Source organism: Peromyscus maniculatus, chromosome 1 (assembly GCF_049852395.1).
Source record: "Peromyscus maniculatus bairdii isolate BWxNUB_F1_BW_parent chromosome 1, HU_Pman_BW_mat_3.1, whole genome shotgun sequence".
Classification (NCBI taxonomy): Eukaryota; Metazoa; Chordata; class Mammalia; order Rodentia; family Cricetidae; genus Peromyscus; species Peromyscus maniculatus.
In genome coordinates, this window is record NC_134852.1 from 161,230,445 (window position 1) to 161,454,952 (window position 224,508).

At 46.0% G+C, this 224,508-nt stretch overlaps 18 protein-coding genes, 2 long non-coding RNA genes and 7 other non-coding genes across 46 annotated transcripts in view; 19 read left to right on the forward strand and 8 right to left on the reverse strand.

The window, feature by feature from the left end:
* The window catches only part of Chrm1 (cholinergic receptor muscarinic 1), a 17,387-nt gene extending 7,670 nt beyond the window's left edge, over window positions 1–9,717 (forward strand). For 2 of the 3 annotated variants that reach the window (XM_076558939.1, XM_015988711.3), the window contains one exon: window positions 7,026–9,717. In XM_076558939.1, the coding sequence (XP_076415054.1) occupies window positions 7,096–8,478 (1,383 nt within the window). In that variant the 5' untranslated portion in view covers window positions 7,026–7,095 and the 3' untranslated portion in view covers window positions 8,479–9,717. The remainder of the gene's footprint in view (window positions 1–7,025) is intronic. The other variant, XM_006995167.4, reaches the window with a different exon arrangement.
* A 15,426-nt stretch (window positions 9,718–25,143) lies between these two features.
* Window positions 25,144–43,346, reverse strand: Slc3a2 (solute carrier family 3 member 2). 4 transcript variants are annotated; one of them, XM_076558946.1, is made up of 10 exons: window positions 42,946–43,346; window positions 31,087–31,497; window positions 30,522–30,695; window positions 29,615–29,709; window positions 27,439–27,507; window positions 27,260–27,318; window positions 26,921–27,101; window positions 26,696–26,839; window positions 25,877–25,960; window positions 25,144–25,660 (listed from the first exon to the last, which is right to left on the reverse strand). In XM_076558946.1, exons 2-10 carry the CDS (start codon window positions 31,490–31,492, stop codon window positions 25,289–25,291), a joined length of 1,584 nt encoding a protein of 527 aa, XP_076415061.1. In that variant the 5' UTR covers window positions 31,493–31,497; window positions 42,946–43,346; the 3' UTR covers window positions 25,144–25,288. The 4 variants fall into 4 exon arrangements, with proteins under 4 accessions (XP_076415061.1, XP_006995231.1, XP_076415066.1 ...); XM_006995169.4 differs by lacking the exon at window positions 42,946–43,346 and adding an exon at window positions 42,392–42,783; XM_076558951.1 differs by lacking the exon at window positions 42,946–43,346 and adding an exon at window positions 42,037–42,155.
* Window positions 42,815–46,206, forward strand: LOC107399753 (uncharacterized). Its single transcript, XR_001576482.3, has 11 exons — window positions 42,815–42,900; window positions 43,379–43,431; window positions 43,646–43,727; window positions 43,924–43,976; window positions 44,266–44,289; window positions 44,846–44,888; window positions 45,074–45,108; window positions 45,310–45,346; window positions 45,618–45,659; window positions 45,901–45,932; window positions 46,102–46,206. It is a non-coding gene; the product is annotated as an uncharacterized LOC107399753 (long non-coding RNA).
* LOC121826982 (small nucleolar RNA SNORD26) lies at window positions 43,489–43,566 on the forward strand. Its single transcript, XR_006069133.1, has one exon. It is a non-coding gene; the product is annotated as a small nucleolar RNA SNORD26 (small nucleolar RNA).
* Window positions 43,779–43,847, forward strand: LOC121826981 (small nucleolar RNA SNORD27). Its single transcript, XR_006069132.1, has one exon. It is a non-coding gene; the product is annotated as a small nucleolar RNA SNORD27 (small nucleolar RNA).
* On the forward strand, window positions 44,119–44,195 carry LOC121826980 (small nucleolar RNA SNORD28). Its single transcript, XR_006069131.1, has one exon. It is a non-coding gene; the product is annotated as a small nucleolar RNA SNORD28 (small nucleolar RNA).
* Window positions 44,940–45,004, forward strand: LOC121826979 (small nucleolar RNA SNORD29). Its single transcript, XR_006069130.1, has one exon. It is a non-coding gene; the product is annotated as a small nucleolar RNA SNORD29 (small nucleolar RNA).
* Window positions 45,175–45,243, forward strand: LOC121826983 (small nucleolar RNA SNORD30). The gene has a single exon (XR_006069134.1). It is a non-coding gene; the product is annotated as a small nucleolar RNA SNORD30 (small nucleolar RNA).
* On the forward strand, window positions 45,422–45,489 carry LOC121826984 (small nucleolar RNA SNORD31). Its single transcript, XR_006069135.1, has one exon. It is a non-coding gene; the product is annotated as a small nucleolar RNA SNORD31 (small nucleolar RNA).
* Window positions 45,699–45,824, forward strand: LOC121826985 (small nucleolar RNA SNORD22). The gene has a single exon (XR_006069136.1). It is a non-coding gene; the product is annotated as a small nucleolar RNA SNORD22 (small nucleolar RNA).
* Window positions 46,207–55,003: 8,797 nt separating the features above from the next.
* On the forward strand, window positions 55,004–59,982 carry Wdr74 (WD repeat domain 74). Its single transcript, XM_006995171.4, has 11 exons — window positions 55,004–55,131; window positions 55,209–55,315; window positions 55,399–55,520; window positions 56,851–56,926; window positions 57,053–57,199; window positions 57,356–57,457; window positions 58,606–58,706; window positions 58,784–58,839; window positions 59,148–59,293; window positions 59,416–59,472; window positions 59,759–59,982. The coding sequence occupies exons 1-11, from the start codon at window positions 55,068–55,070 to the stop codon at window positions 59,936–59,938; spliced, it is 1,158 nt and encodes a 385-aa protein (XP_006995233.1). The 5' UTR covers window positions 55,004–55,067; the 3' UTR covers window positions 59,939–59,982.
* Window positions 59,983–60,018: 36 nt separating this feature from the next.
* Tex54 (testis expressed 54) lies at window positions 60,019–60,622 on the forward strand. Its single transcript, XM_015988694.2, has 2 exons — window positions 60,019–60,196; window positions 60,342–60,622. Exons 1-2 carry the CDS (start codon window positions 60,127–60,129, stop codon window positions 60,551–60,553), a joined length of 282 nt encoding a protein of 93 aa, XP_015844180.1. The 5' UTR covers window positions 60,019–60,126; the 3' UTR covers window positions 60,554–60,622.
* Window positions 60,623–60,724: 102 nt separating this feature from the next.
* Window positions 60,725–74,976, forward strand: Stx5 (syntaxin 5). 3 transcript variants are annotated; one of them, XM_006995174.4, is made up of 11 exons: window positions 60,725–60,998; window positions 61,672–61,921; window positions 62,276–62,346; window positions 62,504–62,559; window positions 62,769–62,839; window positions 66,920–67,036; window positions 67,121–67,177; window positions 67,319–67,400; window positions 68,125–68,231; window positions 68,361–68,482; window positions 74,256–74,976. In XM_006995174.4, exons 2-11 carry the CDS (start codon window positions 61,694–61,696, stop codon window positions 74,413–74,415), a joined length of 1,071 nt encoding a protein of 356 aa, XP_006995236.1. In that variant the 5' UTR covers window positions 60,725–60,998; window positions 61,672–61,693; the 3' UTR covers window positions 74,416–74,976. The 3 variants fall into 3 exon arrangements, with proteins under 3 accessions (XP_006995236.1, XP_076415133.1, XP_042116373.1); XM_076559018.1 differs by having other exon boundaries at window positions 60,753–60,998; window positions 61,675–61,921; XM_042260439.2 differs by lacking the exon at window positions 60,725–60,998 and having other exon boundaries at window positions 61,546–61,921.
* Window positions 74,132–76,739, reverse strand: LOC121822135 (uncharacterized). The gene is made up of 2 exons (XR_006063168.2): window positions 76,600–76,739; window positions 74,132–74,494 (listed from the first exon to the last, which is right to left on the reverse strand). It is a non-coding gene; the product is annotated as an uncharacterized LOC121822135 (long non-coding RNA).
* Window positions 76,740–76,810: 71 nt separating this feature from the next.
* On the forward strand, window positions 76,811–91,750 carry Nxf1 (nuclear RNA export factor 1). 4 transcript variants are annotated; one of them, XM_076558995.1, is made up of 22 exons: window positions 77,892–78,074; window positions 78,739–78,839; window positions 82,780–82,960; window positions 83,151–83,304; window positions 84,163–84,246; window positions 84,326–84,430; window positions 84,558–84,638; window positions 84,718–84,787; window positions 84,898–84,986; window positions 85,094–85,201; window positions 85,554–85,663; window positions 87,454–87,490; window positions 87,751–87,819; window positions 87,897–87,952; window positions 88,074–88,181; window positions 88,286–88,341; window positions 88,436–88,551; window positions 88,674–88,716; window positions 89,269–89,341; window positions 89,667–89,849; window positions 91,128–91,188; window positions 91,427–91,750. In XM_076558995.1, exons 3-22 carry the CDS (start codon window positions 82,926–82,928, stop codon window positions 91,463–91,465), a joined length of 1,677 nt encoding a protein of 558 aa, XP_076415110.1. In that variant the 5' UTR covers window positions 77,892–78,074; window positions 78,739–78,839; window positions 82,780–82,925; the 3' UTR covers window positions 91,466–91,750. The 4 variants fall into 4 exon arrangements, with proteins under 4 accessions (XP_006995237.1, XP_042116355.1, XP_076415110.1 ...); XM_006995175.4 differs by lacking the exons at window positions 77,892–78,074; window positions 78,739–78,839 and adding an exon at window positions 76,811–77,089; XM_042260421.2 differs by lacking the exons at window positions 77,892–78,074; window positions 78,739–78,839 and adding an exon at window positions 77,208–77,378.
* A 14-nt stretch (window positions 91,751–91,764) lies between these two features.
* Tmem223 (transmembrane protein 223) lies at window positions 91,765–93,316 on the forward strand. Its single transcript, XM_006995176.4, has 2 exons — window positions 91,765–92,151; window positions 92,909–93,316. The coding sequence occupies exons 1-2, from the start codon at window positions 91,848–91,850 to the stop codon at window positions 93,199–93,201; spliced, it is 597 nt and encodes a 198-aa protein (XP_006995238.1). The 5' UTR covers window positions 91,765–91,847; the 3' UTR covers window positions 93,202–93,316.
* Window positions 93,317–93,386: 70 nt separating this feature from the next.
* Tmem179b (transmembrane protein 179B) lies at window positions 93,387–95,531 on the reverse strand. Its single transcript, XM_006995179.4, has 5 exons — window positions 95,376–95,531; window positions 94,366–94,553; window positions 94,148–94,282; window positions 93,935–94,013; window positions 93,387–93,737 (listed from the first exon to the last, which is right to left on the reverse strand). Exons 1-5 carry the CDS (start codon window positions 95,469–95,471, stop codon window positions 93,576–93,578), a joined length of 660 nt encoding a protein of 219 aa, XP_006995241.1. The 5' UTR covers window positions 95,472–95,531; the 3' UTR covers window positions 93,387–93,575.
* Window position 95,532: 1 nt separating this feature from the next.
* On the reverse strand, window positions 95,533–109,248 carry Taf6l (TATA-box binding protein associated factor 6 like). Of its 3 annotated transcripts, none has more exons than XM_076558968.1 (12): window positions 109,194–109,248; window positions 107,042–107,098; window positions 105,586–105,745; window positions 104,889–104,975; window positions 103,942–104,092; window positions 103,764–103,814; window positions 103,202–103,296; window positions 99,804–99,878; window positions 99,465–99,685; window positions 99,044–99,176; window positions 96,430–96,558; window positions 95,533–96,331 (listed from the first exon to the last, which is right to left on the reverse strand). In XM_076558968.1, exons 2-12 carry the CDS (start codon window positions 107,056–107,058, stop codon window positions 95,570–95,572), a joined length of 1,881 nt encoding a protein of 626 aa, XP_076415083.1. In that variant the 5' UTR covers window positions 107,059–107,098; window positions 109,194–109,248; the 3' UTR covers window positions 95,533–95,569. The 3 variants fall into 3 exon arrangements, with proteins under 3 accessions (XP_076415083.1, XP_006995239.1, XP_006995240.1); XM_006995177.4 differs by lacking the exon at window positions 109,194–109,248 and adding an exon at window positions 108,159–108,298; XM_006995178.4 differs by lacking the exon at window positions 109,194–109,248 and adding an exon at window positions 107,956–108,043.
* A 6,911-nt stretch (window positions 109,249–116,159) lies between these two features.
* On the reverse strand, window positions 116,160–121,061 carry Polr2g (RNA polymerase II subunit G). Its single transcript, XM_006995180.4, has 8 exons — window positions 120,905–121,061; window positions 120,672–120,781; window positions 119,683–119,842; window positions 117,740–117,790; window positions 117,565–117,630; window positions 117,403–117,474; window positions 116,589–116,622; window positions 116,160–116,378 (listed from the first exon to the last, which is right to left on the reverse strand). The coding sequence occupies exons 1-8, from the start codon at window positions 121,040–121,042 to the stop codon at window positions 116,365–116,367; spliced, it is 645 nt and encodes a 214-aa protein (XP_006995242.2). The 5' UTR covers window positions 121,043–121,061; the 3' UTR covers window positions 116,160–116,364.
* Window positions 121,062–128,489: 7,428 nt separating this feature from the next.
* Window positions 128,490–131,033, forward strand: Zbtb3 (zinc finger and BTB domain containing 3). Of its 2 annotated transcripts, none has more exons than XM_006995182.4 (2): window positions 128,490–128,894; window positions 129,143–131,033. In XM_006995182.4, exon 2 carries the CDS (start codon window positions 129,195–129,197, stop codon window positions 130,749–130,751), a length of 1,557 nt encoding a protein of 518 aa, XP_006995244.1. In that variant the 5' UTR covers window positions 128,490–128,894; window positions 129,143–129,194; the 3' UTR covers window positions 130,752–131,033. The 2 variants fall into 2 exon arrangements, with proteins under 2 accessions (XP_006995244.1, XP_076415163.1); XM_076559048.1 differs by having other exon boundaries at window positions 128,670–128,704.
* A 4,584-nt stretch (window positions 131,034–135,617) lies between these two features.
* Window positions 135,618–150,174, reverse strand: Ttc9c (tetratricopeptide repeat domain 9C). Its single transcript, XM_006995183.4, has 3 exons — window positions 148,528–150,174; window positions 142,353–142,535; window positions 135,618–137,078 (listed from the first exon to the last, which is right to left on the reverse strand). The coding sequence occupies exons 1-3, from the start codon at window positions 148,763–148,765 to the stop codon at window positions 136,984–136,986; spliced, it is 516 nt and encodes a 171-aa protein (XP_006995245.1). The 5' UTR covers window positions 148,766–150,174; the 3' UTR covers window positions 135,618–136,983.
* Window positions 150,175–150,374: 200 nt separating this feature from the next.
* On the forward strand, window positions 150,375–164,525 carry Hnrnpul2 (heterogeneous nuclear ribonucleoprotein U like 2). Of its 2 annotated transcripts, XM_006995184.4 has the most exons (14): window positions 150,375–150,912; window positions 152,958–153,093; window positions 153,389–153,465; window positions 153,718–153,857; window positions 154,245–154,335; window positions 154,432–154,544; window positions 155,085–155,348; window positions 155,536–155,658; window positions 156,033–156,161; window positions 156,913–157,081; window positions 162,212–162,412; window positions 163,330–163,403; window positions 163,672–163,779; window positions 163,899–164,525. In XM_006995184.4, exons 1-14 carry the CDS (start codon window positions 150,375–150,377, stop codon window positions 163,977–163,979), a joined length of 2,244 nt encoding a protein of 747 aa, XP_006995246.1. In that variant the 3' UTR covers window positions 163,980–164,525. The 2 variants fall into 2 exon arrangements, 1 of the variants encoding a protein (XP_006995246.1); XR_006063169.2 differs by lacking the exon at window positions 163,330–163,403.
* Window positions 164,526–170,289: 5,764 nt separating this feature from the next.
* Window positions 170,290–189,531, forward strand: Bscl2 (BSCL2 lipid droplet biogenesis associated, seipin). 6 transcript variants are annotated; one of them, XM_006995186.4, is made up of 12 exons: window positions 170,290–170,845; window positions 172,547–172,764; window positions 174,131–174,447; window positions 175,877–175,958; window positions 179,259–179,402; window positions 180,116–180,250; window positions 180,427–180,524; window positions 188,438–188,579; window positions 188,703–188,769; window positions 188,954–189,025; window positions 189,124–189,204; window positions 189,305–189,531. In XM_006995186.4, exons 2-12 carry the CDS (start codon window positions 172,687–172,689, stop codon window positions 189,445–189,447), a joined length of 1,359 nt encoding a protein of 452 aa, XP_006995248.1. In that variant the 5' UTR covers window positions 170,290–170,845; window positions 172,547–172,686; the 3' UTR covers window positions 189,448–189,531. The 6 variants fall into 6 exon arrangements, with proteins under 6 accessions (XP_006995248.1, XP_076415166.1, XP_042116403.1 ...); XM_076559051.1 differs by having other exon boundaries at window positions 170,364–170,845; window positions 189,124–189,206; window positions 189,301–189,531; XM_042260469.2 differs by lacking the exon at window positions 170,290–170,845 and adding an exon at window positions 172,324–172,364.
* On the reverse strand, window positions 170,788–172,085 carry Gng3 (G protein subunit gamma 3). Its single transcript, XM_042260477.2, has 3 exons — window positions 171,950–172,085; window positions 171,503–171,602; window positions 170,788–171,236 (listed from the first exon to the last, which is right to left on the reverse strand). Exons 2-3 carry the CDS (start codon window positions 171,599–171,601, stop codon window positions 171,108–171,110), a joined length of 228 nt encoding a protein of 75 aa, XP_042116411.1. The 5' UTR covers window position 171,602; window positions 171,950–172,085; the 3' UTR covers window positions 170,788–171,107.
* Window positions 189,532–191,916: 2,385 nt separating the features above from the next.
* Window positions 191,917–194,642, forward strand: Lrrn4cl (LRRN4 C-terminal like). Its single transcript, XM_006995189.4, has 2 exons — window positions 191,917–192,128; window positions 192,753–194,642. The coding sequence occupies exons 1-2, from the start codon at window positions 192,086–192,088 to the stop codon at window positions 193,469–193,471; spliced, it is 762 nt and encodes a 253-aa protein (XP_006995251.2). The 5' UTR covers window positions 191,917–192,085; the 3' UTR covers window positions 193,472–194,642.
* Window positions 194,643–214,805: 20,163 nt separating this feature from the next.
* Ubxn1 (UBX domain protein 1) lies at window positions 214,806–218,676 on the forward strand. Its single transcript, XM_006995190.4, has 10 exons — window positions 214,806–214,875; window positions 214,961–215,046; window positions 215,143–215,196; window positions 215,284–215,390; window positions 215,493–215,565; window positions 216,471–216,662; window positions 216,761–216,812; window positions 217,135–217,251; window positions 218,201–218,393; window positions 218,534–218,676. The coding sequence occupies exons 2-10, from the start codon at window positions 214,988–214,990 to the stop codon at window positions 218,581–218,583; spliced, it is 897 nt and encodes a 298-aa protein (XP_006995252.1). The 5' UTR covers window positions 214,806–214,875; window positions 214,961–214,987; the 3' UTR covers window positions 218,584–218,676.
* A 3,653-nt stretch (window positions 218,677–222,329) lies between these two features.
* Uqcc3 (ubiquinol-cytochrome c reductase complex assembly factor 3) lies at window positions 222,330–222,952 on the reverse strand. Its single transcript, XM_006995191.4, has 2 exons — window positions 222,769–222,952; window positions 222,330–222,678 (listed from the first exon to the last, which is right to left on the reverse strand). The coding sequence occupies exons 1-2, from the start codon at window positions 222,886–222,888 to the stop codon at window positions 222,523–222,525; spliced, it is 276 nt and encodes a 91-aa protein (XP_006995253.1). The 5' UTR covers window positions 222,889–222,952; the 3' UTR covers window positions 222,330–222,522.
* Window positions 222,953–224,508: the final 1,556 nt, after the last annotated feature.

Here is a 224,508-nt window from a genome sequence, read left to right on the forward strand (position 1 = left end):
TAGTTTACAAAGTAAGTTCCAGGCTAGTCAGGGCTGTAGAGTGAGACCCTGTCTCAAAAGAAAAATTAAGTTAAATTAAAACACTTGCATTATTCATAGCCTACACTACTAGCCTCTAAGAGAAACTTGTGATGGGCAGCAGGTCACCATGTTCCCACCCAGAGTTGATGTCCCTGCAGCTCCCAAGAAATGGACCTGAGTGAGCCTTCAGCTTCACCTCGGGGTTTTCTCTATGCAGCATCTGGAGATGGACCCTGAACATCTCACAAAGATGGTAGAATGGTCCAAATCCTCCTTTGTACAAAAGAGCAGATTAAAAACCAGGGAAGAGCTGGGGATGGGTGCTGGAGAGACAGGACACTGTGACAAGTGGATCAGGACAGGGAGTCTGGAAGGAGAGGTCCTTCACTGTGTGTCTGCTTGGTTCCCCCACACATCAGCTGTGGAGTGAAGGGCAAGAAGAGAATGAAAGGCCAGTAACACATGGAGGAAGGGATGGCACTGAGCTTCATTCCAGAGCCAAGGGTCCCAAGACCAACCTTGGAGCAAAAGTTGAGGGGCCAGTGGGGTACAGGATGTGACTCAATAGTGAAACACATGCTTAGTATGCACAAGGTCCTGGGTGGTGCTCCAGTACTATTTGGGGAATGGGGGGGGAGGACTTCATAACACAGAAAGATAAAATTGCAACTTTGTTGTTGATTTGTTTGTTTGTTTGTTTGTTTGTTTTGTCTGTTCCCTACATCCAACCCCAGACAGGGTTTCTCTCTGTAGCCCTGGCTGTCCTGGAACTCTGTAGACCAGGCTGGCTTTGAACTCAGAGATCCATCTGTCTCTGCCTCCCAAGTGATGGGATTAAAGGGGTGTGCCACCACCATCCAGCTTTGTTTTTGGTTCTTAAGAGTCTCAAGTAGCTCAGGCTAGCATCAAATTTGCTGTGTAAACAAGGTTGTCCTTGAACTCCACATCCTCCTGCCTCTACCTCTAGAGTGCCAGGATTACAGGAGTGCGCCACCACACCCAGTCTGGAACTTTTGAAAAAGCCAAATAACAAACCAGACTTGCATGTAATCCCGGCATTTGGACAGCTAAGGTAAAATAATTCTGAGTTTGAGGCCAGTCTGAGCTGCATTGGGCTGCATACTGAGACTTTGTATTAATCAATTAGTCAATCAATCAATGCTACAACAGGCTAGCTCTTTTTGTAAATAAAGTTCCATGGGAACTAGGGTCAGGTTTGGAGTAAAGCTAATGAGACAGGATTGCACAAGTGTAGGGCTGGATCCTGCCTTTAACATTTTAATCATCCTAGATTGTATTTGCATTGATTTTTTTCATATTACATAAAAGATTAGTTTATTTACTACCAGGTTTGTGGGCTCCTTTAAATTTTGTGGCCAAGATACACATCACCCTCCCTCTAAGCCTGAGGAGGCCTCTGCAGCTGGGAGGGTGCAGCCTCTCGGCCAGCCAGGAATTCTAGTCTAGTTCCTTTACAGGTCTCTGCTGCTCCAAAGCACGTGGAAGTGGCACATAGGAGAACTATACTCAGTCTAAGAGCAAGGAGACCTTGGTAATGCCTTCTATCGCCTGTTGCCAGGCCTCAGTTATTCCCTTTGTGAAATGGGTGTTAAACGGCCCTGAGTTCAGAAAATCAAGGACAGTTGCTGTGCAGGGCAAATTCATAAGATAGTGGCCACCAGCAACCTCACCAGAGAAGGCCCCAGCCTGATTCCAGCCTCTAGCTCACTACCTGACTTTAGTACAGAAAGGGTATGACAAAACTCAGCAAAAAAGATAAACCATGTTTTGCAAGAAGTGGTGGTTCATGCTTCTAATCCCAGCATTCAGGAAGCTAACTAAGGAAAGAGGCTCAATCATGAGTTCAAGGCCAACCTGAATACACATAGCAAGACTCTGTCTCAGGGTCTGGGGCGGTAGCTCAGTGGCAGAGTGCTTGCCTAGCTGCACAAGGTCCTGTGTTCGAATCATGATGCTGGTGGGGGCGAAGGTGGGATGCAAATTGTGTTTTAGTGCAATGCTTTTAAAATTAAAATTGGTGAGTTATTCTTCAATGATGTTCAGTTCTTTTGTTGTTTTGTACATTTTTTGTTTGTTTGGTTTTTTTCTGTTTAGTCATAGGTTCTTGTAAATGAAGTTTCACTGGAAAAAAATGACCAGAGTCCAGTCTTGATGGTATATTTCCTGTGTGGTCTTCTACAGGTTCTCTTGCTGTTTCATTTGAGTCTCACATCTGTACAGGTGTGCCTAGGTTGCAGGTTCCTGCTGAGATTCAGTGTAGGGGTTGGAGACACAGCTCAATTTGTAGAGTGCTTACCCACACGGGGTTCCATCCTCCACACCATGTAAAACTGGTATGGCACCCTGTGCCTCTCATCCCAACATTCTGGAGGTGGAGGATCAAGAGTTTAAGCTCTTTGGCTACACAGTGAGCTCCAGCCTAGCCCAGACTACATGAGATGAGCCTCTGTCTTAAAGGGGAAAAAAAAAGGAGGTGTGGCAGAGAGATTAAATGTGGCTGCAGATCATTAGTAGAGCACTTGCTGAGCATGTATAAGGCCCCATGTTTGAGTCCTTACAACACACACACACACTCACACACACACTCACACACACTCACTCACACACTCACGCACATTCACACTCACACACACACTCACACACACTCACTCACACACACTCACTCACACATACACTCACACACACACAGATTAAATAAGATAATGCATGAATGTATAGAAATACACCACACACCCACACACACAAAGAGAAAGATTAAGTAAGATAATGCATGAATGTATAGAAATACACCACGCACACACACACAAAGAGATTAAATAAGATAATGCATGAATGTATAGAAATACTTGAGCAGTGACTCAGGGTGAGCTGTCCAATAGACACCATTAGTATCAATCACCACTGCTGCACTATCAGATTTTAGGGCCCTGTGCTAGGAATGAATGCCAGACAAGCTAGACAAGTGATTTACTGAAACCTGTATCAGAATCCTCTAGACTGTTTGTTTGTTTGTTTGTTTGTTTGTTTGTTTGTTTGTTTTGAGATAGGGTTTCTCACTGTAGCTCTGGCTACCCTGGAACTCACTCTGCAGACAAGGCCAATCTCAAATTCACAGAGATCTGCCTGCCTCTGCCTCCTGAGTGCCAGGATTAAAAGTGTGTGCCACCACATCCAACCTTCAGAGAAACTTTTTTTTTAATTAAAATACAATTACATCATTTTCCCCCTTCCCTCTCTTCCCTCCAATCCTTTCTGTATACCCCCAGAATATTCTCCCTCTCGAACTCATGGCCTCTTTTTCTTTCATTGTTATTGATATACATATACATATACATATACATATACATATACATATACATATACATATATATACCTAAATATATAAATACAACCTGTTCAGTCCAGTTAGTGTTACTCGTGTGTATATGACGCCAGGGCTGACCCCTTAATATTGATAACCAGTTAGGGACTCATCGCTGGGACAGACTATTACTCCGACTCCACGCCTAAGCAGAAGGGAGCCCTCATTCCTACATTGACTAAATTAAGGGGACCCAGTGCTCACTGTACATCAAGAGCCATTCTAAGCACTCAATGTTCAAAAACTCACTTAATCCTCTTAATTTCTTGAGGTATTAGCGTAAAGGTCTTAGCTAATCCCTACATCTCAGTTGAGAATTTATGGTTCTGGACATTACATCATTTAATAAATAATAACAAATTGATTAATAAACAATAAAATAAGATATAATGGTGCAAGGCTTTAATCCCATCACCTGGGAGGTAGAAGTAGGATCAAAGGTTCAAAGTCATCTCCCCCTCTGCCATACAGAGCACACCTCTGCTACATGAGACCCTGCCACAAATGAATGAATGATTTATTTTTAAATATTTCTTTCATTTTTGAGATCATAATATATCATTTCTCCTCCCTTCCCTTTCCTCTCTCCAAAACCTCCCATATACTCCTCCTTACTCCTTTGCAAATTCATGGCCTCTTTTTCTCTAATTGTCATTTTGTGTGTGTGTGTGTGTGTGTGTGTGTGTGTGTGTGTGTGTGTGTGTGTGTACACATCTAAATACGTAAATGCCACTTGCTCGGTCTGTATAATGTTACCTGTATGAATGTTTGCAGGGCTGACCATTTGGTGCTGGACAGCCCATTGGTGGGCTCTTCCCGGGGAAGACTGAGTCTCCTGCTCTCAGCGTTCCTTGGTTGCCTGTAGGTCTCTGTGTAGGGTTGAAGCCTCGTGGGCCTTCCACACTCACTTCAGCATGTCTGTTGCTATTATCCTTGTCCAGCTCAGGTCTAGACAGTCGTGCTGGTGAAACTTTATGTGTGTAGCTTCTGACATTCCAGAAGACACCATCTCACAGCAAACTCCCAGGTTCTCTAGCTTATACAATCTTTCTGTTCCTCCCCTGAGCCTTAGGTGTGGAGTTGTACTGTACTGATTTTTTTTAAGATTTACTTGTTTTTATTTTATGAATATGAGTGTTTTCCTGCATGTATGTCCATGCACCACTTGTGTGCAATGCCCACAGAAGCCAGAAGAGGGTGTAGGATCCTCAGGAATTGGAGTTATAGACATTTGCAAGCTGCCATGTGGGTCCTGGGACCTGAACCCAGGTCCTCTGGAAAAGCAGTAAGCATTCTTAACTCCAGCTCCTATGGGTGATTTTTTTTGGTAAGTTTCATCACTGGTACTATCACATACTCGGTAAATGGTGAAGCATGGATTCAAATCCAGACAGGCCTCACCCGCCATCCTGGCACTTGGAATGAGAAGGCAAGGAGGAACTGGAGTTCAAAGTCATCCTTGATTACATAGAAATTTTGAGACCCTGTCTCAAAAACAAAAAAAAAAAAAAAAGCAAAACAGCAATACCAACGGCCTCTTGTTTGTTATGACTTCTAATGTCAAGTGTGGTATTAAATGCAGGTGGCCTAGCTCTGGAGTCTGGGTTCTTTAACTGAGGTGTCACACATACTCCCTCAAGTGTAAAGTGTCTCCCACACGTGTGCACACACTGGCAGCCACAGGCCTTCTTGCTCACGTTGTCACACACTGACCTCGTTCCCTATGCCGGGAGCTCTGTCGCAATGGCAGTTCACCAAGAGCCACAGAGATGGCTTCAGCCACACACACTCCAGGTCACAGGTCACAGACACAACACAACAGTCTCTCTGTCACAGACCAAGTCCTCAAGCGACACCAGGGCTTAGGCTTTTGCTCAACATTTCTCTCTTAGGACCCCAACAGTATGATCCTAAGAGCCACAGCTTTGCTCTAGGAAGACCCTAAATTTCTTCAGTGGACACATGGGGGGAATAAAGAAGGACCCACCAAGTCACACAGCAGCTAGGCTGAAGCTGAGTGGGACCTTCAGTCTTCCATCTGCCTTTGCTTTGGCTGTGGGTCCCCTGCCTCCTGGCCGTCCATTTTGCGCAACCTTAGTGCCTGGCCAGACTCCAGATCCCAGAAAAGTCTGAGGGATCTTCCCGTTCCCCATGCTGCCCTCTTCTAGCCGGGGGCCAGGAACAGAGCAGAGAGGGAGGCGAGCCTCCCACATCCCATCTGGGACCAGACCCTCACCTAACTGGGAACTGAGGCCTGCTTCACATACAATCCATGGAAGAGTGTGCAGGCATAAACACACATACGTGCATTCCCATGTATCCTACTCCTGTTCTCCTGCCCCCTCTCCAGCCTCCCGTAGCTCAGGCTGTCCTCAAACTCACTGTGTAGCAGGGGATCACTTTAAGCCTCTGACATTCTGCCTCCACCTCCCAAGTGCAGGGATCACAGGTATGCACCACCACTCCCAACCCTCCTCTTTCCTCCGGAGTCTTCTCCGTCTTTCCATCACTCTTTTTTTCCTTTTTTTTTTTTTTTTTTTTTTTTTTGGTTTTTCAAGACAGGGTTTCTCTGTGGAGCTTTGTGCTTTTCCTGGATCTCTCTCTGTAGACCAGGCTGGCCTCGAATTCACAGAGATCAGCCTGCCTCTGCCTCCCGAGTGCTGGGATTAAAGGCGTGCGCCACCACCGCCCGGCCCATCACTCTTCATTTAATGAAAGGATCACAGTGGAGCAGCCCGTGCACGGCAAATGGAGGAACTGGGCTCTAACCCCACTCAGCATCTTGTCATTGCAGCCAAGGCTGAAGCCGTTCAGTCACCATGGCCCCCTGCAAGAAAGGCATGACAAGGGCCTTCCTGCTAAGGATGAGCAGGACAGTTAAATTAGATAACTTGATTAGGTGCTTAGCACTGTGTCTGGCATGTAGCAAGCCCTTCTTAAATGAAAGCTTTAATAAGGTGGAGTGAAATACTTGGAAAATTTCGCAGGACTGTATACAAAGTAACTCTCCCAATTCATTCCTGCTGCATGAAATTTAAAGAAAACAGGATTTAGGGGCTGAAGAGATGGCTTGGCAGTTAAGAGCACTGGCTGCTCTTCCAGAGGACTCAGGTTTAATTCCCAGCACCCACAAGGCAGTTCACAATGTCTATAATTCCAGTTCCAAGGGATCTGATGCCCCTCTTTCGGGCTCCTCGGGCACTGCTTACACATGGTGCACAGATATCCATGCAGACAAAATACTCATACACATAAAATAAAAATAAATGTATGTTTTGTTTTGTTATCTTGAAGACAGGAATTAGTAGCAATTTCCCAAGGAGAAAATTGAGGTTCAAAGTCTGAATGTGAAGCTGAAATGAGGACTCAGATCCCTAGCTTTCAAGGCCACCCCATGCTGCTGGCAAATCTCCTTGTGGCTGGAAAGCACATTGTTAGCCACTGTGTGTGTGTGTGTGTGTGTGTGTGTGTGTGTGTGTGTGTGTGTAGGTGCTGGTACCTGTAGGCGATGTTGTCCGGCCTGGAGCTCTGAGAGGCCAGGGGCTGTATCCTGTTACTCTTCCACTCAGAATTGCCAGAGATGCCCAGCCGCCCAGCCAAAGCTCATGTCCTCTCTTTTCAGGTGATGTCCTTTCTCTGAGGAAAAGCTGTGACTGGAGGAAGGGGCTGCCCCTTCATCCCACCTGGCTGAAATGAACACCTCAGCGCCCCCTGCTGTCAGCCCCAACATCACTGTCCTCGCACCAGGAAAGGGTCCCTGGCAAGTGGCCTTCATCGGCATCACCACAGGCCTCCTGTCTCTGGCTACAGTGACGGGTAACCTGCTGGTACTCATCTCCTTCAAGGTCAACACAGAGCTCAAGACAGTCAACAACTACTTCCTGCTGAGCTTGGCCTGTGCTGACCTCATCATCGGCACCTTCTCCATGAACCTCTATACCACATACCTGCTCATGGGCCACTGGGCTCTGGGCACACTGGCCTGCGACCTCTGGCTGGCCCTGGACTATGTGGCCAGCAATGCCTCCGTCATGAATCTTCTGCTCATCAGCTTTGACCGTTACTTCTCAGTGACCCGACCCCTGAGCTACCGAGCCAAGCGCACCCCCCGAAGGGCAGCTCTGATGATCGGCCTGGCGTGGCTGGTTTCCTTCGTCCTCTGGGCCCCAGCCATCCTCTTCTGGCAATACCTAGTTGGGGAGCGGACAGTGCAGGCCGGGCAGTGCTACATCCAGTTCCTCTCCCAACCCATCATCACTTTCGGCACCGCCATGGCCGCCTTCTACCTCCCTGTCACCGTCATGTGCACGCTGTACTGGCGCATCTACCGGGAGACCGAAAACCGAGCCCGGGAGCTGGCAGCCCTCCAGGGCTCTGAGACACCAGGCAAAGGTGGCGGCAGCAGCAGCAGCTCGGAGAGGTCACAGCCAGGGGCCGAGGGCTCACCCGAGTCACCTCCGGGCCGCTGCTGTCGCTGCTGCCGGACACCCAGGCTTCTGCAGGCCTACAGCTGGAAAGAGGAAGAGGAAGAGGACGAAGGCTCCATGGAGTCCCTCACGTCCTCCGAGGGCGAGGAGCCAGGCTCAGAAGTGGTGATCAAGATGCCCATGGTAGACCCTGAGGCGCAGGCACCAGCCAAGCAGCCCCCCAAAAGCTCCCCAAATACCGTCAAGAGGCCCACCAAGAAAGGCCGAGACCGAGGTGGCAAGGGCCAAAAACCCCGAGGGAAGGAACAACTGGCCAAGCGAAAGACCTTCTCACTGGTCAAGGAGAAGAAGGCGGCTCGGACCCTGAGTGCCATCCTGCTGGCCTTCATCCTCACCTGGACGCCATATAACATTATGGTGCTGGTGTCTACCTTCTGCAAGAACTGTGTTCCCGAGACCCTGTGGGAGCTGGGCTACTGGCTATGCTACGTCAACAGCACCATCAACCCCATGTGCTACGCACTCTGCAACAAAGCCTTCCGGGACACTTTCCGCCTGCTCTTGCTCTGCCGCTGGGACAAGAGGCGCTGGCGCAAGATCCCCAAGCGCCCTGGCTCTGTGCACCGCACCCCCTCCCGCCAGTGCTAATGGCTCCCCCTCTCCTGCATCCTTCCACCCCAGCTCCAGGGAGAGGCCAGTGGAAAGTGTCCCGGGGCTGTATCTTCAGCCCCAGGGCCTGCTCAGGCCTCCCCTGGCTTCCCAGGGCCCTGGGTCACCTTCCTGGTCAGCCCAGAGAGACTGTTAGCTTTCCAAACTTTGCTATTCCCAGACAGGGAGCGAAACCCGGGGAACTGGTTTTTCTGTTCCCTGCTGTGTGGGAATAGACTATTCACCAGGAAGAAGGCCCAGGAGGAGGATCCGGGCTTTGGACTCTGTTTGCGTTTAAGCAGGAAGTCAGGAGCCAGCAGGGCGGGCCAGTAGTTTAACGGTGCAGTCTTCCTTGGCCCGGCAGGGGGCCCAGATTGCCATGAGAAATAGCGCCCCCTGGACCTACAGGTGGGAACTGACACCAAGTTTGGGGCAGAGGGAGCTGGTGACCTCTGGCTGGAGATCCCCTCCATGCACAGGCATAGCCCGTCCAGGTAGACCCTAGGCACACTCTCCAGGATCGTCCAGTCTCCCTACAAATGTCCCCAGGTCATCCCGATGTGAGTAACCTCCAAGGCAAACGTCCAAGCGTGAGCAGGACAATGATACCAGAGGAGACCAGCTTGGCTAGACACACCAAGTCCCGAAGCTGCAGCAGGACCAGATGTCAGGTGTCCTAACTGGCCCACTATGCCTCTTTCGGGGGGTGGGGCGGGGAGGGGGGGAGATAAGGTGCCTGCTATCCAGTCCTACACCCATCCTCCTCTTTCCCTGCCCCAAAGTAACCTCGGTCCATCCCTCTTGGCTCACAGCCATCACCTGGGTGGATCTGCTCTGGGTGGATCTAACCAGGCCTCCCGCATGCTGCCTGCCTCCAGCCTTGCCCCACACAGGCCTAGCCCAGCCAGCAGGTTCTCTTCTGTAAACTCCCAGTCCAACCCATGCATGGCCTCCCTGCCACCCTAATCTCCAGGCCCTGCCTGGCTCCAGATGTTCTCCCCTTCCATCCTCAGCATATGCTGAGTCTGTGAATAAAAGCCACGTAACCAGCGGGCACTACGAAGAGTTCCTCCCTGTTTGGGCTCGAGGCCCTGGCCCCAAGGCCAGGACTGGATGGGGCAGGGAAGGCGCAAGTATCACATGCAGAATGTGGGCTACAGCATTTAAGGTGGATCCAGGAAGGATAGCATTGAATGGCTAGATCAACTAAAGCCTGTGGGCCCCAGCACCCTGGGGCCCATAGCTCAGGTGAGTGGTGGTGAAGTAGTCAGGCCTGGCCTCTGGAAGTGAGGTGGACAGATGAATCACCCCTGTGTATTCCGTGCATGGCTGCTTTAGGACCTCATCATATCAGAGAGAACAGAACTCTTTCAAACTCCCATTTGTAGATGGGGAAACTAAGGCCCAGAGACCCAGGAGGATTACTTAGGATTATCTCACAAAGCAACACCCAGGCTTCCAGGTAGTCTGCAACCTCCTGACCCCTAGACTGTGGGGATGACAGACCTAGGGCACTCTAGACCAAAGAGGTCCATCAGGATAACCCTCAGGCCACAGTGTAAAACATTGTATTGGTAATGGTGGTTCCCAAAGTCTAATGAAAATGAACCTAAAGAGATTAACCTCACAGCCCTGACCAGTGATATCAAAATGTAGTCATGGCTAGGCGTCCCAGGACCAACCTGAGTGTCAGTGATTTGCTGGGAAAACATATAGAACTCTACAAAGCCTCTGGAGCCTCTGTCGTAATGAAAGAACTCGGAGGAAAATGGCAACAGAAGAAAGAAACCAGAGCACAGCCCCAGAGTAACCAGGCATAAGATGCCAATTCCCTTTCCAGGGAGTCACAGAATACTTAATTCTCCAGCAGTGATGTAGGACAGCCTACAGAGCATACTGCCAACCAGAACCTTGGTGTCTGGTGTTTTCACTAGAGGCTAAGCATAGGGACGTGGCTGACTGTCCACAGGGCTGACGGGGTCAGTGAGAGCCCAGCCCCCCTCTAGATGTTTAACTGACAGAATGTGATCGTATTTGTGGTGGAGGTCTTGGATCACAGATGAGCAAAGATTTTCTTCTAGGTTGGATAGTCCAGAGGTTTGCCATGATTCCCAGGAGCCAGACAAGGCCTGCTGAGCTAACAGTGACCCAGACCTGGAGCACCGCTATCACTTGGGAACTTATATAGGTAAATTCCTGGGGTCACCACGGATTTACTAAAATGGGAATTCTGAGGATGGAAACCAGCTCTTCGTAACCAGCAGCCTCAAGATGATTCTGGTACAGGCTAAAGTTTGAGAGAGAGAGAGAGAGAGAGAGAGAGAGAGAGAGAGAGAGAGAGAGAGAGAGAGAGAGAGAGAGAACTATCCTAGAGGGCTAAGGTCCTAGGTGGGATTTAAAAAAAAAAAAAAAGAAAAAGAAAAGGCTAGTTTGGAGGGTCTAGCTGGGGAGTACATCTCCTGGCATACCCTGAACCCAAAAAGGGTCCTCCTCTATCTGGGAAGGTCATCCTCTTCAACTGAGCCTACAACTTTGGACAGGGTTAACATGGAGAGGTAAAAGAGGAAGAAGACATCTGGCATGGTTGGTTTCCTTCATCCCCTGGGACCCAGATATCCTTTTCTGGCAATACCTAGTTGGGGAGCAGACAGAGCAGAAACATGGAATCTTCCAACACCATGGGCAAGGATAGCCCACTAAAGAGGTAGACAAGGAGAAGCTGGCCAGAAGCCACGGGAGATACAGCAGTGTGGGAATGACCCTCAGATATAAGTCCTATACCCCTGTACCACCAGCACAGCAGCCTCAGCCGAGACCCTCTGAAGGCTGCTGACTTGCCAATGCTCCCTCGTAGCCCTAAGTCCCCTTTAGGGATGAATGTCCTGCCTGTGTCAAAGGCATGGAGATGGAGGGACCGAGGAAGCCGAACAGCATTGGAAGCTTTGGGGTCAGTGGAACTTGCCTCTACTGAAGACAAGGAAGGAGGGAGTGAGACCAGCATCAGGATCAGAAATAGGAGTAACATCTCACACTTGACACTTGTTCCCTGTCCTGGGGACCTCACCGTGGTCCTTCCATGCCCCCACCAAATAACCTTAGGCACGCCCTCCTGTCTCCAGTGTCTCCATCTCTAAAAGGGGAACGAGCCTCCTTGCAGTGTCCGAGGGATGAGGCAAACTGGTAAAAAGCACTTAGTGTCTGCACCATCAGTGACACCACAGAAGAGGCTGACACAGTTAAAGTGATACCACAGAAGAGGCTGACACAGTTAAGGGCCAGACTGGGTCCAGTGTCTGAGCCAGGGCTTAGCCGGTCCTCTCCTGGCTTTGCAGAGTCTAGAGTCCTATCCCACAGGCCAGGAAGAAGAAGTCTCACATCCTAACACGACTGGGTGTGAAGAGTGTCCAGGAGCAGCTGGGCAGGAAGGAGTGTAAACTCCAGGTGGAATCTGGGTCCTGCAAGCCTCTGAAAAAAGAGCTCTGCAAACCAAGGAACATATGAGCCAGAATGGAGAGAGCGATTGCATGGGCATCCATCCATCCCAAACACTGCACCCACTCCTGCCCTGAGGGAGTCTCTTCACCCCAGGAACAAAGACCTTTTCGTAAGGAGAGAATAAGGTCGCTTTGTAAATACCACCTCTTCCACCAGTACCACTAGACTGGAGCCTGCCTAAAGAGGAACAAGTTAGAATCCCTCCTACACTCAAAGCCCCACCCCATCTCCATTTCCACCATGTCACCTTAGCGCCACCTGCTGGTAACGCAGGAAATAGACTTCCCAAGAAAGCTGATACTTGCCTTGCACCAGGTTCCCCAGACAACATACCACAACATAAAATGATACAGTACGTGATCTTGGTCACCCCAGCAACTACCCCCAAACTTCAGAAGAATCCAAAGCCACGGAAGGCTCACAAGGCCCTATAAACATTCAGAACCAGGCCCTTCCCTTTCTATTATACCATCAGTGAGGCCACGGATGCGAGGTGTCTTGACATTTGGGAATAGCTCCATCCAAGTCTCAAAAACAAACAAATGAAAGCAAGCCCCTTAGCCTGAAGCCCTCATATTCTTCCTTTAGAGTGACCTATCCTTGCAGAGTCTCCCAAGGCCTGTAGAGTGCTTGGTTTCATTCTCAGCCTAGCTCAGGATTCACAGGGCTCAGAACTGACTCCCAACTGAAATTGCATTTGGAACCTGCTCACCTTCAGTGCAAGAGTGCTCTTTCCACACGGGCGCCCTTGCCAGCCTCGGGCTTTAAAGAACTAGATGGTATTGCTTCTGAGGCCTTTGCTTTCGTGACAAACCAGGGAAGCCCAACAGTCTGATTATTCCATTAAAAAGGTCCAGCTCTCTGTTTCCCCTCCCAGCCCTTGTCCTCCTGGCCCTGGTGTTTGGTATTTCTGCCTTCCTGGAACCACCATTCACACGGTTGCTCAAGCCAGAGAATTGGAAGTCAGCCTAGACTCCTTTGTACTCCCTGTGCCCAGTCTACCTCTAAACAGCTCTCAAATGAATCCTGTTTTCTCCAACACACTGCAGGACTCTTGCATAAAGTGTAAAACAATCCCTCAATTCAGAAGTATCAAACTCATTCTGTAAAAGGCCGAGAGCAGACATTTTTTGACTCTACAAGCCAAGAGACAAAATGAAGGATACACATCAGCACTAGTGTATTACATGGTCTCTCTCACTGCAGTTGAAGGTAGCCATAAATAATATGCTAGAGCAAATAAGAATGGCTGTGTAGTAATAAAACTTTATTTGAATATAACATAATTTTCATGTGTCACAAAATGCTATTGCTTTTATAGTTCTCAGCCTTTATTTTTTAAGATTTATTTATTTATTTTATGTGTATGAATATTTGCCTGCATGTATACATACGTATGTGTATACCATCTTTGTGCCTGGTGTCCATGGAAGTCAGAAGAGAGCTATGGGATTCCCCTGGAACTTGAGTTATGAGTGGTTACTAGCCACTACGTGGGTGCTGGGAACTGAACCTGGGTCCTCTGCAAGAGCAGCCAGTGCTATAAGCCTCTGAGTTGTCTCTATAGCCTCAGCCCTCAGTTCTAGGCCTTTTAAAAACCAGGGGCTGAAGGGATGGTTCGGTGGTTAAAAGCATTTCTTGCTCTTGCAGGGGACCCAGGTTCAATTTCAAGCACATGCATGGTGGCTCACAACCATCCATAACAGCAGCTCCAGGGGGTCTGATTCCTTCTTCTGACCTCCATGGGCACCAGGCACAAAGAGGGCACACACATACATATGCATACATGCTGACAAAACTCATCCAAATCAAATAAAAAGTAAATGCACCTTTTTAAAACACACACACACATACACACACACACACACACACACACACACACACACACACACACACACACACACATGCTTTCCTAGGATAATCCCAGCATTCAATATGTAGAAGTAGGAGGACCATCAGTTTATAGGCCAACTTGAGCCATATATAAGACTCTGTATAAAAAAAAAAAAAAAAAAAAAAAAAAAAGCAAACCCAAAGCTAGGTACATGTAATCTCAAGCTGGGAAGCTGAGGCAGGAGGATCTCAAGTTTGAGGCCAACTTGGGCTAGGAGTTCCAGACTAACCCGGGATGCAAAATGAGACCTTATCTCCAAAAACCAAAGCAAGCCCCTCAGCCAAAGGCCTTCACATTCAGCTCCTTGGGTGAATGAGCCCTCCTACAGCTTCTGGAATTCTCCTGGTCTTTGAACAGGCTCTAGACTCACTCCATCATGTCTTTCCTCTTTCCAGTTCCTCTGCTTGGACTCTTACCCTGCTTTGCTTCAAGTTCGCCTATGCTTCCTTCAGAATCCAGAAAGAAAAAGCCTCACTTTCTCACACATTGGGCCTCAGGGACTCAGGAGACAACAGGTTTCAGCCAGCCTGGAGGAGGGAGAGGAAGTGGAATGCAGGATCCCCGGGAGACACTCAGGGGATGGCTGGGAGAAAGGGCCTGGCAGGGAAGGAAGGTGATGTTCGGGATAAACAGGAAAATGGCAATTAAGGGAAAACGAGAGGGTTGGGGAGATGGTTCAGTGGGCAAAGTGCTTACTATACAACTGTAAGGTTCACAGTTTGGATTCCTAGCACCTGCAAAAAAGCCTGGCACACCTGTAACCTCAGTGCTGGAGGGCAGAGGTCCTGGGGGATGGGAGAACTCTCTAATCAGCCAGTCTGACTGGCTTCAGTGAGAGACACTGTCACAATAAATAAGACAGAAGCCCAGCATGGTGATGGCTGCCTTTAACCCCAGCACTTGGGCAGATGCAGGCTGATCTCTGTGAGTTTGAGGCCACCCTGATCTACAGAGTGAGATCCAGGATAGCCAGGGCTACGTAGTAAGACCCTGTCTTCAAAAAAATTAAATTAAAATAAGGTGGAGAGTGATTAAGGGAGATGATATTCCATGTCAGCCTTCGCCCTCCATGTACATGTGCACACATGAATGCATACATGGTGATGGTTTAAATGAGAATGCCCCCCACCCCACCCCACAGGCTCATATATTTGAATGCTTGGTCCATATTTGGTGGAACTGTTTCAGAAGGATTAGGAGGTGTGGCCTTGTTGGAGGAGGTGTGTCACTGGGGGTGGGCTTTGAGGTTTCAAAAGCCCATGCCATTCCCAGTTATCTCTCTCTACCTAGTGCCTGTAGATTAGGATGTAAGCTCTCAGGTCTGCTCCAGAGCCATGCCTGCCTGCCTGCTGCCATGCTCCCCGCCATGATAGTCATGGACTCCAATCCCCTGAAACCGTGATCCACAATAAACATGTCCTCTTATAAGTACCTTTGGTCATGGTGTTTCTTCACAGGAATAGGGAAAGTAACTAAGACACACACATGCACACACACACACACACACACACACACATACATGCATCCCTCCTCCTCCTCTCTGATCCTCCCTGAAAATCTGTTCCCAAGTAGGTTTGTGTGTGGGGGGGGGTGTCCTAGAGAGCATGGCTCTTGTCTTTCTGTAGCTCTCTACACTGACCTCACCCCTAGTACCATTCCACCGCACCCACGGCAGACAACCTCAGCCTTGAAGGAGCCTGGTGACCTGATACCTTGGTTGTCACTGCAAGAAACAATTTACAAGATGGAGGACAGTGCCGGTGGCTCCAGTCCACGTCACTTGGCTGCACACTGCTGTGCCTCTAGTGAGGCAGACTGTTTGGCAGAGAGGGCATGATAGGCAAAGATGCTCACTAAGAAAGGACCACACAAGGCACATCCTTCAAAGACACCCAATGAATACTTGCTCCAACCAGGCCCCACTTTCTGGTGCATAGGCGTCACCCTTGGATAAGATGATGCTTTCTTTGTTTAAGATTTATTTAATTTGTGTGTGTGTGTGTGTGTGTGTGTGTGTGTGTGTGTGTGTGTGTCTTTGTCTGTGCCTGTAAACATGTATGTCCCAGTGTGTGTGTGTGTGTGTGTGTGTGTTCACAGGGGCCAGAAGAGGATGTCAGATCCCTCCGGGCTGGAATTACAGGCATTTGTGGAACACCTGGTTTATTACCTGAGTGCTGGGGTCTGAAATCTGGTCTTCATAATTGCATAGCAAGTACTCTTAACTACTGAGCCATCTCTCCAGCCCACAGAGTGGTGCTTTCTTGGAACCAGATTTGTCATGGCAGAATCATGCCAGGAATGTAGAAGCCAACCAAGGTTTTGTCTCAACACTGACTCTTCTTCTGAGTTGGATGACCTTCTGCATGTCTCTGAGCTTTCACTTCCTTCCCGGGAAAGAGCTGTTACAGCCGAAGAAGTAATGACAGGCCTCCACCCTTGAGAGGTTCAGTCTTAAGACAAACTTCAAAAGGTGGATTGTAGCCCATTTGTAAGCCACGACCAGCAATGTTTTTAAATTATTTTATTTGAATGGGTGTTTTGTCTGCATGTATGTGCATGTGCCTGGTGTCCACAGAGGCCGGAATAGGGCATTAAATCCCCTGGAACTGGAGTTACAGACAGTTGTGAGCCACCGTGTGGATGCTGCGAATCAAACCCAGGTCCTCTGGAAGAGCAGCCAGTGCTTTGCACCACTGAGCCATCTCTCTAGTCCATGATCTTGTGCATGCTAGGCAAGCACTTTGCCACTGATCTGCCCTTGAGACTCCAGAATTTTCTAAATGCAGTAGTTTAAGATGTATTTGGACAGTGTCACATATGGGAGTAAAGAGTACTCTTTGAAGCTTTTGTTTGAGGGTTTTTTGTTATATTTATTTAGTATGTATGTGTCCATGCCGCCTGTACATGGGTGCCACTGAGCATGTGCAGACATCAGAAGACAATCTTGGGGAATCAGTTCTCTCCTCCTGGGGATCAAATTCGTGTTACTGAGCTGAGTGGCAAGCACTTTCACCTTTACCTGCCGCACCTCCTTTTGAACTTACAAAGAGAAAACACACACCTATGCACATCTGCCAGGTCATAATGTACACTTTTTAATGGTGAATATGGTACCAGAAGTCTGAAAAGCCCTTTGATAAGGAATTGCTGAGAGGGTGACATGAGATGGGGTTCATAGGTGACTTCTTTAAATGCCACATACTGGGTGACTCAGAATAATGGGCTGATTGTCCACGGTTCTGGAGGTCAGAAGTCTAAAGTCAAGGTGTTGGCACATTTGGCACAGTCCTTTAGGATGGTCCCCCAGAGAGCTAGCTGGGAATACTGAGACACTCCCTGCAGTCCACGGCTTTTAGTCAGGGTGGTCCACTGGCAGAGTACCTAACCACCAGGACCTCCAGTTTCCTCCTCTTGCTACCCAGTGCAGAATAGTCACCTGGCAAAATGCCGCACCACCAGGGCTTTAGAGACAGTTGGTGACTAAGAGCACTGGGTGGTCCTTTCAGAGGACCTGGGTTCCAGAGGACCAGTGGGCTCCCTGCTCACTAAGCAAGCTAACCCTGGGTAGAGACCATTTCTTTAGTCTGTTGTTGCTGCTCAAGCTAAGGGGAATAGAAATTGCCTCCCCGGAAAAGTTACGTAACACTGGATAACACACTGAACAGTCTAGGACAATCCCATGTCCAAACAAATGAACAGCAAGAAGAAAAACATCAGATTTTCAAATCCAGAAGCCAGGCATGGTAGCACACGCCTTTAATCCCAGAACTTGGGAGGCAGAGGCAGATGGATCTCTGTGAGTTTGAGGGCAGCTACGGATACTTCGTAAGGCTCTGACTCAAAACACCAAAAAAGAAAAAGAGAGGGAGGAAGGGAAGGAAGGAGGGAAAGAGGGAGGGAGGGAAGATCTTTCAGACCTTGAGCTTATCTTACTTCATGCACTTGGGAAAGGAGGGATGTACCAATGTTCCTCCTCCGGCTTAACAAAGAAAATTCACAGGTATTTATACCTTCTAGAAAACAGAGATGAGAATTTAAATAGTATTGCCAAGGCAACGCATTATTAAATAAGACAGGCATTCAGCATCACAAGCTTTTTAAGTTAAAGGTTACTTTCCCGGGATAAGGCACAGCTCTTAATCTGGCTGCCTGACAAGACTCCTGTTAGAAACAGCGTCCACAGAGGATGCTATGTGCTGCAGAAAAGAACCGGCTTTTATTTCTGCTACAGAACAAGGGAGCATGCCTTCCTACTTAGGCTAAGGTGTTTTCTTTGGTTCCATTTCAGTTTGGGGTTTTGGTTTTCTAAGACAGCGTCTCACTGTGTAACCCAGACTGGACTGGAACTTGTGGCCATCCTCTGTCTCAGTCTCCCAAGTCCAAAGGTTATACATTGACAGGTTTAGTTATTTGGGGAGTTTTCTTGGGGGGGGGAGGGGGCCATGAGATTTTTGTTGGGGTTTGTTGTTTTGTTTTGTTATCGACAGTTAAAGGGACCTGAAGTCTTCAAGGCAGAGCCAGATAAACAAAGGCAGGTCAGAGCTGTGGGCACAGTTTAGAGGCAGAGCACTTGTCCAGCACCAACTGGCCCTAGTTTTGATCCTCAGAGCTAGAAAGGAGAGGAGGACGAGAAGGAGGGAGGAAGAGGGAGAGGAAGAATCAAGGTCTGAAAGACTGACCTCAGAGGGGAAGGAGGGAGGGAGGAGAGGGAAGGGGGAAGGGGAGCTAAGCAAGCCCAGCACATCTGATGCCAACAGAGGCAACAAGGTGTTGGATCCTGTAGAACTGGAGTCACAGATGGTTGTGAGCCACCATTTAGGTGCTGAGAACCGAACCCAGGTACCCTGCAAAAGCAACAAGTGCTCTTAACTGCTGAGCCATGTCTCCAGTCCCTACATAAATGTTTTTGTTTTGTTTCCTTTTGTTTTTGGTCGGGGGGGGGGGGGGGGGGGGGGGAGGGATCAAGATGGCTTGTCAGGTCAAGTGCTTGCTGCCAAATCTGATGACCTGAGTTGAGTTCAATGCCCAGGACTCGCTGGTGGAAGGACAGAACCAACATCTGCCCTATACCAACACACATACCGAAAGAAAAAGAAAAAAATTCAAATCCAGCCTGGACTATACAGCAAATCTGAAGTCAGCCATCCTGAGCCACATGAGATTTGTCTGGGAAAAACAAGGGCATAGAAAAATGTAAGAGTATTTGTTGCACAGCTGGGTTGGATTGGCAATGGTGGTGCATACCTTTAATCCCAGCACTTAGGAGGCAAAAGCAAGTGGATCTCTGTGAGTTCAAGGCCAGCCTGGTCTACAAAACAAGTTCCAGGACATCCAGAGCAGTTACACAGAGAAACCCTGTCAGGAAAAAAAACCAAAAAAGTTGTTTTTGTTTTGGGTTTTTTTTTTTTTTTCTTCTTTTGGTTTGTTATTGACAGTTAAAGGGACCTGAAGTTTTCAAGGTGTATGCATGGAGGCCAAAGGACAACTTGCAGGAGGCCATTCTTTCCTTCCATTCTGAGGGTCCTACGGATCAAATTCAGGTCACCAGGCCCAGCAGCAGGCACCTTTACCTACTGAGCCAGCTCACTAGCCCTGATTTAATTTTTAAAAATATTTACAGCTAGGCTGGGGGGGCGCATGCCTAATCCCAGCACTTGGGAGGCAGAGGCAAGCAGATCTCAGTAAGTTCGAGGCCAGCCAGGAATGTTACACAGAGAAACCCTGTCACAAAAAAGAAAGAGAGAGAGAGAGAGAGAGAGAGAGAGAGAGAGAGAGAGAAGAAAGAAAGAAGGAAAGAAAGAAAGAAACAAAGAAAGAAAGAAAGAAACAAAGAAAGAAACAAAGAAACAAAGGAAGAAACAAAGGAAGAAACAAAGGAAGAAACAAAGAAAGAAAGAAAATCACGTATCTGTGAATCTGTGGGGGTGGGGCTGTGCTTGTGTATGCAGGCTGAAAGAGGGCTTTGGGTACCCTCCTCTATCACTCTCCAACTATTCCTTTGAAGCAGTGTCTCTCCCGAACCTGAGGGTCATGCTTTCTTGCCAGCAAGCCCCAGTAATCGCTGCCCTCTCCTTGAAGCTGGAGTTACAGGCATGTGCAAGATGCCTGGCTTGTTTCATGGCTGAGTCATCTCTCCAGCCCCTATTTTAAAAAGGAACACTTAAAACATAATAACCCTCTTAGTCCTGAGAATCAGGACATACCAGGGCCATTCAAGCAGAACACATTGTGAATTCCAGCACCACCCACACCCCACCCAGGGGGCCTATGCCTTTGTGCCTTGTGCTTTTGTGCCCAGCTGCGTGCATCTTGGCAGTGTGTCCCCTGTGGCAGCATCCCAGGCAGTTCCAGTTAAAAGACAATCAAACTTCCTGCTTCTTGGTGCTTGCTTCCTGCCCATTTCCTGACTCTGATCCTGCTTTCCTCTGGCATTTCCTGATAGCCTTCCAATAAGTTCTTTTGGTCCTTAGGACAACCAGGTACTCCAACTGATACTGTCTAGAAACATGTACAATGAGAAAACTCCACTTGTCTACTCTCCCCTGGATGCTCCAGAGAAGATGCCCTAGGGCCCACCAGTGATACCCTCACGCCCACCTGAAGTCCACCTGCTGACACTGACCTGGTGCCTCCTTGCCTCCTTATCTCCACATCTGGGGCTCAGTTTGCTTCTGTGCTTCCTCCCTCAAGGCCCCTTCCACTGTCCATCCTATAAGTATGGTCAGCCCTTGGCTCCAACCTCCCCCTCTTCCTTTCTCGTCACTCAGCAATACTTCCCTCATGTTAGTGCCGTGTCCCCACTTCCACCCCAGGTGTTCCTAGATCTTGCCCTATACTGAGCTGTAGACTCTCCCCTGATGGAAATCTCCACCTGCAGGTCCTAGAGAACCTAATACACAAAGGCACTAATAACCTTCCTTCCTCTCATTCTCTTGCCTCCCCTCATCAACTTGATGGTCCAGCCTGCCCAGCTCCCCTTACGCCTGATCAACCCCACTTGGGCAGTCATAAAAGTCTTAAGATTTTCTATCCAAAGACTGAGGATGTAGCCCAGTGGTAGAGCATTTGTCTGATACATAAGGCCCTACAAGGTAATTTATTCTTAATCTTAGGCAAAGGTGCTTGCTACCCATCCTGATGACCTGAGTTTAATCCCTGAAGCCCACATGGTGGAAAGAATTGACTCTTGAAAGTTGTCCTCTGACCTACGTAGATCCACCTGCCCCTGCCTCTGGAATGCTGGCATTAAAAGCATGAGCCATCACACACAGGTCTTTTTTCATTTTCGACACTTAATAGTATTTACAGTACTTGGTATTCCCAAGTGGTCTCTCAGGCAACAGTAACCAAGCCAGACCCTGCTTAGCTTTCAAGATGATCGCCTATGTCAGGGTCCAGAACCTGCAGATTTCAAGGGATCGCGTTTCCACTTGTTTTCCCACAACACAGAGGTCTGGAGGCAGAATGTTACCGGACCCTGCCAGACAAACTCAGTTTTGAGGCTTCCCTGCATGGTAGCTGTAAGGAGCAAAACTAGGTCTCATTTTGTTTTGTTTAGTGTCTGTTATTAAGCTTTTATTATTTTTTTTATGTGTATGTTGTTTTTGGTTGTATGTGTATCTATGCACCACATGTGTGCTGGTACACATGAAAGCCAGAAGAGGCCTTGGATCTCCTGGAACTAGAGTTACAGATGATTGTGAGCTGCCATGTGGGTGCTGGAATCCAACCTGGATCCTCTAGAATAGTAGCTAGCCCTTAACTGATGAATGGATCTCAGCAATCCCAAAGAACATAAACTTTTAAAATTTATTTTTGTTATGTGTATGAGTTTTACCTACATGTATGTATTATGCACTGCATGTGTGCAGAGGTCAGAAGAGAGCACTGGATCGCCTGGATCTGGAACTATGGGTAAGCCACCATTTGGATGCTAAAACCCAATCCTCTTCAAGAACAGAGAGTGCTCTTACTTGCTGAGCCATCTCTCCAGCCCATAAAGGACACATATTTAGAAAAATTTAAAATAAGCAGAAAATTCACAGTAAACTCTCTTAGTTTGTGGTTTCTATTGCTGCAACCAAACACCATGACCAAAAAGCAAATTGGGAAGGAAAGGGCTTATTTGGCTTACACTTCCATATTGTTGTTCATATTAAAGGAGTCAGAACAGGAACTCAAACAGGGTAGGATCCCAGAGGCAGGAGCTGATGCAGAGGCCATGGAGGGGTGCTGCTTACTGGCTTGTTTCCCATGGCTTGCTCATAGAACTCAGGACCACCAGCCCAGGGATGGCACCACCCACCATGGGCTGGGTCCTCCCCAATTGATCACTAATTGAGAAAATGTCTTACAGCTGGATCTCATGGAGGCCTTTCTCCAGCTGAGGCTCCTTCCTCTCTGATGACTCCAGCTTGTGTGAAGTCGACACACAAAACCAGCCAGTACACTGTCGTAGCACATACCATAATACTTCACAGTAAAAATTGAGTCAAAAGAGAGCCCATGAGGGCTGGGCTTGGTGGTTCCACTTGGGAGATAGAGGCAGGAGGATCTCTGTGAGTTCCAGGCCAGCCAGCCAGAGCTACAGAGTGAGACCTTATCTCAGAATAAAACAGCTAGTCAACAAAGAGGGGAAAGGGGAATGGAAGGCCTGGAGGACCCTGGGAAAGAGGGCAGAGGGAAGGGGTGGGGAGCTCAGAAGAGTCCAGAATAGACAAGAGCCAGCGGGGAATGGGGGCTGGGAGGAAGGTTGGTATGTCTTAAGAGCAGGAGTCAGCGTGGATTCCTTCTCTCAAAGGCCTCAGGCTGCCACTGAGCAAGATGAAGAGACAAGGGCTGGGTCTTAATTAGTTCTTTTAATCTCTTGGATCTGTCCTCTACACCAGGGCACCCCAAGTTCCAGGCTGCTGTAAAGGATGCCTGCAGTGTCCAGCATGTTCTTTTCCCCAAGGCTAGGAGAGTCAAGTATGTACTGTGTTCTTGTTCCTAAGGTTTTGAAGGCCAAAGTTAACACCAAGGCCTATGGGGCCACCTAAAAATCACTGGTTGACAAAAAGAGACTGAGACTAAATCTGTGGACTGACCTGTAAAATCAATACAAGATGCAACCACTTTTGACTACCCCCTCCATCATATATCCTTGGTTACAGTCCCAAACCAGCTCCCCAACCTCCCTGCTCCCCAACTAACCATACAACATCAAGCCTGTTAAAACCAGTCAGAAGTCACTCTGCTCCAGGCTCTCCAACTCCTATTCCACTCCCTCTGACCCTACGTACAGTTCCAAATGACTCTTGTTCTCAAGCCTGGCCTTTGTCCTCAGCTTCAAGGTAAGTAATGTCTAGGCCTCTGGAATGTCCTGTCTTGGGAGTTGTCTTTGGGGATATCAGCCAGGCTGCCAAAGTTTAACATATGGGAAAAAGTACTTGTCCAGAGCCTTGGGAGGGGCTGGGAGACTGAAGTCAATCTGTGATTCTGCTCCAGGGAAACAGGAAACCCGGCATGGGATACATGTTGTAATACCAGCACTCAGAAGACCAAGGCAGGACTACTACAGTTTGAAGACAGTCTGGACTACATTGCTAGATACTGCCTCAAAAGAGCAGAAACAAGTCCAGGTGGAGCCTGCCGGCAATTTTACCAGGTAGAGGTGGGAGGACCAGGAGTTCAAGGTCATTCTTGGCTCCACTGAAACTCTGAGACAATCCAAAACTCTGGTCACCAAAGGCTCAAGTGAGTTTCCTGCTTCCTTGTTACCATTTGTGGCTAGGAGGTAATCCTCAGAGAAAATACAGAAAACCTTCCCACCCTCTCAGGCTCTGCCCATGCACCTCTTCTTTTCCCTGGTTGTCTACCCTTTTGTTAATAAAAACAATGCTGTGACTCATCCTAGCATTCAGCCCACCTGAGGGATCTCGTGGAACCACTGGCTTACAGCTGCTGCTGAAGAGCAGTCCCGAGGGCTGAGGAGCATGGCCCCTGCCGTCTATCAAGCTTTGTATCCTCTGTGACTACCTTACGAAGCCCTCTGTGGTCTGCCCACCCCCTGCCGAATAACCTCATTTCTTACTCCTTTACTCCTGCCACACAAGGACCAGTCATGTTCCCATTCAGATACCCGAAAGCTTCCCCAGATCTGCCAGGTATGGCTAACCTTTGACACTAACGTAACAAGTGTAATCAACGTTTATGACTCTGTATTGGGCCACACTCATACCTTGGTAGGCCATGGGTTAGAAGTTCGCCTGCTTGGTGGGATGGACTTCCTCCAAACCCAAGCCCCCAACCTCTTGCTCTTGACAGTTTCACTTTTCCTTCTTATTTGTGTGCTTTGCCTGCATATATGTATGTAAATCACAGGCAAGTCTGGTGCCTGCAAAACCAGAAATGGGTGTTGATCCCCTGGAACTGCAGTAAATGATGGTTATGAGCTGCCGTGTGGGTGCTGGGAACTGAACCTGGGTCCTCTGCAAGAGCAGCCAGTGTTCTTAACCTCTGAGTCGTCTCCCCAGCCCCACACTTTCCTTTTTGATCACTCACAGTCTCTATCATACAAAAATGTTCACTCCTTATTTCTTCTCCATCTCCACACAAGAGACTACATACCCTAAGGAAGCAAAGGTTTTGTCTTGTTGGCTTTTCTCTGTAGTGGGGAATGGTGTGAGGGATCAAAGAGTGCAGTGCACACTGGGTAAATGCCTCCCCACTGAATAAAGAGGCTTTTTTTTGGGTTTTGTCTTTTGTTCTCTGCTAGAAGCCCCAGGCCCTAGCAGTGGCAGACTTCAGGTCATCCCACCCCGACTCTTCTTCCTTGAAGAGACAAATGGGCAAAAATGAGAACTGACACCAGGGCTGGAGACCTGAGCTAAGGAAGATAAGGCAAAGCGGGTGATACCTAAGACCTCAGGACACCCAGGCCAGTGGGAGGAGATGTGGCTGCTGCTCCAGCCCAGATACCTTGCTGCTAACTTTGGAAGGGCCCCTCTCTGCCTTGGTCCCTGAATGATTGAATAATTTAGAAGCTACACACTAGGAAGTCAGAGGCAGGCAGATCTCTGAGTTTGAGACCAGCCTGGTCTATAGAGCTAGTTCCAGGACCACTAGGGATACACAGAGAAACCTTGTCTCAAAACCACACCCCTCCAAACAAAAAATAAAAAATTAGGAGCTGGAGCAGCTGTATAGAACTGGCTGAGACTACTGGGGGTAGGCCAAGAGAGAATAGGGAGAGAAAGTGCTGCTTTGATGAGCGATGAAGGGAAGACACAACCTCATCAGGCAGGGGTTATTTTTATTTGAAGACAAAAACACCCAGTGTGAGAACTCACATGTAATTTGCAAAAGTTTTTAAAAAAAAGGAGAGAAAACCCAGAATTCAAAAGAGAAGAGAGGAGGGTGGTAGGTCCTAGACAGGTAGGGTCAAGCCACATAGGGGAAATGTAACAGCAAGCCCTCATGAGGATTCAGGCTCAGGTTTTCCAGATTCAGAGAGGTGCCCTCCTCTTGGCCTAGCCGGGTACTGTTGGTACTAAGTAATAGGTTAGCGCTGGCTGGCAGACTTATGCCAGCAGGGAGGTTGGAGGCCCCTAGCCTGGCTGACAGGCCCACATCCTTAAAGTTGAGCACCACCAAGTAACGCTCATTCTGGTCCCAGTGGCGGATGTAGGAGAAGAGGCCAGATGAGGAGGCCAGTGCATGGAAGTCACCATGCAACAGAGAGCGTTCTTTACCCCGACGGTCACTCAGCCACCGGAACTGGGTAAGGAGGGAGCCAGGGTCTTCACTCTGGCCCTGAAAATAAAGGACACATGGAAGGATGGAGTGAGGGGTCTACTGGACATCCATAAGCCACCTGCCCACCATGAGGGTCAGAAGGATGGAGTGAGGGGTCTACTGGACATCCATAAGCCACCTGCCCACCATGAGGGTCAGAAGGATGGAGTGAGGGGTCTACTGGACATCCATAAGCCACCTGCCCACCATGAGGGTCAGGCCCAAACTGCGTACCTTCACTGTCATGTTGGCGCTTACGAGTCCTGGGGTTAGGGAAAGGCTGGATTCATCCCACGGCATGAATGGGGCCTTCACGGGCTAACAAACAGAAAGTGTGGGACTTTAAAAAGGGGTGGGTCCACTCCCCTTCCTCCCATTCCTTATTTTCATTTCATCATTTTGTAAATTTTTTCCTGCTGCTAGAGGTCTTTGTGGCAGCACCTCATCATGGCACCCACACCTTGTACCTCTCTGCTTGTGTGGACTTTCACTAAACTGTGGGTTTCCAGAGGGCTAAGAGCCTATCAAATGGGTACAGAATACCACTGTACAACAAAACATTGGCTACTGTTCTGAACATATTACAAAACACCAGGTATTACCTTTAAAAATAAGTCCTTTGGTCTGGCAAGATGGCTCGAGAGAAAAGCACCTGCCATGCAAGCCTGACAACCTGAGTTTGACCCCCAGAACCCACATAAAGGCTGAAGGCAAGAACTTAACTCCACCAAGCTGTACGTTGATCTCTGTGCATGTACCTACACCATACACACACACATGCATGCACAGATGGATCTCCAGCTGAGTTCCACTCCAGGAGAATACGCTACGTGACGTCTGAGGCCAGCCCAGGATATACAGTGAATATGACAACAGGAAAACCCTGTTTAAAACATATACACTTGCCACACAGCCCACAGGATGACTGACAAGGCTTTTAACAAAGTTCCTCCTTGGGGCTGTTGTCTGTCTGCTGCTATCCACAAGATACCAAGATGTGATACATAAACAAACACTCTTTCCACACTGTGCTGGGCAGAAAACAAGTGGTACCTGTCCGGGAAGGACAGCTGCCTGCAGGCCAATCTCATCCCCATAGCTGAAAACAGGGGTCCCTGGCAGAGTGAAGAGCAGCAGCTGGTAGAGTCGGAGGAGCTGAGCTGGTACAGAGGCTGTCAGGAGTCCTGCCTGAGACACCTGGAAGACATGCCTGTGAGCACCTCCACCCCACACCACCACCTTCCATCTTCCCCTACACCCAACCAGCATGGTACTTACACTCCAGCTGCACCAGTGACTGCCAGTTGCATTCAAATACCGAGTGACTAGCAACTCTGTGTGCTCCCCAGTAAAACTGGAATTCGACAGATAGGAGCTAGTCAACAGCAGGTCGCTGGTGGAGTCAAGTATGCTCACGATTTGCTTCAGGTCAGAGGAGTCAGTCCCTGCAATCAAGAGCCTGCACAGAGCAAGGGCAGGAGTATCATTAGCACCAAAGCAGAGAGAAGAATAAAAGTGAACCGTTTTCAAGACCAGGAAACTCCCATTTAAGGGCTTAGCACTCCAAGGGGCTCTCACAATGGGCTCAGCCAGGCAGGCAGGGGTGTCAGTACCTACCTATCCTCACTGAAGTTCTTGGTGATATTCTGCCACTCAGCCAAGTATAAGGATGCATCCTACACCAAAAAAAAAAAAAAAAAAAAAAAGCAGAATCAGAACAGAGAACATCACCTAGCCCTGGCTGAGACCCACCCACTCTTCTTATCAAAGCTTTGCCTCACCAAAAGGGCACTCACCATCAGTTTTCCCACATCCCGAACTTGGAACCCATCCACACCATCCTGCAACCAAGAAGTCAGAGCTTCCTGCAGGGGACAAAAGAATGGAGGAAAAGATCAACACACAAGTAAGCCCTCCCTACCCCAAATTCCCTGAGACCTCCACAAAACAGGGTCTCACTCTCTCTCTCCAAAGGCCGGACCCTGATGTGCTCTCAGTGGACAAGAGCATTTCTCTATTCTCTGTGTTTGCCTTGGCAAATCACACAGCTCCGCTTCTAACAGCTACAGAAAAGGCCCAAGAGAAAGTATGTTTGCAGAGCTCTAGCACCTAACACTTGGTATGTAGAATGAAAATTCCCTCAAATTGGAGATGAAGAAACAAGCTCAGAGAAGCAAGATGTCATGGCCAAGATCATAATCAGGGAACAGCAGAGACAGGCCCTAAAATGCCCATCAAGACCCTGAGGCAAATGTACTTACTCCTCTCCCAGTTTCCTGAGGCCTGGAGAGTGTGTGCTCTCCCAAGAGCTGGTGGGAGCATGGCCAAGAATGAAAAGTTTGAAATTCAAAACACAGCCTGGGGGCAGTTGAGACATCCGAAGAAAAGAGGCCAACTCTGCAGAGCAAGCCCAGGCCTGAAGGCTTAAGCCCTGGTTTCAACTGGCACTAAGCAGAGAACCACGCCCCCACACCTCCTTTCTTCCCTTCTCATCTGCTCTCCATCTTCAGCTGGGGCGACCACCTGAAAACATTACCAGTAGCTTTTCTTTTTGGCCTAAGACCCGTCTCCAACTCACTACATAACTGAGGCTGTCTTTTAACTTCTGATGCTCCAGCCTCCAACTCTCAGGCTTTCTCCAGTACTTTGAACTTCCTATGATCATAAGATCCCAGCGCTTGGAAGGCAAGAGGATCAGAAGTTCAAGGTCATCCTCAGCAACAGAGGTCTAAAACACAAATCTCCAAGCAGCTGGCAAGAGCCAAACTAGATGATTACAGGAGTCTGACCCATGTGCTGAGACTCCAAAATCCCCCCTCAGAATCACAGCTAACAGCAAAGTGTCAGCATCTGCCTCTAGTTTGTTATGTCCATCCTGGCAGTGCCAGTGTCCGGAAACCTAGGCATCAGAAGATAGGGGGACCCTGGAAGCTTTACCCCCGCCTGGTGGCTATACAGTTTAAACCACTACCACAAGGAAAGGCAGATTAGAAAGGATCATTGAAACTTCAAATTTGGAGCACATGAAGTCTCATTCCTCATTCACAGATTAGCAGTAACAGGTATTTTGTGGCATTACAAAACAAATTTTTTTAAAGCTATAAAATACTTGGGATGGGGTCTAGAGAGATGGCTCAGTGGTTACAAGGACCCAGGTTCAGTTCTTAGCACTCACAGGCCAGCTCACAACTGCTTCTAACTTCAGCTCCAGGGGATCTATCACCCTCTTCTGGCTTCCTGGGCTACCAGACATGCACATGGTGCACATACATACATGCAGGCAAAACACTCATACACATGAAAAACAAATCTTATTAAAAAAAAATTCATAGCGGGGCTGGAGATGGCTCATCAATTAAGAGCACTGACTGCTCTTCCAGAGGACCTGGGTTCAATTCCCAGGACCCACATGGCAGATCACAGCTGTCTGTAACTTCTGATCCAAGGGATCTGATGCCCTTACACAGACATATATGCAAGCAAAACACCAATGTGCGTAAAATAAAAATAAATAATTAAAAAAACAAACATGTCTGTTTAAAAAAAATCCATAGTGCAGTTAAAAAAATTTTAAATAATAAAATATTTGGCATAATCCCAGATACATAGTAAGGCCCCAGTACTTATAATTTCAGACTGGGCTCCATTCCAAACATAACAAACAAAAACTGGGAAACCAGTCAGATCAGGATTCCCACAGAGAAAGAAAAGACTTCCTATCACAAAAAGAAAAATCAAACTTCCAGACTAACATCTGAGAAATCCCCTTCCTGGCATCGCTTGGCTTCTAGAGTAAAGGAAACACACACACACACACAAAGAGCATTCAGAAAAGAAACAAGAAAAACACTGTGCCCCGTGGGCCTGTCCTTCAGGCTATGGGAGGAGGTATTCCTGATTATGAGACCCTTGCTAAGTACACACAGGGCTTGCTGTGAATTAATCCAGTCTGCCACCAACCATGAAACTCACCTTCACTCTGGCGGCTACAATGTCAGCCTGAGCAGGGAGGAACCATGCATTCTGGCCTCGGTAGTTGGGAGTGAGGTCCAAAATAATGTGAATGCCTAGAACAACAACCAGTTGAGAGGAATCCTTTGGGGTGAGAAGGAGAAGCAAGGAACCTCAACAGAAGGCTACCAAGTGCACCTATGTATGGTTTGTATCCTGGACCTGAATGAACCCCATCAAATCCCTCAGTCAATTTTACAATGGAGCAATTAAGTTTGAGCTACGGGACCTGGGTCCCTCCTCAAGAAGTCTTTCAACCTGTTTCCATATTGAGGTTTTGGTTTTTCTTTTTTTTCTCTTGAGACAGAGTTTTATGTGTATGGGCTGACTGGCTGAGGTAGACTCCTGCATCTACCTCCCAAGTGTTAAGATTATAGGTATACGCTTCTATATGTTTTACATTGTGCTGGGGAATCAAACTCAGGGCTTCATGGATACTAGGCAAGCACTTTTACCAACATTCTCAGCCCTCCTTATTGAGTTATTAAACAATAGTTGACTCTCTTACACACGAAGGATCCACTTTATAAACTTAAAAGCCAATTATTTCGGCCGGCCTAGCACTGGAGACCAGTAGAGCTCTGTAACTTGCATCTAGCCTGGTCTACACAGTAAGGGATGGGCCAACCAACCAGAGTTACATGATGAAATCCTACCTCAAAACCAAAACAAAAATAGATAAACAAAAATCACCCAAGAAGAGAACACAGGAAGCAGACTGTTTGGTGTGAATCGTAACAAATCTCCCCTGTGCCTGCCCTAGAAACACTCTGAACCAGTCAGGAGTAAACAAGATTAAAAAAAAAAAACTCCTGTCCTGCTTCTCGGCCAGAATGCCAAACCCTTCTGCTTCCTTGGGAAAACCCACTCTTTTTCTTGGCAGATTGCAGAAGGTCTTTAAAATCTTCCTGGGAGCCTAAAGTGGAGTCGATCTGTCTCAGGTCGGTTCCATTGATTTCATCCTTCTCGTTCTTGTGAATCGGGCCCAACACGAGGCCCTTCACCTTCAGGGTGCTCAAGTAGTCCAGATGCTTCTTCAGACCTACAACGAGGGAAGGACGAGTTAACCGGTGAGGCATGAGAAGCCTCAGGCCTCCACATTCTCTCCACCACTTTCCCCACTCCCTAAGGGGGCTGGATCACGAGACAAAGTGGCTGACGCAAGGAGCCTCGCACTTACTTCAGAAACTGGTTTGAACTAGCTCAGGCACCTGCCTCGTGGTTCGGGGAGGAGAAAGTGCTGAGTCAGCCGCCCTCAGGGAGAAGTAGGGGCAGGGTTCGAGCTTGTTTTTTAAAGAAAGGAAGGGGTGACTGTTTGCCAGGGAGTGGTCTCGGAAGTCAGGGCGCAGTGGAGAGCCACCTGGGTTCGTCTGGAGAGGGCCCGGCTAAATGAGGGGCACACGGAGAAAGGGATGGGTGTGCACCCCACTCACCAGCTAGGCCGCCCTCGTTCGGGCCCACGAAGGCCTGAAGGTCGCCGACGCGATAGAGGGCGCCCTTGTGCCACCACCTCTGAACCGGCAGCTCGCGGCAGCGCGGCGCCCTGACGATGATGACCACGGCGCCCGCCAGCATGCCAAGCCAGCCGAGCCAGAAGAGCAGCAGCAGCGCCCAGCGGGTGCGCACCCAGCCCGGGCTGCCGGCTACCTTCAACAGCTCCTCCTTGGACAAGCCTGTGAACTTGGCCCCGGCCTCCGCCTCGTCCTCGGCCACCTTGATCTTCACCAGGCCGTTCTTCTCCCCGGCCGCCGCCCCGGCCGCTGCATTCATAGGCTGTTTCTCGGGTTCTATCTCGTTCAGCTCCACCTCCTTCATGTCCACTTCGGTGTCCTGGCTCATGGTGCCTGCAGAACCAGTGACACGACACGGCTTGTGGTCAGCGGGGCGGCTCGAATCCTGCCTGGACCTCCGAGTACAGAGAGCTAGCTGTCCCACGACCGTGAGGCGGGCTCAGCTTCCCTAACTGCTTCTGCCGCCCGGCGGGCGTCGCGGCGGGGAAGTGCCCCGGGAGCTCCGCCCCAGTCCGCCCCTTAAAGGGGTGCGGTGAAATAGTTCCTCGACTCCAGCTTCTACACATTGTGCAGCCTCGCGGCTTGAACCTCGATCCCTAACGCTTCTTCCAGTCAGTCTGGGAAACAGAACACGTAGTCGGTCACTTATAGGATAACAAACAATTTGTCCTGACCAAGTTCCAAAGCCCCTCCTCCGAACGCCAGGCACCACTCCCCGCAAGGCCTCCATCCTCTCAGCAGGATGGCACCAATCTCCATCCACACCTATCATGCCTTCGCCCCAGGCAGGGCTCTGGCTAACACCCGGTCTCTCCAACTTCACACAGACCCTTGCTCACTGAGGCAACTACATCCCACTTCTGCTTTCCCCACACCAGGTCTTGTCTTCTGAGAGTCCGGACAGACTCTTAGCTCAGGTCCTGGATTCCCCCTTGGGCTTACTCCCACGCACCTTTCAAGACTCTGAATTTAATTCCTCAGGCAGCTACTATTTACTGAGCACCCACTCCAATCTTTTGTTCATTAATTGCTTAGAATTAACTCTAATCCGTTCTTCTCCCTGATTTAAGATTAATCTGCAGGCGAGAACTGCAGTTGAAGTGGACTCTACCCTTCTTATCAACCTTAGCTACTAGTGAAGGAATGTTGGGCAACTGGGAATCCGACATCCCGAAGAGATGAAGGGGGCTGTGATAGACATTCCAAAGGCATTCAGGCATTCTGAATATACATGATGTTCTGACTCTTACCCATCTTCCATACTTCTCACCCTCCAGTATGCCAGGCTGTCTACATCTCGTGACTATGCTAGGCCCCGGAGGCAGCTTAGTTCCCCCACACTTTGGAAGCTTCACAAATTTCCTCCAAGAGGTCCCTTCTATGAAGGGTAAATGGGGCAGACTGGGTTCACAGCAGGGACCACTGGACATCAACACTAGGAGGTGCCAACACTCGCAGGAACGTCTTGTTCTTTACAGCCAGTTGAGTTATTTTCAGAGAGGAGCTTAAGGAAACAGGTCCTTTCTCCCCCTCCCACCTAGGCTGGCAGCAAGATTGCTATATATTTGGAAGAAAGCAGAAGCCACGATCTGAACAGTAGAAAGGGGTGTGAAACGTCTCATTACCTGCCTTTCAAATTCCCCAAAGTCCTCCCCAGCCTCTCTAGAGAAAAGCCTACATACCAGGAAGAGGCAAAGTGAGTCCAGGTTAAGTTTCATGCCAGTGTTCACAGATGATAAGAGGTCTACCTTGCCCTGGGCATGCCAGATAAGAAAGGTTCAGGACAGACTTATACCCAGCATGAAAGCTCCAGGTCTGAGGACTGTGCAAGCAGAAGCACTCCTTGAGATGGGTGAATGTAACGCTCCTAGAAACACAGCATGTTCATCTGGGAAATGTGCTTGCCCACCAAGCCTAACAATCTAATCAATCCACATGGTGGAAAGAGGACTGACTCCCAAAAGTTGTCCTCTGGCCTCCACATGATCACTTCCCCCACAAAATAAATAAAATTTTAAGGTAGCATAGCATCTCCCTGCCCCCACAGCTCAGGTGGCAAAAATCAATTCCTAACTGTCTTAGAGACGTGAACTCACCTCCTCAGTCTTTTCACTCAGCACAGCTTCCCAATCACTACTGTCCAGCCACATCAACTTCCCAGCACCTGCCAATCTCCTAAGACACAGGGTATTTCCAGTCTTATGCCTCTTGTATATGCTGTTGCCTGCTGTGAGAGAGAGCGCTCACCTGGAATTATTTTCCCTCCACCTGTCGTTTGTCACTGCTACAATCCAGGGCCCACCATTTGTTGTCTCTGCTTCCTTGTCTAAGTGTCTGCCTTGAAGAGAAGTGGTGAGAGCCTTGTGCTATCTGTCAATCAGCTTGTTTTCTCAGATACCACACTCTAAGCCCTTCATACGTGTTTGGTAAATGAGTGGATGAACTGTAGGACTCAAACCCACTCTGCCCTTCTTAGAAGCAACTAAACAAAGTTAAGCACTACTATATCAAGACGAAGTGGTTTGTGTAGAAGCAAACCAAGTCTCGTTACTGTTCAAACAAAAACAAAATGGTAGCAATGGAGGACAGGAAAAAAGACTATAGAGAAAGAGGCCAGAGGTACCAGGCATGGTGGCATAAGCATACAATCCAAGCATTTGGGAATTGGAGATAGGAGGATTAGGAGTTCAAGGCCAGCCTCAGAAGCACAGTGAGGCAAGTCTGGGCTACAGGAGACTCTGACATGACAGAGAGGAGAGAAAGAGGAAAGGGAAGAAGGAGTTCAAGACTCCAGAGGTAAACAGAGAGCTTCATATCCTGCTAGTGTGTGTTGACTAAAATAAACTTAGAGCTAGGAATGCAGTTCAAAGGAGGGGAATTACCTACCATGTGCAAGATCCAGGGTTCAATCTGCAGCACCACAGGCATTGAAGAATGAAGGGCTACAGATGTAGCTCAGTTGGTAAAGTGCTTGCTTAACACTTGAAAAGTGGGTTCTGGGTTCTATCCCTACCACCACATAAACCCGGCGCAGAGGAGGCACAGGCCTATAACCTTAGCACTCAAAGGGGAGGCAGGAAAAGTTCAAAGTACCATCAACTACACAGCAACTTTGAGGCCAGCCTGGGCTACATGAAACCCTGACTCAGAAACAAGCAACAGCAAAGACAAAAACAAAGTAAATACAATAGATAATGCTGGGAGAAGTAGATTATGTGAGGCCACAGTGAGAATTAAGTCCAAGAAAAGGCCCGGAGGAGGCACATCCCGAAGTCAGCAGGAAAGCACGCGTGAGAGGGGCGTTCTCATCATTTAGAAGCTAAGCGGTAGCTCCACTACGGTCTAGAGCTGAGAAAGAAGAGGCATAGCTGAGCCACTGAAGATGCAGAGATGAGTGGGAATGAACCACCACATCCATCACATGTACCCAAAGCACATACAGAACAGCCTATCAGGAGCTCAATACTATCTGAGCCTACCAAGTCCTATCAACATCACACAGACCCCGCAGCTCTTTGATAACATGAAACGGTTCTTCCAGCCTGAAGCAAATCAAAAACTGGAAGTAATAAAAGCTGGTCCTGACTGGAACCACCATTGTTTATGCATCATGCAAAAAAGCACCTATAGAGGGTGTCTTGAATAGACTACACAAAAGAAGAAATAAAAGGACTTGTGGGTGCCAGTCATATTCTGAAACAGCCTTGAAAAACTAAGTAGGAGGAAGCTTGGTGTGAGAAACACCTGGAATCCTAGCATTTTGGAAGCCTGAAGCAGGAAGATCACAAGTTCCAAACCAGCCTGGGCTACAGAGGAAAACATGATCTCAAAAATAAAATAACAGTGCGGGCTGGAGAGATGGCTCAGTGGTTAAGAGCAATAACTACTCTTCCATAGAACCAGAGTTCAATTCCCAGTACCCACATGGCAGCTAAAAACAGTCTGTAGTTCCAGTTCCAGGGGCTCCTATGCCCTCTCCTGGCCTCCAAGGGCACTGCACACACATGGTGTACAGAAACATACATGCAGGCAAAAAACACCCATACACAGAAATAAATATTTTTGTTTAATTTTTCTGTCTATTAATTAGACCGGGGGTGTACTCAACAATAGGAGCACTTGCCAAGCACACACAAGGCCTGTGCCCAATCCTCAGAACCATAAAAACACAGATAAAATTAACTTCGGGGCTGGGAAGATGGCTAAGCCTCCACTGTCAAGGATGACCTGAGTTTGATTCCTGGAACTCACATGGTGGGAGGAGAAAAATGCCTCTCGAGAATGGTCTTCTGAACTCCACACTTGCTACATGGCACCTGCTCACACGAATAAGTAAATAAACAAAATATATTGTTAAATAAATAAATGCAGCTAGCACATGCCTTTAATCCCAGCACTAGGGAGGCAGAGGGAGGCAGATCTTTGTGAGTTCAAGGCCAGCCTGGTCTACAAAGCAAGTTCCAGGAAAGCCAGGGTTACACAGAGAAACCCTGCTGTGGGATGTCCTATATGTTGTGAATAAATAAAACGCTGATTGGCCAGTAGCCAGGCAGGAAGTATAGGATAGGCTGGACAAACAGAGAGAGGCTGGGAAGTGGAAGTCTGGAGACACCAGCCTGCCGTCCAGGGAGCAGCAGGTAAAGCCACGGAACACATGGCGACACATAGATTAACAGAAATGGGCTGAGTTTAAGCGTAAGAGCTAGACAATGGTAGGCCTGAGCTAATGGCCAGGTAGTTTAAATAATATAAGCGTCTGTGTGTTTATTTTATAAGTGGGCTACGGGACGAAACTCTTTAGCTACAAAACCCTGTTTCAAAAAATCAAAAATATAAAATAAATAAATGCATAGTGTTAGGAGCATAGCTTAGTGGTACAGTGTGTGTTTAGCATGTTCAAGTTCCTGTGTTGGATCCCTAAAACAAACTAAGACTGACAGACAGAACTTGCCCCCTGGGTCTCCCAGTTCCTCGTGAAGCTCTCGACATTTGCACATTTCCTTTTTCCATTACAAGGAGGCAGTGCCTCTTGCTACCAGGTGGGGGCGGGGTTGTTCTTCGGCCAAACATTTATTCGGTAGCACTCTTTTTCTTTTCTTTTCTTTTTTTTTTTTTTTTTTTTTGGTTTTTCAAGACAGGGTTTCTCTGTGTAGCTTTGTGCCTTTCTTGGAACTCACTTGGTAGCCCAGGCTGGCCTCAAACTCACAGAGATCTGCCTGGCTCTGCCTCCCGAGTGCTGGGATTAAAGGCATGTGCCACCACCACCCGGCTCATTCGATAGCACTCTAACAGGAAGCTCATCCTCAGTGATGAAGGACCAATTGAGACTGGGAAAAGATCAGTAAAAAATATAGAGGGAGATTGAGGCAGGAGGAGTAAGAGTTCAAAAGCAGCCCAAGCTCTCAAAAACAAAATATGTGTACATACCTGTATAACTTAGTGGTTAGAGCGCCACCTAGCGCATACAAACCTATCCATCATCTGTCTATCTCTACCTATCTACCATCTATGCATCTGAAACAATAAACTAGTAATTACATATTGAATTCTATTTGTGTCTTATACCCTGCTAGGTAATAGTGAGATGATTCACCTGCATAAGATCAAATCAGGAATGTTGTGACTGGTAGGAGTGGTGGGTCCGGCTCAGGGGAGGGAACTGGTGAGATAGCTTAGCAAGTAAAGGCACTTGCTTTGAAGCCTGGTGGTTAGTCCCTGGGACTCACATAATAGAGATGACCTGTGTTGTATCTCTGGGACCCATATAGTAAGAGAGAAACAACTCCTGAAAGTTGCCCTCTGACCTCTACATGTGTACTGTGGCATACCTGCACATGTGGGCACACACACACAAATACTTGCAATAAAGATTTCTTTTAAAAAGAAATGGGGGCTGGAGAGATAGCTCAGAGGTTAAGAACACTGACTATTCTTCCAGAGATCCTGAGTCCAGTTCCCAACAACCATATGGTGGCTCACAACCATCTGTAATGAGATCTGGCGCCCTCTTCTGGCCTGCAGGCATACATGCAGACAGAACACTGTATACAACATAATAAAAAATCTTTAAAAAAAAATAGTAAAATAGGGGGAGGGGCAGAAAAAATAAATAAATAAAATAGCCAGGCCGTGGTGGCGCACGCCTTTAATCCCAGCACTCGGGAGGCAGAGGCAAGTGGATCTCTGTGAGTTCGAGGCCAGCCTAGTCTACAAAGTGAGTTCTAGGAAAGGCGCAAAACTACAGAGAAACCCTGTCTCGAAAAAACAAAATAAATAAATAAATAAGTAAGTAAATAAATAAATAAAATAAACGGTCAACTTTAATTAACAACTTGACATAACCCAGAATCACCTGGGAAGAGAGTCCCAATGAGGTATTACCCACATTGGTTTGACCTGTAGCCAGGTCTGTGGGGGACTGTCTTACTTAAATTAACTGATGTAGGAAGACAAAACCCATGTATATGGCATCCTTCGTTCCTCATTCCATACGGGTCCCCAGTTGTCTCAGAGTAGAGAAGCTGAGCTGAGCACAAGCAAGCCAACAGGTGACCGTGAATGCATTCGTTCATCTTTGTCCTTGGCCTTTTGAGGTTTGTCTTGACTTCCTGACCATAATGGACTGTAACCTGAAACTGTAAGCTATAGTAAACTACTCTCTCTCCTAAGTCGCCTTTTGTCAGGGTCCTTTATCACAGCCACAGACAGGAAACTAGGGCAGAAACACACTGGTAAGGAGCAGGGTTTCTTTCCAGCAGTATTAGTCAAACTGGACTGTAGCCTAAGGGCAGTGGAGAAGCACTAAGGACTGGGAGTTGAGAAGGGAACTTAAACAACTTTTTAAAAAGGTTTCATTTTATGTGTAAGGGTATTTTGTTTGCATGTATGTTTGTGCACCGTGTACATGTCTGGTGTCCTTGGAGACCAGAAGTGTGTCAGATCCCCAGGAAGTGGCATTACAGATGGTTGTTAGCTGCCATATGGGTGCTGGAAATTGAACACCCTAGCTACACAGTAAAAAAATGAACTAGAAGGGAAGAAACTGCAGTGTGACCGTGTATGGTTAAAACAAGCAGACAATTGGGGTAAGGCTAGGGATGTAGCTCAGTTAGTAGAAGGCTTGTTTTGGACAGGTGGTGGTGGTATATGCCTATATTCCCAGCATTCAGGAGGCAGAGGCAGGTGGATGCCTGTGAGTTTGAGGCCAGGCTGCTCTACAAAGCATGTTCCAGGACAGCCAGAGCTGTTACAGAGAGAAATCCTGTCTCAAAAAAAAAAAAAAAAAAAAAAAAAAAAAAAAAAAAAGTCATGGGTTTGAACCTCACCACCTCATAAAACTGGTGTCCTGGCACACACCTGTAATCCCAGTACTTAAGAGGGTAGAGGCTAAGAATTGACAAGGTAATATTGAAGAGACACCAGCCCACTCAAGCATGTAGCTCTGGCAGGCCCTGCCCTTCTCCCCCATTCCCTCTGCCTTGCTAAAAACCATCAGATTACACTCCTAAAGCCAGCCACCAAGGTCGAGTCCCTTATTTACCCACTTCCTCCTCCTGAGGCTGACTACCAAAATCCAGCAATCAAAAGCCCCCTTTGATTCACCTAATTAACATGCCCAATTAAAATAAAACACCTCATCCTAACATGGGGTTTCCCCCTTTCCCTTTATAAACCAACATAAGCTTATGTGCCATGTCTGTCTCCCCTCCACCCAGAGGCAGTCCTTTGTCCTCTGGGACAAACACCCCCCCCCCCCCCCCCCCCCCCCGCCACTTTCCCTGGTCCCCTTCCCCTATCTGCATCCTAACCCATTCTAACACAGACCTCTCCTTTTTCTCTTCTGAAGAATGACACCTGCAAGGTCATTTGCTGCTGTTTTTCTGCTTGAGTCAGAAAGCAGCCACTTTAACTTTTCTTCCCTGCTTAATAAAGGATCTCTGTGAATACAGATGTTTGGGTGGGTCTCTGCCTAATCTGGGGTCTGAAGAGAGCCCCCACTGTGTGGGAGTCCCTTTCAAATATAGCAATCATAAAATGCCCAAATCAGCAGACAATAAAAAGATTACAAAATATTTACTACTAGAATAGTTAATCTCCAATGAAAGTGGGCCTGCTTTTCATCAATGCACTCAAGTTTGCATATTCCCAAGATCTGGATAATTTTCCTTAATGGGTCAAAAGTAGAGATTAGAGTACCTAAGTGACAGCTCTGTCCCAGTAGCCAGGTAGTGATTTGGGGTAATTTAATATCATATTCACTTTTCTCATATGGAAAATGGGATTATTTTGTTTCGGTTTGCTTTTGTTTTCTTTTAACTTTAATTTATGTAAGTCTGTGTAAATATATACCACATATGTGCAAGTACCCAAGGAGGCCAGAAGAGGGGGGCTATATTCCCTGGAGCTGGAGTTACAGGTGGCTGAAGTGACACAACATGGGTGTTAGGAACTGAACTTGGGTCCTCTACAAGAACAGCATTTGATCTTAACTCCTGAGCCATCACTTTAGCCCCTGTTATAAACACTCCAGAACCCACATTTAAAAAAAAAAAAAAAAAAAAAAAAAAAAAGTAGCCGGGAGGTGGTGGCACATCCCAGCACTTGGGAGGCAGGGGAAGGTGGATCTCTGTGAGTTCGAGGCCAGCCTGCTCTACAGAGGGAGATCCAGGACAGCCAGGGCTGTTACACAGAGAAACTCTGTCTTGAAAAATTCAAAAGAAAAAAAAAGAAAAGAAGAGAGGAGGGAGGGAGCAAGAGAGGAAGGGAGGGAGAGAGTGAGGGAAAGAGAAAAGGAAGGAAGGGGGAGAGAAAGAGAGGAAGGGAGGGAGGGAGGAAGGAAGGAAAGGAGGAAAGGTGGGAAGGAGACTGGAGAAATTGCTCAGTGGTGAAGAGCACCAACTGCTTGTCTCAAGGACCCTGGTTCAATTCACAGCACCTAGACAGCAGCTCACAACCATCGGTTAACTGCAGCCTCATAGGATCCAAGTACCTCATCTGGTCTCTATGGGCACTGCATGCACACGGTGCAGACATACATGCAGGCAAAACCCACATATAAAATTGTTTGTGGTGGTGGTGGCTTGCAGTCTTTCAGCCAGGGAAACAAAGACTAGCCTAGCCAGGTCAAAAGAAAGGAAAAAAGGGGGTGGGCTCTAGCCATATGTCATGGTACCACCCTCTCCTAGCCTCCTTGGGCACTAGGCACACATATGGTACACTTGTATAGATAGAGGCAAAACACAGACATAAAATAAATAAATCCAAAACAAAACAAAAAAAATTTTACTGGGGATTGGAGAGATGGCTCAGAGGTCACGAGTTTTTGTTGCTCTGGGTTCAGCTGCCAGCACCCACACGGTAGTTCACAAACATTCTAACTCCAGTTTCAGGGGATCCAGTGCCCTCTTCTAGCCTCTGTGAGTACCAGGCACACATATAATACACATACATGCATGCAGGCAAAACACTCATACTCATAAACATACTCATAAAACAAAAATAATAAATTTAAATAAATGGCTTCTGGCCCGCTAGTAGACATATAGTTTACTTGTGGTATTAAGTTTTCATGTGACAACTAGGGAAAAGACTATCCTTTTTTCAGTGGACAGGGTCACAAGGAAAGATAAGCAGGCCCAAAGATTATTTATTTATTATTGTGTATTTGCTTGCTCCCCAAATTACGGTACAAACAGAACTACATGCAAAAGCATCAAGATGAAATGCACACAAGTATGGTAGTTTCTGTCCAGCCCATTGCCACTTGAAGTGTACTCTCAAACTGTTCTTTAAAAACAAATTATGAGCCTGGCATGGCAGTACACACCTTTAATTTCAGTGCTTGGGAAGGAGAAGCAGAAGAATCTCTTTAAGTTCAAGACTGGTTCTGCATAATGAGTTCCAGGACAACCAGGGCTATGTAGAGACCCTGTCTCAAAAAAATTTATTTCTTTCAATTGTGTGTACACACGAGTCTCTGCACATGAAAACAGGTGCCCCAGAGGCCAGCTGGATCCCCTGGAACTGGAATCACAGGCAGTTGTGAGTCACTCGACATGGTGCTGGGGTGAAACTCAGATACTCTAGAAGAGTACAGGCTCTTAACCACTGCGCCATTTCTGCCCTCTCACTGAACTATTTTTTATTGATTGATTGTTTGATTGATTGTTTTTTCAAGACAAAAGGTTTCAACTATGTAGCCCTGGCTGGCCTGGAACTCATTATGTAGAACATGCTGGCCTCAAACCTTGCCTGTCTCTGCCTCCCTAGTGCTGGGATTAAAAGCATATATCAAAATGCCCAGCATCTTTTTTTTAAATTAAATTTTAAATTTATTTACTTTAGGTATTTGAGTGTTTTGCCTACATGCATGTATGAGTACTGCATGTATGCCAGGTGCCCTTAGAGGCTAGAGGTGGATATTAGATCTCTTGAAACTGGAATTGCAGATAGCTGTGAAATGAACCAGGGTCTGCTTCAAGAGCAACCAGTGATGATTTCAGAATCAGGCTGTCTGGATTTATACCTTGGATCTGATATTCCTTATTTGGGTAACATTCAGCTTAATCTCTTTAGGCCTCAGGTTCCTCATCTATGACTTTACCTTAACATCTTCCATCTCGAATAGTAGGATTATTAAATGAGGTCATGCATTAGAACCACTAGTAAGAGACTAATAAATGTTACAACGAAAGTTTATGCACATAGATGTTTGCTATAAATAACTAATGATGTGATGTTGCTGCATAGTCTCAATAACCAATCTATAGCTAACTGTGACCTAGACAATTTGTTAAATTTTAAGAACCTCCCCCCAGAGCTCTTAGATATAAGACCACCTATGTATAAAATGAGGGTTGTCGATGTCCCTACCTCTTGTAATTGTGGACAATATAGGGTGCTTGAAACGGTAAGCCCATTTGTGTGGAGAGGTATCAGACTCAGTAGTAGAGCGCTTGTCTACACATGCACATAGTCTCAGGTTTAATCTATAGCACTGTTAGGAACAAAAAACATGCAACATGCTCCATAAATGACACCTAATGTTGGTCCTACTTCATTCGGGCCAAGATCATGGAGAAAACAAACTAGACAGCAAAACACGAAGGGTCCAAAAAAAAAAAAAAAATCTGTCTCCAGAATGACGTGGGGCATCGAGGCCTGATTTTGTTTCCTAACCGGCTCCATGCAAGGGATCTCCAACCGAGCTCAGCCAGGGGCCCAGTACCTGAGTCGCCCCCTGCGCTGACCACCTGGACATCAGGCCCCATCTGCTTGCTGGGCGGCTGGCGGGGGGGAACCGAGACGCCGCCGGTGGAGTGTTCATTAGGTTCGGGATCCATAGCGATGTATCTTTAGGTTGAGGGCAAGGAATCACGTAAAAGTAAGGGGACCGGTGGCCGTAACCCGACAGTCAAGCCGCAGGGGTTACGAAGCCAAACCTCAAGCGGTGACGTCTCATCTGCAGTGGGTTGGAACCGCCTAGCCGCAGCGCCGAGGGCGTGACGCCGCACTCCCCGACAGCGCCTGCGCCTCTTTTCGCGCCACGGGTTCAAGGCGGAGCGCTCTTAACGCGCTTGGGCGGAATCCTGTACCCACAATCCCCCCCGGCCCGCGCGCCGTTTGCGTAGGCGCGTGCGTCCCTCCTAGCCCCGCCTCCAAATCCCGTGGGCCTCTGCGAAATGGTATTTAAGGGACGTCCGTTGTTCTCCTCGTCCTCATTTTTCCGTGGTCTTGGTAAGTGGGCTTCTGCACGTTTGTTTAATTTTGTCCTTTACCCACCTGTCTCACTCGGTGTCCGCGGCGGGCTTCGGTCTCACAGGCATCTGCCTGCCACTTTTGCGATTAAAGGCGTGAACTACCACGTCTGGCTTTTCCTCGTGAAAGGATTATTTCTGGTGGTTCTTTAAGAGCCCGCGTGAGCATAGCGTTAACCAGACGCGATCCTGTTTAACTTACGTAACGGTGGCAGGGAGATTGGTTACATTTGGGGCTCTTCAAGACCTTGGCACAGCGGGGCTTTGTGAAGGACAAAATGGTGGCGGCGGTGCAGGGCCATCCCCTATGATGAGTACCTTTTCACAGACCTGTACTGATTTCCATGAGGATAAGTAACTCTGAGGAGCCTGGCCCTGGACCTAATGCCTTGTGCCCCCGCCCAGCTATGTCTTAAAAAGTGGCATAGAAGTAACCGAATGCTAACATTCCTTTATAGATTTGGGAACGTGATTGCATTCGGAGGAATGGAAGTGTGCTCTCGTTTTAAGAGTAAGTGCTTATATCTTTAATTTTGTTGGTCTCGGTTTTGCTGACTGTGTAACTGTGCTGCAGGGATGATTTTAAAACCTGAACTCTCTCTTTCTGATGGTGTAGTGGAGAAAAGAAAAAAGTTCTCTGAGTAGCACAGTCTGCAGCAGATGTTTGGATTTGGTTTGGAGTAAGGTCTGTTTCTGAGGGGTTTTCTTTCTTTTTTCTTACTCAGATATGGTTAATCTCAACGGATTTTACACTTTGGAACCAGGCTAGGCTACTCTTGCAAATAGGACATTTTGCTGGTAATCAAGGTGAGTAAACATGGTTTATGCACACTTAAGAGGGAGCGCATTTAAATGACCACTTAATGATGAGTGTAAATGACAAGCATATGGCTGAATTGCAGTGATGTCATCTTTCTACTGAAAAGTGGGCTGAAAATGGATGGAGAGGGTCCCGGGGCGGCTATGATTAAATTAAGTAATGATTTGGTTTTTCTGTGTCCAGCATCCTGTAACTCAATTCTGAGGAACTCAAACTACATCCCAGGATGAATACAGGTAATTGTCCTAATGAGGCTAGGGCATTCTCATCTCTGGAAAAAAATATTAAAGCAGCACACTGCCCTCTTAGAGCTCGTGTGCTCTACTTATTTCTAGAGACCACCATTTTACTACTAAGTTCTTTAAAAACCAAGTCACTGTCAGATGATTTGAATCAATGCACTGATGATGCTCTGTGAAGGTGTGAATTAATAGCATGTTAGAGTTCTGATGGCAGTTAGTGGTAATGAAGGAATGTTGGTCCATCTTGATGGTTGAAAAATAACTGCTTGTTACTCATTCCCAGGTTGTCCAGATGATTTGTCTAAAGGTGAGGTCATTTTCCTTATTAATGAAATTGAGCTTTTAAACAATATTCTGTTTTTTGGGTTTTTTTTTTTAAGATTTATTATGTATAGTGTTATTTTGGCCAGAAGAAGGAACCAGCTCTCATTACAAATGGTTGACAGCCACTATGTGGTTGCTGGGAATTGAAATCAAGACCTCTCTTAACCTCTGAGCCATCTCTCAAGCACCCTGTTTCTTTGATATTTCATTTGCCTCCCTATTTCTCCTAGGTACTTAAGTACACACAATCCAAATCAGAGTGCTCAATATTTTGCCAGTTAGGTAACAGCCTGGAAAAGAATTGGAACCATAGGAAGCAAAGAACACCATATATTTAGAGTTCCTGGCTGTCTGTTAAGAAGAGTAAGATAGCCAGGCATGGTGGTGCTTCACACCTTTTAATCCCAGCACTCAGTAGGCAGAGGCAGGTTGATCTTTCTTGTTCCAGGGCAGCACAGGGAAATGCTGCCTCAAGTAAAAAGACTAAGATGGGTAGTATCTATTTCTGGGTTTTTATCTAATTAACTTTCTTGATTCAGGAGGTGTGTGTTCCTGTATACCACGAATCTCCAGCATTCAGAGGTTAGTTGATTTTTTTCCCCCCTTTTGGATGGGGTTTGTTCAAGTAGGCAGTTTCTATGATGAATTAAACTAGCTCACTATGACTGTCTGTGAAAACATATGAACACCTGAGAAACTGAATAGCAGAGTGTCTCTGGGTACCTGTATCCAGCCTTTTGTTAAACAGATTGTTTTTCCTCCTAAAGGTTCTGTGAGCAGTAGCATACCTGTTGGTCCAGAGGTAAGTAAAACTAGTGTGTGACCATGCATGGAACATTGGGTTTCAAAGTTCCTAAAGGCACTTAACGAATATGATGACTTTCATAGAATCTCGTTCGGCTGATGATTGCTGTTGAGACTTGGAAATCTGAATTATCTCAGAAAAATGGGTTAGATGGGAACATATTGTTGCATGATTTAAACATTGACCATCTTGTTTCAGATTTGGTGTCTTGCCTAAAGACAAGGAACCATGCCAGGTAAATATGCTTTTCTAATACTATTTGCTACATAAATGGTACCATTGTGCAGTGCTTTGATCTAGTGAATTCTTGCTCACCAATGATGAGTTGAATACCGCCCCAGTCTGATAGCTGTGAAGAAAGGTATTTACTGAGTTGTGAGCTCACCCTAGATCAATTATGAAAATTGTTAACTTAGCACATGATCTCTATACAATGAGTTCCCTTTACAAATCGTTTTCTTCTAAGCAATAGGGATAACAGCCCCACTTTCTGGTCTATCTTGCAGGGAAATAAAACCTGTCTTCACTCAAGGCCAGGTTGGAATGAGGTAAGAAAACTTAGATGTAAGGTGTCCTTAACTATAATTTCCCCATGAAGAAACATTCACACGTCTTACTTCCTGTCCTAGCGCCAGAGCCTGAAAAGGTGAACCCACTGGGGCTGGCTGGGGGAGAAGAGGAAAATTTGTTCCAGAAGGAACTGTCTGAGGGATTGAGTTTCTGTATACAAACAGGGAAGAATTATTGGTTGATAAAAAGCATAAGGTGGCTTGTCTCTTTAATTTCTAGGTCTGAGGAAAAGAAGGAGGAGCATGTGAATGGTAGGTAGCCCCTTCAGATCATTGGCACTGAGTATGGGGGCAGGCTGGAGGAACCCAACAGTGATTAGACAAAGCTATATTGTCATGTGTGCCTTAACACTGAAGACAGGAGGGGGTGGGTACATTGGGCATGCTACAAACATTTGCCTAATTGTAACTTATTTTACAGGAATCCAAATCTTCAAGAATGTAAAGACATCTCTGCTTCCTCTACGTACAATTTTGACAATTTGAAGTTGTGTGTCTTCATTTTAATTAAATTCTTTAGAATTTGTGGTGTGGTTCATCTGTTTAGTACTGAAAGTGAATGCTGTTGGGTGGTCCTTAAAGTTTGTTACTTGGATTTGTTCAGCTGTGTCCTAGGAATTAGGGGCTAAAGGCTTGGCAGTGCTGCGCCACAGCACAAGACCACAGGTTTATCCATAACAAGCAAGCTGCTGTCCTGAAACAGCAGGTGGATGACAGCCTTGCCCTCTGAGTGAGTAGTTTCTAAAGGGAAAAGCAGCAAGCAGGGTACCACAAGTCTGTCCTATGACTGGGTGAGGGGACGTAACCTTTGAATTTTCTGATTGGGGTTTATAGTCATATTTAAGCAAGCCTGGACAAGTACTAGGCTGCCATGGAGGCTAGCATCACACTTAGCTGGCTGAGGGGGCTGACTTGGGGGCCCAGGCTCTGTCCTTGACTAATTCACATAGCTCTAAGTGGGTGACAGGGTCCCAGACAATAAACAAACTTAAGCAGTCAGTATGTGTAGAAAGAGCTACTGCAAGGATAGTCTTGTTCATGGCCCTCCCAGACATTGCTCAAGTCTCAGGAAACTTCAGGTGCTCTGTGTATAGTCCCCTAGACTACTCTGGCCTCACTGTAGCCTATAAAAGGCTTGTCTTCTAACACCATTTGCCTAAAAGGGGGTATTAATCCCTGGGTTTTATGATGTCCTCACATGGAATAAACCAAAATATTGGCTGCCAAACGAAAGAAAGGCCATGGTCTATTCATGTGTGTAGAGAGCCTGCAGAACAAAAACGAGAGACACTACCACAGTTTGAAAAGCCGACTTTGAAGCAACCTTGAAATTCTGGCCACATCCCATGCCCAGGTTCCTAGGAAAACACCCAGGATCAGTTTGTAGCACCTTAAGGAAAACTAATTCATTACATTTCCCGTTTGGTACAATTGGGCAAGCAAACAATCCTGCTGACTACCTCCAGCCTGTGGAATTCCGACCCACGTGGGGTAGAGCACCGAAGTGGAGATGGATCAAATATGATTAGGGTAATGAAAACATGGTTGGTTTGCCATAAGCAATAGCTTCCAGCAGGAACTCTGTTGGGTGAGGGGCTTGTAGATCAGAGGTATTTTGGTTACATGGGTCTGTTAGGCATGGTTCAAAATTAAAATATGTTAACTTTGAATCTCACAAGTCCTGTGCTAAGAGGCCAAAAAGAGAATGAAGAAACAGAAGAGAAGTAATTTGCCATTCCACCAGGAAAGGGAAACAGCTGTTAGGCAAAGCCATAGACTGGGAAGCCATTGGTTACTTGAACAAGAAAGAGTTGAGAGAAGAGAGCAGAGGGATGGCTGAGCATTTAAGAGCACTAACTGCTCTTCCAGAGAATCTGGGTTCAAATCCCAGCACCCGAATGGCAGCTGACAACTGTAATTCCAAGATCTCACCCTCACACATGCAGGCAAGACACCAATGTGCATAAAATATTTTTTTTCTATCTTGATTATTTTTTTTTAATTTATTTTATTTTACAATACCATTCAGTTCTACATATCAGCCCTATTCTCCCCCCTTCCCTTTACCCCCAGCCCACCCCATTTCCACCTCCTCCAGGGCAAATCCTCCCCCGAGGACTGCGATCAACCTGGTAGACTCAGTCCAGGCAGGTCCAGTCCTTTCCTCCCAGCCTGAGCCAAGTGTCCCTGCATAAGCTCCAGGTTTCAAACAGCCAACTCATGCAATGAGCACAGGACTTGGTCCCACTGCCTAGTTGCCTCCCAAACTGATCAAGTCAATCAACTGTCTCACCTATTCAGAGGGCCTGATCCAGCTGGGGGTCCCTCAGCCTTTGGTTCATAGTTATTGTGTTTCCATTCATTTGGCTAAAAAATATTTTTTAAAAAAATTGTTGGGAACAGGGCTAGAATGGTTGATTTCTAGTAGCAAGGAGTTGGATATGAAGTTAGTGGTGGGATCTGGTGTCACACCTGTAATCCCAGTTTGTATCATCTTTGGCTACATAGCAAATCCAAAACCACGGGAGACTGATGCACACGCAAAAGTAACTGGTTTTATCTTAGCTGTGTCATCTGGCTGACAATTCATACATAGGTTGTTCCCACTCGAAGCACCAGGGCATTTTGCTACATGTGCACTAATGAAGTCCTGTTTTTAAAAGCACTCTGGCTTCATTAGAATTCACTTTGTGCTCTTGACACACCCATTTTGTGTGCTTTTCTAGAGCATCATGGGAAGAAATAAGGAAGATCCTGTCTCCCATGGCAGGCAGGCAAAAGATGTCACTTTATCCTTACTACATGTATATGCCAGCCATTTCATTCTTTTTTCTCTATACAGGGTTTCCTCTGTGTATCCCTAGCTGTCCTGGAACTCACTATGTGGACCCGATTAAAGCCTTTGCCTCCACACGGGAGCAGAATTGACTAAAAGATAAGGTTACCAAAAGCCCACACCACCCCAGTTGATCCCTTACAAAAGCTGGGAGCCTGGAAGTCACTGCGCAACTGGCAGCCATTCAACAAACGGAAGAGTTTCTCTTCCGGCCAGTTCCGCTTGCCCAAGTGTCTCTCGGGAGTCTTCACTACTTATGTAAGCTTGGCGGGGAAGAGGACTGGGACATCTGGTCAGTTTGGGGGACTTCTGAAGCTTCTGAGTCTTAAAGAGCTTCCCTTCCACCCCAGGTGGTGGCACATGCCTTTAATCCCAGCACTTGCAGGTGGATCTGGGCAGGTGGCAGCCCTGCAGGAAGCAGAGGCAAGTGGACCTCTGAGTTCAAGGCCAGCCTGCTCAACAGAGCTAGTTCCAGGACAGCCAGGACTACACAAAGAAACCCTATTAAAACAAAACAAACTTTTTTTGTTTTGTTTTTTTGTTTCTAGTCAGAAAATTGGCTTTGACACAAAGACAAGCCTTTATGTCTAATCCAGGCTAAGAGTTAGAACTAGGTTCCCAACAGTTATATTAATATAGTTTCCGTGGAAATGGGGACTGAAGACCTTTCTTAGCCCGATTTGATAGCTTTTGCATACAGGCAGGTTTTGACTTGGGAAAAAATCGCTTCAATTTACCTCCTGGGATTGAGAGTGTAGCTCTGTGGCAGGGACTTGCCTACCTTGAGAGTACTTGTACCTGCAAAGAATGATGAACCTTAACAACACCAGAGGGAGAGGCAGTAGGGAGTAGGACCTCAAGACCCAGCACGGTCTACATAATGAGCCCTTTCTTATATCAAACCAATAACAACAAAGTTGGGGGGAGGCAGGGGCAGAAGGAAGCTGAGGGAATGAAAGACAAGGGCAACTTCCCAGGAGGTTCTGACTGGACATAAATGCCACACTTCAATGTTCTCAATGCTCACATCTTCTGTACTGTTTATCCACTTTTTCGCCCAGACATTGTTTCTCCGTGTAGCCCTACCTGTCCTGGATCTCACTCTGTAGACCAGGCTGGCCTTGAACTCAGAGAAACACCTGCCACTGCCTCCCGAATGCTGGGATTAAAGGCGTGCACCATCACCTCCAGCCTATTTATCCATTTTTAACAATAGGGGCGACAGGAGCCCAAGAACCAAGCTTCAGTCCATCATGTCGGGAGCTGGCAAGCAGGGATCACCACACAGTTCTTTGAACTCCTAAACCTGAGCTCTGAAACTGTGCCATGTCCTCTAGCTATACGGAAGAAGTCATTCAGTATTTAGGTGCCCACTGGGGACCCCCCCCCCCAAACTTCATAAAAGAGACTAACGGAACAAGCTGGAAAGAAAAGAAATCATGAGGGCATTGCGATTACAAAGTATGTGGACCAATTTCCAGAATGTTAAGGAGGGCTAGGTGGGATTATGCAAACACACTGAGCGTGCAAAAGACGAAGACAGTAAGGACATTATTTATTTATTTATTTATTTATTTATTTATTTATTTATTTATTTGGTGTTTCGAGACAGGGTTTCTCTGTGTAGCTTTGGTGCCTGTCCTGGATCTCACTCTGTAGCCCAGGCTGGCCTTGAACTCACAGAGATCCGCCTGGCTCTCCCTCCTGAGTGCTGGGATTAAAGGTGTGCACCACCACCGCCCAGCATGTAAGGACACTTTTAAAGCATTATTTCCCAAAAATATACACTCCTGTTGTGTAGTACCAATTTTGAAACATTGACTTAAAAAATAACTATATATCTGAGAATAAGTAAAGCATCAGGCCTTATGAAACACCACAGCTACAAAAGAAAAAGCAAAAGAAAAGCTAAGGTTATGGTGCAACCTCCCCCAGGAAGAATATATGGGGTTTAAAACGAAAGCACTAAATATAAGAGTTTTTGAAAAACTGGAAACTTGTTATTTTACTATAGCTCTCTTCCCAGTCTAGTAAGATGCTGGTTAGAATGTAGTTTTACTTCAGGCCGTTTGATGAGAAGCCTGTCATTATCTCTCAGACTTAGGTTTTCCAGAGTTTTATTGTTAGTTATCTATGATTCCCAGTTTCTTGTTTAGAAGGCTGTTAGGGTTTCTTTCTTTCTTTAAAGCTTTGCACCATATATTTGGGAGAACCTCTAACACACATATTTTAAAAAAAAGATTTATTATGTATATAGATGTGTTCTGCATGCCAGAAGAGGGCACTAGACCTCATTATAGAAGGTTGTGAGCCACCATGTGGTTGCTGGGAATTGAACTCAGGACCTCTGGAAGAGCAGTCACAGTGCTCTTAACCCCCGAGCCATCTCTCCAGCCCAACACATACACTTTTGAGACAGGGTCTCAGTTTCAGTCCTCACTATGTAGCCCAGACTGGCTCAGTCTTGAGAGTTGGAATTACAGGTGTGTGCCACCACACTTGACTTAGAGAAATGTTTTCTATTAACCTTGCAGATTTGTATTTTCCAATGTAGAGCCCTTTTTTTTTTCTATTATGAAGTCTCTATCTGAGCAAATAAAAATGACAACCTGGACTCTACTTTTCAAAACACACCTAAATAGATTGACAATTTCACTTTCCATCCTTAGCTTTCGTTTATAGTCAAGAATGAAGTCACGCACCTCACTAATAATGAGTCATGCCAGGCAGTGGGGCAGTGGTGGCGCACATCTTTAATTCCAGTACTCTGGGAGCAGAGACAGGTAGATCTCTGTGAGTTCAAGGGGCCAGCTTGGTCTATAAAGCAAATCCACTACAGCCTGGACTGCTACACAGAGAAACCCTGTCTCAGGAAAAAAAAAAAAAGAAAGAAAAAAGAAAATAATAAAATAATAGTAGTAGTAATAATAATAATAATGAGTCATGGGGCTGGAGAGATGTTTCAGTGGTTAAGAACATTTGTTGCGGACCCATCCTTCTGCTGCATAAAGGAAGCACACCTCAACTTCAAAGACGGACACTACCTCAGAGTAAAGGGCTGGGAAAAGTCTTTCCAAACAAATGGACTTAAGAAGCAAGCTGGTGTAGCTATCCTAAAATCTAATAAAATAGACTTTAAACTGAAATCAATTAGAGATCGGGATGGACATTACATATTTATCACAGGAAAAAAAATCCACCAAGATGAAGTCTTAGATTCTGAACATTTATGCTCTAAATACAAACGCACCTACATTTATAAAAGAAACATCACTAAAGCTTAAATTGGACATCAAAACCCACACACTAGTAGTGGCAGATTTCAACACACCACTCTCATCAAAAGACAGATCTACCAGACTGAAACTTAACAAAGCAATAAAGGACCTATCAGATGTTATGACTCAAATGGACTTAATAGATATCTACAGAAAATTCCACCCTAACACAAAAGAATATACCTTCCTCTCAGCACCCCATGGAACCTTCTCAAAAGTTGACCACATGCTTGGTCACAAAGCAAATCTCAACAGATACAAAAACATTGAAATAACCTCCTGTATCTTATCGGACCACCATGGTTTAAAGTTAGATTTCAACAACAACAAAAACTACAGAAAGCCTACAATCTCATGGAAACTGAAGTACCAACGAGTCAAGGAAGAAATAAAGAAAGAAACAGACTTACAAACAGCAACTCAGCTCTTACAATAAATGGAAACTTATTTTTAACAACAACAACAACAAAAAAAAATTTGTTGCTCTTCCAGAATACCTGGGTTCCATTCTCAGCACCCACATGGTGGATCATAACCTCTGACCTCCTGGAACATCTGCACTCATGTGCACAAACCCGTGTGCAGAGACTATACATACTTAGAAAATATTAATAGCCGTACAGTGGTGGTACACGTCTTTAATCAGCACTCCAGAGGCAGAGGCAGGCATATATCTCTGTGAGTTCAAGGCCATCCTATTCTACAAAGTGAGTTCCAGGACAGCCAGGGCTATACAGAGAAACCCTGTCTCCAAAAACAAAAACAAATAATGAATCATTTCTGAAATTCCTTTAATAGTACGGGATACAGCCAACACAGGATGGTCAGGAAGACTGATGAGATCAGGTTGCACCTAGCATTGCCGTTCAGAAAGGATGCTTTTAACTGACAGCACAAAACGATCCTTACTTTTCAGTTCTCCATAAACAAGTCTGTGTGGTGATATAACTGTGTACTCTAATAAAATTTGCCTGAAGATCAGAAAACAGAACAAGCCACTAGTGACTTTATTTTATTTTATTTTAACATAGTTCTTTACTGATCCTTTGGAAATTTCACATCATGAACCCCAATCTCACTCACCTCCAAGTCCCTCTATATCTGCCCCTCAACCCTGCAGTATGCCCCAAAATTAATTAAAAACAAAAGAAAACCAAACAACAAATAAAAAACCCACCTTGTTCCTATATCTTTCTAACAACTCTTCATTTATCCTAGTGGCATTGGGAGTTGTGGTGTGTCACACAGTATACCCTTTTCCCAATCAGCCCCACCTGAAAAATGTTCATTGCAGTGCATTGGTCTAACTCAAGGCTTCTAGTTTCTAGCACACCATCATCACTGTGCCCTCATCATAACTCCTCTCAGATATCCTGTTGTTGCCCAGAGTCGTGGAGAACCTGTTGTTACTGTTCTGCAGGACCAGACCCTTTGAGTACTCCAGCAGGTCACAGATGGGGCAGCTGTTAGGGTGCACGAACCCAAGACCCAGGATATGGGTCTGGGTGGTAGCTAAGCAGGTAGGTCTGGGTCATTTCAAACAATGCCCTCAGTAGAGGGGCAGAGTCAGTTCTCCTAGGCCCATGCCATCTGGGGGAGCACTCCCATGGGGGTTGTGGGGGGGAAACTCTCTTGCTGCAATGTCCAGGGAAGATATCTGATACTGTTAAGTGTCCAAGAACCTGAGACTAGAGAAATCATGAAGCTAGTAGATTAAACATAGATGCCAGGCAGCAGTGGCACACACGTTTAATCCTAGCACTCAGGAGGCAGAGATCTGTCTGGATCTCTGTGAGTTCAAAGCCACCCTGGACTACATAAGATTGAGTCAGTCTAAAAGAGAAACAGAGCCAGGCAGTAGTGGCACACACCTTTAATCCCAGTACTTGGGAATCACATGCCTTTAATCCCAGTACTTGAGATCTTAAATCTTGAATCCCAATATTTGGGAAACACACACACCATTAATCCCAGCACTAGGAAGGAAATGATGGCTGGGCTGAGACAGATACATAAGGCATCAGGAACTGAAGCCTTTTCAGGCTGAGTCTTAGAGCTAAGACGTGACAGTGGCTTGTCCCTTTGCCTTTCTCTCTCTCTCTCTCTCTCTCTCTCTCTCCAGGCTGAGTCTTAGAGCTAAGACGTGACAGTGGCTTGTCCCTTTGCCTTTCTCTCTCTCTCTCTCTCTCTCTCTCTCTCTCTCTCTCTCTCTCTCTCTCTCTCTCTCTCTCTCTCTCTTCCCGAGACAGGGTTTCTCTGTAGCTTTGTGCCTTTCCTGGATCTTGCTCTCTAGACCAGGCTGGCCTTGAACTCACAAAGATCCACCTGGCTCTGCCTCCCCAGTGCTGGGATTAAAGGTGTGCGCCACCACCACCCGGCCCTTTGTCTTTGTGATTTTATAGCATTTATCCCAATATCTGACTCCGGGTTTTTTATTAAAAGACCTTTTAAAGATCGTGTTACAAGCCTGTCCTGTTTGTGGTTTGTTGTTGTTTTGTTTTTGCATAAAGCTAAAACAAGGTGGGACTGGTAGAGTTTCTGTGATTACTACATTTTTCACACTTCCAGGAATGGCGCTGTCAAAGCTGAGCTTGTTTGAAACTAGCCTGTAATTCCCAGGTACTGTGAGGCTGAGTCAGGACTATAAAGTCAAAGCCTGCCTAGATTACAAAGTGGCTTCATGGCTAACCTGGGTTAAAAAAAAAAAAAAAAAAAAAAAGCAGGCCTCAGTTATATCTGCAGGGCTTGCGAAATCCTAGGGTTAATAACACCAGTGCTCCTCCGTACTTTGTTTTTTTGCGGGTTTTTATTTGTTTTGTTTTTTTGTTTTTTTTTTTAAGATTTTATTATTTATTTATGTATATGAGTGCTTTATCTGCATGTATAACTTTATGCCAGAAGAGGGCATCAGATCCCACTAGAGATGGTTGTGGTTGCTGGGAATTGAACTCAGGACCTCTGTAAGAGCAGGCAGTGCTTTTAACCACTGAGCCATCTCTCCAGCCCCGTTTTTTGTTTTTGAGACAGGGTCTCACTGTGTAGCCCTAGCTGGCATGGAACTCACAGAGACGCATCTGCCTCTGCCTCCGGAGTGCTGAGATGAAAGACCTTTTTGAAGGCGGGGGAGGAGGAGGGAGAAAAGGAGGGAAACGAGAGAGACAGAGCTCGACCGACCCACTGGTTCCGTGTTGTCAAGTTTGAATCCGGCGTCCGGCGTCCCCTGATGATGCCGGTGGTGGCGCGCCGGAAGTGCGAGCCATAGGCGGGTCTGCGATGGCGGCCACCTCTGCGCGATGGAACCATGTGTGGGTCGGCACCGAGACGGGGATTCTGAAAGGTGAGTGTCTGAGTTGTTCGTCCGGAGGTGTAGGAGTCGCTTGTAACCCCAGCGTGACTGACGTCCTTGTCCCTCAGGGGTGAACCTTCAGCGGAAACATGCGACGAACTTCACGCCGTCTGGACAGCCGCGGCGTGAGGAGGCGGTGAATGCTCTGTGCTGGGGTGGAGGTGACGAGACCCAGGTGAGTGGCCACTGGCCCGGCCGGAGATAGGAGACGGGCCGGCAGCCTTGCTTTTCTCCCATCCTCCCCTTCTCTGCTGGCAGATCTTGGTGGGCTGCGCGGACAGGACCGTGAGACACTTTAACACCGAGGAGGGTACATTCCAGAGCCAGAGATACTGCCCAGGCGGGGAGGGCACGTTCCGAGGTCTCGCCCAGGCCGATGGGTAAGGACCATTCCTTAGCTCACGTCACAGGAAGAGTGTTGAGGCTCCCTTGGGTGAACTGAATACTGAAGTTAAACCCTTAGCTGATACAGCCTCTGGGATGAGAGATTGCAAATGGTGTTCTTGCCTTCATTCATTCCTCTAACATGCATTTATCGGAAAGTTGCTGAATGCCGGTTATCAGGGGGAAAGTACAAGGGCTTAACTTGTGCCTTCATAAAGTTTGCATCCAAGAGTTTTTGTCCTGGTGCCTTTATAAAGTTCTGTGCAAGTAATTTCATGCTTTTGAGCATGCTTTTAAGTAGTGATTGACAAAAACCAATAAGATAATGAAGCTTCCAAAGTGATAGCTAGGAAGAAGATTCACCTAGGTTAATAGCCTAGCGCGGCTTCTCTAGATCAAAGAAGAGAGAAGGCTGCTTTGGTAATTCAACAGATGAGCTCCAGAAAGGACATGCAGAAGATGGAATTTTGAACTGAATCTTGAAGTACAAGAATAATCTTGACAGAGAAAAGATAAGGACACTCTAAAAAGAAGACACTAGCTGAGCAGAGACTGAGGGTTAAGGGACTGAAAAGCTTTATGCACAGGACAGATAGCATTTGGAGGTTGAAGTCGGGGAAGCAGCATTATACATGTAAGTTTGGCTTTGCATTTGATTGAGGTTAAATGGAAAAGCCTTTTTTTTTTTTTGGTTGTTTTTTTGTTTGTGTGTGTGTGTGTGTGTGTGTGTGTGTGTGTGTGTGTGTGTGTTTCCAAGACAAGATTTTTCTATGTAATAGTCCTGGCTGTCCTGGAACTTACTCTGTAGCACAGGCTGGCCTTGAACTCACAGAGATCTGCCTGCTTCTGCTTCCTGAGTGCTGGGATTAAAGGTGTGCGTCACCGCTGCCCAGCTGGAAAGGGCTTTTGTACTAAGTTGAGATTTTTATTTCATAGGTAATTGAGAATTGGGTTTTCAATGGGAAGTGTCATGGACCGAGCTCTGAGCCTGTAAGAGTGAGGAGTATTAGAGATGCTGTTTGCCACCACCCAGGCAAGCAATATAGAGCTCAAATCTAGGTAGGCAGATGTGAGGAAGAGCATAGGTTCAGGCTATCCAGAGCCTGGGAAAAGGTGTGGGCTTCTTGGGAAGAGGATTATGTTATTTCTGTTTGGTTGGGTTTGGTTTGCTTGTTTGTTTGTTTTTGAGAAAGGGTCTCATATAGCCAGGCTGACTTTGAATTCCTGGTCCCCCCTTTACTTCCCATGCCCTTTACAGGTAGGTATGAACCACTAAACCTGGTTTACACTCTTTAAAAATCCCAGTGTTTCTTCCTCTGATTGCAGCACCCTTATCACATGTGTGGATTCTGGAATCCTTCGAGTCTGGTGTGATAATGACAAGGAAGCATCATCTGACCCAGTAAGGTTCACCTGCCCTACTGCTTGGAGAGGGTGGGAGCCAGGGTAGGGATCCAATGGGGAATTTGGTAGATGAGAGATTAAGGACTAAGCACTCTTGAACTGACTCCTCTCTGGTTCTATTCAGCTCTTGGAACTGAAGGTGGGTCCTGGAGTGTGTAGGATGCGCCAAGACCCAGCACATACCCATGTGGTTGCCACGTGTGGGAAAGAGAATGCTTTGAAAGTATGGGACCTACAGAGGTCTGAGCAGCCTGTGTTCAGGGCCAAGAATGTAAGTGATGAGGGGTAGGGGATGCTTTGTCTGAGATTGGGAGAAATGGAGGCCACTGACTGTGGTTGGGGCCTAGATGGGCTTTGGGGGATGGAGGACTGAAGGAGCAGGTCAAGCTTACCGACACCTTGTGTCCCATATGTACCTCCACACCAGGTGCGGAATGATTGGCTGGATCTACGGGTTCCTATTTGGGACCAGGATATACAGTTCCTCCCTGGGTCACAGAAGCTTGTTACATGCACAGGGTACCACCAGGTGAGGCTATTTTGCTTACTCCTGGATTGAAATAGCTTCCTAGAAAAAAAACCTGTGTTTCCTGGCAAACTAGGTTCCCATGATGTCTTACCATCTTCCTCTCTCCTGGACTCTCGAAGGAGCTCATACTTCCTTCCACAGCTGGTCAAGCCCCTCAGCTGGTCAAGCCCATGGCTGAGCCAATGACTTTCCCTTTACTGCATTCTAGGATGAAATTTCTTGAACTCTAACTTTTTCTTTCTCCTACCGAGAAGGGGAAGCAGAGGGAGTACTCCTTTCACACTGGGTTCCACAGGGAACAGATGTGGGTGGAAATCAGGTTCGGCTGTCAAAACAGTTATATAGTCTTCCCATCTAGTACCAACCAGGCTCATGAGATTTGACAAGATTGGGCATATTCGGGATGGCATGGTCAGAGAAAGAACTTTGTAGTCCTCAAATTTGTCTAATTTACTTTGAGGACCCCTTTCTGGTTTCAGCTCTTCCAGTTTTGGGTGAGGGCTTGGCTAGGGATCTTTGTGGCTTATTTCATTTGAAGTTCTGAGACTCAGGCGGGGTTGGGTCACTATTTGCCATTTGTAAAGTCCTTCACAATAAAGTCTGATTTAGGTACTAGGCTTTTGCTCACAACATATGAAGAGCTACCCCCTCCTTCCCTGGTAAGGCTAAGCTTTCCTGCTTGAAATCTACCACCTTCTAGCTTTGGTCCAGTCTGCTTTTCTGTTCCTCCACTACCATTAGATAGGCATGTGAGGGACAAATGTTTACATGTTCTCGAACATAGACATCTGCCCTCAGCCTGTGCTCATGCTCCTAAGCATTCCTTCCCCCAACATCCTGAGATGAGATGAAGTACATACCGCAAATGAGAAAGTTCCTCTGAGGGGGCAGTCTTGCCAGGCACGGTGGTGCACCCCTTTAATCCCAGCACTCAGAAGGCAGACACAGGTGGGTCTCTGTGAGTTTGAGGCCAGCCTGGTCTACAAAGCAAGTTCCAGAACAGCCAGAGCTACACAGAGAAATCCTGTCTTGGGAGGGGGGGGAAATTAAATAAATATTAAGCAGTCTTCAGAAGGATGATAGATATGAAGATACTGGGGTCCAATGTAGTTAAGGATACTCTTGTGATACCTCAGTCTTCCCTCTAGGTTCGTGTCTATGATCCAGTCTCTCCCCAGCGCCGGCCAGTCCTAGAGGCCACCTATGGAGAGTACCCACTGACAGCCATGACCCTTACTCCTGAGGGCAAGTGAGTGCTGAGGGGAAGGGGAAATGCTCTGGAATGACTCCAGAGGTACTGAGCCCCCTCTCTGGTCTCCTCCACAGTTCTGTCATTGTAGGGAACACTCATGGGCAGCTAGCAGAAATTGATTTGCGACAAGGTGAGTGGATGATGGGTTGCTTGGGAGAGGGGAGGGGACAGAGAAGGTAGCGCAGGGAGTCACGGAGCCCTGGCAGTGCCACATTCATTCCCTGGGTTCAAGTTCTGTCTCACCAAAAACTGTGACCTTGGACTAGTTCTTTGGACCCTGTGTCTTTGTTTCCTCCCCTGTAAACTGGAATATCACTGGTAACTCCTGTGTCTAGGGTATTTTGAGGATTAAGTCATGAAACATAAGTGGTTTGAACAGTAACTAAGTAAATGTTCATTGGCTAGGCAGCTAGCACTGACACCTCCACCCTTCTCCAGGGCGTCTGCTGGGCTGTCTGAAGGGGCTGGCAGGCAGTGTCCGGGGGCTCCAGTGCCACCCTTCCAAGCCCCTCTTAGCCTCCTGTGGCTTGGACAGAGTCTTGAGGATACACAGAATCCGAAATCCACGTGGGCTAGAGCATAAGGTGAGAGCCCAACCCTCTGGCATTCACCCTCTCTTAACATCTTTTTCTGGAGCCTCTCCCCAGCCCCACATTCAAGTTTCTCTCTCAGCTTGTCTGGACTCAAGACCCCTTTTATTTTACAGGTTTATCTCAAGTCTCAACTGAACTGCCTCCTCCTGTCAGGCAGGGATAACTGGGAGGTGAGCCACTAGTTAGGGGTAGGAATTTGGGAGCCAAAGGCATGATGGCAAGGAATTCTCTGTGGAGAGAATGGACGACAGCAGAACATAAACCAGGGCTGTCTCTTTACTGTAAACTTAATTTCCCTGAGGGATGCTCAAGCCTTTATAGGCTTATTGCCAAGGATGAGATACTCCAGAACATGACATTGGTTTCTGGATCAAAGTACTGGTTGTCCAGAGGAATTATTTTTCTGCTAGTCTCTTTCCTTGTCCCTGATTCCTGAGTTTCCTTCTCACTCATCAGGATGAGCCCCAAGAGCCTCAAGAGCCCAACATGGTACCCCCAGAAGACACAGAGACAGATGAACTTTGGGCATCTTTGGAGGCAGCTGCCAAGCGGAAGCGTCCTGATTTGGATCAGACTCAAGGGACTCTCCAAACAAGAAGAAAGAAAAAGAAGCGGCCTGGATCTACCAGTCCTTGAAGACCCTTGTTCATTTTGTTAATAAACAGCCCAACGCACACAGAGATCCTGAACCTTTTGTGATGAGAGAAAGGAGAGGTGGCTTGTGGGTGGGAGGGGTTCCCTTACCCAAGCCCTGACGTCACAAGAGTTGGGCCCAGAGCTAAGCAGGCTGGGGAGGGTGGCAGAGTCCTGCGCCTTTCGGGGCCATGGGCTGCTGTCAGGACAAGGACCATCAGACCTCTGATGAGCAAGCAAAGGAAGAAGGGAACGAGGAAGGTAGGGAAGGCTGGACTAGACTCGGAAAAAGGGTCCAGGGAGCGAGCGGGAGCGGGAATGGGAGAGGGAAGTGCCCAAAAGGGACTGCCCCAAGGTTGGACTAGAGAGAACAGAACTAAACTAAGTGGCCTCCTGGCCCTTTCAGGCAACGAAGTCGATTTGGACAACATAGGCCGCCGCAAACAAAGATCTAACGAAAGTCTTCTGATCACCGTGCTGTGGCGCAGGCTATCCATGTTCAGCCGTCGGGGCTCATCACGGTCAAGCAAGAGGCTCTCAGAACAGACTCAAAAGCAGGACAGTCAGATCCAGGAGCGCAAACGTGAGGGAAGCCACAAGGAACCAGAAAAGGGCTGACTCCAGCCCCGCTTTCGTCCTCCCCAGCATCCAGAGAATAAAATTAATATTGTGGATCTGCCAAAAACACTCATCGCCCTGCTTCCAGTTCTGTAAGCTCAGGGACCGCCACGGGCTCTTTAAGGCTCCTTTGGCCCCACCCCTTGGGATCTGTTTCGGCTCCTCAGGGGCGGGGCCACGGCGGCAGCCTAACCAATAGGAGGGCGGAGTTGAGTTTGACGGGGCAGGGGTGTGTTCTTCCTGTCTCTGGGCTTAAAAAAAAAAAAAAAAAAAGGAAAAGAAAAAATAGGCGTGGCGCGGCAGCACGTCACGGGGGTGGGATTGCGTGTGGGTGACGTGGCGGCTCCTGCTCTTTGGTCCGATTTCGGCGGCTTACACGTCCGGCGTGGAGGGGGCGACGGCCTGGGGAGAGTGGCAGTGGCGGCGGCGGTAGGCGACAGAGGAGGTAGGGCTTCGCTCGAGCAGGGGTCCAGTCTCGGTCGGTCGTCTCCGCTCGGGGGCAGCGGCTTGACGGTGGGGGAGGGGAGAGGAGCGAGCCGGGGGCCAGTCCTGCTGGCGGCTCCGCGTAAGCGAATGCCTCGCTGTCCAATCAGGAAAGGCCTTGTTGAGAAAGACGTCGGCCCTGTCCAATTAGTGGCTGCAGTCTTCCAACAGGCGGAACTTTGATGGAGGTGGGACTTCCTGTTTCAAATAAACACTTAAGGTTTTTCGCCCCTCCGCCCACCGAAGTGTGTCCACCTTGGAGGTCGGTTGCCCCTTCTCCGTGAGCGGGTGAAGGAAATCACGTATACCAGAGGACACGATTAGGATCTGGGCCAACTGCAAAGGTCTGGCTGGAGGCTCAGGGCCGCAGGACCAGGCTCTGGCTGTTTTCTCGACTCGAGGGCCCCCCGGCCAGTTCTTGGGCCATCAGAGCCAAGTTGGAAGGAGAATCTGAGGAAGCTTCGCCTTGGGCCCGGAGGAAGCTGACCCTTCTCGCCGTGGCCAGGCTGCAGGATCTACGGGTGGCCTTGGGCTCGAAAGTCTGTCAAATACGGGAAAGAGCTTGAGGATTTGCTAGTTGAGGGGAGAGTTTGGGAAGAGAGGCTGTCTGGAGAATGACATTCTCCTCTCCACAGCAGTCCGAGGTTATGCGACTCGATGATCCCGCGGAAACGCTACGGATCTAAGAACACGGATCAGGGTGTCTACCTGGGTCTCTCAAAGACACAGGTTCTGTCCCCTGAAACTGCTATCAGTAGCAGCAGCAGCGACATCGCTCCTTTGCCCACCCCCGTGGCCCTGGTCCCTTCCCCTCCCGACACTATGTCTTGCCGGGATCGGACCCAGGAATTCCTGTCTGCCTGTAAGTCGCTGCAGAGCCGTCAGGTAAGAACCTGGAGTGGAAAGGCAGGTGTGAGCCCTCTTAATGCTTAAATTTTGTCTGCTAGTTACCTAAATTTACTTTACAACTCTTAGATGATCGAATCTTGTCAATAGGAGTGGAGGAATTGTCTTCAGTAGAGATTAAGAATAGTTTAAGCAACTTGTCCTAAATATCACAAACGATGAGTCAAGATTTAAACCTACATCTAATTTTTTTCTTAGCTATAAACCACTGATAAACTTAGATTGTCTGATGCCAACAGCACTAGAGAGTGTTTAGTGGGTGTGTGAGGGAGCAGTGAAAAGATGAGCATGAATACTGAAGGAAACTAGTCACTTTTCGCCATTACCTTCCAGAATGGAATCCAAACAAATAAACCAGCTCTACGTGCTGCCCGACAACGCAGTGAATTTACCCTTATGGCCAAGTGAGTTAAGAGAGGCTTGGTGGTGGGGTGATATAATGGCTAAGAAGTTGATTTGCCTGTGTTGGTTTGGCTGAGTGGGATTGGTTGTGTTGGAGCTTATGGGAATAGCCTATTTCCTGCCCTTTACCACAACCTTCTCACTGATGATCATTTGCAGGCGCATTGGGAAAGATCTCAGCAATACATTTGCCAAGCTGGAGAAGCTAACAATCTGTGAGTGTTTGGTAGATCTTTCCTAGGTGGGACAGTGAAACAGTAGTAGGAAGTGAGGTTCATGGAGGTTTTATTTTTCCTATGATGCTGGGGATTTTAAACCAGGGCTTTGTGCCTTAAAGCAAGTGCCTCCACCACTGAACTGCACTCCTAGTTCTTCGAGCCTGTGATTGCCCTCACCTGTTGTAACACCGCATCTATCTCTGCAGTGGCAAAGCGCAAGTCCCTCTTTGATGATAAAGCAGTAGAAATTGAGGAGCTAACATACATCATCAAACAGGTGAGCTGCTAGCCATCAGGAGAGCCCAGCATTCTAATTAGATTACTTCCATCATTTTCCATCGCCATGAATCCCCAGGGTATTTAGACCCATGTCCAAACACCCTGCTCCTCCACTGAGTCAGTAGACATTTAGGATCATCTATTATTTATAAAGCACTGTTCTAGATGCTGATGGAACAAATGTGAAGCAAGATTATTGTCTTCAAGGGCTCATTGTCCTTAAGAGTTACCCAGCATCAAGAACCTAGGCTTAAAAATGAATAGGTGATAGTATAGAAAAGGTTTTACACAAAGATGGATGAAACAGTATGCTGGGAAAGATTGACAGAGGGTATGAAGTCTGAGCTAGATTCAGAGCTTATATAGAGGTAGTAGAAAGACTTACCCTAGTCTGAGGAGTTTATATGCAAAGGTGTTGATTAGAAAATTGAGGTCAGCTGGAGGGTGGTCCTGGCCCATGCCTTTATTCCCAGCACTCAGGAGGCAGAGGCAGGTGGATCTCTGAGTTCGAGGCCAGCCTGGTCTACATAGTGCTAGGACAGCTAGAGTTATACAGAAAGACCTTGTCTCAGAAAAAAAAAAAAAAAAGTTCATTTTCTATAATTACCTTAGGTTTATTTTCTTCATTCCTTTGTACTTTTCCAAAAGAGAAGGGGAAAAAAAAGATGAGGGGACAAAAGATTTGCAGGTACCCCACTAGTAGGTTCTTTGTTTTGGTTTCAAGACTGTATAGATATAGAGCCCAGGCTGGTATTTTTGTTTAAGACGGGATTTCTCTGTATATCCCTGGCTGTCCTGGAAATTGCTCTGTAGACTAGGTTAGTCTCAAACTTAGAGATCCGCCTGTCTCTGCCTCCTGATTGCTGCAATTAAAGGCATATGATACCATGCATGGCTACAGGCTGGTGCTTAATTTGTGATTCTCCTGCCTCAGCCTCCCAAGCACAGGGATTATACCATGTATCACCATGCCTGCCAAGGATTTTTCTTTCTGTTTGTTCACAAGTGCTTATAATAGTGTCTGGCCTGACTGTTGGTTTCCTAAATGAGTGACTGGCAAGAAGCTGGTCGTTTGACTTAGTGGCTAGTTGTAAAGAGTGTTGTGGACCTTGATAACAAGTGTAGAGTCATTTGTCTGGGCAACACGTAGAGTCTGATCTGGAACGTGGATGGGGTGGGGTAGAGGCTAAGGAGGTGGCTGGTGTGGCTGTATAGTACAAATACGGTGGCAGAGGTCAAAGAGCAGATCCATTTAAGGGGTGCTGTGCTGGCAGAAGAGAGTGTTGGATGCTATTGGGTTTATTAGCCACTTAGGCGCTATCCCACTGGATTCTGAAAAACCTGAAGTTGCTTTGCCACCCACTTAGGTTGTGACCTTGTGTGAGTGAGCTCCTAAGTTCTGAGTTGCCATTGTCTTATCAGTAAGGCAGAGATAATAAAAGTACCTGCTCCACAGATTTTTGTGAGGAGCATTTGTTAGCTTTTCTTGTTTGTTTGGTTTTGGTTTTTGGTTTTTCAAGACAGGGTTTCTCTATGTAGCCCTGGCTATCCTGGAACTCAATCTGTAGACCAGGCTGGCCTCCAACTCAGACCAACTCAGAGATCCCCCTGCCTCCGCCTCCCAGGGTGGAACTAAAGGCGTGCGCCCCATTTGTTTGCTTTTGTCAGCCACTGGCACTGGCTTTCAGGGCTGAGACTACTTTGGCTTGGTTGATCTAAGCTGGTTTGGCTGAAGAAGTGATATTTGAACTCTGTCTGAATAGGGAGGAAAAGCAGTTCATCTGATGATCTGGTGGGAGTGCGTTCCAGAAAGTGGGAATGTAGTGTAGAAAATGGGCACAGCAAACGGGTATCGTACAACAGGTGGGAAGCACAGGGCAGGGTACAGTTAGAAGTGGGCAGTGGCAGACAGAGGGCCTGTGTGAAGCAGCTGAAGCATTTAAGTTATATTCTAAATTGAGTGATGAGAGAGAATACCCTGCATTTGGTTTTGAAGATCACACTGACCACTATTTAGGCAGCAGATGATAGGAAGGCAGACTAGAAAGAAGGCAGTCATTTAAGAGGCTCTTGGAGGTTTTTGGAGTAGAGAAGATGGTTAGGGCATATGAGGAAGAAAAGGATATAATGTGGATAGATTTAGAATATATACTGGAAAACAAAAACAAAACAAAGTTTATATTGCAACCAGTTGGGTTCTTTGTGGGCTATTGATGGTTCAGTGTGGGTTTGAGGAAAAGGAATAGAGGTGTTTTTTGGTTTTGTTGTTTAATTTCCTTATTTTTTTTGAGACAGGGTCTCACTATGTAGACCATACTGGCCTTTGAACTCATAGAACTGCCTGCTTCTACCTCCCAAGTGTTGAGATTAAAGGCATGTACCACCAGCCTGCTTAAAAACATTTTTTGAAAATGTATGTATATGAGTGTTTTGTGTACATGTACCTGTTTGTGCCACATGTGTGCCTGATGCCTGTGGAGGCCAGAAGAGGGTATTTGGGTACCCTAGAACTGCAGTTACAGATGGTTTTGAGCTACCATATCAGTGTTAGAAGTTGAACCTGTGTCCTGAACCTATAAGAGTAGCAATTGCTCTTACCCACTGAGCCAACTCTAGAGCCCATTTGTATTTTAAGATAGAGTCTCATTCTGTAACTTAGGCTGACCTTAAATTCATTGCAGTCCACCTGTCTTGGGTGGGATTTTAAGTCTAAGACACCATGACCAGCTGGGCATCTGGTGAATGGTGATACCATTTACTAAAATGGGAAAAGAGGTGGAGGGGATATGGCTTTGAGGCGTTAGATAGAGTTGTTAAGTAGAAGAGTTCTCTGTGCTAAATTTAGGAGAGGACAGGAGAGAACGTTGTAAGATGCTTATACAGTAAATAAAAACAGATAATGGGCCTTTTTTGTTGCTGTTTAAATTTTTGGTTAGGTGCAGGGAAGAAATGTAGGGCCTTTGTTTGCTGCCCCACACCCGCAGGCTCCTTGTTATATTTGACACAGTACTGAATACACAGTAAGCACTTAGTAGATTATGGTTCTGATCAGGGGATTGCACCCGTCCAGTCAGTATCATAGACTATAGTTGTATGATAGCATGTAGGTAGGCTAAGGAAATGGGTGATTAAAAGCTTTCAGTTTTTGCATGGGAAATAGTACTTTACCTAGCTAGAACCCAAAGGAAGGAGTTATTATGCCAAACAAATCAACCCTGAAGTGCATTTGGGTCAGAAATTCTAGAAAAGTAGATATGTCATCAGTGAAGATGAGTACAAGGTTCTGGAGAGGGATGATGTTGTGTCTACTTAGAAAGCCTCTAAAAATGCTTAAATTTTATTTTCAATATCTTTCTCATACTCATTTAAAATTTTTTTAAAATTATATTTATTTGTGGTTTTGGAGGGTGGTGCCTGAGTGCCATGGCATGCATGTGGAGTTGGTTATCTCTTTGCCTTGTCCCTGGGGTTGAATTCAGGTTGCCTCCTTTACCTACTGAGCCATCTTGCTGACTCTGACTCCTGTTCTTGATGCCTTCCCTCTCCACCTTTCTGATACCTCCCTGGGTCATAGTATATTGGGACAGGTTTTCTTTTCTATCACTGGGAAGAATGGGATGTGGGTGACACACTGGCTGTAATACAAAGTCACTGTATATGACTTAGAGTAAGTCACAGAAAATCTTTTGCTGTATTAGACATTCTGTGCAAAAATTTGCTTCTTTGATGCTTCTAGGAAATAGGGTGATTCTTACCTTTTCCTGGGTTTTATTCAAGTACTCCTTCAGCATGCTCTACTAGGTAGAAGATTTTGGCCTTTGTAAGGGTTCTATGACCTCAAGAGTAAAGTATAGCAGAAAGGTGGAAGGCAGATAAGTCATTGATTTACAAATGGTGAGAGCACCAACTTCCTTTTTCTGTAAGCAATGAACAGAGTATGGGTAGTCCTAGTGCCACCTTCTGATCTGACTAGACACTTCACTGGGAGGTTTTATCTTGTCCTCCCTTCCAGAGAGCACAGATAGGGTCAATGATTGAAGACTCCCTGCTTAATACTCTTCTTCTGGTCTCTTACCAGGACATCAATAGCCTCAACAAACAAATTGCTCAGCTTCAAGATTTTGTGAGGGCCAAGGGCAGCCAGAGTGGCCGGCATCTGCAGACGCATTCCAACACCATTGTAGTTTCCTTGCAGGTGGGACCCTGGGGATGGAAAGAGTGAGGAAGGGGATAACAAAGTATCTTCTTTGAATGACCCAGTTGTCCTTGCTTTTTGTAGTCAAAACTGGCTTCCATGTCCAATGACTTCAAATCGGTTTTAGAAGTGAGGACTGAGGTAAGTGGGATCTGTGGGTGGGTAGGAATTTGTGGTATGGACCCAAGAGGAAAAGGGGAAGAGACAGGTTACCCAGAGTCATGGGGTCTACATACCCACTTTCCAGAGACTCAGGACCTTTGCATTTCCCCCCAACATCAGAACCTGAAACAGCAGAGGAACCGTCGGGAACAGTTCTCTCGGGCACCAGTGTCGGCCCTGCCCCTTGCCCCTAACCACCTTGGTAAGTCAGAGGCAATATGGGAAGCCTAGGAGCTAAGTTCTCGGGCTGTGGTGGCATCCTCTAAACTACAGAGTCTAAAGGCAGGTATGGAGTTGGAGAATGGAAGGGCCAGGATGGTGCTAGGCATTTTTTCAGAGGACAAACCAGGTTTTGAGTTTCATGATCCACACTTAATTCCTGTCTTCTCGTGGCGGTAAATACAGACATATTCAGAAGAATGAGGTGTCTGACATTTTGTGTACTTGGTCACACACTCTCTCTTAATTTTCTCAGCCTTCCTTTAGAAAGCAGCTATTGTTAGCTCCATTTTAGAGATAAGGAAACTGAGACTCGGATTAGTCTACCAGAGCTGGATATAAACCTAGTGCCAGTGAGTTTTGAATAGTTTTTAGTGCTAGGGTCTCATGTAGCTTGGGCTGGCCTCTACCTTGTTATTAGCCGAGGACTGACTGGCCTGGCCCTCCTACCTCCACATTCCTATTGCTAGTGTAACAGGCACGTGCCACTATGCCCTGCTTGAATTGTTTTTGTTATTGTTGTTGTGAGACAGTGTCTCTCTATATAGTCTTGGCTGTCCTGGAACTCACTTTGTGGATCAGCCTCAAACTCAGAGATCCTTTTGCCTTAGCCTTAGGAGTACAGAGATTAAAGTCATGTGCCACCATGCCAGGCCCTGAACCTGCTTTTAATCATTAAAATGTGTTCTGTCCTGTTTCTTCCCCAGGGGGTGGTCCTATAGTTTTGGGAGCAGAGTCCCGAGCCTCCAGAGACGTGGCCATTGACATGATGGACGCTAGAACAAGTCAGCAGCTTCAGCTCATTGACGAGCAGGTAACCAGGCTCAGATTCAGAGGATCAGCTCCTCTGTTGTCTTCTGTTCCCCAGAGTGTTTGGAGTGTGTCATGGTGAAAGGGTCTTAAAAACTCAGGCCCTAGTTCATGGTGCTTTCTTCTTCTAAAGGATTCCTACATCCAGAGTCGGGCAGACACCATGCAGAACATTGAATCTACAATCGTTGAGCTGGGCTCCATTTTTCAGCAGTTGGCACACATGGTTAAAGAACAGGAGGAGACTATTCAGAGGTGAGACACTCTCACCCCATGTAGTGGAACTTGCTCTTCTCCATGGATTAGCATCTTGAAGTTACCAGGGACAGCGTGGTGGTCTTTGGAAGAGTAAGTGAAATTCTTCCCACCCACAAGTCCTAATTACCTGCTTCTACTCATAAGAGTATATTTAGGGCCTAATGTGGTGATGTATGCCTTTAACCCCAGCACTCTGGAGACAGAAGCAAGCAGATCTCTGTGAGTTTTAGGCCAACCTGATCTACATAGTAAGTTCCAAGACAGTCAGGGAGGGCTGCATAGAGAGACCCTTTTTTTTTTTTTTTTTAATTTTTGATTTATCAAGACAGGGTTTCTCTGTGAAACAGTCCTGGCTGTGCTGGAACTTGCTTTTGTAGACCAGACTGGCCTCGAATTCAGAGATCCACCTACCTCTGCCTCCCAAGAGCTGGGATTAAAGGTGTGTACTACCACCACCTGGTGAGAGACCATTTTTTAAAAAAAGAAAAAAAAAAAAAATGACTGAGGGCCTGGAAGTACAGCTTGGTTTGTAGAGTTTGTCAACCATACGTGAAGGCTTAGGGTTGGTCTTCAGAATCATAGAAAAAAGGAAAGAAACCAACTGGTGGAACCAGCCAGCTGGCTCAGTGGGTATAGGAACTTTCTGCACAAGCCTAGTGCCATGAGCTTGATCACTGCAATCAGGTAGGGGTGAAAGGAGAGACGAATGCCACAGAGTTGTCTTGTGACTGCTACATTTGTGTCCTCCCTCCCCCATAGTAATAAATTAAATAAATAAATAATAAAACCCAAAACAAAACACAGCTGAGAAGGGAGCACACTGTGCCACCTTTATTGATTCATTCGTTTCTTTGTTTATTCATCTATCTATCTATTTATTTATTTGATTTTTTTCGAGACAGAGTTTCTCTATGAAAACAGTCCTGGCTGTCCTGGAACTCACTGTAGTCCAGGCTGGCCTTGAACTCACAGAGATCCGCCTGCCTCTGCCTCCTGAGTGCTTGGGAGTGCTACCACTGCCTGACTTTGACCTTTATTCTTGAGCATTGAGTCCAGAAGTTCAAGGCCAGCTTTACAAGTGTAGTCAAGCTCTATTTCAAAAATGAAAAGAGATGACTCAGCAGTTAAGAGCTCTTGTTCCTTTTCCAGAGGACCTGGGTTCAATTCCTAGTACCCCACATTGTGTTTCACAGCTATCTTTAACTCTACTTCTAGGGGGATCCAATGCCCTTGTCTGGCTTCCACAGGCATCAGGCATACGAGGGATGTTCAAACATGCAAAGCACACATTAAACAAGTTAAAAAAATGAATCTAATTTTTAAAAAATTTAATAATTATATGAGAACTGGGTGTTGTGGCCTTTAATCCCAGTACTCTGGAAGTAGAGGCAGGCAGCTCTCTTGAGTTTTGTTGTTGTTGTTCTGGTTTGGTGTTTTTAGATTTTTTTTTTTTTTTCATTTTATGTATATGAGTATTTTGCCTGCATTTGTGTATTTGCGGTGTGTGTTTCTGGTAACCACAGAAGTCAAAAGAGGGTAAAAGACTCCTGGGAAGTGCAGTTACAGATGATTGTCAAACACCATGTGGGTACTGGTAATTGAACCCTGGTCCTCTGCAATAGTAGCAAGTGTTCTTAATTGTTGAACTATCTCTCTAGTCCCTAGATGTCTGAGTTTGAGGCCAGCCTGGTTTATGTAGCACATTTCAGGCCGGTAAAATCTTGTCTCCAAAAAAAAAAAAGTAGAAATATGTTTTCAGTGTTATTTTCATTCTGTTGTTAAGCCAAGAAATTTGAAATTGCAAATAGTGAATTTTTATGTTTGTTTATTTGAGACAGGCTCTCATGTCTTAGGCCAGCTTTAAGTACCTGTGTAACTGAGACTGGCCTTGAAATCCTGGTCTCCTGCCTCCATCTCCTAAATGTTAGAATCATAGACAAGTGCCACCCTCCTGATCTCCAGAACAGCCAAGGCTACACAAAGAAACCCTGTCTGGAAAAAAAAAAATTTCCAGCACCCATTCGAAAGCTAGGTAATGGCCTCAAGTACTTGAAACCCCAGCATGGGCAAGGCGGGGAGCTGAGACAGATGACAGGAGCTCACTGGTTAGTCAGCCTAGGTAAAACACCAAGGTTCAGATTGAGTGAGAGACATTGTGTCAAGAAAATCAGAGCATGATGGAACAGGCTGCCTGACTGTTCTGGCATCTGTGTGCATAGGCACCTGGGTGAACACATATACCCATAAACATACATATACACAACAGATCTAAGGCTGAAGAGATTGCACAGTGGTGTAAGAGCACTCACTGTTCTTCCAGATAACCCAGGTTCAGTTCTAGCATCTCTATCAGGTGACTTACAACCACTTGTAACTCTAGCTCTAGGTGATCCAAATACCTCCACAGACAAATACATACACATAATTAAAAATAAAATGTTAAATACAAATCTGAGAAGGCTGGTATGGTGCACATGGGAGGTGGAGGCAGGAGAACCAGAGTTAAAGGTCATCAGCTACATAGGAAGTTCAAGGCCAATCTGGGCTATATTTTAAGACCCAGTTCCAAAAAACAAAGGATGTCCACAATAGTAGAGTGCTTACTTGCCTAGGATTTACTGGGCCTGTGGATTCAGTTCTTGGTACCACAAAAGAAAAAAGGAAAGCAAAAGAATAGACAAACTTTCCCAGGAGTTTTGTTTCAGAATGCAGCAAGAAAGTCATATTTCATTGCTTGTACTTATGATCCTGGTATTCTGGGGGGCTGAGGTTAGGAAGGATTGTGAGTTTGAGGCCAGCCTGCTTGGACAACTTCATAAGACTCAGTCTCAAAAAGAATTAAAAGGGGTTGGGGATTTAGCTCAGTGGTAGAGCGCTTGCCTAGCAAGTGCAAGGTCCTGGGTTTGGTCCTCAGCTCTGGGGAAAAAAAAATTAAAAAATAAATGGTAGCTGGAGAGATGGCTCAGTGGTTAAGAAAATCAAATACAGGTTCCAGTGGCCCCTGCTTATATTATTTTGTATAGAATGCATGAAAGGAGATGCTGTGTAACTTGTATAGCATTAGGAAGCGTTTAATGTCAGACCGCCTTTCTATCAGGGAGGACAGATGTCAGCTATAGTCCCCCCACCTCCTTTGTGTTGTGGGATCAATCCCAGGACATTATACATGCTGGTCAGTGTTTTATCACCGAGTTACATACTCAGAGCTTCTTTTCCTCTTGAATTAAAAACTCCAGGCAGGGGCCTATGCGATGGCTCAGCAGGTAAGGGTGCTTGCTATAAAGTCTGATGGCCTAAGTTTGATCCCTGGAACCCACATAGTGAAAGGAGAGAACTGGTTCTCACATCATGTTGGCCTTTGACCTCCACGAGGGCCGTGACACATGCACACCTACATATATACACACAGACACACAAAATAAATGTAAAAATAGTTTAAAGCTCCATCTGGACACAGGTCATATGTACTTGATTGTGAGGTGTTTTTTTTCAGTCTGCTCTGTGCTTCCCATTGCTTTTTCTTTTTTTTTTTTGAGACATAGTCTCATTATGTAGCCCTGACTACCGTGGAACTCTGAGTGACTGCCTCCCAAATACTGAGATTAAAAGCCATGTACTACCACCCTTGCCTGATCTTATTTGTGACATATCTTACCAGGTATGGTGGCACTTAAGTGGCCTTTAATCCCAGCATTCTGGAGACAGGTAGATCTTTGTGTGTTTATATAGTGAGTTCTAGGGCAGCCAGGGCTACACAGTGAGACCTTGCCTCAAAAAACAAAAAAAAAAACAACAAAAAAAACCACCAGAATTATTTGTGTGCAGGTGTGTTTAGGTGCATACGTAGCACAGCAACTGTGGAGTTGTTTCTCTCCTACCAGGTGGACCCCAGGGATCAAAGTCAGGTCCTCAGAATTGCTGAGCCATTTTCCCAGCTCCTCTGTAATCTTTTATGTACAGATTGTATTAATAAGGTTTGTCCATTTTTGTTAAGCTAAGCCATTCATAACTGCCATTATGAGCTTCATTCATTGTGCGATAACAGATGTACTCACATTAAAAAGATGTAATTAAAGGCTGAGCATGGTGGCATATGTCTTTAATCCCAAGTACTCAGAGGTGGGTCTCTTGAGTTTGAGACCAGCCTGGTCTATGTAATAACTTCTAGGACCCAGGGCTGCACAGAACCTGTCTCAAAAAACAAAATAATTATAGTCAAAAGATATGAACCTGATATTTCAGCCTCTTGAACATAAGAAAGAACCACAGGTCAGGCTTCTGAATTTAGGATGCTGAGATGAACTTAATCCTGTCACTTGTCTTTTCAGGACCTTAAGCTTACCATTCTTTCCATATCTAGCCAGATTGCTAGGACCTACCTGGGCCATACTCAGCTCCTAGAGGACTCTAGGCCAAGGATTTCCCTCTGCAAAAATTAGGCTGTGTTTCATCATATATTGCTTACTGATAGGATTATGTTTTGAAAATTTTGTCATTAGATGATTTTACAAATCACAGAATGTAGTTACACGAGCTAAAATAGCTTTTATGTCACTAGGCAGTACAATCCTAGTGGATTGCCATGCCTTATAGGTAGGCACGGTGTCTGAAACATCTTGTGACATAGGATAGTATTTGGGTTTTAAATTCTCTCTCTCTCTCTCTCTCTCTGTGTGTGTGTGTGTATATTTTGTATGATGTAGGCCAGAGGAGGGCATAAAATGTCCTCTATTAATTACTCTCTTCTTTTGAGGTAGGGTCTCTCCCTTAGCCTGAAAACTTGAGTATTTTCAGGCAGCCAGCAAAAACCAGCTTTTTCCTATTTTATCTACCTACCCACTGTGCTGTGTTTATAGACACAGGTAAGACCATGGCCAGCTTGTTATGTCGGTACTGGGATCCAAATTCAGATCCTCTTGGTTGCCAAGCAGTCACTTTTCCTATTGAGCTATCTACCCAGCCATATATTTGGGTTTTAGGATTGTACATGTAGATTGGCTGCAAAAGGTTTTGTTTGCCTCAGTAAGTTGTCAAAATCATCCTTCCTCTGAGGACTTGTCCATCAGAGATAATGCTCTCTGGATGTGAGGTTTGTATTGTTCTTTGAGTTCCTGTCTAGATTAAGTTGTCCCCATCCCTCAACCAGAATTTTCTTACTGTGGTGGTCTGAACTTTACCCCCATTATAACAATGTGTGCCGGTGGTGGTGGCACACATATTTAATTTCACACTTGGGACACAGAGGCAGTCCTGGTCTACAGGGTGAGTTCCAGGACAGGCAGGGCTACACAGAGAAACCCTGTCTCAAAAACCCCAAAAACCAACAACAACAAAAAGCCAAAACAAAACAATGTAATGTTCATTACCTAAAGAAAATCAGTAAATGCTAGTAATTCAAAATTACAGTATTTGGGTGTTCATATGGATTGGGGGGCTCATATTTAACTCACTGAAAATTGAAACCTCATAAAAGGAGGTAGGGTTTATGTCAATCTCATTTTTCAGATGTGGAAAATAAGATTTTGGTTAAATTACTCAGTCATAAGCTAATAACTGGCAGAAAGTTTTCAAACTAGAGCCAAGCATAGTCTACTACCCTAAAAAACTTGTAAACTTGTATATACTCATACATGCACACAAAAGAGATCACATAATATGAAACATTTTTTTTTACTTCCACACATTGTGATCAACTTTTCATATCAATAAATGGATGTCATCAGCATTCTTTTTAATCCAATGTCCTTTTTTCTCTCCTGGCTGTTTCCAGGATCGATGAGAACGTGCTTGGAGCCCAGCTGGATGTTGAGGCCGCCCATTCAGAGATCCTCAAGTACTTCCAGTCAGTCACCTCCAATCGGTGGCTCATGGTCAAAATCTTCCTCATCCTCATCGTCTTCTTCATCATCTTTGTGGTCTTCCTTGCCTGAACCCTCCTTCACTCTGAGGCACTCCATGGAGGGTTTGGGACCCTCCTGGGAAGGCAGGTGGCCACTGCTGCCATTGAGCCTGTGTAGGGTGGTTGGGAGAAAGGCCATTTCCTTGGAACTGCTAAGAATGGCCAGTGTCCCTGATTCCCCACCCTTGTCTCTGGCCACTCTGGCCCTTGAAACACACTGGTTCTGTATTTGGACTCTGCTGTGAAGTGGCTGGGAGCAGAAGCCAGCTTGGGGCCAGTAGAGGAGGTTGTCTCCACCAGGAGATTTTTATAAAACCTGACCAGCCTCCCCCAAAGGTACCTTTGGCAGCAAGGGGAGATAATGCCCCTCCTTGCCTCCTTGAGAATGAGGCAAGGAGACAAAACTATCCCAGGGACCAACTTTACCATCGGGTTAGAACTTGACTGCCTTCCTCTCTTCACCATGTGAGGTGAGGGGGCTCTGAGCCCTTCAGTTGCCTGCACAAACCTGACTTTGGCTACTGGTGACTCTCAATCTGCCAAATGTGCTGCAGCCTGTTTCCTCCCAATTACAGCAAGACTGTCAGCCTCATTAGTGATGTGTCGTTTCTGCGTGGGATCGTGCCCAATACAGAACTAAAAGGGTTGAGTTGGCGGCTCTGAAGGGCCCACTGATAAGCAGGGTGGCTTTGGGGCTTTGTATCCATAACTCCCTCCTAGAAAGCACTTCATTAGCAGAATTTCCTTTGACCTGGAGCCAAATGAATTCATCATTGGGTGGTAACTTCCAGGACTGTCTCCAGCAGTGTTGGGGCTTGTTTTCATCTGTATTCTATCACTTAGCCTTGAACTTGAACTGAGTGAAGCAAGACCTCTGTTGCTGGGAGCAGAAGAGAATTTGTACCCAGCTTTTGGCACCTTCTAAGACCCTTAGAAAATCCAAACCAGGGCTGGAGAGACAGCTCAGTGGTTAAGAGCACTGGTTGCTCTTCCAAAGGACCTGGGTTCAATTCCTGGCACTCAGAAGGTGGCTCACACCTGTCTAACTTCAGTTCCAGAGCTTGATTTGACACCCTCACACAGACACAAATGCTGGCAAAACATCAGTGAATATAAAATAAAAAAATAATGAATCAATATAAAAAAAATCCAAACCAGCCACTGGAAAATGGAGGTGACCCACTTAACCCACCCTCGAAGGGATGTTAATGAGCTGTTTTGTCCTAAGTGATTAGAATTGAAGTCATTGTTCCATGCCTTAAGGGTGTCCCATTTGCTTACCCCCTCCCCCCAGCAGCATCTGGATCCCAGGAAACTCAGGCCATAATAGCCCTAGCCATACACTGAAGGTCACTTCCTATAAGAGCTCTTGGGTTTGCCATTTAAAAGTTTCAATCACAGGGGCAGTGGTGGCTCACTCCTTTAATCCCAGTACTCTGGAATCAGACAAGTGGATCTCCTGAGCTTGAGGCCAACTTGGCCTACAGATCAAGTTGTAGGACAGCCAAGGCTACACAGACAAACCCAGTTTTGGGGGGGGGGGTGTTGGAGAGAGAGAAAATGGGAATTCAATCATTGCTAGTGACTTTCCTGCCTACCTAGCTGACATGGGTCTATCTAATAGGGATGATGGTTAGGTCATTGAGTGTAAAGACCAATGCTCACTATGTCCCTGACAGGTGCTTTTGTTTTTGTTTTGAGACAGGGTCTCGCTGTGTAGCTTTGGATGTCCCTGTATTCTCTATGTGGACAATGCTGTTGTCCAAAACTCCCAGTCTGTTTGCCCAGTTTGTTTGGTTTCTTGTTTTTTGGTTTTTGTTTTGTTTTGAAGCAGGATCTCTCTACATAGCTCTGGCTGTCCTGGAAAGTTCTATGTAGACCAGGCTATCCTCAAACTGAGAGATCCACCTGCCTCTGCCACCCAAATGCTGGGATTAAAGGCCTGTGCCATCATTCGCGGCCTGATGCTCTTTTTTTGATCCGGCAATTTGTGGAGGACTACAGGGAACAGGATTTCGTTTAATTCACACGGGTTTCACACTTGGCGTGATACTGAGCCAGGCGTGTGGAGGAAGAAAAGCTGTGCCTTAGTTAAGGTTCCTGCTTCGATGGAGCTTACATTCCAATTTTCTATTTCGTCATAATCCACCGTAGAGGCGAGGAAAGCTGGGAGGGCATAGGCCTGCGGCTGGCAAGGAACTGAGCTGCGACTTACAAGCTGCCGGGATCTCACTGGCGACGATTGTGAGCCGTTACTCCCACTTGGAGGCCAGGTCTCCACTCTTCTGTGTGGCCCTCGTCCCTGCTCCTCTGAGTTCAGGGCTGCAGCCGCCCGCTCAGCTCCAGCGCAAAACCAGTAGCAGCCGGGACAGTGGAGAAGCTCGAAGGTGGGGCGGGCCAGCAAGTCATCGCGCCCGGAGCTCCGGCCGTGGGCGGGCTTCGGAGGGCCTGGCCCCGCCCCCGCGAGGCAGCCCTGCTTCTGCGCAGAGGCAGAGAGCGCGTTACCGCCCCGCGGCACCGCCCACATCCTGGGGACGTCGGCGGCGCGCGACGTGCTTCGCCGGATAAATGCGGTGGCGCCGGTCGTAGGAGAGCTTCTGTCCTGAGCGCCGAGGCTTCCGGGCGTTTTGTGGCGTCAGGTTCTGCGCCCGAGCCCGCCCCCGTATCTGCCTGTGCCATGGCGGACAGAGGGAAGTCATACAACGGTTAGTGCGGGGCCTCGGGCCGGGAGGCGGCGCGGTGGGCCGGAGTGGGCGGCCCCGGCCTAGGCCGCAAGCCCGGGGGCGGGAGGCCGCGAGGAGCTCTGCGTCCGTGGGCAGCGGTGGCCGCGCGGGCAGGGGGCACGGGGCGCCGCGGGACCCGGGGGCTCCAGAGTCGCCCGGATTCTGGCGTTGGAGGAGGACCTGTGGCTCAGGGGTGGGGTGACAAGATTCCTTTGAACTTTGAGGGTGGTTGGTGCCTGTCAATTCAGCTTGGCGGCCCGACTCTTTAAATGTGAGTCAGTAGTCCCTTGCTCGTGGGTTGCTCTGGTGCCCTGTATATATATCTATATATTAAACGCGATCAGTCGGTCTTGCAGCTTGCTCCTTGAATGTTTACCAGTTTTCTAGTCCTAACAGCTACCCTGACTTATTTATTCATCGTGGTGGTTAGGACAGTATAACAGCTGAGGTTTGAATCTGGAGTTGGCTGTGCTAACCCCGAGTGAGTTAAACTTTCGGGCCTTGTTTTCCGCCTCTTTCATGTGGGTACCTGACAAACCTCCCCAAGTTGTGTGTGTGTGTGTGTGTGTGTGTGTGTGAATGAGATCATTTCTATCAAGTGCCTGGAACACAGTGACTGGAAGTGAAGATTTTTTTAGTGAACCTCAGTTGCACTGTTTCTTCATGTATTTCTTTTCTCTAGGGTCACTTGGTGAGGGTCATTGTTTACAGGACGCTAGATGTTAGGTAGATTTCTTTAGAAGTTATGAACCTTTTTGTGTTTGTGTGGTGCTGATTTATCCAGGGCCTGAAAAATCTTCGCCCCAGTGAACCTTTATTTTAATTAAAATATAATTATATAAAGGCGAGCGGCGGCGGTGGTGGTGGCGGCAGCGGTGGCGGTAGCGGTGGCGGTAGCAGCCCACGCCTTTAATCCCAGCACTCGGGAGGCAGAGGCAGATGGATCTCTGAGTTCGAGGCCAGCCTGGTGAGTTCCAGGACAGCCATGGCTACACAGAGAGACCCTGTCTCCAAAAAAAAAAAAAAAAAAAAAAAAGCAAGATAAATAAATAAAATTATATATATGACATTATATCCTGGGTGGTGGCAGCACATGCCTTTAATTCCAGCACTTAGGAGGCAGAGGCAGACGGATCTCTGTAAGTTCAAGGCCAGCCTGGTTTATAAAGTGAGTTCCAGGACAGCTACACAGAGAGACCCTGTCTCGAAAACCCAATATACATATACATGTATGTATGTATGTATGTATGTGTGTGTGTGTTTTAACATGATCTCCTCCCTTCAATCACTTCCATGTCGCCCCTCTCCCCAAATTCATACAACCTGCTGAGTCCATTTAGTGTTGCTTGCTGTACTTGTTTTTAAGGCTAACCATTTGGGATTGGATGACCATTTAGGGAGTTCATCCCTGGGGAAAGACTAATTCTCCCTTACAGGGTCAGCCTCAGTACCCCAGGCTGGCCTCATAGTCAGTCTGTCTGTGCCAGCCTCCCAAGCTTGGTCTACATACCTGCCTCACAGACTTACTTATTTTGTGCTAGGAGTTGAACACAGGGCCGTGCATGTGCCAGGCAGTCCTCTCCCATGGAGCTATATTCCCATCCTTTTTTGTTGTTATTTTTTTGAGATAGTCTCACTGAATTGCCCAGAGTGACTTTGAAGTGACTTTGAAGTTTCAAATTCTCCTGCCTCAGCCTCAGCCTTGTGATCTTTTTGTGTGTGTGAAGGAGAGGTAAGTAATTTATCAACTGAGCTGTATCCTCAGCCCTCCTTTTGTGTATGTGTCTACATATATATACACACATACATGCATATATACATACATAAACATACATACATACATAAATACACATATATACATACACACACACACACACACATATTCGGGGAGAGAGAGAGAGTCTGGCCTTAAACTCTACATATGGGAGGATAACCTTCAGCCTCTTATCCTCTTGCCTTAAAAACAGTGTACTACTAAACTTGGTTTTATTTATTTACCGTTTTCTTTCTTTCTTTTTTTTTTTTTTTTTGAGACAAGGTCTCAGTGTGTAACATTGACTGTTTTTGGAACTCACTGTGTAGTACAGGCTGGCCTTGAAAACTCACAGAGATCTACCTGCCTCTGTAAATTCCTGGACTTAAAGTTGTGTGTCCCTCTCTATATCTAGCTTATTTTCCTTTTTTTTTTTTTTATTTATTTTTTTTTATTTTATGTGCATTAGTGTTTTGCCATGGGTTTTAGGTCCCCTGGAACTGGCGTTACAGACAGTTTTAAGCTGCCGTGTGGGTGCTGGGAACTAAACTCAGGTCCTCTGGAAGAGCAGCCGTCAGTGCTCTTAACCACTGAGCCATCTCTCCAGCCCCTTATTTTCCTTTTTAAGGCGGGGTCTTAGCTGGTCTGAAACTTTCGATCCCCCTGCTTCAGACAACAGTTTTTATATTAGGGAACATTCAGGACCCTGATGTGTAACTGCCACCAGACCCCGAGTCTAGAAGTCCTGTGAAGTGCAGGGTATTTCTGCTCAAAGAAACTAGCATTTCCCAAATTCAGAGTAACAGTTTGAGAGCAAAGAGGTAGTGATTGTTATTAGGTTTTAAAATAGGTCATATTTGTAAGAATTTTTTATTTTTTGAGACAGGATCTCATGTAGTCCAGGATAGCCTTGAACTCTTGTATAATTGAGGCCCCCACTTCCCAATTGCTGGGATTACAGTTATTTCCCACAATTGCTCTGTGGCCATCATTTGTATGTACAGGCAAAAGATCAAAAATTTCAAGTGGTTTTCAGGGGTGGGGTTACATTTCCACATTTTACTTTTTTTTTTTTTTTTTTTTTAAAGATTTATTTATTTATTGTGTATACAGCATGTATGACTGCAGGCCAGAAGAGGGCACCAGATCTCATTACAGATGGTTGTGAGCCACCATGTGGTTGCTGGGAATTGAACTCAGGACCTCTGGAAGAGCAGTCAGTGCTCTTAACCTCTGAGCCATCTCTCCAGCCCCCACATTTTACTTTTTTATGTAGGAACTGGTTTCTGTTTCACTTTCTTTAACTTTATGATTTTTTTGACAATTTCATACATCTACACAATGTATTGTGATATATTCACCTTTCATTACTCTTTCTTTTAAAGATTTATTCATTTATTTTAATTTTCTGTGTCTGGATATTTTGCCTGCATGTGTGTATCTAGTGCCTGCAGAGCCTAGAAGAAGGTATTGGATCCCCTGGAACTAACTACAAAGGCTCTCTCCATACAGACACCTGTGCCCAGACCAAAGGAAAGGACTTGTTAATAGGACAACATCAGGAACAAGTTATTGGAAAACTGTAGGGATGTTGAAAACAAAAGGGTCAAGAGTGTACCTCAGGGGCTGGAGAAATGACTTAAGAGGACGCCTTTAATCCCAGCACTCGGGAAGCAGAGCCAGGCGGATCTCTGTGAGTTCGAGGCCAGTCTGGACTACCAAGTGAGTTCCAGGAAAGGCGCAAAGCTACACAGAGAAACCCTGTCTCGAAAAACCAAAAAAAAAAAAAAAAAAAAAGAGGACCAGCTTTGACTCCCAGCATCCACATTGTAGAGCACAGTTGTGAGCAGCCACGTGGGTGCTAGGAACCAACTCTGGGTCCTCTACAAGAGCAGCAGCTACTCGAAATATCGAGCCATCTCTTCAGCCTCTAACCCACTGATTTCTAAGGTTGTTCATATGAACTTGTGGAGAGAATCCACCACCACCACCTCCACGCCCTTTTAAACTTTATTTTATTTTTTTTTTTTAAGACAGCCCAGATTGGTCTTAAATTTGGTATGTAGTGACAAATGATCTTGAACTCTTGATTCTCCTGCCTCTACCTCCCAGCTGCTGGTATATAAGCATGGGTTACCATATCCAAATGAAAAAATGCCTTTTTTTTTTTTTTTTTTTTTTGTTATTGTTTTTGTCTGTTTGTTTTGAGGCGATGCTGACGATCAAACCCAGGTCTTTGAGTGTGCTAGGCAAGCACTCTACATTTTTTTTCCTTTTCCTTTTATTTCATTTTTAATGTATATGAGTGTTTTTGCCTGCTTATACATCTGTGTTTGGAATGAAGTTACAGACAGTTGTGCACTGCAGTGTGGGTGCTGGGAATCAAAGCTGCTTCTCTAGAAGAGCAGCCAGTGCTCTTAAGAATGAGATGCCTCACTCAGTAATCATCAGAGACTACTCCAGCAGCTGGAGGGAGCAGATGTAGCGACCCACACCCAAACATTAGGCAGAACTCAGAGAACCCCATGGAAGAGGGGGAGGAAGGATTGTAGGAGCCAGAGGAGTTGAGGATACCACCAGAACATGGCCCTCAGAATGAGCTAAGCAGGGCTCATAGGAGCTCACAGAGACTAAAGCAGCAACCATGAGGCTTGCATGGGTCTGCACGAGGTCCTCTGCATGTGTGTTATTGTTGTTTGGCTTGGAGTTTTTGTGCGACTCCCAACAGTGGGAGTTAGAGTATCTCGAATACTCTTGCCTGCGCTTGGGGTCCTTTTCCTCCTCCTGGGTTGCCTTGGCAAGCCTTAATATGAGGGTTTGTGCCTACTCTTTTTTTTGGCGGGGGTGGGAGGTGGGGGTGGGTGTTTGGTGTTTTTCTTTGTTTGTTTGTTTTGTTTTTGAGACAGAATTTCTCTGAGTAGCTTTGGAGCCTGTCCTGGAACTTGCTCTGTAGATCAGGCAGGGCTTGAACTCAGAGATCTGTAGCATGAATCTTAGAGAGTCTTATTAATAAAATCAAACCTGTGAGCCAGGTATTGGGATGAACTGGAAGATCAGAGAACCAGAACAAGCCACCTTGCCAATTCCTCAGCTGGTCCACTTGGCTTTGCCTCTTGAGTGCTGGGATTAAAGGCATGTGCCACCACTGCCCGGCTTTGTGTCTAGTCTTATTGCATCTTGTTATGCTGTGTTTGGTTGACATCACTGGGAGACCTGCTCTTTTCTGATGGGAAATGGAGGAGCAGTGGATTGGGGGGCAGTGGGGAAAACTGGAAGGAGTGGAGGGAGTAGAAACTATGGCCGGGATAGAGAAGAATAAATTAAGAAAAAAAAGTCATCTTGCCAGGCGGTGGTGGTGCACGCCTTTAATCCCAGCACTCAGGAGGCAGAGGCAGATGGATGTCTGAGTTGGATGATGGCCAGGGCTACAAAGAGAAGCCCTGTATCAAAAATCAAAACAAAGACTGAGTCATCTTTCCAGCTCCTTGAGGTACATTCTTGACCCTTTTATTTTTCAATAGCTCTATAGTTTTCCAATAACTTGTTCTTTTTTTTTTTTTTTTTTTTTTTTTTTTTTTTTTTTTGGTTTTTCGAGACAGGGTTTCTCTGTGTAGCTTTGCGCCTTTCCTGGAGCTCACTTGGTAGCCCAGGCTGGCCTCGAACTCACAGAGATCCGCCTGGCTCTGCCTCCCGAGTGCTGGGATTAAAGGCGTGCGCCACCAACGCCCGGCCCCAATAACTTGTTCTTGATGTCAGTGTCCTACAGAAAGTTCTTTCCTCTGGCTAGAGCCTAAGCGTTTCTATATGGCGGTAGCCTTTGTAGTTAGTATCTGTCTTTCCCAGTAATACAGAGTGATCACACCAAGGTAACTAAGACCACTGATGTATTACTAATGTCTGTATCTGTTTTCAATTTCAGAGCATGATGACCGTGTTAGTTTCCCTCAGAGAAGAAAGAAAGGCCGCGGGCCTTTCCGTTGGAAGTGTGAGGGGAATCGTCGGTCTGGAAGAGGTGGTTCTGGTGTACGGTCCTCCCGGTTTGAGGAAGATGATGGAGATGTGGCAATGAATGATCCCCAAGATGGCCCCCGAGTAAGATAGTAAGTGACTAATTGGTCTGCTTTAAATGGTGGCCTACTGAATTATATAGTCCTGTTGTTGTCTTTGTTGTTTCTCTTCTTACTTTGTAAAGTGATACTTAACCAGACCAATTTAGTAGTTGTAGTTTCACTAGCAGGACAGGTTCATCTTTCCTAGTGTTTATGGAAATTTAATTCTGCTTCCCAACAGCAACCCCTATGCCAACCGGCCTAACCGTCGGGGGGATACTTGGCATGATCGAGATCGAATTCATATTACTGTAAGGAGAGACAGAGCTCCTCCAGAGAGAGCAGGAGCTGGTACCAGCCAAGATGGGACCACCAAGAACTGGTTCAAGATTACAGTGAGTACCTTGGGAGATTACATGATTCATGAAATGGGACTGAACTCAGTAAAGGTGTTTGACACCTGCTCCCAGCCCCTCAAATCCATTTTCTCCAATGTTTACTCAACAGTCAAGTATCACATTTGTCCACCCTTTCTAAGATAATGTTAGAAATAATTCTAAGAACAGGGTTAAGGAAGGGAGTTGAGAATAGGCACAGTGGTAAGTGGAAGGGGAATCTGCTAAGTATGGTCAGGAGGTAGAGTAACACTTAAGCTAAGAGTGGTTCTAGGTGGCTGTGGAGTTTCTATGGGGCAGTAAGGTACACATAATATCTTAGGATTTAGAATTAATATATTTGATGTGTGGCCATGTTGTTTGAGCCATCTTGCAAGGGATGATAAGTATATGGAGAAGATTTTAAGGAAATCTTTGTATCTCAAATGGAAACCATACATCTGGTCCTTTCTTTCTTTTTCTTCTTTTGATTTTATTTATTTTGATTTTCGAGACGGTTTCTCTGTATAACAGTCCTGGCTGTCCTGAAACTCACTTTGTAGACATGGTTGGACTGGAACTCAAAGAGATCCACCTGCCTCTGCCTCTTAAGTGCGGGATTAAAGGCTGCACCAAAATGCTTGGCACGTCTGGTCCTCTCTTTAGGAGAAAAAAACCAGTAATTTTGTGATAGAAGGGTTCTACCAGCCTTGTGCACGTAAGCATGCCTTGTGCCTTCTATCACTGAGCCTTGTACATGCCATGTTAAGCGTGTCTTCTGTCTCTGAGCTCTACCCCAAAGCTCTAGAAATCTTTTCAGTCTTGGCAGAAAATACAAAAGGAGAACTGAAATGTGCTGCCCTTTTCTCTCACTTCCAGATTCCTTATGGCAAAAAGTATGACAAAACGTGGCTCTTGAGCATGATTCAGAGCAAGTGCAGTGTCCCCTTCAACCCCATTGAGGTAAGGTGAAGTCAGGCTTAGGAGGCTGGCCAAAGGCCATGGACTCCAAATTGAATGCTCTTCTTTTTCCTTCTTCCAGTTTCACTATGAAAACACACGGGCCCAGTTTTTTGTGGAAGATGCCAGTACTGCTTCTGCATTAAAGGCTGTAAACTATAAGATTCACGATCAAGAAAACAGAAGGGTATGTTAGACAAAGGGCCTGGTGTCGCATAGGTTGACGCTAATGCACTGAATAAAAAGGACTAAATGTTAGTTCTGGGGATTAGGCTTACCTCAAGTATACTCTTGCCTTTCTGTCTTCTCTTCAGATATCTATCATCATCAACTCCTCTGCTCCACCTCACACTGTACAGAATGAACTGAAGCCTGAACAAATAGAGCAGCTCAAGGTGAGGCTGGCTTAAGTGGTCCATCGGTCTTTAAATCTCCCTCGGTGACCACTAAACTCTTATCTTTTCTTTCCTCTAGCTGGTCATGAGTGAACGATATGATGGCTCCCAACAAGCACTTGACCTCAAGGGCCTCCGCTCAGACCCAGGTATGGCTGACAGTAGTGGTCCTGACTAGATGGAGCGGGGAACAGTCAGTCTTTATAACATTGGTGTGGGCAAGCCCTCTCAGACTTCTTTTTCTTTCTGCACGCTGAAGGTTTGGTGGCCCAGAACATTGATGTTGTTCTAAATCGCAGAAGCTGTATGGCGGCCACACTGCGGATCATTGAAGAGAATATTCCTGAGGTATTTTTGCATGAGAAAGCAGAGTGGGATAAATAGGGTAGGATGAGGGGCCAGACTTGCCTCTGGACTATGTATGATAACACTTCTAAACTTTGTTCTGTTCATAGCTACTGTCTTTGAACTTGAGCAACAACAGACTATACAAGCTGGATGATATGTCCAGCATTGTACAGAAAGCGCCGAATCTAAAGACCCTAAATCTCTCTGGAAACGAAGTGAGGACCAATAACCTAGTGATGCTTTTATTTTTAATAGTTACTGATTATGAGTGGGTGGAAGTCAGAGAACAACTTTTGGTTGGTTCTTTTCTTCTGCTGTGGGTTCTTGGGCTGGAACTTGGGTTGTGAGGCTTGTGCAGCAAGAATTTCTTTCTGCCCACTGAGCTATCACACTGACCCTGGCTTTATTGCAGGCTTTATTATCAGTGGTGGAGGGTGAGAAGAATTTGACTAGCCATGGTGAAAGTCAAGAAAGAAAACTTAGGTAGCATTTGGGAGTATGGAGATCCAGCTGCTGTCCTTATGGGGGTCTCTTTCTTCCCTTTTGCACTCTCCTTATCCTTCACAGTTGAAGTCTGAGTGGGAATTAGACAAGATAAAAGGGTTGAAGTTGGAAGAGTTGTGGCTTGACAGAAACCCCATGTGTGATAACTTCCAAGACCAGTCCACCTATATCAGGTCAGTTGTAGCCTCTGTCTCCCCTCCTGGGGACCTTCACCCCCTGGGAGGCTGAGTTAATGCACCCTGACCAGTGCCCGTCTACAGGAGAACATGCAGCCCTGAGCTGGAACCACCTGTCCTTTGGGAGGAGGATCACGTACTCCTTTCTGCCTCTCGGTGTCTCCCAGCCTTGTCCCAGATCTCCTTTCTTTCCTTCTCACCTGACTACTACTGTTCTCTGATTTTCTGGCCTTTCTCCTTCCTTCTTGAACACAGCCTTTTCTAGAATCTCCCGACCTGTTGTTCCAGGAAGGGCACCTCTAATTTTCTGTTTTGATGTAGGGGTGTCTTATGTATATATGCCCCACCTACATGATTGTCTTCAGCCAAAAGCCTAGTGTACTCAGTGTGAGAAAGTCCTCTCTATCTGGGACTACCTACTGAGATGGGCCTTCCCTCTTTTGTCCTTTGATGGTCCCTCTTGCCATTGTGCCAAGAGGGACTCTTCTCATGATCTACTTTCCAAAGGCTGTGGCCTGGTCTTTCCTGCCCATGCTGAGGTTGATGCCTCTTGGAGGCTGGTACCATGCTATTGGTCTCTCTGGCCCAGTGCTGTGAGCTGGGCCCTACCTGGAGAAGAAAACCTGGGTTCCCTAAGATGTGACCAAAGCCAGGGCCCCGCCAGCAGGCGAGGGGATCCCTAGGCAGGTTCTGGGCGTGGAGGCCACAGGGGCATCTGCTACCAAGGAGACAAAGAAATGACCCTGTCAGGGGCACTGCCCCTCTCTCACTTGCATACCTCACATCACCCTGCTTGGCCCCGGAGGATGGCTGGTTAGCCAGAGACGGGTAAGATTCCTCAGGGAAGGAACAACCTAAGACAGGCACAGTCGCAGAGGGGCCATCAGGAGAAAACTTGGGGGCCAACTGAGGTGGGGCACAGACCCTCACCCCCCCAACTCGGCAGGGGCCTGAACCCTCATGTCTTCTGAGGGAGGTCTCCTGGCCCCATGGCTGCTTTACCTCCCACGCCCAGTTCAGACCGGGACCCAGGGAGCAGACAGAGACCTGGCCAACAGTGACTACAAACCACTATAATAGGATTTGTTCTCCATTTCTACCTTGGAACCACAGAAAAGGGGCAGGTGAAGGAAAGGACTGTATCAGGAGGTCTTTCTTTCTCCCATTCTTCTCTAAGTGTCTTTGCCTTCAGTTCTGTCTCTTGTTGATTTGCTTCCTCTCCTTATCTCCTCATCTCTCTCTTATCCCTGCCCTGCCTACCTTTCTCTTCTTCTTTCCTCCTTTCCCTTAGTCTCTGTTCTTGCCTTCTTTCCTCTTGAGCCCTGTCTTGCTCATCTCCCTGCCCCAACATCCTGTGCCATACTTGTGGTGTGTTCTGGTCTTGGCCAAGGCCAGACCTGGCAGAACTGGTGGATACCTGTTGAGGCAGCGGAGCCCCTGGGCTCCCACCCCATTCCCTCCTCCCGGGGCTGCACAGGTGAGTAGGTGGAAGGTAAGGGGGGTAAGGTGGGGAAGGCGCCCTAGGCTTAAAGCCTGGGCTGAGAGTGTTCCTCCATTGGCACTCGGGATCAGAGAAGAAACAGCCAGCCTTCAAGGCAGTCCAGAAGGGGTGCCCCTGGTGAGGAGGGGAATGGGGGTTCTTGTCCCCGAGTGCAGGCTGGGAAGGAGTGGGCAATGAGCAGGATGGGATGGGCTGTTCCTCGGGTTTTTGGTGTATTTGCTCCTAGAGCAGCCCAGGAGGCATGATGGCTCTGAAGCGTCACTTACTTCTGTCCCGTTCTTGACAGCGCCATTCGCGAACGATTTCCCAAGTTATTACGCCTGGTAAGTTTAACACTTCATTCTCTTCTAACAAGCACAACCAAGGTCTTCCTTCTGTTTTATGACCACCAGAGCGGATGTGTAGATCCCTTTAAGAATTTGCTAACAGTGGTAGCCATCGTCCTAGAAAAGTTCTCATGAGATTCCTGTGCACACTATGCCTTTTTATGATTGACTTCTGACCCTTCACACTTAGGTTTTCTTTGTGCTCACAAATGAAGTCTTTCTTCTGTTTCACATGTTACATTCACTTTTTTCCACAGGATGGCCATGAGCTACCCCCTCCAATTGCCTTTGATATTGAAGCCCCCACAGTGCTACCACCCTGCAAGGTCAGAAGGACAGAATTAGAAACTCATGAGTGTGAAGCATATTGGTCCTATGTTCCTAATATCTTGTTTGATTTCAGGGAAGCTATTTTGGAACAGAGAACCTAAAGAGTTTGGTCCTGCACTTCTTGCAGCAGTGAGTATCTCAGGAGCCCTTAGGGCTGGGGATAGTGACTGGCCTGTTGTACATAGCTCACCACTGTGTCCCCTTGCTTTCAGACACAGAACTTAGAGTCTACCCTTTACTTTCCTTACAGGTACTACGCAATTTATGACTCAGGAGACCGCCAGGGTCTCCTGGATGCCTACCATGATAGCGCCTGTTGTTCGCTAACCGTTCCTTCCACCCCCCAGAACTCTGTCCGGTGAGTGTCACATGTCAGAACCTACCCAGAACCACACAGGGTTCTTTGGAAGATACAGGCCATTGTTCTGACCACCACCATCTTCCCCTCCTATTTTCCAAAAGCAACTTAGGTGAATACGTCAAAGACAGCAGAAACGTGAAGAAGTTTAAAGAGCCCAGTAAGTATTTCCTGTGAGCAGTCAAAATGGGAAAGAGTCAGTAGAGCTAGCCAGTGTGCTCTGACCTTGGTTTCTCTTTTCCTTCTGTTTGCAGCCGTGCGATTCCGGCTATTGAAGCACACACGTCTCAACGTTGTTGCCTTCCTCAATGAGTTACCTAAAACTCAACATGACATCAATTCCTTTGTGGTAGACATAAGTGCGCAAACAGTAAGCACACGTTCTCCTTACAGAAGCCCAGACCTGGGGTGGGTAAGGGCTCAGCACTCAGGGAGAGGAGGCTCAGGCTCTGGTTGGGAACTCCATTGCTTCTGGTGCTTTTCTTCTTTCAGAGGACATTGCTGTGTTTTTCTGTCAATGGAGTCTTCAAGGAAGGTAAGAATCTTGAATCCTGAACCTTTCTCCTTATCTTTAGTTTCCCAGCTATCTTCTCATCCCTTTCTATTTACCCAGACCATCTTGGTTTAATCTTAGATCCTACCTGTCTTAGATGCAGTGTGACAAAAACCTGGGGACCAGAACAGTGTAGATGGAAGAGTCAGACAGGTCTCCATTTCCATCCCTGTGTTTATTTTGTGGGTTTGGGAAAGTTACAGTACCTCTGAACCTCACATTCTTTTGTTTTATTTTGTTAGATGAGCTTCATAATAGCCTTACACAGAGGTGCTTAGGAAGTGAAGTGACTTCAGATACTTTGCCAAGCCACAGGCTAAGCACTTTCTAAGTTGCTTGACTTAGTTCCTGTTACTCTTCTCTCTGATCTGTCCCTTCATCCCACCTCTGTTCCCATGTCCAAATAACGATCCTGACCTGACCAAGCTAGGATTGGTATCAGTCTTTGTATCAAATACCGTGGTGGGAGAGAACCTTTTGTAAAGATCAAGCTTGAGTGACTCTAAGGAGCCATTGCTTCTGTTCTCATTGCAGTGGATGGGAAGTCTCGAGATTCGTTACGTGCTTTCACAAGAACGTTCATTGCTGTTCCTGCCAGCAATTCAGGGTAAGTGATCAGCTTATCAGGTTCAGTCTCAGACTAGCAGTGTGATAATTGGAAAGAATTATTCCTCAGGGAGTTATCAGAATTATATAAAAGCAGTAGGAAGTTCATGAAGCTTGAATAACTACTATCAGTAGGTTGGGGAGTGAACATATAATTGTAGTGTGTTTGGGAGTAATCATCCTAAACACCTAGTCTGTAGTTGAGAATAAATGATAAAAGGTAACATGGGATGGGCACCATGTGGATGTTAACCAGATCTGAGAACAGACAGTGTAGTAGGGTGAAGTTATTTGTCCATTTATTTAAGATGTTCTTTGTCCCCAAGGCTATGTATTGTAAATGATGAATTGTTTGTGCGGAATGCCAGCCCTGAAGAAATCCAAAGAGCCTTCGCCATGCCTGCACCCACACCTTCTTCCAGCCCAGTACCCACGCTCTCCCCAGAACAACAGGCAATGTTGCAAGCATTCTCTACCCAGTCTGGCATGAACCTCGAGTGGTCTCAGAAGTGAGTGCTGAGCATGGATAGGACCAAGAGGAAACAGATGGCCTGACAGTGAATAATAGTGCTTTAAAAAAAAAAAGATTCCTACTAAGACTTCTGCATAAATTATGAAGAATGAATTGTTGCCCTCCCACCTCCCTACTGCTCCTCTCTCCCCCCCCAGCAGAATTAGGGATTAAACCTAGACTTCATGGATGCTAGGCAAGCACTCGGCCACTGAACTAATTTTCCTGGGCCTCTTTGTGTTTTACTTTTGAGACAGGGTCACACTATGTACTTGTCTGGCCTTGAACTCACAGATAACCTCCTGCCTCTTCCTCCAGAGTGGTGTGATTAAAGGCATGAGCCATTGCACCTGGCTGCTCAGTCCTCTTTTTTTGTTTTGTTTTGTTTTTCGAGACAGGGTTTCTCAGTGTAGTTTTGTGCCTTTCCTGGAACTCACTTTGTAGACCAGGCTGGCCTCAAACTCACAGAGATCCGCCTGGCTCTGCCACCCGAGTGCAGGGATTAAAGGCGTGCACCGCCACCGCGCGGCCCCAGCCCTCTTTTTACTTGTCATTTTGAGACAAGGTCTCACTAAGTTACCAAAGCTGGACTCCAGTGATCCTCCTCATTCCAAGGGATCTGGGACTATAGGTGCATGCCTTGTTCCAGAGCTCTTTTCTGTGTGGTTCTGCAGCATAGTTTTGTTTTGAGACAGGGTCTTCGGTGTGTACCTTGGCTGCTTAGAAGTCCTTCTGTAGCTCAGGTTTGCCTCAGACTTGGCAATTCCCACCTGATTCAGCCTCCTGAGTGCTGGGGATTAAAAGCCTGTGACATTTTACCCACTTGCAACTTAGTCTTTTTCTTTTTTTTTAAAGATTTATTTATTTATCATGTATACAATATTCTGTCTGCATATATTCCTACACCCCAGAAGAGGGCACCAGATCTCATTACAGGTGGTTGTGAGCCACCATGTAGGTTTTGGGAATTGAACTCAGGACCTCTGGAAGAGCAGTCAGTGCTCTTAACCTCTGAGCCATCTCCATCTCTCCAGCCCCCCCCCCCCCCACACACACACACTTAGTTTTTAAACTATGGAAGTCCTTCCCTTCCAGTGTAAACATTTTAATGTTTAATTTGTGTAAGTGGTGCAACAATGTATAAGCTTATTGGAAAACTTTGGTGACTTTCTCCATGGGATGGACTCTAGAGTGCCTTTTTTTTTTTTTTTTTTTTTGTGGTCAGAAGGACTGCATTTTGGTTCTCATATGGCTTCCTATGTTAATCCCACTCCAGGTGCCTTCAAGACAATAACTGGGACTACCACATATCTGCTGAGGCCTTCACTCGTCTCAAGGTAGGGTATGGGAATTTTGTGGCTGACAAACAGGATCTGAGCTTTTCAAAGGGTCAAATTAAGTCTGGGTGTGGTGGTGTGCGCCTTCCATCCCAGCCCTTGGGAGGCAGAGGCAGCCCGATTGAGTTTGATGCCAGCCTGGTCTATATAAAGTTTCAGGACAGCCAGGAGGGGGTCCCATGAGCTGGGCGGGCAGGTGGGAAAGCGGTCGTTTGACTCACCTTTTCTCTTTCTGCAGACCAAGGGAGAGATTCCAAAAGCAGCGTTTATTCAATGATCACAGGAACAGCCCCCTGTAAATAGCCCTTGGATAATATTGTCTGGCTGTCATCTGCCATCTCCTGTCTAGCCCGAGGCCAGCCTGTGACTGTGACTGAGGAAGGAGGGCTGCCTCGTCCTCCTCACCCGCCTTCTGGAAGACTTCCGGAAGATTGAGCCTCATGGTGCCAGGAAGCCAAAGCTTACTTTGTAGAGCTGACACTAAACTACCCGAAGGACTTAGGTGCTCTGTGTACTTAACCCCTGGTTCCCTTTACTTTTTAAGATAAAGAGTGATATTGTAGTTGGTGTCCCATTGCTGGCTGGTTTCCTCAATGCAGGAGGGGTGGGAGAGTGCGTCGTGACAGGAAGTCCCGCCCCGCAGACGGAAGTGTTCCGCCATGGCGGCTCCCTGGCGGCGGTCGGTCAGCGGGCTGTTGTCTGTACTGCGGTCCCACCCTTTGCACCGGCTTTTGCAAAATGGGGTCCCACGGGATGTGCTGCTTTTCCAGCACGAACGGGGCCGCTTCTTTGCCATCCTTGGACTGTTTTGCGCCGGCCAGGGCATCTTCTGGACCTCCCTGGCTGTTGCAGCCTTGTCCCGACCTCTGATCCGGGTTCCTGCGGAGGCTCCAAACCGGGGCTACACGGACCTGCGCTCGGCACTCTGGCGCTACGGGCTAGCTGTTGGTTGCGGCACGATGGGTAAGGGCATGGGTTCCAGGTTGCCGTGGGGCTGTGAGCACAAAACTCAGTGAAGAAGGGTTCCCAATCCTCTTGGATGAGCGGAAATGTAAGTGGGATACCCGGTATAGGTGTGATGGCAGCTAAGTCACCGAATGCCTTGCTCCCCAACTCCCTACCCCCACCTCGCACACCATAGGCCAAGATCGGCCCCTCACTCTGGCCATGAGCAGGCTACTGAAGCCACGGGCCCACTTTCTCCCTTTAACAACGGAGCTGGCCGTCTAGAACAATGTCGGTATGGCTCAGTTTGTAGAGTGCTTGTCTAAGTAGCGTGCAGCGTTGGTTGCAGCCCCTAAGGCTGCATAAACGGCACATGGTGGCACCCAGATGTCATATTAGCATTTATACAGTGGAGGCAGGAAGATCACAAATGCACAAGTTCAAGATTATTGAACCTATAGCAAGCTTGTGGCCAGCATGGATTAAAAGACCCTGTCTTTTTTTTTTTTTTTTTTTCTTTCTTTCTTTTTGTTTTTCTTTTTTCAAGACAGGGTTTCTCTGTGTAGCTCCGGCTGCCTTGGAACTCTGCCTTCGGAGTGCTCAGATTTAAGGTGTGCACCACCACCAATTGCCCCCCCTCCCCTTTTTAAGTGATGGGTTTGGAGTTAGGAACACAAAATTCTGTAAGTGCTCAACTGTCACTGCCATTACAGTAATGTGACTGCTCTAAAGGAGGGCTGTCTGCATAACCCTTTACCCCTCTGTGCTTCTGCAGGAGCCCTGGTCCTTGGTGCTGGTCTTCTCTACTCTCTCCGATCTGTGCGGTCAGTCATGCTTCTTGCAGGGGGGCAGCAGGTGACACTCACCACTTATGCCCCCTTTGGCCTGGGAACCCGTTTCACAGTTCCGTTGAACCAGGTTTCCTGCGTGGCCCACAGAGCTGAAGCTCCTGCTATGTTGCCTCTGAAGGTCAAAGGCCGACGCTTTTACTTCCTTTTGGACAAAGCTGGACATTTCCCCAACACTCAGCTCTTCGATAACACTGTGGGTGCCTATCGGAGCCTGTGAAATGTGACTTGCCCTCTCAGATGAGGATGCAAACCCAGGCATGAAGAGACAACCTAGAGCAATGAACAGGCCCCCAGGATTCACTAATAGCCAATAAATCTGTGTTCTAAAGGGCCGGATGCACTTCAGCCATCATTCTGTCTTCTCTCCCATCTATTTGCTTTAACATCAAGAACTCTATACCATGAGGAAGAAAAGTAATATATTATTTTGGTACAAAAAAATGTTAGGTGAAAAGGCAGAGGGGCCTATTCTAATGTTTCCCTCCTGGAGGGAAAACCGAGTCTCAGCATCAACAGGGCTGCATTGAGTGAGGCAAGATTAAAAGCACTTGGGCATGGAGGTTCTGGCTTCAGAAAGCACTCAAGTATTCTTCAGGTGTGAGACAGGCGTTGCCCAACAAGAGCATCAGTCTCAGAGCTCCACTCTGGGTCACCCCTCTCCTGAGGCCGGTATGGGGCGGCTTCAGACTTGCACTGCATGACCTGGAGCATCAAGACCAGACACCACAATACCAGATTCACCCAAGAAGAGGTCTGTGAGAGAAAACAGGAGTGTGAGGAAGGAAGCCATCTCCAATCCAGTCCTACCCACACAATATCCTCTCTGTTCAGAATCAGGTGACAAGCCCAAGGCTACTTGAACTTTTGACTGAATTATAGGCAAGCATATATTACATGGTGAACACTCCTAAGCTACAGATATTTAATCTTAGTATATCCCTTTGTCTCACTTCAGCGTTTTGTAGATTGGAGTAAAACTGCACAGCAGTTCCAGGGGGTGTCCATGAGATTTTCTGGGCTTCAGAGCAGCTGTGAGATTAAAGAGAGTTGTGAGAAAGGGGGCAGGCTCTAAGCACATTTATGGGGATAAAAATGGGGACTTATATGACTTGTCCCCCACAGAGGGAGATTATCCCTGCCAGGCTCCCTCCCTCTCCCATTACCTAATTGTATGGTTCAAGGAGATGATGGAATTGCAGAGAGAATTGGTGCCAAATCGAAGTATACAGGCAGACACTAAGACCAGGAAGACGGCTGTAGCTGAGATGGCCAAAGCAATTCGGAGCCCTATTGAGCCTCTGAGGGAGAGAAAACAAGCCTTGTGGCTCAGACGGGACTCATCTCACCTTGGTCCCTTGTCCTCAGTAGGGCGATCAGTCACCTGTGAGAGTCCTCGATGCAGCTGCTGTAGACCCAGAAGAGGAGAAGCAGAAGGCAGTAGAGGGCCAAGAGGCCTGAAGCCCCAGCTACAAAGTAGCAGAGGGAAGAGGCTGAGGGACTTGACAAGACCAGAGAGGAGCCATTGAGGACAGCCACACCATACAAGGGACAGCTACCACCGAAGGAGCCCTGTGGAGAGAAGCTGTTGAGTCCTTGGTGGCTCAGTGCCCTGAGATGCAGGTTACTGCCAAATGTTAGGGCTAGTTCCCAAATTAGAAGAGACTGATGTGGATCTGGGAGCCAAGTCTGCAGGGCCCAGAGGGGTCAGAAAATTCAGTGGGTTATAATAAAGAACTGAAGAGAAGCACGGCAGTGGTGGTGCACGCCTTTGATCTCAGCAAAAAGGCAGGTGGACCTGTTAGTCCTGTAGCCTGGCCTACAGAGGGAGTGCCAAGACTACACAGAAACCCGGGGTGGGGGGGGGGGGGAGGGGGACGGGGGGACGGGGGACGGGGGACGGATCCCAAGAGAAGTCACAAGCTTCACACTTCCCTGTGAGCAGAGTAAACCCTGACATTGTGTGCCCTTTAACAAGCAGCTCTCCTAGTCGGTAAAAGAGCGTCGTACACTCCTATAGTGACTCAAAGTACTCTTCCCAAGACCGCCCAGCAGTAGTAAACCTTAAAAGTACGTAGGTGTATGCGTTTCCTTATTTCACACACACCGCATTACAATCATGCGGGACCTTGATCACCTCCACCGCACTAAGTTTTGGGGGTTTTGGAGGCACAAATGTTTCTATTAGATGGATGCAAAGGCTGGGCCTCTATGTCTCAGCACCCAAGTAAACTTATGCAGCAGTTAACAACCGGCTGGACGACCCTCTGCGTGTCTAGCTCCTTTAGCAAGGAAACAATTTTGGGACCGACTTCTCAGCCCCTAGGCCCGGTGGAGCTACCGCGGCCAGTCCCCGACGCTCGACCCCAGGACTAGCCCGCCCCGCAGCCGCACCTGGGTCCTAGTCAGTGCCGCGGCAGCCACGGCCCCGCACAGGAAGGCGGCAGCAAACAGCGCGAGCTCAACTCGCTGCAACCAGCGCAGCGCCATGGCGCACAGGCTACCAGGAAGCCAACCGCCCAAGCCCCGCCCACGAGCACAGACACGTCACTTCCTGGGGCGGGTTTATTCTTGGAGGGCCGGCGGCCTCACAGTGGCAAGTACAGGGAATAGTCCGAGAGCGCCCAGCGGCGAGCCGGGCGGCCGGTGCGGCCGATCATGGGCAGCTTCTGCACGTAGCGGGACGCTGGGCTGGGTCCATAGGGCGCGGGAAAAGCAGTCTGGAAGAGGCGCCCGCGGCAGCGCCGCCCGGCCTGACGCCCAGCGATGATAAAACGGAAGTGAGGGGCGCCGCGGGGCGCAAAGCGGCTCTTCTGGAAGACGTCCCGCATCCCCGCGCCGGGACCCTGCTGACGAGGGGCGCCCCGCGCCCGGTGCACGCGCGGCAGCGGCCTGCTCTCCGAGGCGGCGGCGGCGGCGGCAGCCGCGGGGCCCCCGCCGAGAGGGCTCTCGTCCCCCTGCGGGCTCACCACGGCGCTAGCAGTCAGCTGCGGCATCTTCCGCACCGAGTCCGGGGCGGCCACTGGCTCCTTCTTGTCTCCGGGTGGTCGCGGGGTCGTGGGCGCGGGCTGGCCGGTGCCGAAGCGAGTGGCCAGGCTGTCACCGAAGAAGGCGTACAACTCTCGGTAGATGTCTGCCAGGGTCAAGGAAGAAGGGTCCTCTGGCCTGGCGCCTCCTGGCGGCAGGGAGAGACCAAAGCCGGCTTCGGCGCCGCCCCCCGGAGGCGACTCTTGCAGGAGAAGGCTGTCCCAAGGCAGGTCCTCGGCACGATGGCACCCTCTCCCGCCAAGACCACAGCGGTTGGGCTCTGCTGCCTGGGCTTTCATCTTCAGTAGTCGCTCTACGGCCACCTGTACACAAAGAGCTAGAAGGAACCTGGGCCAGCAGGCTCCTCAAAGTAAAGCTGCTGAGCTCCTGTAATAAGGGGAAGCTGAGGCTGTCCACTCACCAGAATTGCTCCATAGACTTTGTGCCCATCCGCTTTGACCTGGGCATTAGATACCGAATAGTCATCCAGCACCGCCTGCAAATTTGTCCAGTAAGTGGGCAGATGTGGGTACAGGACTCGTTCTACTGCCTAGAAGGGAAAAAAGGAAGGCAGTAAGCAACCTCGGTTCATATGCCCTCTTGAGTACCCTTTCCCACAAAAGACCCACTCGGATTGTTGTCGGGGCCCAGTCCTCAACATTTCCTCACTGACGTATCCAACGTTTCTCTGGGATCTACTATATGTACAAGCTTTTGGTAGGCATGAGGCATAAAAACAAACACAGGCAATATAAAAAAGACCCATTTCTGGCACTTAAACAGCAGGCTAATAAGACATAATTAAATCATTACGACATAAAAACTGCTTGTAGACTGTTTGTGAATACAATCAGCAGGAAAGTATTGTTCTTAATGAGAAATAGGAGGTGAGTTCAGACCACACACATAAAAACAATCAAGAAACCTTGTTGAAATGTCTTTGCTGGAAGCCCAGACCGGGTCTTGAATTCCCTTTCTTTAGCTTCCCAAGTTCTGAGAATATAGGCAGTGTACTACCACACATGGCTTTAATTGTGCAGTTTTGGGTTTTTTCTTGTCTTGTTTTTTGGTTTTTCGAGACAGGGTTTCTCTGTATAATTTTGGTGCCTGTCCTGGATCTTGCTCTGTAGACCAGGCTGGCTGGCCTCAAACTCAGAGATCCACCTGGCTCTGCCTCCGGAGTACTAGGATTAAAGGCGTGTGCCATCACCACCTGACCTGATTGTGCAGTTTTAAATTGAGTAGTTATCTGGGGGGAAGCAATTAAGACTAAACAAAAACTATGATATTTCAGTGGGCTCTGACATGTAAGGTAGACTTGGATCACTCCTCCACAGAGCATGAACATTTGAAAATGCTGACCACCTCTCAAATTCCTAGGGAAAATGTTACTGACAAAAAGAAACAGGGATTACATTTTAAATAACTGTAATTACAAAAGACACTGAAACATCCTCCTAAAATTTACAGACATCAATATACATTCAGAAAAGTGATCTCAAACATATAAATCAGCAAGATTTTGAGGTGCAAGTCTGTAACCCTAGCATTCACAAGTCTAATTCCAAGTTTGAGGCCAGCCTGGGCTTCACTTTAAGTCCCGGTTTTAAACAAAAACAGCTCATGCCTAGGTGGTTGGAGGGGGAGGGGGGGGGGCAGAAAAAGCAGTTGGAATCTCTTAGTCCATGAGACTAGCCTGGTCCACAGAGCAAGTTCCAGGGCAGCCAGGGAAACCCTGTTTAGAAAAACCAGTAAGAAGGGGCCGGAGAGATAGTTCAACGATTAAGAGAACTGGTTGCTCTTTCAGAGGACCTGGGTTCATAGCCAATAATAATAATAATAATAAACAAAAGAGCAATGAGGGCCCAGCAGGATGGTTCATTGTGTAAGGGCACTTGCTGTACAAGCCTAGTGACCCGGAACCCAGGTAGAGTTAAGAGAGAACTGGGCAGCTTCTGATACTTACAGCCTGCCTGCCCTGGGATATTTTCCTTTTAAACTCTAATAAATTGTCCTTGAGCTTAAAACACACACATATCAACAAGGAACAACGCCCTGGAAGACACTACAGCAGCATCACAGCACGAATCCGGGAAGAAATGTAACAAAAGGGGTGGGGTGGGAGGGGGAGCAGCACTGGCCAAGTCTGAGCAAGGCCCAGGGTCTGACAGCCGGCACTGCAGGTTCAAGTGTGTTGGTTCCTTGGGGCAGTGGTGGAAGCACCCTGAAAGATTGTGAGGACACTAAAAAGAGGAGACATTGCTTGATATTTCTCTAGAACTTAAAAATACAAATTCAAAATGAAAGAGAATTATTCCAAGTGTCAAAGAGTGGCCCAGTGAACAGTCATATAACAGAATTTAGGCACATAATCGTCTGGTGATTTCTATGGATGCTAAACTTCTGCTCACTATAAGACATGCAATTAGGGCTGGAGAGATGGCTCAGAGGTTAAGAGCACTAGCTGTTCTTCCAGAGGTCCTGAGTTCAATTCCCAGCAACCACATGGTGGCTCACAATCATCTGTTATGAGATCTGGTGCCTTCTTCTGGCCTGCAGTCATATATACTGTATACATGATAAATAAATATTTCTTTAAAAAACAAACAAACAAACAAACAAAAAACATGCAATTAAAAAAAAAAAAAAAGAAAGAAAAACTGAAGGCGAGTATGGTACCTGAGACAGGAGGATCACAAATTGAAGGCCAGTATGGACTACAAAACAAGCACTGTGTCAAACAAAAAACCCAAAGAGAAAAGGAGAGAAACAAAGAAATTGAGGGTATTTCCTAACATGGTGTTATGGAATGGGCAAGAATTCATACTATAAAGACCTCCAAGCAGGAATTCTAAAGGGATGACACACTTACATATAGACCATCACGGTATACAATAAACCTGGCCTAAGGCAAGGTCTCAACATATGGCCGCATCAAACACACACCACTTTTATAATAAAATATACATGAATGCTATTTTTCCAACACACATGGCAACTCTGAAAAGATCTGTGAGAAAAGCCAGGGTCCTCACCTTCCAGCCTACAGCATGCAGCCCTACCACAGCCCCATAGTGAGAACAGAGAGGCCGAACAGGGTCTGTCAGGACCTTCTGCAGGGAGAGCAGAATCTGTTGATAGAGGCCACTTACAAGATCCCCATGAGTCCTGTGGAAGCAACAGGCAGGAAAGGGAATAAGGTACTGCACACAGAGTCCAGCATTTGTAAGGCACTCTGGGATAGGCTGCCAGTTTTGACTGGCCCAGAATCCAAGGGACAAGAAGACCAGTATCTTGGTGTATTTGTAATGGTACCACGACATGCCAGCTAGGGAGCGCTAAGGTTCCACACTCAACATTCCATCTCAAAGCCAGAGGCTTCAGACAGCTCCCTACCACAACCCGGGGACTGTGTAAGCTGTCCCACCCTCTGTGCAGCTCCAGCCCAGTGGGTACCAGAAGATGTGGCTGAGTAGAAGAGCAGCCCCATCCCGAAGAGTCCAGTGGTCATTCAAAGGGTTGATGGAGGCGGCCAGCGGCTCCAAGACACAGTAGAGCACACTGCCCACCAGGGATCGGACATAGGGCCCCAAGCAGAGGTGTGGGTTCCGCATCAAGCTCCGGGCCACCTGCAGGAGTCGGTGCAGCTGCTCCAGGTCATGGCTTACAGATTTTACCTGTTGGTAAACGTGGGCTGCTTAGGGAGACAGAGAGACAGGGCCAGCCACTCTGACAGCATCTGCTAGGAGCCCTAAACACTGTGGGGTCATCCTCACCGAAACGCTGGTCACTTACCCCACTGACCACATAAACAAAGTAAGGCAGGAGTGCCGCAATCTTGGAGTTTGTCTGCAGGTCCTGGAGGGCCACCTGAAAGGAACCATCTCTATAAAAAGAGTCACCACTCTGGAGGGTGGCTTAGCGCTGCACCCATGTGTTATGTTAAAGATCCATGCCCCGATGCAGAAATCCCATCAGTTTCAACCTATAGAAACCCACTGACAGACAAGAACAATACTGTGTTAGTAAAAAAGTGAACAGATGCTGGTGTGACACACGAGGCATACAAAGAGTGCCAGTCTGAAGGCAGTCTGACGCCCTTTCAAAAGAAAAAAGGGGGCGGGGCATTGAGATTGTCCAGTTTGGTAAAAGCACATGTTGCACAAGCCCATCCACGTAAGTTCAAATCTCAGAAACAATGTAAAGAGGAAAGAGAAGTGACTCCACAAAGTGCTCTCTTCCTTCACACGTGAGCCATAGCATGCACAAGTTGTGAGCACACAACAGTAAAAGTGAGTATAATCTGTCTAACTTGTTTTTGTTTTGACACATGGTCTGATATATCCCATGACGGCCTTTAACTGATTATATAACTGAGGATAACCTTGAACTTCAGATGCCCCTGCCCTCCATTTCCTAAGTACTAGGATTACAGGTGTTCATCACCATGTCTAGTTTATCCAACATTTTTTTAACTAAGAAAAAGCTGTAGGTTAGGCTTGGTGGCTGAAGCCTGTAACCTCTGTATTTTAAAAGCTGAGACATGAAGACTGCTGCAAATTTGAGGCCAGCCTGGGCTACCAAAGTGAGTTCCAGGCCAAAGGTTACAAAACAAGACTAAAACTAACCCGCCTCAAACAAAACAAAACCCAAGGGGAAAAAAAAAAAAAAGGTAAGTTGTAAAACCAGATACCACTTATGTTTACTTTAAGGTAATCATAACTTGTAAATAGGAACAAAGTGAGTGAGAAGACTGTATGCTTTTATATTATATGTAGCTCCATAATAAATACATACTGGGCTGGGTGGTGGTGGTGGTGGTGGTGGTGGCGGTGGTGGTGTATGCCTTTAATCCCAGCACTCGGGAGGCAGAGGCAGGCGGATCTCTGTGAGTTTGAGGCCAGCCTGGGCTACAGAGTGAGTTCCAGGAAAGGTGCAAAGCTACACAGAGAAACCCTGTCTCAAAAACCGAAAAAAGAAAAAGAAAAACCAAATAAATAAATAAATAAAATAAAAAATAAATACATACTGGTATTACATCTTTTTACATGGTTTTTTTGTTTGTTTTTCCAGACAGGGTTTCTCTGTGTAGCTTTGGAGCTTGTCCTGGAACTCACTCAGTAAACCACACTAGCCTCTAAATCACAGAGATCTGCCTGCCTCTGCCTCCTGAGTGCTGGGATTAAAGGTGTGCGCCACCACCGCCCAGCAGAAGACATTTATTACAGTAAAAACTTTAAGTCAGGGTGGAGAGATGGCTAAGTAGTTAAGAGCACTTGCTGTTCTTGCAGAGGCCCAGAGTTCAGTTCCCAGCACCACATAACAGCTTACAACTGTCCAGTTCTAAGGGATACACGCCCTTTTCCTACCTCCATGGGCACTAAACAAAAATGGCCCACTTACATAAGTGCATGCAGGCAAAATACTAGACACATAAAATAAGAAATAAGTAATTCAGCCAGGCAGTGGTAGCGCATGCCTTTAGTCCCAGCACTCATGAGGCAAAGGCAGGCGGATCTCTGTGAGTTTGAAGCCAGTCTGGTCTACAGAGGGAGTTCCAGAACAGCCAAGACTACACAGAGAAACCCTGTCTTGAAAAACCCAAAATAAATATAGAAATTAAAATAAAATAATTCTTTAAAATATTAAAAAGCAACTAAGTGGTGGCGCACACCTTTAATCATAGCACTAGAGGCAGAGGCAGGAGGATCTCTGAGTTCCAGGCCAGTCTGCTCTCCAGAGCTAGTTCTAGGACAACCAAGGCTCACAAAGAAACCCTGTCTCAAAACAGACAATCAAACAAAAAGCAAATAGCTTGACATGGATGGCGGTTCACACTTTTAATCCTAGAGCTCTGGAGAAGTAGGAAGGCAGATATCTGAGTTCATGGTCAGCTGAGTCTACATAGAGAGGCCAACCAGGGCTACATGGAGAGACCCTGTCTCAAAAATATATAAACCAATCAAACGAAGAAAACCACCTCATCCATAAACTGCTACATAGATAAAGATCTGAAATTGCAAAGAGGCTTAGCTCCCAGGCACACAGCTGCCACACCCATAGGTGACTAAAAAGCAAAGCAAGAGCTAAGTTTTTATTCCCTTTTGTTCTCTGCTGAGTGAGAGGGGGTCTTATAAAGTAGCCCACAGCCCGGCGTCAAACTTGCAACCTTCCTACCAGGGCTGAGATTACAGGCCCACACCACCACAGCTGCTTCTGTGTTGTTTTACAGTGTTGGGACTTTCAGTCCAGGCCTCTGAACATGCTAATCAATGCATGACCAGCCTAGCAGTCAAGTTTTGAGAACAATGACATATGCTGGCAATGGTTCCTAGTTTTTAAGTGAAATAGCAGCCAGATATGTGAAAGTGGGGGATCTCAATTGTCATACAGAAAAGTCACATAGTTGGGCAAACCACAGCCTCGGTTGATTGTGGAAAGGAGAGGAAAGACCTCAGGTGGTGTCCAGAGGCTAAAGCAATAGTAGCAGGAACCAGCCTAGGAACTACGTCTGCAGAGCAGGCCAGGCTGGGCACCGGGGGCACCCGACCTGGACATCTACTTCTCCTTTCCTTACCAAGTCCAGACAAACAAATACCTCGATGGGTATGGGGGCTCATACCTTTAATCCCAGCACTCAGGAGGCAGAGGCAGGTAGATCTCTGTGAGTTCCAGGCCAGCCTGGTCTACAGAGCAAGTTCCAGGACAGGCTCCAAAGCTACCCAGAGAAACCCTGTCTCAAAAACAAAAAAACAAAAAACAAACAACAACAAAAAACCCAAAAACAAAACACACACAAAAAATAAATAAATAAATAAATAAATGCCTCATTTGGCTCCAGATCAATAGACACCTCAAAAAATGGGACTCCAGAATGAAGGTATGAGAACACCATCATCAGAAGCTCCTTCTGTGTTGCCCATTGCCCATTTAACAAGGATTTCTACTCGAGCATAAAGGGGTTAGGACTGGTATAGCAGGGGGCCACTCAGAGAGCGTGCGTACGCACGCAAACACACAAACACACACACACACACACACACACACACACACACACACACACACACACACACACACACAAGAATAGGTTCTACCACAGTAACTAGTTCATCTACAGAGGGCAAGAACTAGACAACTGGAAATATTTCACACGATTTAAACTTGGACTTCGTGCCCAGTCAGCTCTGTTTCACCTTCATCAGCTGTGGATCGTCCCCCAGGACAGCCCGTGTCACTTGCTGGTAATATTTGAGAAGGTCATCTGTCAGTGAAGACACCGCACTGGGCACTGTGAGAAGACAGGAAGGAAGTGGTCACAGATGGAGGGATAGCCTTCTCAAGGCTTCCTCAGCCTGCCACCCACCAACCACCACACACACACACACACACACACACACACACACACACTCGGCACGTCTCTGCTCTCTCTACTCCCACCCACCCCTGCCACAGATCCCTGCTCAGTTCTCAAGCTCCCATTGTACAAGACTCAGGCTCTCTGAAACTCTGCCCAGCATATCCCGGAAGTACTTCTTGGGGACCTCAGATTACAGCACATACTTCTGTCTTGGCCTCCAACATACATTATGAATGGTAACGGGTCTGGGTTCCGCCTCTGACCATAAGCCTCTGGACAAAGGCATGTGTTCCTTTAGAACACAGCAGGCATCTGTAAATGCTTGGCAGATGAAGACCCAAAGGCACAGAGTCCCTCACTATTCCAGACAGCCATTTTCCACACTGCCATTTATTTACCTGATCCTTGAGGTGCCAGGTTTCCTTTGCCATCCAGATAGGAGACATGAACTAAAATCAAGGGAAAGATATGGAATACAGTTGGGATTTCGCCCCTTCAAATTTCCTAAAAGTTGGCCGGTCAGCATCACTCAGACCACCCAGTTCCTGTCCCAACACCGAGGACCCTAGCAGCCACCTCTGACAGCTGTCTCGGCACAGCCCTTGGGGATGTTGGTGGCCAGTGCCAGCTCCACCAGGTTCACTTCTCGGTCCTCTGGAAAGTAGAGCTCGCCCTCCCTTGCGGGGCGCAAGGGCAGTGCCTCCTGGGATCCGTAGCCACACACAGCCTGAGGAGAAAGGATTAGCAAGCAGGATGACTGGACATAATAATAACAACAATAAAAAAGCAAATAAATTAATAAAAAGCTGAAGCATCCAGAACGATGTCAGAACATGGTAAAGAAAGGCACTATAATATGGTTCCCTTATTTTTGTCTATTACAGCTCCTGAACAAAGGTTCTGTAGTTTCTTACCATCCTTCATGTTGTATTTTTTGTTTGTTTTTAGAGACAGAGTTTCTCTGTGTAGCTTTGTGCCTTTCCTGGATCTCGCTCTGTAGACCAGGCTGGCCTCAAACTCACAGAGATCTGCCTGCCTCTGCCTCCCGAGTGCTGGGATTAAAGGCATGCACCACCCCCGCCCAGCTTCATGTATTTTATATTTAAAATGTTCTTTTTTTTTTTTTTTTTTTTAAGATTTTATTTATTTATTATGTATACAGTGTTCTGCCTGCATGTATGCCTGCAGGCCAGAAGAGGGCACCACATCTCATTACAGATGGTTGTGAGCCACCATGTGGTTGCTGGAAATTGAACTCAGGACCTCTGGAAGACCAGTCAGTGCTCTTAACCTCTGAGCCATCTCTCCAGCCCCTTAAAATGTTCTTAATTGGAACTGGGTGTCAGCCCACTATACATAGTGAGATTCTGCCTCAAAAACACTCGTATTCCTTTGGTCTGGGCCCAGCGCCTGACCTGCTGCGCTGTGTGTTTGTCTCATGCCACAGCACACGGCCAGCCCTGATCGGAACAGGTGAGGTGGCCTCATGCCACCTGAGCCCTCTGTGGCCACACTCCACTCACCTCCACACTGCTCCACCTGAGAGCCCTGTTGAAATCCTCTACGGTCAGCTTCCTCCGTTTGGTGTGTTTCATGAACTGAGAGCTATTCTGGGAGGGGAGGAACAGAAGCCAGAGTTAGGAAGCAGGGAGCAGGTGTGGGAACCCCCAAAGGAAATGGGTTAGACTGAATAGACAAAGAGGACCCCATGCCAGCAATCAGAAAGCCTGCATTTCCAGCTCAGCCTCGGGAAAGCTTTTGAGTGTCACGCCCCAGCTGTGTGCCTCAATGTCTCTTGTGCGGACCATCACCACCCATCCATTCTGCCTAGGCAGCAGGACATTGTAAAGAAGTGCCACCAGAGAGTGCTCGGCTAGTGTTTTCTTCTCCAGACGTCTGACTAGAAAGGGACTCATTTTTTGTTTTGATTTCTTTTGTTTTTCAAGACAAGGTTTCTCTTGCGTAGCCATAGCTGTCCAGGAACTAGCTGTGGATCTGGCCTTGAACTCAGAGATCCACTTGCCTCTGCCTCCCAAGTGCTGAGATTAAAGGTGTGCACCACCACTGCCTGGCTCAGAAAAGGCCTCTTTAAAAGGCCTGGACTGTCTCCTAACCTCAAAGCACAAGGTATCCAACATACGTTTGTTGAACAAGTCAGCGTGCAAGGAGGTAACCGGAAGAACAAAGGGAGGAGAGTGAGGGGAAGCGAGAGCAGCACACCTGTGTGGCCTCTCTGAGACGGTAGCACACGTCTTCAGCGAGCAGAGCTGCCACCTCATCACTCAGCTCCAGCCCTGTGCTCTCCGCCATGAGCCGAACCGACTCCCGGGGGATCTCCACAAACCTCCGCTCTTCTCTCTCTGACATGGCCCCAGCGGAGCTAGGAGAGAAACCAAAGGGAGGGTTGAGAAGGCTGTCCAATATCGCTAAGATTCCCCCAAGCACGGGTCAAGCGAGACCCTTCAATCGCACCTGCTCCTCTTGCTCTACCATCCACAAACAGGGAGCTTAGAGGTTCAACAAAGCCCATGCCAAGGTGACCCACCCAGGCATGCTCCCAGGACTCCAGCCAGGATTCATGATTCTTTATCTCTAAAACCAATGGGCAACCCATGTAACCCCCATCAGCCTCCTCCCAATGGTCCCGTTGCTTTTGGAAAACGGAACAAAACTGGCCCATGCTGGAAAGGCTACGCACATGCCGTGTGTCTGCAAAACCTCTTAATGCGTCTTCCCTTGTGTTCTGCGTGTCTACCATGGCCACCTTTCATTTCCGTACTTCAGGACCTCAGTCCATTCTGTTTCTTCTGTTTGACACTCCCCCTGCCTTGTTCTCCTCCCCAAATCTCTTTGACTCAGTGATCAATCATCTACTCCCCTTCAGATCAGTGTTCAAATGTTACCTGCTCAGGGAGCTCTTCCCAGATCGTGTAAATGTCCCTGTCATTTGTCTTTAAAGCAGTTCTGAGGCAGGAGCATGGATGGTTCAAAGCCCACCTGGACGGTGAAGTGAATTCAAGGCTACCCTAACAACTCAGACTATCTCAAACTAAAATGTAAAAAGAAGGCTGGAGCTGAAGTGGTGGCGCACACCTTTAATTCCAGCATTCAGGAGGCAGAGACAGGTGGATCTGAGTTTGAGGCCAGCCTGGTCTACAGAGCAAATTCTAGGACGGCCAAGGTCACACAGAAACCCTGTCTCAAGAAGAAAAAAAAAAAAATTAAAAATAATTAAATGAAATTAAAAAAAAAAAAAAAAAGGCTGAAGATATATAGCTCAGTCGTAGAGAGAGTTTTCCTAACACGTGTGGGCCTTAGGTTCAAACAGTCTGTCAGTACACAACGGCAAACCCTTTGTGTGTGTGTGTGTGTGTGTGTGTGTGTGTTTGCAGAGTTCATACCAGAAGACAACCTTGGGTATCGTTCCTCCTGAGGATCTGTCTACTTTGCTTTTCCAGGGTCTCTCACTGGAACCTGAGGTCCACAGATTAGGTTAGGTTGGCTGGTCAGCAAACTCCCGGGACCCGCCTACCTTGGTATGCCCAGGGTTGGGTGACAAGCTCACTACACCCAGCTTTTCACCATCATTCCCACTCATTTTAAAGGGGTGCTGAGACTCATCACGTGGTCCCCAGAAGACCGTAAGCTGCACACCATCATCTATCTGTACACTCACCTTTGCATCCCAAGCATCCAGCAGAGTCAGCACATACCACACCCTCATCAACACTTGCTGAAAAGAGAAAGAACAGTTACAAAAGTCCCGCTAGCCCTGGAACTCTGTAGACCAGGCTGGCCTCAAACTCAGAGATCCGCCTGCCTCTGCCTCCCGAGTGCTGGGATTAAAGGTGTGAGCCACCACTCCTGGCCTAGAACTGCTATTTTTCTTTTTCTTTAAAGATTTATTTTTATGTGCATTGGTGTTTTATCTGCATGTATGTCTAACTGAGGGTGCTAGACCCCCTTGAGCTGGAGTTACAAACAGTTGTGAGCTGCCCTGTGGGTGCTGGGAATTGAACCTGGGTCCTCCAGAAGAGCAGCCAGTGCTCTCAACCACTGAGCCATCTCTCCAGCACAGCTATTTTTCTAAGTACATAAATGTCTGTGGCTTCCAGCTAGCAACCCTCTAGCACCTCATCCTATCCTCATTAACAACAAGATATATAATATACATTTTGTCCATTTCACAAAGCCACGAAAGTTATAGCTCAGAGAAGTTACCTAGATTGTCCATGACCAACCAGTAATCACTGAGTAATTAGATGGCAGGAACTAGAACCCTTGTCGTAAATTAACTCGGGATACTATATTTACGAGCAGCCGGCTGGGGTTTGAACTAGGCCTGGCTTCATAGTCAAGGATTTGGAGTCGCACCATTAGACTACCACTGGAGGAGTACGCTTCGGTTTTCCCATCTGTGAAATGGGAGCACCCATTCTTGTGGAAAGCCAGGAGAGAGTTTCTCTATTTTTGTCCCCCTATTGAGACCTCACAAAGTCCGGTCTGTGACCAGGGTCTACCACCCCTCAGTCTCCTGCCCTGCACATTCTCAGTTCCAAGTCTCTCTGACCAGGAGGCGTGGGAACCGACCTCCAAAGGCCTCCGGGTTGCGCATCCTCCGACCCACCCTTCCTTCATCCCAGGTCCAGAGGGCGTGGGTGGAGCGGGGAGGTCAAGGGTTACGGAACTTGTGTCACGTGCTCGGTGAAGGGGGTGGGCTCCCGCGGGCTCCGCGGCTGGGGAGCCGCCCACCGCGGGACGCGAAGCCCTGGGCCCCGGGAGGGCCTGCTCACCTGCGGACTCCGGCGTTGCGAGGGCGCCTGCCGGGGAGGCGGCGGCTGCTTCCACTCACCGGCTCACGCTAATTCCCTCTCTCGGAGCCCAGGCTCCGCCCTCGATACGCGGAGCCAATCGGTGGCCGGCTACCGAGTTTCCCGCCCACCAGTAGGCATCCCGCCTCAGGATTGGTCAGTGTGAAAGAGCGGCGAAGGCACCGAGGTGTCGTTGGTCACGTGAGGGGCGCTTCTTAAAGCAACCGCACTTGTTGGTTGGCTAGCAGGTGGTGTGCCCTGGCTTGCATTGGATTACCGTATTCTCCAGAGAGATAGTCCTCGTTCCCTTGAGCTTGCTGTTCCAGAGCTAACAAGTTTTTTGGATCGTAGTGAAGCTTTTGGTGCCTGACTTCGCTTTCCTCTTCAACCTATCTCTCCAATCATGTCCCCAACAGCAGCTGCTACTTCCCCTTCCCAGAAGAATAGACGGGGTTCCCAGGAGCTGTTTCCTGTGGACAGAAGCGACTTCTGGCCGGGTGTGGTGGTGCACACCTTCAATCTCAGCACTAGGATGGCAGATGCAACATATACATTTTGTCCGTTTCGCAAAGGACTTTTGTGAGTTCGAGGCCAGCCTGGTATGGAGTGACTCTAAAGAAATCCAAAGAAGGTACAGACAGGCAATGGTCGTGCTCGCCCTTAATCCCAGCACTAGGACGATAGATGCAAGCGGATCTCTGTGAGTTCAAGGCCAGCCTGGTCTACAGAATGAGTTCCAGGACAGAAAAACAAAAAAAACAAAAAAAGACGAGGAAGAGGTATTTCAGGCTGAGCCAAACACTTCAGATAAGCTCTGAACTCTGCTCTTTAGGCCCATGTCTCCCATTCTCCTGACTCGTGTCCTACACGATAGACTTACAGTCCATACTATAGGTTTATAGGCTACAACTCATGCACTAACAGCTCTTTCCTAAACTCCTGTTGGGACAGTTCCTGTGTGTTCTTTCAATTCCCCCGCCCTTTACCCTCTTCCTTTTGGGAAAAGATCTTACTTACATTTCTGCCTGGCCAGGAACTCGTTATCTAGTCCAAGCTGTCCTCACAAGCCTCTCCAAATGCAGGAAGTATGGGTCTGTTTCAGCAGTCCTCGTTTGTTGGCAAGTCTCAGTTGATAAAAAGTGAACTTCGCCGGGCGGTGGTGGCGCACGCCTTTAATCCCAGCACTCGGGAGGCAGAGGCAGGCGGATCTTTGTGAGTTCAAGGCCAGCCTGGGCTACACAAAGCTACACAGAGAAACCCTGTCTCGAAAAACCAAAAAAAAAAAAAAAAAAAAAAAAAAAAAAGTGAACTTCATCCAGCATACCACCCCACTCCAAGTAAAAGGGGAAATGGGGGTGCTGAGGCAGGAGGATTACAAATTTCAAGCCTGACTAAGCTAAAGGAGGAATTAGAGGGTTAACCTGAACTACATAGTGAGACCATTCTTGAGACCATTCTCAAAACAGCTGGCAGGTGCTTCCAGATCTGCACTGCTAAGCCAGCCCAGTAACAAGAATTTCCCCCACACCCAATTCCTTCCTCCCTCCCTCCCTCCCTCCCTCCCTCCCTCCCTCCCTCCCTCCCTCCCTCCCTCCCTCCCTCCCTCCCTCCCTCCTTCCCCCCCTCCTCCTCTCCTCCTCCTCCTCCTCCTTCTTCTTTCTCTCTCTCTCTCTCTCTCTCTCTCTCTCTCTCTCTCTCTCTCTCTCTCTCTCTCTCTCTCATTTTTCAAGCAACCTTGGCTGTCCTGGAATTAGCTATGTAGACCAGGCTGGCCAATCTCTTTTTTGAATACCAGTCAAAATCCTAAACATGCTTGCCCTGGCACTCTGGACATTCTCACTTTCTCTGAAGATGCTCCCACCCCCAAATTTGCAGCAGCTTGCCAACCTCTATTGCTAAACCAGCCAGTTTTGGGGTCTTGTGGGGGCGTGGTTTTTGGTTTTTTGAGACAGGGATTCTCTGTGTAATAGCCCTAGCTTTCCTGGAACTCCATTTGTATACCAGGCTGGCCTTGAACTCCATAGAAATCTGCCTGCCTCTATCCCACCCCAATGCTGGGATCAAAGGTGTGCCACCTCTCACAGCCAGCCAGCTTTTTTCCAAAAAGGGTATGGCTGTCTTTTTCCCTCCTTTACATCATCTCCCAGCAGCTGCAGAGATTTAGTGTGTCTGCCCTGGTGTTTTCCTCTCAAAACTTTAATGAAAGAAAGCATCCAGCAAAGTTGGAGGTTAAACTTTCTTTAATCTTCCAACAGTAGAATTTTTTAAGAATCATGTATATGAATGGAAGGCGGAGGGCACACGCATGCCACTTCATGCATGTGGAGGTCAGTTGACTTTCCAGAGTTGGTTCTCTTCTTCCTTGTTGTTTCTGGGCAATGTAGTCCAAGCTAACTGGTCCCAACTTCTGGGTGTCCAGTCTCACCTCCCATCTCACTGTAAGGGTGCTGTGAGCCCCTCCCTACAGACAGCTTTATTATTACTTTGTTTTTATTGGGGGGGAGGTTTGATTTTTTTAAAACAGGGTGTTACTATGTACCTGTCTGCTCTAGAGTTCACTGTGTAAACCAGACTGGCCTTAAACTCACAGGCCTGTTTCTGCCTCCAGAGTGCAGGGATCAGAGATGTGTGCCACCACACCTCATTCTAGTTTCTGATCTCTAAAAAAAATTGCCAGGTGGTGGTGGAGCACGCCTTTAATCCCAGCACTCCAATGGCAGAGGCGGGCGGATCTCGCCAGCCTGATCTACAAAGCTAGGTCAATGACAGCCAAGGCTACACAGAGAAACCTTGTCTTGAAAAACAAACAAACAAAAAAAAAGTTTTAGAAAAAAATTCTGTATGTGTGCATACACTTGCCAATCAGAGGACAACTGGCAGGAGCTGGTCCACCATGTCGGGACCAGTAGTTGAACTCAGGTTGTCAGGCTTATGCAACAAGCTCTTTTTCCTTGTTCTCACCACCTTAGCAGTCCTGTGTGAAGCTGGGTACACTTCACTTGGTAGAGTACTTGTCTAGTCCTTGCAGGACATAAACTGGGTGACGTGATACACACCTGTAATGTGAGGTGAGAGTGGGAGAATCCCAAGTTCAGTATTATCCTCAGCTACATATCAGGTTAACCTGAAGTAGAGGAGCCCCTAAGAAAGCAAAATACATTTTATTTATTGACTGCAGTTCAGGTGATCAAATGTACAGCTTTGCATCTGCTAGGCAAATGTTCTACCACTAAACTACATCCTCAGCACTCTATTAAAGAATAACTTTAATTAAAAAAATTTTAAATGTTTTATATGTTTTGCCTGCATGTATGACTGTGTGCGTGCCTGGTGCCTGAGGAAGTCAGAGGAGGGCATCAGATCCCCAGGGACTGGTGCTATGTGTCATCATCAGTGGGTGCTGAAAATGGACAACTCTGGAAGAGCAAGTACTCTTAACAGCTGAGCCGTCTCTCTCGCCCCAAGATTTGCTGACTGTTGATTTTACTCATGTGTATGTATGTATGTATGTATGTATGTATGTATGTATGTGTGTGCACATGAGTGCAGGCTGTGCCTAAGGAAGCCAGAGAAGTCAGATCCCCTGGAGATGGAATAACAACAGGTGGTCGTAAGCAGCTAACATGGTGTTTTGTTTTGTTTTGTTTTTGTTTTTGAGACAGGGTTTCTCTGTGTAGTTTTGGTGCCTGTCCTGAATTTTGCTCTGTAGACCAGGCTGGCCTTGAACCCAGAGATCCACCTGGTTCTGCCTCCCAAGTGCTGGGATTAAAGGCGTGTGCTACCGCCGCCCAGCCAACATGGTCCTGTGCAAGATCAGCAAAGGCTCTTAGCCACTGAGCCATCTCTCTGTCCCTTATTTTTTAATGCCAGAAGGGAGATTACTGCATGAGAACAGGGATGTACACATCCACACCTCTTCTTTTCAGGGTTCAATGCTGCTGCTGCTGCTGCTGCTGCTGCTGCTGCTGCTGCTGCTGCTGCTGCTTGGAAAAGAAAATCCTTTGGGACTAAGCTGTAAAAGCCAGATGGATGGAACTGGGGTTGCCATGGCAACGCCACCTGAGGATCCTGACCCTGCTGAGTCTCTCCCAGTTATATTGACATTCAGTGTGCTTTCCATGCTTGAACACCAAAGTGTCTGTCTGTCTATGAAAGTGGAGCCATTCCCGAAGGCACTGGCTGCTGGCTGATACTGCTCACATTTATATGTCTAGATAACTATCGGCCACTTGAAGGCAAGAGAGGTTGGAGGAAGGCCCAAGGCTGTCAGGGCAATATCAGATCTAGTGAAGCTGTATATAATCTGCCTGGAGTTTATTTGCTCCCAACTGGAATAGAGGCAAGGACTCAAGAAGGCAGTAATGAGATCCATATTTACCACAGACAAAAAGTGGTTACTGTGGATGCCATCTGGGATGGATCACTGCTGAGCCATTCTGTCCTCAGAACAAAGCTACTTTGGCACTAAAGGGGACCTGAGCTCAGGATAAGGGCCCTGCTGCCTCGAGAACCAGTTAACCTTAACAAGCCCTGGTTATCCTTTACCTTAAGGCATCCTGACACTGTACAGAGAATTCTACCCTTGAATGGTCAGATTTATACTTTCACAAGTTTGGCTCCTCATAACACACGCCTGCTTGGACAGATAGCCAGGCATCTGACACTGTAAAAGTTAGTCCTTGGCTATATGTCATGTCGACTAACCAAGTAAGAGCCCCCACAGGTGTCCCACTGGATGAGACCTAAGAAATTCCCATTAAACCCTATAAAGAGCCTTTCATCTTTCCCTCTCTCCCAGTTAGCACTGGGGACACATTATGTCAGGTGCAACTCTTGAATCACCCCGACCCCAACCCCCACTCTGGTGATATCTCTCATTAAATCTTCCATTTCTATCAGTCTAGTCTTCAGTGAATTCATTCAGTCAGTACATTACTTGGCAGCCAACATGGTCCCCAGCACAGAAAGATCCTCTCACTCCCCTGATACCTAATGCCTGGAACGAACAAATGCTTTATTTTAACCAGGTGGTGGTGACAGCACACCCCTTTAATCCCAGCACTTGGGAGGCAGAGGCAGGCAGATCTCTGAGTTTAAGGCCAGCCTGGTATACAGAGTAAATTCCAGGACAGTCAAGGCTACATAGAGAAACCCTGTCTCAAAAAAAAACGAAAGGAAAAAGAAATTGCTTTATTTCAGACACTAGCTAGGCATGTTGGTGCCTTCATGTCATTACAACCTTGGGAGCCTGGGGCAAGAGAATCTGTTCAAGGACAGCCTGGGGTACTATCTCAAAACCAAAAATCCACAGTTCCATTATATCATTATCTGTATGCCCTTAGACACAGTAGTTCACTTCTCTGATCAGTTTCACAAGGTTATAAAGCACTGTAAGTCTAATTTATTCTTTTTTTAAAAGATTTATTTATTTATTTATTCATTATATATACATACAGTGTTCTGCCTGCATAAATGCCTGAATGCCAGAAGAAGGCACCAGATCTCATTATAGATGGTTGTGAGCCACCATGTGGTTGCTGGGAATTGAACTCAGGACCTCTGGAAGAGCAGCCAGTGCTCTTAACCTTTTGAGCCATCTCTCCAGCCAAGTACTGTAAGTCTATTTCATGGACTGTAAGTATTTCATGTTAAAGGAATTTGTATGTTTTGGGCACAAAGCACTTTATGACTATCCTGGGGCCAATTCAAGAGGTGCTAACTGCCATGGGGCTCAGCAGTTAAAAGCACTTACTCCTCTACCCAAACATGCACGTCAGTGGTTCACAGCCACCTTCAACTTCACCTGGGCCTCTCTGCAGACATCTGCAGTCTGGCAGACACACAGACACAGACACACACAGACACAGACACAGACACACACACACACAGACACACACAGACACACACAGACACACACACACACACACACACACACACACACACACACACACACACACACATAAATATAATGAAGGATTATAAAATATTTAAAGTGGGGCTGGAGAGATGGCTCAGAGGTTAAGAGCACTGCTTGCTCTTCCAAAGGTCCAGAGTTCAATTCCCAGCAACCACATGGTGGCTTACAACCATCTGTAATGAGGTCTGGTGCCCTCTTCTGGCCTGTGGGGATACATGCAGACAGAACACTGTATACATAATAAATAAATAAATCTTTAAAAAAAAAAAAAAATTTAATGTGGGCTGGAGAGATGGCTCAGCACTGACTGTTCTTCCAGAAGACCTAGGTTCAATTTCCAGCACCCACATGGCAGCTCACAACTGGACTGAACAGAATTTGACATAAGGCTTCGAGAGCCCCCCTCAGGGCCTTACCCAGTGGCAAAGGCAAAGGATTACCTTGTCTGTCATTTGTTGAGCTACATTCATTAGTCCAATGTCTGCCTTTGCCACACCTGCACAATCCAGAAGGGAGGGGCATTCTTTTGGGATTATACCTTGAGAAAACCTTGTTTCTAGCCGGGCGGTGGTGGCGCACGCCTTTAATCCCAGCACTCGGGAGGCAGAGCCAGGCGGATCGCTGTGAGTTCGAGGCCAGCCTGGGCTACCAAGTGAGCTCCAGGAAAGGCGCAAAACTACGCAGAGAAACCCTGTCTCGAAAAACCAAAAACCAAAAAAAAAAAAAAAAACAAAACCTTGTTTCTGGTTGTTTTTTTTGTTGTTGTTGTTTGTTTCTTTTTGTTTGTTTTGTTTTGTTTTTCCAGACAGGGTTTCTCTGTGTAGCCCTGGCTGTCCTGGTGAACTCGTTGTAAAACAGGCTGGCCTCAAACTCACTGAGATCCACCTCCTCTGCCTCCCAAGTGCTAGGATTAAAGGTGTGCGCCACCCCTGACCTGAAAACATTGTTTCTAAGCACGCCCTGTTTATTTTAGTCCCTTTTTAGGCGATCTTGTTTACAGCAATTGAAACATTTGACATTACTGTTTTTCTCCAAACTTCTGGAAATCACTTCTCGTATCCAAGGATCATGATTATGAGAGTCAATATTGATTGTATCTCGGACCCATTCCTCCAAGGGTGCTGATCTTTTGCCTTTAACAGCCTAATTATCCTTTTGCATTGTGCATTAGCATTTTCAAAAGCCAGAGATTCAACTATTATTTGTCTAGCTTCTGAATTTGTTATTGTTCTATTTACTGCTGAAGTCAATCTTTGTAAGAAATCAGTGAAGGTTTCTTTTTTGGGCTCTGTATAACTTTTGTAGAAGACTCAATTACAGACAGTTGTGAGCTGAGAAGTGAACCCAGGTCCTCTGGAGGAACAGCCAGTGCTCTTATCCGCTAGGCCATCTCTCCAGTCTATAGTGCCTTTCTTTTTTCTTTTCTTTTTTTTTTTTTTAAAGATTTATTATGTAGACAGGAGAGGGTGCCAGATCTCATTACAGATGGTTGTGAGCCACCATGTGGGTACTGGGAATTGAACTCAGGACCTCTGGAAGAGCAGTCAGTGCTCCTAACCTCTGAGCCATCTCTCCAGCCCCTATAGTGCCTTTCTTTACCATGTTCTGACATCATTCTGGATGCTTCAGCTTTTTATTAATTTATTTGCTTTTTTATTGTTGTTGTTATGATTGTGATTATTAAGATAGGGTCTCACTGTGTAGTCCTAGCTGACCTGGAACTCTTTGTAGATCTGATTGTCTCTGCCTCCCTGGAGCTGATATTAAAGGCATGAGTCACCGCACCCAGCAGCATCAGCTCTTTAGTTTCTGAACCTCAACACAATTAACATTGGGGCCATATTATGTAAGATACAATCCTTGAGCACCTGGCCCCACGGCCCTTAACATAAGCCAGGAATGACCTTGTACAACCACAATCCTTACCCTGGGAACTCAAAGCCAGCCCAGGATACACAGTAGCACAAGTGTGAGCACAGGTTATATGAGAACCCATCTCAAAAGCAAATAAATAACAACGATAATAATAAAGCTCTTATTCCTACCAAGAAAAGACAACATTTCCATGAGAGCCAAAAACCTTTTATGGTTAGAATACAGATTAAAAGTCTGAGAGCACAGCTCAGCTGGAAGAAGCACACGCAGTCTTCTGGGGACAAGGGACCTTCCTTGCTTCCCTAACAGTGGCCGGACTGAACTTCTAGACATTGTACCAAGTAAGAAAGTCACGTTCTCTAAATCAGGACCAAACAAGGCTGGAGGCTCCCTTACTCAGCTCACAAGTCCTATAAAACCAGGAAAAACATTATCAATTAGATACCGAGCTCTCCGGCAGCAAAACCAGATTTCCCACCCTAAGGACATGTTTTGGATTTTCAAGAGAATAGGATGAGAACTTTTTATGTCTCTAACATAACATTAAATCCTACAGTCACCTCCTCTCCTGCACACCCCTGCTTCAGAGAACAGTCCCCGCACCCATGTCAGACACTCACCCAAGTAATCGTCCATCAGAGAGCCAATAGCAAACTGTAAGAACGGTAAGAAGGGAGGTGAGGTCAAGGCAAGCAAGGATATCCTCTACCCACCCCACCCCCATTCCAAGCCATTCCCTTTTCATGGAAAAATAGCACAGAAACTCCAAACAACTGTGGATGTCAAGAAATCAACAACTCTTGGGCCAGTGAAATGGCTCAGATGGCAAAAGCTGCAGGAGCCTGATGACCTGAGTCTCATCCCCAGAACCTGCAGCAGCAGGAGAGAACCTGAAAGCTGACTGTCACACTGTGTGTGTTCACACACATCCACATAAATAATACAACTTAAAAAAAATACTAAAATAGTAAATTTTTAAAAAACAAAAGAAGGGCCGGGCAGTGGTGGCACACGCCTTTAATTCCAGCACTCGGGAGGCAGAGCCAGGCGGATCTCTGTGAATTCGAGGCCAGCCTGGACTACCAAGTGAGTTCCAGGAAAGGCACAAAGCTACACAGAGAAACCCTGTCTCGAAAAACCAAAAAAAAAAAAAAAAAAAGGGGTTTTTTTTGGGGATTTAGCTCAGTGGTAGAGCGCTTGTCTACTTATAATCCTACCACTTGGGAAGAAATAATAATAATAATAATAATAATAATAATAATAATAATAATAATAATAATCCTACCACTTGGAAAACTGAGGTAGGAGGATCATGAGTTCCAGGCCAGTTTGGGCTATATCATCAAGACCCTGTCTCAAAATCAACCAAGCAAGCAAACAAATAATAGCTTCAGACCTGGCCAGTACAGGCAAGAAGTCAAGCAAGAGACTCACAATGTCATTCTTGTCCACACGTGTCCCCACAATCTTCAAGCGGATCTCATCATCCTGCTGAATCACAATGTCCTGTGGAATGGACAGGAGCATGTACTCAAGCATACTCAGGCCCCCAGTCTCAGTATGTCTCACCCTCTCTCCTCCCTCTCACTCACTTACCTCATCCATTGTCTTGTAACAAGGTGGGTTGGAGTTTGGATCGAACTCCATCTCTGATGGAATGGACTAGAAGGAAATGGCCAGGATTAGCACTTCACTTCAAAAGACTTTGTCAACAAAGGATAGTCATGAATGGTGTCTCCTCCTTGGCCCCACCCAGTATGTACAGACTTACATGTCTAGAGATGAAGCAAGACATGGGCCCAATTTCTGTGAAAAGTCCAACCTAGGAGAAAAATGAATGATCACACTTCAAAGGCTTTCAGGGACTAATTTTCCCACCTTTATCTGATTTCTAGTCTTTTTATTCATGTTTCCTAACAGTCTGAATTGTAGCATTTGTTTTCATTTCTCTTTCTCACTGTAACCTTTCATTTCTTTATGTAAGAAGTCTTTTTCTGTCCCGCCAGCCAGCTCCCAAATACTGACACAGAGGCTTATTATAACTTAGGAAAGCTTGGCCTTAGCTTAGGCTTTTTTTTTTTTTTTTTTTTTTTTTTTTTTTTTTTTTGGTTTTTCCAAGACAGAATTTCTCTGTGTAACAGTCCTGGCTGCCCTGGAACTCACTTTATAGACCAGGCTGGCCTTGAACTCAGAAATCTGCCTGCTTCTCCTCCCAAGTGCTGGGATTAAAGGTGTACACCACCATTACCCAGCTGCTTAGGCTTGTTTTTAACTAGCTCTTATAACTTAACCCATTTTTATTAATCTACGTTTTACCATGTGGCTTTTTACCTTTCTTTCATTCTATATGTCCGACTCCCTCCCTGTCTTGTTGGTGTCTTGCTGACATAATTCATGTGCCTACATCATCCTCGCCTTCATCATCCTCACCTTCTCTCCCCAGAAATCCCACCTATCCTACCAGCCTAGCTATTGGCCATTCAGCTTTTTTTGTTTGTTTGTTTTTTAAAGATTTATTTATTTATTATGTATACAGTGTTCTGTCTTCACACACCCCTGCAGGCCAGAAGAGGGCACCAGATCTCAGTACAGATGGTTGTGAGCCACCATGTGGTTGCTGGGAATTGAACTCAGGACCTTTGGGAGAACAAGCAGTGCTCTTAACCTCTGAGCCATCTCTCCAGCCCCCATTCAGCTTTTTATTATACCAATCACAGCAATACATCTTCACAGTGTACAAATATTTCATAACATCTTTAGGTTTTTATTTTACTTTTCATTATTTTTTGTGTTTAAGTATTTTGCATGCTTGCTAATAAAGTCTTAGGGTTGAGGACTTAGCAGAATGGTAGAGTGCTTGCCTAACAAGTGTTAAGGCCCTGGGTTTGATCCTCAGTTCTGGGGACAAGGAGAGTGTAGAAAGAAAAAGTCAAGGGGGAGTTTGCACATTACCAGTCCACAGTAACTACTCAATAAAGACTTCTATAATAGTGTGATTACTGATGTTAATTCACAAGACCCCCAAGTTAGATGAGGAATATTACTTGATAGGTAAGGAAACTGAAGGGCCAAACAATGACCAGAGGGACTGAAGAGATGGCTCAACCGTTAAAGGCTAAGCTCATAACTCCCGGGCGGTGGTGGCGCACACGTTTAATCCCAGCACTTGGGAGGCAGAGATAGGTGGATCTCTGTGAGTTCAAGGCCCGCCTGGGCTTCAGAGTGAGTTCCAGGAAAGGCGCAAAGCTACACGGAAAAACCCTGACTCAAAAAAATATAAGAATGCATAAAACTTTTGCAGAGGACCTGAGTTCAGTTCCTAGTACCCATATCTAGGGACTCACAATCTAGCTCTAAGGGAGCCTGAAACCCTAGCAGCCTCTGAATGTACCAGCATTCACGGGTATATATTCACACACAGATCAGACACCAGTACAGATAATTAAAAATAAAACCAATCAGCCAGGCATGGTGGCTCACACTTTTAATCCCAGCACCTGGGAGGCAGAGGCAGGTGGATCTCTATGACTTTGAGGCCAGCCTGGTCTACAGAGTGAGTTCCAGAACAGCCAGGTTTATAGAGAGAAACTCTGTCTCAATAAATAAATAAATCTTAACAACAACAACAAAAGACTTAAGACAATTAGTAAGTGGACTGGGGACTGTACCATGACCTTAGGAACCACCCCATAACCTTTCAATGAATATTCTTACCTTGTTGACCTGAGTGACCACAGCATCCACCACTTCACCTTTAAATGGCCGGAAAACAATAGCCTTGTACTTAACTGGATAAAGAACAAAACCTCGGCCTGGCTGGATCACACCAGCACCAATATTGTCAATGGTGGTGACAGCAATTACAAAGCCATACCTGCAGGAAGAATGAAGTAACACAGCTACTGTATGTGAAGATCCTCTAAAAAGCCACCAGCAACATCATTCTGAGTGTGTGTGTGTGTGTGTGTGTGTGTGTGTGTGTGTGTGTGTGTGATGGAACCTCTGTTCAAAGAGCTCAATGGCCAAGAGAAAGAACACAGATCAGTACCTGTAAAGCAAATGATGCTATCATAATTGTACAATAAATGTCCAAGAAGGGCCAGATATGCTGACATACACCTATTAGGAGAATTGTTCGGAGTCACAGGCTAGCCTGAGACAACGTGGTGAAACAGGTCTTTCAAAAAACTACAAATGGCAGTGGGCTGGAGAGATAGCTTAGCGGTTAAAAGCATTGGCTGCTCTCCCAGAGGTCCTCAGTTCAATTCTCAGCAACCATACGGTGGCTCACAACCATCTACAATGAGATCTGGTGCCATCTTCAGGCATGCAGGCATATATGTAAACTCTACATAACAAATCTTTTAAAAAAAAATACAAACGAGGCTGTGGTGATGACAGAAGCCTATAATTCCAGCACTGAGAGGCAGGCAGATCTCTGAGTTAGAGGACAGCCTGGTCTACACAGTGAGGCTATCACAAAAACCAAAAACATCTGCATAATAACTGTCTGAGCTCACATTAGGGATGGAATTTTGTTATCCAACTTTGCAGAGGGCCCAAAGGCTGCCACAGGTGCCTGGAAGGGTGAAAAGGTTCCTCAGAATGAGTGTCAAGCCCTGAGAGGAGGAGTTGGGTAGTGGTTACCGGCTAGGGTCATTGTCCGTGTTTTCAGCAGACAACACGGTGAGCGCGACACTCACTTCCCGGTGCAGGTCCCCTCCACCTCGGTGAAGAGCTTCTGCTTCACGGTGTTGAGTAAATTGGGACCGAAGTAGCGTGGATGCAGCAGGATCTCGTGCTCCAGGGAAATCTGCAGAGAAAGGGGGTTGGAGACTCGGCCAAACGCTTTGAGATCAAGAGGCGACTAGTCGGTCCTTCTCGGTCTCCTGGCTCCTCCTGCCCCTGCCCTCGCCGCCACCCGCGTCCAGCTCACGTGATAAAACATCTTCCACAGAAGTCTGGACTTCACAGCGCCGCACTCCGCACTCAAGAGCCTCACCGGAAGCACTTGTAGATGTCTCACCTCTGTTTCCCAGTCGCTTCCGCGGGTCTTATTGAGTCTTAGCGTCATGGGCGGAGATCCATGAAGCCCCGCCCCTCAAGCCTGCCCATCAGCGCTCACACTTCCCATCCTACACAGAGGAAGTATCAGAGAAACACTGTCCGGAAAAACCAAACCAACCAACCAAATAAAAAGATAGTTTATTATAGGCGTGGCTGGTGCCCCACCCCCTTAAATCCCGCAGAGGCAGACATATCTCTGAATTCGAGGCTAGCCTGGTGTACACGGAGTTCTAGGACAACCAGAGCTGTGTAGGTAAACCCTGTCTCATAAAACAACAACAAAAAGAGTTCATTATTAAAGAAAGATGAAACAAAGTGCTAAAACAAGCAAAAGTTCCAGCACAGCCAGGGCTACACAGAAAAACCCTGTCTCAAAAAAGCAAAAACAAAGTGTATTCATTCAGCAATTTATTTTATTTTATTTTACATTACAATTCAGTTCTACATATCTCATTCAGCAAATATTTGAAGACTGATTTACTTAGTTATTTATTGGTTTTTGTTTTATTATTTGTTTGTTTATTTTTGGTTTTTCGAGGCAGGGTTTCTCTGTATAACAGTCCTGGCTGTCCTGGAACTCTCTTTGTAGACCAGGCTGGCCTCCAACTCACTGAGATCCGCCTGTCTCTGCCTCCAAGTGCTAAAAGCATGCGCCATCACTGCCCAGCTTATTTTTAGTGTTATGAGACGGAGTTTCTCTGTGTAACAGCTCTGGCTGTCCTGGAACCTGCTTTGTAGACCAGGCTGGCCTTAAACACCAGAGATCCCTGTCTCTGCTCCCAAGTGCTGGAATTAAAGCTGCCACTACCACCTGGCTTTAAATTTTATTTTAATTGTGCAGATCTGGGAAATGTCTCTAAGGGTAAAGGTCCTGCCAAGTGTGACAACAAAAGCTGAATCCCTGAGACCTACTTGGTGGAAAAGGCAAACAGACTCCCACAAGTCCTCAGACCTTCACAGGCACACCCCCTCCACCAGAAATAATTAATAAAATGTAATATCTTCTTTAAAAATTGATCTTGCAGGGCTGGAGAGATGGCTCAGTGGAAAAGACATTTGTTGTGCTAGGCAGTGGTGGCGCATGCCTTTAATCCCAGCACTTAGGAAATAGAGGCAGGCAGATCTCTGTCAGTTCAAACACAGCCTGGCTTACAAAGTGAGTTCCAGGGCAGCCAGAGAAACCCTGTCTTGAAAATCAAAAACAAAAAGGACATTTGTTGCTCTTTTTTTTTTTAAAGTGTCAATTATGTATTTTATTCAACCAAGTGTGTGTTAAATATTATCATTTAGACATACCATCAGCACAAATATTGTAGAGATACTTTACAATCACTTTTTTTTAAATGCTGAATGTCGTTTATTGAAGGAGGGAGGAGGTCTTGAATACAGGCTTACAGCACAATGGGAGAGCCCTGGAGGGCAGAGGTTCTTGCATCTAAGCTGTTAACGTACATTATGCAGGATACACAGACAAAGAACTTCCCTTAAGCATTTAGGAGTGTGAAACCGGGGAGGGAATTAGCATAGGGAGGATATCAAGGTCAAGGTCAGCAAGCAAGGCAACAAGTTACCCAAAACCCGGGCCAGGGCCCTACAGGTCCCCCTTTTACTAATAAATGAGCTTCTGACTTAGGTTGCATGGGATGTCAGCAGGTCACCTTACCAGTCATGGAGAAGCCTGCCCAGGCCACACAGGCGCTCTGTCTTAGATTGGTGAATGCCCCCCCCCCCCAGGCATTACCTGTCTGTGAATACTCATTATCATCATTTGTTGCTCTTTTTAAGAAAGAGTTTCTCTATGTAGCTTTGCGCCTTTCCTGGAACTTACTTTGGAGACCAGGCTGGCCTCGAACTCACAGAGATCCGATTGCCTCTGCCTCCCGAGTGCTGGGATTAAAGGCGTGCGCCGCCACCCGGCTCATTTGTTGCTCTTATAGAGGACCCAGGTTTGATTCCCGCTCACAACCATTTGCAACTTCAATTCCAGGTGACCAGATGCCTTCTTCTGACTTCCTTGGGCACCCACATGCTGTGTGTGTGTGTGTGTGTGTGTGTGTGTGTGTGTGTGTGTGTGTATGTGTATACATATATATGTATGTATGTATATATATATTTACATATACATATATGTAAAACATTTACACACATTTAAAAGAACTTAAACTTTTAAATTTTATTTTAAGGGTTAAAGAAATGGTTCAGTAGTTAAGAACACTTACTGCTCTTGTAAAGGTCCAGGGTTCAATTCCCAGCATCCACAGGGTGGCTCACAACCTTCTGTAACTCCAGTTCCAGAACATCTGATACCCTCTTCTAGCTTCCTTCAGTACTGCATGCAAGTGGTGCACAGGCATACATGCAGGCAGAACACCCATGCACATAAAGTAAAAATAAAGGTAAGTTAGCAGGAGAGATTGCTCAACAGCTAGAGCGCAGGTTATTCTTTCAAAGGATCCAGGTTTGAGTCCCAATACAAACATGGTGGCCCAACCCCTATAACTTCAGTCCTAGGGGATCCAATGCCTTCTCTGGCCGCCATGGGCACTGAGCCCTTGTGGTATACAGACATACATGCAGGCGGAACACTCATACATATTAAATAAAAATAAAGGTTAAAGGTCAGGTGGTGATGGTGCATGCCTAGATTCCTAGTACCAGCAGGCAGATCTCTGAGTTTGAGGTGAGCCTGTCTAGAGAAGAGAACAAGTTCCATGACAGCCAGGGCTACACAGAGAAGGTTAAAAAACCTTTTTAAAGTTTAAAAAATTTTAATACACACAGAATCAATATTGGGTGAAATGATAAATGCCTGGTGAAGACTTTCCAGTTCAGTCCCACACTCCTGTAATGAGCCCCATCCATGCTCTGTGAGCAAGCCAGATCAAGTCATTGGTTTTTCAGGATGTACTTTGGCTTCTCATCAGGGCTGTATAAAGAAAGGGTATAGGAGGCCAAGCCAGTGTGGGCACATGAGTATAATCCCACTACTTAGGAGGCAGAGGCAGGCAGATCTCTGTAAGCAGAAGGCCAACATAATCTATAGATCTAGTTACAGGGCAGCCAGGGAGAAATAGACATAGAGGGACTCTGCCTAGAAAAAAAAAAAAGTGTGAGTTTTCAGGTTATGAACAACTGACCTGTCCCAAAGCTGTGTTTTGACTAATATATATTCTTATGTTTCAGGTTTAATCTGGACCAAAAAAAGCCAGAACATTGCCAAAAACTATCATTTCTGCCTGAAAAGTGTGTAGATGGAACCTCAGAGCTTAGAAGAGCTCTCAAAGTGTGGTGTGGAGAAGAAATATTCATGAGATTGGGAAATCCTCTTCAAACTGCCTATCTGTGAGATCAGGTTTTCTTTATATGCTTCAGTCCAAACAATAAACCATAATAACTCAGAAACCGATGCAAGAATCTAGCTACTGTTTTGTTGTTGGTCTATTTGCACTACACATTTCTTGGTTTGGACAAATATATTTACTTTCTATAAAAAAAATAAATAAAAGATGTTAGCCTTGCCTACCCATGCCCTAGGGGGATCTTTGTGAGTTGAGGTCAGCCTGGCCTACATACTAAGTTCTAGGACATCCAGGGCTACAAAGAGAAACCCTGTCTCGAAGAACCAAAATAAATAAATAAATAAACAAATGATGTTGTGGCTCCCGCAACCATAGCTCCGTGACTGCTGTGAGACATTATTTTGGGGGAGATCTAAACATCTACTTTCTCCCAGATAAGGAATCAAGTACAAATCAAAATTCCAACTTCGTAGACAAACACATTTTTATTTGGGCTATTTACAGAAGTAGAAATGACTCACAGCTATATCACCAAAAGCCTGCCCTAGAATTGGTGATGGCTTTCCACATTTGAAACATCAAACAATCTGCAGGCAGCTACACAGATAGGAGGGTATCTATTCCAGGGAGCTTAGCTGGTCTGAGACTCTTCCAAGGATCTCTGCTAGCCTCTTCTAGGCCTCTCAACTTACCTGAGTGTGTGGATTAGCAGTCCTTACTACTTACATAAGGTTGAGGAGGGAGAGGGCAAATACATTTCAACAGTTTCAGGTTGCTTCCTTCCTAATTTCAGGAGCTTACCTTGCAGGTACGGATGGAATGCTTCATTTCCCTTTAGTTGACAGCGGTTCTCAAACTCCCTAGCCCTTTGACCCTTTAAGTTCCTCATGTTATGGTGACCTCCAACCATAAAGTTATTTTTGTTGCTACTTCATAACTGTAATTTTGTTACTGTTATGAATTGTAATGAAAATACCTGTTATGTCTGGTGATATACTGTGCACCCCAATACAACTTATCTGGGGATCAGAGGACAGAGCCAGCTACTAGATTAGACATAGAGGCCAGACAGTGGTGGCACACACCTTTAATCCCAGTACTGGGAAGCACACACACTTTTAATCCCAAGAAAGGACATGGCTGGGCAAAGAAAGTTATATAAGTCATGAGGAAACAGGAACTAAAGACAGGTCAGCTGAGATGATTTTGGGTGAAAACTCAGAGGATTTCAGTCAGAGGATTCGTGGAGTTGGTGAGGAACTAGGGGGTGGCTTTTCTGCTTCTCTGATCTTTCAGCTTTTACTCCTATATGTGGTACCGGTTTTTTTTTTTTTTTTTTTTATTAAAAGACCATCTAAGATTTGAACATCAGGTCTCTTGACCCACAGGTTGAGAAGTACTGCTTTAGCACATCCTAAGTCTCAAAGTCTCCAAGATAGTATGTTTTATCTCGGAGGAAACTACTACACAATAGTTGTAGAGGGCATTTTTTTTTGTATGAGCAAGGCAAGCAGGACCCTGTGTTCAATTCCCAGCAAGAGAGAAAGCAAAAGTAAAGGCCGGGCGGTGGTGGCGCACGCCTTTAATCCCAGCACTTGGGAGGCAGAGGCAGGCGGATCTCTGTGAGTTCGAGGCCAGCCTGGGCTACCAAGTGAGTTCCAGGAAAGGCGCAAAGCTACACAAGAGAAACCCTGTCTCAAAAAACCAAAAAAAAAAAAAAAAAAAAAAAAAAAGAGAGAAAGCAAAAGTAAGATTAAGATTACTCTTGGGGTGTCGATGGTCCACACCTTTAATCCCGGTACTCAGGAAGCAAATGCAAATGTATCTCTGAGTTCAAGGCCAGCTGCTGGACAGTCCAAGTTCCAGGCCGGTAAGCATTCATGGGCTTGCTGTCATTCCTTTTTGGGTGACAGGGTCTTATTATGTAGCCATGGATAACGTGAGATTTGCTTTATAAACCAGGCTTGCCATGAGCTTTTGACAATCTCCTGTCTTTGCTTCTGAAGTCCTGGGACTACATGCCACAAAGCAATGCTTGGTGTGGAATGACAGGGACTGACACTCTCCTGAAAACCTTGTGCAATACACATCTGTCAGGGGCAGACAAGACACAGGGATTACCTTGCTCTACAGCCCTTTCCTCTGTGAATCTAGCGACTCTCAAATTTTTTCAAGTTATTTGTGGTGGTGAACATCTGTAATCCCAGGATTTAGAAAGTAGGAAGAAGATCAGGAGTGCAAAGTCATTCTTGACTACAATAGCACATGTGAGGACAGTCTGTGCTAAGTGAGGCCCTGTCTTAAAAAAAAGGAAAAAGGTTGGGTGGAGAGTTCTCTAGCAGTAGCCATCTTTGACAGCTGTGATGGTACCTGCCTACAGTTCCAGAAGGTGAGGTACAGGCAGGAGCACACCAAGTTCCAGGTCAAACTGGGCTATATGGGGAAATTCTATTTCAAGCACAAAAGAAGTAGCTACACTGGAAAGAAAAAGAAAGAAGGAAGGAAGGAAGGAAGGAAGGAAGGAAGGAAGGAAGGAAGGAAGGAAGGAAGGAAGGAAGGAAGAAAAAAAGAAAGAAAGAAAGAAAGAAAGAAAGAAAGAAAGAAAGAAAGAAAGAAAGAAAGAAAGAAAGAAAGAAAGAAAAGAAAGGAAAAAAGCCCTCCAGTCTTGGGACTATTCATTTTGAAGGGCTCACTGTGCAGCTCAGGCCAGCCCGGAACTCACTATATTGACTAGGCTGGCTTTTAACTCAGAGATCTGCCTGCCTCTGCTTTCCAGGTGCTGGGATTAGAAGTGCATACCACCTACATGGGTTTTATGTCGTCCAGGCTGTCCTGGAACTAGGTAGTTCAGGCTGGCCTTAAAATTCTGATGATCTGTGTTTTTTGTTTGTTTGTTTTATTTTGTTTTTGTTTTTGTTTTTGTTTTTGGAGACAGGGTTTCTCTGTGTAGCTTTGCGCCTTTCCTGGATCTCACTCTGTAGACCAGGCTGGCCTCGAAATCACAAAGATCCACCTGGCTCTGCCTCCCAAGTGCTGCGATTAAAGGTGTGTGCCACCACCGCCCGGCTTAAAGCATTTTTTTTTTCCGAGACAGGGTTTCTCTGTGTAGCTTTGGTGCCTGTCCTGGATATCACTCTGTAGACCAAGCTGGCCTCAAACTCACAGTGATACGCCTGCCGCTGCCTCCCGAGTGCTGGGATTAAAGGCATGTGCCACGACTGCTCTGTGTTCTGAATTGCTGGTATTGTAAATACCACCACCACATGCAGATAATGAGACCATACAAGACTATCCTCAGAGCCAAACTGCCATCATTTTCAGGACTCTGGCTGGGTCTGCAGGTAGAAGATCACCTCAGCTGGGTTTCCTGACTATTGACTTATCTTTATAGGAGGAGAGGTTGTAGACTGTCAAGGGACCCTCACCTGAGTATCCAGCTACTCCCCTCAACCAGTTGTATACAATTCTTCCCTAATAGCACTTGGCCTGGGATCTCCAGGAGGCACTAAAATATATAGGTGGAGGATGACTTGAGTAGGGGGCCCATCTATGAGGCTATCAGAGAGATAACACCTATGCTGGCTAAACGCTTTCCAGTGGGGCTTCTGGGGTGACTCATCTACACTCCTGTAAGTAATCCCTCACCTATGCTCTATGAGTAAGTCCAATAAATTCACTGGAGCCCAAGGGTGAGCTTTGATGGCATAGCACCTTGGCTTATCATCGAGATCTTAGAGAAGAGATTTATAACAACCAAGACATTCTTAGTTCTGTCCTCCAGTCCTTTTTACTGGCACTTGCCTAGAGGACAGTCCATCATCTTCACCCTAAGTCCTACAGTGTAAATTGAAGTGGTAGTTCCCTGACCCCACTACTGAGCCTGGAAATAGTAGGGGATGCTGGAATTTTTGAGGAAGTTCACAAAGTTACCGCCCACTGTTCTCGGCAGTCTGGTGTAGACCTGGGCCTACATGTTACACACCAGTTTATTGTGTCTCTCCTTCTAAGAACTCTGCCGCAAGAACGCGTTATTTACTCTCGCATACACTGCGCAGGTGCTAACCTCGCGCCCCATCCAGGCGCGTAATCTTTCCACGGGAAACAGGTAAGTGAAGAAATTCAGCCAATCCCTGAGGGCTCTGGGGCAAAGAAGGCGGGATGAGGAAGAAAAGTTTAGGACAGGAGCAACAACCAATCGTGAGCGTCGACGCCTGAACGATGGCAGAGACTGCCCATTTGGAGAAGCCGGTTATCGAGGGGCGGGGTAGTGCATAGTGAGCCAATCCACGACGGGAGAGGGCAAGCTCGAGCCAATTAGGACGGCGAAGGTGGGAAGGGGCGGAGCTTTCCTGGTGGCTGCTAGGTCGTGGGTGAGGGCTCAGCTTTCTCTTCTAGTTCCTACGCTGGGAGTCCTTATCCCTGGAATGCGAGAGGGAGAGGCGCAGGAAGTTCCGGGACCGGGGCGTGAAGGCATCGCCCGGGAAAGCTTGGGCGCGAAAGACAGTCCTAGTTGGATGAGTCACTGGAAGGCACCGGCTCGGACCGAGGAAGCAGAGGCTGGTTAGGAGGCGGGACTTCCGGGGGCAGGGCTTTTTCGAATAGGGGCGGGGACGATCCCTAAGGTTAGGTCTAGGGGGCGGAGCCAACAGATCTTTGGGTGTGACCTGGGAGGAAGAAGGGCAGTTAACTGAAACATGGTTTGGGGGGCATGTGCTGCCAGAGGCCTTGGGTGGGAAGCCCTAGTTAAGAACTGACGTGGAGGTTGCTGTGGAAGTTACCTCCCCTAACTCACTGTCTTTTCTTCCCAGGGAGCTACTGGTGGGGAAACTTTGTTGGGCACCCTTCCCTCCTTGGGGTGCTATGGAGTTCCCAGAACACAGTCAGCAGCTGCTTCAGAGCCTGCGGGAGCAGCGGTCCCAGGGTTTCCTTTGTGACTGCACTGTGATGGTTGGTAGCACCCAGTTCTTGGCCCATCGGGCTGTGCTGGCCTCCTGCAGTCCCTTCTTTCAGCTTTTCTACAAGGAGCGGGAATTGGACAAGAGGGATCTGGTGTGTATTCACAATGAGATTGTCACAGCCCCAGCCTTTGGGTTGCTGCTGGACTTTATGTATGCTGGCCAGCTGGCCCTTAGGGGGGATACCCCTCTAGAAGATGTGCTGGCCGCTGCCAGCTACTTGCACATGAATGACATCGTCAAGGTGTGCAAACAGCGGTTGCAAGCCCGGGCTCTGGCCGAGGCAGACAGTACCAAGAAGGAAGAGGAAAGCAGTCCTGCCACTATGGAGTTTTTGTCAGGCAGTTCCCGTGGCCCCCAGCCTTTGCTGGCGGCAGTCGAGCAGTCAGCCCGCTGGAGCAAAGAGGAATGGAAGGGTCCCGCCACTCCCTTACCCATCGCTCATTCTGCAGATGAGCCACCAGTGTCTGGTGGAGCTGACACTACACAGCCTAGCATGGAAGTTGACTCACCACATCTGCGGGCACCTCCCCCACCCGCGGCTGACGTCTCTGCCTCTCTTGCCAGCCCCAGTAGCTCTACAGAGACCATTCCTGTCAACTACTTCTCTTCCGGCCTTCCAGCGGTTTCAGTGGAGCCCTTGACTCCTCTTGATGTGGTTCCGGAGAGTCTGAGGGTGGTGGAACCGAGGGATCCTGGAGGATCATTGCAAGGCTTCTATCCTCCAGCTCCGGCCCCGCCCCCAGCCCCAGCCCCAGTTCTGTCCCAGGCTCCAGCCCCAGTGGAAGCTGAACTGGTCCAGGTGAAAGTAGAAGCTATTGTGATCTCTGATGAGGAAACTGACTTGTCAGAGGAACAGCCTCAGGGACCTGAAGGGCTGTTCCCATCTGGAGGTGCAATGTATGGGGGGCAGCCTTCACAGCCAGACACTTTTGAGGAGCCAGGGCCAACAGGACTAGAGGAGATGGGGCCAGGCGACCACTTCCTGCCTCCAGAATCTCATCTCCCGTACCATCTGCTGCCAGGTCCAGGGCAATATCATCGAGGACTGGTGACCTCACCCCTGCCTGCACCCCCGGCCCTGCATGAGCCGCTTTACCCTCCTTCTGAGTATGAAGCAGCTCCAGGGAGCTTTGGGGGTTTCACAGAGGATGTTCCCACCTGCAAGACATGTGGAAAGACCTTCTCGTGTTCTTATACACTCCGACGACACGCCACCGTGCACACACGAGAGCGACCCTATGAGTGCCGCTATTGCCTACGCAGCTACACACAGTCAGGGGACCTCTACCGCCACATCCGCAAGGCTCACAATGAGGACCTGGCCAAACGCAGCAAACCAGACCCAGAGGCTAGCTCCATTCTAGGGGTGCAGCCCCTCTCTGGCTCCCAAACAACAGAGAGACAAAGCAGTGGTGGTGGAGGACCACCCAAAGATTTTGTACTTGGTCCTAAAAATTAACATCTGGGGAGCATGAACTGATGCCAGGCCTGCTCTTACTTTGTTAAGATGGCCACAGAGAAGGTTGGAGGCATCTCGTCATTCCTACGGGGTGGCAGAATGAAGGTTCTTCCCAAGCTGAAGGTGTTTACCCTTTTCTTTGTCCAGCCAGATAAGCAGGACATTATGGGGCAGAGCAGGTCAGCCAGGATTCTCCAAGGGCACTGGGAATTTTTCTGAGGTGTAACTGCTTCTCATTTCACATTCTGGAACATAAAACTAGCAGTGAATTATCCCTTTGAACTGGTGTTGGCTGGTTTCTTCCACAGGTCTGCATGTGTTCATGTCTGCCCTCTAGTTCTTTTATTTGACACCTGCATTGGGTAAGCATGTGGGTCTGGTTGCTTATGAGGCAAAAAGTGAAATAGGAAGAGTGCAAATAGGGGATTTTACACATGGTTTACATAGTCGAACTTGTGTGTTCTGGGCTATATTGGGCACTTCATGTACTCATTTAATCCTTGACAACTTCCAGGGAGTACTAGCCCGACCCCCTTTCAGATACAAAGAAACTTGAGACTCAGGACTCATTCATTTGTTTAGGGTCATAGAGCTGGTTAAGGAGAAAGCTAGGATTTGAACTTGGCTAGTGACTCCAGATAATAATCGTGATGGAACCATACTGGTTTATAATAATGTTCAAAGCAGGTAGTTAGCCAACAACCAGTTGTTTTCTTTCTTTCTTTTTTAAGATTTATTTATTTGCTATGAGGTGGTGGCTCATGCCTTCAGTCCCAACACTGGGAAGCAGAGGCAGATCTCTGAGTTCCAGGATGGCCGGGCTACACAGAAAAACCCTGTTTTGAAAAACAAAACAAAATTTATTCTTTTATATATATGGGTTTTTGGCTACATGTATGTCTGTGTGGCACATGCATGCCTGTTATCTGCTGAGGCTACAAGAGGGCATTGGATCCTCTAGAACTGGAGTTATGGATAGTTATGAATCACCATGTGGGTGCTGGGGATTGAATCTGGGTCCTCTTGAAGAACAGCAGGTGATCATAACCACTGAGCCATCTCTCCAGCCCCAGAAGTTGTTTTCTTATTCTGTTGAGTGCTCGGCTTTGTTCCCTTACCTTGTCTCTTCTGCATTGGACCAAGAAAGATCTTTGGTTGGGTGTTTTGACAACAGACACTATATTGATAACTTGGAAATTTTTGCCTTTTTGTGAATTTTAATTGAGGTCTCAGAAGATGAGAAACTGGTGAGAGAAAACAGTGTGCTGTATGGAGAGGGACTTTTATGGGATTTTCAATACCTGAGGAGGAATTGAAATGACAGATGCTTGGGAAAGCTAAGGCAGGAAACCCCATGAGAATTTTATAGTCATCTATGACCCTTACTTCCAAAGTGTGGGACTGGAGACTGATTGGAGACCGATTGCTCACCTAGCCTGAGACCCTAGGGGTTTGATCCCTAGCACTCCAAAAAGAAAGTAAAGTTGTGATAACAGCAGCCTAAAGCTTGAAGCACTCACCAAGTTATATAGGTAGTTACTGGCAATAGAGATAGTAAAAAAACGAGAGTTTGAAGTGTTGAGTTAGGATATGGGAAAGAGCTCAATGTAAATGAAGCAACTTCCAGGCTGTGAAGAGGGGAGCTATTGAGCAGATTAGCCAGGTGCCCTACAAACATCCTCTCCTGGCACACAAAGCCCTAAATGCAAATCAAGCAGGAAGGAAAACTGAAAAGGGTCAAAATAAAAGCAGGCTTTCTTCACTTCTTTGCCCTCCTCTGGGGTCTGTGTCACACTGGGGACTGTAAGCTCTTCCAGCTGCACCACTGCTGTTTTTGAGATAGAAAGGAGACTTAACAGTGAAGATCTGGCCAAAGAAAGCTCCCTTGATGAGGCATTATGGGAAGAAAGAGTTGATGGTTTTTTGTTTTGTTTTGCTGTTGAGAAAATTCTAAAGCTGGGTACAAGTACAATGGCAGCTACCGATAATCCTAGCTACTTGGCAGGTGGAGGAAGCTAATCTGAGGGGAAAAGGAAGACCCATCTTCCCCATAACGAAGAATAAATTGTATACTTGTCACACTCCTCTTCCTCCTCTTTGGATCCTTCTTCCCTTCCTTTCTTTCTCCCTTCCCTTTTTGGAGACAGGGTCTCTTGTAGCCCAGTATGGCCCTGAACTTGCTAAGTAGCTGAGGATGACCTTGCCCTCCGTCCTGATCCACTTGCCTTTAACCCCAAGTTCTGATGTTATAGGCATATACTACTATGCCTACCTCCTTGGTCTTTTGAGAAAGGGTCTTGCTATGTACCATAGGCTAGCCTGAAACTAGATCTTCTGCCTTAGTCTTATCAGTACTGTATGTACAACCAGGTCCAGCTCACATTCCTTATATTAGCCTAACTGTCTACCAATTGTATTTATGCAAATGTACTCTTGCCTTAATTCCTCCAAGAAAGGGCAAAATAAAAATAAAAATAAAATGTATTCTAGGTGAGTGGAGCACCTTTTCCAGTCTTTCCTACAGTAAATAGCAAAAAGCCTGTAAGAACTAATTCCCTTCAAGAGGGTGAGTTTTATAGTTTTTGATTTCTCATTTAAAGAAGGAGGGGGGCACTGGGTTGAAAAAATTATGTTGCCTCCCAGTACTTGGGAGGCAGAGGCAGGCGTATCATTGTGAGTTCGAGGCCAGCCTGGTCTACAGAGCAAGATCCAGGACAGGCTACAAAGCTACACAGAGAAACCCTGTCTCGGAAAAAAAACAAGAACAACAAAACTATGTTGCCTTAGAATATAAGTTCCTCAAAGTAAGGAACAATGTCCTTATGGAACTGATGTAGATTCTCTAAAACAGCCTGAATAACAGTCACTACTGGGCTAGTCAGGTCACAGCCTTTGGCCAATACTTAACTGAAGAGTCAGTGGGAGATTATGTGCCTAGCATGCATGAAGCCCTGGATTCTATTCTTAGCACAGAAGGAGAAAGAAAAAGAACCCATGAATAAGTAAATACACCTCCATTTTTAAAGATAAGTGGTACTTGCCAATAGTTCTAGCTACTTGGAAGGCTTAGGCAGACGGCTCACTTGAGCTCAATAGATTGGGCTAGCTTGGGCAACTTAAGAACCAGTGTGTAAATAATATAGCTGGTGTGTTGCCTCATGCCTATAATCTTAGTACCTGGGAGACTGACACAGGAGGATTCCCATGATGCCAAGGGCAGCAAAGGCTACAGAGACATTAAAAACTTAAAAATATATTAAAATCATTTTGGGGCAGGATTAGGCAAGAGCTCTACCACAAAGCTACACCCTTAACATATTGACTAAACACTAATATAGGTAATATGTAAATAGAATTTGAGGCAAAACTATGAAGGTGGTGGGTCTAAATTTGGGGGATACAGTCTCAAACTGCTATTTATGTGTTATCCTTCACACACATCACAAAGGCTTTCTCTCCATTCAAAATCTTCAAATCTTCCCTCCACAAACTTCTGAACACAGATATTTAGGGATCCTCTGTGGCTGACTCAAGATGTAGGCTTGTCAGATCTCTTCAAGACCTGAGTCAGGTTACCTTCCTTTGTCTACTTTTTTTTTGTTCCTTAAAGTCTCTGTGGGGAACTGGACTTCAAAATAAAAGCTGCCATATACGTCTGATCACCAGGTTAATGTTATCTCTTAGGAAGGCTAAGAAAATGATCAGTGAAATAAATTTCTAAGATGCATTGCGAATACCAGTTTTATTTTTTCTCTCATTGATGTAGTTGACAGCTTAATTGAATATCAGATTTGTTCACAACAACCAGAAAGCAAAACCAGCTCCAAAGGAGTGAAGCGTGCCAGGCAGGATTAGAGCATTTGGGAGGCAGAGGTGGGAGAATCTGTGAGTTCAAGGGCAGCCTGGTCTACAGAGTGAGTTCTAGTACAGCCAGGGCTATGTAGAGAAACCCTGTCTTGAAAAACAAAACAAAAAGTGAAACATGCATGATGACAAAGATTTTAAATTCACTTGTAGACACAGATTGGACCTGATTCCAAAAAGACAAGTGGATATTTATAACTGAGAGGTAGTGTTGAGATTTGTACATGGAAATTTACTAAGAAGAAACTTCAAAGATAAGGGGTCTCTGACTAACCAATTGTGACAGGATTCACCATGACAAGATTTTGCCAAAGCAGTATAGGAATTTTTTCCATCTATTTTGAGTTTTTAAGACATGATCTTGTTAGGGAAGCTCATCTAGTATGAAATTCAGTATATAGCCTCATAGCAATCCTCCTGCCTCACCCTGAGTGCTGAGATTACAGGCATAAGCTAAGTTTAGCAAATTAAGAAGCTTGGATGATAAAGAAAATATTCTACTTTACTTAGTTCTCTCTTTGGATTTTTTAGATTATTTGGTAGCAAGCCTTTTGTTGTAGCTTGATGAATGTATTATTTAAATTATAGGGAGGAACAAAGAAGAGTAGTGTATTGGCAGAGTGTGGGATGTTATTAATAAAGTAGACCGATCCCACCCCTAGAAACATAGTTGTATTATGATTACATGATAGCAAATGAGTGACACATGCCTGTTATCTCCACCTATAATGGTAGAGGCCTGCTACATGGTCTTAGCTACTAATTGGCACCCATGACATAGACACAATCCACAGAGTAAACAGAATGACAAAGCAGCCATTGGCTGATGAACCCCACAGAGGCAGGACTGCACCAGATCTGCGCCCTGAACCCAGGAACAACACAGCTTCCCCAGGGTCCTATCAGGTCATTCCAAGACTAAGCAATAACTGTCTTTGCTTGTAGTTTCCTTCCTCTGTGAGGGCCTGAGCTCAAAAATAGAGTGACAGATGACAAGGAGGCTTGGGTTCTGTCATGCTTTATTATGATACTCTTTCAAGAAGATAATGTCTTTCAGAAAAATGAACACACTTTAGAAATGCATCTATTAAAAATTAAAACATGGACAGCCAGTGCTACACAAAGAAACCTTGTCCAAGATACAAAAACAAACAAAAACTACTTTGGGGCCGACTATGTAGCTCAATGATAGGGTGCTTGTCTAGCATGTATAAGACAGGTTCAAATCCTGTACCACACATACAGACACACCATAAAAACCTCACTAGCCCATGGGTTCCTTTTTGGCATGAGGACAGAGAGCTTTTAAATACTTTTAACTACTTAAGTGCTTGACTCTAATTTTTTTTTAAAAACAGGGTTTCATGTATTCCAAACATTTACTTCAGAAGTTTTAAAACAGAATAGATTAAAGACAAATAAGTTATACTATGTTAATGATCTGAGCATAAGCAATATCAAGGACTAGAAATTGCCAGGAGAGGAGAAAAAAAAGAAAAAAAAAAAAAAAAAAAAAAGGAAAGAGCTGGGCAGTGGTGGTCCACATCTTTAATCCCAACACTCAGGAGCAGAGACAGATTTCTCAGAGTTTGAGTTCAGCCTATTCTACAGAGACAGTTCCAGGATAGCCAAGGCTAGGCAGAGAAACCCTGTCTTGAAGAAAACCAGAACCAACCAACCAAGCAAAAAAGGAGATCAATTTATATAACAATTTGATTTTGTTGTTGTTTAGTTCATTATTTTTGCAGCACTGGGGAATCAAACCCAGGGCCTTGTACATGGTAGGTAAGCAGTCTACCACTGAGCTACATCCTCAGCCCCAAAACAATTCATTCAAATCCTTAAATATACTTGGGCTCAATTTATATTCATCTAGTTTCTTTCTCTCTCTCTCTCTCTCTCTCTCTCACACACACACACACACACACACACACACACACACACACACACACACACTATTTCCCACGGGGGAAAACAAAGGCATCTGAGGAAACAGCAAACGATTCCTTTCTGCCTGTCCTTCCTACTAAATCCTTCACTGGCCCTCTCCTCTGTGTCTCAACACCTCCAATAACATCTCATGAAATCCACGCCACAAATACAGTTGATGCCACCCACAGTGGACGATGCTTTCTGGTCTGTTTCTAAAGGCAAATGATATGGATTGCAAGCCATACAAACATACTGGGGATGGACGATAAAGGATGCAGATAGTCTAAGTCGCAAAGGGCTTGTGCAGAACAGGAACAATAGAAATCCACCTGGGTCAGAGGTAAGGGGTGAATTTCTCTTGCTGAGGCTCAGGTTTCTCTTGATGGGTCTTTAGTGGTCCACTTGATTTCAAGTTGAGAAGCATCTTTTTACTTCATTAACCAAACATGCCCAGATACAGCTGCTTCTCTTTCCTATGGTAGCTGCTGAGTTCTGACTGTGTCAACTGGAGGTACCGCCGGACATTGGCATCTTCAAAGACAATGAAAAAGGCAATTACAGATAGACCATAATGGCCCAATGGACCAGAGAGCACTGTTAACACTCCCAGTTACTTTAATTCTCCAAAATCTGAATGTATCACAATTATTCCATGCAATTATAAGTTCTATTACTTAATATGGCACTGTCAACTCCTTTTTTTTCCCCCTGGGTTTTCAAGACAGGGTTTCTCTGTGTAGCCCTGGCTGGCCTGAAACTCATAAAAATCTGCCTGCCTCTGCCTTCTGAATGCTGGAACTAAAGGCGTGTGCCAACTGCACCTGGCTATTTTTTTATTTTTAAAGATGTAGTCTGCCGTGTTGCCCAGATTGGTCTTGAACTTACAGGGTAAGTGACCCTCTTGCCTCAGCCTCTCATAATAGTTGGGACTATAGATGTGTGCCATTGTGCCTGCCCACTCAAGTAGCATTTCATAACAAAGCTGGGCGGTGGTGGCGCACGCCTCTAATCCCAGCACTCAGGAGGCAGAGGTTAGTGGAAATCTGTGACTTCAAGGCTAGCCTGGTCTACAAAGCGAGTTCTAGGAAGGGCACAAAGCTACACAGAGAAACCCTGTCTTGAAAAGCCAAAACCAAAAAAAAAAAAAAAAAAAAAAGAGAGAGAAGCAGGTAGATCTCTCTGTGTTTGAGGCGATCCTGGTCTACATAGTGAGTTCCAGGACAGCCAGGACCATGTAGTAAGAACCTGTCAAAAATGAAGAAAAAAAGAAACGTAAAAAAAGCCAGGCAGTGGTAGTGTAGGCCTTTAATCCCAGCACTCAGGAGGCAGAGGCAATGAGTTTGAGGCCAGACTGGTCTACAGAGCAAGTTCTAGGACAGCCAGGTTTACATAGATAAACCCTGTCTTGGAAAACAAGCAAATAAATAAATAAATAAACAAAGAAAGAAAAGAAAAGAAAAAAAAAAAAAGGAGACACAATATTCAATGTTAAACCAACCAACACAGAAATGAACCTGCCATCTGCTGCAGTTTCCTTTCTGTCCTGAAAACCAAGTGCCAAATCTGAAATTCTCCCAGTCAGTGGCTTCTTTTTCTAGGTCACACCTGGAGTTAGCTGAGCTAAAAGATAAGGTAATAGCTAAATCGAGGGCCAGCTCCCGTCGGGAGAGCAGGCTGAATGATGATGATGATCACGTTCATTCACTGGGATCCACTAACACACTTTTTAAAAGGTAGAGAGTTTAAAACAAAGTTCCTAAACTGGATACTGTGGCACATATCTATAACATCAGCACTTGGGAATTAGAGGGGAGGGGATCAGAAGTTCAAGGCCAGCCTGTGCTACAAATTGAGCTTGAAATGAGCCTGAGCTACATGAGACCCTGTCTTCAAAAATTGGAAAAAAAAAAGAAGAAAAAAGAAGTTCCTAAAATTTCCATTATGGTGACACACACCTATAACCTCAGTACTCAGAAGGCCAAGGCAGGTGAATCACAAGTTTCAATGCCAGCTGGGGCAGTAGATAGACTCCAGGTTGGCCAGGGCTATATAGTGAAATTCTGTCCCACAAAATCCCCAAATAAATAAATTAGTTAATTTAAGTTAATAAGGACATGGATATATAATAAGGACATGCAGAATATTTGTTTATCTATGCAAAGATGTGTTGCATTTGTTTAACTATGTAAAGATGTGTTGTATTTGTTTAATGTGATAGAGGCGTGGTATATTTGTTTATGTTGTAGAATATTTGTTTAACTATGCAAAGATGTGTTGCATTTGTTTAATTATGTGAAGATGTGTTGCTGTTTTACCTTGCCTGCCTAAGGCGCCTGATTGGTCCAATAAAAAGTTGAATGGCCAATAGCGAGGGAGAAGGTATAGGTGAAACTTCCGGCAGGGAGAGTGAGCAGGAGGAGGAATTGTGGCTCTGAAGAAAGAGAAGAGATACCAGGGGCCAGCCAGCCAGAAATGGAGGAAGCAGGAAAGTAGGACATAGAGAGTGAAAGAAAGCCCCAAGGCAAAACAGAAATGAATAGAAACAGGTTAAATTAAGTTAAAAGAACTAGTGGCACAAGCCTAAGCTAAGGCTGAGCATTCATAATTAATAATAAGTCTCTATGTCTTTATTTCAGAGCTGGTTGGCAGACCAAAGAAAATTCCAACTACATGGGTATAGCACCTAGTAGGTACAATGTCCTGAGTATGGTTCCCAGCAGTAAAACAAAAAAGCAGGGAAGGTGGGTTTTTTTTTGGTTTGTTTTTTTAAGACAGGGTTTCTCTGTGTAGTTTTTATTGGTGGCTGTCCTGGATCTGGCTCTGTAGACTAGGCTGGCCTCGAATTGACAGTGATCCACCTGGCTCTGTCTCCCGAGTGCCTAGCAAGGGTGGTTTTTTATATACACAGAATTAACAAGCTGGGATGTCACAGGGGTAGAGCATCTGCAGGGCAGACACAGGCCCTGAGTTCGCTGTACAGCACAGCAATATAAACCGAAACAGGCTTATATATACATGAACTACTGACTTATAGAGCTGGTACAGGGAATATGAATACATATGCCTGTTTAAACATAAATGGTCCTAAGGATACCGACAGAACTGATAGTTGCTTTCCTGTGGATGAGGTGGTTAGCTCCTATAATCCCAGTATTCCTCAGGGAGGCTGGCACTAGGGATGCAGTTGCGGGCCACACTGGGCTACAAAGGAGAACCCTGTCTCAAAAACACTAAACTACAGACCAGCAAAACGTCCCAGTAGGTAAAGGCACTTGCTGCCCAGCCAGGCTGACAGAGGGTGTCTATTCCCAGAACCCACACAGTGGCAGGAAGCAGCTTCTATTAGCTGTCCTCTGGATTCCACATGCTGTGGCCTGCAAATATCCCAATCCCCACCACACACAAAATAAGTCAAAACCAAAACTCTTAAAAATGCCACAGAAGCCGGGCGGTGGTGGCTCACGCCTTTAATCCCAGCACTCGGGAGGCAGAGCCAGGTGGATCTCTGTGAGTTCGAGGCCAACCTGGGCTACCAAGTGAGTTCCAGGAAAGGCACAAAGCTACACAGAGAAACCCTGTCTCAAAAAAAAAAACCCAAAAAAAAAAAAAAAAAAAAATGCCACAGAAGTAGAACACTTGTTCGTATGCACATTTTTTGTACATGTTCTTTGTTGCTGTTGTTGTTTTTGAGACAAGGTTTCCCTAACAGTACTGGCTGTGTTGTCCTGGAACTTACCTTGTAGTACAGGCTGGCCTCGAACTCACAGAGATCCACCTGCCTTTGTCTCCCTAGTGCTGGGACTAAAGATGTGAGCCACCACCACGCAGCTCACTTTCTTAAATATATGAATGTTCTGTCTTTTTTTAAAATAATATTTTATTAAATCTTTGAGAGTTTCACAATGCATTTAATCATATTCCCCTCCCCTCCTACCCACCCTGCGCCCTCCATTCTCCAACTCCCTCCCCACCCAAGTTTAAGCTGTTTTCTTCTTTTCCAACCCCGTCTAGTCTAGTTTGGGTTGCTCTTGGGAATGGGGCCTGCTCTGGAGTGTGGATGACCTACAAGGGGGTCACATCAGTCAAGAAAACTAACTCCCCCCCCCCCAACAGCTATCAAATGCCAACAGCTCCTCAGCTAGCAAGTTCTTTTCTTCTTTTTCTTTTTGTTTGTTTTTCAAGACAAGGTTTCTCTGTGTAGCCCTGGCTGTCCTAGAACTCATTCTGTAGACCAGGCTGGCCTTGAATTTAGAGAGATCCTCCTGCCTCTGCCTCCCAAGTGCTTGGATCAAAGGCATGTGCCTCAGCTAGGAATTTCATGGCCACCTTCCCTGCTTCCTCCTGGGATTTTTATCTGGCTTGTAGTATCTATTTTTAAAAAAGTTAAAAACTGGGGCTAAAGAGACGTCTCAGCTGTTAAGAACACTTGTTGCTCTTGCAGAGGACCTGCGTTCAGTTCTGGCACCCACATGGGGTCTTGCCACAGGCTGTAATTCTAGTTTCCGAAGATCAAATGACTGCCCTTTTTAGGCCGACAGGCACCAGGCAGATGTGTGGTATACAGATACACGATCAGAATACAGTCCAAGAACAGAATCATGTGAAGGGAATTCTCAGTGCTTGTGAGAAAACTCCAAGAAAACAAGACAAGAGTCTTGTGACCTCAGTTTCTTCAAACACATGAAATTGTGTTTCGAATGTGCTTTGTGCCCTTCCCAGATATGAGTTTCCTTCAGATTATTCATCATAGCTAGCTGCTGTTATTTCTTTATATGCCTCTTTATGTGGAAAAACATGTTTCTGCTGGTCCTTGTGATTGAACACTTTGCTCATGTGATTCTTCTTTTTTTTTGGTTTTTCAAGACAGGGTTTCTCTTTGTAGCTTTGCACCTTTCCTGGAACTCGCTTTATAGACCAGGCTAGCCTCAAACTCACAGAGATCTGCCTGCCTCTGCCTCCCAAGTGCTGGGATTAAAGGTGTGCGCCACCACCACCCGGCCATGTGATTCTTCTTAACCCTCAGAGTATAAATTGTCTGATTATTCAAAGTTAGTTATTGCATGAGATTTTAGTCCACCTCCTTTTTAGGTCCCATTTTCCCAGGTTCACATCACCAACAAAAAGGTAAACCATATACATCTAGTAAAACACTGATACACTTAAAAACAAAAAGGTCTTTAAAAAGGTAAACTGAAAATGCTAAGTAAACTATAACTTCCTTTCCATGGGTACTACTTCAGTGGGACAGGTAGTTTTGTTTGTTTTTCAAGACAGGGTTTCTTTGTGTAGCACTAGTTGTCCTGAAACTTGCTCTGTAGATCAGCCTGGCCTTGAACTCAGAGATCCTCCTGCCTCTGCCACCTGAGTGCAGAGATTAACAGTGTGCGCTACCACCACCCAGCATGAAACAGTTTTGTTTTGAGACAGAGTCTCACGGAGCCCAGATCATCTTCAGACTTGCTACGTAACTAAAGATAACCTTGAACTCTGATCCTCTTGCTTCCACTCCCCAAGTGCTGGGATTACAGGAATGTGCACCACTATGGATGCTTTTATGCAATGCTGGGGATTGAACCCAGAGCTTTGTGCATGCCTTACCAACTAAGCTATATACATCCCACCTCTTTTTTTCTGTTGATTTGTAATAGCTGTACATATTAACAGGTATAGTGCATATAATTCAATACATGATGTATTGAGTGTGTAATATCAGACCACAGCAATTAGCACTCTCATCTCCTTACACACTGATCGTTTCTTTATACTAATTAACAACAGAACCACCTTGATGTCCCTCTCACTCACCTTTAGGTTGCCTGTTGACAGCAGCCAGCAGGTAGTGCCGAGCCTGGTCATAGTCCTGCAGATGGAAGAAGGCTACTCCAGCCCGATATAAGGCCTTGGCATTTTCAGGTTGTCGTTCTAGGACTTTCTGACTGTATTCCCTCACTCGTTCATAGTTCACTGGCTCCATCTGGAGGAGACAGGCTAAAGGATCAAGTTAAAGGGAGAGAGATCAGGAGGGCTTATAGGAGATTCCACTAGCCAGCTCCAGGCATTCCCCAACATTCAGTTATTCAACTAACGCCAAAGTGTCTCCCATATCCATAGCCTCATCTAGGAACTCGAGCTATGAAAGTTTTGACTGACAAGCTGGCTCAGTAGGTAAAGGCTCTTGCCACCAAATTTGTGACTTGTGTTTGATTCCTGGGAAGGAGAGAACTGACTCCCACAAGTTTTCCTCTGTTATTCTCAACATGTGTACAATGTCATGCTTGAGCACACGTGAACACACAATACATAAAGTTTATTTCATTTTATGTGTGTATATATATTTGTATCATATGCATGCAGGAGCCCAAGGTGGTCATAGAGGCATCAGATGCCCTGGAACTGGAGTTACAGATGACTGTGAGCTGCTATATAGGTATGAACCAAACCCAAATCCTCTGCAAGAGCAGTAAGTGCTTTCAACTGGTAAGCCATCTCTCCAGGTTCCATTCTTTAAATTTTTTATTCAAAACTCTCTCAAGTATGGCATGGTGGTACACATCTGTAATCCTAACACTTGGGAGGTAGAGGCAGGAGGATTAGGAATCCAAGGTCACCCTCAGTGTGGTGGTTTGACTACAAAGGGCTTTCATAGGCCCATATAGTTGAATGCTTAGTCCTCAGAGAGTAGCACTATTTGAGACGGATTAGGAGGGTGTCCTTGTTGGAGGAAGTGTGTCACTGGGGGCGGACTTTGAGGTTTCAAAAGCCCATGCCAGGCCCAGTTTTCACTTTCCTGTGCGGCCTGCCGATCAGGATGTAGCTCTCAGCTACTGCTCCAATGCCATGCAGGCCACCATGCTCCCTGCCATCAGGATAATGGACTGACCTCTGAAACTGTAAGCCAGCCCCAATTAAATGCTTTCCTTTATAAGAGTGGCTGTGCTCATGGTGTCTCTTCACAGTAATAGAACACTGACTAAGACAATCAGGTTCTTACTTTGTAGCTCAGGCAGTCCTGAAACTCCGTCTGTAACCCAGGATGGCCTCAAACTCCTGTTGTTCCTCCTGCCTCAAGCTTCCAAGTAGTGGGATTACAGTTCTGTGCCACCATACCAACCTCATTTCCAACAACATATTAATTCACTATTCTCTCGGCTGATTAATGGAAGCCAGAATAAATCTTGGTTAGGAAGCAATGTTCAAGACACTGTTCTGCCTTAAAGAAGGGTTGTAGCTCAGCAGACTGATTGATTGCCTGGCACATTTGAGTCTCTTGAATTCACCAAAAATAAAAGTAAAGTAGGTGGAGCGATGGCTCACTGGTTAAGAAGAGCACACATTGCTCTTGCAGAGGATCCAAGTTTGGTTTCAAGCACCCACACTGCATGGCTAACAACCACCTGTAACTACAGCTCCAGGGAATTTGATGCTTTTTTCTGGACATCAAAGACATCTGCCTTGACATGTACACATATCCATAAAAACACATACACAGAGACACATAATTAAAAATAAAATAAATAGCTGGGTGTGGTGGTGCACACCTTTAACCCCAGCACTCAAGAGGCAAGGGCAGGCAGATCTCTGAGTTTGAGGCCAGCCTGGTCTACAGAGTGAGTTCCAGGACAGCCAGGGATACACAGAGAAACCCTGTCTTAAAACCCTGCCCCCCAAAATAAATAAATGATTTTTTTAAGTAAGAAAAAGGTAAAGAGCCTTGCTTGCTGACCTTGACCTTGATATCCTCCCTATGCTAATTCCCTGCCGGGTTCCGTCCTCCTGAATGCTTAAGGGAAGTTCCTTGTCTGTGTATCCTGCATAATGGGTGTTAACAGCTTAGATGCAAGATTGTAAAACATCTGTAGGGAACTTCTGCCCTCCGGGGTTCTCCCATTGTGCTGTAAGCCTGTATTTAAGACCTCTTCCCTCCTTCAATAAACAGCTTTGGCATTAAAAGAAAAAAAAAAAAAGGCCTATTGACAGGCTGAGACTGTAGGTCAGTAGTTCACCTATCATGTGAGGCCCTGGGTTCAATACCCAATGCTGAGAAAGTACTGAAATATATGACTATAGTTGTGGCTCATTCTGTATTTCTTGTATGTCAAGAGTTGTTACTGCCTGTATCCATCTCCTATGAAAGCTTTATTATTATGGAATGTTCCCCTTGTAAAGTGACCTGTTCTTCGCTGTTATTGTTTTTACTCTAAAGTTTGTTCTATCTGATCATAACGCAGGCATTCCAGCTTTATGTTGTTTGGTACTAATTTTAAAGGGAAAATGTATTTAAAAAAAAAAAAGGTACAGATATATCCGATTTCACAGCTATTGGAATTATATTAAAGTTAAATCATGCTCAGATGGCTGAGATTCAGGTATAATGAAGCCAATAACAAGCTTGGACTAGACTTGCATCCCTGCTATAACAACCCTACACCAAGCAGGCTTTACATGAGGTATTCACCACAGATCAATTAATCCAGCATTTTTACTTCAGCACTTCAACTGATAACTATTTACCTAGCACTAACTATGCTCAAACATTAAACTAAGGAGTAACAAGAAAAGGAAGGCATCTTGATGACAGTTTTAAAATGATACATATATTCTTATGTGTACGAGTGTTTTGTCTCTGTTTATGTATGTGAACCATGTTTGTGCCTGGTGCCTGAGGAGGTGAGAAGGGGTGTTGTATCCTTTGGGACTGGAGTTACAGATGGCTGTAAATCACCATGTGGGCGCTGGGAATTCAACTCTGATTCTCTGCTGGAGTAGCCAGTGTTCCTAACTCTTAGACATCTCTCTAGCCTTGTTTAGTCTAACTAATAACACACCCACCCCCAATTTGATGGGAGAGGTGCTGAAACAGACTTCAAGAGAAATACCTTTCAGTAACGTTGGCCATTACGGGGTGGGGGTTTGGTTGAGTTAGGAGCCCCAGCAACAACCCACAAAACAGAGGAGATTCCTTTTATAGATTTCAGAAGGCAGAGATCTTTGAGCTTAGAGAGGGATCTGAGTTTAACTGCTTAGTAAATAATACAAGATAAGATATAAAGCTCTAAATCCTATAGTCGCACTCTACCTTTGGGCCCCAGCTATGAGGTAGGATTTCAGCAGCTTAGGGAAAGTACTCTAGGGTATAAGGCTTGACGGATCTCCACAGGGGCAGCAACTGCGATCAAGCAATGATTAAATTATGCCTGGGCGTCCCTAAGTGGAAGGTTTACACAAACAAATGAAACTTTAAAGACACTTTGAAGAAAACCAAACATGCTGGAGAGTGAACAGAGTTAAACTGTTGCTTGGTTACTGAGGGCTTCTCTAAGAAAGTAAATTTTATTTATTAATTTTTGTTTTGTTGAGACAGGGTTTCTCTGTGCAGCTCTGGCTGTCCTGGTACTCACTCACTCTGTAGACCAAGTTGGCCTTAAACTCACAGACTGCCTGCCTCTGTCTCCCAAGTGCTAGGATTAAAGGCATGTGCCACTACACCTGGCTCTAAGAAAGTACATTTTAAAAGCTGGGGGTCTACCTAAGCAACAGAGGGCTTGTGGCCTGCTTGCCAGTAGGACAGAACATTCTAATTTCTGAGAAGAGAGCTTCAGAGTCTTTAAAGGTGGAAATGTGCTGTGAGATTTGTGTATATGGAGGAGTCAGAACATGTGAGGCCCTGCAGGCAAAGGTCAAGAGTGGATTTTTCTCTTAAATGTGCCAAGAAGACACTGAGAGTTTTAGGCAGGACTTTGACTTCTTTATCTGTAAAAATGAGGATTATTATGAAGTAGCTGTCAAAATTTTGGTAAAGATGAGAAAAGTTTTAAATAAACTGCCAAATATATCATGGGTATTCAATAAATGAACACTGTTAAATCAGTAAAAACTTTTTTTTTTTAATAGGTCTTACTATGTAGCGCCACGCTAGCCTCAGATTTGTGATTCTCCCTCCTGAGGAATGGCAGAGAGTACAGACGTGTCACCACACAGTCTTTAGAGAGTGCTAATAAACAGTACCTCCTTTGGTCACCTGGGAAGTCAGGACCCTTAAGTGCCCATCTCTGAAACTCCTGTTTCTTTGATTTTGGCCAATTCCTTAGTACATTTTCTACTTTTTAATAGGGCACAGTATCTTGCAATAAGAATTTAAGCTCTGGGAATTAAGACTGGGTATAATTTTAAAGCCACTCGTTGCTAGATTAGTTCTAGTTTCCTTAGACTCATTTGGAAGAATTGTTGTGACACTTAACATACATCATGTCATGAATGAAACATCTATGAATCCCACGTAGCCCTTCTTTCTCAAATGGAACATCCCAGGACTGTACCAATTTTCCAATTTATTCTCACTTGTTTAAGACAGGGTCTTACCATACATCCCAGGCTAGCCTGGACCTCAGACTTCAAGCCACTCTGCTACTTGGACCTTCCCAGTGCTGGGATTATAGGTGTAAAGCACCAGGCCATCTCACTTCTTCTCCTCTGCAGTACTTACTGTCTGATATACCATGTTATTTCCTTTGTTTCATGAATATAGGGATTGTTAACATGTTATCACGTAGTGTTATACTGCTAATCCTCAGCACTTAACTGTTGATCAGAGTTAAGTTAAAACAGCTACTGTTAGGGGATAGGCTATGTACACATTTAGTCCCAGCACTCTGGAGGCAGAGGGAGGCAAGTTCAAGGCCAGCTAAGCTAGCCAGGGTGACACAGACCTTGTTGCAAAAACAAACAAACAAACAAACACACTACCATAATTACTATTATTTGAGTCCAAAAGTATTGCTGGACACAATGGAAAAATACTCTTAACTTTCACCATAACTAATGAGTATTGTAATTTCAAAAATTTTTAGTGCTGATATTGTAGGTTAGTGGCACAGCTTTTGGTCATCATGTGCAAGGCCTGGAGTTCCACAGCTCCACGCCAATACCATATGTATATGTGCATGCAATATGTGTGTGTGTGTATTTGCTTGTTTGTTTGCTTATTTGAGACAGGGTCTCTCTAAGAAGCTTTGGCTGTTCTGGTACTTGCTATGTACACCAGGCTGGCCTCAAACTCATAGAGATCACAAAAATATTTTAAAAACACACTGCCAGATGTGGTGGCTGACACCTGTAACCTCAGCACTTGGGAGCCATAGGCAGAAAGACTGCCAGGAGTTTGGAACCAGCTTGGTCTACACAGTGAGTTTCAAGCCAGGATACATACTGAGTCTCAAGAAAAAGAAAAACAATTTTAAGAAGCAACCAGTAGGAGACATAAAAGCTCCTGACAATATATACAGCCTCAGTTTGCACTGTTAGAATGTCTTTACTATACTGTAAATTAAGTTTTAATTAGTTCTGAGCTTGATTTGTCTATCAGAGAAAAGATTAAAAGGTCTCTTATCAATTAGGTTAATCTTAGCAGAACTGTTCTATCTTCATAAAAAGCCATCTGGAAATGGAAGATGTCCCTGATTTCTACAAAAAGTTATACAATTAAGCACAAGCGATGTACACTATCTAGAGCCAGTAACTTGTTTCCCAAATGTTCAATTCCCTTTAGAAAAGGGCACTTTTCCTCTACAGAAGGCAAAATGTTCTAAAGTTAGCAACACTCCTCCAGATAAGTCCAATGGCAGTCCCACCCTAGATCCACTAGATCAAAGTTTCTGGAGTTAGGGCCTAAGAAGTTATATTTTCACAAATTCTCCAGGTGAAGTTTGAAAAATCCTGCCCGCTTAAGAGTTCTCTACATATTGGAAACAGGTTTCAGTTCATTGCCGAATAACCAGATGATAGCGAAGAAGACAGCGTTCACAAGGGTTCGATGGTCCTGTCTTCTTAGTATGCTTCGTTTTGTTTTTTGAGGGATTCTCTGTGTAGCCCTGGTTGTCCTCGAACTCAGCGATCCACCTGCCTCTGCCTCAGAGTGCTGAGATTAAAGGCATGAGCCACCTTTGCCTTGCTCGACTCACCCACCCTCCAGCCCCGCTCTTACCAGCTAGGTTGTTGTAGCAGTCTGTCTGAGTGGTGTGCAGTATGTTTTCTTGCTCCGGCGTGAGAGCTGGGCCCTCAGGGCCTAGATTGGGTATCGGGGAAGGCAGACTTGGATCCAGACCCCGCAGCTGAAGAAGAGCTCGGTGATACCTACTCACAGCATCTCGGTACTTTCCTTCCCGGTAGCGCTGGTTCCCTTCCTCCTTGAATAGCTGAGCCTCCTGCAGACGCTTCTCCATGATTGTTAGAATTGTTAAATGAAAGACAAACTGAGGCTGTGGAGTTGGGATCAAAATTGTTGGTTTGGGAAGTCTAGTTTGTAAGCAAAAAAAATTACTCTCCTTCAAGAGGATTTGAGCTTTGAGGTTTTTACTACAGTCGATCCTGTTTTCAGTTTCCCAAAGTTCCGCAAAAAAAGCAATAATGTGGAGGTAGTGAAGTCATAGACCAAATGATTTCCAAAAGAAGAGATCCGGGCGTTGAGGATAGACTCTAGGAAGATTCAAAGGCCCAACTAAACAAACATCCGAACTGTGTGACTGCCCGCAAAATTCGTTTCCTTCTTTCTCTGAGGCACACACACCCCCTGACCTGGAAGAAGATGGAGTAGGCGGGAACAACTGAAACAAGTCAGAAAGGCTTCCTTCCCAAGCTTTTTATTTGTCCTTATTCAACAAGCATTTGTCCATGTCTCTGCTGTTAACCGGGGGACCGAAGTGAATGAAGCCGAGCCTCCAGTCCGCAGGCGAGGCGGAAGAGGCTGTGTGCACTGGCAAGCCCAACAACTGCACCACTGCAGTGGCCCGAGCCCGGAAGTCTCCTCCAGGTTGGTAGTTTAAGGGACGGAGCACCGACGGGAAAAGACCCGGCCTGCTAGCAGTTTAGCATCTACTGGGGCGCGCGCATTGCGTCACACCAGCCAATCAGAAACAAGTCCAGAAAAGTAATCCCGCAGAAACGACCCCGCCTCCCCAGCGGACCAACCCCGGGAAAAAAAAAATTCCCGGCCACTGCTCCAATAGGAAAAAAAGCCGCACGATATCAGATGACCAATCAGACCAACAGACTACGATTCAAGCTGACCAATAAGGGAGGCGCAGGGCGGGGTTGGCGCTTCTGTTGCTGGGTAGAAGTTGGAGCACAGTAAGAGGCCCGGCATTGCTCGCTCTTCCTCGGTACTGGAAAGCCCTTTGCCTACGAGCTACCAAAAGAGCTGCTTTGCACCATCCAACCCTCCTGCTTGTCCTCGTTTATTACTCTCAGAAGATGCCGTGAAAGAATAAGCAAGTAAGATAGATATACGGCGCCTCGGCCATGGGGAGCGAGCAGGAAGTAAGAGTATTGACAGGTGGGCGGGGCTCTGGCGCGACTGCGCAGATCCTACCGCTGAAGTACTGAGAGACGGGCGCACACACGCTTCCGTGCTACGAGGCACTTGAGTCGCAGCCAGCCTTGCCGGCTCGGGCGTCCGCGCGGCTGCGCAGTTAAGACGCCTCCGGTGATTGGCCCGGACCTCTGAGGGGGAGGGAGGAGAAGTGAGGGAACTCCGTCGTCCTGGGCGCGCACTCGCCCGCGGTCGAGAACCGAGTATCTAGGCGGCTACTCCTCACTGTCTTGTTTTGGGCTCGGTGAGCCGAAAGGGGCCGGGCAGAAGGAAGGCGACACGAACGCGCCGCGGGGATCGCGCGGACTCACTCCGCCGCTTCCTGCGTGCGCTCACTAGCGCGGGCTCAGTGCTGGCGCGGGAGGCGGAGGCGGGCGGCGGCGGCGGCGGCGCCTGCGCGGTCGGGCTCGGTCGACAGTTCGCAGGGGAGGAGGCGGCGGGAGGCGGAGGAGGCGGCGGCGGCGATGGAGGTGAAGCGGCTGAAAGTGACCGAGCTGCGGTCGGAGCTGCAGCGGCGGGGCCTCGATTCGCGCGGCCTCAAGATGGATCTGGCGCAGCGGCTTCAGGAGGCGCTCGATGCTGAGATGCTGGAGGACGAGGCCGGCGTTGGCGGGGCCGGGCCCGGCGGGGCCTGCAAGGCGGAGCCTCGGCCTGTGGCCGCGTCGGGCGGAGGCCCGGGCGGGGACGACGACGACGAGGACGACGACGACGACGAGGAGGACGAGGAGGCGCTGCTTGAGGACGAAGACGAGGAGCCACCTCCCGCTCAAGCTCTGGGCCAGGCCGCGCAGCCGCCTCCGGAGCCCCCGGAGGCGTCAGCCATGGAGGCCGAACCCGAATCTTCCGACACACCGGCGGAGGCCACGGCCGGGTCAGGTGGGGTAAACGGTGGTGAAGAGCATGACACCGGCAAGGGGGAGGAAGACGGGCCGGAGGAACGGAGCGGGGATGAGACGCCGGGATCCGAGGCGCCGGGTGACAACAAGGCCACAGAGGAACAAGGTGAGGGACTCGCAGCAGAGCCAGGCTCCACCGTGCTGGGTGCGTCTCTGATCCAGCACCCCACCCTGCACTGCGCGAGCTGATCCCTTATTTCCACTTGCCCGAAAAGTGCACGGTTCCCGTGGCTGTTTGGGATTCCCCGGGGAACGTGGTTTTCATCCATTGCCCATCTTTTTTAGTGTTTGGGTGCCTTGTGGCCCTACTGTTTGCAGGAGGGATGTTCCTGCCTAACGTGGTTTCTTGGTGTTAGTGGATGGAAGTGTGTGGTATGGGGTGCGTGTGCGTGTGTGTGTGTGTGTGTGTGTGTGTGTGTGTGTGTTGTGTACTGCTTTCAAGCTACCTGTGGATCAGTCTTCTGCTGTTGCTTCCCCTTTAGCTGAATAACTTAGCGGAAAATATGCCGAGAAATTGGCGAACTACAAGTATCAGAAGCTTAGGCCTTCGGCCTGCCTGATAATTTCTTACCGTAAAATTGTTCATCAAAAAACAGTCTGTGAAGTGTTGCTCTGTCAAACCCACGTTAGAGCTTAAGCTGCACAGAGCCTCTGGACAGCTAACCTTGCTCCTTCCTGCTTCAGCTGTAGGAGACAGTGTCTAGAGTGGGCCTGTTGGGCTTAATCATTAACTATCAAAGAGAAAGTCTTAGGCTGGTAACTTTTAGTAGCATGTTAGTTGCTTGAATGGGGCTTTTTGCTTGTCCCTATTGTCTTGAATAATTCTCCTTCCAAGTCAATAAATGAGTGTATTTATAGACTTTTTTACACTGGTGCCTTTAAGGCTCCCAATTTCTTGAGCTGAAATGATTGAGGGTTCTAGTGGGTCAGTTGAGTAACCTGGTAGAAAATGTGTAGAGACTCCCCGGGAGCCAATGACCTTTCTCCTTTCTTCTGAAATGCTTGTTAGCGCTAATCCATAGTGTCTGTCAGAGGAGGGAGAGCTGCTTCGGAGTCTTGCTTTCAAGTAGATTGCCTTGCGTTTTTTGTTTGTTTGTTTTTTGTACTTTTTTTTTTTTTTTTAAGGATGTTAGTGAATGTCATATAGTTGGAATCTATTTTACAATGATTGTATGCAAAGTATTGTGTTTGGGGGTGGGGAGTGGGGGGGGGTTGTTGTGTTTGATGTCCTGGAACAAAATTCCTGTTACATAACCCTTAACTTGTGTGTATCCCAAATAGCAGATAGAAAGCATTGACAGATAAGAGAGTACCTTAGAGGAATTGTCAAAGACTTTTAAGCCTTCAAAACATAAAAGCCTAAGGAAAAAACTCTATGTTCCTTGTAAAGAATGTTGCTGCCAGGCTTAGTGTCACAAGCCTTCAATCCCAGTACTTGGGAGGCAGAGGCAGGCAGATCTCATGTGTTTGAGGCCAGCCTGGTCTACATTGTGAGTTCTAGGACAACCAGAGCTACATAGTGAGACCCTGTCTAGAGAAAAACAAAAAAAGAATGTTGCTAAATATACACTACCACCTTCCTGCCCCAAATTCCATGCAGTGTTATTTATGGTTCACTTGTGACTTAATAATTTGCTCTGGTAACTTTGAATTCAAATTCCTGTTAAAAATCCAGCTGCCATTGTGTGGCTGTGCATTTTAATGCAAAAAAGGTAGTCTCTTAAAGAAAATGTAAGGATTCTGTGCCGTGTAGCTGCTGAACAGTGTTAGGAAATAGTCATTAAGTACTTGCAATAAATCCAGATCTGATGAGAATGGAAATTCATCTGTGAAGGTTTTTTAAATGACTTCAGGGATATTTTCCTATTCTGTTAGTGGGGAGATCTGCCAGGTTGGCTTGAAGTAGATAAATTTATAATGGAAAAATTGCCCAACTTTTCCATTTTTTTTTTTACTGTATTTAGCTCTCAGTGTCCCCCCTGTCTTAACCAATGAAAAGATTGGAACTAAAACAGTGTATGAATATAATAGGAACACTTTCAGTCAGATACCCTCAGTTTCCCATGTTGTTAACTCAGATTCTCTTAGTTCTGAGCTTCTTCTATACTCCAGTATAAAAAACTGCTGATTTTCTTTCCCTCCCTTTTGTAGGAGATGACCAGGATAGTGAAAAGTCAAAACCAGCAGGCTCAGATGGTGAGCGGCGGGGGGTAAAGAGACAGCGGGATGAGAAGGATGAACATGGCCGAGCTTACTATGAATTCCGAGAGGAGGCTTACCACAGCCGGTGAGGGAAACATTCCCTTGATGGGAATGTCTGCTCTGCTTTTGGTATTCCTGGTGTTGATTGGACAGTCTGGAAGGAGGGGTGGATTGAAAAATGGAATAGGTCTTTATAGGTATAAGTTTTAGAGTAAATAAACCTATGATGGAAACTCCTATTTCCTTTTCTCATTGACTGAAAGAAGCTGTCTGCTGGAATTTGATAATTCACTGATACTTTAAAATGGACAGTGCCGCACAAATACCTCAAAGAAAATAGCTTGGGTAATATTGCATTTGCTCCCCTCTCCTACCTGTAGCTCGAAGTCCCCACCACCTCCAGAAGAAGAAGCAAAAGATGAAGAGGAGGATCAGACCCTTGTGAACCTGGACACGTGTATGTATAAACAAATTGCTTTGTGTTTTTTTGTTTTTTTTAGAATAGGGCCTTGCTGTCTATCTCAGGCCAGCTTCCAACTTGTGATCCTCCTGCCTTAGTCTCTGGAGAAATGAAAAAATGACTTTTTGAGAGTAAAACTTAATGACTGGAGTATTTGGACAGTTTTTGTATCCATTCATGATAACTCAGCATAATGGTACTCTCGGCACTTTTCAGGTGTTGAGCAGTAACATCTTTCTTTCTTAACAGATACCTCGGATCTCCATTTTCAAATAAGCAAAGACCGATATGGAGGGCAGCCACTTTTCTCAGAAAAATTTCCTACCCTTTGGTCTGGGGCAAGAAGTACTTATGGAGTAACAAAGGGAAAAGTATGCTTTGAGGCCAAGGTAAGGGACTCTTCAAAATCATTTATTAATTTAAACTGTGTATTAGACTCCTAGCCAGTATTTTATTAGTTCAGAAAAGGCACCCTTAACTCTGAGCAACAAATTGACCCGTATGACATTGTTTTGTTGTTTGTTTTATATGATGGTAACTGAAAGGGGCCTTGTACATATTAGGTGCTTTATTTCTGAGCTACATCCCCAGGTCTACAACTTTGGTCTTTGGTTTAAGTTTAGTGAAAGTTGTTTTTCTCATATTGAGCTGTGGTCCTTTTTTTTTTTTTTTTTTTTTTCTTTTTTTCAGTTTGTATACAAATCTTATCTTTGTAACTCAGACTTTGTACCTGCATTGGTCAAAGTACCTAAGAATTCCTTTTCTGACTTGACCAGGTAACACAGAATCTCCCAATGAAAGAAGGCTGCACAGAAGTTTCTCTCCTTAGAGTTGGGTGGTCTGTTGATTTTTCCTGTCCACAGCTTGGTAAGGTTATTTTTTAACTTCTTGCTTGTGTCTGTTACCATATTGCTTACTCTGTGAAAACTTTGCAGATAGATAATTGATTGTTAACTATCCTAGGTGAAGATGAATTTTCTTATGGTTTTGATGGAAGAGGACTCAAGGCAGAGAATGGGCAATTTGAGGAATTTGGCCAGACTTTTGGGGAGAATGATGTCATTGGCTGTTTTGCTGTAAGTGTTCCTGAAAATTGTGGATTTATAGCAAAGGGTATATAAAAGGCTGAGAGGATTCAGCTGTGCTTCCTAACAACTACATGCTTTTATATTATACATTTGATGCAGTGCTTGGTTATTTGAACTGTGCAGTAGCCCCAGTACTCATTTGCTTTTTTTTTTTGTTTTTCGAGACAGGGTTTCTCTGTGTAGCTTTGCGCCTTTTCCTGGAACTCACTTGGTTTCCCAGGCTGGCCTCGAACTCACAGTGCTGGGATTAAAGGCGTGTGCCACCACCGCCCGGCTTATTGGCTTTTTCTACATTTATTTGGGGGGGGTATATCAAAGTGTATATATGAAAGTTGGAGGATAGTTTTCTCCTTCTACCATGTGGGTTCTAGGGACCAAAGTCATATCATCATACATGGTGACAAATACCTTTACCCACTGATCCATCTCTCCATCCTCCCAACTTACCAAAAATAAAGTAAGCTGTAAAACTTGATTTTCCTTAAAACCTGTCAGCCTGTAAGTGCTCTTGTGTTTTTGTCCTTGTAGAATTTTGAGACTGAAGAAGTAGAGCTTTCCTTCTCCAAAAATGGAGAAGACCTGGGTGTGGCATTCCGGATCAGCAAGGAATCTCTGGCAGATCGAGCCCTTCTACCCCATGTCCTCTGTAAGAATTGTGTCGTAGAATTAAACTTTGGTCAGAAGGAGGAGCCCTTTTTCCCACCACCAGAAGAGTTTGTGTTCATCCATGCTGTGCCTGTTGAGGAGCGTGTACGGACTGCAGTTCCTCCCAAGACCATAGAGGAGTGTGAGGTATACCCAATTACAGAAGTATAGGCCTAGTAGAATAGTGGAGGATGTGTCCTTTCAGGTGTATTCTGAAATTTCTGTCAAACTTGGATAGGGAAAATACAATATTTTCTAAAAAAAAAAAAAAAAAAAGCTGGATTTTATAAAAATGACTCATTTTTATTGCATTCCTGTTTCTTTTTACTTGCAGGTGATTCTGATGGTGGGACTTCCAGGATCTGGAAAGACCCAGTGGGCACTAAAATATGCAAAAGAAAACCCTGAGAAAAGATACAATGTCCTGGGAGCTGAAACTGTGCTCAGTCAAATGAGGGTCAGTTGCTGAGAGGAGGGGAGGGGTGGTCTGTCAGCTATGATGTTTGCTCTGGAGACTCAGAAGCTTTGATAACCTGTCCTGAGTTGGGGATGGAGGGTGTCTTTGCAGTGCATGAGAACAAGGACCCTGCATATAGAAATGTAACTTTTTGTTACATGTTAAGATATACTCCACACCTGCTGGATTGTCATTTCTGAAAATGTACAATCTGGAGTATATACGGGTTAAGAATGCAAGTGACTACTACAGGAAATTAATTAGTGGTGTGATGAGTTGGTCTTATCCTTGCAGTAGTTAAAGCAGGTGACTGTAGGGCTCTTGAACTTGCTGTGTAACTCCTTGTATTCCTCCTGTCTTCTTGAACTCATCAGATGAAGGGGCTGGAGGAACCAGAGATGGACCCCAAGAGCCGAGACCTCTTAGTTCAGCAAGCCTCCCAGTGCCTTAGTAAGCTGGTCCAGATAGCTTCCCGATCAAAGAGGAACTTCATTCTTGATCAGGTATTTAGACATTCCAGAGGAACCTGGTTTTAAAGGAGATCCAGAGATGAAATTTTGCCTATTTTTTAGAGTCAGACTGGGATACACATGTAGGACTGAATTAAGAAATAGACTCAGGTCACCTAATGACATCTGCTCTGAGTTATGTAATGTACTTGAACTTATCATACTTCTTACCTAAGAGTGTGAGCTCAGATGATAGAGGGATTCAAGGAGATTTGGATACATTCATTCATTTATTTCACTTGAATTCCTGAATCTATCATGACCTGCCTACATTTGCAGTCTTGGACAAGTCTTTTTACCCTCTCTAACTTCAGTTTTCCTGATGTGTAAAATAATATTTATCAAGTAGGGTCTCAAAAATCAAAGGAGAAGCCAAGCATTGCGGTGAATGCCTTTAATCCCAGCACATAGGTGCATCTCTATGAGTTCAAGATCAGCCTGATCTGTGGAGCTGGTTCTAGGACAGCCAAGGCTACACAGAGAAACTCTGTCTTGGAAAAAGACAAATCAAAGGAGACTGGGGTTATATATTGCACAGTGGTAGAGCAGTTTTCTAGCATGTGCAAAGCCCTAGGTTTGATCCTCGTTATTACAAAACAACAATAATAATAATAGTGATTATTAGAGGAAATTGTGTATTGACTTCTAATCTGATGCTTCAGCTGTAGAAGATTAGGTTTTTTAAGTTGGGTGGTTTTATTCTTTTATTTTTTATTCTTAAACATGTTATTACTCCTATTGCTAGTGCAATGTCTACAACTCTGGCCAACGAAGGAAGTTATTGCTGTTCAAGACCTTCTCCAGAAAAGTGGTGGTAGTTGTCCCTAATGAGGAAGATTGGAAGAAGAGGCTGGAATTGAGGAAAGAAGTGGAGGGAGATGATGTGCCTGAGTCTATAATGCTGGAGATGAAAGGTGGGCTAAAATTACATGGATTAGAGAATCTTGTCCCTTATTAGTGCAACCCTATTAGAATCCCTTAGAACCAAGAGTGACTTGCCACATCTAAAGTATAAATTTAAGAACAATTTAATGAAATCAAGCGCTTTTGGATAAACTAATGAGTAGAGTGAGTGGAGAAACAGTAAACCCCTGATTTGTGGATAAAATACAAAAGGGGTAAATATCTGGGCATGGTAGGTAGCACATGCCTGTAATCTCAAGAAAAAAAAGCAGGGTGGTGCATGCCTATAATCTCAGTGCTTGGAAGTTGAAGGTAGGGAGGATAAGGAGTTGGAGGCTACTCTCAAGAAATAGAAGAATGAGAAATAAGATGTTTAAATCCAAACAAGATACTTAGACATGAAGAAAGGGGACTGTGTTAGTTATCTATTAAGTAAGTATTTACACTGTTTACTGTTTATACATCATTTCCCTAGTCATAGGAAAATATCAGCATATGAAATGAAACTTCACAGTGATAAATAAAATTTTAAAATTAATGTTTATAGTCTATTAAAAATGGCAAGCCAGGCAGTGGTGGCGCACGCCTTTAATCCCAGTACTGGGGGGGCGGGGCAGAGGCAGGCAGATTTCTGTGAGTTCGAGGCCAGCCTGGGTACAGAGTGAGTTCCAGGAAAGGTGCAAAGCTACACAGAGAAACCCTGTCTTGGAAGGAAAAAAAAAATGGCAAAGATGATTGTTAGCATTCAAATTAAAATACAGCAGTTGTAGAAAATTGTCTCTTACCATGTTTTGATTTCTGGTGTGGTAGTAGTTTTATGTTTTGTTTTCCTTTTTGCTTTTCTTGATTTGATATTTGCCTAAGTATACTGTCCTCTCAAAGCAGTGTTAACTATATTGATTGGCCTTGCTTCATGCTCTTCTCTTGAAACATTCATCATGTTTCCATTCACTTATACATCCCTTTTAACCTCTCCCTGCTGGTGTAGTCAGAAGTTTTCCTGTGTCCCTTCCGGTCCTGCAGCCACTCGGACCTGAGTAAACACACAAAGACTTATATTACTTAGAAACTGTATGGCCTAGTGGCTCAGACATCTTGCTAGCTAGCTCTTTCATCTTAAATTAACCCATTCCTATTAATCTATATGTTTCCACATGGCTGTGGTTTTTAGCAGTCAGCTGGCATCTTGTTGCTTCTTTGGTGGTGGGCTCCTACCTTTCCCATCCCACCTTTCTCTTGCCTGTCTCCCCAGCTGGAATGTACTACCTAACCTTATTCAGCCTCACCATTGGCCAAACAGCTTTATTTATCAACCAATCAGAGCAGCACATATTCGAAGTGTACAGAAAGACATTCCACAGCACTTCCCCTGTCTAATCAAAAGGAAGGTTTTAACTTTAACATAGTAAAATTACATAAAACAATTATTTATCAATCAAGAATTTTAGTTATAATATCTAGTCTTTTTATTTAGCAAAATTAAATTATTAATACAAAAATTAAATATTAAATACTCTTATTTTTATGAGTCTAAAGATTCATATCTAATTTATCTTTGATCATAACTAAGGAAGACTATAATTATAACTGGATGGCTCAGTGGTTAAGAGCACTGACTGATGTTCTAGAGGAACCAGGTTTAATTCCCAGGCCATCAGGTGTCTGATCACACAGGACCAAAAAAAAAGAAGAAGAAGAAGGAAACACGTGACCCTTTTCCTTTTCTTTATAAGAGGTCACGTACAACAGCAGGAAGCACCACCTCCTTCAGACTCTAGAACCCAGGGTCATGGGCGGAGCCAATACCACTACACTCTGGAAACTCATAACCCCTGGCTATGGGAATTACTTCCTACATCTGTGAGTTGGGGTGTCTGAATTTATACAGAATGAATTATGCCAGCCCATAGCAAATATTCAGGCACTTGGAGGAATTTAATGCAGCTTTATAAAGTAGGGATAACTGGATTCATCTGAGAATCATAATGAAATAAAACTCACTGGGACAGAGTCTATGAACTTGATGTCCAGAGAGTACTTGACTATCATGTATAACTGTTAAATGTTAGGCCTTGTAGTAGAGATGAGTAGATCCTTTTAGTGCACGTGCATGTATGTGGTGTGCTGGGAATTAAAACCCAGGAACTTGTACATGCTAGGCAGGTAGGTGCAGTACCCCTCAACTATACCCTCAGGAAACCCAGGGCCTTGTACATGCTAAGCAGGTGCAGTACCCCTCACCTTACCCTCAGTCTCAGCTTGAAGCTCTGAAAATTACTTCCTGGCCCGGCATGGTGGTACATGCCTTTAATCCTAGCAGATCAGAGACAGGTCGGTCTCTGAATTTGAGACCAGACTGGTCTAGACAACAAGTTACAGACCAAGCAGGTTACATAATGAGACCAAGTTCTCTTTTTCTTGCAAGTTTATTTTATTTCTATGAATGTTTTTGCCTACATATGAATGTGTATCAGATGTGTGCATGGTGCCCTTGGGAGGTCAGAAGGGGGCATCAGAGCCCCTGAACTATAGTTAAAAACAGTTGTGAGCCACCATGTGGGTGCAGGGAACTGAATCGAGGTCCTGTGCAAGGGCACTGAGATGCTTTTAACTACTGAGTCATCTTTCCAGCTCCTAAGACCAAGTTTTTGTCTTAGCAACACCAAAACTTGCTCAGTTACATTTAGCCTGTCTTCCTTCTGTCTTGATACTTCACTGCTGATTTATTATGGATCGTTTGAGAACTTGTAAACCTAGTTTGCATATAGCCCTTTGTCTTGTTCTATTACAATTTAGGGAAAAGAAGATTTGCCTCTGGCATGGTAACACATGTCTAGTACTCAGAAGGCTAAGGCAAGAAGAGTGCTGTGAGTTTATAGGCCATCCTGGGCTATATAGACAGACCCGGCCTTTAAAAAGAAAAAAGCCATAGTAGCACTTGCTTGTAATCTCAGCACTTATGAGATTGGAAGCAGGAGGATCAGGGTCATCCTTAACTACATAAGGGAGTTCTAGGCCTGCCTGAGCTACATGAGACCATGACTCAAAAAGGAAGTTAGTGTAATTATCTAAGGGTGAATTGGTATGAGCCTAGCACATTTTAGTGCATTACTAATTTAAGCTTTGAAAGTGTTAGGCTTGGCTCACTTGGGATGGTAAGGCAGGATCTTGAGTTTGAAGCTGGCACAGACTGCATAGTAAGCTAAAGTCCAGTCTGAGCTTCATAACAAAACTATCCCAAAGGAGAAAAAGTAAAATAAAAAGAGAAGCTAAGTGCAGTAGCTTCTATAATTGTAATCCCAGTTTTCAGAAGGCAAGAGGCAGGAAGACTCAGACTGGGATATTGAGACCCTATGTGTAAAAAGAAACAAAACCAAAACAACAAGAGCTAGATGGCTCAGCCCTTAAATAGTTGGCATGCATAGTTTGTAAGCATGAAGCCTGAAGTTTTGACCTCAGCATCCACACATTCACATAACAAGCCAGGTACCCTGTGTACTCCTGAATCCCACCACTGAGCAGGGGTCAACAGGAGGATGGTGAGCTCTAGATTCTGAGAGGGACCATGTCTCCAAAGGAATAAAGTGTGATAGAGAATGTTCTAGAATATTATTTTAAGGTGTGTTACTTTTGTTTATGCTTTGGAACATTTGTTTAATGATGCAAAGATGTGTCTGATTAAATAAAATTCACTCGCCGTGAGGAGGCTAAGTCAGCTACTACCTGACAGGAAGTGGTAGGGAAGAGCCAGGTGGAGAATGTTTTTAAGAAGGGGCAAGGAGAAGTACGAGGACTTTTTGGAGGACACTAGCAAGGAGAGGAGGTAGCTACTTGGTATTCAGCCTCTCTGAAGAGCAGAATTCCACCTTAACCTTTGAATCTTGAGTTCTTTTGAGGGACAGAAATTTAGTTAAGTTACAATCATAGCTTTGAAAGAGTCAGGCCGGAGGGAACAGAAGTCCCTCCAGCTATGGCCCTTGTGGCCTAACCCCTGCTGGCAGCCACAGAGTTGCAGTTGCTGTTTCAGACTTGAAAGGCAGTGACGATTAAGTTAAAGGACAACAAGAGAACACCTGACATCCTGCACTAGCCTTCTTACACTAACACATACACTATTAACAACAAAACTGGGCCTGGTGATGCTCAGCTTTTATCCCATCAGAGACAGGTGGATCTTTGAGTTTGAAGCCAGCTGGCCTACTTAGTGAGTTCCAGGACAGCTAGGGTTATATAGAGAGCTCCTGTCTCAATAATAATAACAAACCGAGTATTGACTCTGAACTGTAGTTCCAGCACTTGAGGCAGGAGGCTAAGGTACCTGAGGCTAGCCTGGGATATAGAGCTAGAGCAGAACCTTCCACACCATTGCATTATACAACTGAAGAGGAGTGGCCTAAGGTTATTAAAAAACTAACCTTATTTTAACTGGATAAATTACCATATAAGAACAACCACCAGATATCTAATAGACACCATCAAGGCTATGCAGAAGTTAATTTGGATCCTGTAGAAAAATTGGATCCTGCCAGGCGGCCAGTGGCACACACCTTTAATCCCAGCACTTGGGAGGCAGAGCCAGGAAGATCTCCGTGAGTTTGAGGCCAGCCTGGGCTACAGAGCGAGATCCAGGACAGGCACCAAAACTACACAGAGAAACGCTGTCTCAAAAAAACCAGAAAAAGAAAAATGTTGAATCCTATAGAAATATTAGATTTGAGGAGACACAGAAGAAGCAGGGAAGCAGTATGGACAGTATGTAGATGAGGTAACAAGCCTTGGGACAGCGCATATAGATTAATAGAAATGGGTTAGTTTAAGTTATAAGAGCTAGCTAAAAACAAGCCTAAGCTGTCAGCCAAGCTTTCATTGTTAATGTCTCCATGTCGTGATTTGGGGAGCTGGCTGGCAGGACAGAGAAAGACTCGCTACATAGAACTAAGTCTCAAAATGAGAAAGACAAACAAGCAAACAAAAACCCTTGGCTATAGCTCAGTGAGAGAATGCTTGATTAACATGTGCAAAGCCCTGGGTTTGATCCCCAAAGCCACAAAAAACTAAAGATACTTCTTGTAGTAGATTTTCATGCGTTCTTACCTTGTCTACACTTTCCAGGCCCACAAGCTTCTCTCTTATTCTTATAGCCAACTTCTCTCTGCCTGAGAAATGCGACTATATGGATGAGGTGACATATGGGGAGCTGGAAAAAGAGGAAGCCCAACCCATTGTTACTAAATACAAGGAGGAAGCAAGGAAGCTGCTGCCCCCCTCTGAGAAGCGGACAAACCGCAGGAACAACCGTAACAAGAGAAACCGGCAGAACCGAAGCCGAGGCCAGGGCTATGGTGAGTCCTGGAGACCTGGCTGCGCACAGTGAGCAGCTTTCCTAATGAAGCTTATGTTTTGTTGTGTCCTTTATTTACCCCTGCTTCCTATGCTTTCCCCATAATCCTGTAGTCAGAGGAGAGTTACTGTGGGGCAAAAATGTTGCCTTGAAACACAGTCCTGTGCTTCATCATCTCTGTAGCTTCCATGCAAGCAAGTGGGTTCCCGTTCACTGCAGTCTTAGGGTGTGTGCAGTGAAAACTGATTGTTCCTTTAAGATTTCTTGGTGCTTTATCAAATCAATCCAATTGCATAGACACAAGTGAATGCCTTCTTCCATCATTTTAGAGCATTACAAAGCAAGTTAGTTATTAGTGGAATTAATTTTCCTCTGAATGTCTAGTTTGCCAGCTAAATCCCCAGTGTGTATTTTTGCTCTTTTAAAAAGTGTGTGTTTATGTGTGTGCAACTGTAAATCAATAGGTGGTTAGTGTTTAGACACTGGGAAGATCAACAGTCCTAGCCTTGAGTTTTGTGTCGATTTTGTTTTCTTTGTGTACAGTAAGTGAAGGGTCTAGGCTACCCGGCCCCTCAGATCTCTTTCTGGGCTGAGAATCTGATCCTGTGAATGGCAGTTTTTATTCATGTTTCTAACTCTGCCATGTATCCCTTTGTCATCTAAAATGTTTTGCAGGATAGGGGAGCTTCAAAAGCAGGGTGGCTTTGTTATCTTATGTCTATTCTTCTGCCCTCCCCTCTCAGACTCTTTTATTAAAAGATCCTGGCTGGTGCTTTATTTAACATTGTGTGAGCCTGGCCAGAGCAAGCCTCCTCCTCCCATAGAATTGCCTTTGGCTCCAGCTTTTTGATTTCCACTCAGATGTGGAGCCAGGACCCCATGCCAGCTGTCTGAGCGCCCTCTCCATTTCTCTTCCAGTGGGCGGGCAGCGCCGAGGCTACGACAACCGGGCCTACGGGCAGCAGTACTGGGGGCAGTCTGGAAACAGAGGGGTGAGTGCAGCTCTCCGTCTGCTCCTCCCTCTGGGCTCCCTGTGAAGCCGTTCCTATTACTTGGGGGAGCAGAGGGGTTTGGGCTGTTTTCTTAGGGCTTTAGGGTTTTGCCCACTTAATATGTTCATCTGGAAGAATTTAACCTGGGGAAAAAATTTACCCTGCTTATAGTATCAAGATGAAATATGTCTTGTTCAGTAACGGGGAACTGTGGGCTGTGCTTCTGGAGACCCATGTATCACCACCACTCCTCTATCTCCTTCCTCAGGGCTACCGTAATTTCTATGATCGATACAGGGGTGACTATGATCGATTCTACGGACGAGATTATGAGTACAACAGATACAGAGACTATTACAGACAATACAACCGGGATGTGAGTATTACCTTGGGGTAGATTGAGGGTGAAGGGGACAGGACCAGCTGGATGAGTGTCATGCCTCTTCATCCTCAGCCAGCTCTGGTGCTAAGTGATGGGGTTTCCCTCTCTTCTAGTGGCAGAATTACTACTACCACCACCAACAGGACAGAGACCGATACTACAGGAACTACTACGGTTACCAAGGGTATCGGTGAAGCCCCTGCTGTTTTCACCTGTCAGCCGTGAAGCTGAGTCTCTGGGGGTGCCAGGCACCCCCCAAAACACAACCAAGGAAAACAGGGGCTGTCGGGGTGGGGCTGAGCTGCCGGGGTGGGGCTGAGCTGCCTGGGAGGGGTGGTTGGGGGGAGGGTCTGCAAGCAGGGGTGGGGGAGGGGGGAAGTGGAAACAAAACAAAACTGTACATTTTTTTTTAAAAGTTTGTTGAAAAGAATATTGTCTTATTCTATAAAACATTTCAAACCTAGTTAGGTTATTTGTAATCAAAAACATTTGCACAGAAAGCAGCACTTAGGGCTGCCTGTTCTGTACCCTGCAGCTGGAAAGGAAAAGAATTGAAAATGACACCCTCCAGCATTCTGAGACAACTGGAATGATAGCCCAGTAAGGGAGAGCGGTCTGGGGAGAAGGAGACACCATGAGGGGCTCTGCGTAGCAGGCAGGAGTGGGGTCAGAGGAGGAGCGCCTGTGACAGGGGCAGTGAAATAAACGATTGGCTCGTATCAATCACTTGCACCAACTAACCATTTGTATTTTCTTTACCAACCTGTTCCTCTTGGGATATCTGGTCTATTAGTCCAATGGGACAATGTCCCATTGTCCACTTTGTTGTGCCTTTGTGCTGCCTGCCTAAGGCACAGAGACTGCTATTGGGTGGTTCTATTATATAGGATTCCCAGGCCATGGGGTTGGGGACTGCAGATCAGAATAGTTTGTCCCCATCCATGTTATACTCAGTAAATTCCCATAAAATCTGGAGGAGGGTGGGAACACAGCCCTCAGTCTGAAGATGGTGATTTGCCAGGCCCTTGTCTCTGTCTTCTGAGTTGATAGAGGCAAGAGATCTCAAGAATCATTTGCTAAGATTGCCTGCCTCTTACAGTGTGAGGGAAGGAATGATTCTCAGGGTTTCAGCTCACAGAACGCAGCAAGACGATGTTCACTGCGTCAGGATATGTATATAGGTAAATCCTGTGGTGTGGGCTGTCAGGCCCAGGTGCTGAGAATAGCAACTATTTTCTACAGTGTGGGGACTCTGCCCTTCTGCTGTTTTTGTTTTTGTTTTTGTTTTGATACACAGGTAGAAAGTGAGTAGAAGGGGGTGGGGGGCAGCTCATTGGGGCTGCAGAAACTTGGGAAGACTGTGTGAATATGTGTGGGTGCATGCAGGGGGAGCACCTTTTCCCAACTTGTTGAAACAGGATTCCTTCTGGGGTGCTTCCTTGTGAGCCCCAGAGAGGCCTCTCATCAAGAGACTTCATTTGGGATCATTTAGTGTGTAACTTTACCTACCAACACCCTCCCGGTTCTTGACAGAACAGCTACAGGTTGCTGTGTTCAAGAATGTGGGCAGGATTGGCAATGCTCTTTCAATATTGAGCTTCAATTTAAATCATCATCTTGCTTAGCTAAAAGCTTACTCAGCAACAGCATCCTACAGCACTTCCTGGTGAGAAAACATCTGGGCTGTGCTACTAGAACATATTTCACTTCCACTTCCTCACCTGAGCAGTTAGTTCTCTTGTTTAATCTTGTGCTGAGATTTAGATCTTCCCTGTCCTGATGTCCTTGCTGGGCAGTGCTTCTCTGGGTGTTCAGACCTTCATTCTGGCTCTGGTCTGCTAGGATTCACCCTTCTGTTCAAGGACCTCTTTAAAGGCTGTAGCAGGGCCTGGAAGGAGATAGCTTGCTCATATTGTCTTTTCTATTGCACCTGTCCCTTATGGTGCCACAAATGGATCTGTGTGTGGCAGTGGGTGGAATGATTGCATGTATCTTTTGTAACTCACCGGCATTATTAAGGGAAATTGAGAAAGCTTTGTTTATAATGTCAGGACAAAAAGGTAAAAACTGGAGCCCAAAGAAATCCCATTAGGACAAGATTATGTTATAATAGAAAACTTAATTTCCAGAGGCAGAAGCTGCCCCTTCAGATATTCAGTCCTCCAACAAATAACACTTTTATAGTAGTATGTGACATGGATTATGGACAGTAGGGCCCACGGACAGGGACATAAGCTTAACACTGAAGTTTGGGGCAATGGGTTAGAGAATATACTTGCTGTTGATTTGACAATAGAAAAGTCTTTTTTTTTTTTTTTTTTAAGCTGTTTTTCTAGTTGAATGGCGAATAAAACTGCCACATCCTTGTTGGGTCTGTCCAGGAGGTCTCTTGCATCAAAGTGAATGTCTGCATTTTGTTTCTGTCTTGTGTTTTTATTATGAAAAGAAATGTTATAGTGGGTTGGGGGGTGGATTATGGTAACAGGAGGGATCCTCGGCTTTGTTTTTCTTAAAAGACTTGTTTAGTATTTTTATCGGACCTCTGTTGTAGTTATAGATGGAAAAGCTTGTGAGAAAAACAAACACCACATGGAGCCTGTAAATGTTTTTGCACAACCTGTAAAGCATTCTTGGAAGTGGCCAGTAAAAAAAGAAAAAAGGTTTTACCATTTAAAAAAAATGTAACTGTGTCATTGTTTACATCTGTAACTTACCCTGTTTTCATTACACCATTCTGGCAACAAATGTAGGCACAGTAGTTCCAGTTTTAGAATAAATAACCATTTGGATTGAATTTTCCTATCTCCTGTGGCTGCACTGACTGGAGTGATCATGGGGGTGTTTAATAATGTATTTCTCTCTAATGTTTATTTTGAGACAGAATCTCATTTTAGCCCAGGCTGGACTGGAACTCTTAATCATCCTTCCTTAAACCCCAAAATGCTTCATTTGTACATGTTCATCACCACACCCAGCTTACTCACCTATTTTAAATTTTGGTGTGTGCACAAGAGTGCACAGGGAGTCAAGTGTACATATAGATGATGGGGGTGGGTGTCAAGAGGGAGGTCAGAGGATAACTTTGTGAAGTCTTTATCCTACCTTTATGCAGGTTCCAAGGAGCAAACGCAGATTGCCAAACTTACGTGAAGTGCCGAGCTGTCTCAGCAGCCCCTTCATCTATTTTTTAATGCTTAGTTATCAAGATGTACTAGGTGCACCCAAGGATAGTTTCTGTGTTGTATGTTGTATGACTGCTGTGCCCTTTTCTGTAATTCCTTCACTTGGGAACCATCGATGCAGGGGTCTGTCTACCTAGTGTGTGCTAAGAGAAACGTCTTTTTATGAGTATGAGTGTTTTGCCTGCTTCTAAGCCCACCCACTCCATGTGTGCATTACCTTTGGAGGCTATTAGAGGGCATTGGAGCCCCTAGAACTGGAGTGACCCATAGTTCGGAGCTGCTATGGAGGTGCTAGGAACTGAATCCTAGTCCTCTGCAAGAGCAGCAAGTGAGCGAGTCTCCTAACAACGGAGCCATCTCTATGCCTCATACTAAGATCTGGAGCCATTAGAGTGGAGAATTGAACTCTTGGGCTCTGCTAAGATCAGTTGGCTGTTTGAGGTTAAATGAGAGGTTCTATTAGAAAGCCATTAAGTTTATGCACAAATAATTATTACCTAAGTAGAAAAATCTTCATTTTCCTAATGAATTGGAAGAATGAAAGTCACAAAAGCATTAGTGTTAGTGCTGAGCAGATGTGCTGCTGCTGGCAGCAGTCAGACTCATCGCCTCACGTGTGTCACTGGGACTCATATGTGTAGTGCCTATTGTAGCCTAGGCTGCTACCACACCCAGCTCACTCGGATTTTTGTTTTTATACCTGTTAATTGGGGGGGGGGGGGCACACATGTGCCATAGTACACCTGTGAAGATCAGGGTGATTTTGAGGAGTTCTCTATTCCACCATGTATGTCCCAAGGATTGAACTCAGGTCATCAAACTTAGTGGCAGGCACTTCTATCCACTGAATCATCTTCCTGGCACTCATTATTGGGGCATCGCAAACTTAATGTTAGAGCTAATTATAATTAGTGCACAGCTGGGCATGATAGCACTTGCCTTTTGTCCTAATACTAGATAGGCTAAGGCAGGAGGATTGTTATGAATTCAAAGCCAGTATATACCAGATTAGCCTGGGCTATACAGACATAATCTGTTTCAAAAAACAAATACGAGCCAGGCAGTGATGGCGCACGCCTTTAATCCCAGCACTCGCGAGGCAGAGGCAGGCAGATCTCTGTGAGTTCAAGGCCAGCCTGGTCTCCAAAGTGAGTTCCAGGAAAGGTGCAAAGCTACACAGAGAAACCCTGTCTCAACCCCCCCCACTCAAAAAAATAACAGCTGGGTATAGTGGTGTATGTGTATAGTCCTGGCACTTGGGAGTCGGAGGCAGGAGGGTCATGAGTAAAGATCTTGTCTCAAAAAATCACTAATGGTCCACCTCCCAGCCTGCTTAAAAAAAAAAAAAAGATTTGTGTTTATGCATGTTTTGCCTATACATATGTATATGTACTGTGTATGTGCCTGGTGCGTGTAGAACAAGAAGATAGTGTTGGATCCTCTTAAACTGGAATTAAGGTCAGTTCTAAGCCACCATGTAGGTTCTCTCCAAGAACAACAGATGCTCATAACCACTGAACCATCTCTTCTAGCCCCACCCCAATTACTTTTAATGGATATAGCTCACACCTTGTCTTTAGAGCCAATAGCCCTGTTTCCTACTCAACCAGATAATTCACCCGTAATTTGAACAGGTATCAAACTGAGGAAAGTAAGCTGGGGTTTTTAGGGGTAAGGTGGGATGACTGTTAACCTCACATCAGTGTTGACATCTTGACCGCTTTTGGCTTTTTACCACATCTGAGCTGATAAGATTTTCTTGCTATCCTGGTATTTGCCCAACACTGATACAGTAGGAGAAGGGTTTTTAGTCTCTGCTATTCTGTGTACAATTTAAGCATATACAAATAGAAAAACCATTTATTAGGTATTAAGCACCTATTGCATACTAGGCATTGTGAGCAAGCAGGGATTATAACAAGGATCCTTCCTGAAATTACCACAAGTAACAAGAAATAAGATTCTAAAATCAGGGGTTGGGGATTTAGCTCAGTGGTAGAGAGCTTGCCTAGCAAGTGCTAGGCCCTGGGTTTGGTCCTCAGCTCTGGTTAAAAAATAATATAACAATAATAAAAGATTATAAAATAACTGAAATCAAACTTCAGCCCTGAAGGGGTGGTGGTGGATGTTCATGTTCAGGCATACTTTTGTGGAGGTCAGAGGACAACTCTTGAGTTCTCCACCACCTTGTCGAATCCAGGGATGGAACTCAGGTCTTCAGGCCTGCAGTCAGTCACCTCTATTCAGCCGTTTGGTCATAACACTGGGGAATCTGCCTGCCACTACCCCACCCCACTTTGGGTTCATTATTCCTCTCCCCGTCTTCTTGGGAAAGGACAAGATTTGGGAGTGATGGGTTATCCTGAGAACGAACAGGTAGGTCGTCCTGGGCAGCCCAGGTATGTACATGAGCAAAATTTAACTGGCCTAATTAGACCTTCCTACCCCTAAAGATATGTCCCTCGAGTTAGATCTTGATCAGTGAATAAAAACAACCAGGACTGTTAACGGCAGTCCAGGATCCAATATCATCTGTGTTCACCCTTCAAGAAAGCTTCTGGAAGGTATTCTGGGTCCCCAAACCTGCTTGGGCACTCAATGAGATACATGTGATCTCTAGCCTGTATAAAGGCATGCACCACCAGGCTAGGCTGTACTCTTTGTTGTTGGACTTCATTGGTTCTTTGAGACAGGGTTTCTCTGTATAACAGCTCTGGCTGTCCTGGAACTCACTTTATAGTCCAGGCTTGGCCTAGAACTCAGAAATTCACCTGCCTCTGCCCCCCAAGTGCTGGGATTAAAGGTGTGCACCACCACCACCTGGCTTCTACTCTTTCTTAATAGATAGATATTTAGTCATTTCGAGGAGAAAATAAAAAGCCCCAATTCAACAAGAAAACACAAACTGGGCCGGGTTCAATCCTCCCACTTGGGAGGTAGAGGTAGGCGCATCTCGGAGTTCGAAGCCAGCCTGGTCTATAGAGTGAGTCCCGGGAAAGCCAGGGCTACACAGAGAAACCTGTCTTGAAAAAACAAAACAAAAACAAAAAACCCACAAACTGAAATTTATTGCTTATTTAGCTTCCAGAGAGGCCGAGGGACCGCGCTCTAAAATGAGCTGTATTATCACATTTGTATTATTACAAATAATCCCTCAAAGGGAACCTCTACATGAGATTATCTTGCGAAATCCACAATGTGCTTTTTGGGCTCAAATCCTAGTGAACTAGGGTACCCATGAGTTATTCTTTAGGGCCTCCGATGCTTGGGCTCTCCGAAGAATGTCGGGTTCCAGATTCTGTGGAACACCGAGCCCGACTCTGACTTCGAGAGGACAGGGGCAGCCATTTTAAGACCAGAGGATCACGAAAGGGAGCGTTCCATACTGGGAACGCTGGGGGCCGCCATTTTAAGAGCAGTGCTGTACGGCACCTTGACGCGCCCCGCCGTGCCTGTACGCACAGGCAGCCGCCATCTTGGGCAGCGGCGGTGGGCACTGCCGTCCGGGGCGCTGAGTCGCCCTGGGTCGCCCCTCCGCTCCTCAGGGCACCTCCACCCGGGGCTGCTGTCTCTGTGCCCGCGGAAGCCCACGCTACCCAGTCTGCGTAGTTCTCGCTGCTTTCGTTGCGTGCCTGTGTAAATGCTCCGCAACTTCTGAACGCTCGTTTTAACAACCCCCGACTGGGGGCGCTCGCGCGCCTCACCCTGCGATCTCCAGCCCTGACAATGTCTAACTGGCTCGACTGGCCCCGTTCCCTGGATATGGCAAGTGCATCGGCTAAGGATCCTCTTTCCCAAGAACGCTAACACAGGCGCTGTCCTCTGAGGCTCTGGATGACTTTATTCTTCAAATGCCTTTACCTTTCCAATAGCTCCAGGTGAGACTGAGAACAAGCACCCGGGCATCCCCCTCTCCATTGCCTGAACGGATCACAGAGGGAATCAGGCAGGATTCTGGCAGTTTAGCGGGGTCCCTCTGGATGGAGTAAAAGATGCTTGCAGTTGGCCTCAAAGGGTGAGGAGATGGGGTAGACATGGGTAAGGAGGGTTTGTGCTTCATCTAATCTCATGATAGGTGTGGGTAGAGAGGGGCTGCTACAATTTCCGACCTAAGGGCGGGTCTCGGAGGGGGAGATGAGTTCAGAGGAGGGCACAGAAGAACTTCTTCTCCCGGAAGGGGTTTTCCGAAGTGGGCACAGGAGTGATGAGGGGATCCTCACAAGCGTGGGCATCACAGTAAGTCATCAGGTCTGCTGCTGCTTTGGACACCTGGGGCACAGCCAGGAGGGGAAACGTTAGCCAGAATATCCGAAAGGGACTGCAGCTCTCTTCTCCAAATAGGCTACCTTAGTTTCTAGTGCCCTTTGAGACAGTCCATTCCCCCATCCCCACCGTCCTTGGGAACAGCTTTGCTGACAATGCCCAGTTTCTGCCTCTGACCTCAGGGTGTCAAGGAAAGAAGCACCTTTTCCCCCGGGGTTTGAAAACCTACAGCTGAGGCCTGGAGAACTAGTGGGAGCCAGGGTCGCACCCACCTTTATCCGGCACAGGCTGGCCTCAATCTTAAGTTGTTCCACCATCTTGCGTGCTTGGCCGATACTCATAGTGCTGTTCACAGGGGTCTCTCCTTTCATCCTGGAGGAAGGACACGGCCCAGTACTCGCGGCTGAAGCACTCAGCGCTTCTACAGCCACACGGCTGGGATTGTGCCCAATATTTTGTCCCCATATTATCTCCACTCTGCAGTGGCCATTCCTCCTCTTTTTCTCCGTGGGGAGGATGGAGAAGAGTGAAATGCTCTCCAAATCCCCGGGTCATGGTCACCAAACTATACAAATGATTTAAGGATTTCCAGTCTTTGAGCCAAGTATGTTACCAGCAATGAAAGCCTCAGTCAGAATGAGCCCCACCCTGATGAAATCACATCAGCCAGCTGTCCCCTTAAGCCCTAATGAGAGAGAAACAGCCTGCTCTCTACTCACCTGAAATGACAGGCGGTGGTGGCGGCGGCAACAGCCTGGGATGTAGGGTCAGTGGGGAGGGGGCAAACCCTGCCTCAGATAGGTGCCCCACCCGGCAGGGACTTGCAGCTAAAAATATCTGTAGCAATGACAGCTCATGCAGAGAAGGTCACCAGAGATGCTCAGACTGGAGGTCCTTGGAGGGGTGGTCTCAGTTTCTGCAGCTCAAGCACTGTCCAGGTCCGGGTACCTGAAGGATGAAGGATGCTAGAAGGAGCTGCTCAGATTCTGGAGCATACCAACTGCCTGGCCAGTGGGGGGGTCTGGCTGCTGTTTGTATCCCCTGTGCACACCCCCACCGATACTACCTCACGGCCTGCCCTATCCGTTGTAGAAGTCCTTCGTCTGAACTAGAGTCCTCCCCAGAGGACCTGAGGTGGAAGCAGGCTCCCCTCTTAAGTGGGGTGGTCTGGGTCTATGGCAGTCCCTGCAGAAGAGTCTGTATCCGATGCGGGAGACCCTGCTCATTTGAAAATCTGACATCAGCTGGGCTCCTGCCCCCCCCCCCCCCGAACCCTGACACAGCACTCAGCACCTGAATCTTCCTTTCTTTCACAGTGACCCTCCATTCTGCATATCCAGGAAAATGTGACTCCCTACAGGTGATCAGCTTCTAGATCACCATTTTCTACCACAAGTGACTTGTGTGGGGACATCCAGGGGCAGCAGAGGTAACCATCAGGAAGATATCTAAAGAAATGATACAGCAAAGAAGAGAAGCTGGGGGAAAAGAGACATGCAGAGACCAGATCAAAAGAGGATCAGATAAAGAGGAGGTAAGGGAGGTACGGGAGCCAGCGTGGATATTATGAACACAGGTGGGTTTCTTGGAGTCGGGAGTAGGGTGGCAGGCGGTGGAATTGGGGAGATAGGGAATTGATTTGAAATTTTTCATGTAATCGGAGTAGATGGCTACTATTCACAAAGATGTGCCTCCTGGAGGACACTGTCTAGAAGATGCCACCTTCAAAGACCTAGTCGGATGTTTTGTAGGGATTCTGAGGTTGACGGCATCAAGTGGGTCACAGAAGGTCGATCTCGAAGTAAAAACTGGAGACCGAAAGGGGCTGAAATGCTGCTACGCTTGACTAGCAGACAGCAAGCATCTGCGCAACACACAAGATTTGGGTTCTAGCAGTGTGCAAGGTTTTCAGGGCGAACGAGCCCCCCCCCCCCACTCCCCTTGGACGCCTACAGGCCCAAGGAGTTCCACAGAATAAAACCAGCACCCGTTTCACCACCTCCACTCCACCCACCCCGCCTGCACCCGGACTCTGCCTTCCTGGGTGAAAAGGCCGGTGAAGGTTTCAGCGGAGGGCCGTGATTGCGGCCTTGAAAGGAGGAGCCAAGGGACACTGCTGAGTCTCAGCCTGCCTCCAGGACTGTAGTGGGGTCTGGATGGGGAGTGCATTGCCCCTGGCAGGGACAGTGGGGAGCACAAAATAGGAGCATCTCACAGGCCCCGCCCCTGCGCAAGGGCCCCGCCCCTGCGCAAAGGCCCCGCCCCTGCGCAAAGGCCCCGCCCCTGCACGAGCCCTTCCCCTGCTTAACTGGCGTCTGACAGAGGGGGCGGGGCTTTCTCGGCAGCCGGAACACGCTGCCCTAGGTTGCTTGGGCAGCCCGAGGCTGGTGAGTCGGCCTCGGTGCGGTGGAGGGCTGGTGTCCACCGCGTTACCTGAGGGGTGGGCGCTTCAGCGTCGCTCCGCGAGTGGGCCGCGGGGCGCTGTGCGGAGTAGGGATCGCCCCCTCGGTAAGCGAGGTCCAGGCGGAGGGGAGAAACTCGGGAGGCTGTGCAACCATGGGCAAGTCACTCATCTCCTTGCAACCCCTGGCGTTGTGTATCCATGTCGTCTGTGCTTTGAGAGAGTTTTAAGATCCTCGTTCCGTGTATGGAATAATGCTGTGAATGTGTCAAGGAGGGTTTTCCCGGGCTCCGGTGCCTGAAGGAAGGGATCCACTGGCAGGGGCTGGAAGGAAACCCAGTGGAGGAAGGTGAAGGAGTAATTGGAAGAGAAACGCATGTGAAACAATGGCTTTGCTTTGTCCTGCTATCTCTAGTTCCTCAAAGCCAGTTCAATAAGCTTGTCTTCTTTGTCCCCAGCTCCCTGGGGAAAAAGACATTTTTCCCTCCTCTTTCTCCAGGAACCTCCAGCTGCCCTATCCCATGGCCAAGGGTATCGTCCCTGCGGAAGGCCAGCCAGGAACTCAAAGCCTGAAGCTGGGGCCAGATCCTCTGCTGTTCCCATCATGGTCAATGACCCACCAGTACCTGCCTTACTGTGGGCCCAGGAAGTAGGCCATGTCTTGGCAGGCCGTGCCCGCAGGCTGTTGCTGCAGTTTGGGGTGCTCTTCTGCACCATCCTTCTCTTGCTCTGGGTGTCTGTGTTCCTCTACGGCTCTTTCTACTACTCCTACATGCCGACGGTCAGCCACCTCAGCCCTGTGCATTTCTACTACAGGTGAGAAGATCGCTCCCTTAGAGGAAGGATTCTTAGGCTGAACATTACTCCAAGGACTCCTGGATCATCCTCTGTCGAATCCCAGTATTGACAGAGGATGACATGTTAGCCCAGTGTGCTAACAGGACTTCTCAGCTCAAAAGCCAAGGCTGGAGCAGGTCTGAGCTGGTAGGGCTCAAGGGTTCTAGGTCCACCTGTGCTGCTGAATTCTGATTAAAAGCCTGAAAAAGAGCCTGGTCACATCGGTAATTCCAGCACTTGGGAGGCTGAATTGGAAGGGTTATCATGAGTTCCAGGCCAGCCTCGGCTACAGGTTGAGACCTTGTCTCAAAGGAGTTTTTTTTTTTTTTTAAAGACTAGAAAAAGGAAATTCACTTTTAGACTCAAATAATTAAAGTCTGCTCTGAATAGGTTGCATAAAACCTTTTAAGCCACTGTAGAATTTTGAGCCAATTCAACCCCTTGGGCATCTAAGAATTAGCCTGGCTTTTAGCACAGGAGGTATTAGGAAAGCGTCCTTTGCCTTTTAGTTTACTGCCGCTTCCCCCCCCCCCCCCCCCCCCCGCCCCAGTTAATCTGCACAGTAACACAAGATAGTTACCTTCTAGTTCATTCCCATTTCTCTCATGCTGCCAAACTCTGTCTATCCCAGTAGTGGCTGTCGGACTAGTCAATCAACAAGCACAGAAAACGGTCTTGGTTTGGTTTGGTTTCTGGTTTTTTGAGACAGGGTTTCTCTCTGAAACAGTCCTGGCTGTCCTGGAACTCACTCTGTAGACCAGGCTGGCCTCGAACTCAGAGATCTGCCTGCCTCTGCCTCCCAAGTGCAGAGATTAAAGGCATGTGCCACCAACGCCTGGCCAGAAAACAGTTTTATTATCATCAATTTAAAATCTTTTTTTTTTCCTGTCCCTAATCCCTAGTCATGTGCTGTCCTTTTCAAAGTAGATCTTAAACATTTAGGGAACAAAAATCTTATTCATATAGGAGATATCAGGCATGAACTGTGTATCTATATGCCATGTGTAATTTTGCCTATAATTTATTTTTAAAAATGTATCCATAGATCCTTGTGGAGGAATGTTTTCTTTTTTTTCAAACTAGGCCCCAGACCAGAACTGAATTGGAATCTCTAGGGGTGGGACCCTGAAATCTGCATGCCATGAGCTCTTTAAGGGAGCCTTAGAAACACCTGAGTGTGCTTTGGTTCCTGCCTTCAGGTTCTATTCTAATAAGGAAATAAACTGAAATAGTGGGAGGAGAATGAAAGCCTTGTTTTGAAATCTTGACGCTCTTGGCCACATTTGTTCTGCATTTCCCTAATGGAGAAAAGGCATGGGTGACAGGAGGGAGCCGAGAGACCAGGTGGGCAGGCAGGCAGAGGAGGCTCTGTAACTTCACCAAGTATCATTCATCCCTTCTCACTTAGGACAGACTGTGACTCCTCCACCTCCTCACTCTGCTCCTTTCCTGTTGCCAATGTCTCGCTGGCTAAGAGTGGACGTGATCGGGTAAGTATGAGAGCCAGAGAAGAACCAGGAAATCTTTGATGGCTTGAGAAAGATGTGGAGAGTGGGGATTGAGCAACAGAGATTTAAGAGAAAGGCTCTGAAGCAAACAGAAGTTGAAAAGAAAGTCTAGACTGTTGGTCCCGGTCACTGTGACACATACCTGTAATCCCAGCACTAGGAGGAAAAGGCAGAAAGATTAATTCCAAGTTTGAGACCAGCTGCATAGCCAGACCCTATATCCTCCCAAAAAAGGAAAAGGAGGGTTGGGCTAAGTCCCAGTTGATAGAGTACTTGCCTCATATGTATGAGGCCCTGGATTCAATCTCCAGTGTCAAGTTAAGATCCAAATGACATGTATGCAGCAAGCGTTAGGAAGGATCACATCTTGCACTTATCACTTGAGTCATAGCTCCTTGTTAAAGTTTTGTTTTCGGTCCATTTGAACAAATCAGCTAGTTAGAACAGCGTGGCATCTACTCAAGTACTAGAAGCTAGTATGTAAGGCCAGGTGTGGTGGTCCATGACTTTGATTCTGGCACTTCTGAAGCAGAGGCCAGCCTGTTATACACTGTGAGTTCCATGCTAGTCAGTGCTACATAGTGAGACCCTGTTTTTGTTTTTTGAAAGAAAGAAAAGAAAAGCTGCAAGGTTATACAAAAAATCTGTGTCTCAAAAAACCCCCCAAAAAATAAAATTTAAAAAAAAAAAAAAAAAAAAAAAAAGCTGAGCCAGGCAGTGGTGGCTTGCACCTTTAATCCCAGCACTAGGGAGGCAGAGGCAGGCAGATCTCTGAATTTGAGGCCAGCCTGATCTACATAGTGAGTTCCAGGACAGGCAAGGCTATACAGAGAAACCTAGTCTCAGAAAACAAAAGCAAACAGACAAAGAGCTGGTATATAAAATTATGAAATGATTAACTAGTATGTGTTACCTCTTATCACAAAGGGTACCATGCCAGAGCACTGGCCAGATGCCAATGTGACTAAAAGAAACCTGGGAGCTGTGACAAGTGTACATGGAGACAGCCTTCTCTACTTGGCAGGCTGTGAATGCTCTGATAAAGGATAGGATTCCAAACTTTAAAAGGACCTTGAGGATCAGTGTCAGTTTTTATTACAGGAATTATTTTAGTTGTCAATCATAACTTGAAAGTAACTTTTTAGAAAAAGTTACTTGCTTTATGATAGTGTGCCAGCTCTTGCACAGTGTTTTTTTGTTTATTTGTGTATTTGTTTGTTTTTCCAGACAGGGTTTCTACATGTAGCCCTGGCTGTCCTGGATCTCGCTCTGTAGCCCAGGCTTGCCTCAAACTCAGAGATTCACCTGCCTCTGCCTCCAGAGTGCTAGGATTAAAGGCGTGCGCCACCACTGCCTATGGAGGATGTCTTGAATTTAGGAGTTTAAAAGCATCCTGGGCAAGTTAATTCCAGGCCAGCACATATTGATAGCCTGTTACAAAAAAAAGAAGAAAGGAAGGAAGGAAGGAAGGAAGGAAGGAAGGAAGGAAGAAAGAAAGAAAGAAAGAAAGAAAGAAAGAAAGAAAGAAAGAAAGAAAGAAGCCCATACTTGAGAGGTAGAGGCAAGAAGGTAGCCTGGACTACATGAAAAACAAAAAATGGTTAGCCTTGAAGTTCTGATCACCCTGTCTCAGCCTCCTGTGTGCTGGGGTCATAAGTGAGTGTACACCACAGTGCCAGACATGGGCATAGGTTTTCAACCAGCACTTTTCTAGGTTTTTTTTCTTAATAGGTTTATTGAGATAAAATTTATATAATATAGTTTACCTCTTAAGGTATACAGTTCTATCACTCTTATTTGTTTATTTATTTGCTTTGAGTTTTTTTATTTGCTATCGAGTTTCACAAGGTAGCCTTAGCTGGCCTAGAACTTGCTACGTAGATCAGGCTGGCTTTGAATTCATAAAGATTCACCTCTCTGGCCTCCTGAGTTCTGGGATTAAAAACCTGCACTGCCACTCCGGCAGTTGTATCCTTTTTAGTGAATTCAGTGTTGCACACAGGCACAAATAGATAAATTGAATTTTTCTTAAATTAAGAAATTACGCTGGGGGCTAGAGAGATGGCTCAGCAGTTAAGAGCTGCTCTTCCGGAGGTTCTGAGTTCAATTCCCAGCACCCATGTGGTGGCTCACACCTGTCTGTAACTCCAGTTCCAGGGAATTTGACACCCTCACACTAATGTGCATAAAGTAAAATTAAATAATTAAAAAAAAAAAAAAAAAAAAAAGAGGGCTGGAGAGATGGCTCAGAGGTTAAGAGCACTGGTTGTTCTTCCAGAGGTCCTGAGTTCAATTCCCAGCAACCACATGGTAGCTCACAACCATCTGTAATGAGATCTGGTGCCCATTTCTGCAGAACACTGTATACATAATAAATAAATAAATCTTAAAAAAAAAAAAAAAAGAAGTTACGCCGGATAACAAGATGATCTCCACTACAGTGGTTGTGCAAGAGCTGCCTTGGGAGGTGGAGCAGCACTTGCTTAATTAGTAAGTGACGAGGCTGGGCCCAGAGGGACAACTCCAGCAGCGCACAGGCTGGATCACAGATGGCCCAGTTGGCAGTGTGACTGTTCACTTTTGGAGAAGAAATGCAGCAGGGCCCTTTCAGAACTCAGACCTAAGAGCTGACTGGGTGAGGGTGGTGAGTGCCCAAATTTTCAGCACCAGAGGCTGAAGCAGAAGTTCTATGAATCTGAGGCTATATAGTGAGTCCTAGGCCAGCCAGAGATACATAGCAGAACCTTGTCATGTCGTGTGTCACCCCCTCTTCCCCCTCTCCCCCGCCACCCCTAGACAGGGTTTCCCTGTATAACAGTTTTGGCTGTCCTGGAACTCAGTTTGTAGATCAGGCTGGCCTCAAACTCACTGAGATCTGCCTGCCTGTGCCTCCCAGTGCTGGGATTAAAGGTGTGCACCACCACCGCCCGGAACATGACCCTGTCTTAAAACACAGGGTTCCCTACCTGACAACCCCCACCCCCAATAAAAGGAAACCAGTGAACAAAATAGAAATCTGGAAGCCAGGTTGCCCAGTGACCAGGAGGGGGCAGCATTGAATCAGGATGTCCTTTTTTTTTTGAATGATTAGAACAAGCCAGGCATAGTGGATCACACCTTTAATCCCACCACTGAAGAGGCAGAGGCAGGTGAATCTCTGAATTGGAGGCCAGCCTTGTCTACAGAGTGAGTTCCAGGACAGTCAGAGCTATATAGTGAGACCCTGTCTCAAAACACCACAACATTTTTTTTAAACAAGATGTATGTTGTTACCTTGGGCAGGTGCTGATGTATGGACAGCCATATCGAGTCACCTTAGAGCTTGAACTGCCAGAATCCCCCGTGAATCAAAACTTGGGCATGTTCTTAGTCACTGTCTCGTGCTATACAAGAGGTGGCCGAATCATCTCCACTTCTTCACGCTCAGTAAGTGTTTAAGGACAACCTAGGAAGTTGTGGGCAGTGATGGGAGAATCAGTATATATGGCTAGTACTTCAAGAGAAGACCTCCTTGGCTCTGGGATCAGGCCCAAACCAGGATAAGTAAAGAATCCGATTAACAAGCCAAACATTTGCCAAACACCTAGTATCTGATGGACATGCCCACCTTTGGAGTAGTCTAAAGAGTACAACTGCTCAACTGCTCTCAGAATAAGCAGACACCAGAAACATACCAGCTTTGAGACAAGGGGCTTAATTGCTAGAGTTTTATAGTAGTTTCCTCCTAACCAGACCAGGAAGAGACGCAGGGTTCTTATTAGCACGTATGGACACACGTTCAGCACTGGACCCCATTTAAAACCACATTATGAGTGTCTGTGTTCAAGGGGAGCTTCAGGAGGTGCACTGGGACAGGGTCCCCAGCCGGAAAACAGACTACGGGAAGGTCCGTGAGGGCAGACTGCTTACCTGAGACTGGGGTTCTAGAGACGGGGACTCTGCCGTATCAGAATGGAGACGTGAAGTCGGGTAGCAGGGAGACGTTTCTGAAACAGGTGGAACGGTTGGGTGGGGACTGAAAGTTAGGAGGGCAAGGTCAAGGGACAGGGGGCTTGGAATGAGCAGCATACATGGCCTGCTCAGGCATGGGGCAGACTGGAAAGAACACCTGTCCCAGCCTTCCCTTCTGGCCCTGTCAGGTGATGCTGCATTACCGCTCCCACCTGCTCCAGATGCTTGACACGCTGGTGTTCTCCAGCCTCCTGCTGTTTGGCTTTGCTGAGCAGAAGCAGCTCCTGGAGGTGGAGCTCTACTCGGACTATAGGGAGAATTCGGTGAGTGGGGTGACGGAGTAGGGGACACCCTTCCGGTTAGCCCAAGACTGCGCCTGAGGAGCCCGTGGGCAGGCAATTACAGTAGCCAAGAGGCTGGAAGTGGGCCTCAGACTGGGCTCCTAGGCGTGAGAGCAGCAGGAGCCCGGCCTGACTCCGCTCTCACCCCTCCCTTGCAGTATGTGCCAACAACTGGAGCCATTATTGAGATCCATAGCAAGCGCGTCCAGATGTATGGAGCTTACCTCCGAATCCACGCCCACTTCACGGGGCTCCGGTAAGAAGCCACAGAAGAAAACCCTGGCAGTTTTCTTATGACCTGCCCTGTGGGGCGTTTACCCACCACCCCCACAGCTTCCCAGAGTTTTCTTGAGTGCGAGCAGCAGGAAATATTAGATAGAAGGATTTATAGCGGAGAATCTTGCGGAGATAAACAGATAGAAAATAAAGGATAGCCTCGAGAGGGCCTGGAACCTATTCCAACGGGCCCGGACTGTCTCTGGTCCAGGGTTTTTATAGAGACGCCAAGGGGTGGAGCAAAAGACCTCCTCCCCCAGCACAGCCAAGTGCAGACCATCTCAGACACCTGCACTCAGGCCCGTGGTCCTGATCATCCTCTATTTGGACCTGCTGGGTAAAGCCACGAGGAACCCCAGAACGGGCTCCCACAGGTCCCCCCTTCTTAATATATAAAAAAATAACTATTAATGGCTTACAGCAATCTCCATAGCTGTTACACCTCCCAGTATGGGAGTAGAGGATGATATAGATGGCATTTCTCTTTTGAATTAGGTCCAAGGTGACCACAGCAGTCTTAGCTGCCTCAAGCCCTTTCTAAACCAAAACTCTTAAGGGGACTACAAACTTAAAGAATCCCTTAGCTTCATCATTACCATTAACAGGTTAACATAAATATTGCTATACATAGTCACAATTCTCTCAATCTTACAACTCAAAGCAAACTCTTAACAGAACCATTAGAATTAGCATATATGGTGCTAAATATAGTTAACAATTTTCTCCGTCTTACAACTTTAACTCAGTCATTTGAATTTTCTTGTTAACAGAACATAGGAAAAACTTCGATGTATTCTCAAACTTAAACATTTCCTCAATTCCACAAAGCCAGGGTGCATTAATATCAGTAGGTTTCTGAGAACATAATTCAATCTCATAGCTCCTCCTTTTCTTTATAATTTTTAAGCAAAATCTCAAGCCTAGTTAGAAAACCCAAACTTTTCTGTTTAAACAGTTCCATTTGTAACACAAAACCAGTTCCATAAGTAATCCCATTTTTAAATAAACAGTCCCACAAAACAATTCATAAATCTCCAATTAATAAAGCATATATGCATACACAAAATTGCATCTTGATTCTAAGTAGAAATACATTTCTTCATTTAAACAGTTCCATTTTTAACCCAATTCCAGAAAACCGTTCCTAGGTCATTACTATAAGTAAGCTCAAAATTGTCCCATTGCAATGAAATCTCTATTGTTGATTTCATTTAAGTACCAAAATTCAAATGATAAATATTGGTACTAGCCTTCCAAATTTGAAGAAATCCATAACCAAAATGTTTTTGTAATTTTATCTCATTTTAAGTTCAAAAAGTTCAAACAAATAAATTCTGGTATCAGGCTTTTACTTCCAAATATGAAGAGACGTTTTTCAACCAAAACTTTTTGCAGTTAATAATTTTTGTTCAAACAAGCGTCTCTGCAACTTTTGTTCTCACAGACAGACCTTTTTAGTTCTAGTAAGATTTTTAAACCGCACCGTTTTTGCTGTTAGCTCAGGTTTTTCTGTGTTGCGTTGATATTCCACGGATCTCAGCTGCGGATGCCTTGTGCTGGTTCTGGCGTCCGCCATTCTTAGCTTCTTAGCGGCTTCTGGAGCTTTTGAAATCATTTAGACTGCCTACTTTGCAGTCTACTAGGACACTATCTCCTGTGTCTCAGGTGTTTTCACCATATACATTAATAGACTCACACTTAACATTTACGCTTTTTAGACTCATTCAACATTTACACGTTTTTACAAACTCACATACAACATATTAACATCTACTTATTTATACTTTAAGGAAACTATAGAACTACTTTAGCAAATATATTTCTTATTAATTCTTATATACTTATATTCATTCCATCTTATTTCTTATTTAAACTTACAACTAGCATCTTACAAGCTTATTACTACATGTCTTAAGACTACCTTAGATACTTCTTACAAGCTTATATTCTTAAGGAAATTATAGAACTACTTTAGCAAATATATTTCTTATTTATTCTTATATACTTATATTCATTCCATTTTATTTCTTATTTAAACTTACATTTACAACTAGCATCTTACAAGTTTATTACTACATGTCTTAAGACTACCTTAGATACTTCTTACAAGCTTATATTCTTAAAGGAACTCTATAGATCTAGTTTACAAACTTATATAGGCTACCATTAGCATATATCTAACTTAGCAAATACCTAAAGATTTCTTAACAGATCTAACAAGACAGAATTTTTACAAACTCACATATCTTATATTCGTCTTTCTACTTCTTACTCTTAATTATTATCACCATCTATCAGAAAGATTCTCTTAACTAGACAGGAAGTACGTACATCATTTCTAAAGTTTACAGTTCATAGTTAGCTTTGTTATAAAGCACTGGGATTTAGTGAGTGTTGTCATTATAGAGTTGTGATACTTGTTGCTAGGGGATTGTAACATTCTCAGGACAAAGCCACACCCCAAAGTTGCCAGTTCTCTCAGCCGTTCCGGACCGGCAGAGATGCACTGTCAGCGGTAGACAGTTTTTAACTAGAGGCTGTCCCTTCACCCAAATTCATAATGGCTCCCCTAAGAACTTCAATTCAAACAAACGTTTCTATCAACAGCAGTACTTTTGGTTTGTTCTACTGAAAAACTTTACGCTGAGGGTGAAATTATCATATTTAGATGCTGTAAAGCTCTTCGCCATATACTGCACAGCTATTAGGCGATATAAAGTATTTTTCTAAAGCAGCTAGTAAAGCCAAAAGCGGCAAAGCTCCGAATTCTTATTTCCTCACTGTTTGCATTAACCAGTGACAAAACCTCAGAAATACTAATCGAGCCACTTTCATTTCGCTTCCTTTATAGGAACATCATGGGAGCTGACTTTTCTTAGTTCCACGCTCCTTACCAGACGCTCCGGTAACCACCGAGCTTCATTCTCCTCTTGTGAAAAAACACAAACATGTCCTCGACCCCATATTAAAACAGGATCGGGACCCTTCCATAATCCCGGGCAGGGATCTTTCCATTTCACTTGAGTTTCAGGATTTAGTATTTTCACTTCATTAGCTTGAACTCCTGATGTTATTAGCAGCAGTGATATTTAGCATTAATTTCTTATAAGGAACTTTCAGGTGAAGCAACTCTTTTGTAAGACAGCTAGATTTTCTGAAGTTTGTTTCCCATCTAGAAAGCAGTCATTTCTTTTTGAATGCCTGTTTCCTTGTCTCCTTATTAGATTTGCAAAGGAATTACTCATGGCAGGCAGTTTGTCCAAAAGACAAAGAACTTTTTTAATTTCAACGTAAGTTTCTTCATATCTAAGACAACGTTCAGTGTATAAACTGCTTTCCCTTGCTTTAAGGATTTTAAGGTGACTTGTTTGCTCTTAAAGGTAGCTTTTTGTCATCCAACTACCGTAAAAACTTTGCACAACTATTAGGGTAAATAAGGCATTTTACCAACGGAGCCCCAAACCGCGAAGCACCTAGTTGCGTATCCTTTCAATTTTTCATTGGAACTGACACAAACTCTTAGATGATTTTCCTCCTTATTCTTTTTAAAGGCTGTATTTTAAGTTTACCATGAACGTATTTTTGAGCTGACAAAACTGTTTCAGGGCAATGTCGCCATCTTTAGTGGAAAAACTACCTTTCCCAGAATGCATTTCCCTTATATCAGTCCATAATAATATCAGTCCCTTATATCAGTCCTTTATATCATTTCCCTTATATCATTCATTTCCCATAGTTCTTTTTGGGTCTGAGAGTCCACTGGTTCTCTTTTACTAGACTTGTTTACAAATTCTTGCCCGGGAGGTTTGAACAAAGTCTCTTGCTTTTGCAACGGGAGATTTGAACAAGCATTTTACATTTTCAGCTATGGCACATTGGGAGGTTTCTATTCTCTCAGCTGGCTTCAACAGGTGTCTCTCCTTTATCAGACACTGGCCCCCGGATCAGAACCACACCTGCCTCCTTAGCGCGCATTGAGGCTGGCATTTCTGATAGCAACTTTCCTCGGGGCTTGTGCTTGCCTTAGCCAGACAGTGAAAAACAAAAACATTTGCAACAGCTTTTCCATAGCTCCTTCAGAGAGATTTTCTCCCACTGATCTTATTCTCATTTTGCTTGTTCCTTCCCCCCCCAGGTGCAGAGCTTCAGCTATCTGTCTGCAGCTCTGTACCTCTGCTAGCTGCCTTTGGAGGTAGGGGCTTTTCTCCCCCCGAATCTGCCTCAAACTCTAGCAGCTTTGTCAGGTCATGCATTTTCTGGGGAGGAATCTGTCCCTTCTGTTTCTTCTGAGTCTTTCTCCCAGACAGTTCCCAGTTTGGTCTCAGTTTATTCCCTCTACCCCAGAAACAGTTTCCAACACTACAGTGGCGGCTTTCCCTGCTACTGAAGGTAGGGGTTTTTTGTCCGTTTGTTTTCGGGGTCTGTGTTGTTTGCGTACAGACTGAAAATCTAATAAGGGAGGTTTTCGCCATTTCTAAACTCCCATTAGGACAGGTGTTTTGCCTATCAGGCCTTCACCTGGCCCAGTCCCCCAGTGGGTTGTGTTTGTCTGGGTGCTCAGGACAGAGCTTATGCCAAAGGCAATCACCCCTTAGGGCTACACTCCCCCTCATCTCATGGGAGTCAGTTGAAACAAAGCTTTTCTCAAAGAGGTGCTTTCTCTGACAGAAAAGAAAGCTTTACCCCTGGATAGTTCTGTTCTGCCTTGGCTCGGCTCTTTCCCCAGACAGCGTTCTGACTCGGCAGCACGACTGCTTCAGACACAGTTCAGCTTTACTGTTTTCCCAGAAAGGTCCTTACTCTGATAGGAAAGCTTTTTCTCAGATTTCTTTTTGCAGCTGTGGACCTATCAACCTGGGACTTGTAGGAAAGTGGACAACTGTGCCGTTCCCACCGGCTTTAGCTTTGTTTGTTCATTAGCAATCTTCCCCTGGGTGCTGCACCTTCCTGCCTCAGCTCTGTGCTCCAGGAAGTTTACAACGCAGGAACCCTAGTATCCCCGAAATGCACTCCAACTCAGAGACGCTGGCCAGTCGCCTCTGGGTTTTTGCTCAGAAGCGAGGATACAATGCTAACAGTTTCAGGGAATCTTTGCATAGGACGATTAGGAGCACCTTTTCATTCTGAAATGCTCACTCAAAACCTTTGCTGCCTCAGCTCAACTGTAACTGTGAAGCTTGACGATTTTGCTTTTCTCAGGTAAAGTTTCCTGCCCTTTTTGGGCTCTCTGTAGCTCTTCACCCACACTCTCCCCAAGCGTTTCCCTCAGGGTACTCTGACCCACTGTCTTTTACTAGCTTGAAGAGACAGAGCTTAGAAGGGGTTTTTAGAAACTTGTCCTTGCCTCCTGCATTGCAGGGATGATTTTTAAAGCTTGAAAGAGAACTTAGAGGTTTTGCTGTCTTAAGTTTGTTGTTTTCCCTTAGAGCTAATCACAGGTGGTCCCCATACTAGTATCTTCAGGTGATTCTACTCTCCTCTTTCTGAGAGAGGTTAGAGGCTTTAGTTTTTAAGTTTCTTAAGAGAGAAAGATTAAGGCTTTTTAGAGAGATTTTTCCCCCCAAATTTTCCAAGAAAAGCTTTAGTTTAAGAGAAAGTTTTTTTTTTCCCCAGGAGAGAGACCAACTTTTCCCAAAACTTCCCAACTTTAAACTTTGACTTCTTACACCCCCATTTTTGCCTCAGGGAGAAATTACTTTCTCCTGCCGATTGGACTTAGCATTTCAGCTGTCCCCAGGTCAAAAGCTTCCATAGGAATCTTTTTCTTCCCCATAAGCTCAAAGAGCTTTTTTACTACCCGTAAAGCCCAAAGAAAGATTTTTTTCCCCCAGTTTGCTTTCAAAGCCCCCAAAGTTAGAAAATTGAAGAGTTTTTCTGTCTAGTTGCCTTACTTATTTTTTCCTACACAATCTTACACTTCTAAGTTTTCCCTAAACTATATTACTACCCTATATCTTATACTTATCACAGATAGAAACTGAGAAAGGGATAGAAGATAGAAAATTTTGACAGAAGAGAATTTCGCTGCAGCATCGGACATCCTTCCAGTCCGCTTTCCTTTTCTCTCGAGGATAAAACCCCTGCCTCACCAAAAAATATATATATATAAAATATATATATTCTATAACACCGGCATGCCTTTCCACTGGCAGGGCTGACTCAGCACTTTCACCAAAAACTCTGTAATAAAACTATTATTTTCCTTTATCTTTAGTCCCTATTACTTTGTCTTTAGTCCCTGTTCATTTGTCTTTAGTCCCCCCTTTTTTTGTCCCTTTTTTCTTTAGTCCCTTTTTTTCCCCTTTCTTTAGTCCCTTTTTTTCCCCTTTCTTTAGTCCCTTTTTTTCCCCTTTCTTTAGTCCCTTTTTTTCCCCTTTCTTTAGTCCCTTTTTTTCTTTAGTCCCTGTTCAGGCGCCATTCTGTGGGGCGTTTACCCACCACCCCCACAGCTTCCCAGAGTTTTCTTGAGTGCGAGCAGCAGGAAATATTAGATAGAAGGATTTATAGCGGAGAATCTTGTGGAGATAAACAGATAGAAAATAAAGGATAGCCTCGAGAGGGCCTGGAACCTATTCCAACGGGCCCGGACTGTCTCTGGTCCAGGGTTTTTATAGAGACGCCAAGGGGTGGAGCAAAAGACCTCCTCCCCCAGCACAGCCAAGTGCAGACCATCTCAGACACCTGCACTCAGGCCCGTGGTCCTGATCATCCTCTATTTGGACCTGCTGGGTAAAGCCACGAGGAACCCCAGAACGGGCTCCCACACTGCCCCCAAATGAGGAGAGTTCCAGGCAGAAGTGACTAGTAATGTCACATCATAGTTTACAAAGGCCAGAGGCTCTCTTCCCTAGTTTCATTATGTGTATTGAATTTCAAAAGAGCTTCTTAAGAATGCCATGTGAGGCGTTGGAGAGATGGCTCAGCAATTAAGAGCACTGACTGCTCTTCCAGAGGGCCTCAGTTCAATTCCCAGCACCCACATGGCAGCTCATAACTGTCTGTAACTCCGGTTCCAGGGGATCTGATGTATTCTTCTGGTCTCTAGGGAGACCAGGCATCCATGTGGTGCATGTACATATATTCAGGCAAACACTCATATACATTAATCCTAGCACTCAGGAGGCAGAGGCAGGTATATCTCTGTGAGTTCAAGGCCAGCCTGGTCTACAAAGTGAGTTGGGACAGCCAAGGCTACACAGAGAAACCGTGTCTTGAAAAACAACAAAAAGGTTTTTTTAATTTATTATGTTGTGTGTATGAATGTTTTGCCTGCATGAGTACCACGTGCACGCCTTGTGCCTAAGGAGGTGGGAGCCTCCATGTGGGTGCTAGGAATTGAACCTGGTGGATGCTTTCCAAGGATAAAGTCCTCTTAACCACTGAGCCAACTCTGCAGCCCCATTTTTTAAAATCTCACACGAGATGGCACACCCCGTCATTACAGCGCTGGGGGGCCTAAACAAGAAATCTTGAGCTACAAAGCAAGACTGTCAACGTACATATGAGAAGACAAGAAGGGAGCACGTGAGCTGTGCAGGGCCCTCTGTCTAGTCCCTGCTGCTCAGGCGACACAGTGAGATCCACCCTGATAAAATCCCTGTGTGATCCCACGGCCTTCTTCCATTGGCTCAGCAAGAGTTGGAGGACAAGAGGGGTCACAGCTGAAACCAGTATAATACTGTGGCCCTGTGATACCGAGGCTGCCGGAAGCCCTTGGCCTTTGTTAGAACCTGGTGTGGTGTGGTCTGGTGATTGGGCCGAGGAAGTGGGTGCCATAGTGGCAGAGGGCAGCTCCAGCCACACCCACGTTGTCCTGCAGACACTTCTGGAGTGGTAGAGGCTAGTGCTATCTGCTAACTGCTGCTCCCTTCCTTGGCCCTGTTTCCCACCTAGGTACCTGCTCTACAACTTCCCTATGACCTGCGCCTTTGTGGGTGTCGCCAGCAACTTCACGTTCCTCAGCGTCATCGTGCTCTTCAGCTACATGCAGTGGGTGTGGGGGGGCATCTGGCCCCAGCACCGCTTCTCCCTGCAGGTCTCAGGGGCAGGGACCCTGGGCTTCTTCCTTGGCGGCCCTTGTCGGTGATGAGGTTGGGGACAGGGCATGGTGACTGCAGGGGGACGTCAGGCTTCACTGCTCCCGGTTCCTCCTCCGCAGGTTAACATCCGGCAAAGGGACAGCTCGCGCCACGGTGCCCAGCGCCGGCTCTCTCGCCAGCAGCCAGGTAAAGGGGTGGTTGGCGGCATCAGTGAGAGGTAGGTTAGCCGGGTTGAGGGCCTGCCTGCCTCTCGTGGAGAGCACACCCACTCAGAAATGGAGGGTGTGAGGAAAGGCTGGAGGCGCGCAGTAGGCACTGCAGGCCGAGCTGCCCGCGGAGCCTAGCTGTCCTCTCTTTGCCGGACCTGAAGGCCAGGAGGAGTCTACGCCGCAGTCAGACATGACAGAGGAAGGTGAAGGCCCCGAGGACCCCTCAGGAACAGGTATGATGCAGTCAGTCCCTCCCCTGGCTCCTCCGAAGCAGCCCCCTCAGTGCCTGGGTCTCACCTCCGTCACACCTCTGTTCCCTTTTTGACTGAAGAGGGCCGGCTGTCTGAGGAAGAGAAACCACAGAAGCAGCCCCAGAATGGAGAGGAGGAGCCAGAGCGGGAGGCTAGTGACGGTGAGGGGCACTGTATAACGGGGTGAAGTGTGGCGGGGGTGCCACTCCATCCCTGTCAGCCTCTCTCATCTGCGGTCTTGTTTGGCCCCTCCTGGCTCAGGCTCCTGGGAAGATGCGGCTTTGCTGACAGAGGCCAACCTGTCTACTTCTGCCTCTACCTCTGCCCTTGCCCCTGAGACTCTGGGGAGCCGCGAGCCTTCTGTGGGCACCATCAGGCAGCGTCCAACATGCTCCAGTTCCTGAACAAAAAGATTCTTCACATTCCAGCACTTTCCCATCTGATCCTTCTCCCCTTGTTGTTCCCTTAATAAAGTATTTTGTGCCAGGTGCTTGTGTGAAGGTCAGAGGTCACTTCTCTCCTTCCACCATAAGGGAAGGATTTGATTCTGGGGAATCAAACTTGGGTCATGGAAGATTTTGTTTCGTTTGTGTGTAAATGAACCTACATAACTATATGTGTGCCACATGAGCACATGAGGTAAGAGAGGATGGCGGATTCCCTGTAACTGGAGTTACTGGAGATACAGACAGTTGTGAGCTACTCGGTTGATACTGGGAACCAAACCCAGGTCTTCTGCAAGAGCAGGATGCTCTCTTAACCACTAAGCCATCATTCCAGACCTGGGCATCCATTTTTTATTATTTGTTTTTGGTTTTTCAAAACAGGGTCTCTCTGTGTAGCCCTAAGCTGTTCTAGAATTTACTCTGTAGACCAGGTTGCCCTCAAACTCACAGATATTCACCTGCCTCTGCCTTCTGAGTGCTGGGATTAAGGGCATGTGCCACCACTGTCCAGCCTTATTATTTGTTTACGTGTGTATATGTGTGCTTCTCTGTGTGTATGGACACGTATGTTGCTAATTCTCTCAGAGACCAGAAGAGGTTGTAAGATCTCCTAGCACTGGCGTTACAGGTAGCTGTGAGCCTCCCATGAATGCTGGGAACTGAACTTCAGTCTGCAAGAGCAGCAAGCACTCTTAAGTGCTAAGACATCTCTTCAGCCCTCAGTTTGTTCCCTTTTTAAATATTTTATTTTTAATTATCTGCATGAATATGTGCATGTGAGTTCAGATACCCTGGAGGCCAGAGGAGGACACTGAATCCCCCGGGGGCTGGAGTTTCATGGCTGTGAGCCACTGTCTTAGCCTTTCTATCGCGGCAATGAAACACCATGACCAAAAAGCAAGTTGGGGAGGAAAGGGTTTATTTACCTTACACTTGCATATTGCTGTTCATCAGAGAAAGTCAGGACAGGAACTTAAACAGGGCAGGAGCTGATGCAGAGGCCATGGAGGGTAGCTGTTTACTGGCCTGCTCCACATAGCATGTTCAGCCTGATTTCTTATAGAATCCAGGACCACTAGCCTGGTAATGAGCCTACTCACCACAAACTGGGCCCTCCCCCATCCATCACTAATGAAGAAAATGCCTTACAGCTAGACTTTATGGGGACATTTTCTCAGTTGGGGCTCCCTCCTTTCAGATAACTCCAGCTTGTGTGTCCAGTTGCCATAAGACCAGCCAGCACAGCCACCATGTAGGTGCTAGGAACTGAACCTAGGTCTTCTGGAAAGAGCAGCCAGTACTCTTAACCACTGGGCCGTCTCTCTAGCTTCTGTATTGCTCTTTAAAAGGATAGTCTAAGCATTTCACACTCCAAGGAGAGTTATTTAGTCTATGATCTAATGTCCCCAATTATACTCAAAGTACTAAGTCAGGTATTGATGAACACCTATATCCCAGTTACTTGACTGAGACAGAAATGTTTGAGCCCAGAGGTTCAAGGTCAACCTAGACAATTTCTCTCTCTCTCTCTCTCTCTCTCTCTCTCTCTCTCTCTCTGCTTTTTTTTTTTTTTTTTTTTTTTTATTTTGTTTTTGAAACAGGGTTTCTCTGTGCAACCTTGGCTGTCCTGGACCTAGCTCTGAAGACCTGGCTGGCCTGTAACTCACATAGCCTGTCTCTGCCCCCAAAGTGCTGGGATTAAAGGCATGCGCCACCGCCGCCACCACTACCATCTAGCCTGTTTTCTTTTCTTTTTATATATTTCTTTTATATACTTATAAACAGATTCTTAGAGACTGGCCTCTAACTTTTAGCAACTCTCCTGCTGCATCATTACACGCTTGCACCACCTATCCAGATGTTTTATGACTTTGGTTTGTTTTCTGAGAGAAGGTCTCACTATGTAGCGCAGGCTGTTTTCTAATGATTCTGCCTCAGCATCCCTAGGCGGAGAAATTCAGGCATGCAGCACCACACTCAATGCAGCTGTTTCCATCCATAATCTAGGGAAGAAACCCTATCCTGGCCAGATGTAGGCTTCCTGCTCTAGCCATGTGATTCTCATCTCCCTGAGGGGAGGGGGATTGGGTAGGGCGGGTCTGGAGAGCTAGGATACATCATTCTGGCCTTTACACCCCTCCCTTCTCTGTCTATTGGGAGGCAGAAGACAGGAAATGACTGCCATGAATGTGTTAGGATTTTCACTAAAACAGGAGTTTGTAGTTCAGGCCCCATACCATCCAGATGTTTTCCTGTCTGATACCAGCCAGGTGCCCTCCCTCCCTCCGATAATTCTCCTCTTCCCATCCCTCCACATGACTGCAGCCTTTGGATTCTCAGTTCCTGGCTGCTTTCCACATTTCATTCCTGTCAGAACCCAGGCATCCTGGCCTTCAGCTGAAAGCGCTGCGTGTGGCTTCCCCTATCCCTGGCCCCGTGACTCAGTCCCTCTGAGGGAACCAGCCCTCTTCTTGGCACTCGGGGGCTAGGTGGTGACATCAGAATTGAGGGGTATAAAAGTCCTCAGCCAAAATAGAATTGAAGACACAACCTGACAGTGGCCTGTGACAGGGACCTCTCCGCCTGGTGTCCACGGATGTCTGGAGGCAGATTCTTACTGTGTCAAGGCCTGCCCACTGGTGAGAGGCTGCTGTGGCTGGGAAGAGGGTGGCCAGGGAGGAGAGCCTGGATTGCCTGGGCAGCATTTTCACAAACACAGGTAGGGACTGGGGACGTCCACGCTCTTTCTCCCTCTCCTGTCTTCTTTTCAGGATTTTTGGGCATCGTACTAAGCGTTGTTTTACATAGGTCAGTTTTCTGGGTGGCAGCCAATTCATTCCACCTTTCTTCCCTGAGCTGAAGAAATCCGTTTCCTCCTCCTCTTTCCCCAGCACTTTGTTATCCGTTAGCTGCTTGCTTCTAGCGCATTGCATGGTGCTGCCCAAACATCTGTCTCTCATGTGTGGGACTGTATTTCGTTATTTTTATCCCAAACCAAGCACAATCAGGCCTAGTGACACACACTATTGATTCTAGTGTTTTGGAGGTGTAGACAGGAGGACCAGGAGCTGCCTCCAAAACAAAAAAACAGAACAAAACAAAAGCAACAAACAAAAAACCGTGTCCAGAAGCCCGTTAACAAATAACTGCGAGTCTCGGTCCCACCTCTTTCCTTTGCCCATCTTGGGCCTATGTTGTGCTTTTCATTCTTGTCCTGGAAGGCACAGCTGAAAGCATTTACCCAATCACTGCTTCCCTTCCAGACTCCATGCTGGGCTCTCTTTCCCTTCTGTGGCTTGTGGCCATGACCACCTCCTTGGTTTCTAAAGCTCAGATCTTGACCCCCCAAGACTATGAGGAAGAGGACGATGAGGCGGTGACCACACCTTCTCTGGCTGTCCCTTGCGACTATGACCGTTGCCGCCACCTGCAGGTGTCCTGCAAGGAGCTGCAGAAGGTTGGGCCGGTAGCCTGCATGTGCCCAGGGCTCTCCAGGGAAGATCAGCAGCCAGACCCTCCGCGGCTGGGAGAAGTGCAAATGGTGGCTGAGGAAGGCTGCGCGGTTGTCCATTGGTGTGCTCCCTTCTCTCCAGTCAATCACTACTGGCTTCTGTTTTGGGAAAGCAACGGGGCTCCACAAAGGAGTGGCCCCCTCAATGCAACAGTTCGAAGAGCGGAGCTGAAGGGACTGAAGTCTGGGGGCATTTACATCCTTTGTGTGGTGGCTGCTAATGACGCTGGTGAGAGCCGCGTTCCTGAAGCAGGTGTTGAGGGTCCTGAGAACTGGGCTGGCTCTTCCTTTGGGCCTTGTCGAAAGCTTATCATGCCGCCTAGACCTGTCACGCTGGTCCATGCAGCTGTGGGAGTGGGCACGGCTCTGGCTCTGCTGAGCTGCGCCGCCCTGGTTTGGCATTTCTGCCTTCGTGAGCGGTGGGGTTGCCCCCGACGGCAAGGGACCGCCCAAGCTTCAGAAGCTCTCTGATAGGAGTCCTACCGACTAGAAGCGAATCTGGTGCATTCCAGCCACATCTGGAGAGCCCAACCCACTCCCAGGAGTACGGGGCCCGCTGCCACCTGGCACCAGCAGCACAGCCAAGTCAGAGCAGAGGCCCCGGCAACTGGCCTCCGACTGAGAGCTTGTTTAGTCCCAAAATAACTGGTCACTATGTTCTCTGGGCTCTAGGAGGCGTAGCAATTATTCCTTGGGGGTCAGATGTAAATGATTTAAGCTTTATGGGCTTGAGGGGGTAAAATTGCAGACATTACATAGGTACTTATACATAGCCAGTTAAAATCGAGCTGTTTAAGGCCCTGCATAGTGGTCTACAATTCTAATCTCCAGCACTGACCCTGTCTCTAAAATAAAGTAAAACGAAAGCAGAAACTAACAAGGGGGGGGGGGGGGCGGTGAGGGAGAAAGATGGTTCAGTAGTTAAGAGCACTGGCTACTTTTCCAGAGGACCAAGTTTTATTCCCAGCACTCACATGGCAGCTCACAACCATCTATAACTCCGTTTCCAGGGGATCCACTGTCTACTTCTGACCTCTGCCAGCAGTAGGCACTCACATACATGCATATATATATATATATATATATATATATATATATATATATATATATACTTGCAAGCAAAACACTCATACACATAAAATAAAAATAAATTTAAAAATGTAAGTTGTCCATAGCTCATAGGTCTTCAGTGGCAAGGGGCAGGCCAGGTTCAGCCCATTGGCTGGGGTTTGCCTATTGGCTGGGGTTTGCCCATTGGCTGGGGATTGCCGACACAAGCAATGCATTCTCACAAGTGCTCCCAACGGAGTGTGGCTTCCACGTGGATTCTGAGAATAAGCTTCTGGAGGGTGGGAGTTGAAGTTGGAGCTGTGCCCTTCTCCTACCTACCTTTGTTTTGTTACTAAGGATGAGCCTGCTCAGAGTCCAACTGTGTCTGGGGAAACTGAGGATTAAGGATCACCATGAACTGGAGGAGACAGAAGGCCCAAGCTGCAGTCTACACAAGTTAGTGGGTTGTTTTTTGTTTTTTGTTTTTGTTTTTTATGAGACAGGGTTTCTCTGTGCAGCTTTGGAGCCTGTCCTGGATCTCACTCTGAAGCCCAGGCTGGCCTCAAACTCAGAGATCCACCTGGCTCTGCCTCTTGTGATTAAAGGCGTGCGCCACCACTGCCCGGCTTCAAGTTAGTGTTTTTGTTAGTTATTAAGTTTATACCAATGACTCCCCCCAGGTTTGTGTAATTGTTTATCCACTGTAATAACATTAAAGGCAAATTAAAAGCATTGTATTTTCAGTTTTCACGATCCTCTTTAATTCCATATATATGTATATATGTGTATGTATACATATATGCCTATTTTCATCACTTCTTAGCCTTTTGATCAAGTGTATGACTATTTTTCAAAGTAATATGTATACTTTCAATTTGTGTTTGTTTGAGACAAGGTCTCACTGTGTAGCTCTTGCTGGCCTAGAACTCCCTATATAGACCCAGTGGGCTTGAAACTCACAGAGATCCTCCTGCCTCAGCCTCCTGAGGGGTGAGATTAAAGACGTGCGCCACTACACCTGGCTGTTTGGCTGTTCGAGCCAGACCTTGACTAGTCTGCCGCTTTCCATGGCTTGGAACTGTGGTAATCCTCCTCCCTCAACCTTGAGTAGGCATGCATACCCAGCTTCAAACGTATGCACTATTTCCAATCTTTTAAACTTTTTAAATTTTTGCGTGTGCATGTATGCATGCCATGACAGACATGTGGAGGACAACTTCAGGAGTTGTTTCTGTCCTGTCACACTCCTCCCTGGAATGTGGGTTCCAGGGCTCAGGCGCAGGTTGTGAAGCTTGGCAGCAAGCTCCTTTACCTGATGAATCATCTCGCCAGTCCCTGAATTATTTTTCGTCTCCCCACCCCATTTATTTTTTAAATTATGTGGATGTAGAAAAGTTTGTTACAAAGTGGGCTGGAGAGATGGCTCAGCGATTTAAGAGCTTTGGCTGTTCTTCCAGAGGTCCTGAGTTCAATTCCCAGCACCTACATGCACCCAAGTGGTAGCTCACAACCTTCTGGTGTCCTCTTCTGGCCTGCAGGTATACATGCAGACAGAGTACTATACACAAAATAAATAAATAAATAAATCTTAAAAAAAAATTGCTACACAACATAAACCTAATTTTTACTAATATGATAACTTTTGGAGGTGCTGGAATTGCACCGAGAGACCTGGAAATGGTAGGCATGCATTCTACCCCTGAGCTATCTAGCTATATTCCCAGCAAGGTCATGGACTTAGTCTCCATGTGCACACTGTTCCAGGACAGTAGCTATGCTGAACTGAATTATTCTAGCCTCAGAACAAAGTTGTTATTACCCAAGGTCTCAAAATTGATTTGGGAACCTAAGAAAAAATTAAAAGCACCCCCCCAACCAGATGTGGTGTTATGAACTTTTAATCTCAGCACTCTACAGGCAGAGGCAATAGGATCTCTGTGAGTTCCAGACCAATTTGGGCTGCATAAGGAGTTCCAAGCCAGGCACGGGGCACAGTGAGGCTCTATCACAAGAATGAGTTACTTATTCTTGCTCAGTTTTTTGGTTATTATTTTTTTTTAAGTAATTCTCATTAAAACTATCATTGTTCAATCTGGACGGTGGTGGCTCACAACTTTAATCCCAGCACTTGGGAGGCAGAGGCAGAGGCAGACAGATCTCTGTGAGTTCGAGTCCAGCCTCAACTGCAGAGTGAGTTCCACGACAGCCAGAGCTACACAAAGAAACTCTGTCTCAAAGGAAAAAAAAAAAAAAGGAGAGAGAGAAAATAACTCTATCATCTTTAATTAGAAAGAGTATGCATTCCCAGCTGAGTATGCTGGATTCACAGTTAATTAAGAAAAATTTCACTGTTATGAGTTATATATGGAAGGAAGGCTGGGGCTAATTGATTAAATTACAAAATCCCTCAACAACAGCTTCTGGTGTAGTGTTTAAATATGGCAATCAAATCATTTTTGCTTTTTAAATTATTTGTTCATTTAATATGAATGGATATTTTGCCTGCATGTATGTCTGTGAATCATGTGGGTTCTTAGATCCAGAGGAGGCCAGAAGAAAACATTAAATACCCTAGGACTACAGTTACAGGTAGTCAGGAGCTGCCGTGGGGGTGCTGGGAATTGAACCCTGGTCCTCTGGAACAGCAGCCAGTGTCCTTAACTACTGAGCCATTTTTCCAACCTTTCTTGTCTGTTTTGTTTTTCTCCAGACAGAGTTTTTCTGTGTAGCCCTGGCTGTCCTGGAACTAGTTCTGTAGACCAGGCTGGCCTTGAACTCACAGAGATCCTCCTGCCTCTGCCTCCCAAGTGCTGGGATTAAAGTTGTGTGCCACCACCACCCAGCTTCTCCAGCCCTTCTTATCTTAATGCTTATCTGGGTGAAAACAATTATTTTATGTATTTTGAAGCCTCAAATTCCCTTAGTCAGCAAGTGTGCTATGTTCCACATGAGCACACGCTCTCTCTTAGAGGGTGCCTGCTAACATTCAGGCATCTGTACTGGCCACCCTTAGGGTCCTGACAGGATACATCCTCAGCTGCAGCCACTAAGAGCGCCCCCTGTGCACATTTGCTAAGTTTCCCTATAAAAGCAGGCCTTGGCCACCTCCCATCTCTTTCTCTTTCTCTTCTTTTGCTCTCGTCCGAGGGACCGATCTCTGCCCCCCTCTCTGTCCCCCTCTCTGCCCCCCTCTCTGCCCCTTCTCTCCCTCCCCTCAGTAAACCTCCCATGTGAGCCCTGTAGTATGGTGTGACTCCTTCCTCCCACTGTTTTTAAAATAAAGCAGAGCCCCCTTACTCCGTAGTTGTACAACTATACGTGGTCATGTAAGGGTCACGCTGGATTTGACCGGCATATGGTATTTTCCTAGTTTTGAGAAATTCTGTTTCTTTTAAAAGAGCATAATTTATTTATTTTTTTTAAACGATGTTATTTATTTATTATGTATACAGCATGTATGACTGCCTGCCAGAAGAGGGCACCAGATCTCAATACAGATGGCTATGAGCCACCATGTGGTTGCTGGGAATTGAACTCAGGACCTCTGGAAAAACAGTGCTTAAAAGAGCATAATTTATGATTGATTTGTATTATTATTAGTTTATTTTATTTTTGGTTATTTGAAATAGGGTCTCTCTACATAGCCCTGTCTGTCCTGGAACATGAGGCTGGCCTCAAACTCAGAGATTTGCCTGCCTCTGCCTCTCAAATGCTGAGATTAAAGTCCTGTGCCACCATGCCTGGCCCAATGTAAGTGATTTTTAAATAATATAAAGTTTAATATATAGATGACCAAAACCCTTTTAACGAACAATGTTTTGTAGTTTGGAGAGTTACTTTGTGATATTCTCAGTAAATGTAATAAAGGTTTCAGCAAATTCTGAAAATAAATAAAAAAAATAAAATGGGGCTGGAGAAATGGCTCAGCAGCCAAGAGATCTTGTTCTTGGGGAGGACAAGAGTTCAGTTCTCAGCACCAACAGGGCAGTTAGGCGCCTTCTGTAACTCCAGGTCCAGGGGCTCCATCACCCTCTTCAGGCACACAGCGAAGCCCAACACCCAGCCAGTGAAACAAACAGAAATCTAAGCTGGGTGTGGTGGTATCCGCCTTCAATCTCAGCGCCCAGGAGGCAGAGGTGGGGAGATTTCTGTGGGTTCATGAGTTCAAGTCCCGTCTGATCAACAAAATGAGACCCAGGACAGCCAGGGCTATGTAGAGAAACCCTGTCTCAAAAAGGACAACAGCAACAACAAAACCATACACATAAAATATAAAAATAAATCAGGCCTGGCAGTGGTGGCCCGTGCTTTAATCCCAGCACTTGGAAGCCAGAGGCAGGCAGATCTCTGTGAGTTCAAGGCCAGTCTGGTCTACATAGTGAATTCCAGGACAGGCAAGGCTACACAAAGAAACTCTTTCTAGAACCCCCTCCCACCTACTGTAAAAATAAATGAATAAAGTCTGCAGAGATGGCGCACTTGCTAAATGTTGTAGAATATTCCTTTACAGTGTGTGAAGATGTATCAATGATTGGTTTAATAAAAAGCTAAATGGCCAATAGCTAGGCAGGAAGTATAGAAGGAACTCTGTACAGAGAGAGCTCTCAGAAGAAGAAAGGCAGAGATGCCAGTGGACGTACAGGGAACAGACATGGAGGAGGGGAGGTAGCAGCACATAATTAATAGAAATGGGTTAATTTAAGCTATAAGAGCTAGTTAGAAACAAGCCCAAGCTAAGGTTGAACTTTTATGATTAACAATAAGTATCTGTTGTCTTTTTTTGTGAGCTGGAGGCCCAAAGGAAAGTCCATCTTTAGCTAAAGGCTAGGCTCACACCAAAAAGACCAGAGTCCGGTTCCCAAGTCCTCACAGCTATCTCTTCAGCTACCTTGAAAAATAAAAATAGGGGCTGGAGCAATGGCTCCATAGTTAAGAGCATGGATTAGATTCCTAACAACCTCATGTTCGCTCACAGCCATCTGTAACTCCAGTTCTAGGGATAGCAGGCCCTCTTCTTGCCCCCACAGGAACCAGGCACGAAGTGGTACACAGATGGACATGCAGGCCAAACACCTAGATACATAAAATCAAAACAAATAAGTCTAAACATTAAATAAATAACAAAACAAACACATCTTAAAAAAATATTAGAAACTACAATGCTGAACCCTCGCCCGCTCCCCTGGAAAAAAAAAAAAAAAAAAAAAAGAGGAGAGAGAGACCCACAGAGGTTTCCTAATGAGAACTTACTAAGGGTCCGAGAACCTGAGCTTACTTTACTCAGCAGGGCTGCATAAGGGGATGATTTGACCACGGGTATGGTTATCAGGGGTTTGGAAGGGGCTACACTTGGCTCTACGATGTGCTTTGATCTAGCAAGGGGGAAGTCTTTTGCCTTGACATTGTTATAAAAAAGAAAAGGCCATTGGGTATTGACCCAGGTTCTCCTGAAGCTATCCTGTGTTTCTCCTCTTTGTTATCTTTTTAATATATTCTTACCCTCTCTCCTCCTCATAAGAACCCTTGGAAAGGTGGGAGCTGGCCTCCCACAGGAAAGAAAGAAAAAAAATAATAAGTCGGGAAGTGTTGGTGCACGCCCTTAATCTCAGCACTCAGGAGGTAGAGGCAGGTGGATCTCTGAGTTTGGGTTCAGCCTGATCTACAGAGCTAGTTCCAGGACAGCCAGGACTGTTACATAGAGACAGCCTGTCTTGAAAAAAAGACATAAAACAATGCTGAGCATGTTTACAATTTCAGCACTGAAGTGGCAGACAGGTGGATCCCTGGAGCTCAAAGACAAGACAGGCCTGATTAATAGGATCCAGGCCAATAAAATACCCTGTTTCCTGAGATAACACCCAAGGCTTTTTATATATCCCCCTCACACATCCACACAAATATGAACACATACATCCATGTGGATGTACACACAAGCATTAAAAAAAAAATCTCCCATAAAACTCCTCTTAAGACTCAACAGCATTGCCCAACCCTAATTTCACTTTTTGTTTTTCAAGAAAGGTCCTGCCTGTCTTGGATCTCACTCTGTAGACCAGGCTGGCCTCAAACTCACAGAGATCCACCTGCCTCTGGCTCCCGAGTGCTGGGATTAAAGGTGTGGCCACCACCAGGCTTCCAGTTTCACATTTAAAACACCAAATAGAGTCCTCAGTCTACAAACCTCCACCTCAGGCCTTTTAAAGATGTTTACACTAGCTTTCTCTGCAGTTTGAGCCAAAGACTCACCTGTCACTGGGACAGACTACATCAAGTCCATCGCTGAGTGCCAGGAAAAACACAGCCCTAACCCTGACTGTGCCTTTTCAGAGTCACCTTCTCCCATTAACAAGAAGGGTTTGGTTCTGCTTAAAACTCTCCAAAGAGCCAGGCGTGGTGGTGCACACCTTTAATCTGAGCGCTCAGGAGGCAGAGAAAAGCAGCTCTCTGTGAGTTCAAGGCCATCCTGATCTATATAGGAAATTCCAGGACATCCAGGGCTACATAGAGAGGCCCTGTCTCAAAATACAAACAAAAACAAAACCAGTGCTCCCCACAACACACACATAAAATTGTTACAGACTATTTCTTTACACTGTGTGAAGATGTGTCACTGTGACTGGTTTAATAAAGAGCTAAATGGAAATAACTAGCCAGGAAGAGGCTAGGCGGGACTTCTGGGGACAGAGAGGTCTTGGAGAGGAAGAAAGACAGAATCGACAATGAGAGGAAATAAGAGGTGCAAGATAAAAGAAAGGTAAAAAGCCATGAGGCAAACCGTAGATTAATAGAAATAGGTTAATATAAGTTATAAGAACTAATGGGACAAGCCTAAGCTAAGGCTGAGCTTTCATAATTAGTAAGATGTCTCCATGACATTATTTGGGAACTGGTGGTACAGAGAAAAACTTGCTTCACAAAATAGGTTGGACACTGGCATGTCACCATGGTGTCACCTGTCCAGGGTTAATATTGTTCTCCCCTTGTAGATGGATTTTTCTTTGGGCTGCCAGCTCTCTCTCTCTCTCTCTCTCTCTCTCTCTCTCTCTCTCTCTCTCTCTCTCTCTCTCTCTCACACACACACACACACACACACACACACACACACACACACACACACACAAAATAATAATGACAGAGACTTACTATTAATTATGAAAGCTTGGCCTTAGCTTAGGCTTGTCCCATTAGCTCTTATAACTTAAATTAACCCACATCTTTTAATCTATGTTCTTTTACATGACTCGGTTACTTTTACTCTGTACTGCCCATCCCGATTCCTCAGCATCTGGCTTCTCAGATCCTTCTGTGCCCAGATGTCTGCCTAGCCAGACTGTGGTAGCACACACCTTTAATCCCAACACTCGGGAGGTAGAAGCAGTGGATCTCTGTTAGTTCGAGGCCATCCTGGTCTACAGAGCGAGTTCCAGGACAGGCACCAAAACTACACAGAGTAAACCCTGTCTCGAAAAACCAAAAAAAAAAAAAAAGTCCCGTCTAACCTCTTCCTGCGTAGCCAATGGTCATTCAGCCCTTTATTAAGCCAATCACAGTCTCACACAGTGTAAAGGAATATTCCAAAACACACCCTAGAAACTTCAGCAGCTTATTACTGTGCTGTTTGGAGGTTTCAATCTCGTCTTTCAGCAAGACCAGATTATTCGCCACTGAGCCCCACATGATAGTATCTTGAGATAGCAGCCATTTCTATGAACACTGATGCCTTCTTCCCATTGTAAGCATTATAGCTCAGATGGAAAGGTATCCTGGCAGCCGGAAGCCAACGAATACCACAAAGTCATACCACACAACAAACCTCACACAAGAAATTTATTGGGAGGAAAAAAACCAGGAGGATGGCTGCTTCTGCTCTATCGAGAAACAGCAGCAAATTAAACAGGATACAGGGCTTATACAGAGCTTCTTGGGAAGGGGGTGGGACTTTTCAGGGTGAAGTTTTCCAGGGTGGAGATTGGTGGAATTTCATGTCCAGAGATTGGGCTTTTTGCTTTGTAAGGTGGGGGCAGAGTCCAGCAGTTAGGGCAGTTAGAGTACTCTTTGAGTGGAACCTGGCCGTTAGAGACACTCGAGGGAGGGTCCTGGCCACTTGTGTGGCTTACACCAACACAACCTTAGAAGTCTCCAACAGGATAATGGGGCTCTAAAACAACAATTCCACCTGGATTGTGGTAATGCCACTAAAGCTGACAAACACTACCCCAAGATCGATCAGCTTTGGACTGCAAACTGCTCAGAACCAATTCAAAGCGACTAGCTGAGATGGTCCAGCCTCATGCACTACTCCATCACACAAATGATAGAGCTAGCTCTCCCAGGACTTGACCATTATCTCAATTTTCTCAGGGTCCCCAGAGATGTCATTGTCAGAAAGCAATCTAGAGAACACAACGCACACATTCCCAAGAGGTGGGGTGGGTGGTTTTTGGTCATTCAGTGCGTTATAGATATCTGTCATTAAGGGGGTTGTTTACAAGTTGTTATTGGTAATGGTCAGGAAAAAAATCTGAACAAAGGAGATTAGATTCAGAGATCTCATTCTGAAAAGAAAAAGGGGGGATATATAAATATAGGGTAAAAAGGTAGATTACTGAATCTACTTTTATACTAAAAAAGCAACTACTAGTCTTAAATATTTTATACTAGCATGGATTTTTGTATATTGATACAAATTTGAGGGTTTTTATACTGTATATATGTTTCTACTCTTATTTAAGATATTTTTGTATATTGATACAAATTTAAGGCCATTTTTGTTAGAACATACTTTACATACATTTCTACTCTTGTTTAAGGTATTGCACCTATGCAACTCATTTAACAATGTAATATAAATTTCTAGGACTTGAAAGTTATTACTTCAAACTATCTCGGCTAATAAAGAAATGCAGATTAGTAGTTAGTCACCTATTAAAATCAAACTTGTAGTCATGTTGGGTATCTTTTCAAGGTCAGAGATATATTTTAGATGGACAGGTGGTCTTCAAACACTTTAGAGATCTACAGAATACGGCATTTAAGATGTTTTAATAACATATGGCTTTTTATGATGATGAGACACATCTGCTCCTGGCCGACGAATCTACTTCTGATGAGATGATGGGCATTGAAGAACCTTCATATGGAGCTTGCTTTTATTGTGGCATAGTTAGATACTAGGCAAGAAAATTCCCTTGCCTCAACTGCTAACAGTTATGCTGTCCAAATTGGACAAGCAGGACACAAAAGAAAGCAACCTCTGAACTTTGCCAAGGCAAGGTAGGACAGTCCTTCAAAATTCCTGCTTCATAGAAATAAATGTCTGTCAGATATTCTAGGCCTATAGTCCAAAGATGGATGCCCTAGTGTTATAGAAGAACCTTGGGTGACTGTCCAGGCAGCCAGCTGTTTCTGTCATTTCTTAGTTTTAGAGTTGTATGTACTACACTTCCTGTTTACTCAGGTAATATATTTTTTTTTGTTTTTTGGTTTTTCAAGACAGGGTTTCTCTGTGTAGCTTTGCACCTTTCCGGGGACTCACTTGGTAGCCCAGGCTGGCCTTGAACTCACCGAGACCTGCCTGCCTCTGCCTCCCAAGTGCTGGGATTAAAGGCGTGCGCCATCGCCGCCGCCACCACCGCCACCCAGCTACTCAGGTAATATTATATTCTTCTCAGGTTTCTGATCAAATTGAAGACTAGATAATTATAGTTTTCCTTCTTACCAAATTCAGAAAAGAAACTCACAAAAGAGGTATAAAGTGTATAAGGTTGAGAGGCATGAAAAATAGTTTTGGGTTGGTAATGCAAGTTAAGATAGAAAGTGAATTAGACCGGGGCGGTGGTGGCGCACGCCTTTAATCCCAGCACTCAGGAGGCAGAGCCAGGCGGATCTCTGTGAGTTCGAGGCCAGCCTGGTCTACAGAGTGAGTTCCAGGACAGGCACCAAAGCTATACAGAGAAACCCTGTCTCAAAAAAAAAAAAAAAAGAAAAAGAAAAAGAAAGTGAATTAGTTACAACACTTTGGACTCACCAAGGTAAGATAGTTAATGGAGTATTTTCTCTGAATTTACCAAATGCAAATGGACTGGACATTGTGAATGTGATTCTTACCTACTAATTGTTCTTATTGTATATAGTTTTACTATGTTAGAGTTAAAATCTCCCCTCTTTATTTAGACAAAAAGGGGGAAATGCTGTGTGATATTTTAATCAATCTCATTCTGACAATAAAGTTTGCTTTAAATCAGAGGGTGGAGCTAGCTACTAGCTGACCAAAATTGATCATAGAGGTTTTGGAGGACTGAGGACAGATAGACAGGAAGTAGCAAGGTGAGGCTTAGCTTATAGAGGATCTTGGTCCTTTTGGATGAAGGAAAGGAAGAGATGGGAGGTCACTGGTTGTTTCTCCACCAATTCTCTGATCATTTAGGTTCTTATCCCAGTATCTGACTCGCAATTTTTTAACGATAAGGAATAATTAGATAAATGCAACAGGAACTCTCTCTGCAGACCAGGCTGGCCTCGAACTCACAGAGATTCTCTGCCTCTTCCCCCTAAGTGCTGGGATTAAAGGTGTGTGCTCCACAGGCAGGAATTTCTATTTTACATTTGTTTTCTAAATTCTTTGGCTCAATCTTCTTGGGGCATCCAGACTGCTACTATGCAAGTCAGGAGAGAGCTTTTATTAGAGATGCCAATTTTCAAGCATTTTCATTTAGATTGTGATTTTTTTTCCGTCTTAGAAGTCTTCATTTTTTATTTGTAACAGTTGTGAAGTTATTTTTCTGTATCCTATAATTCTGGAGTTTTCTTTTCCCCCTTCCACCCCCACAGCTACACTCATAGTTGAACCTTATTATCAGGAAAGGTGCCTTGATGAAAAGATCAGGATTGGAGCTCTGACCAGCTCCAGTCAGCTTTTAGTCAGTGTTTTCCCTAGAATAAGTCAAAATGAAACCGACCAAACCTAAAAAGCATCTTTGTTTTTTCTTTCTTTCTTTTTTAAGACATGTCTCTTGTGCTGCATCAGTATTCAGAACTTCAGTTGTTTTAAGAAATGCAACATCATTGCTGGGTGGTGGTGGCACACGCCTTTAATCCCAGCATTTGGGAGGCAGAAGCAAGCAGATCTCTCCGAGTTTGAGGCCAGCCTGATCTACAAAGTAAGTTCTAGGACAGCCATGGCTTTTTATACAGAGAAACCCTGTCTCAAAAGGAAAAAGTGTGTGTGGGGTGGGGAGGGGGGAGAGGCAACATCAAACCCTTCTGATTTCTGGAAAAAAGAAACTGCAGTGACTTGAAGTGGAGAACGTGGGTACCATCCCACTCACACACACTCATTCTCAGACTGTGAAATCCCCTATGCCGTACACAGTACAGTAAAGGTGGGCTCAAGGCCTGGACTCCATCCTTCTTCTCAGTAGCTGGGGCCAGGCTGCCTTTCACAACACAGCCCTACGGCTGAATACAGGTCCTCCTCTCCCAAACCAGCCATCCCATTCGGCAGCACCAAGACAGGAAAGCCAGTGTTACCCTCCCTGGGGAGAGACAGCTTTTCCAAGATGGTTGATGCTGTGTTCTACCAAATCAGTGCTAACTTAGGTCACTAATAGTGCTGCTGTGGGCTGTGACAGGATAGTCAATATGGTGTGTTTTCAAGTTTCACTCAACTCATTCCCAAACATTCAACACTCTTCACTGCTGGGTTTTTCAAAACGTTTAATTTTTTATTATTTTAAAAATGTATTTATTTTATTTTCATGTGTTTCTAGTGTGTGTTTGTGTGAGTTTCCTGTGCACTGTGTGTGTACAGGAATCATGGGAGCCAGAATAGGGCATCTGATCCCCCGTGACAGCAGTCACAGTTTTGATGGGTTGATGCCACACAGGTGCTTGGAACCAAACTTAGGTCCTCTATGAAAGCATTCTAAACTGCAGAACATCTCTCTGGCCCCTATTGTGTATACAGTGTTCTGTCTACCTGTATCACTGCAGGTCAGAAGAGGGCACCAAATCGCCTTACAGATGGTTGTGAGCCACCATGTGGTTGCTGGGCTTTGAACTCAGGACCTCTGGAAGAGCAGCCAGTGCTCTTAACCTCTGAGCCATCTCTCCAGCCCTCCAACTCCATTTTTATCACATTAAATAAATTATTTGTAGCCAGGTGGTGGTGGCACATGCCTTTGATCCCAGCACTCAGAAGGCAGAGGCAGGTGGATCTCTGTAAGTTTGAGGCCAGCCTGGTCTATAGAGCGAGTTCCAGGATAGCCAAGACTCAAAAAAAAAAAAAAAAAAAAAAAAAAAAAAAAAAAACGAAAGAAAAGAAAAAAAGAAAAAGAAAGGAAAAACAATTTTATTTCTCTCTTATTTCTCTCTCTCTCTCTGTGTGTGTGTGTGTGTGTGTGTGTGTGAGCATGTGTATGTGGTTGCATGTGAGAGGGGAAGTCAGGAGACAAATTGAGTGATGAGAGACTTCGTTCTCTCCTACCACGTGGGTGCCAGGCATTGAACTCTGGTCTTCAGCCCTGGCAGCAAGTGTCTTTACCTTCTAAACCATCTTCTCAGCCCCTTCTGTTTTTTGGAGACTGGGTCTCCAGCCCAGACTGGCTTTGAACTTTCTGTGTAGCTAAGAATGACCTTGAACTTTTGGTCCTCCTGCTTCTATGTCCTCCGTGCGGAGAATTCCGGCGTGAGAACCACCACACTAAACTACTCCTTACTTTTTTTTTCTTTCATCTGTTCCCTTTTATTGTTTGCTACTGTTTGTTTTTGAGACAGGATCTCTATAGTAAGCTTTCTTGTGGGGACCACCAGCCCACAGATAATGACATGGAGACTTATTATTAATTATGAAAGCTTGGTCTTAGCTTAGGCTTGTTCCCAACTAGCTTTTGTCACTTAAATTAACCTGCTACTATTAATCTATGTTCTACCACATGGCTTTTTTTTTTTTAACCTCTCCTCCATTCTGTATGTCCAACTTGGTCTATGTCTTGCTGGAGTCTCTCTTGAGACTCCTACATTCATCCTGGGTTCCTCTGTGCCCAGAAGTGCCACTTACTCTCTCCTGCCTAGTTATTGGGCATTCAGCTCTTTATTAAACCAATCAGAAGGTGCTTTAGACAGAGACACATCTTTACAGTGTACAAAAAAAAGTATCCCGCCGGGCGGTTGTGGTGTGCCTTTAATCCCAGCACTTGGGAGGCAGTGGCAGGTAGATCTCTGTGAGTTCGAGGCCAGCCTGGGATACAGAGTGAGTTCCAGGACAGGCTCTGAAGCAACACAGAGAAACCCTGTCTCAAACACACACACACACACACACACACACACACACACACACACACACACACACACACACTATCCCACAACAGGTCTCACTATGGAGTACTGACTGGCCTGGAATGTGGTATTGTATTCCCCCAAATATTGTGCACGCTAATAAACTTATCTGGGGTCAGAGACAGAGAAGCCACAATATTAAACATAAAGGATAGGCAGTGGTAGCACACGCCTTTAATCCTAGCATTCCAGAGGCAGAAATCCATGTGTTCAAGAATACAGACAGGCATGGTGACTCACCACGCCTTTAATCCCAGAAAGCAGAAAGGTATATAAGGCATGAGGACCAGAAACTAGAAGCATTTGGCTGGTTAAGCATTTGGCTGGTTAAGCTTTCAGGCTTTGGAGCAACACAGTTCAGCTGAGATTCATTCTGGATGAGGACACAGAAGCTTCTAGTTTGAGGAAACAAGACCAGCTGAGAAGTTGGCCAGGTGAGGTTAGCTGTGGCTTGTTCTGTCTCTCTGATCTTCCAGTGTACACCCCAATAACTGGCCTCAGGTTTGTTTTTATTAATAAGACCCTTTAAGATTCATGCTACACTGGAACTCACTATGCAAACCAGAATAGCCTCAAATTCACAGATATCCTCCTGCCTCAGCCTCTTGACAGCATGTGCCACTGTGCTAGTGTAACCTGCACATAGGAAGAAACCAAGTGGACAAAAAGGGAAGACTCCAAACAGGAGGCAAATGAGTGATGGTTCTTGCTGGATGGGAGGCCCACACTCTCTGCTGCTTCCAGTGGACAGATGGTCACCAAACTCCATCAGGACACCCATCTGGGGGCAACTGAAACTGCTGCATTAGTTGAGCTCAGATGATATATCCTTCAATTATACGATCTTGTCAAGGACATTATGGCCAGATGTACCACTAATGTGCAAGTGAACCCCAAAGGAGGAAGAAAAGCCCCAGAAGAATTTTATAACCTAGGAAGCACCCCCAGAGAACACTGGAAAGTGAACTTACAGAGATCAAACCCATGATTTTTGTGTATAAGTATTTGATAGTTTCACAGATATTGTCCCTGGAAGGAAGCCTATCCTGCCTGATAGGAGACCATCTCGGCAGTCACCAAGAAACTCCTCCAAGAGTTCATTCTTAGCTGGTCAGTGGTGGCACATGCCTTTAATCCCAGCACTGAGGCTGTAGAGTTGGGCAGATCTCTGAGTTCAAGGCTAGCCTGGTATATAGAGCGAGTTCTAGGTCAGCAAGTGCTACACAGAGAAACACTGTCTCAAAAACCAAACAAAAATAAGTTAATTCCTAGATTTAGGTCCCTGGTGTCCAACAATGACTTGATCTTCACAGCCAAGGTTTCCCTAAGTTTCGACAACGTTCCTAAATGTTGATTGGAAACTACATTGTGCCTGTAGGCCACAAAGCTCAGGGCAGATAGAAAGGATGACTAGGAAGGAAACTTGAAATATTGTTTGGTTGGAGCCTCCAGCTCACCCCTGCATGGTCCAGAAAGCCCCCCCCCCATCTCTCTCCAGAGCCCACCTTCTTAGACAGTCTCCAAACAAAGGAAAGGCACCAAAAAGCCTAGTTCTGCATTCTTAGCGGCCACTACAGGTTCCTCCCCTTGAGATGCCAGCTGCCCAAGTCCTCACCTAAGCTCTCAGCTTTTGACCACACTTGGGCACAAACCCAGCTTGTGGTGAACACGTCATCACTCCTCATCTACAACCCATAAAATATCCCTGCTTGAGTTCAGGCTTGTGACTTCTCTGGCCTTAATCCTCAGGGACCAGAGAACCTGCCTGGGAGTTGCTCCCAATAATCCTGTTGTTATACTTTTTCAATTCAGCTTGATTTGGATTACTGTGTCAGTGAAAAATTATTAGCCCAGCATTCAGAAGGGAGTACCAGGCAGATCTCTGTGAGTTCGAGGCCAGCCTGGGCTGCAGAGTGAGTTCCAGGATAGGCTCCAAAGCCACACAGAGAAACCCTGTCTCAAAAATACAAAAAAACGAAAACAAAAAAAAAAATGACTTTGTGCTGTCTGGAGGTGACGGCATTTTGGGGGGATCCTATAAAGAAAATTTTGGATGAGGTAGCTATAACATTTCTGAGTAATGGGAAAGTGCAAGGCTTATTTCAAGTCTTGGCTAGAGCAGTCTGTGAGGCTGGATCATTTCAGTTAGCCACCTTGAAATGGTCCTGAGCAGTTTGTAGTCCAAAGCCAATCTTTAGGCCATGTTTGTCAGCTTAGTGGTGTTATCATAGTCCTGATGGAGCCCCATCATCTTTTTGGAGACTGCAAAGGTCACTGTTAGGCATGGTCATGGTTTACTGCCGAAAACTTAAGCATTTTAAGTGTCATATGCAATATTTGTTATGTACATCCAGAATACAGAAACTTAATTCCTAATTACCTGATAGAGACTCAAACCTGAAATCATTTATAGGAAGATAGATGAAGCTTTTTTCTAGAATTAGTTAGTAGTCCATATGATCCATATGATTTATCAGGTATCACGGTTTTCCAGGTTTCCTGGACCAAGTTTTGCATAGGCCTTTGACCCTTGGAGGACTCTCTGATCCTTGACTCTCAAATAAGATTCACATAGGGCAATAAGAGAAACAAAAGCTAAGAGAAACAAAAGGTGTGGCTAAACAAAGGAAGGATTAGGGGTAGGTGCTGCTCTCTGGAGCCAGGCCAGGAGCTCAGCAGGAATCCACTACACATGACAAAAAGTTTAATATATATATATATATACAGTAATCATAAATTTTGAAATAATATTCATATCTTATGAAAAAGTTTTAAAGAGTCAAAAGAAGACCAAAGGATCATGAGATTAGTGGCAATAGAACAGCTCCTTAATTTTTGTTTTTCTTTTGTCCCATATAAGCTGGCTCTTCTGACATGAGACCGAGATTTTGGATTTTACTTTAACAAGCATGCTTGGGTTAGAGAAGGAGAGAGCCACACTTCAACTCCAAAGCTATCTTAAATTTTCAATTGAACTGGGACTACAAAAATACAATTTGCATTATGTGTCTTTAGAGAACAGCAGAAACAAACATTTGGGAAGATTTATAAAATTTTATCCTGTTGGAGATGTGATATATCAATAGGCCAATCACCATTTTTCTTGGGACATTTTCTTTTCTGGATAGTTTGTCCTTTTTCTTCACCTGTCTCATTTGTCCAGTGGTCTTCAGATTCCTTAGCTGCATGCCTTCATTCTCCTGGAAAGACAAAAACAAAACCCTTCCGCAACCCTAATTTTGGGGAGGTTCCCTTATGGCAAGTTATATCTGATCAAATGAAAACCATTTGTTAGTCATATAAGTTAGTTTAAATTGAATGGTCATGCTGATTGATGAATTATCACCTCTTCTAATTAAGAGTCTCTCTTGTTCAAATCGAACCTTTATCAATTTTGATGGTAATACATAGCTTTTCTTCTTCTGAGGAAACAAAAGCAAAACCTCATCCCCAATGTAACACAGATCCTGGTTTCCATTCTGAGGTCAGAAGATCTTTAAAGTATACAGGCTGATTTAATTCTGTAGTCTTTTCTATTATCCAATGTCTCTCTACAGCTGTTGTTGCTTTCTCATTAGCATTTAGAAAATTCAAAGTTAATAAAGCATTATGCAATCTATTTCTGGGGGGTCTTTATACCCCTTTCTGTTTATTTAGCATATCCTTTAGAGTTCAATGTGATCTTTCTATAACTGCTTGCCCTGTAGGATTTGTGGTATACCTGTAATATGCTTTATATTGTAATAAGCAAAAAACTGTTTCATTTTCCTAGAGACATATGCTGGAGCATTGTCAGTCTTAATTTGTACAGGTATTCCCATAATGGTCATAACTTCTAACAAATGTGTGATTACAGAATCAGCCTTTTCAGAACTAAAAGCAGTTGTCCACTGAAATCCTGAATAAGTATCAATGGTGTGGTGTACATATTTCAATTTTCCAAATTCTACAAAATGAAACACATCTGCCAGATTTCATTTATTTGATTACCCTTTTGGGTTACTTCCTGCAGGTAGTTGCATTTGATTGTATAAAGAACAAGTAGGACATTTCCTTATAATTTCCTTGGTTTGTTGCCAAGTGATGGAAAAAATCTTTTTTCAAAACTTTGCTATTGACATAGTATTTTTTATGAAATTCTGAGGCCTTCAGCACATTTCCTATAAATAGTTAATCAATTTCATCATTATCTTGTGCTAGAGGGCCTGGCAGACCCATATGGGATTGGTGTGTGTTATATATAAGGGATGATTCCTATTCCTGATAATTTCTTGTAACTAAATAAATAACAAAGTTAATTCTTACTTGTCAGGAATAAATTCAGCAGTTTCAATGTGTAAAACAAGTCTTTCAGCATACTGAGAGTCAGTAACTATGTTAAGAGGTTCTATAAAATCAATTAATACCATCAGAATAGCATATAATTCTGACTTTTGGACAGAATCATAAAGGCTTTGAGCCACTTTATTTAAATTTTTTGATTTATAACCTGCCTTTCCTGATTTATTTGTACCAGTTTAAAATGTAGGGGCTCCAGAAATTGGTGTTTGCCATACAATATGAGGAAGCATCAAGTTAGTTCTCCTTATAAATTGAATTCTCTTGCTTTTGGGATTTTTTTTTTTTTTTTTGGTTTTTCGAGACAGGGTTTCCCTGTGTAGCTTTGCGCCTTTTCCTGGAACTAACTCGGTAACCCAGGCTGGTCTTGAACTCACAGAGATCCGCCTGGCTCTGCCTCCAGAGTGCTGGGATTACAGGCATGTGCCACCACCGCCCAGCAGAATTTTTGTTGTTAATCTCTTCCAAAAAATTATTGCAAGCTCTTTTCCATTATTCATTTTGTGCCCATAATGAGTCAATTTCAGCATTAGTAAAAGGCACCACAATTTCTGCTGGGTCTATTCCTGCTAATTGATGAAATCTCAATTTTCCTTTTAGAATCAACTCAGAAATCTTTTCTACATAAATGTTTAATTTTTATTCTGTTTATGTGGTTAAGAAGATCCATTCTAAGATAATATCTTCCCTCTGTATTAATATTCCTGTAGGAGAATATGTAGAGGGTAAAATAATCAGTAATGCAAGCAAGCTCCGGATCCAAATGATCCACATGTGCATCCTGTAATTTCTTTTCCACCAAAGCCAATTCTTTCTCACCTTCAGCTGATAATTCTCTTGGACTATTTAAATCCTTGTCATTTTTTACTTCAATAGTGGGCTGTAGATGGGCAATGTCTCCCAGCAATCTTTGAAAGTCATTAAGAGTTTGCAATTGATCTCTCCTAATGAGCACCTTTTGGGGTTGAATTTTTTGTAGACCTATTTTATATCCTAAGTAATTAATAAAATCTCCTCTTTGTATTTTTTCAGGAGCAATTTGTAATCCCCCACAAGGCAAAATTTCTTTACTTCTTCAAACATTCTCTCTAAAGTATCTACATTTGAATCAGCTAGTAAAGTGTCATCCATTTAATGGTAAACTACAGATTGATGAAATTGCTTGTGTATCATTTCCAACAGCTGTTGTACAAAATATTGGCACATTCTTTTAGTCCCAGCACTTGGGAGGCAGAAGCAGGCAGACCTCTGAGTTCAAGGCCAGCCTGATCTATGAAGGGACTGGTATCAGCTCAGGATACCCCAAGACCAAGTTCTCAGCACAAAGGAGATTTATTTACTCCAGAGAGACAGGGCCAGGGAGGGATAAGGGACAAACACTGGGGATAGAGGATGAGGGAGAAGGGGAAGAGAACAAGGGAAAGGGGGTAGGGGTAGTTGTCTGCAGAGGGGAGCACAAAGGACTGCCTCTGGGTAGAAAGGAGACGCCTCAATAGGAAAAAGGCAGTTTATGAAGGTAAAATGGGGAACCCTGTATTAGGAGGTGCTGTCTAATTTTAATTGGGTATGTTAATTAGGTGATGTGGTGATATTTTGTCATTTAACAAATAGAGCTTGCCTGAGATCAGAATGCAGACTTAATGTTTTATTAACAATGCTTCTGGAAATGAATGCATTTTAAAGCAAATAAATCTTTTTGATAGACCTTTTACAAAATAAAAAAAAAAAAAAGAATACAGACTTAAGTCAGTAGTTAGCCATAGAGGCCAGGCCGTGGCACACACCTTTAATCCCAGCACTGGAAGGCAGAAGCAGACAGATCTCTGAGAGTTCAAGGCCATCTTGGGCTACACAAGATTGATCCAGTCTAAAAGGAAGTGATATGGCTGGGCGGAGAGAGGAATATAAGGCGGGAGGAGACAGGAGCTCAAGCCCTTTCAGGCTGAGGATTCCTAGAGGTAAGTCTTTCTAGTGACTGGCTGCTCTGCTTCTATGATCTTTCAGCATTTACCCCAATATCTGGCTCTGGGTTTTTATTTTTATTTATTTATTATGTTTGTTGTTGTTTTTCGATACAGGGTTTCTCTGTTTAGCTTTGGAGCCTATCCTGGATCTCCCTCTGTAGACCAGGCTGGCCTCTAACTCACAGAGATTCACCTGCCTCTGCCTCCCGAGTGCTGGGATTAAAGGCGAGCACCATAACCGCCTGGCTTCCAGGTTTTTATTATTATTATTTTATTTATTTATTTTGGTTCTTTGAGACAGGATTTCTCTGTAGCTTTGGTGCCTGTCCTGGATCTCGCTCTGTAGACTGAAGGGACTCTAGCCAGTCCAAGCATGGCAAACACGGCTCTGACTGGCCTTTCCCTTCTCCCCCTGTGCCTCTAATTTGCTAAATCCATTAGATTACATTCCTAAAGCTAACCACCAAGGTCTATTTCTTTATTTGGCTACTTCCTCCTCCTGAGGCTGACTACCAGTGTCCAGCTATCAAAGTATTGAAGTCCAACAATCAAAAGCCCCGCCTTGGCTCACCTTGTAGCACGAATACTAATTGATCTTAATAAGAAAAACCCAGAGCCGGGCAGTGGTGGCGCACAATTAATCCCAGCACTTGGGAAGCAGAGGCAGGTGGATCTCTGTGAGTTTGAGGCCAGTTCAGGGGTAGCCAGAGCTATGCAGAGAACCCCTGTCTCAAAAAGCAAAAACAAAGCCAACTAACAAAACAGAAAGAAAGTAAAAATTTTATTACATCCATTGACTTATTTACTATTTATCCTGAGTGCCACAACTTGCGTGTCCAGGTCAGAGGACAACTAACAGAAATCCTCCCTCCCCCACCGCGTGGGGCCTGGAAGTCAAACTCACACAGTCAGGCTTGGCGGCAGATGCTTCCACCCGCCCAGCCATCTCTCAGGCCTCCTTTTAGCTTCTAAGCTCTGCAGGCGGCTCCGCAGCTCCAGCGCCCCACCGCGGTGGCTCTCGGAGTCAGCTTCGGCGGGCGGGAGCCCCCGCCCACCAGACTTGTCTGACTCTCCCGGCACCCGTCCAGCCCGCCCCACCCACGTGACCCAAACAGACCGGGCACTTCCGCTTCCCCTCTGCTCTCCTCCGTCAGTGTCCCCCACCCCCGCCCCCGGGTCCCCAGCCCGGTGAGTTAGCGAGCGCCCCGAGGGCGGCGTCGCGGGCGGAGTCGCCCCGGCTTGACCCTTGCCGCCTTCCTTCTCATCACCGCAGGTCCCCGCGGAAGCGGCGGCGGGCGCCATGGCGGAGCTGACGGCCCTGGAGAGCCTCATCGAGATGGGCTTTGCCAGGGGACGCGCGTAAGGGAGCCTCCCCCAGCCCGTGGTGGGGCGGCCTGGCCCGGCCTGACTGTCCCCATGGCTGGTGGGCGCTACTCTCCGTGTTTCTGCCCCCAGGGAGAAGGCTCTGGCCCTCACAGGGAACCAGGGCATCGAGGCTGCGATGGACTGGTGAGCGACCGGCCGGCCAGGCGGAGGTCCGGGGCCGCTGGCAAGGGCGGCCTCAGGGCTAACCCCCTGCCTCCTTTCCCTTCCCAGGCTTATGGAGCACGAAGACGACCCCGATGTGGACGAGCCTCTAGAGACTCCCCTCGGCCATATCCTGGGACGGGAACCCACGTCCTCAGAGCAAGTTGGCCCTGAAGGTCCTGACTGGGAGACATCTTGTGATTCTAGATGTCTTGTGAGGGCCTGAGAAACCCAGAATGATTTTCTTATAAATAATAATACTGGTTGCTTGTTTGTAGGAGCTGCTGGGTCTGCTGCTGGAGAAAGCAAACCCATTTTGACCGAAGAGGAAAGACAAGAACAGACTAAGAGGTAACTGGCAATTTCACTTTGTGTGTATGTTTTGTTGGGAGTCAGCCTCTCTCTTGCCAGGCTGAACTGTTTGTTCCTCCTGCCTCGGCCTCCATAGTGCTGGGATTAAGGGCCTTCACCACTATACTATGCCCTGCATTGTTTTTTAAGACAGGGTCTAGGGGCTGGAGAGATGGCTCAGTGGTTAAGAGCACTGACTGCTCTTCCAGAGGTCCTGAGTTCAATTCCAGCACCCACATGGTGGCTCACAACCATCTGTAATGAGATCTGGTGTCCTCTTCTGTGTATATAATAAATAAACAAAATTAAAAAAAAAAAAAAAAGACAGGGTCTAGCTGTTTACCTCAGGCTGGACCTGAACCCAGTACATATCCCAGGCCACACTCTTCTGAGTGTTGGGTTACAGGCATGGACCACCATATCTAGCCCATAGACTCACTTTCCGAAGGGTCATGGGGCCATCTTCCTTCCTCTCAATGCGAACATAAATCTGATCATAGAACCTGACCTTTCCAGTTTCTGGAAAACAAAACAAGCAAATGAAAAAAACCAACCACCAGGAAACAGTCTCACGTAGCTCAGGCTGGTCTCAAACTCCTTGTGTGACTACAGATTACCTTGAAATCCTGATTCTCTTGCCTCTACCTTGCACGTGCTGAGATTATAGTTGTACACACCACGATAACTAGCGCTCATTTGCCCTTTTTTTCTGACTGCAAGGCCCTGTGCATGCTAAGTATGTGCTCTCCCATTGGGCCATGCTCCTAGGCCCCCTTTATTACTGCTCTGGTTTGTTTTCTTTCATCTGCCTTGGAACACCTGCTCCCTTATTTTGTTCAGATTCTCTGTTTAAACTCAGCTTCCCACTCCATGTCCAACTTAGCTCTTCCTTCTCTGCAAAACAGAATGTTGGAGCTTGTGGCCCAGAAGCAACGGGAGCGTGAAGAGAGAGAGGAGCGAGAAGCTTTGGAACGAGAAAAACAGCGGAGGAGACAAGGGCAAGAGCTGTCAGCTGTACGACAGAAACTACAGGAAGATGAGATGCGCCGGGCTGCTGAGGAGCGCAGGAGAGAAAAGGCTGAAGAATTAGCTGCCAGGTCTGGATGCTGATCATGTCGGTTAGTAGCTGAGAAGGAAGGAAATCAAGATTTTCCTTGTCCGTGTCTGACCTATTTTCTTCCTGTCTGCATTCCAGACAAAGGGTCCGAGAAAAAATTGAAAGGGACAAAGCAGAGAGAGCCAAGAAGGTGGGTGATTAGAAAGTCTGTGGGTATAATGGAGTAGGCGGGTTAATTTCCATTTCCATTGTCAAGAGAAAGCATGTGCTTATATGACTTGTTTGTTTGAGACATAGTTTACTGGTCTCAGACTTCTGATTGTTCTCCTGCCTCAGCCTTCCAGGTGCTAGAACTAAAAGTTGTGAGTCACCAGACCTAGGTTGGATTTTTTGTTGTTGTTGTTTTTGATTTAAAGGTAATCTGTAGTCATACAGGGAGTTTGAAGGTTGCATCTTTATACATGCTAGACTAGTGTGCTACCACTGAGCTAGTGTTTTATTTTGTCTTCCAGTATGGTAGTAGTGTGGGTTCTCGGTCATCCCCACCAGCAACGGATCCAGGTCCTGTTCCTTCTTCTCCCAGCCAGGAGCCCCCTACCAAGCGGGAGTATGACCAGTGTCGCATACAGGTGTGTTTTCTGGAGGCTGTCTTGCTCCTGGCACCCGGCGTCAGCCCATAAAGTGTCCATCCCAGAGCCGTTTGCACTCAGGTCCCATTTGCCAAACCTCCCCCTTCTTTGTACATGACTTCTGAAACCCTACCTCCTCTGCTCTTAGGAGAGGTCGAATTTCACCTTCCCATCTTATTTAAATCTGGACTTCATTCTTACTCAGCAGTTTATTCATAATGTTTTCATTAGATTCATTATACAGCTGTTTTCATAATATGGCACTTACCCTGATTTTTAAAAATAATTCCATCTTGTTTTCTCTTGATTGTGAGGTAGCTGGGAGTCTTTTTCATCACCTCTTGAAGCAGGGCAGAAGTGGTGGTTCCTCAGATCATTTAAATCGTATTTGTACTGGTTCAGACTCTCCAAGGAAAGCAGGGCCAGCTTTAGTCCTTTCTGGGTTACTTCAGTTTCTTTTGTTTGTTTTGAGACAGGCTCCTTGATATGTAGACTAGGCTGGTCTTGAACTTTTAGATACCCCTGCTTCTGCCTGAGTGCTGGGATTACAGGCATGTGCCACCATTCTGCACTTGGTTTTATTTTTGGGGCTGGGTCTTGCTGTGTACAGCTGTACTAACCTGGAGTTCACTGTGAAGATCAAGATGACCTCAAACTTGTGGTGGTCCTCCTTCCTATACCTTCTGTGTACTGTGATTATAGGTATTACCATTACCTGGCCTCACCCTATTTATTTATTCATTGTTTTGTTTTTTGAGACAGTGTCTCATGTACCTGATGCTGTCCTTGAACTTACTCTTTCTGCTTCCAGCCCTGGAACTTTATGTAAACCAGGCTGGTCTTGAAGTTTCAGAGATCTGTCTGCCCCTGAGTGCTGGGGACAGACATGAGCCACCCCATACCTAGTCCTCACTCAGTGCCAGTACTCATAGAACTTTTTGCCTTCTAGGTTAGGCTGCCTGATGGGACTTCCCTGACCCAAACGTTCCGGGCCCGGGAACAGCTGGCTGCTGTGAGGCTCTATGTGGAGCTTCACCGTGGGGAGGAACCTGGACAGGACCAGGACCCTGTGCAGTTACTCAGTGGCTTCCCCAGAAGGGCTTTCTCAGAGGCTGACATGGAGCGGCCTCTGCAGGAACTGGGTATGTTATGTGAGACCAGGAGTCAGGGATTAAAGGAATGAGGGGCGGTAGGCATAGGTAAAGACATGGTTACGTGTCCAGGAATTTGAAGGCCTAAGCCTAAGTATCCTTGTAATTCAAACTCTTTCTTTCATCTTTAGGACTCGTGCCTTCTGCTGTCCTCATTGTGGCCAAGAAGTGTCCCAGTTGAGGGTCCTCCATCCCACCATCCCTCTCTGACCTCTTCATCTTTGATAAAGCACTGACATTTCCTTCCTAATAAATAGACCCTTTGAGTTCTGTATATGCCTGGCTCCTTCTTCAGTGACTGAAAGGGCAATACAAGAAGATAAAGGGAAGGCATTTGAAGTAGGACCTCTCTCATGTTCAGTTTGCAGTAGATTTTTCTAGGACTGATTAGTTGCTTGGCACCTTTTGCTCAGAAGCATAAAGTGGTATATGAGGATTTTTTGTTTGTTTTGAGACAGAGACTGTGTAGCCCTGGCTATCCTGGAACTACGTAGACCAGGCTGACCTCAAACTCAGAGATGTCTTGCCTCTGTTTTTTTCCAAGTGCTGGGATTAAATGTGTGTGCCACCATGCTGGACTTAAGTTTAAAATCCTTATTGGGCCAGGCAGTGGTGGTACATGCCTTTAGTCCCAGCACTTGGGAAGCAGAGGCAGGTGGATCTTTGTGAGTTCAAAGTCATTGTGGTCTACAAAGGGAGTTCCAGAATAGCCAAGGCTACACAGAGAAACTCTGTCGGGGGTGGGGGCCAGGAAGGTCCTTACTGTTAGGTGTGTTATGTGCCTTGACCTCTTGAAGCCATTCTGTTAGTATGGTGGGCTAATAATACCTATCTCCTGTATTATGTGACACCTACATTCTTTACCACAGTGCCTGACATAATATATGCCCTGTAAGCACTGGCTATAAAGTGCAGTGGGTGTTTTGGGGGGGCTGTGGAATGACCTCACACTCCACCATAGAGGACATCTCCAATGTAGGGTAACTTTTTTTTTTTAAACCGTGTCCACAGACATTAAAAGGAATTGACCTTCACAGAAAATGGAATGGTATGTGTTTTCTTAAGATCAAATCATGGGCTGGAGAGATGGCTTGGTGGTTAAGAGCACTCACTAGCTTCTCTTCGAGAGGACCTTCAAGAGCCACATGGCAGCTCATACCTGTCTACAGCTCCTGTTCTAGGGCTTCTGACATCCTCACACAGGCATATATGTAGGCAAAACACCAATGAGCATAACAATTTAAAAAACAAATCATCACTGGGTGTGGTAATCCCAACACTTAGGCAACAGGAGGACTGAGGTGAGTTCAAGCAAGCCTGGGATAACACAGCAAGACCCTGCCTTGAAAAAAATAAAGAGTAAGTGATAATCCTGCCATGGTGCTTTCCTGTCAAGTGTGTTGAATACATGGGTTAGATAGATGGCCGAATGGTTAAGAGCACTTGCTGCTCTTACAGAGAACCAGGGTTTGGGTCCCAGTGCTCACACCAGGCAGCTCACAGTTCCAGGGCATCTGATGCCCTCTTCCGGCCTCTGGGCACCAGGCCTGCACATGCTGCACATGTGTACAAGCACTCACACATACACATAAAAATAAATCTTACAAAGTGTTTTGAAGGGCTAGAGAGAGAGATTCAGAGGGCCTGAATTCAATTCCCTCTACCCACATGATGCCTCATAACCATCTGTAACTCCAGTTTCAGGGGACCCAACACCTTCTGACTTCCATGGGCACATGGTACATATACATTCATGTAGGCAAAATAGTCTTTAAAAAAAAAAAAAAAAAAGCCGGGCGGTGGTGGCACACGCCTTTAATCCCAGCACTCGGGAGGCAGAGGCAGGCGGATCTCTGTGAGTTCGAGGCCAGCCTGGTCTCCAAAGCGAGTAAAAAAAAAAAAAAAAAAAAGGCTGTATTAGAAGCTTGGTAGTGACGGTGCACACCTTTAATCCCAGTACTCTGGAGGCAGAGGCAGGTGGATCTCCTGAGTTAAGGCCAGCCTGATCTACAGAGTGAGTTCCAGGACAGCCAGAGCTACACAGAGAAACCCTGTCTCAAACGAAGTGTTTGAGCAGCACATACAATGTTTTTTTCCATAGTATCAGGGATTGAACCTAGGGATTTATGTTTATGCATGCTGGGAAAGCACTTAGATCAAGCCAGCAAATTGCAAGACCATTGTCCAAACTGATATTGGTAGCAAATATAAAAGAACTTGTACACCGATCCGGGAAGTCTAGTTCAAGGTAGCTTTGTTTTGTTGAGAAAGGGCCTCTCTCTTCTAGCCCTAACTGTCCTAGAACTCGAGATCTACCTACCTCCTCCTAGAGAGCTGGGACTAAAGGTGTGTGTCTCCATGCTCTGCTTGGTTCAAGAGTTCCGGAGCTTCTTAACTCTTTGCCCTAGTGTCTTGTCAAATCCCTGACTTCCTCTTGTTCCTGGGTACAGAGAAGCAGCCACAATTCTCGGCCATCAGAACACCCACCATGTGGTGTGCTGGTGCACAACCTTAGTAATCCTAGACACAGGAGGCAGAGGCAGGCAGATCTCTGCGTTCCAGGCCAGCCAAAGTTACCTAGAGACCATGCCTTAAACACATACAGAGTTAAGTATGAGCTGACCATATTCAGCAGCTGGAACAAACACCAGTCCTCACCTCTGGGTTTGCACCACATAAACTAATAATAATGTAAAGTTTTTTGAGACAAACTCATGTATCCCAAACTGACTTTGGACCTGCTATGCAGTGAAATACCACCTTGAACTTCTTATCTCTCTCTTTCTTACTGGGTTTTTCAAGACAGGGTCTCAGCCCTTGGCCCTGGCTGTGCTGGAACTTGCTGTGTAGACCAGGCCTCTGCCTCCCAAATTCTAGGGTTAAATGTGTATGCCGCCATGCCGGGCCCTACCGTGGTCGTCTGATACTACCTTCCCAGTGCTGGCATCACCAGTACACCATGTGTATGTGCTGGGGCACCGGACCTGCAGTTTTCTGTACGGCAGTTGAACATTCAATCAAGTGAGTTGTTGCAACTGTCTGGAAATTACGAGTCACAGACTACAACGGAAGCTAGGGGTGGTGGCACAAGCCTGTGATCCTAGGACTCGAGAAGCTGAGATGGGATGACTACCTGAAGTTTAAAGCCAGCCTGGGCTAGCTACAAAGACACTCTCAGCTCAGAGAGGTTTTAAATATCATGGAGTTGTTAGATCAAATTTCTTCTTCCTTTGAGGTGGTCTCGCTGTGTATTAGCCCAGGCTTGTCTTGAAATTGCTATCTTCTTACTCTCGTGGGTGCTGGGATCATAGGTGTACATCACCATGCTATGCTTGAGAGTAATCTGGACGACACAGCTGTTCTAGTACCAAGTCAGCTTCTCTTAAACAGACTTTAACCAGGCCTGGCGGTGCTGGCACAAACCTTTAATCCAAGTACTGAGGAGGCACAGGTCTGCTCTGATTTGAAGGACATGGCTTGAAGCTGGGCATGGGGTCTCACTACTGTAACAACAGCACTTGAGAGTAGAATTCATATCGGATTTCAGACTAGCCTGGGATATATGAGACCTTGTCTCAAAAAGAGTTAGGGTGTGTAAGGTGGCTCATCGGTGAAAGCACCTGGCCAACAGCGGGACAGTGTGGAAGGACAGAACTGGTTTTCCCAAGGCTGTTCTGTGACTTCCATACAGGCAGAGCGCCCAAATTTTCACTTTTCATTCACACAACATAGACACACAAAAACAGACTTCAGAAAAGTCTTACCGCCAGTTGCAGAAACAAACTTAGATCATGTGACCTGTTTTGAATAGTCAGAAAACCTATAGAACTCTCCAGGGGAAGTGGCAATCAGCTACCCTGGTCTTCCGCGCCCACCGTGTGGACCCTCACAGCTCTCTAGGTATTAGGTATCCCGCTGCGGAGTCAATTTAACGGATGAACTGGATTATTTATTAGATCCTCTGGTTCTACACATCCGACCCGGGTCTCGGTCCTGTCACGTGATGTGCACGTTAACGCGCTCATGGACTGCAGCTCCCCGTGCCTGGTAGAGTCGTGTGTTATCCTGAATCGTGCCTCCACGTCTCGGAGGTCCCGGCGCCCACCCGCAAGCTCTTGTGTCACTCTGACCCGCTGCCTCCGCTAACTGCTGCGGTCCAGTTCTTCCTCCAGGCTACGTTCTCCTCCGTGGCCGCCGCTTTCTTCAGGGTAGCCATCACTAGTTCCTTGGTCCTGACAGCTTCGTTCCTGCGCTGCGGGTCCCGTTCCGGCATCTCCTATGGGCAAGAAGGAAGTTTGCAGACCAGGCCCGAAGACAGGGGCCTCTTCCCACGCACACCCACCTCGGGGAGCCCGGTTGTTTCTACCTGCAGCATTGCCTGCTTCTGTAGTTCTCCTGGGACCACAAGAGCAAACAGAGTGGAGCCCACGCCAGCACCCATGCCTAGCACGGCAACCGCCACCAGTGTTTTACGAACCTTATCCATGGCCCACCATATTACCAACGAGGCGCCTTCCGCATCCTCCCGCAGCCTAGAACGGAGCCAGGACGTCTCACCGCTCCTTGTGCGGGCTAGAGCGACCTGGGAGGGGCGGGGCGGAACCGAAAACCATAGAGCAGCTGCTGGGCTAGAGTGGGGCTGGTCCCTAGAAACGTTTAGACTCTTGACTCGTGAAAACATAGATTTTAAAAAACAACAAAAGCCGGGCAGTGGTGGCGCAGGCTTATAACTGCCAGCACTCCGGAGGCAGAGACATTCGGATCTTTGAGTTTGAGGCCAGCCTGGTCTACAAAGCGAGTTCCAGGACCGCCAGGGCTACACAGAGAAACCCTGTCTCGAAACACAAAAGCAAAAAACGGGTCTCACTATGCACCGCTAGCCAACTTGGAACTCCCTGTGTAGAAACTCGTTATGTACACCCCTGGCTTTGAACTCACAAGGAACCTGCCTGCCGCTACCACCTCACCCAACATGAGGCTTAATAACTGAGCAAAGGACATTGAGCATGTTAAATGCTGGAGCCGGCTGGAGAGATGGCTCAGCCGACCTGGCTTCAATACCCAGCACTCTCATAGCGGCTCACAACTCCAGTTCCACGGGATATTGACATCCTCTACTGGCCTCCGTGAGCACCAGACGCGCACTGTGGTGCACAGACACATGCAAGCAAAACATTCATACACATAAAATAATGAAAAAATAAAGTTAGATCCAAGGTCCATTGCCATCAAAGAGTGCATGATTGCTGTGGATTTTTCAATTGCCAGTTTTCGCTGGGTGGTGGTAGCGCATGCTTTTAATACCAGGATGGCCCTCTGAGTTCAAAGCCAGCAAGTTCTACAGAGTGAGGTCCAGGACAGCCAGGGCTACACAAAGAAACCAAAATAAGGGGCTGGAGAGATGGCTCAGAGGTTAAGAGCATTGATTGCTCTGAACCACAGGTCCTGAGTTCAATTCCCAGCAACCACATGATGGCTAACAACCGTCTGTGATGAGATCTGGTGCCCTCTTCTGGCCTGCAGTCATACTTGCTGTATACATGATAAATAAATCTTTAAAAAGAAGAAACCGAAATTAATTAATTAAATTAATTAATTAAAATAAAAAAAATAATTAAAAACAAAAACCACTGCCAGTTTTCAACCCCTGGAAGTTTCAGATCCATACAGGGCTGTTCTCAGTATTTTAAGTACACAATGTAATGGCTAACACCTGAAATCTCAGAAGGTGAATCTGGAAGAGTCTGAGTTGGGGCCAGTCAAGGCTTCGTTGGTAGACCTTGTTTCAAAACAAACAAATAAAGCAGAGGTTAGCACAAACAGAAATTCAAAGCCAAGTGGACAGAATAGGAAATAGATTTTTTTTCCCTCTCAGGTTTTGAGGATTGAAACCAGAGTGTCAGACAAGCCAAGTATCACTATATATATGTGCTTACTTAGTCCATTCCTTCCTTCCTACTTTTCTTTTCTTTCTTTTTTTTTTTTTTTTTTAAGAAAGGACTTACAGGGCTAGAGAGATGACTCATCGGTTAAGAACATTGGCTGCTCTTCCAGAGGACGCAGATTCAGTTCCTAGCACACATATGGCAGCTCACAACTGTCTAAT

What these genes read in the sequence shown, in the direction of transcription:
- Slc3a2 (XM_006995169.4), bottom strand. Translation starts at nt 42,506, where the DNA reads ATGGATCCCGAACCTAATGAACACTCCACCGGCGGCGTCTCGGTTCCC. An exon ending in CAGCGCAGGGGGCGACTCAG is followed by an intron (nt 31,498 to 42,391) that starts GTACTGGGCCCC and finishes CTGGTTCTGCAG; the next exon opens with GCACCATGAGCCAGGACACC. An exon ending in GAACGAGGGCGGCCTAGCTG is followed by an intron (nt 30,696 to 31,086) that starts GTGAGTGGGGTG and finishes CCCTCGTTGTAG; the next exon opens with GTCTGAAGAAGCATCTGGAC.
- Wdr74 (XM_006995171.4), top strand. Translation starts at nt 55,068, where the DNA reads ATGGCGGCCACCTCTGCGCGATGGAACCATGTGTGGGTCGGCACCGAG. An exon ending in AGGAAGCATCATCTGACCCA is followed by an intron (nt 56,927 to 57,052) that starts GTAAGGTTCACC and finishes GGTTCTATTCAG; the next exon opens with CTCTTGGAACTGAAGGTGGG. An exon ending in CACGTGGGCTAGAGCATAAG is followed by an intron (nt 59,294 to 59,415) that starts GTGAGAGCCCAA and finishes TTTATTTTACAG; the next exon opens with GTTTATCTCAAGTCTCAACT.
- Tex54 (XM_015988694.2), top strand. Translation starts at nt 60,127, where the DNA reads ATGGGCTGCTGTCAGGACAAGGACCATCAGACCTCTGATGAGCAAGCA. An exon ending in GGAAGAAGGGAACGAGGAAG is followed by an intron (nt 60,197 to 60,341) that starts GTAGGGAAGGCT and finishes TGGCCCTTTCAG; the next exon opens with GCAACGAAGTCGATTTGGAC.
- Stx5 (XM_006995174.4), top strand. Translation starts at nt 61,694, where the DNA reads ATGATCCCGCGGAAACGCTACGGATCTAAGAACACGGATCAGGGTGTC. An exon ending in AGTCGCTGCAGAGCCGTCAG is followed by an intron (nt 61,922 to 62,275) that starts GTAAGAACCTGG and finishes ATTACCTTCCAG; the next exon opens with AATGGAATCCAAACAAATAA. An exon ending in CAGGAGGAGACTATTCAGAG is followed by an intron (nt 68,483 to 74,255) that starts GTGAGACACTCT and finishes GGCTGTTTCCAG; the next exon opens with GATCGATGAGAACGTGCTTG.
- Nxf1 (XM_006995175.4), top strand. Translation starts at nt 77,062, where the DNA reads ATGGCGGACAGAGGGAAGTCATACAACG. An exon ending in AACAAATAGAGCAGCTCAAG is followed by an intron (nt 84,639 to 84,717) that starts GTGAGGCTGGCT and finishes TCTTTCCTCTAG; the next exon opens with CTGGTCATGAGTGAACGATA. An exon ending in GACCAGTCCACCTATATCAG is followed by an intron (nt 85,664 to 87,453) that starts GTCAGTTGTAGC and finishes CGTTCTTGACAG; the next exon opens with CGCCATTCGCGAACGATTTC.
- Tmem223 (XM_006995176.4), top strand. Translation starts at nt 91,848, where the DNA reads ATGGCGGCTCCCTGGCGGCGGTCGGTCAGCGGGCTGTTGTCTGTACTG. An exon ending in TGTTGGTTGCGGCACGATGG is followed by an intron (nt 92,152 to 92,908) that starts GTAAGGGCATGG and finishes GTGCTTCTGCAG; the next exon opens with GAGCCCTGGTCCTTGGTGCT.
- Tmem179b (XM_006995179.4), bottom strand. Translation starts at nt 95,471, where the DNA reads ATGGCGCTGCGCTGGTTGCAGCGAGTTGAGCTCGCGCTGTTTGCTGCC. An exon ending in TGCATCGAGGACTCTCACAG is followed by an intron (nt 94,283 to 94,365) that starts GTGACTGATCGC and finishes TCTCTCCCTCAG; the next exon opens with AGGCTCAATAGGGCTCCGAA. An exon ending in TCCTTGAACCATACAATTAG is followed by an intron (nt 94,014 to 94,147) that starts GTAATGGGAGAG and finishes TTAATCTCACAG; the next exon opens with CTGCTCTGAAGCCCAGAAAA.
- Taf6l (XM_076558968.1), bottom strand. An exon ending in ACGATCCACAGCTGATGAAG is followed by an intron (nt 99,879 to 103,201) that starts GTGAAACAGAGC and finishes GGTTCCTTTCAG; the next exon opens with GTGGCCCTCCAGGACCTGCA. An exon ending in TTGTTTATGTGGTCAGTGGG is followed by an intron (nt 99,686 to 99,803) that starts GTAAGTGACCAG and finishes GTTTACCAACAG; the next exon opens with GTAAAATCTGTAAGCCATGA.
- Polr2g (XM_006995180.4), bottom strand. Translation starts at nt 121,042, where the DNA reads ATGACGCTAAGACTCAATAAGACCCGCGGAAGCGACTGGGAAACAGAG. An exon ending in TGTGGAAGATGTTTTATCAC is followed by an intron (nt 120,782 to 120,904) that starts GTGAGCTGGACG and finishes CTTTCTCTGCAG; the next exon opens with ATTTCCCTGGAGCACGAGAT. An exon ending in GTGTGGACAAGAATGACATT is followed by an intron (nt 116,623 to 117,402) that starts GTGAGTCTCTTG and finishes CCGTTCTTACAG; the next exon opens with TTTGCTATTGGCTCTCTGAT.
- Zbtb3 (XM_006995182.4), top strand. Translation starts at nt 129,195, where the DNA reads ATGGAGTTCCCAGAACACAGTCAGCAGCTGCTTCAGAGCCTGCGGGAG.
- Ttc9c (XM_006995183.4), bottom strand. Translation starts at nt 148,765, where the DNA reads ATGGAGAAGCGTCTGCAGGAGGCTCAGCTATTCAAGGAGGAAGGGAAC. An exon ending in CTGCTACAACAACCTAGCTG is followed by an intron (nt 142,536 to 148,527) that starts GTAAGAGCGGGG and finishes TTGATCCTTTAG; the next exon opens with CCTGTCTCCTCCAGATGGAG. An exon ending in TGTCAACAGGCAACCTAAAG is followed by an intron (nt 137,079 to 142,352) that starts GTGAGTGAGAGG and finishes TTGTCTTTGAAG; the next exon opens with ATGCCAATGTCCGGCGGTAC.
- Hnrnpul2 (XM_006995184.4), top strand. Translation starts at nt 150,375, where the DNA reads ATGGAGGTGAAGCGGCTGAAAGTGACCGAGCTGCGGTCGGAGCTGCAG. An exon ending in GAGGAGGCTTACCACAGCCG is followed by an intron (nt 153,094 to 153,388) that starts GTGAGGGAAACA and finishes TCCTACCTGTAG; the next exon opens with CTCGAAGTCCCCACCACCTC. An exon ending in ATGTCATTGGCTGTTTTGCT is followed by an intron (nt 154,545 to 155,084) that starts GTAAGTGTTCCT and finishes TTGTCCTTGTAG; the next exon opens with AATTTTGAGACTGAAGAAGT.
- Gng3 (XM_042260477.2), bottom strand. Translation starts at nt 171,601, where the DNA reads ATGAAAGGAGAGACCCCTGTGAACAGCACTATGAGTATCGGCCAAGCA. An exon ending in CCAGCCTGTGCCGGATAAAG is followed by an intron (nt 171,237 to 171,502) that starts GTGGGTGCGACC and finishes GCTGTGCCCCAG; the next exon opens with GTGTCCAAAGCAGCAGCAGA.
- Bscl2 (XM_076559051.1), top strand. Translation starts at nt 172,687, where the DNA reads ATGATACAGCAAAGAAGAGAAGCTGGGGGAAAAGAGACATGCAGAGAC. An exon ending in CGGACTATAGGGAGAATTCG is followed by an intron (nt 180,251 to 180,426) that starts GTGAGTGGGGTG and finishes CCTCCCTTGCAG; the next exon opens with TATGTGCCAACAACTGGAGC. An exon ending in AGCGGGAGGCTAGTGACGGT is followed by an intron (nt 189,207 to 189,300) that starts GAGGGGCACTGT and finishes GCCCCTCCTGGC; the next exon opens with TCAGGCTCCTGGGAAGATGC.
- Lrrn4cl (XM_006995189.4), top strand. Translation starts at nt 192,086, where the DNA reads ATGTCTGGAGGCAGATTCTTACTGTGTCAAGGCCTGCCCACTG. An exon ending in GTGTCAAGGCCTGCCCACTG is followed by an intron (nt 192,129 to 192,752) that starts GTGAGAGGCTGC and finishes CTTCCCTTCCAG; the next exon opens with ACTCCATGCTGGGCTCTCTT.
- Ubxn1 (XM_006995190.4), top strand. Translation starts at nt 214,988, where the DNA reads ATGGCGGAGCTGACGGCCCTGGAGAGCCTCATCGAGATGGGCTTTGCC. An exon ending in ATCGAGGCTGCGATGGACTG is followed by an intron (nt 215,197 to 215,283) that starts GTGAGCGACCGG and finishes TTCCCTTCCCAG; the next exon opens with GCTTATGGAGCACGAAGACG. An exon ending in ATGACCAGTGTCGCATACAG is followed by an intron (nt 217,252 to 218,200) that starts GTGTGTTTTCTG and finishes TTTGCCTTCTAG; the next exon opens with GTTAGGCTGCCTGATGGGAC.
- Uqcc3 (XM_006995191.4), bottom strand. Translation starts at nt 222,888, where the DNA reads ATGGATAAGGTTCGTAAAACACTGGTGGCGGTTGCCGTGCTAGGCATG. An exon ending in AGAAGCAGGCAATGCTGCAG is followed by an intron (nt 222,679 to 222,768) that starts GTAGAAACAACC and finishes TCTTGCCCATAG; the next exon opens with GAGATGCCGGAACGGGACCC.